Genomic DNA, 288358 nt, shown 5'->3' with positions numbered 1-288358 from the left:
GATCTGTAGCCCGTGTTTTATATTGTATTGTCTTGTTTAATTACAATGTTTTAGTTTTAAAAGCTAGGTTTATATTCATATATGTGATACTCTAGTTATATACCAATTATTTATACTGTTTGAAAGGAGTACTAAGTGACACAGTAGCACAATTATGTTTTTTCAATACGTGTGTAGTTCAATATATTTTCAATTAAGTTTGTCTGAAGCATAATTCCTTTTTATCAGGCACTTTTGGGGGCAGTGGTGTGCTACATTTAGGGTTCCAGAGGTTTCCACCGAGTTCAGACCCACGGAATAGTATAGACAGATCTGATAAGATTTTCTTATGTGTATCAGGAAAGCTGGCTATTGCATCTGATCTCACATTACCTCTCAAGAATACCAGCATTGTGTGTGATGATCATACACTGCCTAGCCATTTCCTCCAAGTTGGATTACCGTTGCTGAGTGGTGAATATTACCATCATTGCCTCTATATCATCATTGCTCACTGCCTTTGAATTTCTACTGCCCTAATGACACATTTGTGTTGTGAACGTAGTTAATTTTAGAATACAATTGTTAATTACAGCACAACTGTTCGTTGTTAGTTTCACACCTAGTGTTTTCACAGACTGGTTCCCAGTTAACTTTTCGATGTCACTTTTGGAATTTACATGAAACCTCTCCCACCGCGTACCCCCGTAGTCTTGTTGAAGTAAAGTTTGGTATTGATTTGTGTTAACGGAGACATTTGCATTCAGAACGTGATCGTGCCACTAAAAGTACTGACAAGGAATTCAGCTGATGAAACATTATGCTGACAGTGATATATCTTGTTTGTAACACTAAATATAACCTGCCAAAGAAACATAAATAGCGCGAGACATCGCTAAGGGCCGTGATGGTATGAGGGCGAATGTTATTTGGCACGACAAGAGTAGCATGTCTTCATTTAGTTAATAGTGAAACTAACAGATGATTATATCAACTAACATCACGTTAAATGGTCATACGTCTGGTAAACTAAGAAAGTCTTCACTCTGTTAGTGGGAAGAGCCAATAAATCACTGGATGAAAAAGATACCTATTTTCTTACTTCAAAGGTTGGTCCCTTTGTATTCCTTTAAATCCCCGAGTTCTCGTCTAGTTTCTCCAGCGATCGCGGCTGATGCATGTGTCCTATCTTAATGGACAGGCCATTTGGTCTTCTCAGGAGTCTAGACGGGAATTTTATCAAAATAATAAATTGTCCCCGGAACTGCGTGATAAACATGTATGTTTCACACTGTTGTAAAACCTTCGTCGATAACTAAATACTACATTACTGAAAAAAAAAGAATTTTAAATAATTATTTCGGCTCATGTTTCTATTTTAGTTCCAAAAACGTATCCAATTTTGTATCTGAAGCTTAAGAAATAAGTAGCCTCCATAGTTCTTACCGAATGAAGTGCTCATGTAGAATTTAGCGAATGCATACCATCACTCCATTTCTGAATGTTGATAAACTTACACAGTTTCATGACACAATCTGGTATACAGCAGGCTAGATTACTAAATTAACAGCAAACAGCGACGTTCAAAGCCAGTTACGATCTACTTTATGTTGGTATGTAACATCGGAAGACGAATCGTTATTACGGTATGGTGCAAAACTCAGGCGTGTATTGGGAATTTAATGTGTAAACTCGCGCCTTACGTGTCATGTACAGACCGAATACTGCGCAAACAAAGAAAGGAAAGTTTGAAAGTTATCTAAGTGATTCAAAGTTGGGTATCTGTATCAATAAATGTGCATATTGGTTTACAAACATAATGGTTTTCATGTACAAAAAAGACCTAGTTGTTTTTAAAGGAACATAATAACAATTAAATCTAAGATAGAACGTTCATGCAGACTAGTGGCTGTAAAGGTACAGGGTTTTCCATCACATATCTTTATGTCGTGGCCACTTTGATTGGCCACAACGAAACAATGCCATTGGCCATTTGGAGGCTGCTGACAAGACTGCCGAACGCTTCACTTGAACCACAATGGAAATGGATTGCTTACGAGGTTCTACGTGGCATCGCTACCAAGCACAACTAAGAACTCGCAACCAAAGTTACTGGGCAAAATAAAGTTATCCCTTAAAAAGTAATAAAAAGAATAAAACCCAAAAACTCTGGTACAGGTTTGAACCCAAGCAGAAAACATTCCCGATAACAATGCAGCTGTCCGAAGACTTCGTACAAATCGTGCATTTTTCAAAACATGAAAAACGTAATTGTAGGACATTTTCCAAATGTCCATGCATGATTGTTGGACAGAGAAATATGCAGTAACAAAAAAACAAAACAACGAATATGCCAAGACTTACGCAAGCGCAAAGAGACAGGGCGATCGATATGACCAATATGGGGGCTTCACAACGTCAGCTGGCAAGCTGGCAGCCAGGCCACCATCAGCAAATTGATAAACCCATACCAGCAAACATGCCAGTACCAAGACCGCCCAAGATCGGGAAGACCAAGAGTCACGACACCGGCCGAAGACCGCTACATCCGACAGATCCACCTCAGGAACACATGCGTGACTACGACGACAACGGCGGCGACAGTTCACCAGGACAGGCCGTCAGCAGACGAACAGTTCTTCGACGACTTGCCATGGCTGGTATACGAGTCTACTGCCACTTCCTCGGAATGGCCTTGACCCGTCTACACCCTCAACGCTGACTGCATTGGGCACGAACTGTACGTCGGTGGCAGCGACGTGACTGGGAGAGAGTGCTCTTTACAGATGGAAGTCGGTTGAGAATTTCGACGTAGAGGGGAGCGACTGGTGACAAACTGCATTCATGAAGTTCATCCGTTCGATGGAGTAGGGAGTTGTCATTGTATGGGGCGGCATGTGTGGCCAGAAAAAGAGACTGATTATGATCAGAGGAAATCTGAATGCCCATCGATTCTGGGATGAAATGTTGAGACATTTTGTGGTGCCCTTAATTCGACAACAGCCAAGAAGAATCGTTTTGCAGCACGACAACCACAAGAATTGTTCCGAGAATTCTCCATTGAACATCTCTGGGATCAGTTTGTTCGTCAGCTGAGACAGCGTGTACCACCTCCAGCGAACCGACAGGAACTTGAACAGACTCTCTTGGACTTATGGAACGGGATTCCTGCTGACGTCATCCGACGACGTCAATGAAGACACGTTTGTTGGATGCCCAGGGTAGTGACACTCGCTACTGATGACGTGTCTCCTTACCTGTCTCATTATGCGACTCTTTATGCACTTTTTGAATGAACTCTGATTTGTGTAATGTTTAATTTTGACCACTTGACTTTTTCTTAATGAATTCCAAAAAATGCAAGACCAGCATTACAATGAATTTTCTGTCGCTTTATTTGAAAATGATTTTTATTCGTAAAATAATTATCATAAATCTGACATACGTCTTTGTTTCTATTTTTGGGCAAGTGAAGTCGGTGATAACTTTCTTTTGCCCGGTAGTTTAATTCTAGGTCTTCTTCCGTCAGGTAAGTTGTAATGATGAAATTTCATTTTTCCAAAAAAACATAGATAACAGAACGAGAGACGTAAGAAACCTTTGAAGCCAAACACCATTTAACAGATGGGCAGGCTGAATGGTAACAATCCCCTATACTTGAAGAAAATCTCCAGCAAAATCCAGACAACTTATCAACAACCTGATATCATTCGGTCAGACAAGATTATTCATTAACCAAACTAACGTGCTTTCCGAACAGGGTGGTGCCCGACCCGATCCGATTCATGCAGCTCTTTCATGCAAATGTGGGTGCAAGAAAAACCTAACACTCGTAGTCCATGGGCTGATATAGGTGACCCTCCCGGGAATTTTGAAGACTATATTTTTTTGAAAGCTTATCATATGTACATTCAAATTTCAGGTGTTTGCAGGCTGGGTGCGGGGGATTTTTCCCGCAGTGACCCCCCAAAGGGGGTCAGGGTGGGAAAAATTTGGGAAAATTAGTTTTCGCTTTTTTCACAAAATACATTCTAATAACTGCTTTCTATCAGGATCTATACAAATATTTAAGGTTTATTGATAAGTTATAGGTACAGGAAGACATTTACTTTGAAAAATGCATTGCGTCTAAGGGAAAAATTAAACTTTATAGGTGTTTTTCTACACTTTCTAGTGGGCAATTGTTTTAAGAAGGTATTCTTGTTTCAATAGCTCTAAAATGATCAAAATTAATGTTACAGCTATACTTAAAGCATGAAAAGACTTTGAGATGGTTTATTGTAGTCTGGGTGCTGGGGATTTTTCATGCCCTGACCCCCCAAGAGGGGGGCCAGGGGGTAAAAATTTGGGAAAATTAGTTTTCGCTTTTTCACAAAATACATTCTAATAACTGCTTTCTATCAGGAACTAAACAAATATTTAAGGTTTATTGATAAGTTATAGGTACAGGAAGACATTTACTTTGAAAAATGCATTGCGTCTAAGGGAAAAATTAAACTTTATAGGTGTTTTTCTACACTTTCTAGTGGGCAATTGTTTTAAGAAGGTATTCTTGTTTCAATAGCTCTAAAATGATCAAAATTAATGTTACAGCTATACTTAAAGCATGAAAAGACTTTGAGATGGTTTATTGTAGTCTGGGTGCTGGGGATTTTTCATGCCCTGACCCCCCAAGAGGGGGGCCAGGGGGTAAAAATTTGGGAAAATTAGTTTTCGCTTTTTTCACAAAATACATTCTAATAACTGCTTTCTATCAGGAACTAAACAAATATTTAAGGTTTATTGATAAGTTATAGGTACAGGAAGACATTTACTTTGAAAAATGCATTGCGTCTAAGGGAAAAATTAAACTTTATAGGTGTTTTTCTACACTTTCTAGTGGGCAATTGTTTTAAGAAGGTATTCTTGTTTCAATAGCTCTGAAATGATCAAAATTAATGTTACAGCTATACTTAAAGCATGAAAAGACTTTGAGATGGTTTATTGTAGTCTGGGTGCTGGGGATTTTTCATGCCCTGACCCCCCAAGAGGGGGGCCAGGGGGTAAAAATTTGGGAAAATCAGTTTTTTTCTTTTTTTCGCAAAATACATTCTTATAACTGCCCTTTATCAGGAACAATGAAAATATCTAACATTTATTATTTAGTTAGAGGCACAGGAAGACTTTAAATTTGAAAAATGCATTGTGTCTAAGGGGGAAATCAAATTTGAATGCTGTTTTTCTACACTGTCTAGTTGGCAGTTGGTTAAAAAACATTATTTCTTCAATTGCTCTAAAATGATCAAAATTAATGTTACAGCTATACTTAAAGCATGGTGGTTTAATCTCACTTTGGCTTTTTATAACATTGAGTTACCATTACTTATATTTATGTACCTTTATGCCGAATCATCATAGATTGTGTCCACAAGACTCTCTATATCAACTTCGTCTGAATCCTCCGTTCTACTCAAATCTAAGTTCTTGCTGGATATTATGTCAGTCAACCCTCGTTGAAGGATGTTGCCTATGGTCCATTGACATTTTAGAGCATTTACTCCCCCTTTCAGCCACCCATAGCCCACACGGTGAGCAACACCAGGGGGATTCTTGTCAGCTTGACCAAGATCAAGGCCTGGTGATCGCACGCTGCAAGTGCATGTGTAGGGAGTCTCTGCAAGATGGAAGGAGTCTCATGTCTACATCATCATAGCTTGTCATAGTCTGTCCTCCCTTGGGTTTTAACTTCTTCATGAAGATTTGGTAGCGAGCCTCATTTACATTGTGTGTGATTTGACCATACATAAGACAGACAAAGGAATCCAAAGACCTCAACAAGTCAGTAGCTATCTCATCAGAAAGTCCTATCATGGATAAATCATTTACAAATTCAGGGTGAGGCTCGAGAAGCTCAATGGGGAGAACTTTGCCGCGTCTGACAAAGGCACTGGTGGTATCACATCCTGTAAATGCATGAAGGGCTGGCTGGACATTGCACAGAGTGGACGCTTTCAGACTGATGATACTTTGTACATCCAGAAGTCTTCGTTTGTCACCAGTGCCTTTGTCAAATAGAAGAGAAGTTTTCACCTTTTGAACAACCTTCAGAAGCAGAATCAACACATCTGTATTATCTGATCATATCACAACTTGTGCAGCAGAAGGATGCTGAACATCTACATGCCAAACGTGAAGAATGATCCTAGTTTCCGCTTCTCCCTGGAAGAAAGCATTCACAAAACATCCTCTAGAGTGACAGATACTGATTCGTCATCTGTGGTCATCAACCATTAAGTAAAACACTCTTCACCTTTCATAGAGAAGACTTTCTTTCCTTGAAGTCGACTCATCCAAATGAAAGTTGAGACAAATGTATTTGCTCAGTTGGTTCTCTTGAGTGAGCAACATGACACTGATGTCGAAAAGACATCTTCATTCCCATTATCACCTGTTCCATGGGCCTTAGCAACAGATGATGGCTATCCAGAGAAAACCGACAAAGCCAAACTGCTGCACTACCTGGAGACTGATGCAAAGAAGCATGATTTGATCGCTGTTGATGCTGTGCATACAGTAGATGGTAATGCCCTATACTCCAGTCCCTCACTGGCATCCCCGATACATATGAGAAGCTAGTTGAGAAGGTTTCTGTGATGCTTCCACATTAGGAAAGAGTGGAGTTTGTCACAGATTCATAACAAAAGACTCCATCAAGTGATTAGAGAGAGACAGAAGATGAACAGCTCATATTTGGTTCAGGGCCCAAATTATAAAACCCCATCTAACTGGAAATCGTTTATGGTCAATCCCAAGCACAAAAGGCAATTGATACAACTGATCTTTGATGAATGGTGTACTGACAAATACACAATTCAACTTCAGTGGAAAAATAGTCTTCTTTATGAAAGGTGAAGAGTGTTTTATGTTGATGACCACGGATGGCGAATCAGCATGTCACTTCAGAGAATGCTTTGTGTTAATCACAGGAAGATGCGGAAACTAGGTTCATTCTTCACTTTTGCATGTAGATGCTCAGCATCCTTCTGCTGCACAAGTTGTGATATGATCAGATAATACAGATGTGTTGATTCTGCTTCTGAAGGTTGTTCAAAAGGTGAAAACTTCTCTTCTATTTGACAAGGGCACTGGTGACAAATGAAGACTTCTGGATATACAAAGTATCATCAATCTGAAAGGGTCCACTCTGTGCAATGTCCAGCCTTTCATGCATTTACAGGATGTGATGCCACCAGTGCCCCTGTCAGACGTGGCAGAGTTCTCCCCATTGAGCTTCTCGAATCTCACCCTGAATTTGTGAATGATTTATCCATGATAGGACTTTCTGATGAGATAGCTACTGACTTGTTGAGGTCTTTGGATTCCTTTGTGTGTCATATGTATGGTCAGATCACACACAATGTAAATGAGCTACCAAATCTTCATGAAGAAGTTAAAACCCAAGGGAGGACAGACTATGACAAGCTATGATGATGTAGTCATGAGGCTCCTTCCATCTTGCAGAGACTCCCTACACATGCACTTGCAGCGTGCGATCACCAGGCCTTGATCTTGGTCAAGCTGACAAGAATCCCCCTGGTGTTGCTCACCGTGTGGGCTATGGGTGGCTGAAAGGGGGAGTAAATGCTCTGAAATGTCAATGGACCATAGGCAACATCCTTCAACGAGGGTTGACTGACATAATATCCAGCAAGAACTTAGATTTGAGTAGAACGGAGGATTCAGACGAAGTTGATATAGAGAGTCTTGTGGACACAATCTATGATGATTCGGCATAAAGGTACATAAATATAAGTAATGGTAACTCAATGTTATAAAAAGCCAAAGTGAGATTAAACCACCATGCTTTAAGTATAGCTGTAACATTAATTTTGATCATTTTAGAGCAATTGAAGAAATAATACGTTTTTTAACCAACTGCCAACTAGACAGTGTAGAAAAACAGCATTCAAATTTGATTTCCCCCTTAGACACAATGCATTTTTCAAATTTAAAGTCTTCCTGTGCCTCTAACTAAATAATAAATGTTAGATATTTTCATTGTTCCTGATAAAGGGCAGTTATAAGAATGTATTTTTGCGAAAAAAAGAAAAACTGATTTTCCCAAATTTTTACCCCCTGGCCCCCCTCTTGGGGGGTCAGGGCATGAAAAATCCCCAGCACCCAGACTACAATAAACCATCTCAAAGTCTTTTCATGCTTTAAGTATAGCTGTAACATTAATTTTGATCATTTTAGAGCTATTGAAACAAGAATACCTTCTTAAAACAATTGCCCACTAGAAAGTGTAGAAAAACACCTATAAAGTTTAATTTTTCCCTTAGACGCAATGCATTTTTCAAAGTAAATGTCTTCCTGTACCTATAACTTATCAATAAACCTTAAATATTTGTATAGATCCTGATAGAAAGCAGTTATTAGAATGTATTTTGTGAAAAAAGCGAAAACTAATTTTCCCAAATTTTTCCCACCCTGACCCCCTTTGGGGGGTCACTGCGGGAAAAATCCCCCGCACCCAGCCTGCAAACACCTGGAATTTGAATGTTCATATGATAAGCTTTCAAAAAAATATAGTCTTCAAAATTCCCCCGGGGGGGGGAGGGTCACCTATATCAGCCCATGGACTATCGCATCAACAGAGTTTATTATTTAGTCACGTTTGGCAAGGAATTTTGATGAGTTGGTGAAGAGTTGATAAGTTGATTACTAGTATACATGTTTATGTGTCTTTTCATAGCTAAGATATAGCTGCCTGCCCAAAAAGGTGATAATCTGGCAGTTTGGAGGTCCAATACACACTGACAATCGTGTGTTTCAAGATGCATTAGCTTTGAAGAGATCATGACTTGACCAATGAGACTTGTCATTGCGCATGAAGGTTGATCAGGTTATGAGTATTGGAAATTTACTGAGCACATGTAGACATTCTGTACACAGATCTTAGAACTGATCGTTTATTGTGTGGAATTTGAACTTTAGAACATTAGATCAATAACAATACGTCTTAATTATTGGACCATCATGGATAGAATAATTTAAACCAATTGTAATAGTCTAAACTGAACTTTATACATTGAATCGTTTATCAAGGACATGTGAGTTTCTTTTAGTATATGTGATCTCACTTCATGACACTTTGACCAAGCTTTACTATATAATAGCATCTGCATATTTATTAACTATTTGTGTGAGTTCATCGTATGAATATTTATAGAGTTCAGCCCAAACTCCGACGTTCTTACAGTCTGCCCCTAATTCTGTGGCGTACCCTGGGCTTATAGGTCTGGTATTATGTGGAACTAAGGAAGCGATGGAAAATACACCTGTGTCATGTACACCCACTGAAGACTGATCGTTCCGTGTGTTACATACATACATACATACATACATACATACATACATACATACATACATACATACATACATACATACATACATACATACATACATACATACATACATACATACATACATACATACATACATACATACATACATACATACATACATACATACATACATACATACATACATACATACAAACATTTGTAAAGCGCTAGTATCCAGCGTAAGCTGCTCAAAAGCGCTAGTGTCTGAGATAATTGAAAAGGGTCACTGAAATGCCATATTGAAGAAGAAAGTTTTGAGCTTAGATTTGAACGTGGACAATGTTTGCTCGGTTCTTATGTCAAGCGGGAGACTGTTCCAGAGAAGGGGTCCTGCACATTCAAAAGAGCGGTCGCCAAACGTTTTTGTACGGGAGGAGGGTACAGTTAGGAGAGACTTGTCACATGAGCGCAATGTCCTCGGTGTGTGGTATCTGTTGAGCAGATTGCTGAGGTAATCTGGTGCTTTGCTATGGAGGGACAGGAACACCAGTACAAGTATCTTGTACTGTATCCGGTAGCGCACTGGCAGCCAGTGTAGGTCCTGCAGGACTGGTTGTATGTGGTCGAATTTCCTCTTCCTGCGGACAACTCTTGCTGCGGTGTTCTGCACTTGTTGCAGTTTCTAGATCAGGTGGTTGGGAAGCCCGAAGAGGAGGGAGTTGCAGTAGTCCAGGCGGAATGTTACATGAGCCTGGACAAGTGAGATGGTTGAATGCTGGTCGAGGTACCGCCTTATTAGCCCAATATTTCTGATGTGGAAATAGGCTCGCCTGCAGATGGTATTAACATGAGACTCAAGACTGAGGCTGCTGTCAAATGTCACGCCCAAGTTGCGAGCTTCTTTGCTGATAGTTACAAATCGGCAACCTCACGCTCACTTAGACGGACTGTCCTGCTCCCAAGAGGATACAGTGTTACATTATGTGAGGCCGGTAGTGAAACGCTGCCTCACAAAGTCTTTCTAAATCAATTGAAACAATTCTGACTGACTGACTAACTGAGTTTGGTTTTACGCCGCTTTTAGCAATATTCCAGCAACATCACGGCGGGGAACACCAGAAATGGGCTTCACTCATTGTACCCATGTGGGGATTCGAACCCGGGTCTTCGGCGTGACGAGTCAACGCTTTAACCACTAGGCTACCCCACCGCCCCGAAACAATTCTGAAACACAGAGCTAAAGGAGAGGCAGGTGTTCCTGTCAGAATGGCATTAGATCGTGTCTCAAAGGATTTTATCAACTTGAAAAACCGCTAAATAGATGTTGCTTTTGGAGGGATCAGAAGTACTGAATATCATACCCCTGTGCTTGATAGACAGGCTAACATATTTCAAACCGAAATCAGCTATGTGTATGATCCAAATTTCATCGAGGAATGTGCAGCTGAACTATGTATTACACGGGCTAATGTAAGAAAATAAACGTTTGATATAAACGTTGACGCCAGAGAATAACGTATCCCTGTCAGCAACGTCTTGGTAATGTTGGGAAACATTCCAGGGACATACCTACAGGGCACGCTCAAATGTGCCAAAGATATTCAACAGGCCAATGAAGCATCGATAGTAGGGTACTATATCACATAAATATATCATACATTTTAGGTGCTCAAGTGGCTTCAAATAATTCATCAGCTACCATGCTGGTCATAAGAAGCGAACAGGCAGATCTGTTGGCCAAACTCGGTGACCAGACTGTGTAAATCACTGCACACGATATATTGGTCAAGACTCCACAGTTTACAGGTTGCCGTCATATAGCTTTATGGCATCGATGTGTAACATGCTTTTAGTTTGATGATGACACGTCCGAAATCAAAGAACTTCTGGTCTTCAGTATTAAAGAAAAGGAATCCCCGATTTCACACTTTCTCTGCCTAATGAATTTGCCCTTAACCTTACGTCCGCTCCTACGTTGCCAATGAAGACGGTCATCTGCTTTGCAGAGATGATAAAATCCTATTTCACTCACAGACATCCCTTTGTTTGTGGATTGGTCCATGACCTGATATGGTGAACTCAGCCACATTGTCCAATATTGTTTGAACTCCCTGCAGTGAACACAGTGATACAACAGTTATATACAGTCAAACACTTACACTGTAAGTCATTCACTAGCTATCTGAGGTAATTGTGATAATTGTTCAACAGAATGGCACGGCTCACCTGGTTTATTTCCTGATTGAAGACGGCCAACGAACACCCTATGTGACGTCAGTGTCCGGTATCAATATCTCCACCACAAACCATGGTTTTCAAAGAGTCCAGCTTCTAAAACCTGACATACCAGCAGTGGAGTTTCCACCTGACACCTGGACCTTCAGCATACTGGCACCTGAGGTAGGTCTTCGTCTGTGTTAGGGCATGACTCACTTTGACACACACAGATCATTACACGAATGTCTGTATACAGTTATCTCTCAACATTTGTTGTTTGTAAAGCAAAAGCGGATTGTAAAACACGTGATATCTGACAGACACTAGTGAAGTTATCTCTCATATCTCTCATACTTTTAGTTCGTAATAACCGTTGTTCGGCAGATTATCAAGGCGATGATTTGAATAAAAGGTATTGAACAAAATATATTCGAAGTCAACCATTTGGAGCATTTGATGAGGCGAGTGTACGCTTCATATTCTATACTGCTGATGTAATAAACTGAAAAGGACCAGTAACTTTAGGGTTTTTCTTTATTTGACTATGAAACGTGTTGGATGAAGTCATGTGACCACGCCATAGCACTCTATATTAAGTTTCTCTTTTATGACACATAACATCAGTAAATACGTGATGTAAGTATATTATTGAGACAATTAATGTGTAAAGCTTTACGTTTGCGATTTGTGACTCCCACAGTAATTTGTCAATACGGATTTACCTATCACTAAACGTTGCATTTATACACAGAATATATACACCTCAAAGGCTACAGCCGCACGTGGCTGCGTAGGCTGATTGGTTATCATAATAAAAAAAATTAGTGTATCCTTTTCGTTTCCAGTGGAGGACTTGAAAGCCCTTCAATATATGGAATTATGTACCTGTATAAATCATGTTCATAATCTGGTCAACTCCTGTCAAATCGATTCAGAGCTAATGAGAGAAATAAGCGGCACTCACTGGGATACAGACAATCACCCCCTCCTACAGATACAGATCATGTCCACACTGGGCTGCTCCAGTCCTCCATTCCCCACCAGTAATGATGAACTAAACTCCCAACAATATAAAACCCTCACAATAGGCACCAGCTGGCTAGTACCCCTCTAAACACCCTGCACTGATATCAAGTTTCACATCAATCACACAAAGAAGAAAAAAATCACTGTAAACTACCAGACTGGGGGTGACAACAAAATATCAAAACACTAGAAAAACCATCCGTAAAACCCTAATAAAGTCCCTTACCTCACCCACCTACAAATGCTGGTCCCAATAAACAACACAACACCCCCCATAAAGTAGAGCGTCGGGTCCAGTACCTTATTATTTCCCTTCTGCTCAGCCCTATCTACGATGCTAAATTCATTAATGAAGCAAGCCTACATTTTATAACTTTGACTGGTTTTGGTTCCGCAAACTCCATTCCCCACCCAGTCCCGTCTCCAGGTTCTCTGGTCTGGGCAAACTTATGATTAATTTCTATATGTAAACTATCTCCCAGTACCTACTTTTATGCTCATGATTTGGGATATTTTCTTCTCTATTGCTTTGTCCGTTTTTCTTTAATACACCCCTATCAAGAGGTGAGTTTTACCTTTTACAGGTGTCGTAAGATATGGTGCTTCATTCTCGGATTTAAGGATTGTAGTGGCTTTGCTAGAGTAATCAGTTTCACTGACTTTCGTGTCTGCCCCATAAGAACTTGGGTATCTAGCCCTCGATGGCCGAGGATGGTTAATAACACCAGTTCCCTACAACCGAAGGGCAGGAATGACTTTTGCATCTATAGGTGTCTTGTTATAGTGAGTTGCCACTTGTCCTGCGATAGGTCCGTAACTTGAGTAGCCCTTGGATATCCGGTTCTCAAAGTAGACACATTGTCGATTAAATTCAAGACTGCTTGGTCATTAAGCTACTGTTCTGTCGAATGCGGAAGTGGTCCTCTGACTGTGATACCAACGACTTCGTGAAACATGGGATTCCTGAACTGACACGTCATAGTGTATTACTCAAGCCCTCTTGTGTACCCCCTTTGTTATATGTAGCACTGAAACCTTTGTTAAGAAATAGCTACAGACAGTGTTATTTCTTGTTTGAAGTTCTGTTCTGATAAACCAAATAATCAAAACCCAAAGTAACAAAATCATATACGACAAACCAATCTTGAACCTTGGGAATTCTAGTTTCAAGTTCTAAGTAAGTATACATGATGTATCATAATACAAACCGAAAGTACGTGAAGAAGGTATATACTCTGAAAATATTGACCTGAAATCATATTTGTAGTGTTTTGTGGGCCCTTCACTGCCTGACTTGTTGTTCCTAGGAGCAGAGACGACACAACTAAGTGTTGACGATATGCCTTTTTACTCCCCAAGTGTCAGTTCCGTTCCTGTACATCACGCACATGTGCACTACATCACATGGTGTATAATATGATATTACTACGCTACAATATTCATCATTACTAAAATCTCATGTCATCTTAATGTCATACAGTGCTGCGATTTGTGAAATGTGGAAACATAAGTAGAATTGTAACCTTACAGTTCAGAATTTGCATGTGCTATAGTGTTAATTCAAATACATGGCCTTATAGAAATTAATTTGCACTATTTTTCACCAAAATGATAACTTCGATTCCTCAAAGGTTAACGTTCGTCATCAAATAACTATTTTCATAATTCAATAAATTAATCTGTGCTTTCCAATATTAAAGTTTTGTAGCTGTAAAGTGTTCCTCTTCAGGTGAAATGGGAGATTTAGCACTACTGTCAATAACTTTTGATTTCAAAGTAAAATAACCTAGTCCATTAAATTAGACTCAATTTCCAAGCGGAATAATAGTCTGCCAGATATGTGGCCGTGACCTAGCGTTGTCCGTCGTCGTTGTAACTTGCCTGAAACGCTGAAACAATGCAAGAAAACGATTCCCAGTATGTGGTACTATTTTACGAGAAATTTCTTAAAATAGGAAAACAGATCCGTTTATGAAGGTAATAATGTCTTAACTGTCGTACTGGCATTGAACAGATTCCAAGCCCCCTCTTCAATTCGTGTGGAAAAATAATACTTTTGGAAATCCGTTCAATTAATGTTCCGGATATCAACTACAGACTGCATGCTCCGTGTGTATGATGTAGCATAGTGTTCTCTTTTCGTTTGTTCATATTACAGTATCTAATCCTTGTCTTACCATTTATAGGTGCATGTTCCTGCGACAGAAACTACTTACTGGTGGCACACCACGCGTCTTCCGCCGCTTCGCCACAAACATCACATCATTCAGGTAGGATCCTCAAGTCAAATGTTATGTTAAATATGTTAACCAATTAATGTGCAGTGAAGATTCTGCCCAACATCTGCTTTATGGAAAACAAACAAAACGCAAAAACTACAGTTTCATTGACTGAACTATGCTATTCCACGACACGTGCGTTCGCTTGCGACGTGATTCGCTGCACGTGATTATTGTGTTCTACTCTTATTTTCAAGCTTTCTGGCCGCCTGTACCATGTTCAAACTAACTGCGTGGCATTGCCGTATGTATGGAAGAACAAGAAACTGAAACGAAATAGCCCCATATTTTGTTAAATTGAATCTCTGAGCGTGTGTTGGGCGTTCAGTGAAACGTAACCGCATGCAAGTGTGTGTTTATAGGCAAAAACATGCAAAATGTGAAGAATTATATTCCATATCGATCTCGTTCGTACACCGCTGTCTGTACATCAACCCCGCCCTTTCGTTTGATGCTGTTACTGACACTTTGACAATTTCACACATTTCCAACAATATTTTGGCCTATATTATTTATATTGGGGCACATGCACTCACTTCAGCTTCCTATTGATGCCATCAGCTTCCTATTGATGACTTATTATCCTTTACGGCTTGCCTGAAGTCGAGAATTGAAACTTCGAGGCGAACAGTTTCCGAACGGAGAACACTGGCCAAATATGAAACGTAAACAATTGCTCCGTACATCGAAAACTGTCGCACGCGGTTTTGTCGTAGTTTGCCGAACTGGTTTCAATCATAAGTTGTGCCAAGGATATTCGTAAAGAGAGACATAGCTCTATGGGGTTCGCTTGAAATACTGTTCGGCCGGTAGAGGGCGCGAGAGTCGATTTACTTAAACGTTGCATTAATTCATTCGAACTTTTTAATTTAATATTTTAATGTAATGCGTAATTTCTTGCGGGGGAAGAAATTATATGGTAGCTTCCCTGAGGGCATATAGTATTATTGAGGAAAATGCTGTATTCATTTTTTAGAGAAGGTGAGGTGAGGTGAAATTGGGTTTAACGTCGTACTTGAGAATATTTCGCTCATATGACGACGTCATTTTTAGAGAAGCGTGGTGTGAAATAGTGCCTTAATCGAAGCTGACTCGATTGTGATGAATTTCACTTCTTCAGTTTTGGGTCATGTAGTTAACATGACCTGTTTTGGCGACCAGTCTCATTTCCTAAAAATTGACTGATAAAATTCAATCGGTTTGCGATTGATTTTTGGAGTGGAACATATAGCATATCATATGTAGTAAATGATAGTGTTCCTGATGTCATTGATTAAGTGCTGCATCACATAATCACAGGACACGTATTAAGCATTTAATGTTTGACTCGTCAAGGCCATGATGATTTGCAGTACGAAGGCGTGATAGACAGAGGAAGTGAAGATGTGGTCCATCACATTGAAGTGTTCCACTGTGTCGGCGTGGGGGACCACATGCCATTTTATAGTGGACCAGGACAGGCTGAAAACAAACCACCAACACTAAGTAAATGCCGAAACGTCATAGGTGCATGGGCTATGGGAGCGGGGGTAAGTTAATGTTGCTCCTTACATCTAACACCGCTAACGACGAAGAGTTAATCTTAAAAGCATGTGAACAATTTTCGGAAGCGTACAACTTGGAAACATTCACAATTCTTATCAGTTATTTAATAAATGATGTTATTTATTGAATCTTGAGATTTGATAATTTGACTAACAGGGTAGTGTGTCCAATGTCTGCACTTACAAGTCCTTGTTTCAGCCTATTGTGTACCCTGAAGAGGCAGGTTCTCCCGTCGGAGGTACTGATTCTTCTCCATATGTTCTATTGGAGATTCATTACAACAATCCAGAACATATACAAGGTAACGCCATACTTAAAACGGGGTATTAGAGTTCAAATACTTTTTGATACATTTTGATAATTTTCACCAATAATTATTATTCTTAACAAAGCAAAATCGCATATGTGCAAGTCGCTGTGTATCTACGGATGTCCTTTGTTAAAATAATTTGTGAAAAATATAAAAATGTTTCAAGAAATATATGCACTGTAACAGAGGCATGGATAAGAAGCTGAGGCAAAACGTGGACCGAATATTTTTTAAATGATTTAATGCCCAAATCCAACCGATCCTTTAATATGGATCAGAAATATGGCGATTCCAACGTTACGATTGTCTCGAAAAGCTACATCTCTTAGCATGTAAAAAATCCCTAACCTTTCGTCCATCAACAGCCAATTGCATGTTCTATGGCAAATGTGGCCATTACACCATCTATTATACATCAGATCCCAACTTAGATGCTTGAAATTATGGTTTAATATTCTTGGAATGCATCATAGCCGAATCCCCAAACTTGCTTATAATATTCTTGTACATTTAAATGACATTGGTAAAGTAACATGGGCTTCAGATATACCAGAAGGATATCTGTCAGAGTATCTGTGTCTGCTGATCTGATGTAATCAATCAGGAGTCTGATCCTTCACGATATATAGTGGGAATGTACTGAACAGGATGAGATCGTGGTTATACGTATGACGATTCCCAGCAGAAACTACAATTAAAAGTGCTGCTTCCAGGCTGTCTGTGACTATGCACATTTGAATCCAATGTTTGGAAAACTTCGTACAAGACCCCCAAATCCTCATGAATACTGTTTGTATATATCATTAAAATGATCATCTTAGTTTCTCAAAAACAAATTTGAATACAAGATTGAGTCAAAAAGTAATATCACCCAGGTGTGAAAGGTCAGAGAAATGATACTGTTGACTCCGCGGTAACTGATACAGGTTCCTGTACCAACAAAAGGCAGTTTACAGGAATGTGTGTACAGTGGTTTCTTCTAAGTGGGTTAAGTAGATATCAGAGATTAACGTGGAAAGAAGTGATCCCACTGGCAGGACGTCATCTGCTTGTTGATCTCACAAAGTAAATCTGCATCAGCTCCATATTAGTATAGAGAAAGAACATATGCAATAGCTCCATACCTGCGCCAGTCCCTCCACACGCAGTACATGAAGTTATACCGTGAAACATCACCCTACTCATGTTTAACACTAACGACATTTGGCACAATGTGAAGACTCAGAAACTATATAATACTTCACCTGACATTTCTCAGAGAAATGTGTTCGTTTGCCAATGAACATCAACCCTATATTTTTATTGAAATAACTGCCAATATATCCCCCCAATATGAACATAAATTCCAGAATGGCCAAAGGAACTGGTGAATCAGTTGCCTAATGGACACTCGCAGTTTCACGACATTATTTATCCTGTTCGGGACATTAGTGAATATGCCAAATCCATTAGCTAAACAAATGTAGATTCGTACCGAGTTACTTCCAGACTTTTCACCAGCTTCCCCATTTGAGATCCAATCACAAACCAAAAAGGTTACGACATATTCTTCTTGTCAATATTGTCATCCACCGATTGATATTAATCTTGTCGTACATGGCAATGCAGGTCACTCAGTTACTGAAAATAAGAATGTTTTCAAATATGTACATATCTACAGTTCACAAACAAAACGTCTCCTCAGTTCTGTCATCCATGACAGTTCAGAATGTATTGAGTGCCACATGACAGCATGCATCTGTACAAATATAGAATGTCTGTACAAAAGAATATGCAATCTTGACTATCCTCAGAAACAAATTCTGTTTAGTGTAAAGGAAAAATTTTAGCTGTGAAAATTATGTGAATGGATAACTGTGATCAATTTCAGATTTGACAATTACTTAATTGAACAAATTATTATTTAAATATTTCTCACTCGTGTAAGTATGGTCATGCAAATATGCCTGCTTTAAATCTTTGAAAAGTTACTAGTGCATTGTATACTTCAAATGGTCTTCTGCTAAACTCACAAACCAAGTGTTTTATGTTGTTTCTGTGTTTGTCGGACGTGTTTGTTTTTTTGTTGGTTGTATTTTTTTTTTGTTATTGTTGTTGTTTTTTCGGGTGTGTGTGTGTTTGTTGTTGTTGTTTTTTTGGTGTTTTACTGTTGTTGATTTTTGCGGGTTTTTTGCTCTTGTATTTTGTTGGTTTTATTTGTTTTGTTTTGTTTTGTTTTTTTGTGTGTGTGTTTTGTGTGTTGTTTTTTTGGGGGTGTGGGTTGGGTTTTTTTTGGGGGGGGTATTCCTCCAGTACCACTTAATTATGATTCATGCTTGGTGTAAGATTATTCGATTTTAAAAGGGGGAATGGGGGAAATGCACCTTTTCTGGTTGTACTATTCCATTGTTGGTATTGAAGAGTTGCATATATTTTGGCACAGCAAGACTACGGGGAATGCGTTAGATTCCTGGCGTTTCCTTGTTACACCTCGACTAAAATGTCTCTTAATATGATCTTAACTTATCTGTCGGTATATCCTGGGTCAAAGCCACCTGTGGAATGTTCCTCAGATTCATCTAGCAAAACCTCACCCTGATTAACAAGTTATTCTACACCACCTCATGTCACTTTTGTTAACCCAAGGCCCCGATAATTGAAGTTAACGAAATTAGTGGACGGTTTAATGGCCCCCATTAAGGCCTACAAGACCATACTGATGTGCCTCTTTTTAAAAATCCTTGGGACATTCATGACAGCCATGGAAGTGTTAAAATCAGGAATGATTCTTGACCCTACTAGGATGTGTTTGGTGTTACGTTTTACAGACATAAACGTCCAAGCATAGGATGTTTATCGTGAATAGTTTTATCTATTCTCATACTTGACATTAATGTTTATATGACAAGATCCCTTCCTATATTTGAAGATTTTATATCACAATAAAGCTTTACAATATTCCAATTCTACAAATGTACCAAATGGAGACTAGACTAGTACAGAAGAACTAAATTGTGGATTCAGTAAATACCCACGCAAGAAATAATGTACAAGTATTACTGGTTAAAGGTTACACATAATACTCGGCCCTACTATGGGTCAAGTATATGGCTGAAAGGATAAAATCAGCCAAAATACCTGTATTTAAGGCCCTATTTGCGGCCGGTCACGAATGTGAAGTATTTGTCGAACTTAATTATGTGAGGCATATGCTTCTTCTATCAAGGTTTCCAGTTGTCATGCGTTCCGCACTGGGTAAGTTGAAAGGCACAAGTCGGGGTCCCTTTACCCTTTACTTCCGATACATGTATATACCGGGATATAATTTTCTAAGAGCTCAATAATATCCAGTACCCCATGACATTAGGTGCATAACCAGTACGTGAACTGCACCGTTACTGTTGCTGCATACAGTTAGGTTCAGTTACAGTGACTGCCCAGGACCGTCTCATACTGGTACATCATTGACGGTGAAGGTAAACATTAAAAGTCATCTAACAGAAGGAATTCCTGTTTTCTGAAGGATATCGTTCCAACCAGACGAGGTGTATTTTTAAAGACGAAAACCTCCTGCAAGTTATCCATCACACCCTATATTGGCTAACTAGTGATGGAGAGTTGACTGGTTCAGTGACTGCTTAATATTTGATACAAACTTCTGGGTGAAACGTTTCTGAAGTTGAAATACATGCTATTTTCTTTGCAATGAGGGAAATAACTCATGCGACTGGTCATTATAATAGGGTTCCAGACCTGAACCTTTGTTGTTTTCAATGTAATATTTGTCCACTATTGTCCGCAATAGCTTATTCACTCATCAAGAGTTCAGATCTACAGAAAAGTGTACTTCTTCCAACAAATGTATACTTACGGCCCTTCTATTACTCAATGTTTGCACAACGCGATATTCAAAGTACGAGTTGTAACCGCACACAAACAATTAATTCTATGCATAGCAATTATATATTCTTGTCATACTTTTCTGAAATGTTAAACTCCCAACCCCTGCTTTCATTATGCATTTCCTATAAAGATACCCGAATTGTGAAAACCTGACATGAATATGCATTCCCCGAACGCGTGTTTATCACGAACGTTTGTGGATTTATTTCATAGTTCATTCGGCGTTTTGGTTGTTTGGGGGTTGTTTTTTATCTTTAAAAAGGGGGCGGCTTTTCACTTTTAAAGTTTTAATTTTACCCAGTATTTTCATATAATATTTTTCATCATTTTTTTTTACTACACGTGAACTGATTGAAACACATTGTTCTTATTTTTATAGTTTTATAGTCCTGTTTTGATGTTGCAAAAGATTATTCAAAAAGGTTTGCAAATATATGTCTATACAATTCAATGTCATGAACAAGTCAACGTAATTGAACGGTATTTTGCCGATGTTATTTTGTTCTCATTTTAAGCAAAAACATCCTTTGGGCTCACCCACTTAATCAGACATTTATCAACGAGCATGAAACCTCACAGATCTGTTCCACAGATTAAATTAATCTTGAAGGAAGACTGTTCCCATTACTTTAACTGAATGTCTGCTGTGTGTTCAATGTAGGTATAGTGGACAGTTCAGGGATACGGTTTTATGTAACTCGCCAACTGAGGCAGTACGATTCCGGAATCATGGAACTAGGACTGGAATACACCGACAAAATGGCTCTACCCCCAGGACTTCCTTCTGTCTCACTTTCAGGATTCTGTGTACAGACGTGTACTCAAGTCGTGAGTATTTTAAATATGGTCTTTCAATGATATCTAATCAATGTTACATTTTATTGAATTATGTTAGTTAAAACAGTATCACAACTGTACTGTGCAGTATAACATTTGCAAATGGACGCTTTATAAACATTGGTGGATATTAAAATATGCTAAAATCATGTCACAGGGTGTTCCATCCAGAGGGATACACATCTTCGCCTCACAGCTCCACACACATTTAACAGGGAAAAAAGTGTACACTCGCCATGTTCGAGACGACAGGGAATTACCAGAGCTTAATCGCGACAATCATTACAGTCCCCACTTCCAAGAGATCAGGCGGCTGCCAGTTCCTGTCAACATTCTCCCTGTAAGTTTACTAAATTGTAGACGATTGAGATTAATTATGTTGGTATGTACTAGTTAAAGTCGTCACATTGGCATGTTTTGCATGGCATCTGATAAGAGGAAGTTATGAACCATACGTCACAACTAGTCACGAATTGGAAAACCTATCCATTATCAGCTCGACCTTGGGAATTTTGTCCGAGTTCATTAACACTTTTAAGGTGATGTGAGCTTATTTGCCATCATCTATGTGACTTTGTAGAAATGTGGCACCAGGGGCTAATTGTTTGTTGTAGAGAGCCAACGCCACCGGTGTGGTGGGTTAGTTTGACAGTGACGACTGCTGTTTTACAGTGAACATTAACAACGTGGGTGTGGAGAAACCAAACTTTACACAAAATTATCATAGCATAAACCACATATAAGTGTGTGCCATTTTATCATTTTAGGTTTTTCTTGTGCTCAGGAGAAGCCCCCAGTACTAAATCTTGATGTTCTGGAACAAAACCTCCAGCACGATTGAAACACAATACATAAACGTCGAATTAAACCTCTTAAACAGTCAATGAGCAGGGTCAGGGTGTTATATCAGTTTGGAGAGGTCAGTATAGGTTAAACACCCTTGCAAGGTAGTTGTTTAAATAAACTCTGCGTGGGCTTTAGCTCTGCATTAGCCCGAGCAGAGTTTATTTAAATAACTACCGTAGTGAGGGGGATTAAACTTCCAAAATTCCAAGCCAGGCAGCCGGACTGGTTACTTTAAAAAAATATCAGTCCGGATACAAACTTCCTGTCCGGTTTTCAACAATGAAAAAAAATCAGGTTTCTGAATACTTTACCGTTTGTAGGCATCGCAATGAACAACATAGCACTTACAGGCAATGCTCCGAGTAAAACTGAAAGTACATCAGCCTGGTTCCCTGGGTCTGTTATAATTATCATAATACATTAAACACCTCAAACTGACGACAAGAGAACCTGTCTGATATTATGAAATATTTACTGTTAGGGGTAAAAACATCTACCAGACTACCGGGCAGGCTACTTTTGACCGCCCGAGATGAAAATAGACCGTTCCGGACGGTCGGGCAGGCGGGAATTTTAAACGCTGTTAAAAACGGCTTACACCACGAGGGCATACTTATTTAATACGCGTGTAATGTATTAGGCATGATGAAGATTATCAAAATAAGTACAATTTATTGTTTTTAAATAGAAATAATTGCCCAAGGGCAGTTATTCAGTTATGCTAATACAACACTTCCAAGAACAATGGACATAACTTTCACTGGTGGTTTAACACCAGATATTGACATTGTGCTCGGTTATTGATAATGATGTGATTTCTAAAGGATTACATGTCAAACTCTTGTGAAAATGTCCGCTCTTGGTAACGTTGTGCGTCCCTATTTATCGGCCCCACAAAATGAGTAAATGGTGTGCCATGTTTGCTTCTATTAATGAATTACATTCGTTCTTTTTTTATATACGAACACTATGAAAGTTACGGTTACGATTAAAATTAAAGTCAATGTAATAAAACTAGAAATGTTCTATTGAAATTTCTTCTGGATCAGGCACGTTTCATATTAAACCGGAAGTGAGGTTATTAAACGAAATTGTTCATAACTTTCTTATTGCGACTACTACAGAACCTGTACTGAATGGGCATGTGTCAACTGTCAACTGATGTCACACTGTCAAACATAGTTCATAATACATATGATGATAGGTATGTTTGAAGGTATTCAGGAAACGGTGGAGTGGATCTGCTTCTGGTTTTGCAGGGAACGTTAAGACCTTTGTGGTTGAATTTGCGTTGGATTTTGAATCATACCACCTTTATTCCGATTTACATGTTGCAAAGTTGGGTTGTTATATTCATATCATCCTAACCTTACTGTTCACCACACCTGCTGCTGATTATTCTGTCTCATCTAACCCATCTTTTTATGAATTCTGCAATCATTAAAAGACGTCACATAAACAATACAGTCGTTACAAAAACGTAAAAGGACAATCAGAGACCATTTAGATAAATAACAGTAACATCAAAAGGAACACTTCTTTATTACAGTAGAAGCATTTGCTTGATAGCGGTGTTAAAACGTCGCATCTGTTGCAATACAGGAGTTGTCTATCCACACAAAAGTGTTCCTCTTCATCATACCAGCTTCTATATGCCACTTAAAGAAACAGTAACATCTTTAAAACTCAGTACCTTTAGCCAGCCTGGCTTTTCCTTAAATAAATGACAAATAAATGCCTAAAATGTTTAAATGGTTCAAAGTGATTAAATGTAAACGTTTGGCAAAATGAACTTCATGTTGGTGGAAGGTTCACGCAATCAAGCAAATTATATTTGACAGATAATAGATTTAGCGTTAGATTCTTAAAAAGATGGTTTGTGGCGGATATAGAATGTGTGATAAAGTATTTAACATTAGTACCGATTAATAAATGCAATTGTTTGTCCTGTTCCAAATGAATATGCATTTGTTTAAGGGTGATGCGCTGGTTACTACATGTGAGTACAACACAGTGTCGAGGAAGAACGTCACTGTGGTGAGTTGTTTGAATCACTGAAGAGCAATATATATAATGGAGCCAGTTATTCTTATGTACTTGCAAAAGGTATCATTTCCTACTTCGTTTGTTTGGGAGAGTTCTTGTAGCTGCTGACTTTTGTACTTTATGTTTAATGAATTGTGCGATGGTTCCAAACAGGACCGTTTCGTGAGTAAAGTTCTGTGTTTATTGTGAGTTATATTACCCGGACGGCTCGCAGACATTTTCGAAATGTGTGATTTGATAGAAGATGCCTAATCCTCTGTCACCTCACATTACACCACGACCAATGGTTTCTGTGACGATCTAGTTTTCATCCTGGGTATCCAGTCTAGGCCCAATTTCAAAACCTGACCACTGCTGCTGCTAGCTGAATATTATCATTATATTAACTTCTACCATATTTGATACCGCTATTGAATATTGTGCTGCCACTCTATTGTGTAATCCCATTGTAATGATTTTGCAGTAGTTTGTCCAATTACAACACTGTATTACAATGAAATACAATACCATAGATCACTCTCCCCCTTCGGAAAAGTATAGACAGATGGATTAAGATGAAAAGGCAAAATCAAAATGTAACGCTATCAAAACTGATCACGCTCCAACAACTTTTGAAAATATAGATTCACGATGACGATTTAGCTAAAATTACAAATAGCGTTATTATTATTATTCTTGGATATTTATATAACGCACATATCCACGCACTAGTGCATGCTCAAGGCGCTGGTATTTTGGCGCTGGTATTGATCATTAGATGTCAATCTCAACAGCACATCTTATCAATCTCAAATCCCTGGGGAACATTTTGTGTCTTAGTTTTGCCTTTTTATCTTAATACATCTACTTTCACTTGAGTAATAAACTTGTATTAGAGCCAGCGACGAAGAAAGAAGATAGGTGGAAACAGTATTGTACGGACACAACACTTATTAAGACTTTCGGATGCAGCAGATATGATCGTTTGAAACCATCTGTAGTAGCATGCGTGTTAATAAAATGACAATGAACAGACTGGCAAGCCCTCCTCCCTGTCAGCTTGTCAGCATTTCTGTTTCAAATCAGTAATGATATGCGATCAGTAATTATACTTGATGACACCAGTGAGACATATTTAACTTAATTGGCGGTCTGACATTGAAGATTATCGTATGTCCAGAAGACATGTATTGTTGCCGGCTCTTTCCGAATGCATGTGCTCGAACATTTCTATCACTGATGATCTTTCAAATACGATTAATGACATAAATATTCTGAAATTACAGCGTTATTGTTCACACATATTCAGTGGTCGTTCTTCGGATAGTGTGGGCTGTCCACCCACCTTACACTGACAAATCATCAAACTATATGTATAGGGTGGTACATCGTAGATCACCTGGTCACAGGTAAGCTTCTTTCACAATTATTGTAATTATATTCTATGTCCATCTCGCGTGACGCTCAGCAGCCACGGACAGACCGTTCAATGACATGACAAATACACGACCTACACACATACGTCATGCTGCTTGTTTTGTAGGGGGGTCTTGCCATAACAGACGAGATGTGTGTAAACTATGTCCACTACTACCCCCGTGTGGATCTGGAAGTATGCAAGAGCTCCATTGATACATCAGCATTACAGTCGTTCTTCAAATTCATGAACAAGTGAGTATGTTCAGGACAAGTGTTGTCGCCATTTCTATGACTGAATGTAAACTCTACAACAACAAACAGAAACGCAAACGTGGTTTTCAAATGTATACTTTATGTGTCATATAAATAGTCAATAGTTACAATAAATCGTTCAAGTTTAGTAGAAGATATTATTATTCTTTTTATTGACTAAAGTTCATCATGGAACACTTGAACCATAGAACGTCAAGGTGAAGGTCATCTATTCTCAATGTCTTGTTTGTTCACCATGATGTATCGTCGCCCCATGGAACCAATGAGATTACGAATTGTGGCCAGGGGAATGTTCACCCACTCTTCCTGCAGTGTTTTTGCCTACTGTTGGAGGTTCTGTGGCTGTTTTAACGTGATCGCAGACGTTGACCAAGAGCATGTAACACATGTTCCATTGGGTTTATATCTGGAGACCTTGACAGTCACACGGAAGTACTTGGAAGTTGTCTTCGCGTGTGAGGTCGAGCATTGTTGTCTTGACAAATGACGTTTTCCTGTTGGATAATAGGAACGCAGAAGAATTTCATCTGTGTAACGTTGTGTCCTTAAATTGCCCTGGACGTGTACCCAGTTCTACCAGCATGGGAGATAGAAGACCACATCTTTACACTTCCGCCATCAAACTTGTCCATTTTTTGCATGACGTCATTAAACATGCGTCAAGTTATTTCCATACGCCTATGTCCTTGACACAATTGACGTCGCAACCGACGATGCTGATCAATCTGAAAGACCCCTCGTATTGGTTGTCGATCGGGTCTGGGTTGGTGACGTGTTGCCCCTCATTACGGTTCCATAGTCTTGGAAAGGTGCTTGGCGATACGTTGAAAAACCTGGCTCCGTCAGATATTTCCAGTTTTCTACTTTTGCCTTTCTAATTTTGCACCATATATCTCTAACCACTCTTCCAGCTAGATGACTAAGGCCTTCAATATGATGAAGGAGGAGATGTGGCGTCCAAAACTCTTCCACCAGATTACTCCCAAAGCCTCATATCTTGTCCTGACCAGAAAAAGAGATAGAGAGTGGTCATCCTCTCGTCAAAAGAATACCATTTTAGAGTGAAACTCTATGCCATTCCGACAAATGATTTTCTACAGAAGCAAATGGTGTAGCTCAGTATGAGACTCACCCTGAATAACTAAAACAGTGTATCAGTATTGTCTTACCTACTCACAACTCACCAACTCACAAGTGACCCTACTTTATCGGAGGATGTTTCTCTTATCCGTTGTTACTTATTTGTTGCTGCGGGAGGATAACTCTACCCATTGACGGGAGGATAACTCTACCCATTGACGGGAGGATAACTCTACCCATTGACGGGAGGATAACTCTACCCATTGACGGTCCCATTGTACCATGTGGTGTGATGGACGCATATTTTCATGATGCCTTTTGTGAAGTATCTTCTCACTTGTGTTGGCCAAATAGAGAGTTCCCGGTTTAGGCTAAAAAATAAAGATATTAGATGGCAACTTGCATTGCACAATGTTCCCACATTTGACGTTGTAAAAGCTGAAAGAATCATTCTAGCTTAAGACAAGAGCACACAAGTTACAGTGGATGTTATGTTTTCTGCCTTAACTCTTACTTGTTCTCATTTCTGCCATTTACAATCTGTGTTTATCTGTTTGACCGCGTGAAAATATATTGTTTTACCTGAAAGCAATGTGCTCTGGTTGAGTAAAATTGGGAATTTCCATCCAAATAGCGCAGCACTGAAATGAGTTAAGTTTTGTGTCTGTTTCATTTCATATATTTCAGTATTAAGGGCACGTGAAGACCCGGGTTAGAATTGTCTTCAGCAACAGATGCTTGTCGTAAGAGGCGACTAACGAGATCGGATTGTCAGGCTCGCTGACTTGGTTGACACATGTATTTTTATCACTGGATTGTCTGGTCCAGGCTGGGTTGTTTACAGATAGCCCCCATATAGCTGGAATACTGCTGAGCTCGGCGTTAAACAACAACAATTAGGCCTCAGGTCCACCTACAGCTAATACAATGAAAGTATTTTGAAATAGAGTGCTACAGAAAACATCTATAGTTGTAACAGTAGGGGAATTATGGGATCCAGTCCTCTGATATAAGTTATGTTAGCATTCAGCAAATGCCATGCATAAAATGACATTTTGAATTACATAATGGACGAAATCATAGTGGCCTATTGATGCACTATCTCCACCCAATAGTGTGTATATCTCCTAAAAAAGTGTTCTTAATTATTTACTAAGTCAAAAATGAACTTTTCAGAATGGAATTGCAGCCGACCTCTCCACTGAAGACTAGCCGTGCTAACTACCACGGAATTGATTGGAACCCTCTCAACATACACCTGTTGGAATACTTGTACGACACTTCATCACTTTCTGTGCAGTGTAACAAATCAGATGGACAACGATTTTGTGTAAGTAACAAATAGACACTTAGAAAAAACATGTGACACAAATAGGGGATTGCATGAAGTGAAAAGAGTATCAAAGATACTGATCTGATAGTTTGTGATATGTGATATAAATGACAAAATAATTGAATGTTAAAGGAAGCTGTCTGACAGTGTGGGATCATGATCTGGTTTTGTCTTCACTGGGACCTGGGGATACTAATCTTGCTCAGTTACAAATGTCTAGGCCTAGATTGCGAATGCTACACCACCTTGGCACAACGACGTCTTTTTCGATTGAAATGGCAGAACCCAGATCTTGGCATGCCTACACTTTTGCACTTCTGCTGTACTGTCATGTTTCACCATGACTTCTGTTACTCTGTATAATGCCTGAGTGAGTATGGTCACACGCCGCTTTTACCATACTTCCAGCAATATCACGGTGGGGAACAAAATTATGCTAGATTGCTTATAATATGCAATTTACACGTCTGAGTTCTGTTTGGGAAGCTTCAACTGAGAACAAGTCCTGGCAGGTATCATTGAACGTGACTGTTTGGCTATTTCTCAACAGACAAAGGCATGAGGGCTAAAACAGTTACTAAGTACAACACGAAGACAGCGTTCTATAATCCCCAGTGCAGGATGGTGGCTACACTAATGCTTAGTCTCTGAATATCATTTGTAACAAACAAGCCCATTTAAATTGAAAAGGAGCCCTAGGGGGACCAGAGATTCAGAACCTGAGGAAATCTAGACTTGCTTTATTTAGGGCTTTAGCACTGCAGAGAGGGCTAGGCAGTAGGGAAAATAATGTGGTTCAGGGACTGTGAGACAGACTAGATGGTGGGAGAACCAGCAGAAATAACTAAGTATACTGTATTTCTGACGTTCTGGTGTCCCCCGCCGTGATGTTGCTGGAATATTGCTAAAAGCGGCGTAAAACCAAACTCAGTCAGTCAGTCAGTCAGTATTTCTGACGAACTTACTAAAGAGGGTTGCTCACAGTTATTTCAGCTTAATGTGGGACGAAAATTCAAAGTACTGCTTGTCTTAAGCTGTCAAGCCGAGAAACATGACTGGGGCCAACACCTATGTGAACCCATGACCATAGGCTTCTACGGTGCCCAAGGGACGCAACTCTGCGCAGCGACGAGTTAGACGACTGACTGACCACCAATGCATCGTGCCCTGCCATGGAGCACATTAGAATTTTGTTTGTTGATATGGTAGTGAATAATAGGGACGTAAGGATAACTATACAGAGAAGAGCCCTTAGGAAGATATGGGCACGTTCAGTCATTTGAAATTTGTTTTTATTTGAAAATATACACCGAATTTAGTCCAATTTTCAGTCTTGATCAGTATATTTCAGATAAACTTGCAACGTTAAGTCAGTGTAAGACAGAAAGGTTGGCTGAAGGATACTTTGACTTAACACCAGAAAATATTAGTTTTTGTTTTAAGGGGAGTAACAATAATCCACTTAGTGCCGTTTGTCTCATGGTGAAACAAAATATTTACAATTTGAGAAGAAAAGGGAGAATTAGGAAAACCTAATTTTAAAAGCTTCCCAAAAGAAATATTAAGTTACTATCAAGCATGTAAATTTATCGCCTTTACAAACAACAATCAGTCCAATTTTATTACATTTTGGTCCTCTTTCCACACGCTATTTGTAGACTTATAGCTTAATATTTAATTGTAAACCTTAAAGAGTACACTTTAATGTTTCAATGATTTGCCTTGCAGGTGATTAGAAACAGTCAAACATGCAGTAGACGTTTTCATACACTGCACTATGTATACTTATGTACATGTAAACATCTGTTGAGAAATAATGGGTAATGTTAAATGACTTGTACCGTGCTGGTTACCAGATGCAGTCAAACATACACAAGTTGTAATTCATATACAATACGAAACATTATGTACCGATGCCTACCTATATATTATGTAGTTATGCCTACTTATCTATATGTAATATCTGCAAAGAAAGAATGGTCAATGTAACACCGTCTAAGGTAGATAAACCTGTAGATACTACCTATTTATGTATGCCTTGTATATGTGAACATCTACTCATAAAACGTTAAAATAAAAAAATAGAAAAGTTAAGTCAGTGTAATTAATTTTCGAACCTTTGGTCCATGTAACTTCATCAGTTTCTGAGAAAGGTGGGCACTTTGGTGGAGAAAATATAGTCAGCGCCATAACTCTGTCACAAAGACACCTATTTTCGAACCATTTGAGATTGATTGGGACCATGAATATTTCATTTCTTTTTCATTTCATGGAGCTCAAACATCGAATTACATCACTTTCACTTACGCCGGAGTTAGGTTACTGATTACAACCGTCTGCATGCTAGCCGGCTAACTGTACGCCGTTAACCAACTCACCTGACTAAGCTGAGACATCGAAAAACACTGACACTAACACTGACAAAAACTCTCCTAACGGGAAGAGATTTTACACTCCAGGATTATGCCCGGCACCATAACCCGATGTGGCACCATCAAGAATTCCACTTCTTCCCAAACTTGAAGAGGCACGGCTGGCGACGGTGCAATTCGCTGGGGAGTGTTGTGTCTCTTTGTCATGCTAGACTAGACCTAGAAACATTACGGGGATTCGGGCCCACAGTCATAGGTTTCTAGGTCTGACAGCACTACACCCTTTATCATGGGTTTTACCTATTGAGTAAACGGTTGAGACCTGCTTATCTTCGTCTTCCTCGCTCATTACGCTGATACGCCGTATCAAAACTGAAAAACGTTACATTCCAGCTGTTATTCACATTTATCCTCCTCCAGTGTAACTATGACGTTCCACCATATGTGATACCATCCAGTCGTTGTATCAGCAGATGTCATAATCTGTCATGTATTTCCACATACTATATACTTTCAGGGTACCTGGAATGGTGTTCCGCCTACAAGTGCCTTCAGTGGTCTCATGCATCAAGGAAGCATATGCAAAGGATCGGACTCGCCCATCTTGCTGTAAAATCACAGACAGAATTAGATTGTCAGTACCATCTTCTCCGAACTACATATATCTGAATTGATTACTGAGTGTCACTGTAATGATCTGTGTGGTATGTGAAACAGCATCAAGCGTTTCCCATGTTTCACGTTATACATGGAACTGATACTTGTGTGTATCCAAGTCCTAATGTGCATTACAATGCATCATGTGTATGAAAAGTGTGAACAATACATGGCAATTTGGTTGGATCTCATTCTCGTGCATTCTATTGTCCAAACAGTTTCAGCCGAAATCTAAAACCACGTGACCTGTACATGTGTACAGGATCAAATGACCTTTAGATGTAACAAGCAACAAATTATTGTTCAGAAACGTTTTCATTAACATATTACACCGAGGATAATATAACAACATTGGAGAGACCGAAACCACAGAAACGAAGGAATACTTTAATGTGCTAGCAACATGTTCAAGTTACAGAGATGGTAATAACATCTTGCAGTTACCGGGTCTGTGGATCTTTATATGGCACTGTTTAGACGTTATACTTTAGATCTAATTATATTTTAAAATTCTTCAAAGGCATTTGAAGTTGGTGTAGTAATGCAAGACAAATATGGATAACAACTTCTTGATTTATTTTACACAACGTTTCTGGGCTGGTTCTTGCCCCTTCGTCAGGTGGATAATGATCATAGTGAACAATACAGTTATATAAATATTGATGTACAGGAAGCCAGATATGTAAATAAGTATATACAAGCGCAAGGGGGGAAGGATATATAATTAAGTATGTACGAACAATGCAGTGAGATGAAAGAGAAGAATACAAGGATAGGGTATTATTGTAAAAACAAGAGTATGTTTACACAGCAGAGTGGTTTGGGAGTCTATAATTTCTTGGTGATGCACCAGGCGCTAGGGAGGTAAACCCCTTGATCCCTGTTGATCTCGGGTACTAATCTTATGTTGATTGATTCAAGAAGTTTTCTTTTGCGCCAATTACTGATGTTGGAAGCCAGGATTTCAGTGAGTTGCCAGTTGATAGAGTGATTTGGATTTTTGACGATGTGTTCTGAGAGAGCATATTTGAGATCAGATTTTTCAACTGAAGTTTTATGTTCTTTTAGCCTGATGTTGAACGGCCGGCAAGTTTCTCCAATATAACTGCTTCCAATCACTACAAATTTTGTAGATGCATCCTCTGGGATTGGGTTTGGTCTGGTTGCTGCCACCTCTTCTATTCGCTCTCAGGATTGATTTCAAAGTTTTATCAGAATAAAATGTCACATCTACACTGGCAGTTTTTCTAAGAGGTCGGCTGATGTGATGACTAATCTGGCCTTCGTAGGGAATGTTGATCCGGATGGGAGCTGGTTCGGGTTTGGGTGGACGGTCATTTTGTTGATGGAGGATTGTGGCTACGGTCTGCTCTACAAGTTGTTTGGGATATCCGTTGAGGGTGGTGAAGGTTGTTTTGAGGTGGTCGATTTCATCTTGGAGTTGGGCTAGGTCGCAGATAGCCTTGGCACGTCTGGTTAGGGTCGAAACTATGGCTCGTTTTATTTGTGGATGGTGGTTGGATAGATAATGAATATACTGGTCAGTGTGTGTTGGTTTTCTGTAGACAGAGGGAGTGATCTTGTTAGATGAATTGTCGAGAGATACATCAAGGAAAGGCAGCTTGTCTTGATCCTCAATTTCCAAGGTGAACTGGATGCGGCTGTGCTGTTTGTTGAGGTGATCTAGGAGGACTGCAGGGTTGTGGTCAGGATCAAGGATGGCGAAAGTGTCATCCACTTTCCTGTACCAGCATAATGGCTGGAACGGCGATGTTTGTAGGGCTGACTCTTCAAAGCTGTTCATGAAGATTTCAGTCATCAGAGGGGACAGTGGTGAACCCATGGGGAGCCCATGAATCTGTTGATAGATGTTGTTCTGCCATGTGAAATATGAAGTCTGGAAACAGCTGGATACCAGTTCGATTATACTGTCTATGCTGAGTTCTGTGTCAAGATGTCAACACAACTGTCTAATTGTGCACGGAGAATGTCCAGAACTTCGTATAATGGAATGTTTGTAAATAAGTCAACTACATCATAGCTGACCATTCGGCCTGATAATTTAGCGTCCAACAAATGATGCCGAGTCGCTGATTAAGGATTTACCTTCTTTCCCCAAGGGAGCAAGCACTTTAGAAAGAAATTGAGCTGTATTGTAGTAAACTGAAGCTCGTGAGCACACAAGGATTCTAGTTTTGACAGGCTTTTTATGAATTTTCACAGTGGCACGGGCATAAGGAGATTGACTATTAATTGGATTTAACTTATTGTACAGTGTCATTGATTTGCTTGCTGTCATGGAGATCCTTTGTACATACTTAATTATATATCCTTCCCCCCTTGCGCTTGTATATACTTATTTACATATCTGGCTTCCTGTACATCAATATATATATAACTGTATTGTTCACTATGATCATGATCCACCTGACGAAGGGGCAAGAACCAGCCCAGAAACGTTGTGTAAAATAACTCAAGAAGTTGTTATCCATAACATTGTCTTGCATAATTATATTTAGATAACAATAAACTAGGCCTACTATTTTATCAAATTAAAGCTGATAGATCCCTTATGATTCTATAAATGACTGAGCTCTCACTCCCTCTCAGTAACTTCACAGGTCAATGTGTGGATGACGTAACGCCACCATTGTAAGAGTCCAAGCATCGACCCTACAGTGGATGAGAATCTCCAGGTTACCGATGGCTCACCCCATAGTGAGATGGCCCCTGTAATGATACACTGTGCATCGTAACATGCGGGACAGGAGAGACGATCATTTGCAACGACATTTCTCTGGAACACGACACCCGTCTGAAGGAGATACAATCATCGTCCTTCTGCTACTGTCAGATATGGGCTGGGCTAACATTCACTCGCCATTCACATACATCGGGCACTGTGTGTTTGTAATGTAAATGCTAATATTGTGATATGTAGACCTTATACTGTATCAAATACCCAAATAATGAAAACTTGATAGTACTGACATAAAATGTTAATATTCACCTGTGATGATATATAAAGCCTGCCTAGATGATTAGGGATCCACAACCAAACTGTGCTCTCACGAACCGTCATGGTGACATTGTTCACTACGAATGAACATAAGATACCTGTACATTTGCACTTGTGTATGGTATATGTTGCATTTATTAGTATTCCACAAGTGTCAACGTTACCCTTAAGCGCCCCTTGTAAAAAGGCCAGTTACATGTGTTCACTATAGTCTACAAACTACATCAACTGTTCTGAAGTCACTCATCTTTCTGTAAACAAAAAAGGAGGGAAAATGACCTGTCAACACATGAACATGAACAACTGTTCACCTGAAAACCAACACGCCTACCATATACAATGTTTTAATTATTTATTTGAGACATTGAACATTGTACCCAAGATCAAATAAAATAAATTATCATGACTCGAGTAAGGGTCGCTTTGAATTCTACGTAGAAAGGCCGTGCCAGATTGTGACTCAAAAGTTGTAACATGTTGTCACCAAGGACTGGAGCAGCTGGAATACTGATGCTGGTTACTGGAAGTTTCACGCTATCCTTCATGTCAAACAGTCTTGTGGAGAGTTTGGTCTTGTCTTGGTTTTTCTTTTGTTGATTTTTGTTTATGTTGTTGTTTGTTTGTTGTTGTTGTTTTGTATAAAAATTATGGGGCGGCGACACTGGTCTCTTTTCCTCAACTTTCTAGTTATGGTGGGAGGATCTGACCTGACTGCAATGAAACCCTATCACATAATCCGTATGCCAGAAGCACAGACTAAGCTTTTCAATAAATCTTTTGATTTTGCCAACCCTATTAGAAATTCAGATTCACCAAGAAGCATAACCACCTAAGTAAAAAGTTCGTCAGCAACGACTCACAAGAATAGTTCACTCAGACAGCAACACCACTTCCTGACACATTGCCATCAAACACAGTTCTTCATCTTCTTGACAATCATTATCTCAGTCCGTTCAACAACCTCAATATGTGAACCAAGTTGTTGGGCAGTGGCACGTATTTCGCATGTTGTGTCTGCGTTTTGTTCTTCATATATTTCGCCTACTGTCACATTTCTACAGTCTGATTTAGCAGCACTATTCAGTCAGCTTCAGAATATTTGGTGATTTAAACGGACATATCCACTTTGGGGTGGGGAAATGTCTAATTCAAGGGGGAAAGACTTAATGAGTTATACATATACTTATTTCCCCTTGATAAACCCAGCATTCTGCAACTGAAACTTACTCTTTATCACTTTCAAACATATTCCAACCTACTGGACGAATTTGACTTGTCTAAAATGAGCTCAGAGGACGTGACATTTTCACGGGTTACATGGTGTAAAATGCCACGTAAAATACGGACAGTTCAGCTGACAATTCTTCCTCTGCAAAAATATGTACCGAAAGGAAAATCAATGTTCATTAATAAAGGTGAAGATCATAATTAATATATATATTTCTCCTTCATGAGTTACCTACCACTGACGGCAGTGTCACGATATTGCGATATCTTCTATTATTGCCCATTAGTACTTACATGTACGTAAACACTTATTTAATTCATCCTTAGAAACATTAGTTAAATATCTGGGCAACGGGACGTTTTCCAGTACCTTAAAAAGGTCGGGATAATAATACAAATCTGTCTAAGGATTAATGCCAGGCCACCATTGCGTATTATGAAACACAGCGTCACATATAGAAAGTGGTCAAATGTAACATGTTATATTGGGGATTACACTTTCACTGTAAAGTACAGATTCTAATGATGAGATGAGTCCCATCCGATATATGCACCCAAACTCTAAGAGTCGGGCACCTGACCGCCAGCACACATAGATTTTACCCATTCAACCACTGCCTGCGTCCAAGATAAACCAGCTAAACACATGACCAAAGGACAGGTTAATGTAGACAAGACAAACGAGAGTTCGAGAAATCCCAAATACATGTACATGTATTTTCTAAAGGTCTGGCCCTTTTGACTTTTCTTGGGCCCTTTTGACTTTTCTTGGGCCCTTTTGACATTTCCAGTTTTGGCCCTTTGACCTGTTCCCGTTGGGAGCTCTTTGTTGTCGGACTAAATTATTTGTTTAAAGAAGGGTGAAAATCCTGTAAATCCCAATAGCACACCTGACAAGTATCTTGGGTGACCAATGAGACAATACACCAATGTGAAAAACCCGAAACAAAGTCACATGACCAGTTGAGTGAGTGAGCGAATTTAAGTTTTAAGCCACAGTCAGCAATATTCCAGCTATATGGCGGTGGTCTGTAAATAATCGAGTCTGGACCAGACCATCTAGTGATCAACCGCATGAGCATCGATTTACGCAATTGGGATACGATGACATGTCAATATAGAACAAACTTGATGGATAACAACTTCTTTCATTCGTGAGTGCGACATTTCGATACAGATTCTTGTACCGTGTCAAGCAGGAATCCTCACTTCTTTTATTCGTGAGTGCGACGTTTCGATACAGATTCTTGTACCGTGTCAAGCAGGAATCCTGTATCGAAACGTCGCACTCACGAATATAAGAAGTTGTTATCCATAAAGTTTGTTCTATATTGTACTTTCCAACTTCTAACATGCCACTCAAAGAAGACATGTGTCAACCAAGTCAGCGAGCCTGACCACCGGGTAACGTTAGTCACCTCTTGCGACACTTCAAGCATCGTTTACTGAAGATCAATTCTAACCCGGATTTTCACGGGTCAGGACCAGTTGAGAAACTGTCACGAGTGATAACATTATATACACGTTTTCAATATTACACTTTTAAGACACATGACATGGAACTGGTTTCTTCGTCAGCTACAGATGAATGGGATATCGTCTCTGTGTGTGGATACTGATTGGTACATACCTCGAACAAGTTAATGGCCTGACATTACTGCTATAAATTTAGTCTTTTTTAATTTTGATATTTTCTTTTTATGTATTTGTTGTAGCATTCAACAGAATCATTCCACTCCATTTAGTCTGTCACCGAGAAGTTGTTTCGATGTGAGACAGACAATATGCACTAGGGTTGCATTTAGGGCGTGTGTGTGAAATATGACTCACCTAGAGAATATATAAAGTCTAGACATTGATGATGATGTTCGTCATTGGCTTGTGAAGATGAAGATGACTTCTGATCACGGGGGTTGGAGATGGATGATGAGGCCAATTCTCGCTCGAATAACAGATATTACTATCATTATACAAAATATAAAAATTCACTGAAAACACATCGTGAAGTTCAAAAGTGTATAAAAATACAATAATAAATTAATAATGCTAGGATCATAAGGCAAACATATAGCAGAAGTTAAACTTCAAAATGTTTTGATTTGTCTTAATATCACAATAACCAAGATGGAAATATTAATGGGTAAAAAAGACGACTGTATTTTCCAATTAATTCCAAGACGAAACTGTATTTCATTTTTGTTGATTAATGTAAGGATACTCCCATATACCACCAACTGGGCTTGTGGGTGGCGCAGCAGAGATCGCAACCCAGTCAAGAATTATGATATATCACCTGGGTAGAGGAAACAATTACAAAAGCAACAACCAGTCTTGGGGAACTGCTCTAGATCAGTGTCCCTTTAAACAGAACAAAGGTCAGTAACAGCTATCACCCTCCAGGTGAATGCGAGGATTGTTACTTCTGTCCCACCCATATCCTTTGCAGAACATCATTCCCACAATGCCTATATGAAACACCTCATTTCACTGCCTTGACCGAATGACTGAGATCTTATTTAGAACTTTACAAAGTAGTTTAAAAAAATGAAGCCTATCCTTGTGTAAAACCACTTCTTTATAACTTCCATCTTTGGGTTGTAAATGAGAGCAGACGTGGCGCCCTCTTGATCAGGTGGACAGTCATTTGGTGTGTCATCCTGGTGCCAGCCAAACCAGTCTGTTGTAAGTCCTTGTGCTCCCAGACAGAATATATGGTACAGCTTGGTGGTAATCACCACCAACTGTATCATAGCAGGTACTGTACTGAATCATAGGAAACAACAAAGGAAATATGACTGGATGAGGTGATTGCCCCCTATCCATCCCATGCTGAACCATACAACCAAGTCTGTACGTGTTTCTACATTTTTGTACATAAATTTTATTCTGAACATGATTTTAGAAATGGCATTTTGTCATTTACAACAATCAATCAGAGAGAAAGCAGCACATTATTGCCAGTTTGCACCTTTGAGAACTGTCAGTTAACCATTTTCATTGCAACTAGTGTATCTCCAAATACATGTATATCTAACACCAAACAGTGAATGACATACAGTTTGAAAGCAGCAACTTGTTATATCTGTGATAGTTTAAATGTTTTCCCATTTCTAGTGTGCATATTTCTCCTGCCATTGACAGATAACACCAGCTATGTCATGGATCACCTGACGATGTTTCAGTTAGACGTTTGTTGAGATGAATGTGAAATGTAATATTTTGTTACAATGTACATGATTTCACCAAGTAAATCATAGCCAACTGGTAAATCATATCCAACAGGGACATTTCAGCCATGTCATGGCATCCTGTAATTTGACTGGAGTCAGGTCCAAGCAAACCTGTGGTTGACACCATGATCCACATCTGATGCCCTCCGCTAGAGTAGTATGACATGATCTAGCCCTCGGCTAGAGTACTATGACATGATCTAGCCCTCGGCTAGAGTAGTATGACATTATCTAGCCGTGGACTAGAGTACTATGACATGATCTAGCCTTCGACTAGAGTACAATGACATGAATCAAGTCATGAACTGAAGCATGGCATACAACAAACAGGGGTCCATGAGGACCCAATACAAGTGGACTGCACAAAACATCAGACCAAGACAGGGCTTGTGTTTTATCTCAACTCAGTGCTACATTGACAGATAAATACACATAAATTAATGACATATTATTTACCTTGATTTTGTATTTAAGTCAGAACAAAACACACAGTTAACAAAAGCTACAATGCATGAGTGCCAGTGTTACACATATACTTGAATTTCACTTCATTATGGGGTTCACAAAACATTTCAAGAGATCATCACCTTCATACTCCATGATTTGTTTTGATGGGTATAGCATTCATGTACAGCTGATCTGACCATAATGTTGAATTTAGTCCAAATTATTTGGATCCAAAATACTCATCATAAAGTTTCTGAATAACACCCTGTTCACATGCCACATTATACACACCTGAGCGTTTTTACAGGTGCTGTATATTTGTAAATAAAAGCAAAAGTAAAGATATTTTCTGTTCACATGAAGAATGTGTGCAAAATATTTGTGCTGACAAAGGTATCAGAGTAGTTCTCTAAACTTGCTCTTAAAACCAAGATGAATAGGCGTCTCAATGCGAAAAGAAAAAAGGATTTTTCTATATTTCTATACACAGGATTATCACTGGGTCTCACTCCGGAACAAAAAGTGTGTAAAACAGAGGTCCAGAGCCTGTGGAATGACATTGTAAACATTTTCAAACAGACTGGGTGGCAAATATTCAGATGACGAAAGAAACATTTTACTTCCTTTGTCCAGACCCACAGGAATCATATTATGGAAGTACGGACATTGATCATACAGTATATTTATATATTCAGCTGTTTAAAAGTGTTTATGACACTTGTTAAAACAAAGATGATGAACTAAGTCAAATTTCAAAAGGCAGAGGAGGATGTCAAAGCAGTACTGGTTTGTTTTGAATCAGTCTTGGAATTTCCGAACTGTGGTGGATGCACATTCCCATAATAAACCCAGTCCATGCCTACAGGGATTATCTAAACATGAATGGGTTCTGTTCCATTTTGTCTTTTGCTCAGTTTGTGAGCAGCTTGGATTGTGTTTGCGTATAGAATGATCGCCTGCTCTGAGCTATTAATAGAGTTCCTGTCACATGTTGCTTTTAAGATTCCTAAGCAAAAGTATTTTGCATTCACATGGCACTACATACATAGTATGTACACATACTTATATGTATATATATACTTTTGCATGACCTCTTCAGGTCATGTAAATAAATCTAAGAGCAATGATGCACACACAGGTAAATGTGTTAACATGACCGTTGCACACCAGGAATATATTTACTCATGTATGCCCAAATACACCTGTATCAGCTGGCATGTGGACAGGGCATTCACCACCTGTGTATGATCAACACATAGTTGGAACAGTTCAGCTCACATCAATTCAGTATAAATTCATATTTAAATCATAGCAAAATGAGAGGAAGCCCCTTTTAATTCCGTGGAGACATTTTTTGGAGTCTGCTGACATTATGTCCAGTAATACCAGGAAGTTCACATCATGGGGAGGTTAAGTTACACATCATGCTACCACAATAATATTGACTTTGTAAACATAAAAATAATGGTGGCTCATCATAATATATTAGAGGTGATTTCACCTATCACATACTTAATGCAAATCTTACTGACACTTTTGAAATTCCAGAGACAGGACATGTAACAAGTGAGCAAAGTCAAGTCAGAATTCTGTTGGCAAATTTCAAAGACAGCTTTGTAAGAGAATTTAAGAAAATCATTTTTTTTACCTATAAATTCTGAGTGGTGACAATAAATATGTTTTTTCACTCTCCCACAACTTCAGATGTCAACATTACTCATGAAACCAACATGAATTCTTAAGTTTCCATGAGACATATCGAAAATTAGATTCAGACTTAGAATACATTTAAGGAGAGAGCCATTTTATTCGTTCCTACCATCTCCCTCCCTAATGTACTATCTATAGCTGGCACTACCTCCTATTTCCATATAATCCCTTAGGACAGTGCTCTATAGGGGGAGTCTGGCCATGTGCAAATATCAAACACTGATGACAGCTGAAGATTAACTGATAATCTCATAGAAGCTGTGAATTCTGCAGATTTTGACAGACCCTGTAACTGTGGTAACCTAGACTTGCCACATATTCTAGCCTTGCATGGGCTGTATTGGGTATAGTTGTTTCTGGGTCTGTATGACGAAGTCTTCCCTATTCTCCAGAAGTGAAACAAGAAACATGAACAGAGTGTACAATGTAAGATGGACATTCCTGGCAGTATATTGTCAACACTTTCCAGAAATGAAAAAGGTAATTACCATAGAATTAACTAAGAAGTAATCCATTTGCCATGTCAGTATCTGATAACTGGTCACAGTGCAGTTTTCAAAGGTCAAACGTTCTTTGACATGCATATGAACTTGCAGCCACTCAGTAGTCCAGGGAGCAGATGAAATGGAAGATAAAGTAGTTAGTTTGTAGAAGCCTCACAATATATCCAATTTAGTAACACCCAAAACTAGAAAGCAAAGCAATGAACTTGATCTTGAATAAAAGCTGGCATTGCAGAAAAGACATACTTATCTTCATTTCATACACATTTGGACGGAGAAATTAGAATCTGATAAGCCTAGGGTATAAATACCTCCAGGCTAGAAAATGTAACATAATGCAAGACATCATCTGCAAGAATCTCTTGTTAGCAAGGCACACTGTTACTCATGCACATCACTAGATCACTGTCCTTGCCATGATGAAGCACAAGCATGGCAATACATCCTTAGAAAAGTCCTGCAGCAAAACCATGGAGAACTTCTGGTACTGATGCATCGAATCCTGCGATGTCCAGTGCACCAAGATCAGTCTGGTCAGCTTGATTCAGTCGACTGGCTGTCAGTCCACAAATTGCTAATCTGCAACAAACACAAAGCTGTGCTTCATCTTGAATATTTAACAAATGCCATTGCTCTGGTACGTGCAATGTAATGCAAATGTTTTTCATGGCTATTCAATGGTTCAACAATCAGTTACAGATATTACAATCTGTCCAGTTTCAACTTGTTTCTGATTGTTTCTGATCCACAGATTTAACTTGAATAACATTTTTAAACATAGCTCATTTTGTGTTGTCTTACTTACTAGTGGTCTTCCCAAGTGCTATCCATTCGAGTTATCTCCCCCTGACATGCGCGTAGGATCCTTTTAGTTTGTCCTAGGGTACCTTAAGTGTGGTACCTCAAATGTTAGAGGTAGTATTCTATGAATTATTATCATTGTTGATAATACTTCAAAATACTTGTTTCTGACAGAGTGCACCTGATTCCCTCAGTTTATCCAATTCTGAAAGAATCTCAGATGCTGTGAATGTGAGATCCTGCACAGAGCACTCCTAATAGCAACATCCATTGGCTTAGAGAGTGTGGACATTTCTTGAACTTTAAGATGCTAGTTATCACATCCTGATAGCATTCAAACAGGGTGTTAATGAAGCCTCGATGGGCCTGAAGTTCTCATTTTTTGGGATGAACTAGGAACCCCAAATTCCCGTATATAAGCTCGCTCATAAAGGAATTCTACTCATTTATCTAACAAGTCATCATTCGGAGACAGGAAATTGTAGAGAATCCTGATGCATTGTATCAGGATAAATTGCAGAGATATGCCAGTACCATGGCTATTTTCACTGTGAATAGCCAGGGATCCACTGAACTGGAATGATCTTCCATTGACTGCAACGTGTAGATATTTCTGTGAGTCTGGATGGATGGGTAGGTGTACATGATATGTATCCTGCTGTTCTATGGAGATCATACAGTCCCTTATGGAAATCCTCTGGGAGGTTCTGTATGGATAATTCTTGGGAACGAGAAATACCGGAGACAAGAACTTTAGCCCGAGGTCCAAAGGGTTCATCTCAACAACAGCTTTCCTGGATTAGAGCTTGTTTATCGCTGTTATTGCCTCTGAAAACTTTGGATCCGGAAGCTGATAGCAATGCGCCACTGGACATGTCATCAAGGGAGAGTCTCCTTGCGAACTGAAGATGGTATCTCTATTTGATAACCTTTAGCATCCATTGGTCAGTCCTTACAATGATCCAATTTTCTAAAAAAGGTGACTAACAGCCACCACTAGATCCTGGAATACTTTCACCGGAAAGGCTGGCATCTGTTTCTGAGACGAGGTGGTATGAGTCCTTGCTATTGCTGTCTGAGAGATGTTTGGGAAGTCAACTTGACTTAGGTCCTGGCTTGAAAAACTTCCTGGCCAGGGAAACCCTTGCCGTAACCTCTGGCTGGAGTCTTGGGCTTGTTCCTATTGTCTTGCCATTAATCAGCTCCCCAGAACGTCTTGTTTGGGCCCCACAAAGCCTGTTCTCACAGGGCCCTTGACAAGATGGCTTGCTTGGCTGGAGGCTCAAATGCAAAGAGGATACTTAAATTGGGCCCTGTGAAACTTCGGACTTCCAGTGCTTCCTTGAACTTGTTGATTGTTACTGATGGAGATGGTGAGAGTAAACTGGGGCCAAGGTTAGTACATTTGTTGTGTGGAGCTGCATCACCAAGGCATGCCAGAAACCTATGATTGTTGGTTCAAATCACATTTGTGTATTCATACTGTGGTATCAGTTTTTGCATGCCAAATTAATCTTAAAAGCTGCTCATTGAGCTAAGAAAGACCAAAAGTGTAAGTGAACTTTTGGCATGACACATGTTCTGTCCATCAAATTCCAACTGTGAAGGGATAACTCAGAAACTCTTGATACGCATCAGAAACTGTTCATGCCATTACCACTAAGATCAACTTTGTTGAGTTTTAAACAAATTGTGAAAAATCTTTTTAACGTTCTTCTTAGAAAGCTAAAAAGTCAGGGAATCTAAAACATTTGTAAGATTTGTGGCAACAATCTTTATTTTTGAAGTTGTAAACTTACTTGGTTTGTAAATTGAGAGATTGTCGATACTGGTTTATAGCTTGTGCTGTAGTCATCTCTCCTGTTGATTCCTTGCTGTCAGTCAGAATGACAATTGTATCATACTGTTGCTTGTTCTCCTCAGCCCACCGAATTGGTGCTGCCATATCACACTGGCACAGCTGTGGAGGCAGCTGAAATTGTAAGATGTACTTGCTTCATTGAACTTGCAACATAACCATGACGTTTACTGGCTTGCTTAATATGTAGAAATGTTATTTGTTTGAAGGTATGTCATGGTGGAGTTCATATTGAGCAGGGATTAAATCACAAGATTTGTGATCTTCTAATGTATTGATCCAAAACTCACCGAAAGGTTTTTGCTTTTGTAAGGGAAGTGTGAAAGTTACGTGAACTGTCATGGGGAGAGATAGATGCCTGCAATCAATCTAATGCTTGGGAAAGAACTGCCACCATTTGAACATACCACTAGAACAGACAAGCTACCGACAGAACAGACTACATTTCTATTGAAATACTTTTTGAGGGAATCACATATAACAATAAAATCTTTGGCTGTTCAAGTACCAAAATTAAATGAAGTTCTGCTCTAATGATGAAAACACATGACCAGTGCCTGAAGCAGTTTGAATTAACAACCATAAACCTCTTGATGCTTCTGTCAGCCCCAACAGGGTTGTTGATAGACAGACATGCTCAGCCATAGTAAGATGCCCACAAACCCCCAGCATGCAGGACCACTCAAACCATTCCATCACCTCTTACCAGCAGCCATTCTCTTCCCACAGAGGTTACTCCTGTCATATCTTCCTACATAACCTCTGTTCTAATACGGCCCTTTCATGGTGTGAGCGTTCAAGACTTGTGATTGGAGGCAATCAGCGACGTTGTTTCAAAAGTGATCATTCGCAAGGCCTCGGTAATTTCCGTCTTCGAGAAAACTAAACCTCTTCCCCTGCGCGATGCGCAAACGTTTCTTCTAGACAGAACTCCGTCACGTTATGGCGGATCAGTGGCGTCTCCATCGCCCTCGTTGACAACAGACAAGATAGCCATTAAACGTCTTGTGTGTAACATCAACACAATTCCCTGGCAGATGGGGGATATTTGTGGCCTCACATTTGCTTGTGTTAGTCAAGTTGAATCTAAGTCGATGTAACACGTGTTCTGATTGGATAGAAAGAAGGGAGATAATTCGTGTTGCGATCTTTTGCCGCTAGGGGATTTTACGAGAACCGGGAAATATGGCCGTATTAGAACAGAGGTTCGTAGGAAGATATGACAAGTAACCTCTGTGGGAAGAGAATGACCAGCAGCATATGTTGCTGGAGAAATATTCGGACCAAGAATCTGAGGTTGAAGGGATGAGAACTTCACATATTTCCCACACATAACTGTCTTGTTTCAGACGGGTTTTTTCATGAAGCACTGATTCAACTAGTGACTCAATCCATTCAATTTACAGCAAAACTAGAGTGTTAATGCAAAATGTCCCTCTAATTCTAAAATATATGATCACAGGAGAAAACTACATGCCAAATTTCAGCTTCCTCAGTCTCGCAGCCTCTAGAGAGAAAATATGACCCAAATGACGTTGAGGAGAATTCAAGAACATGTTCAAAGTAATGTCAAGCTTTATAATAATGCTAAAAACAGCAGGCAGCTATTTCAAATTTCCAAACAAATGGCACTGACAACATTAGGACTACCTTGGTTGACCATCTCACCAAGCATCTGGATTCCGGTCCATATTGGCATCACATTCTTAGAACTTTGCAGACTTACTGAAATTCCAATTTGACACATATAACCAGCGTCTAGCCCTTCAGAGCAACCAACATTAGTCCAGCATGTCCTCACCAGGGCCAGACACCAGTGATGCTGACTATACACTTACCATGACCATGAGCTCACATAGTAAAGCGTAGATTCACCTTTAACAAAGGGAACAATTGCGATACTTGAGATGACACATTTCTAATGTATTTAAATGCTCAACTTACAGGAACTGATGCCTTAGCGACTTCCTTGCATATATCAGCCAGGGACATTTGTGGTGATACTGTGAGTTGCTTAACATCTGACAGAAAGTACACCAGCTGGCACTCGGCCTTGGCCTGTAGTAGGATTTGTATGAGGCCTGCAACTGCAATTACTGGGGATAGCACCAGCGTTCCCCGCACAGAACTCCGCTGTAGGTTAGTGCTGATCTTCACAGCAACTAGGATACGCTTTCCGCTCCAACCAACATTCTGCACAGAAAAAAAAGAAATCCTGTATCATATTGAAAGACTTGATTAGATAATGTTATAACTTTGCATGTATACATTCAACCCGCAGGACAAATGACTGAAGAGTGTCACAGGACAGTAGCTCGTCTAACACAAAGACTTAAATAATTTCAACAAAACATTGTTATAAAAAGAAATGCAGTTCTAGCTCTTTCAATCTGACCATTTCAATATGAGATGTTTAACAGTTGCAAAGATACATTTTCAGAGAATTGAGGAGCATGGTTAATAAAAGGTAAAATTTCTTAACACATAAAAAACAGAACAAATGTCCTGAATCCCACAATCAACTTAAAAAATATCAAATTTCATTTCCTTTGGAACAAAATGTAGATATTTTGAAACATTGCTTAAATACATTTGAGTGTCATTATTGATAGAAACAATCATGTAAGGGTCCAGTGGCTTCTAAGGAGTTAATCTTTGTAGTGTGAGAAAATGCATGAGGAGACAATACAGATCAAAAAAGGGTAAAAATGCAAAATATCTTGGAAAAACTGCAATATTGAGGGCCACTACAACCTACACATTCACAAACTTTCATCAGAAACAATAAACCACATCTGGGTATCATAATTGCTAGAAACAAGCAGCAGTTTCTGAAAAGCATTTGTCATGGATGAAGGACTACAGGGCAATGATCGACAACAGACATCGGGTCGTGTACAACAGACGAGGTACAATGACAGTATCAGGTAAGAATGAATATCATATGGAGAGAAAAAAGGTTTCTTCGAGATGAGATATTAGAATTGATAAAAAAAAAGAAGAAGCTGAATTCCTATCATGGTGCCACAAGTATTGTCATAATTGTTATCTTCACAAAGCTTCAGCACCATCAATGTGACGCTAAGACAAAAATTATTTTATGTACAAGTTACACTGAAAATAAATTCTTATATCATGACGAACGTTATTGTGGTGCTTCATACCCTGCAAAAAACAGTTCTCCAAGCCTTTGGTTTCTGAGATTTTAATCATTTTCATTATGAACAAATATTCTATTTTCTTCAATTCTATTAAACTGGCATGACATGAACTCTGAATCTCATTATATTACTCTTTGTGGTCTCCAGGAAAAAGAGAATTTAAACCTTTCAAAAAATTAATTTCCTATTGCCAAGAACAAGTGACATTTATTTTATGGTACCAGACATCTATGAATCAAGCATGAGAACAGCCAATTCAAGATCTGAAGGAAAATTATTTTAAGTGCCATTAGGGGCCAGAACATTTTCAAACATTACAATGAATTTGGAGCATTTCCTGCAATCTGAGATGAAAATAACACTTCCAAATTCATTGAAATATGATCCATTTGCACTGCAAAATCTTTTTTAAGATGGATTATGGTCACAAAAATCGGAGTTATTCAGTACTCAGTAGTCTGTACTAGTTGTCAACTTTCCGAATGAACTGTCCAGGCAAGTATGACAATGGTTCAATCGTACACTTGTAGTTTCAATAAGTTATTTTATCTGATCTCTCCAGCCAATTCCATTGAAACTTATTCTTCACTGACTGGTCAATTTCTTTTAGTCATTCATTTGAATCATCTCGCTCAATAATTGTGGCCATTTTTCTCTACTATATCATTTACATATACGGCACACACGTTCAGCTCAGACAGTTATGTGACGGCTGCCACGGACACAGTGGTTAAATATAGCCGGTATAACACGGCAGAGGGAGAGATGGTTGACATCATCTTGACATGTTTGGGGGATTATTTTTCAATTGTGTGACAATTTTAAAGCAACCAGATAATCTATTTATACTTGAGGTGGACGTGCCATTTGAAGACAGAGTGATAGAACAATGTTATAAATGGTATTTGAGATCACTGGAGAGGTTATCTGAGGGTCAGCTCAAAGGGAATGCCACCCATTAAGACTTTAACTCAAAAAGTGAACTTTGTTACAGGATACAGTTGGCACCTTTGATCTTTTAGCCGAGCACATAAAAATTCAACTAGAGTCTGTTTGCCACAAAATGGCACCAAAGAATAGAGATAATTTACACAAATTATTGAGCATATTATCAAACAAATACACTATACCTAATCACATACAAAATTTGACGTTATGGCACATTATCATAAAAAAGTTGTTCAACAAATCACCATGTATCCCATACACATTAACAATAAGGGTGTAACAACAAAGGACAGAGAAGCCACCTGTGAGCCCCACTTGGAGCAAGAGGACAAACTGGCATGGACGGATACACGACGGTTCTAATTATTTACTTTAATTATTACTTTAAATAATGACTTTAATTATTTACTTTAAATGTTTTATGCATGACAACTTCCTGTATGTTCTGATGTAACTGCCTTTTGCCTATGTGGCACCATTATACAAACTTGATAAGTAAAAGTGGGCTGGCTCTTTGACTAAATACTTTTCGTGATGTGTAGATTTCTCTAAACAACTGAAAACACATCCACAATTCAAAAGTGTGTTAGTATGTACATAATTCTGATTTGGTTAGGAAGTATTGTGTTAAAGCTAATTTCTAAGTTCACATACCACAGATGTTGCTCTGTTGAATGCTTTGTTCAAGGCTGAAACAACTGCTTCATTCCTAATCCACTTGCCTTTGCCTTTCCCTTGCTCATACGTACGAAGAGCAATGAGCACCATCATTGGTGATACCCTGAAAATAGACAGATATTCATTAATGTATATGCTTAATTTCAGGTATTTGAGTGGAGCCATTGATGAACGTAACAGCTACTCAAAAAGGAGAGATGATTGATTAATATAATGTTTCATGGGGCTGCCATTTAACGTTGACTGAAACAGAGAAGCATGTCCTCTTGTGTATTAACAAATTCAAAGCAATTCGTCTTTTCTTGAAAGAACAAGAGTCACCAGAAGATGGAAAATGCCCTTATAAATTTGAAAGAACAGATCATCTGATTGCTACCGCAGTACCCACAGTTTCAGGGATATGCCCTGGAAAAACACATCCTGTATGAAATCAGTAACTCTCAGAGTTGTTGCCATGTAAACAGAATACATAGATAGCAACCTAAATAACATAAGGCACTAATTGACAATCTGGTGTTTGTTTGACGAAAGACTTCAGCTGTGATTTACTTGGCCAACCAGGACAGTTTACAGTGACTGTCTACAACAACAGAAGGAGCAGGGGCGTGTTCTGGCAAGGTGTTACAAGAGGTTGAGAACTTGGTCTCCACTCCAAGTGAGAGTGCACTACATGTAAAATATTTGTGACAGTGGCACTAATACGCTTCCATATGGTTTCCACTGGCAACATGAATATGACATTATAGGCTAACCCACATTCAGTTGGTGCACTGCTGGCTGAACAGTGAGGGATATGACTGCTAAAACAGCAACATTTACCGTAAACTTGTAGTGCCAGTCCAAGCTACAGTCACTTTGAAACAGAGAGATTATCAGTTACAGTTATTAAAAGGATATGATTTCTTTTTCATTGAAAATTTCAACTGGATCCAGACCATCAGTAGTCACATATACCAGTCCCAGTCTTATCTGGCCAGTCACTATCCAGAAGAGAACAGCAACACTGATGACTTCTGATTTACTGTACTATCAGTCTGCAATTCCATGAATAACTATCGTAAATACAGAACATGGGGAATGTGATGGATAACCAGTTACCTTTGTTGCTGTACAATAAAACTGGCTACCAGTACCTTGACGGATAACTTCCACCTGCAATAAAAGTTTTGTACCTGTTGGTGATGAGGGTTTGTTCATCTTCTAACTTGTTGAGAATGATTTGTAAGGGTGGACAAGATCCATCAAGCAAGTTGAGGCTGGCAATTTTACTGATGTTCATCAACACTTGGGTAAGTGTCATATTTTCTATCAGTGCCATCCACACCTGAAGCATGAAAATACAGAAATAAAACAGATGTGGTCATTTCGCCATAGCTAGTTTGCACATATACACATTGACCGAAGGAAAACTCTATATGTGTACAATGAAGCATGCATCAAAAGAAGGTTGTGGCCTTGTCATTTCTTACTTATGGACTAAGATTAAGCTGAAGCAAATCTAGTTAGCATCTCTCCCTCGGTGTTTAAAAAAATCATCAACTTTTTATCTTTCCAAGCAAATTAGATTTGTTTTCCTTTATGTTGAAAAGTTTTCCAAACATTTTGAAAAAGTGGCTATACTATAAGTTAGTTAGTTATATATGGCCTCAGAAGTATTGGAGTGTATTGTTGCAAGGCATATTTAATGGTAAAACAGCTCAGGAAGTTGTTTTCTCCCTTACAAACTGATATGAGTTCTCGTTAAGAGAAAGTGAAAGCAGCAATTTTGACGGCTCATGAATTTTTTCCTGATGTTTAGGGGCAAATGTTCAGGTCTGCCAAGAAAAGGGATGGTTCTAGTTTTGTCTAGTTGCTGGGGAGAAGGAAACTTGTTTGACTGGTGGTACTTCAAAGTCAGTTTTGTGAAAGAGCCGTGGGCATATCATTTCTGAGTGTAAAAAGCTTGCTCTACAAAATAGTCCTTTCCCTAATGCTTTAATGCTAGTCTGAATGTCAAGTCAAGCCTTTCTGTGTTTTGGTTAATGTTAAGTTATCTTTTGTAATTAGTTATCAAAGTTTGTTGTTGTCTGCTATGGTGAAGCAAATCTAAAATAAACAATGATGGTGATCTGGGAAGTCACAAAACATCAAACAAGTATGTGAATACTTTCCTGTATTCCGTGACTGTGCCTGTGACAAGAATGTGATGGTCTTGCACAGATTATCAAGGAAAGGTTGGACTGTACCCCAAGATCTTTAACCTGTCTGTGTGGATAGATATTAGCTGAAGCTATCATCATGTGTTGTATATCCAACTTGCCAATGTGTTGTAGTCTTCCAACCAACAGAACCTCAGTTTTCTCATCATTCAGCTTTATTTTCTTTGTATCATCCAAGATTTAATTTCAGAGGTGCAGTTTTAGGTTTATTGAAAAGTAGTGGATGTAGAATGACATTTACAGGGTTATTTCCCTTGGCCTGTCAAATTTTCAAAATAAACCACCAACCTTAGGTTCTGACCAATCAGCCAACCCACTGATGTGAAAAGGCCAAAATGAGGTTGGCTCATCTCCTTTATAAACGTCCTGTGATCAGAGATTACTGCAATTTATAAACTAAACTCTGACGACTTGTGCTCAATGATAGAATGAAGTTCGAAGACTTTGAAAACTTAATGAAATATTGTTTGATCTCCTGAATTCCTTATAAACTGAGCTGTGCAGTTGCATCTGAATGATTCATGAATGATACAGATCACCATATGGTCACTATTTTAAAATGCATGTTTGTTAAATTGTTCAGAGAAACAATATTCTTGGAAAATTTCATTGTAATATAAAAGTATACATGATTTGCCATCTAGAGGTTGTTGCATGGCAGATAATAATTTTATATCAATGAACACTTCACTGATAAAGATTCATTCTCCTAGTTGTCCCCAAGTACTTTCTATTGTGGCTGAAGATTTGAATGTTTGTTTTTTCTTTCTTTTGAAATGCCAAACATTTTATTGGGTGTTTTGTTTTGTGTTCAGCAAAGTGCAGGTGTTATACAGACATGTATCTAGTATTAATCCACCATGAAACTGGTTATTCTTAGACTGTAGGAGGTGTGTTTACTTCTCTGTAGCAACAAAACAAGGAGACATAGTCATCAGTGTTCTGTTCCTATTTGGTTCCTGATTTTTAACTCCACCATGACAGTCATGTCCTGAAAACACATACCACATTTGGTTTACCTATCTTTAAGTATAATGGCTACTGAGAAAATCTGTTCCATTGGGGATATGGGGCGGTGGGGTAGCCTAGTGGTTAAAGCGTTGGCTCGTCACGCCGAAGACCCGGGTTCGATTCCCCACATGGGCACAATGTGTTAAGCCCATTTCTGGTGTCCCCCGCCGTGATATTGCTGGAATATTGCTAAAAGCGGCGTAAAACCAAACTCAGTCAGTCCATTGGGGATACCGTGCACTAAGTAAAGAAATGCATAAGGGCCATAACTCTTATCACAAGGTTTCCGTTTTCGAAATCTATCAGGGCATTCATGTCCTGAAAACACCTATCAAATTTGGTTTCCCTATCTATAACAGTTTTGAGAAAATTTGTCCCCTTTGGGGATACCATGCACTAAGTCAAGAAACCCATGACAAGGGCCATAACTCTGTAATAAATTATAACACGATTTCAAACTCCATCAAGGTATTTATGTCCTGAAAACAAACACCAAATTTAGTTTCCTATCTATAACGGTTTCTGTGAAAACCCATCCCCATTGGGATACCGTGCACTAAGTCAAGAAACACATGACAAGGGCCATAACTCTGTAACAAATGTCACACGGTTTCCGTTTTTGAACCCCATCCAGGCTTTCATTTCCAGAAAGCACATACCAAATATAGTCTCCCTATTTATAACGTTTTTTGAGAAAATCTGTCCCCATCATCTCATAAGGATGGACAGAGGATAATATTTTCTTTTTGTAACATAAGTGTTGTAATTCAATAATGTTATGTGGGGGCCTGAGAATACTTGTGCATCTCTCTGTCAGAAGTGCATGAATAATTGTACAACTGCAAATGATCCCACTTGAATTCAGAACTGGGGGATAGGAAATAGAATTTCTGTAAAAGAGGTATTTTGTATTGTTTTATATTATGGGGGTCAGCATTACTACTAAAACACGCCAGTATGTAAAGTTAATCATAATGTAAGAAAATATGCCTGATCCAGTAATCTGAAGCAGAGCATCCTACGCCAGGAGCTGCTTAATAACCAAGTCATAAGCACTTATATTTCAATAACATTTTGCAAAAACATACGCAACACAGCCCAGCTTAAAAACCCACAAGCTACTAAACAACAAAGTTAAAAGGACATCTGTCTTAATGAGCTTTGACCTTCATTCTTGCCCACCAGTTGTAGTGTTACAAATGTTAATGTACCTGAAGTCACTGGTTACCAAGCATGTTGCTGAAGCATGCAATGTAGCAGGCGATGTAGAAGGTGTGTGTCAGTGACAACAGTATATCTCAGGGGTGGAAATAACTTTAAAATTGCTAGTGTACTCCGGTACAGTGGCACATGTAAAATCACTTGCCCTGATAATTTTTCCACTATACTGGCCGATTTTCTTGTTGATGTTTTAAAAATACAACATAATTAACACTGGAAAGTCAACTGGACACTGGTACAGTGTGAAATACAAATTTGCTTGCCCGACAGAAAAAAACACTGTACTGGGGCGTCGGGCAACGGGTTATTTCCACCCCTGTATCTACAGGAACTTACAAACACAATATTATCTTTACAAAATTGTTACAAACTAGAATCTACTTTTGATCTTCATGATTGATCCCTAATCCTTGCATAGGCCCTGTTATATCTTTCAGCTCAATCCACTGGTACTGTTATCAAAGAGATAATGACAAGGAGCCAATGAAATTATGAGACCCAAATACATATTAAAAATGAACAAGACTTTCACTAATGAAGTAGAAAAAACATTTAAAACATTTGAACTAAACTCTAATATGTTATCCTAATCCTATCCACTTCACCTCTGATGAGTTGAGTAGTTTTGTTGGTATTTGCTCCTTTGAGAGCCGGTGCTGTCTGATGAGCGAGGCCACCTGGTGTCCATCACAGGAGTGTTTTACAGTGTCTACAGCCTCAAGGAACTTCAGCAGATCAGCCATGTCATCATTGCCAACTTCTTTGGCTGCAGACAGGCCCCTCAGCAGGTACTTCAACACAATTCCAACATCTGCAATCAAACATCAAAATGATCAAACTAATCACCTTCATGAGCAAAACAAAAATATTTTCAGTTTTAGAACAGCAAGCGGCTGCTAAAATAAAGCCATAATCAACAACATTGCAGCTGCATATTCGTTGTCTGTTAATAATCATAATAATAATAATAACAACTAGGACTGCCTCCTGGGCAATACTGACAGTATTCAGACTTCCCCATACACTACCCTTGGCTACCTTTACTTGTGCTGTTTCTTTGAACGCCAGCTGGAGCGTCCATTTTAACTCTCGGAGTTACTGGTGTTTGAAGTGTTTATTTAAGGGCAGAACAAGTTTTTGACACGAGAGTGGATCGGTGAAATGCAGCCGGGGTTGTGGGGGTCATGTACCTTTTAAGTTGTTCTCACAGAAGGTATAGTTCTCTCTTTAACAGACCGTAGATCCGCTGTCCTTGGGTCTACGGTCCAAACGATTAGTGTTCTGGAATCGCCACGATCCTAGCTATCTGACGCATAGACGTATGTGCATATACTGCACTTGTGAAACAACCATAGATTTATGTGTGTATATAGTGCATTTGTTAAACACCCATTCAAAAAAAATTGAAATAAAACTCATATCTGACTCTGTACTTTCAATGTTTATTAATGCAAACTTGTTCTCGACGCTGTATGGCTTGGATAATGCCGATGTAACGTAAAGGCCAATTCAAGGGAAACTATTTATTTGTGCATTGGATGACGTTCCAGCTCAGATTTGACAGCTCATTGTCATTGTCAATTACATCTGTCGTTGAAATTCACATCGTCTCCCATATCTGCACGTGGACCACGCTTTGCAGTGGTAGTCTCTTTATAGGAGATATATGTTCTCCCACGTGAACAACCTGAGGGAAGTTTATCTACATCACAAATTGCAAATGTGTAATGTGACTAACAAATTACATGCTTTTAAATTTAGTGCTATGACTTTTTCTGTTTTTAAATGACAATGTAATGAATAGATGTTTTTTAAATAAAACTCATTTTGACTCTGTACTTACAATGTCTATTAATGCAGACTTGTTCTCGTCACTATATGGCTGGAATAATGCCGATGCGACGTAAAGCCCAACTCAACTCAACTCAACTCAACCATTCAAAAATTACAGTGGTGCGGTTAAAGGCCGGGGTTCAAACCTGAGATTAATTTGGCATTGATTCAATGCTGCTGACACAAACGGAAAACTCACAAACTGCAGAAATAGTCCAGTAGAAATTGTATGAAACCCGGACATTTAGTATAACAAGCAAATTTTATGACTAAATTAACCCAAATAGGGTACTTGTTCACCAAGGAAAACCCAACCAAAATCAACCTTGGGGAAATTGTCATTTTGGGGCAAAATCCTAAAAAAGGATGAGAAAATTGTTAAATATTTTTGAAAAGAATTACATTTAGTATAACAAGCACATTTTATGACTAAATTAACCCAAATAGGGTACTTGTTCACCATGGAAAACCCAACCAAAATCAACCTTGGGGAAATTGTCATTTTGGGGCAAAATCCTAAAAAGGATGAGAAAATCGTTAAATATTTTTGAAAAGAATTACATTTAGTATAACAAGCACATTTTATGACTAAATTAACCCAAATAGGGTACTTGTTCACCATGGAAACCCAACCAAAATCAACCTTTGGGAAATTGTCATTTTGGGGCAAAATCCTAAAAAGGATGAGAAAATCGTTAAATATTTTTGAAAAGAATTACATTTAGTATAACAAGCACATTTTATGACTATATTAACCCAAATAGGGTGCTTGTTCACCATGGAAAACACAACCAAAGGGGAAATTGTCATTTAGGGGCAAAATCCTAAAAGAAGATGAGAAAATACATAAATAATGGCCTAAAATTGTATTCAATCACATCTTGGTTTTAGCACAATCTTTGTGTCACTTGGGTAATTAAAACTAAGGATTTTGAATCAATTGATTAATGTCAGTTTAATAGACTTGTTGGCATATACAGTTGCCGACACATCTTCAAGACCACTGTCCTGCATACACTTACATCCAGCTCCAAGAAAGGATATCAGTTGGTGGAATCCACCCAGGCGTAAAGACAGATGTTTGAATTCTTTAGGATTGTCAACCTTTATTTTATACGCCTTTGCAAAGAGAGCTTGGTCAAATGTAATTTGACCACAAACAACACTGGCCAGATTTTCTTCTTTGGAGATCTACAAAAATCATTGTACTATAAACCGCCTCCATTGTCTGTGGATTTAATGGGATGATAGGATTGTACATGACTGAAGAGCAAACAACTGTACCATCTGAGACATAAAACCCTGCCAACTTGGAGATGAGTTGCTCAACAAGCGGGACACTTTCCACAGCATGTCCATACTTTGGAAGTGTGTCATAGGAACATTGAATGGCTGCAGCTCCTCAAACACAACATTGGGCAGTTGACTTCTGACTGGTTGATGGTAGGGTTTTATGAGTGTACCAAAGGTTCCTGATTTCATAATCTCAGCAGATTTACTTTCTGTCTGGGGATGGAAATTGTTTTACTTTCTTTGGGTGTTTGACAAGTTATTATTCCCATTACATGTGAATTATCTTGTCCATTTAATGTATCTTCATTGTGATCAAAGTTGTCTGCGATCCATTGACAAAATCCTGAAGCAGGCTCAGTTGATTGGTTGACGTTATCTTGATTGACAGCAGCCGATTTCGAGAAGTCAAGGACTTGATCATAAGAGGTAGCTAAACCCAAGGGAGGAAAGAACATTGAGAAGAACTCTTGACCGTGTAAGGTGGTGGATAAACAGGCCTACACAGAGCATCAGTGTTGAGATGTATGACTGTACTGAAGCCGTCTGAAGTAGAACATGACATAGAGAAATGATAAGAAGTCTCTGTTTGGCAAGAGATGATGGACTCCTTGACTTCAGTAGAATTCTTTCAATGAGACTGAGGACAAGCTGATGTACCTGCTCTTCAAGTTTGTTCACATTGATGTCACTGGGTGAAGGATATTCTTGGGTCGAAGATTCATCCTGAACTTGACTCCACTTGCTTATGTCATCTCTGAGAATGGATCCAGCTTTCTTTATAATCTTCTTATCTTCAGTTTCCCTTTTGAACGTCAGTTTGAATGTAAGATCCATGAAGAATGGAAGATGCTGTACTGTGGAAAGTGATAACATTTGGCTTTCCATCTATCTCAGAAAATGTTATTCGATCTCCAAATGTATCAATCAGTCTCCTCTTGAGGTGTTTTATGGAATATGGTTCAGTTTCAGGAGATAGATAGGATGAAAGTTCCTTGTGCACATCTTGGATTGTGAACTGCTGATAGTTATGATTATCTTCCTCAAGCCATCTGCACAACTTGATAAAGGTTCTGTTGTTTCCCTGGTCAGAGTTACGTGAATTGGTCTTGCTTTGACTGTGTTTGATGTTCCTAGGGGATGTAAATACCTGAAGACACTGTCTATGGTATCTGGCCTCAACTGCTCTTATATCTCCTGCATAGAAAATACGGACTTTGACAGTTGATGCATCATCGTCTTGTCTTTTACTACAAACATCTAAGAGAGTTACTTGAAGAACAGATTTTTTGTCATTATTTATGATTTCAACTTTGCTAACATCATGACGGTGAAGATGTTTTTGTAGATCGATGGAGTCAATCTTCTTTCCACAGATCAAGCAACAAGTGTCATAATCAAAATTACATTTTTCTAATTTCATTTCTTAATTAATTCATAATTTCTCTTAATTTTGGGAATTATTAAAATTTGGAATCCTACTGTTTGGACAATGTTTTGCAGGTGTAACATATCTGCTTTTCATTGGTACTTTGTGAACTAATTCTAATTTTTTAACAGATCAAAGAGATAAATACACCAAAATAAAATAAGCCTATCCAAATCTGTTTTCATCAATATACGCATGGTAACCATGTATTGTGTAGTGAACAATAATATTTTCATTGATAATCTATATTTGAAATATGATTTTGACTATCATTGACTACAAATTACTCAAAGATTTAATTATCAACAGACGCTTTCATATTATGTAATGAGTCGGAGGGAAAATAGCATCAGTAGGAGTGCATCGGTAGTTTATGCAGTGGTTCCATATATTTTTATATATTTTTTTAAGGTAATATTTCATTCTAGATTTGATTTCATCTGTCTCCTTGAACATCCTAAACATCTACTCCATCACCATATGACAAGAAAGACTAGTAGGAAAACCATAACATTACATGACCTTGAAGCCTAAAATTTCAACATCAAGTCTATCTATCTTGTTCAAATTTTCATTGATCAAACAAGACTATTTTGAAGTTATTTCTCAATGCCTTATGTCTCAATGCCTTTTAACAGTTGTCAAAGGTTATTTCCCCATGGAAACTTTCTTAAAACTCACAGTACTTACCTTGTATGTCAAATTTCACCGCTTCAAAACTTCTGTTGTCACAACAATGTCGGCCATTGTTTGCTGTTACTATGAAGGGAGATAATATTAGTCATACAACTGATGTTATATGTAAGAAACCTCAGCACAACATTGAGGTACATTTTCAAGTGGTCATAACTTTTTCTGCCCAAGGTTGATTTTGGTTGGGTTTTTTTCTCAGCATCACAGGAACCTATAAATCATTTTAAGACACAAATTTGCTTGTTATACTAAATGTCCGGGTCAACTTAATTTCATGTCGATTTCTACTGGTCTAAAAAACAAACAGGAAGACACAGTCAAACAAAGCAAACTAATACAGCAATATCTACAGACATATACTAAAAGAGATTACTGGTAAATATTGTAGATTCTGTTGTGGTCAGAAAGTCAAGCGTATTCCTGTCACAGTCAGGCTGGTAAGCAAACTGCTGGAGAGATCACATCCTGACCTAAGAACAACGGAGTTACGGCCTGTTAAAGAGGGAACTATTTCTGTGGGCAGAAAACCAGGAAGCGGTGACAGTTGCTAGATTTTACGACGCTTCCTCCAGCTATCTCACAGCTGTCACAACTGACAAAATGCGAAATCCTAATGTCCCTCCCTGTTTGTGGCGTAATTGTGGCGTAATTATTGACTTTTACATAATAATAATGTGAAGCAAAAATGTTCCACATTTCATTATCTACAGTTTGGTACCTTCAAACATGAAATCCATTGTGTTTTCGCAGAGCTGTGAACCTATAAAAATGCGTTTGGCAAAAAATTGACCAACTTCCAAGGGCAATAACTCCGACACTATTCAAGATATCGACATGCCTTGAGCAAACTAAGTAGTCCGAAGTGTGGGCTTTAAAACGATATAATTAAATTTTTATTGTGTTCATTAAAATTCTGGCAATCTGATTGGTTAACTGGGAACATTTCTTTTGATTTGATTTCCCAATGAATCTAAAAAAATAAGCCACGCCCACCGAACCGGACTACTTTCGGACCTGAGGAATGTCGGGGAATACCTTTACACAGCGAGGGAATTCCCTTGCACTCGGGTACCTTAATGAACTTTGGGTAAACATTGAAGTGATACATTGTGGTTAACATAAACAAACAACTCAAAATCATCCGTGAACGTTAATAAAGTGTTTATTTAATAAAAAGTGTTTGTCATAATACATTATTTGACTGGTTACTGTGGTTAGTTTACCGCGTGCAGTCAGCGAACAGTCGTCTGCAACTTGTCTTGTTTACATTCCAACAAGATGGCCGATTCCAAGTCACGGAAGTTTTGATCTGGTGAATTTTGAGTCGATTTTCGAAGATCAATCTACCGGAAACGTTGTAACTCTTAGCACGGATAACATTGATTTTCCGGATGATTTAGACCTGGAAGAAATTGAAAGTTTGTTAGAGATAACAGCATCAACCAGATATACAAAAACATCGGCAAATCACGAGATGACGTGTGCAATGCAAGTCGATGATAAGCCATCCCAAACACATCGTTTCAAACGTTTATCAAGTAATGATTTACTTCGAATGGACGACTACAGACAATCAACATCCACAAAAAGAAACACAAAATGGTAGATATACACAATTCATATAAATATTTTTTTCAAATTCCATCCTACGTATATTTTCTCAACACGAAACACAGTTCATCAGCACAAAGTTGTATTTTTAAAAATGGAACAATTATCAGAATGAGATTAAATTATGTAGATCTAACCGAGAAAAATGATTTGCTATAAAGTTACCTAGTTCAAAGTTTACATAGTTGGGTCTGTCATAGTCAGGTTTCTAGATATTGTTTTCGTTTTGTTTATTTAGATTGGTCGATTCGAGAGCTTAGGGGGAGGACTGGATTTTTCAACAATTACACCAGAGGAACTTAACACAAAGTTGAGATTTGTCTACACTGAGGCACAGCCTAAAAACCAGGAAGCAAGATATGAAAATATGCCGGCTGCACATGCTGCCGAGTATCACAAGAACACTTTGAAAAATGTTCGTTCTGCCCTGAAAAGACACTTAAATGATATCGGGAGAGATATTGACATATTAAGAGATAAGCAGTTTAAGTCTGCAAATGATATGCTTGATGCTAAATTAAAGTACAATGTACAACATGGCTTGTCACGTCCCACACAACATAAATCAATCATTGAAACAAGTGATCTGATGAAAATTAGCACTTATCTGCATTCGGCATCCAATCCTGTTATCCTCCGGTACAAAGTATGGTACGACTTGGCCATCCATTTTGTAAGTCGTGGTCTTGAATTTCACCAGCAGCTTACGCCCACATCCTTTGAATTTGCGGTAGATGATAGCAAAGATGAACATGTCCCACGAAACGAAACCAAAAAACATCCAGGGTGGTCTCAGCAGCGATGAAGCGCAAAGCCGAAAACGAATACATGTATACGCGACGAATGATATAACCCAATGTCCCGTCAATGCACTTCGCCAGCTCCTTGACAAAAGTGACCCAAATGCCGGATCACTTTTTTCGCACTGTAATAAAGATGCACTTAATTCTCCAGACGCACACAACATTTGGTATACAGCAACCCCAGTCAAAAAATACCAGTTCACTCGTTTCATGTCTGACATATGTCGCAATGCCCAATGTAGTCAGTCATACACTGCTCATTGCCTTCAGCGCCACAGCAATCCAAGCCATGAGTGACGCTGGCTTTGAACTTTGTCACATAATGTTTATGAGTGGCCATAGGAATGAAAGTTCCGTATGCGTAGTTATAGTCGCCACACAACGACTACTCAAAAACTAAGAATTAGCGAGGACGCTTTCCGCCATTGTAACGCCGACAAGAGCATGCGCATGTTGGAACATCAGTTCATGGCATCGCAATCCCAGTCACATCACAGCCCCTTTCCACTTGCTAAAAACTGCTGCCACTAACAATCTCAGTTCCACTAACTTCATGTCATCGGGCTTCATTTCCAATTCTCACTTTTCAAACTGTGTCTTTCAGTTAAGCTGGTAATAATTCAAATGTTTGAACTTGAAACTTTGCCGTTACGGAACAGCGCCACGTTGTGTTGTTCGCTCTGATTAAGCTACCCGATGTTAGCTTGGTTGATTGACAGCTGTTTGGGGGTGCTCTATGCTGATTGGCTAATGGTTTGGTAGAAGTGTCATTTTATGTAAATGAGTCACCTGAGTCATGTCACGCCATTACTGAATTCTTACACCGAAAATGTTAATCGGTGGTAACAAATATATCTGTTTCGATGAATTTGATTGTGTTTAAATAAAATATTGTTGAAAGCCTATAGTATTTGTTGTTGAATTTAATTATAAGGATTGACTGTGTATTTCTTTCGTTGCATTGAGGTATGAAACTAAAAACCAATGTGCAAACTTTTGTAAGAATCCGCTACTTTGTGTCGCAATGGTGACGTAATTATTGATTTTTACATAACCATGGTGTGAAGCAAAAATGTTTCCCATTCAATTACCTACAGGTTGGTACTTAGGAAAATGGAATCCATTGATTTTTCGCAGAGTTATGACCTTTTTTTAAACCCTATGAAACTGCGTCCTAGAAAAATTGACCAAATTCCAAGGGTGATAACTCTTAAACCATTCAAGATATCGATATGCCTTGAAGGGTTTAAGTAGTCCAGAGTGTGGGCTTAAAATGATATATTGAACACGATTGTACTATATGCCGTTCTGGAGAAGAAGATTTTCAAACACAGGCACCGTCAAAACGTGAAAATCGGCAAAAAAAATCAGTTTTTTCAAAATAGCGCAAAATTTGACCTGCCGGCCAACTTCCGGTATGTGTTGAATTGACGGGGAATGGTGTTGTCTACATTGAGTGAAAATTTGGTCCATTTATCTCTTATAGTTTTTGAGATATCGAGGTGTAAAGATTTTGACATTTTGGGTTATCTGCCCTTATCGGAAGCCGGAATTCGGGATTTTATCGACTATGTATCAATTTCAGCATACAGGCTATCACCCCTGAAAGTTTCACGGTTAGGTCAGGAGAGCTGTCACAACATTTGTACAAATAATAATAATAAGAAGAATATTCGGATAATAACAGTAGGTCTTCCAGACTTTTGTCTGAAGACCTAATAAGTGCATTTGTTATGTGCTATTTTCCAGCTGATTATTATTACCCTGGATAACACAAGCTGCCTGTGAGGCGTTAGAAGGTTAATAGTCACATGACTTCTTTTTTTAAAACTAAGTGAGAATTATTAATGATGCACTGAATGTTTGATATGAATCATCAGGTGAAACACAGCAATGTAATCCTGAAATGTGAGGTCTTTCCCACACAATGGACGGGACTGGAGAGCTCAGTAGCCGCTATAAAACATGCCACAACTGAATCTTCACCAATGTGGATGCGCTCTGGCACTCCTTGAAGGAGGCACTTCACAAAATGTCGTTGCTAGGTGCCTAATGTTAACCAGTCGACCATAAGCCATCTTGTCAGTCGTCACCAGATGACAGGGAGTGTTGCCGACCGCCCTCAACCTGGACGACTTCCAGTTACAACGGCCACACAAGATCTAGGATGCGACTGGCGCATTTACGAGATCACTTCAGAATGGCAACGACAGCAGCAGCAACGATTGGCAATCATGGAAGAGGGATCCACCAATCGACAGTTATTCGACGCCTGAGATGAGCCAGACTGAACTGTTGATGTCCATACCATGGCCCTGTGCTTAAACCCCTGTCAACGCCAAGTACGACGTCAATACAGCAGTATGCACAAAAACAACCACTTTTCTTCTGTAGGCTCGTCTTTCACAGGTGGGTCACGGTATTGTGTGTCATTTGTGGATGGAAGGCAGCGTGTTTACAGATGCCATGGGGAATGTTTTGCTGATGCATGTGCCAGACAGAGAAATCGACTTGGTGGTGGAAGTGTGATGGTTGGGGAGATATTGATCAACGCACGTTTCCGGAGTGATCTGCTTGTCATCCAAGGTAATCTGACTGCACAGCATTTTGTGGATGAAGTTCTGATGTCCGTAGTTTTTCCTTTGCTACGCCATCACCAACGCCCTCTACATCTGTTAACATTCCAACATGACAACGCCCCTCCTCATGCTGCTAGGGTGAAACAACCATTCATTCAGCCAGCTGCAATTAATGTGATGGACTAACCAGTTTATTGAGCATTTTTAGGATGAACTGGGGAGACGTGTTTATCGACGTCAGCCACAGCCAGCCAACGTCGCAGAATTGAGGTGAGGTGAGGTGAAATTGGGTTTTACGTCGTGCTTGAGAATATTTCGCTCATATGACGACGTGCAGGCGTGTGTATGTGTATGTGCGGCTGCTTGTACTAGCCCAGACTTAAGCTGGTTTTATAGTGCTAGCCCACTGAGATACCACGCCGCAGTGAAGCATGAATACCCCACTCAGACACATTATACTGACTCCAAGCTGACCAGTCCTTCTTGTACCCATTAATGCTGAGAGCCAGACAGGGACCAACAAGTACCATATTTTAACATCTTTTCGTATGACATGGTCGGGGATCGAACCCGCAACCTTCCGCTCTCCAGGCGGATGCTCTAACCACTACACCGCGGAGGCAGTCTCGCAGAATTGAACCTGCCTTGCACCAACAATGGAGAAACATTCCCATGGCTTTTATTGTTCGGCAATGTGACTCTCTGCCCCATCGTCTCAATGCCTGCATCAGGGAGAATGGAGGACACACAAGATACTGACTGAGTTTAGAGGTGTGGCCTTGTTTGATCTTATCTGTACCAATGGCGGTTGTTGATATCCATTTCTTTCCAAACCTTCATCATTGCTTATTACCTATGAAATAAACTGAAAATGATTTTGCATCCAAAACCTTTGGTTTTGTCATTTCATTCCACATCAAACTCAGTGATGCGTTTTCATTGTGGGTCAGTATATTTGAATGTAGGGGTGCAAAGCTATGCAAATTGCAAAACTAAATAGCAAAGTGGTGGCGTGTGGTCCTGTGCACAGAGTTCAGGTCACGAATCAGTTGAATTTAAGCAACATCGAGCTCGGACAGTCCTTGGATGGGTGAGCATGTTTGGCAGCTTGACTCCTGAGTTTCTAGGACTTCAGTCCTGCCCCACAAGGAAGCACATGTGATACATGTTGTCTCACCTTAGGCAAGTGAGTTTGTTCAAAATTGCCTCTTTTCACCCAGCAGAAAATGGGTACCCAGTGGGATAGTCATGCGACTATAACCTTCTTGCGACAAACAGGCAGCTTTGGTTGTCTGGGGTAATAAGAATCAGATTCTGATTAAGCGTCGCGAGCAAACACTTGGTGTTTGGACACTGTGCACTATAGAAGATGACTTATTATTATTATTAAATCATTTGAATTTTATGTTATATTTCCAGTATTTAAAACTACAAGTACAAAATAGGTCAGAAGACATGAAACTTGTCTCATGTAATCTTGTGCTTACATATTTTCCACTTCTACCATATCTTCAACGGAAGAAGCAAGTGAGATTTCAAAACGTTACTTCCATGCACATTTTGTTAATTTCACTGTTTAGGAGATACTTTTTCAACAATTTTGAAAAAGATTATGCTGTTTGATTAGGTCTTTGAATGGCATTTTGAAGTGATACTTGAAAAGGGGGAAAATATGGATGTCAACACAAGGAACACAACATTTCGGAGTTTATTCTTACTCCTTCATCAGATAAATGAAAACTAGAAAGCTGATAGGTATATATGTACATGTGAAAACATGAAATGTCATGTGATAAGATGTGATAGGTTAGGATAAAATAAAAATGGTGGACACCTCAACATTCTTACTCCTTCATCAGATAAATGAAAGCTAGGAAGCAGATAGCTTTAAACCTCCATGTGAAAAAAACAAAAATGATAAGAATGATTGGATAGGGTAAGATAATGAGTTTAGTTTTACGCAGCTTTTAGTAATATTTCAGCAATATCAAGGCGAAATGGGCTTCACACATTGTAGTTTGTACCAATGCAGGGATTTGAACCCGGGTCTTTGGCGTGACGAGTGAACGCTCTAACCACTAGGCTACACCACAGCCCCATAAGGTATTGTGACATGAGTATTAACTTTGTAGTGAAATTTTATGGTATTTGTTAAAGTGCTGACTTGAACATGAAAGGATCAGAAACATCTCTTTGTGTCTGTTCATGCTAGGGAATGTCCTGGGGATCCCTAAGTAATGTAATAGTGCATATGTGTTTATGATATCTTAGAATACATTCTTTTGCCATGTTAAAAGGAGTCATTCATACATTTGTTAACATCTGCCTCATCAAATAAATACCCCAACATATTATGTGTAAGCTTCACATTACATATTTTATAGGTAAAGACTGCCCTTGTACTTACCAGCATTTTCTGGTTTTGTGTGACTTAGTCGTAATACATCAAGATGTGTCCATCCAGAAGATGATTTAAACCTGGTTGTAAGGTCTGCTAATGTCTTAGCATCTTTTTTATTGTACCAATCACTGACAGTTCTCCTCAGGGCTCTGCCCCAGCCTTTCCTGGTTTCTGACGTATTTTTGGCATATTGTATAAAGGTGAACAGTTGTACTGGTGTTTCACAAACCTGGTTTACTGCATTAAAAGCTGCTTTTTTAGTATGTGCACAAACAGATCTTGCACACACTGCAAGTGCCAGAAGACTAGGAGTGTTTCTCAAGTTTGGAACAGTTTGACGAGAGGTAATTTCCCTGACAACCTCCTCGCCATGCCCGGACTGCAGCAGGCGCTCCAGGCAGGCAGGCACAGTCTCTTGACATGTCTTGTCCATTGAACCAACGCGATACAGACTTTCAGAACCAATTACCAGGAATCTGCGAAAAAGAGCCATGTCTTCATTCATGACGCTCATTTCCTTTGTGATATCAACGTCTAACTCTCCTATATTTGGCGATATCAGGCTTGAAAAAAAATATTATCTTGGCTCTCTCGAACAAACAACGCCGTCTTACAGATGTATGTCTGTGAGGACCTCCGTAGGGTGTCGGTTTCTGCTGCAATGTAGACTGAGCAACAGCTAAGTTCCCCGGCCTTACATGCAAACTAGTATCAAGAGTCACACTATTCCACTTGCTACTTTCAAGATATTTTCGCTATTCCTGGAATTTGTACTTTCTCTCGGCTTGACTTCTCTCATTACAATATAATCAGAAAATGGCCAAGCCATTGGAGCATGCTCAGGGAATCTGATCAAAACGGCAGACAACCTAATCGGACCTGATATTAGGACGCAAACTGGAAACGGTATATTAAATATAATAACTGTGCCTTTTGCCTGTTAGATTCCCCCTGATGCGATAATGACAATATATCTATATGCAGAAAGCATATATATCATTGTAATAACGTCACTTTCTAACTGTCATTATCCTTGGGGATAGAAATATAAATAACAGAGTTCGCGAAAATCAAGTGCGACATTTTCACTATCTTACGCTCAGTCTCTGAAAATAAATAATCTTGTTTGAAAATTGGAATTAAATTGAAAAGGAGCCTAAATGAGGTGGGAGAAAATGGAATTCTCTGCTTTCCTCTCTGTGTCATTTTTGTTTGCATTGCCATCTTTCCTTTGTTTCATCCTTATCATCATCATGACAATAAGTCTGAATATAACATTTAAGATGTTAAAATAAATCAAAATCAACAAAATCTGATAACATCTGAGAACTGACTAAACATAAACATTGATGATAAATGTCTCTACTGAGTGTCTCTTTGTACACTGAGTTAAATGAAAATAAACATGTGTACAAAACAGGTTGAAGGGATTTAAAGTTGATAGAATGAATTTCCTGAATCATCAAAAGAGACATCTGATTATTCAGTAGATGATCGACGATCTGGTGTACAGTACGATTGGTATGGCTGACTTGGTTGATTCCAGGAAGTTCCAGGCATGGATGGCGGTTGATGACCGAGACTCATTGGTTGACTAGTGTTCATTCGACCAATGATCATTTGCATCACACGGAACTGGTGATCTCGTTTCTCGCGTTTTTGTCTTTCTTCCACTTCTAGTTTTATGTTCTCCAGTTCTAGCTTCTTCATTTCTTCATCAATTTTCTTATCTTCTAATGACGTCATAGCATTTCCAAATTTTGTGTTACATTCCGAGTGTTCTTTCATTAAACAGTGGAATCTGTCAAATCCGAACTTTGTGTAATCCGGTTTTCTCCTAATCCGGACTGCTCTCTGAGTTACGGCAAAATTGTTCTTAATTTATCATTAAAGTGTGCTTTATAATCCGGAATCTCTCAACTACGGATTATAGACTAAAATAACAGTCCCGACAATCAACTTGCTATGAGAACAATGCTTTGTGATCCGGACGTAGCTGATCGTTGAATCAACACCTCCGTTACTTCTGTTCACAATGGTTAATGACAATATACAACAATATACTGAGTATAAATAACAAACAAAAAAGAACGATTCAAGTTGTTGGTTGTCCTTAACAAAGGGAGGTAACTCATCGTGGCAGTGGACACGGTAACGGACAAACGTTGTCTAATCCGGACTGCTTTACAATCCGGACTCATGAGTCCGAGGCCAGTCCGTAAAAGACAGATTCCACTGTACTTCCCAAAACAGTCTCCAGTCTTGTTTTCTTTATTCTATTTTCGTGGTCTTCTTTTGACTTGGTCATCTGACTTCTCTGCTTTCCTCTCTGTGTGATTTTTGTTTGAATTGCCATCTTCTTTTGTTTCATCCTTATCATCATCCTCATCTTTGGCTTGATCGTCCTTGTCATCAATCGCATCGAGATGTTCGCTCACAGGCGGATTCGGGGGGGGGGGGGGTTGCAGGGTCCCCCCCCTTGTACTGAAAGTTTATTAAATGACCATTGAAACTCGGGTGAAAATGAAGTGTGCACCCTCCCTTTTCTCAATAGTGTGCACCACCCCCACCCCCTTTCTCAAAAAGCTGTATCCGCCCCTGTCGCCTCTGTCCCTTTCTTCTAAATCAACATTGTTTCCACCAACCTCCATCTCATCTGTGTTATAACTGTCATCTGAATAAACATCTCCGTTACTTCTGTCCACAATGGTTAATGGCTGAAAACATTGTATTACGTAAAAATTTACAGAGGCAGAAGCAGTTCATGTTAACAGACATTTTCCAATGAAAGTATAAATAATATATTGAGTATAAATAAACAACAAAAAAGAACGATTCAAGTTGTTGGTTGTCCTTAACAAAGGGAGACGCTGTCTCTGACACATACTTTCTATCATCTTCACAGGTGATGTTGTTGGCCTTTGGCCCAAAATCTCGTTCAGCTTATCATAAAACTTGCACAGTTTTCGACTCTTGCCACTTGTTTTCATGTTCTTTTTACAATCCCAGAAATTTCGTTTGAGTGTGTGCATATCCACGTATCTTCATCTCATCTGACATCATTGTATATATTGCTCCTTTATTCCTTCTGGATCTTCAAGTTGTTCCTCAACATTTTTTTCATTCCAAATGGACAGGAGATAATCAGTCTCTTCATCATACCACGAAACTCCCTTGGCCCTTTTAACAACAGGATTCTTCTTAGGAGGCATCTTTACTGACAGACGGAATGACCAACTAAGTAACCTTGCACTTTCCACACAGCTGTCTAGACAGTGATGCACGAGTGTTACTAAATTTAGTACTGACGTAACTGCCCTCAGTGATCTCTTAAGATGTCGTACCAGAAAAAAAAATCCACTTCAGAAAACTGCATGAACGCAATATTGCCAAGAGAAATGAATTTGAAGCAACACATCGTGTGAAGTTAAGAAACATATCATCATGCCCGATTTCCTTTAAGTTATGTTAGACAAGTGGAAGCAATTTTATCATTTCTTGCACAGAACCTCCATCAAAACTCTCACATGCAAGGAATAACCATTGTCGGTGAGATCTGAGTGCCAGCTTCATGCGATGAAACTGTTTCTGTATGCCAATCTAGTTCCTCTGTTAAATCATTCATTGACAAGGCTTGCATCTGGCCAAACACATCCTCTTTCACATCACATTTAGACTTTTTCTTGAGGGAACTGAATACTTCATTGTTTGAATGCTTCATGATTCCTATTTTGTTGTCATTACAAGGTACAAGGTACTTAATACTTCTGGTATAATTTTGATATTTAAAAAAAAATAATTATAGATAAGAAGTTTGGGTTCTGTCGTCATGATATTAGAATTTGTATTTTAATTCACTGGATGGGTGATTGATAATGCAGTCGTCAATGATAATGTTAGATAATGTTGAAAGAATTTGTCCGAAAATCAGAATAATAGCAAACTCATGTGTTCATTTTGTCAGCCGGTGTTGAATTCAGCAGTACCTTAAGAAAATAAAGCAGAATATTTAATTAAGAACTTTAATTACTTAGAAATGGTAACATGAACTAACTAGAAACCGTACAGTGATTTATTATGAAAAGCTATCAACCAACTGTATTAAATTAGAGGCTATCACCTTCAAATCAAATCAAATCAATTAGACATTTGTATAGCGCTACATATCCAGAGTCCTGCTCATGTACGCTTAGTCGAATGCTTGTTCGAAGAGGATGGTTTTGAGACAAGATCGGAAACTGTTGATATTTTCCGATTTTCTGACATTTTCATGTAATCCATTCCAGAGTACAGCGGCCGCTCTGCTAAATGTTCTGTCCCCGTATGTTGTGGTTCGGACAGATGGAACATCTAAGCTTTGCTGACTAGCTGATCTGAGTGACCTTCCAGGCTTGTGAATGTTGACTAGTTCCTGGAAATAGAATAGAGAAAGCCCATTAATGGACTTGTAAACAAACACAAGAAGTTTGAATACAATTCTGTCTTTTACAAGGAGCCAGTGTAAGTCCTTCAGGACTGGTGTTATGTGCACATAAATATGTATGCGTGTTATGAGCCTGGCAGCTGTGTTTTGAACACGATGTACCTTGTCCATGTACTTCTGCTGTATTCCATAGAGTAGACTGTTGCAGTAGTCTAGACGTGATGTCAAAAATCATTTACTGAAGGTGTGTCCATGTACCTGCTAATCTGTCTGATGTTCCTTAGGTGGAAATATGCAGATTTGCAGATGTTACTGTCGTGATTTCCCATGATTAATGATGAGTCGAAGATGACACCTAGATTTCGAGCATGGCTTTCTCGTTGAACAAACGTGTCTCCAATTTAAACTCCAGGGACCTTGAACTTTGATTTTGTCTGTTTGGAGCTGATGATGAGAATCTCAGTTTTGTCATCGTTCAATTTCAGAAAATTACTGTTCATCCAACATTTGATCTCAGCTATGCAATTTGTTATTGCCTGTATGGTATTCTGTACAGAAGATGCAGTTTGTGGCTTGAATCCGAGATATAGCTGAGTGTCATCAGCATAGAGATGATAGCTGAGATTGTGGGCTCGGGCTATATCACCAACGGGTATGGTATATACAGTGAACAGGATTGTGCCTAGGACTGAGCCTTGTGGCACTCCAAACCTTAATTCTCTGCTCTCAGACCTTACCCCATGGATGATAACTGATTGCTTGCGTCCTGTGAGATACGATTGAAACCGTGATAACACATCGCCAGTGACTCCAAGACGTAACTGTAGAGTTTCCAAGAGAGTGGAATGGTCTATTGTGTCAAACGGTGTTGATAGATCCAAGAGGACACGAATTGCCGCTCCCTCGGAATCAACAGCACGCAGAAGGCCATTCTGCACACGCAGCAAAGCTGTTTCTGTGCTGTGACCTATTTTGTATGCTGACTGCATTATATCACCAAGATTGTTGTCCAGGAGGTGTTGTTTCAGTTGGTCTATCAATTTGGAAATGAATGGCAGATTTGAAACTGGCCGCATAGTTCTTAAAGACATTTGGTTCCAATGTTGGCTTCTTTAAAAGAGGTGTTATTAGTACTCCCTTCAGTGACAATGATACCTGGCATTGACTTAGTGACTGGTTCACTATGGATGTAATAGTTGGTATGAAGGCCTGTGGGCTGTTTTTGATAAGCCATGTTGGACAAGGATCGAGAGAACACGTTTTAGTATGACTTTTTGCAAGTGCAATCACCTTGTACAGTAATGATGCATAGGATGGTAACGTTTAACTCTCGTGTAAAGAAACGAATACTCACTCTATGTTAGGAATATTATACACCATTTGAAAGCTTATTTATCAGATATTTCATATGTTGACAAGTTTTACCAAGAAATTGCGAAATTAAGGAATATTGTGGCTATATTTTCGATGTTTCCTGCGAAGGAGCAAAATCGGCGATGCGCATTTTATATTTGAAAGACTTTAGAAGGTCATTATTCAAATTGGCAGTGAACTATAGTTTAATAAGAGTAAGAAGAAGTATTTCGCTTATTTTAGCACTTGAACTATACGCACAATACCAGAAAAAAGGAGCCCTTGACAACATTTCTATCAACCAAAGCACGAACGTAGAGCGCACTATGCCCGGTTTGCACTGTATGAGATCATACACTGTGAAATATCCGCCTTTGGGTGGTCACAACACGTGAGCACCTCGGTTTATAAGCTATTTATTCAATCTGGGACCGTAGGCAGGTTCCGTGTACGAAATAGGCATCATGTCGGAAAGCGCACGTTAAATCTCCACATCATCATCATCGCAAGCAGGACTACAGTTCTGAAGAACTTTGTTTATTCAGTAATAATTATCTAATGTATAACTGTTTATTCAACATAATTCGGTAATTAACTTTAGAGAAACCAAAAAGACCATATATTTTGATACTGTATGCACTGTCATAATTCCTGGAAAGATGTGTGTTTATTTATCGCCATTTCGTTTCACCCTCTCTTGCCATATGAAGTTGCGATATGGAGTATGGGGTGACTGTTGAATTAAATGGTTGTTTTAACTTTTCAGTCCCACTTTCGCGGACAAGTGCAATACTGAGTTCGGTCTTTAACAGTACTACACGAAATGCCTCTCATACCGCAAGCGCAAAAGTAACACCATCATTGGTTTGGTAGTTGTAATCATGAACACTGTGGTTACCTCCCCTAATTTCCCTTGTTATGCAAATGCAAAATAACCGAAGGGACCTCCGAGGATAGCTTATTCAAGCTATGACGACGCGTATATATTATTGCCAGTAGTGTCACATGATAAAGACAGGACAAGATGGCGAGTCAAACGCAAGGAATTCAGCAACTGCTTGCTGCCGAAAAACGTGCTGCTGAGAAAGTTGCCGATGCTAGACGAAGTAAGAATGAACATATCATATACATTGTGTGATTTTCTCCTAAATGGTAAAGAGTTTCATATAATATAGACCTATCTGTAATTAGTCGAAGTCATATGTGCTTGTTCAACTGGTCATCAGTGTAAATATACAAATTCACCTTCGCACGTACACGGATGTACAACGTTTCGTGTCTGTAGATCAAAGAGATAGTGATCAACATATTTCGTTTTTGATAACTGATCTGCCAATTTCGTAACTACACAACGGACTAAATGTTGATCTAGACTGAATTTTAGATTGGACAATAATCATGTTATAACAGATGCAACGATTCAATTCGAAAACAATGGATACTCAAAGTATTTTGATGAATTTATGTATTCGTGTGAAACAGCTAATTTGCGATATTACAATTTGGAAACATCTGCGTTTTGGCGATTAGTACATGTCAGAGCGGTCCATGATTAACTGGTCATCAGTGGACAAGTTCACCTCTATAACTGTCAAGGTGTGTCCTCTCTAGCTCAAGGACATTTTGATTAACATATTGCATTTGTCAAATCTTATGAAAGTGAACAGTAGACACCATTGATGATGTTATTTAAGATGATCACCACAAGAAGCAAATACCAAGTATTTGGTTGTATTTAACTTAAGTTTGTGCATGATCACTCAAAATTACGTCGCATTGAAAAAGGTTTGATTGCAGAAAACCTATCTCTGCAGGTGTTGTAAGTAGCACTTTAAAGGTATTTCAAATACAATATTATAGTCACTGGTCACTTACAGTTACACCAAAGTTTCCTAATACACTTATTTTGTTTCTATAAAGGAACCTAGACAACATGTACTTTGCTTTCACTTCTGTAATCATGTGATTAAAGAGGTGTTGATCTATGGCTTCAACCCGGCATTCTAACAAGGCCAGCTCTGTTTTCTCATTAGCTGCCTTGAGACGACTTTAAAATTAGTTGTCAGATGCATCTGATTGTAACTGGAGACTGGGGTGCTCTCTGTAACGACAGTGGACATATACCAAAGGACGGCGTGTTAATGAATATCTTCCACCTAAACAATCAGACAATAAGAACAATGTATTCCCATCAGATGCCGTTATTTAGAAATATCCCCAGTAGTTCTTGTCTGATTGTAATAAAGTATCCCAGCAGTGTAAGCTCTTTCGGATTTCCTAATGGTGGATGGTATGATGACTGATCCAACATGTTCCTATTTCTGTGTTTTTACCTCGATTTTTAATCATGTTATACTGATAGATCAATATTAGTGTTTATGTATGTACATTTATTAACACATACTGAATACGGTCGTGCCCCGTTTATCTCAGACACTTGTGTTTTTCTTGAAATTGTCTGGATAAACGAATTTCCGGATATCTCAACCAAGGACCATATGTAAAAAGACATCAGAAGTCTAGATAAGCTGCGTATCTACGTAAAATACTCCTTGAAATTTCCTAAATACGCACTGAAATATATCTGTAGCGTCCCAAATACGCAAAGGAAATTACAGAAACGTCTTGGTTTATGATGAATTGCGTACCCTGACTTACCGGTAAAAAACAAATGCGTAACAGAAAGTAGCTAACTGTCAAATGTTACGAGACCGGGTAGATTATCATGCCAACATGTTTGCTTTTCAATGTGGTCACTGCACAAGTCAAATAATAAAGTAACTTAAAACTTCACATTTTTTTGTTTCTCTTTAAACAATGACCAGGTTAATGTCTGAAGTACAAACAGTTAGCTATGGTTATCTTTTTTAACATGTTTAAATTACTGACATAGAAAATACCCAACTTTTTAAAAACAAGGTGGGTATTGAAAAATTTGAGTACCCACTGAAGATCAGTGGTACCCATTTATAACAGACACCATGGGTAAAATACCCAGATTGGAAAAAGCTTATCTAGAGCTCTGGACATACAAAGAAACGAACATAAAAGGCCTCAGATGTAATCTTTATTGATAAGACAGTCCGGCTACGGAAACCGGATTTCCGGATAAGTGAGTAATTTTACAACGTTATGAATTTGTTTTAAAAGGACTTTTCGTTCGGAAGGCAAGTTTTCCAGATATCTGAGGTTCGGATAAACAGGGCATGACTGTACACCCATATCCTGTCATAAAGTGCCTGTGTAAAACTGTCTTTCTTCAAATATTAACCTTAAGATATTTGAAAGATCCCTGACATGGAACTGGTTTCTTTGTCATCTGCAGATGAATGGGATATTGTTCCTTTATGTGGATACTGACAGGTACATTCCTTGAACAAGGTAATGTAAGTGGCTGATATATGACTACCTAGTCGTTGCTGCCAGTAAATGGTCAGATTATACATTTCCATTTAGAAAGTGGTCAAATGTAACATATATATTTGGGATTACACTTTCTTAGTAAAGTAGAGGTTCTAGTACTTTTTGTTGGTTTAGGTCTGATGCATGATTCGAACCCACACCGTCAGAGTCAGGCACCTACTTGCGAGCACGCAAAGTCAGCCGCCTAACCCACTCAGTGGAAGTTGCTGTGGCTGAATAAACCTAAATAACCATTACATTGTCTTTTAGGGAAAGCCAACCGTTTAAAACAAGCAAAGAAGGAGGCTGATGGAGAGATCAATGCATACAAGGGGGATAGAGAGAGACAGTACAAAGAGTATGAAGCCAAGGTTTGTTACTTTTTGTGCATGTATTTATAGTGACAACTGGTCTTTTTATGGTCAGTTTATACTTGTTGTCATCTTTCCATTATATGTTCTACAGTTGCTGGCTTTTGATATTTGTGAGTATGTGATGAGGGGGTTTAAAGAAATGTCTGTTCATCATTCTGGGCATCTATCACATTAGGTTTCCAGAACAGATCTTTGTGGAGGAACCCAATATTTAAGTACAGTCATCCCTCGCCATAATACAGGCCTTGGGGTCCGTGGGTGACCCCCAAGTCATACATAACAAGGAATAAAGGCCAAGAAAAACTGTATTTTCCATGGACATAGCAGACTGCTATTTCGTGTATTGTACCCAGTCAAAACTATGTCATATAGTCAGAGGTGAAAAAACAAACTTTGTAAATGAAAATAGATATATCAGTGTATGAAATAAAGGCCTGTCCGACCGCCCAAGACGGTCTAGATTTCTGACGGACGGTCTAAATTTACAGCTAGCCAGTCCAATGGTCCGGTAAAATTTTTAGATGTTCAATACATCTGAGTAAGTTCACCATATTTGGTCTGGTTAAATCCATTTTGGGTAGGTAACATTTTGAAGTTACCAGCCCTGATGTCTGGCTGGATGTTTGGCTTATTTCATACACTGGATATATGTATAGGAAACTTGCAATCAAACATCACTGGACATGATAATTCAATTGTTGTTCCTGTTATGCTACCTGTTTTCAACTATGTTGGAAATAGCAATCGCCTGTGTACCCGTTTTGCTCCAGTCCGGTGAGTCGGTTAAAAATGATCACAAGATATAACATCAAAGAATTTCTAATCTAAAGCAGTTATTGTAACAGAGATAATATATATCGCTGTGGTATTAGTATTATGCATGTTTTCTACGAACATATTTAACATAAAGTTAACATAGGCTCAGTACTTCGGGTTACATGGTTGGATACATTTTACACATGAGAAAAACAAAATGTTGACAATTAATTGTCAAGTATGACTTCAGTGAGTCAATAACCCGGTCTCGGGTTCCAATGGATAACGAGGCGCAAAAAGCGGACCCTCACGAACATGGAAAGCAGAAGTTGTAAGCGATCGAATGAGGCGATACCGTTTCACACACATTTTCTCCGATGTAGCTATAAACAGTTCCAATGAATCGAAATGGAATTAAATTAAATCATATGCAATGAAATTGATGAAAATCGTTTTATTATGTATTTTCTGACATACGTTTTCGGATGGCGCTGTTTACCCACTCTATAACACGTGTGGCATCACAGCACACATAAGTACTCAGCTGATGGCATGTTTTTATTATAAAGTTGTCTTTTATAAGTTATAACAATGTTCCGTTGTTTGTTTGATTATTCAAGAAAACCCTGAATGTAATTAAGCATCTGAAAACCCATAGTACAAGGGTATGTATGATTAACACTGTTTATTGCGATCCGCACTGAATTTAGCTTGTTTGCAACATGATTAATCTGAGCACAACAGGGGATTTTGTTATATGCTATTTCCGGCAGCGTGAAGATGTGTGATTGCGGGGCAACTTTTGGTATGGGAGCCACAGATTACCCGGCAGTTTAACCAAAAGTCGCGAAGAGAGTTATTGCAAGGGATGACTGTATATGTGTATTCTCTTCCCACAGAGGTTACTTGTCATATCTTCCTAGGAACCTCTGTTCTAATACGGCCATATTTCCCGGTTTGCATAAAATCCCCTAGCGGCAAAAAATCGCAACACGAATTATCTCCCTTCTTTCTATCCAATCAGAACACGTTTTACATCGACTGAGATCCAACTTGACTAATACAAGCAAAGGTTGGCCACAAATATCCCTCCTCTGCCGGGGACTTGTGTTGAAGTGACACACAAGACATTAATGGCTAGCTTGTCCATTGTCAACGAGAGGCGATGGAGACGCCATTGATCCGCCATTACATGACTGAGTTCTGTCTAAAAGAAATGTTTGTGCATCGCGCGGGGGAGGAGGTTCTAGTTTTCCCGAAGCATACGGAAATTACCGAGGCCTTGCGAATGATCACTTTTGAAACGTCGCTGATTGTACAACTAAATCTGATTGCAACAAGTCACGAATCCTGAACACTCGCACCATGAAAGGGCCGTATTAGAACAGAGGTTCATAGGAAGCTGTGACAAGTAACCTGTGTGGGAAGAGAATGGTGTATGTGATGTTAATTTGAAAAGTCATTGAAACCATTAGGAGGGGACTCACTGATAGTGTGGGGGTGTCCCTCACATTACTGGTAATCTGAGCTTGTGAAAATCAGAAAAAATCTGAATGGACAATAATGATTAAATCACTGACAACCTAGACAGGGTTGTTGTACCACATTTTATCTTTAATGACCATCTTCTGAACACAATAAACCTTGCCATATGTGCGCCTGCGTTGTCGTGAAGCAGCAGAATGATGTGATTGTTGATTATGATATATATGACGTGAAATGTAACATATGTTATGTTTGGGATTTACACTTTCTTAGTAAAGTACACATTCTAGAACTTTTTTGGTTTGAGTCCCATCCAGGATTCGAACCCACACCCTCAGAGTCAGGCACCTAATTGCGGTGGCTGAACGGTCTAGGCGTCTGACTTTGTGTGCTGGCGATTAGGTGCCTCACTTGCGGGTGTGGGTTCGAATCCGGAATGGGACTCAACCCCAAAAAGTATTAGAATCTGTACTTCACTAAGAAAGTGTAATCCCAAATAGAACATATGTTATATATGACGTCATGACCGCAGTAGTTAGTGACGTCATGGGAACAAGTGACGTATGGTTGCTATGGGGGGAGTACTATTGTTTGACGGGATAATGAGGCAGGAAAGTGTTTGTAAACAAAACTTACGGTATAGTTGCTGGTAGTTGCTGCCCGGTGCTGACCATAAACTGATTTATCTAAATAATCCTAAATCAAATTAATTTGGAAAGTCATTGAAACTATTAGGAGGGCACTCACTGATGGTGTGGGGGTGTCCCTCACCTTACTGTAAATCTGAGCTTGTGAAAATCAGAGACAATCTGAATGGACAACTATATATTGCTTACAACCTAGACAGGGTTGTTTAACCACATTATATTTTTAAGGATCATCTTCTGAACACATGGGGGAAGGGCGTATTAACATGGACTCTGTCCGCCCGTCTATCCGTCCGTGCCAATTTGTCATTACCGGAACAGAACATAAAAACAGCTCAATATTTCTTCAGAAAACCTGGCACATAGATAGGTATTTTGGTGAACTGGTGCCTTTTGGTAGTTTTTGATTTCTGATTTATGTAAGTATACAATGTAGATGGAATTACCATTAAATTCCCAAAAGAATTAGAGTGACAGAAGTAATGTTTTCATTTCAGGTCCTAGGATCCCGTGGTGATATGGAAACCAAGATTGAAGAGAACACACGCCAGAAGATCTCTGAGCTCAATGAGAGTGTCAAGCGCAACAGTGAAGCTGCTTTGAGACGTCTGTTGGAAATAGTCTATGACATCAAACCTGAATTGCATGAAAATTTGCAGTTATAATTTTGTCAAAGCTCGTCTTTGTTCCTTATATAGAGAAGTTCAGGGAGATACATTGAGAATTTCAGTAATGATAAACAAGGGCTGAATCATCAAACATTATCATTTTGAATGTTATGGTAGGTGTTCCTTTGATTGTTCTGGTTATGTCAGTGTAATAATTTGGCTACATAATGTTCTGTGTATTATGTGTTTGTGGTATCATCACAGTCTGGTCAATCTCAGTTGTTCTGAATATCAATATTAAATCTTGAAACTTGTTTTTGTTTTCTTTTTACGACACATGGCCTAATGTCATAGTGGGCTTTTTGTTATGGCTTATTATCTTATCCACTTGCAACATAATGGAACTGTTTCCACTGATCATGACACCAAAGCAAGATTTCTGACATTTCGAAATGTGCTTTTATAATAATAATAATAATAATAATAATAATGAGACGTCTTATAATGTGCTAATCTCCACGCAACAAAGCATAGTGAAAGCGCTAACACCCTGATTATTATTATCCCGGATTACCCAAGCTGCCTGCTAGGCAGTCACATGACTTTATCCAACCGGGTACCCATCTTCTGCTGGGTGAACAGAGGCAATTTTGAACAAACTCACTTGCCTAAGGTGAGATCACATGTATCACATGTGCTTCGTTATGGACAGAAGTCGTAGAAACTCTCAGGAGTGAACCTGCCAAACACGGTCACCCTTCCAAGGACTGTCCGAGCTCGAGGTTGCTTAACTGCAACTGATTCGTGACCTGCGCTCTGTGTACAGGACCACCACACCATCTTTTATGTCTCTTTTCATGTTGAGCAGTGTCGAGTGAAAGTATTTTGAGGTATAATGTGACAAAAAGTAAATATTCAAACATGATGGTTTGGAATCCAAATAGTTCAGGGAACATTGAGAAAATATTTTGGATGCACACAGAGTCCAGGCAAAGATTCAACATTGTCTTGTGGAGTGGTTTCTCCTTGACCAGACATAGCCAATACATTTTGCTTTAGTCGATGAGGCAAGGGAAAGGAACTTATGAGCGACTTTTTAAAAGGTACATCATCCTGTGAGTCCCAGTGACCCTGGTGTTAGAACCATGCCCATATTATATGAGTAATGAAACTGAAATTGTGTATTCATTTTCCTTGTTACGAAGATGTAATATTTTGTTCTGGTCATGAAAAAGAAATTTTAAATACCTATGAAAAATATGTGAAAATAGTTTTATTCTGATTGAATCAGCGACAATGTCCTAAAAATTTAAATATCCTCAGACACACCTGGAATGACAAACATACAAAATAAGCTATTATTGGTAATATAACAGACATTTGGTAGACACTATCCCTATATATCAGAATTATAAATTAGTCATTTTCAAAATCCTTACATGATCCTCAGCCTCCTGCCAGATAAATAATTCCAGTTCTTGGTTACCAAACATAGAATTGGATTCTCACCTGTTAATGCCACAGAAAACTCATCACTTTGAAATGATTCTAGAAATAAAGACAAGATAAGCTTAAAGAAAATATACCTCTCTCAACGATCGTAATCCAACCAAAACTACATGAACCATATTTGTATATACTACGATGGCTTTTGGATAAATGGGACCGACAGCTTCAATAACCACGAAGATGATGATACATTGAGTAAATGAGTTGCTGTGATATATTCAATGGCCGTAGTATCATTACATTTCCACACACAATTATATACATGTATATAGAAGGTCTCATCATACAGACACTTCTTTGTCTCAACTATGCGCGCGTATGTGCTCGTGTGTGTACCTGGTGTACATGACAAAGGGTGACGTGGCTCTCCTCCTCGTATGATGTAGAAAAAAGTCCGACATCGTGACAAATACAGCCACAACAATACGTGACATCAGCATCAACTAGAATGTATTTTTACTTATAGAAACATCTGTCTCCCCGCAACCATTTTCACCACATTAGTTATTATTATTAATGTGTTTGCAAATTTGCAGAAATAATATTAGAATCAAATTATAGCCTGGAAATTATAGTCTCATGCATAAATATCTATTAGTAGTGTTGTCGCAGGAAATAATGCTATTTTTTTACACTAGGTCGAAATTGTTTCTAAATAGTTAAAGTGTTGCCTGGAAATATAATGGCCTAATCCATTTTTGGTTGGAAAGAAATGCTACCTGTCTGACACTGAGTCCAAATTGTGTCAATGGAAACAAAGAAATTATAAAAAGTAATATTTAAAAATAATGATTGAATATACAGCACCACAATTGTCATGGAACGTCGTACAATGTCTGAGGCTACAATGTGGCAAATTATTGGCATGAGAAATCCAGGAATATCCCTCAGACAGATTGGACATCAGGTTGATCGCAATACTTCCGCCATTTCAAGACTCTTAAACAAACACAGGGCTACCAAACATGTAATGATCTTCATAGACCTGGCAGACAACAACAAGAGAGGGTAGGTCAATGCTGGGACGTGTTGGGCGCCGTTCATGGGACTCAAAAACATCGTTAACGGCCGTCAGGAATCGACTGAGAGCAGCAGGATACATAGTCAGAAGACCCATCGAGCATATAAAGCTGCTCACAATGCAGCTAGAATTGCCCGCTGTAATCAACGTGTTTGCTGGAACATTACATTATGGCGGAGGGTTCACTTTTCCGATGAGAGTAATTTTTCATTGCATATGGTGAATGGCCATACTCGTGTATGAGACAACGTTATGATTGCGTGCATTATCCAGGAGACAGTTTCCTTTAGAGGAGGGCCAATCATGGTATGGGGATGCATTTCCTAGGGTTGCAAGATTGACCTTGTTACCATTCGTGGTAACCTTATGGGCCTTGACAGGGCTGTCCCACATTTTGATAACCATCTTCTAGCCACGAGACCCATCTATGAATGACAATGCTAGGTCTCACAGAGCACGTGCTGTCACCACGAGTCCAGATTTCAATCTAACCGACCATCATTATTTGCCGTCGTGAGACCCACCTGTCCACACGCTCAATAAATTGACTGTTGCTTTGCACGAGGAATGGAACATGATTTCTTAGTATCAAATCCGAAAATTGATCCAAGGAATGAGGCATCTTGAATTATTTGTTCGTGTGCAGGGAGGTTACACAATATACTGATGGAAATTCAATATTTGGACTATCAAGACATTACATGCTTGATTGGCATTTTAGAAGATGATATTTGATGAACATAGAGATTTTTCTGGGTTACATCTTCTTTTGACTTTCAATCCAACCGACCATCATTATTTGCCGTCTTGAGACCCACCTGTCCACACGTGTACCTCGTGCAAAAGAATAAAAAGAAGATGTAACCCAGAAAAATCTCTATGTTTATCAAGACATTATTCTTTATTTCCTCGAAGAAGATGCGTGCACGGTACTGACAGTTAGTGTGTGCAAGAAAAGTGAATACATAATGTTTTTATATGAAATGACGCGCTTTCTCAAATCTGCACCATCTTAATTGGTAATAATTGGCCTTGATTGTTAGCGCTATGAGCATACCTAGTGTGGAGTTTGGCGCTATATAAATGGACACATTATTATCTTCAAATGAACTAGATTATGCCATGGTCATCTTGGCTATCTTTCTCCTCAACCCTTTCTTTTCACTGCAAAATTCATATGGTATGGAAATCGCTGACATATTTTGCACCAGTTAATTAAAGTTGCTCAGTGTGTGGCTATGTATAGTTTCAGAGTCTTGGCTCGGTCCTGAAGCCGAGACGTGTTTGAGACTAAGTCCATACTTCATGGAACATAATAAATGAACAAATATTTCTGAATAGCACAAGGCACCAGTTAAGCTGATGAGTCATGCGTTTATATGTCAGGTAACGTTGACCATGTTGAAATGTGTTTAATTACGGAAACAAAGCCCAAATAAAAAACCCAAATAAAATGAATAGACAAAAATGTTAAAATTAGCAAGATCCACAAGTTAATTTGATGAGAAAAACATATGGCGAAATGTAGTTAAAATATGTTGAAAGGGGTTTAGGCACGGAAAACAACCACTACCCTCGTTTGACATGAACGCAAAACTTTCTCAACTGAAACTTTAAAGCGAGATTTGTAAAAACTCAGATCCATTGGAGATCAGAGATCAAGATGAGTCTAGTTGTCAAACGTACATATAAAATTACTACTGTATTTCCATTCTTTTGAGCGTTCATGCAATGTAAGTCAAGTCACTGACAAGTTACATCTCGGCTTTCACACGATGCTTAATGTGAAAATATATGCGTGAAGCATTTTTGTCATAGGCCATAACCTAGCACGATATGTCCAATACGTTCCATGATTTACGTATAGGTAGCGATGTCTTTCTTAATATGTTCAGAATAGCATTATTTTACCCAAAAACTTTCGTCTTAATCTAAAACTTTTCGTTTACGAGGACGGTATCCATTTCCATAATATGATTGGCTGCTTAGGTCACGTGTCTGATTTTGACCAATCACGACCCTTATAAGCAAAGTGTAGTGAAAAAGCGTCGTTAGAAACCAATCTTTATCCAATAAAATCGCTTCTTACAAATGTGAAAATACTCTCGGCAAGAGTACAGTGATATTGTTGATGTTCAGAGCTTTCGAACGATACACGCCATCAAACGATTCGCCTCTATGTAAGTGACACGTGCCACTCACTAATTAACAAGAAACTGATTGATACTTCCCGTTTCTGAATAATCTCGGGAGTCAATACCAGCGAATCAACAAAATGTAAGCACTTGCTTGTTTATACAGTCAAACTGCCCACTACATGTATTAATTACTCTGGGTAAGTGTTACGTACCACTCACTGATTAACGGGATACTGATTAACACTTCCCGTTTCTGAATAATCTCGGGAGTCACAGCGAATTGTGTTGTTACATCATTTGGACCTAATTGCATCAAAGGGTTACGCCGTCTTTCATGTGCCGGTTTTTACAGATTCGTTTTCATAACAACTTGTTCGTTGGGACTGAAAAACAATGCCGATATCCTGAATAGACAGATGCCGATGTTTACAGAAGTTTCTTAATGATAATAACGTGCATTTCTGCCGGGACTGAAACTTTGTGCCGATGTACACAGAGTGCCGGTGTTAAGAGAGGCCGGTATTGACAGAGTCCACTGTAATTACTTACCAGCAAAAATCAAACTATTTCTTAATATCAGTGAATGTGTCAGAAACAGGGTATTTTTAATGACCAGATTCGTCTTCTGATGATAGAAGTCTGAAGTGTTTCCATAGTATATACGCCTGGTATATACTCTTTCCTTAAATCGACATCACATATATAATCCTCACAAAAAAAGTATACAAGTATTTTCACTGTAATATCTTTATCAATCTCGATAGCGATTTTAGCCGACATGTTACTGAAAGGTAAATATTCAGAGAATACATAACCTTAAGTGACTGTCAAATTGATTTATCTGATAATATTGACAACATCACCCGAACACAACCACCCTCAGAAACAACATGCAACTTTTGTGGCATGAATGTGCTCCACTCTTTACACATGCACCCTCTGGCACAACAAGCGGGTCCTAACTTCATTTTTATGGATGATAATGTCCGCCGATGGATGATAATGCCTGAGATAGAGTTGTTAACGATGTTGTTTAGATCAACAACATCACACATATGGACTGGCCTGCAAGGTCACTTGATCTTGATCCCATTGAACATGCTTGGGACATTATTGGAAGTCGTGTTTACGGTCTCCACGTTCACCCCCAGACTCTGGATGACCTTGAGCAGGCGTTACAGAGAGAATGGCAGAACATTCCACAACAGCAACTTTAAAGGCTCATTTGGTCAATGCAAAGACGTGCAGACGCTTGCGTTTGTGCTCATGGTGGTCATACGTGTTCCTGAACACTGCTTCACTGTCCAAAACTGACTTGAACCTTAATGTTAACATTTTGCTCCATCAATGCAGCACATTTTGCACGACTGTTTCGCGGGTACCTGCTTTTGATGATTTGTAAGTCTATTATTGCACAATACCATTTCATTTCATTTTGTTAATCGTGTGTACATATGTTTCACCTTTCTATTGCATCATTCCAAAATTTACAATTTCAATAAATGAAAATGTAATGACACTACAAATTTATGTACCTTAACTTTTTGTGAGGAGTATATATAGCAATAACAGATGATATTCGTCATCGATATCCGCCATACAACTCGGGCAAAATCTTAAATGTTTGGCCTGTGTCTGTTTACGTCCAGTATTAATCATTATATCCATCAAACCAAGTCTAAATCTCACCACTGCTTATCTGACAGCAAATTAGGAAAGTAGCATAAAAACTCCAAAGGCTGGTGTCAGACTCAAGACGTTGACCAACATTTAACAGCTACGATTTCGAAAAACTCCAGTGAAGAAATAAAATAATCATTTACACTAAGTCTTTGTATGCTTATAAAGGAATAGTCACCATTTGTGTCACCAGGTACCAGATACCATTAACAATGAAAAGTCCATATGTGTATAGCACACTTTTAACAATTTCCAGTCAAGCGCGTTTTTCATTTCGCTAACAGGATCAAATTCTCCATCAATACAGTGAGAACCATTAATATCATCATCAGCACCAGCTTCACCCTCGTGCGTAAATTGGCAAAATACGGTCGCTTATGCCGTGGTGTATGCATAGAGAAAATGTTCAGTGAGCATTTTCAGAGAATTCCACCGGGTATGGATAACCTTAATTATATGAAGCTGCACAAACATGTTTTTAGCTTTACCAAGGATATTGTACTGTGTAGTTGAGCCTTTAATTCCAGAAAACCCACAACCTTCGATACGTCCTTCAAAAACCCGAGAGCCATTTCCCTTTTTCCGACGGCATGCTCACCTGGCATACCGCTAAAGAAAATGGAGTTATCTCCCTTACACTAATGTTTCAGTAAACATATTTTTACCTTATTACCATATTTCACATCACCCCCATCCCCACCCTCACAACCCCACCCACACACCTCACAAAGATGAGTACCTCTCGAATGAATTCAAAACCAGTAGATAATGTAGAAATACATGAGGATAAGTGGCGACACTTTATCGTAACGAACATATACATTATTATATCATACATTTCCAATAACCTCCCAGTGGTGATGTGATCCGTATCACAACACAATAGGTATCAAAACAACGTATACATGATTGATCTGACGGTATGAAATACTATAATCTCACCATACAAGTTAAAAATAGTGAGTAATAGTGAAACATGGGATAATAAGTGAACATGAACTTACAGTAATACCCAGCATTTGTGTGTTTGAATTAAAAAGCCAGAAAACATTGTCAAACTGGAAGAAGAAAATTCAGCATGACACTGTTAAAACATTGAATTCAAATATCAACACATAAAAGAGAAATAGCAAACTCTATGAACTTTAGATGAAAAATGAAAAAATAACATTAATTCAAACTAGCATTATCAGTGGTTGAAACATGACTGCTAGGATTGACAATACTAAAAGAGAGTACAATGTGTATCAAACAATATCCAAGCCAGTTACTGCTTCTAGATAAAGTCTTTGAAAAGCTGAAATATACTTTGACATTCAAAATATTCGTAATTACCTCACTTCCAATGAAACGGCTTAACCTCCTACTGTGAAGCAAAGAATTCCCAAAGCCCTGTAATCTACACAATGTAATTATAGCCTTAGAGTGTAATAACCATATGCTTCAATAGGTCTTCAAATTATCATAGGAAACACTGAACCCATTCATCTTTCCAACATTGTACTATCATAAACTTGCAACTTTCTGCTTATAAATGTTGAAACTTCAATATTGAAAGATAAAGTCTACCAAAGCGTATAGCACAGAGATGCACAATAACACACTGCACTATAGTGTAAAGTACAATAGAAAATGAACATAAATGTAGCGTATGATACACAGTACATCAATGAAAATTGTTGAGCATAATATTTTATGTACATTACATAAGTAGTGATCTTCACTACTGTAGCATGTAGCAGCCTCTCAATGTTGTGTAAAACACGTTCATTTCAACCTAAACCGCGTGTACGTCATGCCACGGCTGAAAATCAGCTCCGCGCCGTGAGAATGCTGAAGACTGGAATCACAGGGTGGAAGCGCTGTCCACACGAAATGTGGAGTTGCCCCAAAAGCAACATGGAGTTGTTTTGAAACTGTCCATTGCTTTGAATGTTTACGTTGAAGTAACTGTCCATGTAGTTGCATGGATTTTAGTAGCTGAGATACATAGCGTTCACATGTCACGTGAGTCTCATGAACCAATTCAGACAATGTCCTACTTTTCAGCCGATCTGAATTTTCTCGTGTGAAAGTGAAAAGAGACACTACAGACAACTATGGTTACACTAAATTCCAATTCCTTGTTTCATAACAAATTGGTATTTACAAATGAACTTTAATAAAATCGTATTTCTATATTTTATGGCTAGGTTTAGGCAGCATGACGTTAACTAAGACGTCACAGACTGACCCTGTTTCATGAGGTCGTAAAAAATGTTCCATAATTCATCTGGCTCACTGGTCACACCTGTTATGTGTTCTGTGCGCTTATTAAGTGTATTTTTGTAACGCACAATGTGATTGATATAATATCAAGTCCGTACAAGACCGCCAAACGTTTCTCGCCGCCGAACCTCGTTTTGAGATTTCCACGATTTCCAGATTTCCGTTTGTCAGAGCACGTTGTACGACAGAGTACGGATTGGAAGGAGAGTAGTGTCCAATAGTGTCCAAGTTGCGCAATAGGACGGACCCCAGTCAGCAGGAAACGAGACTATTGTGAAATCAATGTTTTGACTCTGTCTCCATCCTGCTTCTTCTTTTTTGTTCTGGTGCGCTTGACAACAAACGACTGGTATTGAAGGACATATGCGACTCGTCCAGTGGTTCAAATTCATTTCCTGAAACTATATGTTTATAGTGCATATATTAACCACAGACTATGTACAATAACAGACCTGCCTACCCCATTAGTCTGCAAAGTGTATTCATGGTGGTTTGAAAGTGTATTTTGATATGTCAAAAGTGTATAATCTTATTTTATAAGAAAGAAAATTTGACACATTCCAGAATGCCAGAATGGTGTTTATCAATCAACTTCAACACAGTTTTGACTGTTCATTTGCTCATTACATTGTGCCATTTGGACTTTTCCTTTATTTTTTTGACAACTGCCATTGACTTGTTCATGTCGCTGTTGGTGCCACCGGTGGGAACAAAGGAAGTCATTATTGTATTTGATTTCGCACATTCAACATTGGTTAGATGTCCCTTGGTTTTCAGATGCTTAGTGATGTGCTTTACCCGAATGTGCAATACTAATATCTGAATGATAGTATGAACAATGTACATACTTTGGAAGAACCTGGTCTTGGTTATTCCTGGGGTAGATGTATATTATAAGTTGTTCACTGGTCACGAAGGGGGCATGAAATCGAAAAATTCAATCTTAAATGGAATTCACTCATCCCAATATTCAGCAACTAATTATTATTACATCTCTACAGCAATATATCGTCACCTTTTCTGTGTTTGTTGCTACCATATACCCTTGTTATTGACTTTGTAACCATGGGAACAAATAAAAACAACAACCAAAAAAAAAAAATGGGCCCCGAGGGACCAGTGAACAGCGTATTATCTTACCGAACACCTTAATGCTAATTTTGAATCGTTTGAAGCGCATGTACAAATCTTTTTGCAGCCATCGCTAGATTTTGCTGACAAGAAAAACAAATTTAGAGTTATCTCCCTTCCATCGATTTGCATTCGCAAAACATCGGTAATTTTCGTACACCATACTTGATTCAATGTTATTCGAGATAAAGAATTACTACCACGAAGTACCAAATGAGTTGCCATTGACAGCGGGGTACATTGAAATGTTACTCGCTTGTAAACGGGGTACATTGAAAATAATAGAAGAGCGCTCAGCCAATCAGAAAGCGACATTTATGTGTGAGGTAAGATAATTGTTAATACACTTCTGATCGTACATGATTTTGTAAAATGTTTGAATCCTGGCCCATATGAGCCCGACGAACGCTCCACCATGATGCCACCGGTTGGGAAGCAATCGGATAAGATGGGTAGAAATCGGGAAAATATTAGGGAACCCGACGATAAAGACCGGAAAAAATTAGTCAATCAGGTTACTTTGTATTTTCACGACATCTACCGAAGTACTTGATCTATTATCTGTCATCAATGAACATACATTACGGTCAGGATTTTAAATAAATTACTTTCGGTTGTACGCGTGAAAGTGACTTGAAAGGGAGGACACTCTTGTTTATTTTCGTTTTCATGTCGTGTTTACGCTGGCAAGTACAGCTGAAGTGAAACGAATGCATGTTTTTTAAAACAATTTAATATGTGTTTTTATAGGTTTGCATCCAATAAATCCCAGCCAGGGTACAAACTGCGATGAGGGTGTACAATCGTACTTGAAGATAAAAAATCGTAATATATACGCCAGGTAGGCAGTAACAAAACATTCTTCCTCACAACAAATATCTCTAGAATAAGGTTTAATCACCTGACGGTTAAAACTAAGAAATGTCAACTCCTGGACAGTAAAGTCACAATGCAATGGACAGTTTGTTTGCTAAACATGAACAACTTCATATAAAATGTACAGATTGATTTTTCGACGATCATTGAAAAAATACTGACGCATTAAAGCCTAAACTGCGAATGAAGACCTAAAATCACTATATCTAAGAATTGACAGCAAAAAAAGGTGTGCCTGCTGATGAGGATGTCATATTTCGTGTTGAAACGATCATTTTCCGCGATCTTGTTTCGATACTCAGGAGGGTGCCCTCGCTTAACGCGCAATTGCAATAAATATAGAGGGTGTCGAGCAATTACAGAAAGATCTGTAACTTTTTAGATCCTTCTGCCAAATGGCAAAACCTGATATGTTTGCAAAATAATGAAAATGCGAGGAAAAAACTACCTTTACTCTTGCGCCAGTGTTCTTCTTTCACTGTCCAGCGAGGAAATGGAGTTGCTTTTGGGGCAACTCCACATTTCTTGTGGACAGTGCTTCCACCCTGTGAGAATGGCCTAAAATGAAGTGGCCAGACATTTTGGTGTCCATCAAAACACGATCTCATCTCTATGGAGACGATTTCAGCATAATAGGAAAACGAGAGTTTTACCTGGGACCTGCCGTCCACGTGTGACGTCACGTCAGCAAGACAACCACATTCGGCTGACCAATCTAAGGAAACGATTCCAGACTACCAGTTTGACTGCTCGGACCATTCCTGGATTACGTACAGTCAGTATCAGGATCGACTGAGGGAGCACAACATCCGGTCCCGACGGCCTACAATACGTCCAATTTTGCGCCAACATCACCGACAGGCACGTCTTGACAGTATCTACGGTACAGGAGACAAGATTGGGATGGTGTTTTGTCCACTGATGAGTCGAGATATGGTAGGCAACGATGTACAGACGGTGAAGTGAACGGTATGCTAACTCGTGCGTTGTTCAACGTCGACAGATTGGTGGCGGTGGCATTATGGTCTGGGGGGATATCACATCTACTTGTCGGACATGATTTGTCATTGCCAATGGCAATCTGCCAGCTCTCCGGTACAGAAATGAGATCACTGGGTCTCATATGCAGCCGTTCATGCGAGTACAGAGACGTAACTTCACGTTTCAGCAGGACAATAGCTGTCCACATGTCGCTCGTATTGACAGATTTCCTGAGACAGCAGTACATTCTCCGGACCTGTCCCCTATCGAGCACATTTTGGATGAAATGGAGCGACGTTTACGTCAAGCCCGGAATCAGCCATTGACGTTTGCTGATTTGGGACAAGCCTTGGTTTAGACATGAAACAACTGCTTTCTTCAATCACTTAGTGTCGTTGTTGTCAAACATGTATCAACGCCAATGGTGGACACACACGATACTGAATTTGCGAACAGACTTTTTACACCACACCTCTTCAAGGGCGTGTCGATATTTCGATATTATCCTGTCAGCAGCTAAACAGGAAAACACAACAAATTACGTTATTATATTTTTTTGCATTAAAAATGACATAACATCAAGTAATCCTCAGTTACTGTATTCTAGTAGTTTACTTAGGTGGTTTGAAATTGATAAGCGTTGTCCGAAATTTTGTTATGCGTTATAAAACAGTTAATTTCGTCGCTTGTACATTGATAAAAGCACTGTGTGACGATATTTTTTATTTGGTATCTTTACAGAAAGTGTGAGCGAACAAATTACTGCCTGATACCTGAACGACATACGTATATACATGTGTAGGGAATGGGTTTGTGTGCTTATGTATAACGTTATACACTCAACATAAAAAATGGCTTGCAATAAATGACGAAAACGGATTTTTCTTTATGACTCAAACGGTCATAAACATAAGGGGGCATAACTCATGTATGCTTAACACTAGTCTAAGTTATTTTAACTTTGCAACATAGAGAGCATTGGCTGTGGACACTGGCACTATATTAGTTTGACGAATAATTGATGAGTGACATCGGCGTAGTCGTAAGTATCGGATTCAGCCCGTCTTGTGGACATAAGGCTTCTTGCGGGACACACAATAACCTGCCTGTTCCTTTGTAAGGTTTGCTCACAGTTCCTGTCCACAGTGAACAAAACTGTTCCAATACAAAGGCCCATACTGTAACGGGATACGAATGGTATTATAATAATTTATAAGAAATGAAGACATTGTATTACATAATAATAATAGCATGCTTGTAATGCGCTGTTTTCCATGTACAACATGCTCAAAGCGCAAGACATAAAAGTACATACAAACAGACTATAGGAGAGAATAAAAGATTAGAGAGATACATAGAAACACTGCAATGAATTATCGTTTACACTCATAAGCTAATCAGTAAAGATTTAAAATTAGAAAGTTCTGTACAGTCACGTAGATATTGAGGTAATTGATTCCAGGCTGTAGAGGCTGCATACGAAAAGGACCTTTCACCATACGTAGAAGTCCTAACAGTGGGGATAACGAGGAAACGTTTATCCTGAGAACGGAGAGAGCGACATGGGCGGTGCTGTGTGAGGGACTGGGCCAGATACGAAGGGGCAGATCCAGACAGACAGCGGAAAGTGAGGCACAGAAGCTTGAATTGAATCCTATAGTGAATGGGCAGCCAGTGTAAAGAATGTAGGAGTTTCAGAGCGTCATCAGATTTACGTGACTGGGTCACTATACGTGCAGCAGCGTTTTGCACACGCTGAAGTTTCCGTATCTGTGTCTTAGTGGCACCAGCGAGAAGGGAGTTACAGTAATCAATCCTGCTCATAACTAGAGACAGGACAAGAGTGGTGGCAGATTCGGTGGTCAGATATGGTCGGATATGTCCAATAGTGCGCAGTTGAGCAAAGCAGCTCTGGACTAGATGAGAAAGCACGCAATATCAAACTGGATGGCCCTATCCAATATGCAAATTAGTTCTTAGATTCCAATATTCTCATGTTTGTGTAGATGCATGTTGACAATTTGCACCAATGTTAACAGAGTATTAGCCATATCTTCAAATGTAATGAAATTACTGAAAACATTAATTACACTATCTTTTGCTTGTTTTATGTATTTTTCGACGTCGGAGAAAGACGGTATTGGTAAGGTGATTTCCTCTCAAAGTATAAACAATCTCGGTCAGTCAGAATTTGACGCGCTTTTGGCAGAACATGAAATGGCTAATTTTACCATTTGAATAATGTCCTGAATATATAAACAATTGGTTTAAACATATTTTTATTTCGTCAATGCAGAAATCTGGATAGGCGAACAAGCCTAGTGGCTTATATAAACGCCGCTCCAGTACACGGTTCCAATATAGCTGGATACATATTTGAGATAGACGGACAAGAAAAGAATTATATTGAGACAAAATTACACTCAGAAAAATGATTGAATAATAAATATTTGGTTATGGTGTCGGTTGTGCCTAGCAACGAAAAGAGCTGCCGCAGAAAATCAAGTTATATAAATCTTGTCTTGCATTGAATATACATGTATATGTAGAGATGATAATCACTGGAAGCGCTTACTTTTAGAAATGAACTGGTGTAATGAGTTGAGAATGTCACAATTTGTTGAGTTATCCAATGCGTCGTTACCGTATAAGGTAGTTTTCACATCGTATCCTTGAATATAAAAATACACCGTTGTTCTTAAATTTTGATAGTTCCGACATGTAAAAAGGTAGTGAATGACGTCTTGGTTATAATGACCACATGAACACTTAGCTGTTTCTGATATGTGTCGATTATATCTGTCTGCGTTCAGATCACTACAGCCGAGCTTGAGGCGACAATGGATGATTTGACAAAATCTAGTCCCAAAATTTAAATCAAAGTAGTTGTCAGTTTCTGTTGGATTTATCATGGTTTTAAACTGCCTCACAGAAATAGCGTTAACAGCTCCATCGGGCAATGAATCCACGACATAATCGCGCTCGGTAAGAATGATTGTGAATATCTTTGTGTTCTACAGTTAATAGTTTGAATGGAAGTACTATCTCTAAGATTATAGTTGCTTTGTTGAAATACTCTACCTGGTACGAGATCATTCAGATAATCAGGAGTCAGACGATGATACATTTTATAGAAAGTTATAAGTTTAGAGCGATATCGTCTTTGTTTCAGTGTGCTGTAATTGGTTTCCTTGTATATTTTATCATGACTGGTGCCACGAACCGCACCGCATATAGTTCTTAATGCGTCTAAGTGTAAATTTTCCAGTAAAATCGCCTGTTCAATCGTACAATTATCCCATATATGACCGCAGTAATCAAAAAGTGGTAAGATAAAGGAGTTATATAAAGTATTTAGCGTTTTCCGAGATAAACGATATTTCAAACTTCTCAGACAATTGATCATTGGACTTATTTTCTTTACCATGTCACCTATATGAACTTTCCAAGAACAATCGCTTTGAAGTGTTATACCTAAGTGTTTATGGTTATCAACTTCTTTAATAGTCTCGCCATTCATTAGTAAGTTCGGCCTGGCATAATTTTTCGTTTTACGGGTGAATGTTATACTCTCAGTCTTACTAGGATTAAAACTTACCTGCCACTTTCTGTCCCAGTCTGAAATTTTTGCCAAATCATTGTTTATAATTGCGGCTGCTGTAATATGATAATCTATTATAGCATATATTGATGTATCATCAGCAAAAAGGCGAATGTTACTGTCTATACCATCTACAATGTCATTAATATAAATGATAAACAGAAGTGGTCCTAATACGGAACCCTGGGGTACACCAGCTTCCACAGATTTGATACCTGAACTATATCCATTTATTACCACTTTCTGCATTCTACTATCTAAATAACTTACAAACCACTCCAAAAGTTCTCCCTGTATACCACAAGCATAAAGTTTATGAATAATACCTTTGTGCCAAACTTTGTCAAAGGCTTTACTTAGATCGCAGAATACCGCTCTGATTTCCTTTCCTTGGTCTACGGCACTTGCGATAAGTTAGTTGATTTACTGTAGAATCACCAGGCATAAATCCAGATTGTAAGTTTGATAAAATATTGTTATCCCTGAGGAAGTTGAAGGCGTATTTAAAATTGCATTTTTCAAAAACTTTAGCGACACAGCTTGTTAACGCTACAGGTCTATAGTTTGAGCAATCGTGTTCATCACCTTTCTTATGAAGCGGAATCACCGAAGCTAGTTTCCAAGAAGTAGGATACGTTTTATTACGAAGGGAGATGTTGAACAACTTAGCTATAAACAATTACACACTTTGACTGTGTATCTTAATGTAGACAACACGCGCACCTATTTTGCATGAGTCTAACGTAAATCAAAAAGATTATTTCAAAACACGCGAATATTTGGTCAGGATAGAACTTGTTATTAATTATGTGGCTATTTCTCCTCATAATTAAACGATAAAAGATGAAAATAATTGCTCCTTTTGTATGAACCTATTGGAATAATACTGAACGGTTTGACCAAAGGAGGACATGGCGTGGCACACACAGTTTTTTGTACACTTCTTGTAGAAATACATTTAATAGTTTAAAATTCTTTCATCAAAATAACTTACTGTTCAAATTGTAAATTTTATAATAAATTGTATATTTATATACTTATCCTATCTCACGGTATGCACCTCACTTCTTCTTCTCCGACCATGTGTGGCTAAGTTGAATCAAATCTTACTGGCCTCTGACCCGCCCTGACCTCTGCCCCCACTCCGACATCAGCACCTGTCAATCATCTCCGTAAGCGTGCAGCTCGCTCAGATGATCATGTGACTACCTGTGCCATAAAAATTTTATCAATTAAATATTAGCTCTAAATTAAATGTATAAATAAAACTTTACGTTGCCTATGTATAATATTGGCAACGTTGTATAATAACTATGTGCTCAACGATAATGATTTAAAATGGATACTTGATGTTGACATGGTTGACTCTTCCATTCACATCTATCGGCTGACACAATAAACTTGTCTCTTCTCAAAACATTAAGAACTTGTTGTTTTTAATGCAGTTATTAGTTTATTCTTTGTACTTAATGCACAGGCTACAAGTATAAACATGTTACTTATCAAAACATTTTATAAACACTAGTTAATGAACACGCCTCATGCATATTATTCCAAAGAAAACAGCGGCGTCTTTGATGGGTTGACAAGCTTCATTGAAACAACAACTCATGACTGCTCTGTTACAACTCAATTCATTGAAACAACAACTCATGACTGCTCTGTTACAACTCAATGTCATGATACATACTGCAGCCCAGGGAAGTGGTTGACATTTACTTAATGCCTTCTCTCAATTATGTCGAATTCTAGTGAAACAGGATAATTACATTCACCAGATGAAAAATGGCCCTCCATATCCACTCCGCGAGCATAATGTTTCCTGTCGGTTGCCGCTTTAATGTACGGGATCATTCCATACCACTGGGCAGTAGAACTTGTGAATACATATACACACGTCATGGTGTTACAAATAGGAGAATATTGTATCATGGATATATGTAACATCTGTTTACAAAACATCAGCTGATCAATTGATCGGAATACACGTGTTGTCAAAACGGTTGGCCTCACCGTCACATGCATGATCCCGCGGGAATATTCATGATAATCATATACAACATGCCGTGAAGGGATTTCTCCAGGTGTGCCATGATCCACGGACCAGTGATCCAATGAAAACATCTATGCAGACATGACCAGCCTGACGAACTAGTGAACTATGTTGACATAACTGGTTCCAGCCTAATGAACTAGTGAACTGTTCAGTGTATTGTAGTTATTGATGCGATAAAATGATCGTGTTAAATAAAAAATTAAAAACTAGTGTTTTTGTGTCCATATTTTTTTAATAATGTGGTTCCGTTTTCGCCAGAGAAAATTGGTTCCGTTTTCGCCAGAGTGGTTCCGTTTTCGCCAATTGGTTTTTGGTACCGTTTTGACGCGGTGCCGTTTTAGCCTGCAACCCCTGTGCCTGTCATTCTCGTCTTGGAGCTTCCAGTAATCTGTGATGTGGGGCAGGTCGGGTGGGTATCTATCGTGTGAGATAGGATAAGCATATAAATATACAATTTATTATAAAATTTATATTTTTTAAAACTTATCCTATCTCACGGTATGCACAATCCCACAGTTGGTAGGAGGGCTGCAGATTACCCCGTCAATACGTACAACCGGGAAGACGCATAACCCCAAGGAGGCCAGGAGAAAGCACCAACTCCCGATATGCATACTCCAACCCCAAACTTGAGATGGGTTTCTTGTAACCCCTTGGCTTACACAGCACAAAAACTCTAGGGAGTGTGCGCTCCCGCATTAATGTGGTTTTCAGCCGCAACTTTTGACAAGCAAAAGGACGCAGTTTGGCAAGTAGGCCCCGCCACCCCGCGATTTATCAGGTGACCCCAGTGAATTAAAGTCGAAGACCTTAATCTGGCCAGTCCCTGCTTCGAAACTACCCCCCACAGACACACGCTGGAAGGGGGTGAAATAGGGAATAGCTCGGTTGCTCAACTATACTGAGTCAAAAAAGAAACTTCACATTCTTTCTTCAGGGCACTATAAAAGAACAAGAGATGGTAAGATGGTTAAATTGTTATTATTTCATTGCTGCTGAGATCTGTGTGATGTACTCGATACACTGACAGTGCCATAATCAGTTCCATTAGGCTACACCGCCGTTACAAAACATGGGTATACAGATTGTCAAGTCACAAGAATAAAAATGCGAAATTTCTCAGTTCAGTATCGTGTATGGCCGCCCCGCGCATTCACCACTGCCAAACACCGTCTCCTCATCGACTGCCTGATGCTTGTGAACACGTGGTTGGGGATTCTGCGCCATTGCTCTTGCAAGGCAGCACCAAGTTCCTGCAAATTCTGAGGTTGGTTCCTAAGACCACGAAGCCTTCTCCCAATTGCATCCCAAACGTGCTCTATTGGATTAAGGTCAGGGGACCTCGATGGCCAGTCCATGGCGTTGATTCCAGCGTTTTGAAGGAAATTTCGTGTCAACATCGCGGTATGCGGCCGAGCATTATCATGCTGGAACTGTAGACCTGGGCCATGAGCCGCCATGAAAGGAACGAGTTCAGGGGTGAGCACCTGGTCGCGGTAAGCAGCAGCTGTGAGGTTTCCACGGATGACCAGAAGTCGGGAATGATTGTTCTCACAGAAAGCACCCCACACCATGCAACTTCCGCCCCCGAATCTGTCGACTTCCTGTACACAACATTGGGCATACCGTTCACGACGTCGTCTCCAGACTCTATGCCTGCCGTCCGCGAATCTGAGGGTAAACCTGGATTCATCGCCAAAGACGACTCGATTCCAGTCTCTCTGGGTTCATCGGAGGTGACGTTGGGCCCACAGCAGACATTGACGTTGATGAAATGGCGTCAATATTGGCCCACGATATGGACGTTGAGAATTGAGATTGGCAGCCCACAACCGATTTCGAATGGTCTGTGAGGACAGTCAACCTCTAAACATCTCAGCCCTGGTTCGTGTAGCCGGCAGAAATCTGTCACGTAGGTGATGTAGGACGATTTGACGGTCTTCTGCTCGTGACGTCACACGTGGACGACCTGACCTTGGGCGATCAGAAGTGGTGCCAGTTTGTTGTAGACGCCCTCGCAAGTCATACACAGTACGACGGCTGCATCCCATTGCTCTTGCGACATCAATAACTGATCTTCCCGCTTGCAACATGCCAACAGCACGTTCACGTTGCACATTTGACAATCGTGGCATTTCAAGTACCGTTAGAACTGTGGTTTAAAAGTGTTTTTTTCAATTCTTGAGGCCAATGCAAACACGTGCATATGAAGAAAACTTCAATGCAAAGATCACATGATCGACTGCACGTGCAAAACCTGATTTGGCACTAACGTCATTTGCACGACGAATGGATGGGTTTGAGTGGGTTTTGCTAACGTTTTTCTAGAGTCAAAAGATAGGGATCCCATTTCGGATACATAGATATATCATCAGAGAAAAATTATTCATTATTTTTCAAATTACATTTTGTGAAGTTTCTTTTTTGACTCAGTATAGTTTAACGTTCAGTACCAATCTCCATAAATTACCAAGGTGAGAAAGGACTTAGGAGCAGAACGCTTCGAAAACCATGTAGGTACAGGAGGCTGCTAGTGCTGATAAAGATGCAGTTGTGAAAGGGAGAGTGGACCTGAAGAAAGTTTTGGACACTTTTGACCATGATGATATTTTTAACTTAGATGAGACTGGCCTCTTCTACAAGTTGGGTCCAAATTATACTTTGGCTTCGAAACCAGTTGCAGGAACGAAAAGATCCAAAGAAAGAATAACTGTAGCGTTGTGTGCCAATGCAACTGGGTCTGTTAAAATAAAACCCTTTGTTATTGGCAAATCGAGACGACCACGTTGCTTCGGAAGAGATTTCAACCCCGAAGTGTATGCTCGCTACCGATTTAACAAGAAAGCCTGGATGACATCTGACCTGTTCAGCGATTGGCTGATCTACTTTGATAGACAGATGAGGTCGCGTGGTAGGCGTGTCATACTGCTTTTAGACAATGCCGCTAGTCACAACTGTGCTAATGTGAAATTATCGAATGTCACGGTTCACTTCCTACCCCCGGGTACTACGGCCCACATTCAGCCCATGGATGGGGGAATTATTCGCACATTCAAGGCCCATTACAAGAAACACCTCGTCCGACATCTCCTCAACTGTGTGGATAATAATGAGGCCCCGGTAGTGAACCTGCGACAATCACTGAGGATGGTCAAACAAGCCTGGGATGCAGTGAAACCTTCGACGATAGCCAACTGCTTCCGCCACGTTGATATCCTGCCTCAACATACAGAGGAAGACACAGACGACGACATGGTGCTTTCTGAGCTGGCCGAACAACTCAGAAAATTTGCCGATGCCAGCAATACAGACACCACAGAAGCCACGCCCACTGCCGAGGAGTATGTTGATATTGACATCGAGGTTGAGACTGGCGAGGCACTGACAGATGCTTCAATCATCGACATGGTCACCAATAAAGAAGATCCCGAAGAAGAAAGTTGCGGTGATACGGAGGATCAGGCAGCCCCACTACCCTGCTCGTTTGCTGACGCAAATAAATATTACGAAGGCCTACTCAGCTACTTTGAGAACAATGGCGACAGTGAAAACCTGGACAAAATGTTGTCCGTCGTGTTGCAAAGTAGCGGCACCCAGTGTAAGCAGTCCTCAATGAAAGACTTTTTCAAAACTGCATAATTGTAAAGGTATGATTGTTATGTTGTGATGCTGTTATTGAATGTCTATACATGTACAATAAACTCTTGATGGTCATAAACGTTTTGGATTTTCCTTGAGGTGTATGAAAACCAAAAATCCAGACATCCGGATATTCAATTATCCGGACGATTTACGTAAAAACGAATGTGTCCGGATATCAGAGGTCTCACTGTAATTGAAAATCAACACTTTACTAACGTAATTGCTCGGAGAGTAGAGGTCAGTAAGCGGAGGGTCGATCATCTCTGCATGTAGCACAAGACTGGCCTCACAGTCTATTAAGTCATAACTTATGACAGTGCAGACTCGCCCTATTCCCATAAGTGAGAATAATCTAATCCCAATGAAAAAAAGTACCAAGATATGGATAACATCAATATCTTTTGTTATGTACCGAGCAACACCGACCAAAGAAGGATTGCTTTATCTGCAAACACGGGCCGATGACAATTGCTGCGCCAGGACCAAGGGGTCGAATAGATGTAGACCTTCCACGTCTGTAACCGATAGGTCCCTCAGGTAGTGTGATGTAAAGAAGGATTGCTTTATGTGCAAACACGGGCCGTGCCAGGACCAAGGGGCCGAATAGATGTAGACCTTCCACGTCTGTAACCGATAGGTCCCTCAGGTAGTGTGATGCAAACACTGCATCGGATCTCCAAAAACAGCCCTCCATGATGGACTGCCTAGAGCATCATGGTCCCAAGCCAGAGGGTCCGGAATCGGTGACACAAACCGAGCAGCTGATGGTTGAATCGGGTGGCGAAGAGATCTACTGTCGGAGTCGTCAACGGAAGACAAAAGGTCTGGAAAACCTGAGGATGTAATCTCCATTCCGTTGGAGAGGGACGACTCGGCCGGGACAGAGAATCTGCGATGACATGCTTCACCCCCGGAATGTGGTTGGCTCGGACTAAGATGTTGACAGAGTCCACCAGATCGAAAAACTGTTGGGTCCACTGCAGCAGTTGAGTAGACATCGTGGACCCCATCCTGTTGATATGCCAAACCACCACTGCGTTGTCCTATCGGTTCATGAGGGAAGTTGCTCATAGGACATCCTGCCAGTGACTGATTGCAAGAATCACCGCCCTGAACTCCAGAACGTTGATGTGACAGGTGCGAACGATGAGAGACCACAGCTCTGCCACTTGTTGATTGAGAAGATGAGCTCCCCACCCGTGTTGAGACGCGTCCACATACAGGTGGTGAGACGGAACAAACTCCTAAACAAACTCTGTCACAAACATTCAATTCTTCCATCCATCACAGAAGAGGGGGATGGAGCTCCAGAGGTAGAGTGATCAAGGCAACGGGATCTCCCACTCTGATGTAAGTCGCTAGAAAGAACTGCAAGGGACGAAGTTGTAGTTGACCCCTGAGGGTCAACGTCTGAACTGACGTCAAGAGGCCAAGGAGCTCCTACCACTGACGAAGTGTCCTGGGGTGCACCAGTGCCAGAGAGACCAATCGCTGTATCTTGCAGAAACGATCCCTCGGGACAAACAGTTTGTTGACCTCTGTGTTGAACACTGCTCCAATGAATTGAAGACGGTGTGTAGGGACTAGTTCCGATTTCTGCAGATTGATTAACCAGCCTAATTGGTGAAGAAGCTGTCTCGCAAACTGCATGTGACGAAGCAGAAGGGCATGATTGGTCTGTGCCTGAATGCAGTCGTTGATGTAAGCCTCGAACACTATTTCCTTGCGGTGAAGGAAACTGGTGATAGGCTTCGTTACCCATGTAAACAGCCACGGGGCCGAAGAAATTCAAAACTGGAGGACCCGCCACTGATAGTGGGTGCCCTCGAAGACAAACTGAAGGAACTTGCGATGAGCCGGGAAGATCTGGATGTGCAGGTACACATCCTGGAGATCCAAACTGACCATGTAGTCTCCCGGCTTGATTATGGTCTTGAGGAGTGCCACCAATACCATGCGAAAATGGGGCGGAGACTGCAGAAACCTCTCGTTGAATATCTTCATGTTGAAGATTAACCTCAGTTTGTCCGAATCCTTCTTGGGGACCAGAAAGATTGGAGAATAGAACCCTGGGATGGTCAGAGCCTGACCCAGGGATTCGATCGCAAGTTTCTTGAGTAAGGTGTCTATTGTGGATCGAAGAACAGCCGTCTGCTGAGCGGGATACATTATGCGATCTGGAAGTAAAGTGAGAGGAGGATCCCCGATGATTGGCAGATGAAACCCCGTGGATAACATGGAGAGGATGTAAGGGTCTCCCAAGATGATCCAGTTGGGAGCATAGGTTCCAAGCCGGCCGCCTACTGGGGAAGTCAGAAAGGGCACGACCGGGGGTGGAAGAACCCAGTCGCTTTCTAATGTCGTCAAGTCACTGTTTGTCAGGCCTTTGCAAAGTGGACTGGTCGGCAGTTGAAGCTGGTCGTGAAGCAGAGAATGCCTGACGTTGACTGCTGGACCGTCCTCTGCCAAAGGATACCTTTCCACGAAAGGAAGCAGTAGAACCCGCACGCAGGTCCAGATTGACAGGAACATAGCGGGCTGGACGTACAGCTGTGACATACGAAAAGAAGTGAGCCCACTGATCCAGAATGGTCTGAAATTGCTCTTGCAATAAGACCATAGCTGCTCGAATATTCGCTTGTTGATGGGACGTAGCATGTGCAACCGACATAGCCACCGCTTCGGTAGTCATCAACACCTTGTTGAGTGGCGCCATAATCTTCCTTATGACACCATCCAGATGCAAAAGCTCACGATCCTCCACCAGGAACGGCGAGTAGGCTTTCTGTTTAGTTCCCAGCAATGTAACATCATGCCCCATAAGTCAACCTTGAAGCCAGTGATCTATGAGTAAGCGCCGAAGCACGAACCCCGTGAGTAAGCGTTGAACCAGGAATACTGTGAGTAAGCGCCGAACCAAAGCCTCCATGAATAAGCACCGAACCGGTAGCACCGAACCTGGAACCCCGGGAGCAAGCGCCGAACCAAAGCCACCATGAGTAAACACCGAACTGGGAGCACCGGGAGGAAGCACCGAACCGGGAACACCAGGAGGAAGCGCCGATCGGGAACACCAGGAGTAAGCGCCGAACCAGAGGCAAACAAGAGCGCCGAACTGGAAGCAAGCGGCGCTCTGAATGACATCATGGGATCGGTAACGAGCGGCGCTCTACCAACAGGTAACTGTCCTGATGTAAGCGGTGCTGGAGCAGCAAATGACGCACTAGAATAACGTGGTGGTCCATAACCCAACGGTACATGATAAGGGATAGATGTGGAAAAAAGGCACTCTAGGAATCATTGACACACCTGTCAACCCCACCGGAGGATGAGAGAGCGCCGCACCTAAACCATCCACTGCACTCTAAGCAATTGACACATTCGACACAAGTCCCGAATGTGAAACAGGCGTAGAATCAACCTCCGAAGTGGAAAGCGCCGCACTGCAAGGAAGCGTCACTTGAGATGTAATGCTAGTAATCACACCAAGCGCCGCACGAGAAACCCCCACCTCAGGAACAGAAGTGCACTGAGGAATAGGTATCACCGAAGAGGGACGGGTTTGAAGAGAAGACGTAGACAACACGACAACCCTAGGTGGTGAAGAGTCTTCTAAAGTGATGGGGCTAGACGCATGCGTCCGGAAAAGTTGACGTAAATTTCACTGAGGTAAGAATCCGACGCCTCCCCTAGGAAATCTTCAGCAGGGGACGGGGACTTCGAACGTAGGACTGCAGTTTTCTTACGGCGTTCTGTCTTAGAACGTTTAGACGCAGAAGGACCCTCAGATGGTTGACGACGATCCCTGTGTGACACGCGTCTACAAGCTACCCGGCGATATTCAGAAAAAGCATCATCGTTGAGGTCTGCACGAAAAGTGCAACGTTGAGACCACTCACAACGTCCTAAACAATCAACACAAAAAGCATGTGGGTCTGCCGCCGAGAAGTTGCTGTTGCATTTATCGCAATGTTTGCGCTTTATAGCACTATTGCGATTCGATTTTCCCATTGTAGAAACACAATCAAACTTTCTTAGAGACAAGCACACGTCCACACGACGTAGCGACAAGAAAGAAAATGACAGGCACAGGTAGTCACATGATCATCTGAGCGAGCTGCACGCTTACGGAGATGATTGACAGGTGTTGATGTCGTAGTGGGGGCAGAGGTCAGGGCGGGTCAGAGGCCAGTAAGATTTGATTCAACTTAGCCTACAGCACGTTTCCACACATGGTCGTAGAAGAAGAAGAGAGGTGCATACCGTGAGATAGGATACGTTTAAACATAAATAAATAAATTATATGAAGAAAACAAGAAAAGTAAATCGTGAAACATTTGTGACAAACGAGCACCTTGCGAATCATTACACATATTTTTTACAGTCCATAAAACGATATAAAAAAGATTCCATGACCAAGAAAACCCTTTATAAATGTGTGTGCATGTACATTTAATAAAGAAACATTACATCACTTTCTTAAAGTAACATATTGAGCCTTACTTATAAGATTAAATGAAATCGCTGTTAATATGAAATTACACCATTGAATAGACACATGACAGCCATCATCTACATATAGATGAATGTGAATGGCAAAATGTAGATAATGAATGTAGTTTTCTGAAAAAAATACCAAAAAGATACGCAAAATATAAATCATAATATTGAAACTTTATGCCAGAAATTACCAACATCTACGATGTAGCCAATTTTGAAATATTATTTTCAGCACTTTTGCTTTGTCTAAGATAATAGTGGATGTTATCAAGAAACAGGAAATCTCCTGCAGAATTCAAAATTGTACGTGAAGTTTATTTGTGTGCGTGATATATTTAGAATTTTATTGGACCTCAAAGTGAGTGCTTTAGACAAGTAATGTTTACATTTAATTGAAGTGGTTTGATTATATTCCTGCGAGAAGAGTGCATGGCACTTGGGTCAAAGATTGTGTTCTATTCGACTGTAGGTGAATTCGTAGACCAGACTGGTTCGTAAACACCGTCTCCCTTCTATTCCCATACTATAGTCCGTCAACTGAACTTTTGGCACCCTGTTTTTCACAATTTACCTTTTAACCAAATATGCCTTCAAAATGTTTTAAGGATATACACTTTTTTTATATCTTTTGACCTATCTAAGGTTGAAATTTCATAATTTTATGTCAATTATTACAGCTTCTTCTCAAAAAGCCATCTTATAAACATATGAAAAATAGAAGTAGTTATACAAGGGAGTAAAATGATACGATGGAACAGCAAACTCAATGGTGTGACACGCGTGCATCTTGTTTACATTGTTACGCCTGCAAGCAAATCTAAAGGGACTGTATAATCATCACAAATCCATTTTAAACAAGTAGATTTATTGAAGTCTTAAAATACTGGTTGCTCAATCTCTTGTATCAAGATCCAAATTTGAGCAACAGCTTGCATATGGTATGCTTTGATACATTGATGTCATTGTCTTCTTTTGAACAATATTTTCTTCAGTTTGCTTGACGATATGGACTCACTGGATCGATTTAACCGACGCATGACGTCCCTCCCCACAACCCTTCTATCGAATTCTTCAAGCTATTTTTTCTTTGCATGTTTTGAGACAGTCCCCGATTTTCATATCATCGTCAGTCTCTGAAATAGTGTCATGGGAGATAACTCTTTGCTATGTTCTCTTGCAGATCTTGGTGGCATTAAGTGTCTTTTGAAGAAACACTCAATTGAAAAAAGAGGGGTTTTTTCGCTTTGCCTCGCGCTTGAAAAAGTTGTAAACTCTTTTGATGATTTACCGGTCATCTTTGTACAACATCGTTTTACCACAACCTGTTTGTTGACGATCTATGACATCACTTGGGCGTGCTAATGTAAATACCCGTGCATGTACATATCACGCTGACACACATTTTACAATGTTGTTGGCTTTTCCATCACGTGCGTTAACCCCTCGTTAAACTCTCCACAGTTTTACAATTATTATATGACAGGTTTAAAGGCAAAATCTTTAATAATCGTTTTAGAATTACTAAAATCGATATCTTGTTAGGTCACAGTATACAATTACCATATGAACAGAGTAGCGTTTTAAAATATTCAGGAGTTTTATGTACATTGTTAAAAAAACAGGGTGCCAAAAGTTAAGTTGACGGACTATAAACTTATACGGGCAAGCATATTTAGTTCAACCCTCTAGGATACAGTAGAGACGGAGCCCAGCCTTTGTTTGCGACCAATGTTTTCGGCTGGTTTCGGAGAGATACGAGCAGTGACGAATATTGTGTTCGTAGGAGGTCGACAATTACCGGAAAATGGTCTTTATCCGCATACATTCATAGGTCTTCTACGCGTCAGTGCAGTAGCCGCCATATTTGATAAGAACACAAATTTGCAATGCTATGTTTTGTATTCATTTGATTGTCGTTTTCCAGTAGTCAGGGGAGCAATCTTTGGGAGAGGTGCGTGGGCCTCTGTGAAGGACGCAAGTGGTTCAAGGTCATGGCCGGAGGTCTCGATTGGAATGACAAGAAATCATCAACACAGAAATTTAAGATCGGATTGAAAATATTTAAAACGAAAGATTTACAAACTACACATATCCAGTAAGTATATAGGCAGCACATGTGTTCCAAAAAATGTGTAATAATTATATACGAAGGTTAAATGTGGCTGAGCACATTTCAGACAGTCATTGTTTTCAAACATTGCCATGTGCCCCTTGAGTGGCCTTCACCGCTGTCGGAGCTTCCACCGATTTCATTTGGTTCACTAGTAACCATACTTTGTGACACATGTCGTAAAAGCCGTAGACATCCATGCGTATCATTTACATCTGTAATATTTCCTACGTCTTGATCTCGTCATCAGTTTTTCGAAGGCTCTTCGTTTCTAAATCGAAAATGTCCCAGGATGTTGGCTGATAACAGGTCCGCCTGATATGTCAGTTTCAATATTTTATGTTTTGTAAAAATGTTTTTGTACTACTGTCTTGCCACAAATGGATGCCCCCAATTCAAAGATCATCCCACCCTTTCCCATTTCAAACACCCTTCAAACAAGGCGAACTGCACCCTAGGTCAAGCCACTTGATGACTTATTCTACATAAAACTTCACAAATCGATAGGAACATTCCAGTCTTCGTCCAGTTACTATTCAAAACAGTTTACTTTAAGTATGGATTAAAGGCTGTTTGTAGTGAAGCTTTGATGTTCAAACAGATATTGCTATTATTAAACATGGTGTTGTGTTTGCAACAGACACATTAAGTTATGAGTAAATTCTAAACTGAGGCAATGCTTCACTTTTCTGGTGCTATGTGAAAATTTCAATTCTAGTATCTGATTCTCTGTTAGACTCTTTTCCCCTATATGTTTAAACTTAACATACAGTAGGGCTGCACCGACACTATGAGGCGAATATGATATGTTTTACGATATATAGTAATGAATGTGAATATTTATTCATGAATATGCTTTATGGTTAATATCTTTTAATTACAATAACAAATATGTCATGCAATTGCTTTGGTTGAAACATTTAAATGATATTTACTATTAAACACTAAAAAAAAATGCGATACGTTGCAAACAATGCCACTTATAGCCTAATGACAGTGCCAGGAGCAGTCAGCTTCAGAATAACATAAGATACGCTTCTGCATAGCTTGGATGTATTTCATTTTGCGTATCTCGCTTAACAATAAACTAGTTTGAAGTGAAAACACTCACTTAAACATATTTGTAAATATTCGATTCCAATGACCACAAACAATAAATTAAATTCATGAAGAGATACTGTTCGATTTACTGAATACGCGAATGAATCGTAACAAGAATTATATACAGAAAACTCGAAAATGCTGCTGAAACCACGGAAATTATTACAATGATCTCAAACCTCAAGGGGAGCGTGAAGGGACATAACTTGTATGACCCAGATATGCCATTTTTTATGGTTATGAAGTAGATCATAAAAAGATGATCATAATCACTCTCTGCCTCTTTTAGATATTGCTATAACTCGCTTTCTGACTGGAATGTTAGATCCAGTTGGGTATCCAATCAGTTGGTAAATGGTAAACAAGGGCGCATAATTTGGGATTGCGAGAACTATTGATTGGATCCAGTGGTGGTTGTAGGTTTACAGAAAAAGCTTTTGCTGGAGATATAGAGAATTCTTCAAGCACTTTTTTAATGGTTGTGCAGCCAGAAGACTGTGGCATGGTTCTGGTTTTGTCCTTCTTGATTCTTATCATTCATCTGTTGAGATCAGGTCAAAAGCATCAAGCAAATTGCCTTATGAAAATTGCATTAAGTTAATAAAATAGTGAAAGATCATGTTCGTTAAAAAAAACTACAGCCAGAAAAAGGACACAACATATTCAGGTGTGTACTAAATTTTACACTTCTTTCCTCATTCACATGACAATTGTGCTATGATAACATTATTTTAGACTTTATTGGCAGAACATACCACATACACCTACAGTCCCCAATAGCATGCAGTACTGATATGCTACATTCCTCCCACTCTTGTTATATACTACCTCGAGATATCTTAAAATGCATATCAGCTGGTAACTGGCTTCAGCAAGAATGAATAATGTAACCCAACTATGGTACCTACCAAACACTCTATACAATGGACTGAAGAACTTGGCGTAAGCTTTAAAATAATTTTGTGAACTGTAAATGTTACTGACCAATGCCATTGTGAAGAGGTTAGACACCACATTGTCACTACTGTCATATGTGTTGGGCTGGAGAAAATATGAACATAGCCCCCGAATGAGTTTTGAAACATTTAGTGAATTTTATTGATGGCATGGTCACTAGGGCTGTTACAATTCTGTAACATATTCAGTGGATCAAAACATGTTCTTTCATGAATTCAATTTGTTGTTCATAAGAATTGAATCGAATCTGGGCATTTTTCGATTATATACCAAAAGGGCTAAAACAAGTGGCTATGAACACATGTGAACAAAAGTGTGTTGTGGTCAGGGATGCTGAAGTATGGATAATTGATCTTGAGGACAGATAGTGATGATCATATTACTCAAGAAAAACACCGATTAAGTCAGGGATATTTCTAGGGTTGCAAGCTGATTGCAGAAAGATGGGCGGGGGGATTTTCTTTTAAGTCCTTGTTTACTTTTTTTCTTGTGTTTTGATAAATATTGTTTGTATCTATAGACTGTAATGTTTTCTACCTAAATATTAATTTATGCAGCTGTCGGATAATATTTGTAAGAACCAGACGGATCAGAATGTAGGGTGCTCGCCAATAATTTGAACATGCTTTCTACATTATTAGCGTTTGGCACGTCTTGGCTGGGATATGAGCAGGGTGGAAACAACTTGAATACCTCATTTTGTGTAAACAATTTGTTTGGATCTATAGACTGCAATGTTTTTCAAAAATTACAAAAGTGTATAACTACACAGCATGGCATTGTATACTCTGTATACTGGTCCTGTTATCAGTGAAATGCAAGTTGCCTCCTCAGAGCCATAATATACACGATGTAAGTTTAATTTAACAGATAACATTTCTTAAAATACACAATGCAATGAAAGAAAGTGGTCAAATGTAACATATGTTATATTTGGGATTACACTTTCTTAGTAAAGTACAGATTCTAGTACTTTTTTTGGGTTGAGTCCCATCCGGGATTCGAACCCACACCCTCAGAGTCAGACACCTAATCGCCAGCACACAAAGTCAGACGCCTAGACCGCTCAGCCACCGCGGCTTCCACAAAAATGGAAGTCGGATAACTGGTAGTCTAGACTGTGGACTTTGTGTACGCCTCTGATAAGTGTTAAATTTCAAAATTTGTGAAGTTTAGCTAACAATTGCCTCAGACTTGCGGCTGAGAATCAGCTTCCTTGCAGGACTAGATATGTCCCGGAAAGTATTCGATTATATCAGTTGTTTGTATTAAAGTCACCTTAACATTTTGTTTACAGGTATGAGTGTGACTTCTGAGTTGGGCATTTCTCCAGTCCTCCTGCAAGCCATATCTCATACACTTACTTCTACAGAAACAGAGAAGAAAAAGTTTGTTGAAAGAAATCTCAGTATGGAGCAGAAGGGATCTCCCTCCCCCAGGAAGGTTGTGTCACACATACTGGAAGGTATGAATGAACCAGTGGCTAGCTTGTTGCAAGCTGGAAGTGGCAGTGAATCTGGAAATAGCTTCCAGACTGTACGGGATAGTAGTGATGAGATCAAGAACATGCTTCATAAAGTAAAGAGAATAGACCAAGACATATCTCAATATGACAGAGATACAGGAGATTCTGTGTATGTGGGCGGACAACCAATGAGCATGGTGAATGTTCTGACAGCTTTGGCTTCGCAACATCTGAAGAGCAAGAGTGGGGAGAGTGATGAGGCCATGACTGCTGATTTGGATAATGTCAAGGTTGAGTCTGATCCTAGACAGCAAAGCAATCAACAGATTATAATATATTACAACAATGAAGGACCTTCTGTGCCATCTCCTGGAAATGACATTGTAGTTGGTGATGTTGAAGGTGGGACTGAGCAAATGTATCGTGTGGTGGTGCAGCAAGAAGGAAATGGCGATGTAGAGGCTGAGGTAGTGCAACCAACTGAGCACCAGGCAAAACTTATTGCTGAACATGAGAGACAAATGGTAATTGACAAACAGGTTATCATGGAAAAGCGAGCTCGTCTTATGGCTCAGCATGAAATAGCACAGACAGTGGGTAGCCAGACAGGAAATACTTCAGGTACCATTGTGCATGGAGTAGGACAAGACCCATCTGCAATTGAACATTTAGGAACGCCTTGTCCAGTGTGTGGAGACAAAATATCTGGTAGGATTATCATTCATGTAAAGTTTGCTGTGTAGTTTTGGATGACTCCATGTTGTATGTTGTAGTGCGAGACACAGCCTGCTGTGTCAACATGTTTATCTGTCACTTGGATAAAACTCGGCATGCTCAAAGCATATCTCACACGCAAAACTATGTCACCTTTTTCAATTCTGCATTTTTTAACAATTAAAGCAAATTACTGCAAACAAAGATTCTGAAAACTAAATACATCCTATTTATGGTGCTGTGTTCACCTTTTACAAAATTTAAGTTAAAGTGTTATGGCACTATTTTTGTAATAATCAGGGTTCGATCTTTATGCTTGCCCACAAGCCCGAGGCGAGTAAACGTTTAGTTAGGCGAATGGAAACAAAATTGCACTAGTCCGGCGGGCTACTATTTTTTTCAGTGATTATTCATCAAATACTGCTATTGAGATCATTCATTTTCAATCAGACTAGTGAATCCAGTGTTGCAGAACTCCAATATAACACAGGCCTCCATAATTTTTCAAATTCAGGAGTACATACTCCTTATTTTTTCAATATAGGAGTACAGGAAAAACTTAAGAGTACATTTAGAGTACTGAATGGAATTTAATGGCATATTATCAGTAATGCACCACAACATTGCTACTCTTGTGTAAACAGGTCAATAAATAATAAACAAAACAATACTTTTTTCAGATAAATACGTCTGTAAATGATTTTAAGACCGTACACCATTGCTGTTGTGCTATCTGCTACATTTTCTAAATTATTTCCTACCGTATCGTGCATATTTTCTATCCGTACATACGCCGATACGGCCCTTATCTGGAGCCCTGTAACATCTACATTGTGTCACTTTATGCTAAACATGTTAGTGGTCTCGCTATACCAATTGTTTTAGGTTGGGAAGAGCGTGCAAAACAGACAAATTTTAGTTATCCAGTTCCACACATTCAGTTATTTACTGCTCGCCCGAATAGAGTATAATTATCTTATACAAATGCCTTTCATAACATGCTTCATAACAAGTTGTCAAAGAGCAAAGTTATGATGTTTCAAGGAAATAATTAAACAAACTAATACACTAAAGAATAAAATCAACAACAATATTGAGATAAGTTGTCAAACGTATGTTATAAGTTACTATTTTCATCTTTTCTTGTGCAATCATGCAGTGTAAGTAAAGTGACATCTCGGGTTTCGTCGCCTCGAACTTCATGATCGGACACAAAGTTTTATGCTAAAATATATGCATGAAGCAATTTTGTCACGGTCATAACCTGGCACAATATGTCCACTAAGTTCCAAACTTTATGTATAGGTGGTGATTGTTTGCGCAACCTGTCCAGAATAACATAATTTTACCAAAAAATTTCGTCTAAATCTGAAAGTTTCCGTTTATGATTGGCTACCTTTGGTCATGTGCATGATTTTGACCAATCACGATCCTCATAACAAACTGTGGCAAAAAAAGCGTCATTAGAAACCAATCTTTATCCAATAAAATCGCTTCTTACAAATGCTCTTGGCAAAGGTACAGTGATGTTGATGTTCAGAGCTTTCGAACGATACCCGCCATCAAACGAAGCGCCTCAAATGTTATTCATGCGAAGCTTTGAAAACGAAGGTATTTCCCGCTGTTTTGTCACATTACTGAGTGGAAAGCCACTGATAATGGGAAAGAGACGACCACACATATTATTTCAGAAATCTTTTTATAATGATTTTCCGATTACTTAAAAATGAAATCATAAAAGAAAACGTTTAGGGGATGTTATGTCATGTTACAAATGGAAAAAAAATGGCTGCATTATTTTCTTCCTTCGTGGTTTACATGGACATTATAAATGTGTCAGCTTGCATTTTCATTAAAAATTATCTTATTGAAATTGTAGTTATATTGTTTGAATAATATGATAAAATTTAACTTTCATAATTACAAACAGTAGGATTAGACCTTTCAAATGGTGTATGACATGTAGTAGAAATAATGTTTTACAAGCTGATATTTTCCTTGATAAACACAGCTTTTCTATGACCTCAGAGTCTCTGGGTGCTGGGTGCCCTGTTTACTGGTGTTGAAAGAGTTAGCAGTAAATTAAATCATTCGTTTCATACAACAATAATGCAATGAAAGTTTCATTACCAGTGGACTACTAGTTTTGTTATAAGCCCCGAGGGCTAGTGGCATGTTTAGATTTAGTTCTAACCCTGATAATCTATTAAAGATCAGGCTAGCTATTCTCGAAACATTCGTAGCCCTACAAACTTCTTAAGCCCATTCTTAACACATTGTCACGCCGAAGACCCGGGTTCGAATCCCCACATGGGCACAATGTGTGAAGCCCATTTCTGGTGTCCCCCGCCGTGATGTTGCTGGAATATTGCTAAAAGCGGCGTAAAACCAAACTCAGTCAGTCAGTCTTAACACATTGGCTACCATCAAAGCTATGAAGTCTTAGGGCTACAAACGTTTCGAGAATAAGGGTCCAGCCTTGTAAATAATGTAAGGATTGTTATTCATGCTTTGTGCACCAATATTTGTAAAAAAAGTTCTCGTCCAATCCAATTTGTTATTGTTGTCCTTTATTCAATGCACAAAGTGTATAAAATTATCCTCTTATAATCATTATGTTTTTAGGTTACCACTATGGAATATTTACATGTGAAAGCTGCAAGGGATTTTTCAAGAGAACAGTCCAGAACAAGAAAACATTTGTGTGCCACAGGCATGGAGAATGTGATATTAGCATTTTCAACCGAAAGAAATGTCCGGCTTGTCGATTTGCCAAGTGTGTACAGTGTGGGATGAAACTGGAAGGTAAGTTTGATAACATGTACTTGGAACTAATGATCTGAAGATAGGGACAAACCACAGGGGTTCGAATCACTATTTGGACAATCATTTTTAAAATTAAAAATATACATTTTTGCAACCGTATATTATTTTTATGTTATGAGTAACTTATATTTCAAAATTTGAACGAAATCGGTGAAGAAATGTATTTTTTAGAAAATTCTCTCGCTACACTTACATAGAATACACGAGGGTTGATGCTAAAAGCCTGATCGAAAACCGGACAGCCCGACTATTTTAACGTGCATTCAATCAAACCTTACGTTTTTTCACAAAACAATGTGTAGAGTTTGTAGATTATTCTTTTGGCCTTCTCTGTTCATCGTATTCAGTTTGTCTAACTGCATTTCATGTTTGACCACTGACCCTCGTATTAGAACTACCCTCGGTTTTGAACAAACGTCTGGCCGCACTTCGGTAAACATCGACACTGTCCGAAAATCTCGGAATGATTCGGAACACAAAACGTCTCTCATTGGTCAATTTCCACGTGTGCGATTATTGCGGAATATTCTTTTCACAGATGATATGTTTGGAAAACTCGAACATGGTTTTAGAAATTCTTTCATGGTGAGTAAAATTATTTCAGGCGTTAAATGCAGTAAAATAGTGCAAATAGTGCATACAGCAACCTTATTATATCAAGCATGCAAAGCGGAATGATAAATATCTAACTTCCGTAAATTCATGGATTGTATTTAGAATATAAATGTCATATGAGAGGTTATCAATTCATTGTGATTGTTGATTTAATATTCAATATTCCATATAGTTTCCACAGTATAATACAACACACACAACAGTTCACATATTGATACTTTTTTATTCAATGATACATTTCACCAAACAGATAATTCAAAATCGTCCAGGTATATTAACTTTTGAAATATGATGATAATAAACAAATACCTAATGCTACCGCATACTTTAAATCACATCTCTTGAAAAAGATATCCTATGAAAATTGACTTTAAGAATAATTAAATGCTGACACTTTCATGTTGGCAATGTATGATCATTTAAATTTTCCCTTGTATAGTACAATTTCTAAAATTTGAAAAACTCTTATAGAAATACTTTTGACTCAAGTTAAGTCAAAGACCTCAAGCATTATCAACAATGAAAGCAATAAATATCCAGTCTAAATCTCATCTAGCGAGTCGGTCACAGGGGTGGAAATAACTTTAAAATTGCTAGTGTACTCCGGTACAGTGGCACATGTAAAATCACTTGCCCTGATAATGTTTCCGCTATACCGGCCGTTTTCTTGTTGATTTTTTAAAATAAACAACATAATTAACATTGGAAAGTCAACTGGACACCGGTACAGTGTGATATACAAATTTGCTTGCCCGAAAGAAAAAAACACTGGACTCGGACGTCGGGCAATGGGTTATTTCCACCCCTGGGTCATATATGAATTATATTTCAACTTCTTAATCATTCCTGTATTACCTTACCCCATTAGTGACATGTGCACATACCTGCCTGTTGGTGAATCTGGAAACCAAAAAAATATTCTGAGCTTTATCCAATCTTAAAAATACTTTTGTTGGTACTAATATAAGAAACTACTGCCCTCCAACCCCTTACCAGGGAATGATAGTGGATATCAAGATATCTTTTCATCGATCAAATAGTTTTCCTAACCTAATTATATTTGTTCCTGGATAAACCCTATGGATGGTCTCAAAATTAATAAAACAATCAAATACATTTTTTGTAATCTATCAATGCATTTCATTGTCTATAATGATGGATAACACAATTACCATATCAAAACTGAATCTTTACTTACATATTTATTTCCCATTTCTCTAAAAATCTTAATTTGTCATGAATATTTCATAACTCCAACAGTTCTTAATATTGCTAGTATTATTGTACATGAGATGACAAATGATGGTGGAAATAGAGTAGAGTTTATCCACACACAAAAATTGCATTGGTGATTGCAAACAATTGTGAAATATTATGAATTCCTTAAGGTGAAACAAATTTATCCAAATTTCTGTAACACTTTCACAAACACAAAATTAAACTACATTTATATTAAAACCTTTCACAGTCAGATGTAGTTTACAATTAATTCATATACAAAATCAAATTGTTGGAGTAACCTCCAAACATTGATGTCTTTTTATATGAAAGTTTTGTGTTTACAATAACAAATATTACAGACAGACAGTTTTATTCAGTAAAAGACCACTGGCCCATAATACAGACAGATGCATGGTCACACATCACATGAATGGTACACAGAGTTAAAAACAAGCTGTGCTCTTAATTCTAATTTGTACATTATATAAAAATAGACTAACATTCTTAATCACATCACCATTGCTAGATTGCGTAATATTTATAAAGTTGTTTATTGTAGGAGGCTGACTAAAATATTTCACAATATATTTATCTCGAACATCAAAAAAAATATTCACAGATATACAAAATATGCCACTCATCTTGAACAACATTAATACCTTTTGATTTACAAAATAAACAAAATCTTTCATTAGAAGCAATATTTTCATATCTCCCAGTCTCTATTGCTAAGTTAAAATGTCCACATCTGAATTTTGAAAGGGCAGATCTCATATTTGAACAAATGTTACAATTTAAGTATTTTTCTTCATCTAGTAGGGTTTTATAATGACAATAATATATAGTTTTGTGTGAATTTTCAATTGAAGTATACCAGGATTGCTTTAAATTATCAGTCAGTCTTTGTTTAAAAAGAAACATGAAATATTTAACATTTCCAATATCCTGACTGACCCATGCATAGCCAAAACCATAACTAAATAAAATATTTTTAACATTAGTTGCCCAAGTCACACGTCCAACATCATCTAATGATTTCAGCACTTGATAACAGTGTTTTGGGAATCTATTTGGGGGTAAGTACAATAAATGACACCAATATTTGATAACCTTAGTCATATATACAATTTGTAAAGGGAGTCGACCACATTCACCAAGTACCACATTATTACAAGTTGATTTACCGACTTATAAAAAATACTTACAAAATTTAATTTGTACAGACTCTATGAGTTTACTGTAACTGGTGCCCCAAACTTCAGCTCCATAACATAATATAGGTGAGATCATACAATCAAATATTTTAAACAAATCTTTACAATTGACACTACCCATATTTCTCTGAAAGGTATTTACAGAAAATAATGCCTTATTGGCCTGAGAAACAAGACAACTTTACTCTATACAAGTTTTGGTGTAAACACAAGTCCTAAATATTTATAAAAAGATACAGATTCAATTTGTTTACCATCATAATACCATTTTTCATAATCTCTTAGAGGCCCACCATTTCTAAAAACAAGAATCTTAGTCTTTTTAAGATTAACTGACATACCAGTAGATTTACAAAACAAATATTTTCAATATACACATATTTGGGTTACCTCTGTCATTATGTGTGGCTGATGTTTATGAAATCCTTATGCAATGCCAATTAGGTCATTGTGAAATGTTATACGCTTTAAATATTATACATTCATACTTCGTACCCCCAATTCTGACTTTAGGATTTCTTGGTACTATGTTATAAAAACATGATGTTCCAAAATGAGTGTGTGCTATGTAAGAACATAAAACATCTGCGTAGCTTTGCCCATCTGACAGTACATTTTCCTTACGTTTACCGAAAAATGTAAAATTGACTGACATTTTAAGTGAAAGATATAAACGTGTCATAACTCATTGAAGGCACAAATGTATACATGTCTATATAACACACACTATTTATATGGAGGAAATAAGCTTGATAATAATACAAAATAACAGAGAAATACATGTGAAACGATGGAGCGTAACCCCATCGATAACTAGCGGCTGCCAGCCCGCTTGGCCCAAAATTAACACATTATGGCCATCGATGGCCCCTCTCACTGCCCTGTCTGCCATGTTTGTTTGTTGTTTTTCCCACACTTGTGGAAATTGACCAATGAGAGCCGTTTTGTGTTCCGAGTCATTCCGCGATTTTCGGACAGTGTCGATGTTTACCAAAGGGTGGCCAGACGTTTGTTCAAAACCGAGGGTAGTTCTAATGCGAGGGTCAGTGGTCAAGCATGAAATGCAGTTAGACAAACTGAATACGATGAACAGAGAAGGCCAAAAGAACAATCTACAAACTCTACACATTGTTTTGTGAAAAAACGTAAGGTTTGATTGAACGCACGTTAAAATAGTCGGGCTGTCCGGTTTTCGATCAGGCTTTTAGCATCAACCCTCGTGTATTCTATGTAAGTGTAGCAGGAGAATTTTCTAAAAAATACATTTCTTCAAGTTACTCATAACATGTAAAAACAATATATGATTGCAAAAATGTACATTTTTAATTTTAAAAATTGTCCAATCAGTGATTCGAACCCCTGTGGCACAAACTATGGATAAACAACTTCTTTATGGAGGTGATATGGCGTTTACATACAGATTCCCTCACGCACCAATGTATACAATAGGTCATTGTTTGACCTCCTTTCCCTCAAGCACCAATGTATACAGTGGGTCATCATTTGACCTCCTTTCCCTCGAGCACCAATGTATACAATGGGTCATCGTTTGACCTCCTTTCCCTCAAGCACCAATGTATACAATGGGTCATCGTTTGACCTCCTTTCCCTCAAGCACCAATGTATACAATGGGTCATCATTTGACCTCCCTTCCTTCATACACCATTGCAGTGTTTCTGCTGGCATATTTTACAGCTGGACATTGTAACTGGCTAGTATTTCAAGTACCAGTCATTTGTAAATTTTACCGGTCAAGTGATCATGCTTTTCATTGACCTTGCACCCTAACAACCAATCAGAAATGTTGAATCACAATGCGTCAATGACGCTATTTTTTACTTGACAACACCTATATGTCATTGCGAAAAAGTATTCCATTTCGAGGACAAATATAATTGACAGAGGTCATTAGGAAATTGATTTTAAAATTTTCTGGACACGATGACTGACAGCCTTTGAAATATGCATACATTCTAACTTATGTATACAATAGTAATAGTTCATCAATTGACCACCTCTCACTCATACACCATTGTATACAATAATTCATCATTTGACCACCTCTCACACATACACCATTGTATACAATAGTAATAGTTCATCATTTGACCACCTCTCACACATACACCATTGTATACAATAGTTCATCATTTGACCACCTCTCATTCATACACCATTGTATACAATAGTTCATCATTTGACCACCTCTCATTCATACACCATTGTATACAATAATTCATCATTTGACCACCTCTCACACATACACCATTGTATACAATAGTTCATCATTTGACCACCTCTCACACATACACCATTGTATACAATAGTTCATCATTTGACTACCTCTCATTCATACACCATTGTATACAATAGTTCATCATTTGACCATCTTTCACACATACACCATTGCATACAATAGTTCATCATTTGACCACCTTTCACACATACACCATTGTATACAATAGTTCATCATTTGACCACCTCTCACTCATACACCATTGTATACAATAGTTCATCATTTGACCACCTCTCACACATACACCATTGCATACAATAGTTCATCATTTGACCACCTTTCACACATACACCATTGTATACAATAGTTCATCATTTGACCACCTCTCACACATACACCATTGTATACAATAGTTCATCATTTGACCACCTCTCATTCATACACCATTGTATACAATAATTCATCATTTGACCACCTCTCACACATACACCATTGTATACAATAGTTCATCATTTGACCACCTCTCACACATACACCATTGTATACAATAGTTCATCATTTGACTACCTCTCATTCATACACCATTGTATACAATAGTTCATCATTTGACCACCTTTCACACATACACCATTGCATACAATAGTTCATCATTTGACCACCTTTCACACATACACCATTGTATACAATAGTTCATCATTTGACCACCTCTCACACATACACCATTGTATACAATAGTTCATCATTTGACTACCTCTCATTCATACACCATTGTATACAATAGTTCATCATTTGACCACCTTTCACACATACACCATTGTATACAATAGTTCATCATTTGACCACCTCTCACACATACACCATTGTATACAATAGTTCATCATTTGACTACCTCTCATTCATACACCATTGTATACAATAGTTCATCATTTGACCACCTTTCACACATACACCATTGCATACAATAGTTCATCATTTGACCACCTTTCACACATACACCATTGTATACAATAGTTCATCATTTGACCACCTCTCACACATACACCATTGCATACAATAGTTCATCATTTGACCACCTCTCACACATACACCATTGTATACAATAGTTCATCATTTGACCACCTCTCACACATACACCATTGCATACAATAGTTCATCATTTGACTACCTCTCACACATACACCATTGTATACAATAGTTCATCATTAGTAATATAGCAGGGTCAACGTGAAGCATAGATTAGCAACACTCTGCAGGTTTGTGAGGTCGTTTATTTGGTAGGATGAAGGATTGCTGAACGATAAACAACACCCTGTAACAATAAATATAATAATATTATATACATCTCACACAATTCATACAAGATACATATAATTCCATACACAGGTTAATACATATGGACAATTACCAATAATACTGTAGTTACTCAAAGCATGAATACCATTACTTACTACACATATGAAATATTGGAATTATGATATTACATCATTACGAATAACGTAATGATAATACACACAAGATAGATAATAATACACCATTACGCATTAGTCGTAATGATAATGTACACATGATTCGTCACCACGCATTACGTGATGGTACTATATACAAATACATGGATATATAAATTATACATATACACATACCCTGTTAGTGGTACAAGGGTGTACACCAATCGGGCACAGCACCAGTCTTATGGACGGGGACTTATCTGCTGTAAATAATATTAGATGATAAATAATAAACAATGTAATGTGGAGTAGATTTAGGGCTGCTACATTCATGAACATAAAATTACTTCCACACATTGATAATTACACTTATAGTTATCATAGTTAAAACATAGCAACTTATATTGAAACACGTTCTCTCATCTCACACATTCAGTGAAAGGGATAGTAAAGATAAGAATATATTAGTGATACTTATTTATGTTTATAGCTTAGGATCGGAAAGCTAGCATAAATACATATAGCACACTTACATGCTATACAATATAAAACCTATTTAAATGATAGTAAATAGATATACGTTTATTATATATATACTGCAAGGATTAAATGCAATATTACTTTAATTAAATGAATACTAACCTTAATGTCACACTGTGTGTCTGTCCAAGCTGTCTTTACGTGGCAGAGAGTCAGTGCAGAATGAGTCAAATTGTGCATGGAGTTAATGAGACCAATCAGCCGAGAAGCGTCATGGCTTGGGCAATTAGTGAGAGAGGCCAAGCTCTAAAGCTTAACCCTTAAACTGCCTAGAAATAATATAGCTAAAAGGAGAGAATAATAATATGATTAAAATAATATATTTACACTAAAATACACCTGCCACAGTAATAGTTCATCATTTGACCACCTCCCACTCATACACCATTGTATAAAATAGTTCATCATTTGACCACCTCCCACACATACACCATTGTATACAATAATTCATCATTTGACTACCTCTCATTCATACACCATTGTATACAATAGTTCATCATTTGACCACCTCCCACTCATACACCATTGTATACAATAGTTCATCATTTGACCACCTCCCACTCATACACCATTGTATACAATAGTTCATCATTTGAACACCTCTCACTCATACACCATTGTATACAATAGTTCTTCATCTGACCACCTCCCACTCATACACCATTGCATACAATAGTTCATCATTTGACCACCTCCCACTCATACACCATTGCATACAATAGTTCATCAATTTGATCACCTCTCACTCATACACCGTTGTGAGAGGATAGTTCATCATTTGACCACCTCCCACTCATACACCATTGTATAAAATAGTTCATCATTTGACCACCTCCCACACATACACCATTGTATACAATAATTCATCATTTGACTACCTCTCATTCATACACCATTGTATACAATAGTTCATCATTTGACCACCTCCCACTCATACACCATTGTATACAATAGTTCATCATTTGACCACCTCCCACTCATACACCATTGTATACAATAGTTCATCATTTGAACACCTCTCACTCATACACCATTGTATACAATAGTTCTTCATCTGACCACCTCCCACTCATACACCATTGCATACAATAGTTCATCATTTGACCACCTCCCACTCATACACCATTGCATACAATAGTTCATCATTTGACCATCTCCCACTTATACACCATTGTATACAATAGTTCATCATTTGATCACCTCTCACTCATACACCGTTGTGAGAGGATAGTTCATCATTTGACTACCTCTCACTCATACACTATTGTATACAATAGTTCATCATTCGACCACCTGTCATTCATACACCATTGCATACAATAGTTCATCATTTGACCACCTCTCATCCATACACCACTTCATGCAATAGTTCACCATTTGACCACCTCTCATTAATAAAACATTGCATACAATAGTTCATCATTTGACCATCACTCATACACCATTGACCACAATAGTTCATCATTCACCTCTCACATACACCATACACCATTGTATACAATGGTTCATCATTTGACCACCTCTCACTCATACACCATTGTATACAATGGTTCATCATTTGACCACCTCCCACTCATCCACCATTGTATACAATAGTTCATCATTTGACCACCTCCCACTCATACACCATTGTATACAATAGTTCATCATTTGACTCACTCATGAACTCTTTATCTACTGTAATGATGGAGCGACGTCCATGAGAGCGGAAAGCAAATGTTTGGATCCTCAGCCACTCCACAAAAAAAAGAGCTTAAATCATAGTACTTGTTACCTGTCACGGTGATCAGCATTTGTGAAGGCCTGTGTCTGAGTCAGTATAATGTGTTCAACTGTTGCATGGCATGTAAGCTGCTGTTGTCCTGAAATGTGCTCCCTGTCTTTGGTCTCTCTCTCAGGGACATGGATGTCCTGGTCATCTCAGCCACCATAGTTCACTGTACAGAGATGCTTCATAGAACCTGTGCTTGTGGGTTCAAGTCCCAGTTCACACCTATTGTTTCTAGGTTTGTCAACACCATCACAAAAGAGTAAACGTCAAAGACCTGCATCTCTTTAGCCTTCCTCCCTCAACAGCACACATGCCATGATATTACCAGAAGAAAGTTCATAGAGGAGCCAAACCAAACCCACTCACTGATTCATTCTTGTCTCTGTAGTTGTTTGCTGTTTTGGTTTTTAGTTCCAAGAAAAGTGAGATTTACAACACACTAGCCCTAAGGCCTAGCATCTGTTTTCATTATTTTTTAATGCTGCAAATGACCTCATGTACCATGTGCACTCTATTTATGTTGTATTTTTGGGTGCATATATACGTTAAGTCAAATGTAGTGAATTCCAAATTTCATTGTTCATTCAGAAACTGAGACTAAGCAATAACTAACATAAATCACCTACTTCCTTTACCATTCATTGAAACAGGATATCTTTTGACTAGGTTTTGTTAAATTCTGAATTATAATGCATTTCATTTTCAGCCATTCGTCTGGACCGAACAAGAGGAGGCAGAAGCTCATATGATGGATGTTCAGCACATGGTCGAACAAAGTCCATATCAACAGAGAGAAAGATAAAACGATCACGGTCACTTCCTCCTGGCCAGTCTTCCAATTGCAACTCTGATGTCAATGTGAGTCATCTGGTGGCTATTTTAAACCATTCAACACCCTCATCACAACAGAGTGGAGAGGGTGGGACACTGCAAGTGCCAGAACTTTTAACAGACATAATGAATTTGGAACCCCTTTTGTCGGATGAAGAAATACCCCTGGACATGATTCCAGAGGGATTTGAAGAAAATGAAGATAGTTTGTACACATACCTCATGCAGCTTACGGAACTGCGACTCTATAAGCTTGTGCGTTGGGCAAGAAATCTCCCCCAGTTCGGGGCAATTTCGGTAGGTAAATCGCAGGGACACTTTAAAAAATAATTTATATGATATTGTGATTAATGCAGTTGGATATGTTTTTGAAAGTCATTGTGTGTGTGACTGTGGTTTGAGAGTTAGGTAATTAATATTTATGATCATAGTAATATTATGCTCAGTGCAAAGTGCAAGAGGGACGTAGGGAAATTGTCTGTCTTCCATAACTTGTTTCCATGGCAGAACTCAATAGCCATTCAATATATCTTGATCAAACTCTGGAAAGATATCTGTGTGGCCCTTAACTGCTACCTATTGCTGTTTAGTAATTTTGACATTTTTTATCCCACCTGACTAAAAGTCAAGTGACTTATGTCATGGCCTGTTAGCCTGTCATCCATTGTCTTTCACAAACAGCTTCTGCCTTGAAACCAATGGTCAAGAGGTTCATGGCAATATCATTAAATACAGACTGTGTCTGAATAAACCCATTATCATGATTATCAGCTGTCACTGTGGCATTTTTAGCCAAGCTAATTTATCAATCATTTACTTCTTCCCTCGGAAACTCCAGGTCCTATAATGTTAAATATTTGTGTGAATTATCAAAGCTATGCTGTATCTAAACTATGATCTGATGTTAAACTTTCTTTGCTAAGCATTTAGTTACTTGTGTCCAAGTAAACAGTGTGTCTAATAACTTCAGAAGATGACCACCTCTAAGGTATCACATTTATGATTTGCAATACCTTGAAGCCACATTATTGAGACTTTTCTTGCATTACTTTCCTAATCACAACATTGACAAATATTTATGGATGAGGATGATTTAAATCCACCTCTGTTCAGTGACTATTGCTGTTTTTCAGACTGATGACCAGATTCTGCTGCTGCAAAACTGCTGGTCAGACTTACTGGCTCTGGGGGTTTGTTGGCGGTCAATAGCTACACCAGGAGTGCTAGCTCTTTCTGCTGGGAAAACTATTGGTTTAAAGCGTGCTCAGGACTTAGGTTTTGATGATATAGTGAGCAGAATGATATCACTGTCGGAACATCTGAGGCGTCTAGAGGTAGACCAGTATGAGTATGTGGCTATGAAAGTTCTACTTCTCATTTCACCAGGTAAGCAAATACAGTGATGTTGTTTTACTAAGGCCAAGCATTGAGGCACTAGACTGACCTAGACTATTAGTGTAAGATTAGACTAAGCCATTGAGATGATGATTATTGTACTATATTCACAGAATTCCCCTACATCATTGGCAATATTCCTGCAGTTTGGCTATAATTACACTAAAGTCTAATCAGATCTTCATCAAATGTCCTCTTCACTGTCAGCAAACCCATCCAGTGTCTTTGGAAACAGTATTCTGTGCCAAATGCCTCAGCACTTGTTGGGATAAGATCAGTTCTGTCTTTTGTGTGCTGGAGACAAAGTCAGTAAATGTCTAGAACACATATCATTAACTTCTCCCAGCTGACAGACAGCATAAGACCCCACTTCGTGTCGTGACTGTCAGGCTAGAAGGAAATAACAAGCAACCAACAGATGAAACTGAACATGATTCAGATGTCCCATGCTATGGGCAGAAAAAAACAGAGCCAGTCAGCCTGCTTTATCCAGATTATTCTTTTATGGGACTATTTTTAGAGATCTACCATCTACTCAATGCAATCATTTCCCTAAAGGATAGAAACTGCAGAGTGTGCTGACATGTCTTCTGGAACAACAGTCAACACACTGTCTCAGTTATTTCATGTGCTAATGAGAACCAAAACATATGATCAGGGACAACAAAATGTCTTTCCTTCAAGATGACAACATATACCATAGAGCATATAACCCACCAAAGAAGACAAGTACGGTCATTAAGATACCCCCATCCAAGATGTGTGTATTGTTATGTGTTGATTTTCAAATTGAAACCATAAGAAACCCAGAAATGTATATGCATAAGCCTTCAGTATGAAACCAATATATAACAATACAAAGTTATACGATTAACAATTTCTACAACTAGGTTTACAGATCAATACAAGGTACTGCCAGATTCTTACAATGGCCGGCCCCAACAGAACAAAATTCAATGTCAGGACATTTACGATGGCAGTATGAAACACTACAGCAGTGGTATTAGAAATAAAGTCAGTGAGAATAACATTCACCTTCCCAAATAAGCTAAGGCCCTGTATTTTCACACAACCACTGATTTAGATTGTTATACCTGAAGATTCAGTAATGGGCAGTGATGTGGTATATTTAGACAGAGTTCTAGAGGCTACCACCATGTTCTGATAAACAGAATATTTAGAATGATCTTTTTAGCTTTTTCTTTGGTATATAAGAGGAGCTACCTATTGTGTCTGATCTCACATTTTATCTCAAGTCACAAGAAGAATAGCATTTTGTGTGATCACTCTGTACCCTGGGAATTCTATGCCTAATCTTTTCTTCCAAGTCAAAATACTGTTGCTTGTTAACATACCTGGTAGTTAATTTTACAAATACAATTGTTTATGGCATCATTTTGCTTTGTTGGTTGGTTTCCCACCTCTTTCTTTTTTTAGTTTCAACTTGGGAATCAACCTGTAACAAGATGAAATGTGAGATGATAGAGATATGTGCTTGCGTACTCATTTGATCTTAACACTTAGAAAGTTCCACATAATGTTGGATTAGTCTATATCTGTTTCAGAAATTTACAGATTACACTTGACTCTAAGGCATAAAAAATTGTCACTTCTACAGTTTTGCTCACATCAGATAGATTACTTGTTTATCAGTCATTATTGGAACGCATTTTATAGTTTCTCTGTGTTCAATTATAGGTCACAAAATGCAAACTTGCTGCTGCTTAATTTATTCAAAAGATGTGTGACAATATATTTTGTGCAGAAAACATGTTAGAAACCCGCAAAGAGTATGTATTTCAAGTTTTGGAGACAACAGAAAGTGGTCCATATATGTCTATGACATCAGTAAAACAATGAGCAAAATGATTCGAAAGTAGTAAGGTGCAAATGAAGCCTTACAATGCTTGCCTAGTTGTCTTCGGGGGTGCCCATTAGCCTACATGCTTTCTGTCACATGTCTTTACATAAGGACTGAAAAACTAGAGGGTAAAAAATACTGTTATTAGTGTCAAGCATATACACAGTGAATGAAAGTTCACTTTTGTACAACTTCCACAAGCTGCTAACCTTTGACATATTGGACCCACATCAAGTTCACAATTAACCTCATCATAGTGCCACTGAGGGTAAAGTCGAGAGATGATATTGTTAAAATATTAATCTGTCCATCGGTCTGGAAAAAAAGTGAGATATATAGCCCTTGCCAACACAAGTAGAATATCACATCTATACATATTGCTAAATATTATCTTTGCTTGCAGATGTTAAAGGACTGAAGGATCCAGGGAAGATAATGGAGCACCAGGATAAGCTACTTGATGCTCTTTTGACCTATACAACTGGACATTTCCTAATGTTGCACAACAAGTTTGGAGAAATGTTACTTCGCCTACCAGAACTCTCACGCATTAGTTTCATTGGCAAGGAGCAGCTTCTAAGTCGACTCCCAACAAACATGACTTCATGTGGACTCTTGGTAGAGCTTCTTAAGGGAGAAAATGCAGCAAAAGACATTTAAACCATTACCTTTTGTACTTTTGGAAGCTGTTCCTTTCTTTAACATATTAATTGGGACCACATGCAATTTTTCACAGGGATTGAATATAATCTGTCAAAAACCTCTTGACCATTATAAACTTTCACAATGTAATTTAATAATAATATAATCTCACCTGAAAGCAGTTGGACAAGTAGTTGAATTGATCCCAGCATTAGTATCATTGAAAAATCACAACCATACCATTAAGTAATGATGAAATTATTTTCCATGTATGCTTAATATTTCATCACCATTTAAAACAAGATTGAATAACATTATCTGATGAATAGCATACAATTTTCATTTTCAAAAAGTTATCAGAAGATTGTACATTTATGGAATCAGTGCATTGCCAGTAATGGTTTCAATAAAACATTCTCACAGAATTCTTATCATTTTTTAGTTCACAATGAGGGGGTGGTGGGGTAGCCCAGTGGTAAAGCGTTTGCTCGTCATGTCGACAACCCGGGTTAGATTCCCCACATGGGTACAATGTGTGAAGCCCGTTTCTGGTGTCCTTCGCCATGATATTGCTGGAATATTGCTAAAAGCGGCGTAAAAGTAAACTCTCCCACTAGTTCACCATGACATTGCCAAAGGGGCATATGTTGTATTTTAGCGCATAAGACACTTCACCAGAAAAAAAACAGTTTATTTACTGAGGGAAAAGTTGAAACATCGCAGGGGCCAGGGTGCTGTTGTACAAAACAACCTTAGCGCTAAGACTACCTTAAGTCTATGTTAAGGTATTGGAGTTACGGTCACCTTAGCGCTAAGATCGCTTTGTACAACGGCACCCAGGTCTTTCCTGGAAAAGGGAACATAGGTGGTCTCATCATCTGAGGTAACACAATTCACTGTGCAAGGATGCCTCCCTTGGGTATGCAATTAACCTGTGATTGAATCCCAGTAAACATCCAAGTCGTACACGTTTGCGACTTTCTTCTGGCATCAAGCTGTCATGCCAAAATATATCATGACTGCTGGGTTTTATTTCTCCATGAAGAATAATTTGGTGTCTCCACTGGATCAGATATATGCAGGATATTCAAGCCATTCAAAAGTGATTTGAGGACTGAATTTCTTCCACTGAAGAAATTACAGGCTGAAAAAGAGCAAGTGGAATTATGACCAAAGTAGATGTCATTTCAGGTGCACCCGAGAAGATTCTCAAACCTTTTGATGATTATCAACAAAAATTGGTAGATATATCAAACTGATCCTGAAGTGGTGACTTTGCTTACTTGCTGATTTTTGGCATTTTTATTATACCCCATAAATTCGCGGGGGATATAGAAACGAGTTCCGTCGTGCGTCCGTCACACTTTTTCCGAAGCATATCTCCTAAACTATTCGAGATAGCTTAACCAAACCTATTCGAACGTTTTGGATGAAAAACGGAAGTGTTAGGATTAATAAGGCCTGACTGTACACATTTCAACCATGATCCCTAGATATGCCTTTTGGAGGTTAGACCCAGATATGAATTTTATTTTTTGCTGTTTCCATGGAAACATGACTTAGGCTGTGACTGAAGATTTCATCTTGTCCGGAGCAGATCTTCCAAATTATACATGCTAGCTTCATGAAACTTGGTACATAAGTCGAGCATGATCCATAGATTTGCCTTTTGGGGATTAGACCCAGATATGAATTTTATTTTTTGCGGTTTCCATGGAAACGTGACTTAGGCTGTTGCTGAAGGATGTCATCTTGTCCGGAGCAGATCTCCGAAAGTATACAAGCTAGTCTCATCAAACTTGGTACACATATCAGGCATGATCCACAGATGTGCCATTTGGTTGTTAGACCCAGATATGAATTTTAGTTCATGTGGTTTCCATGGAAACGTGACTGACTATGAGGATGCCATCTTGTTGCATTTCCATGGCAACAAGTTAGGCTTCAACTGAATTTGGTTGTAGTGCTACTTTCTGGAGCAGGTTTTAAAAACATTTCAGTCCTCTCCTTCCACTTTGCTATATACACTCCAAAACATTTGACACTATCATAACTAAGTAGACATATTCATCAAGAGTATTTTGCCATTGTGGGGGATATTGATGACTTTTGTTTCCTTGTCCGTGCGTCCGTCCTTGCGTGCACATTGATGATAAAAATAACAGATTCAAGACAAACTTCGGGCTGAGTATAAATCTCGCTCAAAGAAAATCTGGAGCTCAGAGGTAAATGCCCGAAACAAGGTCAAAGCTACAAATACTTTTGCTCTGCCAGCACTCTCCTATTCCTTTTGGAGTAGATTGGACTAAACTTGACGTCAACGCCTGACCAGAAGGATCATGTCTGATAACAGCCCACCACCCTCGTTGCTCTCTTGATTGTTTATATATGCCAATTAATTCTGGAGGTCGGGGTTTGATTAATGTGGAGGCTCTTCGTGATATAATTTTATTGTGTACTTTTGCACATATTTATTTATCGGATGATCCTCTGTTGATGTATGTGAAGACTCATGATCAAAGCAAGAAGTTCCACAGCTATTTTAAGCCTGTCAAGGTTGTTGAACAGAATCTGAAATTTAAGATTGATTTTGCTGATGGCAATGTACTGCTGGACAGTACAGCGATTGCCAGTAAACCAAATATCCTTCGCCAAGTCTGCCCAGAGTCGGTCATTTGTGGAGAAGCTTTCTGAGAAACCATTGCATCATGTGTACATGCAGTGTGTGGAACAGAATAGCAATCCAACCGACTCCTTCGCCTGGATGAAGTCGGCTGGTCTCAAATGTGAAACTGAGGGCTTTCTTTTTTTGCTGCTCAGGACCAGTCACTTCCCACTCGTAATCGCCAAAATGTGATTCTGAAGGAAAATATCAATATGACATGTCGACTGTGTAATGAATTTACAGAGACTGTCCAACATCTTTTTTAGTGGATGCCCTTCCTTGGCACAAACAGCATATCTTAAGAGACATGATGGCATGGCTCGTTGCTTTTACTACCGTCTTCGCCATGCCTGTGGCTTTGACTCCGAGGTCCATCCATGGTACGACCCTGAACATGTTGAGACCAGCCGACTTCATCCAGGCGAAGGAGTCGGTGGGATTGCTATTCTGTTCGTAGTCACGATATGGCTGAAATATTGCCGATGTGACTCTAAATCTTAACTCACTCACTCACTCACTATTCTGTTCGACACACTGCATGTACACACGATGCAATGGCTTCTCGGAAAGCTTCTCCACAAAAGACCGACTCTGGGCAGACTTGGTGAAGGACTTCACCTGGTTTACTCCCATCACTGTACCGTCCAGCAGTACATCGCCATCAGCAAAATCAACCTCAAATTTCAGATTCTGTCCAACAACCTTGGCACGCTAAAAATAGCTGTGGAATTCCTTGCTTTTATCATGAGTCTTCACATGCATCACCGGAGAATCATCCGATAAATAAATCTGTGCAATAGTACACAAAAGAATTCTATCATGAAGAGCCTCCACATTAATCAAACCCCGACCTCCAGAATTGATTGACATATATAAACTGTTGAGAGTGGAACGAGGGTGGTGGGCTCTGTTATCAGACATGATCCTTCTGGTCAGGCGATCAAGACTCTGAATGTCTTGTTTAGTCCAATCAACTACTCCAAAGGAATAGGAGAGGACTGGCACAGCAAAAGTATTGGTGACCTTGACCTTGTTTCAAGCATTTAGCTCTGAGCTCCAGATTTTCTTAAGCGAGATTTGTACTCGGCCCGAAGTTTGTCTTGAATTTGGGCATTCTGGAGCTTGTCTCGAACTTGCATTCCAAGATAGGTGTAGGCCTGATCTTCCACAAGATGCTCAATAACTCCTCCCCTGTAACTTGACTGATCCACCATTAACTACCTTGCCACGTTTCAAATAAAGTGTATTACATTTGTCGAGTCCAAATGTCATCCCAATATCATTAGAAAAGGACTCGCCAAGGAGAACCTGTTCTTTCAAATTAGAATCTCCTTTGGCAAGTAGCTCGATGTCATCCATGTAAAGAAGATGAGTAAGCGATGTTGGGGATCTGTGCTGAGGAGGTCCGGGATGGTAACCCTCCTCTCTGTTGAGCAGAAAGCTCAAAGGATTTAGAGACAAACAAAAAAGCAAAGGACTGAAGGAGTCCCCCTGGAAAATTCCCCTCCTGATTGAAATAGATTCCGAAGTGTGCACCTGCCCTTGCGAGTACATCTCAAGTTGAGTCGACCAGCAACCCATTAAAGACTTGAGTAAATCAAGCAGTCGCTCCGGGAGGTCAGTACAACGAAGAGACTTCAGAATCCATTCATGAGGGACAGAGTCGTATGCTTTTTTGTAGTCAATCCAGCACATGGAGAGGTTTCAGTGATATGTTTTAGCCTCTTCCAAAATCATTTTCTGTACAAGAAGTTGATCCTTGCACCCCCAACATCCCTTTCTCGCTCCCTTCTGCTCTCTATAAATTATATCATTAGCAGAGCAGTATGATGACACAAGGTTTGTCAAACACCCTGTGAAAAATTTGTATTGTGTATTTAAACATGTGATAGGGTGGAAGTCTTGGGGAGGAGTATTGTGCGACCTTTGCAGAACCACGGAAGAACATCACCTGTGTCCACGAGAGTATTGAAGCAGTGAAGTAATGGTGTTTGGACACAGGGGAACAGTTTCCAGTACTGGTTTCGAATGCCATCAGGCCCTGGAGCTGTATTAGATTTGGACTTTTTGATAACACTTTTCAGGCAATCTGGTGAGATGTAGCAAACAAACGACCTTGTTACTTTCTCATGCATTGCATAGTCATAATCACGGACCCAAGGTGCCTCCAGGTTACAGTCACCGGGTACAGACCACAACTGTTTCCAGAACCTTTCATTGGCGTCCATGGGAGGCCGCTTATCATGCTCACCATCACCTTTTGTTTTAAGTTGCCTGTAGAAGTGTTTTTCATTATTTCTAAAAAGTTTATTTTGGTTGATGAATTTATTTTTCTTTTCCCATTTTTTCTTTCTTTTAGTCCAAACCTTTATTTTGGCCTTAAGGGAATCGACAATTTGGAGAAGCAGTTTTTCTTTTGTTGTCTTATACTGTTTCTAATTTTCTCCAAATTGCCTTTTGTCGTTTTGACATGGGACTCCCTGATGATCTTAACTTCAGGCAAAGCTCTATCCAGGAAATGTATTTTCTAGTTTCTGTTAATTTTACTTGAAACCGTTTTTTCTTTGGTGGATTGTTCATAGGACTTGATGTGTTTTCTTTGGAAACTGTGTGAAGTTCCTCCAAGCAGAGACACAACAATTCACTTCATGTAGCGAACAGTCCGCAGAAAGTTTCATAGAAATAATATCATTTAATATATTAATTTCATTTTTGGGAAAAGATTCAGTTGTTTGTTTAATTGGCCTCCGTTCTTCTAAAGGTATGTCAGATATTTCATCATAAATAGAATGAAACAAAATATACACAGGATTTTCGGAAAGATCTCCATTGTCGACTATGCCACTTTTTCACCCTATTGTAAATTACTAAAGGTGTTACGTAAATTTCATACGGATATTTCTTACGGAATCATTAATTAAGATAAAACGATTAAATATGTTGATGAAATTGAAGTATGTTTTGTCACTATACAGATTGTTCTACTCTAAATAAGTATGAATCCAAATTAAACAACTGTTTTATCCTCATGTATCATTGTGTGATTGCTGCTTGTAGATATCTCAATGTTACACGACTGTCTAGGCTATATTTCCAGAATTATTTTCACTTCTCTTTTGATTACATATCTGGTGCAACGGTTTTCAATGCTTCTGTCATCTTCGGTGTTTAATAAACATTCAGTCTTTGGATTTATCTTTCAGATCACATCAAAGACAATCCCCACCACAAAAACAGTGGGACAAAACCCAAACCCTAAAAAACACCCTCAAAGACTATAAACTCAGGAAACTCCAAGAAGCCATCTACATCAAAAGACTCCAGCCATCAATCAACCATGACAAAGGTTACTACATACCTCCTGCGTACTACCAGCTCATTAAAGATCCTCATCATCAATAATGCCCCCTTTTATGTATACAACGCATCATCCTCATAATCACATATTTATGTATATCACAGGCTTCACTTCCCATTGTGTACTTTGCAGGCTTCAATTGTTAACGCGTTCATCTAAGCCCTTGTGTTGTTATTGTGTCTGGCTTCCTAATCCCCATTGTACTGTACAAACGTCTGCTCTAACTTGTATATATGCTCCTTCATCCTTATGCTGTTCATCACTTGCTTGATAACGGTGTTAGAACCTACACCACATGAATACGTGCAAACACCCAGTTGCGGGTACAGCAACGTGCAGTAAACATGGACAAAGTTCTGTGACTATGTGTCCCAGTCCACCCAGCTGTAAATGGGTACCTCGTAAGGATGGGAATGCCACACTAACTCGGTGCGTCTAGTGGCTGCAAGAGTTGTATGCTCCCCAGGGAGTTGAGATTGACAATACGATGTGCCGTTGAGATTGACATCCAGTGAACGAGGGAAAAACAAAGCGCCTTTGAGCAGCTGAGCTGAGCTGGATATCGGCGCTATACAAATGTTAGTATGTATGTATATGTATGTACACCAAAACGTCACTCTCACAGCAATAAAGAAGTTGTTCATCCACATATTGTTATCCTTCCTTACTGCTCCAACTTCTAAATGCCTCTCAAAGAAGAAGGGGCTGTTGATGATCCACCGTGTCAAACGCCGCTGAGAGATCCAATAACATAAGAGACGCCATATGGCCCTTCTCAACGTTGGTCTTCATTCCATTCAATGCCTGCAATAATGCTGTCTCGATACTGTGGTTGGTGCGGTAAGCAGACTAATAGTCATCCAGCAGTTTGTTGTTCACCAGATGTTCTCCCAATCTGACATGTGCTGCCTTCTCCAAAATCTTTGAAAGAAAAGTAAGATTAGATACAGGTCTATAATTACTAAACCAATGAATTTCGATCCAGGTTGTTCTTCTTTATAAGCGGTCTGATAACTGCCTTCTTGAGGACGCCCGGGAAAACCACCTGAGGATAAACTAGTGTTTATTATGTTAGTAATGGCCGGCAGCAAGATGTCCAAATGATCAAAAAGCAGTTTGATAGGAAGTGTGGTCCAACAGGCATGTGGTCCTCTTTGAAAACTTTTTCAGCTTCTCAACTTGTCTCCTGGGTGAATGTTTGAAATTGCACAAGATCCTCAATTTCACGAGAGGTATCCCTTGTTTCCTTAGGAGGCACATCATCATGTTTGAAACCATTCTTGATCTTTGTGATTTTATCTTCAAAATAGTCTGAGAAAGAGCCAGCAAGAGTCTTCTTGCAAGTTTGATCCGGTAACTTAGGATCCTTTTCTCTACCAAGTAGTCGCTTCATAAAATTATAAAGTTTACCAGCATTCCCTTCCATTCCCTTTATCCTGTCTGTAGTCACTTCCACTTTTGCTGTACGAATAATACGGGTGAGATCATTCCTAGTGCTCTTGTAAATCTGTCGATGTATTTCAAGGCCAGACTTTTGCCACTGACGTTCAGCTATGTGGCATTTACGTTTAGCCTTCAGAACACGTTCATCATACCAGTATGAGCTTTCCCGATCACTCACTTGCTTTGTAACGACTGGAGCATGTTTCTGAAAAACATTTGCCAGAGTTTCACTGTACAGTTGAACCAGTTCATTTACATCCTGCGGTGTATTACACAAAAGTTCAGACTGAGCTATGTCTCTTCTAAACTCATCAACGTCCATATTCTTTACATTATGACAGTAAATATACCTTTTGGTGTTGGTTGGTTTCACCATCTTCCAGGACATTCCAGGTCATTGTTCACGAGATAACCCGTACGATCGACACGCGTACGAACGTACTTGCGGGGAATTTATGATTCCAACCAATAAAGACTTTCACCTTCCGGTGGGAACCACGGTTTAGGTAAACTCTACACTTATTTCTATAAATCCAAAACGTTTAGACTCGCTTTTACAGACAGTGAGTACATACCCGGGTACCATACGTTTACGGGCCCCATGACGAACGAGCAAATTCATGTTTTGTACATCAAACAAACCGATCCCGATGCGGCCACCGTCTGGATGAAAATGATATCAAAAAAGGTGAAAGGTTTACTCGTGCGGATACCATACGGTTGAACGATTCGAATAGAACATACATTTGGGCCGTGCTGGGCTCGCAGGCGCAGACGCATTCCAGTATTATCAGTAAGGGAACTGCTTACGATGCGCAGAAACAGTTCGTGGTTGAACGTCGAGGACGCCATCGCCAAACCGGTGGATTTACCGACGGCCATCAAGCTGTGGAATATCAATCTGAACGTACCCGCGCGATCGATGAAGCATTTTGATCCTGCCTTTGGAAGAATTTTCGTCATTTCGAAGGGTCAACGACAAGTATTGGAACCCCGAGATCACGAAAGTCGAGGTGACCGTCGAGGGCGTGCCCAACCAGCTGTTCAGCCAAGGCATGCAAGCTTACCATCAGTGGGATGAGATTAAAAAATTACCGGCGATCAAGCGCCCGCCGGAAATCAACGCGATCGTCACAGACCTCGGTCTCGCCTACGTGACGCTAGGAGAGTACTTGAAGAACAAGTACGCGCTGTGGTTGGACATGCGATCCACGGACGACGATCGAGTGCACGGCAGCCGGCGTCGCATCGAGAACGGCAGCGAGGGGATCACCATCGGAATCACCAAGAAGGCTAAAACCGCGGGTAAATTAAACCTTTATTTGTACGTGATCATGGATGCGCAGCTTAATATAGACAATGGAAGATTCGTGCAAGCCATCTATTGATTTGCCTCGCGATCTTCATTGCGCCATCGTCTGCGGTCATACGGGATGCGGGAAGACCGTGTTTGTCTTAGATGGAAGGGTACTATCGGAATGTGTTTGATCATATCATGATTCTTTGCCCTACGATACGCGTCAATATAACGTACACAGAGTGAGCGTGGGTTGAATGATTCGGAGGTGTACACAATCGACCGGGAGTACGTTTACAGGACTGGTTGCGAGCCTTTCAGGAGAAGTTCGAGGGAGAATCGATGCTGTTATCCTAGACAATTGCAGCGCGAATAAAGAGATCACCAAAAAATGAGATGTTATCGTATTTAGTGTTTTCGGGACTTTACATGAAACACAGCGTTTGGGTCCTCATGCAAAAATTCAACTCGGTCCTGAAAGACCTCAGGGAACAGACGCGATGGGTCGCCCTGTTTAACTGCAAGGATAGGGATTTGTTCAAGGAATGTTTAAGGGAAAACGATGTGATTCCCGCCAAACCCGAGCGAGAACGCGTGAGAACCTTGTTAGCCGAAACGAAACAAACCAAACTCGTGCTGAAAACAGACCAACCTGTGGCTTATGCGGTGTGCTAGCTTAAAATCAAGCAACCTGCTTAGCAAAACCAAGCAACCTGCTTAGCAAAATTAAATGTATACCTCCTATAGATTAAAAACCATGACGATGTTTGAAATTCTCGTGTTTGTTTTACCTGACATTCATCTCGTTCTGTTTGGGTTATGCCGTCGTGGGTGGGAAGGGGAAACAATACTTGGTCGAAAACATCACCACCGATAAAATTTATAAAATGCCCCAGGGAGACATCGATAAACTGTACGCGAAATACGAAGCCTGATTCGGTGCCGAAATGACGAAAACCATAGGGTCGACGATCACGCAATGTTACACCGCGATCACTTCGTCTATGCTTCCCATTCCACCGTCACGTTGACCTTATCTGTGCGAAGATCTGTGCAAGTAGTATCACCGATACGGTGTATTCTTAGCTCCCATCACCGCGGCGATCATTACAGCGAGGCACTGCCAATTTAAACATAAATGTCTGACTACTGATATACGAGATGACGGAGCCGAGCACCGAAATGACTCCTGCGATGGAGGAATTAGCTAAGCATCATAAACCGACCCCACCGTGGATTCTGTACACCGTGGCAGCCGCTGTCGTGGGTACCATCAACAAAAGACACAACCACCACCACCGGTAGTGATGACCCAACCATCAACAAAACTGCAATTAGAGGTAAACCCACACGTTATGTTATGATTCCCCGATGGAAAAACGCTCGTCAACGACGCGTATCACGCCGCCGTGATCAGCGGGCTGGCCATAGCCTTCGCTCGATTGAGCAAAATGATCACCAAACAACCGGCACCCAAACTCGATTTCAACCCGCAAGACATGGGCATGCTCGTGCTCGACTTGGGACTGGCGATGGCCACCAAGGAGATGCTCGTCAAGCAAGGCATCATTCCGGAAAACATATTAAAGTAAGAAAGTGTGAAAAAAAAAAAATGGCTATGGTCGCGATCATGCTCGGCGGGGCTCTCATCAGGGTCCCTGGCCTTTTCCGGCAGCAATTACCCTTTTTCCCGATTACGAACGTCCAATGCCACTGAGATCGAGGCGGAATGGAAACGTCACGATTTGGCCATGAAGCAACTGCAGGCCGCGCAAGCCGAGTACGCGAAATAACGCATGGAAAGAATCGATTTCATCAACGATCAACTCCAACGCGAAAACCATGCCCTTCAAACGTTCAAGGACGACGACGACGCCATGCAACAATACTACCTGATCATGGGCAAACGGCTCAACCCCTAATCTAAGTGCATATAGCGAAGATGAGACCCGCTCTGTATTGCTGTCAATACGTGCTTCTGGGAAAAGCCGAGACTTGTGGCAAGAAATGCAGGACCGAGGAGTACTGCGGCATACACATGATGTCCATCCTAAAGGGTTTCTCGAATTACACGTGCTTGGTGTGCGGTATTGGAGTGAAATGCCATTATGGTTTATGTAAAGCCCACAGAGCAGATGTGGTCCGAAACCAACTGAATTACGAGAAGAAAAAAGATTATCTCAACGAACGTAACCGACTCCTCAGAATAAAATTTTTAAAAAAAGATTTTATGAACGCTTCATTTCAGAAGAGAAGGCTGATGGAGTTATCTCCCTTTAAAAACAACCAATTAGACATTTGACTTTGCATGTGGATATATCAAATCAATTAGACATTTGACTTTGCATGTGTGTACATCAAATCAATTAGACATTTGACTTTGCATGTGGATATAGCAATCATGACTACCGTCAGCAAACTCAAACTCCGAGCTAAAGACGGGGATTGAAGGGTTATTCTCGCATGAGGAAAGCCCAACTGCTCACCTTGTTGGAAGACACCGAGCCGGTCGAGTTGAGATTCGTGCCGACAGACCATGCCGTGGGTAAGTATCTGCGAGGCTGGGAAATGACCGTGCAGTCTAACATCGACGTCAACAGCGTCAAACCTCTGATCGCCGACAAAGTTGAAGAAGAGTTGGATGATTTAAAAAGTATCAAATTCCAGTTGACCATCCACATGTTGCTCAACAAACAGCAGACGGATGGCAGTACCGAGTCCATCGAGCCTTACTTCAGAGGCATGCAGGAAGTCGTACTTTAATCCTACTCAATCCCTTCGACCCTCGATACCCCGCTACAAAAAATGCAAGAATCGTTGGAACGATGTACGCACTGGGGCTCCGGGTGGGTGGTGGGAAGTATCAACACCATCTATTTGGATATAGCGAACTACGTACCGTTCAGAGGCGAATTGTACCTAGACTTGCCTCCGTATTACAAGAATAAAAAAGCCACCGTGAACGTTAAAAACAATGACGATCACTGCTTAAGATGGGCATTGAGATCTGCCTTATTCCCCGCTTTTTCTAAAGTGGCAAACAGACCTTCGAGTTATCCCGCAGATGATAGGCTGAACTTGGATGGTGTAGACGCACCCACACCCATCTCTCAAATGACGAAGGTGGAAAAACAAAACCGTTTAGCCATCAACGTCTTCGGCCACAAAGGCAATACGACGATCGTGCACCAAATCAGCTCCAGGCCCGATGATGTGCGCAGAATCAATTTATTTCTCATTGAAAAAGGCGACCGGTGTCACTATGCGTGGATCAAAAGTCTGAGCCGACTTTTGTACGATCAATCGAACCACAAGGAAAAGAAACACTTCTGCGAACGATGCCTGCACGGTTTCAAGCGAGAAGACCTGATGGAAGCGCACCGGGAGGATTTGACATGCCTCGAGAACATCAAAACATCTTAACTTTCTTCAATCGCACTTCCTAAAATTGAACGATGATAAAACTGAAATTTTGATCATCAGCTCAAAACAAATGCAGTCCAAGCTACAAGTTCCTGCTATACACATTTGAGACAGTATTGTGAAACCAAACAGTCAAGCACGAAATTTAGGTGTGATCATTGACTCGACATTCAGTCTAGAAAACCATGTGAGCAATATCTGCAAAAACGCATACTACCAAATCAGGAACATCAGACACATTAGCAGATATGTGGACAAAGTCTCTGTCAAATGCTTAGTCCAGGCATTTGTAATTTCACGTCTTGACTATTGCAACAGTCTCCTGCATGGCATTCAACAGCAGCATCTAGACAAACCACAGCGTGTACAAAACACAGCTGCCAGATTAATTACACGCTCTCAAATGCGTGATCACATAACACCAGTCCTCAAAGAGTTGCACTGGTTACCAGTGAGACAAAGAATCGTTTTCAAACTACTGCTGTTTGTCTTCAAATCACTCCATGGTTTGGCTCCAATGTACTTGCAAGACCTCACACAGTTGTATCGACCAGAACGTGCACTGAGATCTGCATGTCAACAGCAGATGATAGTACCACCGGCCCGGACCACAACTTATGGAAATAGGACTTTCAGCAGAGCTGGTGCAGTTCTATGGAACGAGTTTCCGGCGGATGTCAGGAAATCTGAGGATGTCAGCAGCTTCCGATCCACCCTGAAGACCATCCTCTTCAAAAGAGCATATGACTGAGCGCACTTGAGCAGGACTATCTGGATAAGATGCGCTATATAAATGCATAATTTATTATTTATTATTATCGCAAACATCAAATGACTATGCCTTACGTCATTTACGCCGACTTTGAAGCTCTCATCAAACGGGTCGATCGCGACACATCGCCACCCGTCATGAATCGCCTTCTCAATCAACGGTCTGAGATTTATCGACAGCGCTCAGTTCCTCCTGTCGTCGCTCTATAGTTGGGTCAAAGCCAATGATACCTTCGCCATCACCGATCGATACACCGACACGGCGACTCGGTCTTTGTTGTTACGGAAGGGCGTGTGCCTGTATGAGTACATGGACGATTGGCCCAAGTTCGACGAGCCACGATTACCCCCCATCGACTGCTTTTACAGCCATTTGACCAAGTCCCCTATATCGCAGAACGATTACAACCACGCCCAGAACGTGTGGGAGAAACTGGGCTGCAAGCATTTGGGCGATTACTACGACCTCTACTTGAAAACAGACGTTCTGCTGCTGGCCGACGTGTTCGAGACCTTCAGAAAAACGTGTTTGAAACAGTATCAACCCGACCCTGCCTGGTACTACACCAGCCCCAGTCTCTCGTCGGATGGCGCTCTTGAAGAAAACCAGAGTTAAACTGGATATGCTCAAGGATTACGACATGCACCTCCTCGTCGAGAAAGGCATGCGCGGTGGAATTTCCATGGTCTCCAAACGGTACGCCAAAGCCACCAATAAATATGTGAAAAATTACGATTCTAACAAGCCCGCCAATCATCTTCTCTATCTCGACGCCAACAACCTGTATGGCTGGGCCATGAGTCAGTCTCTACCCGACGGGGGGTTCGAATGGTTGGACGATGCAATCGATATCATGAGCATCGCGCCGGAATCGAACAAAGGCTACATCCTCGAAGTGGATTTGGAGTATCCTGCGAATTGCACGCAGCTCACAACAGCTATCCTCTGGCTGCCGAACGGTTGACGGTGAACCGAGACTGGATGGTGGACTATTAACTAACGTTGCTCTGGAAAAATAAGCTGGCCAACGTGGAATAACTTGTCCCGAACTTGATGCACAAGACCAAGTACGTGGTGCACTATCGGAATCTGCAACTGTACTTGTCGCTGGGCATGAAGCTGACTAAATTACATCGGGTGCTGCAATTCGATCAAAGTCCCTGGATGGAACCTTACATTCGGCTGAACACCGAGCTGCGAAAAAAGGTCACCAGCGACTTCGAGAAAATCCTCTACAAACTGATGAACAATTCGGTGTTCAGCAAAACCATGGAAAAACTGAGAAAACGGGTGACGGTCAAACTCGTGCGATCTCACAAGGAAGAAAAACTCAGGAAACTAATAGCCAGCCTGGCCTTCAATCGAAGCAAGCTATTTGATAATGACTTGGCGGCGCTGCACATGAACAAAAGCTGCATCAAACTCAACCGACCCGTCTACTTGGGGATGAGCATTTTCGACCTGTCCAAACATTTGATGTATGACTTTTATTACAACCGGCTCAAGCAACAGTATGGCGATCGATGTGAAGTGCTGTACACGGACACAGATTTACTGCTCATGGAAACTCGTACCGAGGACGTGTACGAGGACATGGCGAAACACATAGATTTTTACGACACCAGCTATTACCCCAAGACCACGCCCTACGCAGCAAGACCAATAAAAAGGTCCTCGGCAATATGAAGGACGAATGCGCGGGCGAATACGTCGGGTTAAGACCTAAAATGTATTCGATTCAAGAAGCCGACAATGGCGAGATCCAAAAGGCGAAAGGGGTCAAGAAACAACTCATCAAACACACCCTCTTCAAACAGGCTCTCTTCTATAAACACATGTTCAAACACCCCATGAACGTGTTAAGAAGCGACAAACACAACATCTACGGCATCACTCTCAACAAGACCTCGCTGTGGCCTCTGGATACCAAACGATGGATTGCGAACGATGGCATCCACACTTATAGCTATCGGTACTAACAGTAGGACTCGACGCGTTGGGAGTTTCCGAGACCCCCAATAAAGGAAACTCCACTCGATGCGTCGAGACAATTGAATGAACGACAGCGTGTATACATCATGGAGAAGGTTTACTACAGCCCTCGGGGTTACTGGAAAGGTGTGAGCGCCATCCCGAAGCTAGACAAAGCTGCTCACGTCTCCGAGGATACCGCCAAAGCTTGGCTTAAAAAACAAGCCATCTGGCAAGTGTACATGCCGGCTCCCCGATACATCCTGAGAAGACAATTTGACATTTCCATACCTAATCGTACCCATCAAGCCGACCTCCTGTTTCTCCTGGACGACAGGGTGAGAAACAAAACGTACAAGTACGTCCTGAACATCGTGGACGTTGCCAGTCGCTACAAGGAAGCGGAGCCGTAAACGACCAAAGATTCGAGTCAAATCGCTAAGGCCTTAGAACGTATCTACAAACGCAGTCACTTGACCTGGCCGACCGGATTACAAGTCGATTCCGGACGCGAGTTCATGGGAGCTGTGTTACAGCTGTTATCGAAGCATAAAGTCCGTATGAGACGAGGCATGGTCGGAGCTCACCGAAGCCAAGCCATCGTCGAAAAAATCAACAGGACTTTAGCCGAGCATTTGTTCAGACATCAGTATGCCCGAGAGATGGCCAACCCAGAAAAACGAACGACGGAATGGGTCCTACGCTTACCGCGAGTGGTGTCGGCGATCAACAACGAAGTCACTCGACTCTTTGATAAAAGACCCGTCGAAGCCATTCGAATGAAATCCGTGATGACCGAATCGGCTGCGCCATCGCGTCACGGCAAAGAGAAAAAACTACTGGACCGGGTCGTCATGAGGTATCTGTACCAGCCCGGTTAACTCAAAGGATGGGACAAACGTCGTGCCACAGACCCCGTATGGTCCATGAAAACATACCACATCGACCGAGTGGACATCAAAGACGACGAACCGAATCTGTATTACTTGCAAGACGCACCAGGTAGGGGATTCGTCCGAGAGGAATTGATGATTGTCCCTCATGACACGGTATTATGTCTCTCATTATCAACATGTGGAGATTGATCGAGAAACGGTTGTTCAGACGCGTCGGGATGGACGTCCATGGCCTCGATGTTTACACTGCCCTGCGTCGAGTCATAAGTCGAGGGAAATTCACAAGCCTGTACGATAGTTTAGGTCTCGTGGGCACCGAACGGTTACAACGCCTCATGGATACGTTAATCGATTATAACTCGAGAATGTGATGTCCCGTACTGCTTAATCCACTTCAACGAGTTCATGGCAGACCCACTCCATAAAGTCATCGCCGAATATTGCGGCTACATTTAAATGGGTCGGTCGGTGTCCAACCCCCGATGCTAAGCTCGGCCGCCATCTTTGTTTGGCTTAGCAACTGAGGTCTAGGCTGGCGGTACATCGAAGGATGGCTCTCGATAGACCCTCGCCGTTTTTAAGGCTTAATTGAGAGGCTTAATTCCCACAAATAAGCCTCTAAGCCGCATCTGCGGCAAAAACCCCACTCTACTACTACTGATGAGATAATTATTATGTGCATTGTATGCACCATCTGACACCCCTGTGTTATATTGGGATCAACTAGACACTGAAAACTATTTTTTGTAGATTTATGCGCCTTATGTTGTTCTACACGGTGACGCTTTGCTCAACAGCAATAGTCATCATTTGCACCATATTTTAGCTTACGTCAAAAATAAAAGAGTTAAGAAATATGTACATTATATTGAATGGACGGTGCAAGATGTGACGAATCTACACATTTTTGTGGCCTGTGGCAGAGGTACTATGCTGGCTTGCCGCACGGAACTCTGGGTAGAAGAGCGGCCAGAAAAATGTGACGATTCGTCACATCTTGCAATGTCCATTCAATATAACGTACAGATTTCTTTTACTCTTTTATTTTTGACGAGTCTACACATCTAACTAAACATCTGTAATAGAATGGTTTAGTTTCACTGAGAAAATATCCAGAACATGTAACACTATTTCGATTTGCGTAGCGATTCTTTGTTTACATAGGTTGTACGGCTCCACGTGCTGTCATCGAAGCTGATGGAGAGCAAACGATGCAGCCAGTTTGATATCTAAATATGTACTGTCATAGACCTTACTGTCGCAGTGGTGGTAGAATATATATGTAACAATGTAAAACAATATGAAGAGAGCGCCGAAAAGCTTTCGTGAGTCCAGTCTCTTCTTATTATGAATATGCGCGTTTGATCACAAACAAGAGAAAAGTCCGGTCACGTGATATGCAAATTAGCCTGTGCCAGTGATGTTATGTTAAGTCATCGCTGTGCCGGAGTGTGGTTATGTTAGTCATCGCTGTGCCGGAGTGTGGTTATACAGGTGTCTGATTTTCCGTGCGCAATTATAAATGGTTTACGGTAATGCACTATTTTTGTCTGGCCACCAACATGGCGGACTCCAAACAACCACGCTACCGATGCATCGATAAATTACGGCGATTTTGCTGTCGGAAATTACACATAATATTATGTCTTTAAAGATAGATTTAGCGATGACGGGCTCGACTCACTATTTGCGTGAATCACAGCAATAGGTGTTTATATACATACAAAGTACTTCGAAAGCATGGAAACAAATATTCAGTCGAACAAGATCAAAACATCGTCTGCTTTCCGAATAAAAATTAAGCAAGAAAAAATATGTTCACGTTGATTCTATGTTATGTCATAATAGATCCAGCAATAGACTGCTACATAATTTCCGTGTTAAATTTATTATCAGCTTTCGTCAACGATATCGCCACTGATCTTGATCCGGTAACGGAGGATGCATTAACATCGAACGCTGAAGAAATTTTAATGCCTCCCGTCCACATAAATAAACAGTTGGGTTATCAATTCAAACAAAATTATATATTTTTGAGAAATTTGTACTGTTTCAAATTTAGAGGTAGTAAAACACAATTACCGTTCTGCACAATCTGCAAACCGTTCTGTTTAGCCCAACATATTGTTTTCTAAAAGTATAATATCGTTGAAAAAGTTATTTAGCTAGTCATGATCCCTCTTATCCATTACACTGCTTGATCTAAAGTAAAGTCTATTAAATTATAATTAATTACCTTACCGTGTTTATGCCAGAGGTACACCCTCATGTCCTGTTCCATCCTTTCGGAAATATCACTACAAATCTGGCTCATTGTCAACAGCCTCGCGAACATGCCAGCGGATCCGATTCAATTTGAATCTACTACACTTTGAAGCCACTAGGTCACAAAACACTTTCCAAAATGTAGAAAATAATATCCGTAGAATCGAATTTGAGCACAAAGTAAACACATGAGTGTGTAAGAGTCACCACAGCTGTCGCACGCAGACGTAGAGGTGCGTGAAATCGTCAAGTTGACAGGGCGCAAAATTCAACAGTATCTAGAAATTCGGTACAACACGGACTTCTCATTACAGCAAAAGCGCCTGTACTCTTAAATGTTGTACCAGTACCAGTAATTAGATATCAAAGACTATCTCATTCATATAATCAGGTTAACCTTGCGCAAACTGTCTGAGGCTCTCCTGTCGCATCTTTCCAAATTTGCACGTAAATGTAAACAATGACTTCCGAGAAAAGGTCAAGGCCATGAGGTTGCTGCCATTATTCTGGCGGGGAAAGGGTCTACGGTGGAATTTTCAAATGTGAACCAAGCTTTTTAAACTTATTTGATATATGTTTTCCAACTTATCAGGTAATGATTGGTTGTTAATGCATTGAAAAAAACAAAACGTGATTTGTTATTACTGAATCTGGAGTTTGTTAGTTATTGACGGTTTGCCACCAATCACCCCGTTTCGGGCGATGCCACTTGAGATTGGAATGCGAGGCCGCTTCACGTATTGACTCGTAACCAAAGAAAGAGTTCCACCTGAAATTGTCATGGTAGAATGGAGATAAACTTACTGTGTTGGAAAATCAGAGGTATATAACGAAATTATAATAGCTCAAAATTGTTCATTTAAAACCTCACGCTTCGCGTTCGGCTTTAAATGAAATTGAGAGCTATTATTATTTCGTTATATACCTCTGTTTTTCCCCCACAGGAGGTTTATCTCCTAAATAAACGCTATGTACAAATTGATGACCCTCAAGTACGTGTGGACAAATTTCATGGCTTCCCCTACTACCTCCGAAGAATAAAAATTATGAACGCCCCTTGGCTTCCCCCATCGCACTTTCCGTTTGGATATGGTTACCGAATTATGAATCGTCGTGTGATGGGATTTCGGACACTTAGGAGCGTCTTATATATTTAACTGTTATGAAACATGTCACTAACTTCATCTTAAACACAATTAGGCAAGACCAATTTTATTTCTTGTTTTACGGATTTTTTTCCACATATAAAGCCTAAAGGCAGGAGGGAAATAAAATCAAAATAAAATCACCAGTCTAAGTATAATATTCCTTCTAAATACTAAAAGTATTTTACTTTTGGCAATTAATGAAGTGTATAAGAGGCAAAAAACAACCGTAAAAAGATTTTCTTTTAAGTTTACATTTTCGGCCATTAGGATTTTATTTTTGGAGCGGGGAAAATTACTTTTTAATTTCTTTTTCTTATTCTTGAAAAAATATGACCGGCGGATCCGTAAAACAAGAAATAAAATCAAACTGGCCTAATTGTGTTCACACGAATTTATCTTTACGTATTGGGGGAATGCAGCAAGCTTTAACGAGATAAATGTCATCTGACAAGTTAAGGCATCATTCAAGAATTTACAATGTCTGCTTTGCTGCAACCCACGTTGTAGCCCGACTACGCACTGTCGCCCGGAAAACATGATGTCTGATCCGACGACATTTATGATAGTGGATCCTGTAAAAGAAATAATGCATGCGTACCGTACATTTTTTATCTTACTTTATTCACAAATGAGCCTGAGTAAGAAAACCCTCAGATACGAAATACAGTTGAACGCAAGATGAAAAAAGCCCATATTCGGTGATGACGCAATTACGTAAAACCTTTGGATTTGTTTTCCAATAGTAATTGTAAACAAAGACCTCAAAATCGATTGGATAATGCTATTTCAAATGTGCCTACTGTATAGAATATACAGTTTCAGTTGTCGGCATGGCATATGAAGCCCCCCCACACACACACACACCTCCCCCACTACCCCCAAAAAAAAAAATGTCCGTTTTGACCACATGTGCTGTTCCCATTTTGTCAGTAGCCGTTTGGGACTGTTGACGACCATCAACAAGCTCTGGAAATGTTTCACGTCGAAGGCGCCAGTTTCAGATGCTGTTGTGTCCACTGTAATTTAGTGTGTATTGACACAGGTCTGTGTCTTCTGTTCGGTACACAGAACTCCTAGTCGGTGTAATGGCCGGCCTTTTATCACCGACAAATCCGAAGGCAGGACGTCCTCTTGATGACAATCCTATTGAGAACAGACTCACAGTTGCTGTTATTTCCAAAGAACGACATGTGTGTGTTGATTTTCCAGCACATGTACAGAACGTCGACAGAGCACTTGAAACCATTGATGGGATTCGAGGAGTTTTCAAGGTGTGTAAGTAATAATTAACCAAACCTGTAATTATATGTTGGTAAGAGTTTCTCCCGATTTGAGTGGGGAACGACTCATATCTTCTCAATCTCAGTGTCATAGCATTCATAACCTTGAACCTTCTGTGAATTCCTCGTCAACATACCGCCACAGTGGTGTAGTGGTTAGAGCCTCCGCACAGGTTCGATCCCCGGCAGCATCATACCAAAAGACGTTAAAATATGGTACTTGTTGGTCCCTGCCTGGTGCTCGGATTTAATGGGTAAAACAAGGCCTGATCGGCTCGGAGTCAGTATCCTTGTGTCATGTAAGTTCGATCACTTAAGAACTGTCGCTGAATTTTCAAAGTTATATTCATATAATCTTATTTTCAAATCTCTTACCTCTAAACTTGTTTATTTATGTCAAACATTTCCAAAATCCAGGTATTTTGACTGCTTTTCACAATCGGGGCATGGCCGCCCTCTCACTGTCAACACAACTGACCCAGAAAGCTACGTCACATAAGTTCGATCATATGATTGGCTGGCTTGTCACGTAAACAGGATGACTTGTAAGGACGATTTCTTGTGTCAAATTCAGAGTTAGAGCAGTCCCAAGTAATTTTATGGTATTTATGTTCATGAAACGTTCATTTTATGTTTCAATACTTCTAAAAACGATGAAAAGTCACAAATATTCAGCTTATATAGAAGTATTATGCAGGGAATTATTCTTCAGGCTCATCGTGACAGGCATCAAACCTCAGAATGTAGACAAACACCACGAACTGGCTTGCAGAAACGTAAATGTGTTCTGTGCTGACATGTAGGGTGGGTACATTGTGCCAAGGTTGTATTTATCAATGAGGCAATAGCTCGAACTTCATCAAGTACAAATTCACGGAAATTCTCAAAAAGCATTAAGTTTTCTATAACAAATGGCCCTTACTTGTTTCCAAAGTTTTAAATTTTGACAAGGATATCACGTGACTGGACATGTCACAATTAGACCAGCAACGTAAACAAACAGAAGACAGGGGTGCTGTCAATTTACAACGTGTGAAATAAGTACTGTTTACATTTTATTGGAGCTGATAAAGTTACATTATTGATCTAGGGTTAAAAAGTAGTTGTTTGCTGAATATGAGCTATAACTTACGTTTGGTAACTTTACACGAAACATTTTCCGGCCCAAACGAATAAAAGTGGTGTCACCAGAAGATCAAAGCTGCAGATATCGTAAGTTATCGCTACGTATTGCGACAATTACCATTCAAAATGGGCGATCGAGGTTACATGACGATCGAACTTATGTGACTTGACGATATAATGTGTCTGAGTGGGGTATTCATGCTTAGCGGTGGCATGATATCTCAGTGAAATGTTCCTAAGTACGACGCTAAACCCCATTTCACCTCACTTCCTCATCAACATTCAGACTTCAAAACCGGTTTGTTTTCTTGGACGCTCAAGGCTTGTCATAATGTCATCCATTAATTCTTTAACTTATGAAACAAAATTTATCATGTTTATCATGATGATAGATTAGCTATTCACCGATGTTTCCTGCAGTTGCCGATCATGTTTTTCTGAATCACGGCTAACAGGAACTAACCAGCAGTTATTGCCACTTCTGAAGTTTTCAGGGGAGGTGGGGTAGTCTGGTGGTTAAAGTCCGCTCGTCACGCCAAAGACCCGGGTTCGATTCCCCACATTGGTACAATGTGTGAAGCCCATTTCTGGTGTTCCCCGCCGTGATATTCCTGGATATTGCTAAAAGCGGCGTATTCATGTTATTCCCCAATTGTGACATACATTTTGGAAGAAAACTATGTTGTCTTTCAAACCTTGACTAAATTGACATATTAAATACATTTCATAACTGGAATTTGTTTTAAAAAATGAAATTTAAAAGAACAAAACTCACTCCCATTGTGAATATTGACAAATGCTGTTATCTTACCTTCATGTAAAATACTTTAATTTCATTGGTCAATGACGGTTTAACAAGTTTCCCAGGAGTGTGACAACTGGAAAAAATATTACCCGCTGCCACGGTAACCGCCAAGCTCTCCGACGAGAAGCTGAAGCACTAACAATCGTATGACGTCATAATATGACGCATGCTGTGCCCGGAGTTCGAAAACTGTTCGATCAGCTGTTTTTGTGTTCACTTTGTACAGATTTAATTTACCGACTTTCACTGCTTTATTTAAGCTATTTTATACATTGAGTGGTTTGCACACTCAAACATAGTGAAGATCCGGGGTAGAATAGGTCTTCAGCAACCCATGTGCTTGCCATAAAAAGGCGACTATCTTGTCGTAAGAGGCGACTAACGGGATCGGGTGGTCAGTTTCGCTGACTTGGTTGACACATGTCATCGGTTCCCAATTGTGCAGATCGATGCTCATGCTGTTGATCACTGGATTGTCTGGTCCAGACTCGATTATTTACAGACCGCCGCCATATAGCTGGAATATTGCTGAGTGCGGCGTAAAACTAAACTCACTCACTCACTCACACTCAAACATAATTAACAATTTTTATAGCAGTTTTATGCTTGTCAAAATTTGTTTCACTGATGTGAAAAATCCAGTCGAGAGGCAGACGCCATTTTGTTTGCTTGTCATATAGTCGGTAGCGATCTTTGTACATTTAATATGGGGGTAAGATAAATACGTTGTATGCTTCTCCCTTGGGTAATACGGTCTGGGTAATACCGACTCGGGTGACACTGCTACAAAGAGGCATATATCAGACCGTATTACCCTCGAGAGAAGCATACAACTTATAATGTAAGGTGATTTATTCACCTCATATAATTTGTTTATAAATCGTACCTGAATGGATGATATGAAATGTAATTGTAGCAGGCTACCAAGTGGTGCTATTCAATGTACCAACGCCAAACGGGGTGTGAACTGTGACTTACGCCACAATTTATTTGCTCAAAGTATATATTATATTTTCACCCTGTAACATAATGATAAACAATCAACAAACAATCATATCACATCTTTACTAGTCTAGGACATTGCACATAACTGTTACAGTTACTGACAATAATGACTTATCTGTCACATATACTCCATGTGATACATATTACTTAAACTGTTACAGTTACTGACAATAATTACTTATCTGTCACATATACTCCATGTGATACATATTACTTAAACTGTTACAGTTACTGACAGTAATGACTTATCTGTCACATATACTCCATGTGATACATATTACTTAAACTGTTACAGTTACTGACAGTAATTACTTATCTGTCACATATACTCCATGTGATACATATTACTTAAACTGTTACAGTTACTGACAGTAATGACTTATCTGTCACATATACTCCATGTGATACATATTACTTAAACTGTTACAGTTACTGACAGTAATGACTTATCTGTCACATATACTCCATGTGATACATATTACTTAAACTGTTACAGTTACTGACAGTAATGACTTATCTGTCACATATACTCCATGTGATACATATTACTTAAACTGTTACAGTTACTGACAGTAATGACTTATCTGTCACATATACTCCATGTGATACATATTACTTAAACTGTTACAGTTACTGACAGTAAATACTTATCTGTCACATATACTCCATGTGATACATATTACTTCAACTGTTACAGTTACTGACAGTAAATACTTATCTGTCACATATACTCCATGTGATACATATTACTTAAACTCTTACAGTTACTGACAATAATTACTTATGTCACATATACTCCATGTGATACATATTACTTAAACTGTTACAGTTACTGACTAATTACTTATCTGTCACATATACTCCTTGTGATACATATTACTTAAACTGTTACAGTTACTGACAGTAATTACTTATCTGTCACATATACTCCATGTGATACATATTACTTATCTGTCACATATACTCCATGTGATACATATTACTTATCTGTCACATATACTCCATGTGATACATATTACTTATCTGTCACATATACTCCATGTGATACATATTACTTATCTGTCACATATACTCCATGTGATACATATTACTTATCTGTCACATATACTCCATGTGATACATATTACTTAAACTGCATCAATTCCGATAAGACATATAAGCAACAAATAAATGCAGTTCACAAAAAGGATTATAAATATATATTATACTGAGACATGAAATATATTAGCAGCCAAATATCACAATGATAATCTCTCCACACATATTTGTCGCATAAATATATGTGAAATATAAACACATTAAAAGGGTACGAAATATATGTTAGTCAGGTGATAGTGAGCATCGTCTACCTTTACTGATAGACAAGCAGCGTCTCCATCTATAAGTGATAACATAACAATAAGTATATTCTGCTAACTTACCGGTAATCTAATAACTTATCATAATGAAACATACATCACTCTAATTCCATAATGGCCCTGTCACACTTCTGCATATTCTAATTCCTTATGAGATGTGCATTCACTTTTCTTTCATATGCAGTTGTACGCACAATGCGCACAATGCGCACCTCATATGCACAATGCGCACCTCATATGCATCTCAATCAGTTCGTGCAAGTTTTAGGTACAAAAGCTTGATGTTCACGCTATGGAATCTGCATTGGTAACGAAAACAGCGGGAAACAGCTAACTTTTTTATAAATTGGGAATATGCTCAGAATATGCTTGGCATTCGTCAGAAGTGTGTCAGGCATGCGTAGTGGTGTTCCGATGATCGAAAATCGATCAAAAGGATTAAAAATAATTATCGATTGTAAAAAACATATTTTCAATTTTGTTGTTTTAGTATAACACACTTGAATAAAGAAAATTAACCATTAAATTTGACGTATATTCACAAACAAACATGCCATCAACAGCATAAAGCTATGATCATTGTAAACGTTTAAACACTGTTTTTGTTTAATTACAATTCCAGTGTCTTTCCGGCATGTGTGCATTTCATTGCATGGCAGTATTAGTTATGAAAAAACATAATATGAAAAAACCTGGGGAAAATCCCTTAAAATTGGTGATTACATTAAAAATGTATATGTTTTGATTATAATCGATAATTAATTGTTCACAAGTCCTCCGATAATCAATAGTGGATTTGGTTTCCGATTTCCAACACAAGGCATGCGGTTGGCATAAGTTAGGTGTGCCCGAAATACGTTCGACATGTGCACTGCATATGCAACTATTTGAGGCAAGAAAAATAGTGTTACGCATATCATATTCACCTCATGCAATGGATGCACTGAATTCATTATTTATACGCTAGATGTGCGTCACACATATGTCAAAGCAATCAAAAAGTTTCGCAATTATGAGCATCCGGGCTGCATATTGATTTTTTTTATAAGGAACTCCAAAACACCTGATATACGTGAAAGTGTGACAGGGGCTTAACAATTCAGAAATACATGTTATTGCCAAATCATGATCATGGCATAGATAAACACATACATCTTTAAAAACAAACCTGCATAATTGATCTATATATACCTTACCAGCACAACATTATCTGTGCTGTGATATTCTTACAAATATATACAATAAGTAGTTATTAAGAATTTCAAGTGGCACAAATATTACATGTACCATAAGTGTACAACATGGCTGACAAAGATGGCTGATGAGCAGGCATAAATGCTTATGTGTCGCCTGACTTTATGAATATTAATACACTACTAATATACTTATCATAAACTTAACTTATCCTGATGCCGTAAACATGAACATCATGCCTATAAACATTATTTTATACTAATCTGAAAACACATACATACCTTCACATCACACCTAAGCAAAAATAATATTTTTAACATAGCTATACATAAATAACCTTCGTAATATGTTAAGTATTTAGTTAATTAACCTCAAACAGTGAGTAGTTGCAGACCAAAAGGAGAACTCATAGACATCTGTCAAAATGCCAAGAAATCTGTTTCTTACCTTTCTTGTGCAGCTGTATGTAGTAGACTAATTTAAAATGTGCTGATGTTAGTGAAAACAAATATACAACATTAAACTGACCCATCAGAGAGCAAGGAATATCTTGCCCTCTGAAGGCAGAACAAAAGAACACCCTGCTCTCCCACAATAAAACAATAGAGCCCAGGTCCAGCTTGGGTCAATCAAGCTGGAAACAGTACCATACATACTCTAATAAAAACCTAATTCAATAAAACTATCACGACCAAACTGTTTGAAGACAATACCGTATTTACACAAATAAATAAAATGTAAAAATTTGACACTGCCACATGACATGTCTTAGTGAAAGGAAACCACATCGTAGAACATGTCTGATTTTGACATTATTCTAATATTAGAGAGAAATGTTTCGTTATCATTTTCTTTCATTACTTTCGATAAGCGTGCATGCGAACAGAAATCAGAAAAAAACCTGCATTTTTTAAAATCAGGTTTATTCACAATCCGTTCAAACAAAATAACTGGAAACACACTTATGGTCATGTGACATCCCCCGATGTGTTTGTGCACAAGCACTATAGGCGGGTGTTGGCGATAACTGTTATGTGTCGATAACTGTTCGCCAGCCAGTAGTGGCTGATGGTCACTGTGTTTATCAGGACATCAAGTTCTCACAACCCACTTTGATTGGGAGTTGCTCCTTTTAGATGGAAACAGTTCCTCAGATAGTGTTGTACTGAATGTAATGCTCCTCCAAGTAATGCTCTCTAAGTAATGCTCCTCCAAGTAATGCTCTCTAAGTGCTCCTCCAAGTAATGCTGCTCCTCCAAGTAATGCTCTCTAAGTAATGCTCCTCTAAGTAATGCTCCTCCAAGTAATGCTCTTCCAAGTAATGCTCTCCAAGTAATGCTCCTCCAAGTAATGCTCCTCCAAGTAATGCTGCTCCTCCAAGTAATGCTGCTCCTCCAAGTAATGCTCCTCCAAGTAATGCTCTCTAAGTAATGCTCTCTAAGTAATGCTCCTCCAAGTAATGCTCCTCCTCCAAGTAATGCTCCTCCAAGTAATGCTCCTCCTCCAAGTAATGCTCCTCCTCCAAGGAATGCTCCTCCAAGTAATACTCCTCTAAATCATTGCATCCACTTTTTGCCAAACATTGGGTTTGTTGACAGCACAAGACCTCAATATTATTGATTGTATGATAAGCGTCTTTGTTGCATCAAAAATTCTATCATGAAGTGCAGCCTATGTCCAAATTGCACGGGTGGGCATCAACTCAGTCACTTCCGTTATAGTGGGTGTGTACCTTGACAGATAGAAAGAACTTTCATATTTCACAGTGGTTTTGACCCTGTCAGCATGTGGGACAGTGGTCAAAATAGACGTCAGCTTGTAGGCCTGAGGCAGACAGATTTGTTCTCAGGCAGATACTTTTATATTTCATCAGACATTTAAGGTGTGCAGTTAAAGCTGTAAACATGGTAAGGCCAAAGAAAAATATATGTCCAGTAGGGTAGGTGGGTCGGTTTTATCTTTTTTTTTTTTTTTGCTAGTAGCATCGGGTGGGCACCTGAGAAGGTCTTCAAGAGTACTATATCATGTTGTTACAATGCCTTGTGATAAAACATTGAAAGATTTCTATATCAAATCATTATTTATGTTATTCATTTGCAGGTTTTGTCAGTGAGAGCCCATTATGCCAATTCAATGCAATCTATTTTAACCTTACGTACACTGAAAAACATATCATACTCGATTTGGATGAAAACGATGAGTTGAAATGCTCTCCAGTCATGATTTTGACTTGTTTAAAAAAAGATTTAGGGTCGGGTGTGTGGTTAGGATAGGGTCTGTCGAGTTACTGGAAACGGACATATTTTTTTGTTGTGGCCTAAGTCAGTCACAGCACGGATATTGCTTTGTAAAACGGGTCCACCTGCAGAGTACTCCACTTGTTGGTCAGTCCTGCTGACCGGTTACAGAGTATTCCACTTGTTATAGTCAGTCCTACTGACCGGGAACAGAGTTCTCCACTTGTTATTGTTAAAACCTACCAGTATACCACCTGTAATCATTCCTCTGGTTAGGAAAGGGTCGGTCGAGTTACTGGAAACGGACATATTTTTTTTTGGGCCTAAGTGAGTCACAGCACGGATATTGCTTTGTAAAACGGGTCCACCTGCAGAGTACTCAACTTGTTGGTCAGTCCTGCTGACCGGGAACAGAGTACTCCACTTGTTATAGTCAGTCCTACTTAATGGGAACAGAGTACTCCACTTGTTGGTCAGTCTTGCTTACTGGGAACAGAGTACTCCACTTGTTATAGTCAGTCCTGCTGAATGGGAACAGAGTACTCCACTTGTTGTAGTCAGTCCTGCTGAATGGGAACAGAGTACTCCACTTGTTGTAGTCAGTCCTGCTGACCGGGAACAGAGTACTCCACTTGTTGGTCAGTCCTGCTGAATGGGAACAGAGTACTCCACTTGTTTAGTCAGTCCTGCTGAATGGGAACAGAGTACTCCACCACTTGTTGGTCAGTCCTGCTGAATGGGAACAGAGTACTCCACTTGTTGTAGTCAGTCCTGCTGACCAGGAACAGAGTACTCCACTTGTTTGGTCAGTCCTGCTGAATGGGAACAGAGTACTCCACTTGTTGGTCAGTCCTGCTGACCGGGAACAGAGTACTCCACTTGTTATAGTCAGTCCTGCTGAATGGGAACAGAGTACTCCACTTGTTATAGTCAGTCCTGCTGAATGGGAACAGAGTACTCCACTTGTTATAGTCAGTCCTGCTGACCGGGAACAGAGTACTCCACTTGTTGGTCAGTCCTGCTGACCGGGAACAGAGTACTCCACTTGTTGGTCAGTCCTGCTTACTGGGAACAGAGTACTCCACTTGTTGGTCAGTCCTGCTGAATGGGAACAGAGTACTCCACTTGTTGGTCAGTCCTGCTGAATGGGAACAGAGTATTCCACTTGTTATAGTCAGTCCTGCTGAATGGGAACTGAGTACTCCACTTGTTGGTCTGTCCTGCTGACCGGGAACAGAGTACTCCACTTGTTATAGTCAGTCCTGTTTACTGGGAACAGAGTACTCCACTTGTTGGTCAGTCCTGCTGAATGGGAACAGAGTATTCCACTTGTTATAGTCAGTCCTGCTGAATGGGAACTGAGTACTCCACTTGTTGGTCAGTCCTGCTGAATGGGAACAGAGTATTCCACTTGCTATAGTCAGTCCTGCTGAATGGGAACTGAGTACTCCACTTGTTGGTCAGTCCTGCTGACCAGGAACAGAGTACTCCACTTGTTATAGTCAGTCCTGCTGAATGGGAACAGAGTACTCCACTTGTTGGTCAGTCCTGCTGAATGGGAACAGAGTATTCCACTTGCTATAGTCAGTCCTGCTGAATGGGAACTGAGTACTCCACTTGTTGGTCAGTCCTGCTGACCAGGAACAGAGTACTCCACTTGTTATAGTCAGTCCTGCTGAATGGGAACAGAGTACTCCACTTGTTGGTCTGTCCTGCTGACCGGGAACAGAGTACTCCACTTGTTATAGTCAGTCCTGCTGAATGGGAACAGAGTACTCCACTTGTTATAGTCAGTCCTGCTGAATGGGAACAGAGTACTCCACTTGTTATAGTCAGTCCTGCTGACCGGGAACAGAGTACTCCACTTGTTATAGTCAGTCCTGCTGACCGGGAAGAGAGTACTCCACTTGTTATAGTCAGTCCTGCTGAATGGGAACAGAGTACTCCACTTGTTATAGTCAGTCCTGCTGATCGGGAACAGAGTACTCCATTTGTTGGTCAGTCCTGCTGACCGGAACAGAGTACTCCACTTGTTATAGTCAGTCCTGCTGAATGGGAACAGAGTTCTCCACTTGTTATTGTTAAAACCTACCAGTATACCACCTGTAATCATTCCTCTGGTTAGGAAAGGGTCGGTCGAGTTACTGGAAACGGACATATTTTTTGGGGGGCCTAAGTGAGTCACAGCACGGATATTGCTTTGTAAAACGGGTCCACCTGCAGAGTACTCAACTTGTTGGTCAGTCCTGCTGACCGGGAACAGAGTACTCCACTTGTTATAGTCAGTCCTACTTAATGGGAACAGAGTACTCCACTTGTTATAGTCAGTCCTGCTGAATGGGAACAGAGTACTCCACTTGTTGTAGTCAGTCCTGCTGACCGGGAACAGAGTACTCCACTTGTTGTAGTCAGTCCTGCTTACTGGGAACAGAGTACTCCACTTGTTGGTCAGTCCTGCTGAATGGGAACAGAGTACTCCACTTGTTGGTCAGTCCTGCTGACTGGGAACAGAGTATTCCACTTGTTATAGTCAGTCCTGCTGAATGGGAACTGAGTACTCCACTTGTTGGTCAGTCCTGCTGAATGGGAACAGAGTATTCCACTTGTTATAGTCAGTCCTGCTGAATGGGAACTGAGTACTCCACTTGTTGGTCTGTCCTGCTGACCGGGAACAGAGTACTCCACTTGTTATAGTCAGTCCTGCTGACCGGGAACAGAGTACTCCACTTGTTATAGTCAGTCCTACTTAATGGGAACAGAGTACTCCACTTGTTGGTCAGTCTTGCTTACTGGGAACAGAGTACTCCACTTGTTATAGTCAGTCCTGCTGAATGGGAACAGAGTACTCCACTTGTTGTAGTCAGTCCTGCTGACCGGGAACAGAGTACTGCACTTGTTGTAGTCAGTCCTGCTTACTGGGAACAGAGTACTCCACTTGTTGGTCAGTCCTGCTGAATGGGAACAGAGTACTCCACTTGTTATAGTCAGTCCTGCTGAATGGGAACAGAGTACTCCACTTGTTGTAGTCAGTCCTGCTGAATGGGAACAGAGTACTCCACTTGTTGTAGTCAGTCCTGCTGACCGGGAACAGAGTACTCCACTTGTTGGTCAGTCCTGCTGAATGGGAACAGAGTACTCCACTTGTTGGTCAGTCCTGCTGAATGGGAACAGAGTACTCCACTTGTTGGTCAGTCCTGCTTACTGGGAACAGAGTACTCCACTTGTTGGTCAGTCCTGCTGACCAGGAACAGAGTACTCCACTTGTTATAGTCAGTCCTGCTGAATGGGAACAGAGTACTCCACTTGTTGGTCTGTCCTGCTGACCGGGAACAGAGTACTCCACTTGTTATAGTCAGTCCTGCTGAATGGGAACAGAGTACTCCACTTGTTATAGTCAGTCCTGCTGAATGGGAACAGAGTACTCCACTTGTTATAGTCAGTCCTGCTGACCGGGAACAGAGTACTCCACTTGTTATAGTCAGTCCTGCTGACCGGGAACAGAGTACTCCACTTGTTGGTCAGTCCTGCTGAATGGGAACAGAGTACTCCACTTGTTATAGTCAGTCCTGCTGATCGGGAACAGAGTACTCCACTTGTTGATCAGTCCTGCTGAATGGGAACAGAGTATTCCACTTGCTATAGTCAGTCCTGCTGAATGGGAACTGAGTACTCCACTTGTTGGTCTGTCCTGCTGACCGGGAACAGAGTACTCCACTTGTTATAGTCAGTCCTGCTGAATGGGAACAGAGTACTCCACTTGTTGGTCAGTCCTGCTGACCAGGAACAGAGTACTCCACTTGTTATAGTCAGTCCTGCTGAATGGGAACAGAGTACTCCACTTGTTGGTCTGTCCTGCTGACCGGGAACAGAGTACTCCACTTGTTATAGTCAGTCCTGCTGAATGGGAACAGAGTACTCCACTTGTAATAGTCAGTCCTGCTGAATGGGAACAGAGTACTCCACTTGTTATAGTCAGTCCTGCTGACCGGGAACAGAGTACTCCACTTGTTATAGTCAGTCCTGCTGACCGGGAACAGAGTACTCCACTTGTTATAGTCAGTCCTGCTGAATGGGAACAGAGTACTCCACTTGTTATAGTCAGTCCTGCTGATCGGGAACAGAGTACTCCACTTGTTGATCAGTCCTACTGACCGGGAACAGAGTACTCCACTTGTTATAGTCAGTCCTGCTGAATGGGAACAGAGTACTCCACTTGTTATAGTCAGTCCTGCTGATCGGGAACAGAGTACTCCACTTGTTGATCAGTCCTACTGACCGGGAACAGAGTACTCCACTTGTTATAGTCAGTCCTGCTGGATGGGAACAGAGTACTCCACTTGTTATAGTCAGTCCTGCTGACCGGAACAGAGTACTCCACTTGTTATAGTCAGTCCTGCTGAATGGGAACAGAGTTCTCCACTTGTTATTGTTAAAACCTACCAGTATACCACCTGTAATCATTCCTCTGGTTAGGAAAGGGTCGGTCGAGTTACTGGAAACGGACATATTTTTTGGGGGGCCTAAGTGAGTCACAGCACGGATATTGCTTTGTAAAACGGGTCCACCTGCAGAGTACTCAACTTGTTGGTCAGTCCTGCTGACCGGGAACAGAGTACTCCACTTGTTATAGTCAGTCCTACTTAATGGGAACAGAGTACTCCACTTGTTGGTCAGTCTTGCTTACTGGGAACAGAGTACTCCACTTGTTATAGTCAGTCCTGCTGAATGGGAACAGAGTACTCCACTTGTTGTAGTCAGTCCTGCTGACCGGGAACAGAGTACTGCACTTGTTGTAGTCAGTCCTGCTTACTGGGAACAGAGTACTCCACTTGTTGGTCAGTCCTGCTGAATGGGAACAGAGTACTCCACTTGTTATAGTCAGTCCTGCTGACTGGGAACAGAGTACTCCACTTGTTGTAGTCAGTCCTGCTGAATGGGAACAGAGTACTCCACTTGTTGTAGTCAGTCCTGCTGACCGAGAACAGAGTACTCCACTTGTTATAGTCAGTCCTGCTGAATGGGAACAGAGTACTCCACTTGTTGGTCTGTCCTGCTGACCGGGAACAGAGTACTCCACTTGTTATAGTCAGTCCTGCTGAATGGGAACAGAGTACTCCACTTGTTATAGTCAGTCCTGCTGAATGGGAACAGAGTACTCCACTTGTTATAGTCAGTCCTGCTTACCGGGAACAGAGTACTCCACTTGTTATAGTCAGTCCTGCTGACCGGGAACAGAGTACTCCACTTGTTGGTCAGTCCTGCTGAATGGGAACAGAGTACTCCACTTGTTATAGTCAGTCCTGCTGAATGGGAACAGAGTACTCCACTTGTTGTAGTCAGTCCTGCTGAATGGGAACAGAGTACTCCACTTGTTGTAGTCAGTCCTGCTGACCGGGAACAGAGTACTCCACTTGTTGGTCAGTCCTGCTTACTGGCAACAGAGTACTCCACTTGTTGGTCAGTCCTGCTGAATGGGAACAGAGTACTCCACTTGTTGTAGTCAGTCCTGCTTACTGGGAACAGAGTACTCCACTTGTTGGTCAGTCCTGCTGAATGGGAACAGAGTACTCCACTTGTTATAGTCAGTCCTGCTGAATGGGAACAGAGTACTCCAGTTGTTGGTCAGTCCTGCTGACTGGGAACAGAGTACTCCACTTGTTATAGTCAGTCCTGCTTACTGGGAACAGAGTACTCCACTTGTTATAGTCAGTCCTGCTTACTGGGAACAGAGTACTCCACTTGTTGGTCAGTCCTGCTGACGGGAACAGAGTACTCCACTTGTTATAGTCAGTCCTGCTGAATGGGAACAGAGTACTCCACTTGTTATAGTCAGTCCTGCTTACTGGGAACAGAGTACTCCACTTGTTGTAATCAGTCCTGCTGACCGGGAACAGAGTACTCCACTTGTTGGTCAGTCCTGCTGACCGGGAACAGAGTACTCCACTTGTTGGTCTGTCCTGCTGACCGGGAACAGAGTACTCCACTTGTTGGTCAGTCCTACTGAATGGGAACAGAGTATTCCACTTGTTATAGTCAGTCCTGCTGACCGAACAGAGTACTCCACTTGTTGGTCAGTCCTGCTGACGGGAACAGAGTACTCCACTTGTTGGTCAGTCCTGCTGACCGGGAACAGAGTACTCCACTTGTTGGTCAGTCCTGCTGACCGGGAACAGAGTATTCCACTTATTATAATAACTTATACTCAGTCCTGCTCACCAGGAACAGAGTATTCCACTTGTTATAGTCAGTTCTGCTGATCAGGAACAGAGTACTCCACTTGTTATAGTGAGTCCTGCTGACCGGGAACAGAGTACTCCACTTGTTATAGTCAGTCCTGCTGAATGGGAACAGAGTACTCCACTTGTTATAGTCAGTCCTGCTGATCGGGAACAGAGTACTCCACTTCTTGATCAGTCCTACTGACCGGGAACAGAGTACTCCACTTGTTATAGTCAGTCCTGCTGGATGGGAACAGAGTACTCCACTTGTTGGTCAGTCCTGCTGACCGAACAGAGTACTCCACTTGTTATAGTCAGTCCTGCTGAATGGGAACAGAGTACTCCACTTGTTGGTCAGTCCTGCTGACCAGGAACAGAGTACTCCACTTGTTGGTCTGTCCTGCTGAATGGGAACAGAGTACTCCACTTGTTATAGTCAGTCCTGCTGATGGGAACAGAGTACTCCACTTGTTGGTCAGTCCTGCTGACCGAACAGAGTACTCCACTTGTTATAGTCAGTCCTGCTTACTGGGAACAGAGTACTCCACTTGTTTGTCAGTCCTGCTGACCAGGAACAGAGTACACCACTTGTTGGTCTGTCCTGCTTACTGGGAACAGAGTACTCCACTTGTTATAGTCAGTCCTGCTGATCGGGAACAGAGTACTCCACTTGTTGGTCAGTCCTGCTGACCGGGAACAGAGTACTCCACTTGTTATAGTCAGTCCTGCTTACTGGGAACAGAGTACTCCACTTGTTATAGTCAGTCCTGCTTACTGGGAACAGAGTACTCCACTTGTTGGTCAGTCCTGCTGACCGGGAACAGAGTACTCCACTTGTTATAGTCAGTCCTGCTGAATGGGAACAGAGTACTCCACTTGTTATAGTCAGTCCTGCTTACTGGGAACAGAGTCAGTCCTGCTTACTGGAGACAGAAGTACTCCACTTGTTGTAATCAGTCCTGCTGACCGGGAACAGAGTACTCCACTTGTTGGTCAGTCCTGCTGACCGGGAACAGAGTACTCCACTTGTTGGTCTGTCCTGCTGACCGGGAACAGAGTACTCCACTTGTTGGTCAGTCCTACTGAATGGGAACAGAGTATTCCACTTGTTATAGTCAGTCCTGCTGACCGGGAACAGAGTACTCCACTTGTTGGTCAGTCCTGCTGACCGGGAACAGAGTACTCCACTTGTTGGTCAGTCCTGCTGACCGGGAACAGAGTACTCCACTTGTTGGTCAGTCCTGCTGACCGGGAACAGAGTATTCCACTTATTATAATAACTTATACTCAGTCCTGCTCACCAGGAACAGAGTATTCCACTTGTTATAGTCAGTTCTGCTGATCAGGAACAGAGTACTCCACTTGTTATAGTGAGTCCTGCTGACCGGGAACAGAGTACTCCACTTGTTATAGTCAGTCCTGCTGAATGGGAACAGAGTACTCCACTTGTTATAGTCAGTCCTGCTGATCGGGAACAGAGTACTCCACTTCTTGATCAGTCCTACTGACCGGGAACAGAGTACTCCACTTGTTATAGTCAGTCCTGCTGGATGGGAACAGAGTACTCCACTTGTTGGTCAGTCCTGCTGACCGGAACAGAGTACTCCACTTGTTATAGTCAGTCCTGCTGAATGGGAACAGAGTACTCCACTTGTTGGTCAGTCCTGCTGACCAGGAACAGAGTACTCCACTTGTTGGTCTGTCCTGCTGAATGGGAACAGAGTACTCCACTTGTTATAGTCAGTCCTGCTGATCGGGAACAGAGTACTCCACTTGTTGGTCAGTCCTGCTGACCGGGAACAGAGTACTCCACTTGTTATAGTCAGTCCTGCTTACTGGGAACAGAGTACTCCACTTGTTTGTCAGTCCTGCTGACCAGGAACAGAGTACACCACTTGTTGGTCTGTCCTGCTTACTGGGAACAGAGTACTCCACTTGTTATAGTCAGTCCTGCTGATCGGGAACAGAGTACTCCACTTGTTGGTCAGTCCTGCTGACCGGGAACAGAGTACTCCACTTGTTATAGTCAGTCCTGCTTACTGGGAACAGAGTACTCCACTTGTTGGTCAGTCCTGCTGACCGGGAACAGAGTACTCCACTTGTTATAGTCAGTCCTGCTGACCGGGAACAGAGTACTCCACTTGTTGGTCAGTCCTGCTGACCGGGAACAGAGTACTCCACTTGTTATAGTCAGTCCTGCTTACTGGGAACAGAGTACTCCACTTGTTGGTCAGTCCTGCTGACTGGGAACAGAGTACTCCACTTGTTATAGTCAGTCCTGCTGAATGGGAACAGAGTACTCCACTTGTTATAGTCAGTCCTGCTTACTGGGAACAGAGTACTCCACTTGTTGTAATCAGTCCTGCTGACCGGGAACAGAGTACTCCACTTGTTGGTCAGTCCTGCTGACCGAACAGAGTACTCCACTTTGTTGTCCTGGTCAGTCCACTGTTGGTCAGACTGAATGGGAACAGAGTATTCCACTTGTTATAGTCAGTCCTGCTGACCGGGAACAGAGTACTCCACTTGTTGGTCAGTCCTGCTGACCGGGAACAGAGTACTCCACTTGTTGGTCAGTCCTGCTGACCGGGAACAGAGTACTCCACTTGTTGGTCAGTCCTGCTGACCGGGAACAGAGTACTCCACTTGTTGGTCAGTCCTGCTGACCGGAACAGAGTACTCCACTTGTTATAGTCAGTCCTGCTGAATGGGAACAGAGTACTCCACTTGTTGGTCAGTCCTGCTGACCAGGAACAGAGTACTCCACTTGTTGGTCTGTCCTGCTGACTGGGAACAGAGTACTCCACTTGTTATAGTCAGTCCTGCTGATCAGGGGAACAGAGTACTCCACTTGTTGGTCAGTCCTGCTGACGGGAACAGAGTACTCCACTTGTTATAGTCAGTCCTGCTTACTGGGAACAGAGTACTCCACTTGTTTGTCAGTCCTGCTGACCAGGAACAGAGTACACCACTTGTTGGTCTGTCCTGCTTACTGGGAACAGAGTACTCCACTTGTTATAGTCAGTCCTGCTGATCGGGAACAGAGTACTCCACTTGTTGGTCAGTCCTGCTGACCGGGAACAGAGTACTCCACTTGTTATAGTCAGTCCTGCTGGATGGGAACAGAGTACTCCACTTGTTATAGTCAGTCCTGCTGACCGGGAACAGAGTACTCCACTTGTTGGTCAGTCCTGCTGACCGGGAACAGAGTACTCCACTTGTTATAGTCAGTCCTGCTTACTGGGAACAGAGTACTCCACTTGTTGGTCAGTCCTGCTGACTGGGAACAGAGTACTCCACTTGTTATAGTCAGTCCTGCTGAATGGGAACAGAGTACTCCACTTGTTATAGTCAGTCCTGCTTACTGGGAACAGAGTACTCCACTTGTTGTAATCAGTCCTGCTGACCGGGAACAGAGTACTCCACTTGTTGGTCAGTCCTGCTGACCGGGAACAGAGTACTCCACTTGTTGGTCTGTCCTGCTGACCGGGAACAGAGTACTCCACTTGTTGGTCAGTCCTACTGAATGGGAACAGAGTATTCCACTTGTTATAGTCAGTCCTGCTGACCGGGAACAGAGTACTCCACTTGTTGGTCAGTCCTGCTGACCGGGAACAGAGTACTCCACTTGTTGGTCAGTCCTGCTGACCGGGAACAGAGTACTCCACTTGTTGGTCAGTCCTGCTGACCGGGAACAGAGTATTCCACTTATTATAATAACTTATAGTCAGTCCTGCTCACCAGGAAGAGAGTATTCCACTTGTTATAGTCAGTTCTGCTGATCAGGAACAGAGTACTCCACTTGTTGGTCAGTCCTGCTTACTGGGAACAGAGTACTCCACTTGTTATAGTCAGTCCTGCTGACCGGGAACAGAGTACTCCACTTGTTGGTCAGTCCTGCTGACCGGGAACAGAGTACTCCACTTGTTGGTCAGTCCTGCTTACTGGGAACAGAGTACTCCACTTGTTATAGTCAGTCCTGCTTACTGGGAACAGAGTACTCCACTTGTTGGTCAGTCCTGCTTACTGGGAACAGAGTACTCCACTTGTTATAGTCAGTCCTGCTGACTGGGAACAGAATACTCCACTTGTTGGTCAGTCCTGCTGAATGGGAACAGAGTATTCCACTTGTTATAGTCAGTCCTGCTGAATGGGAACTGAGTACTCCACTTGTTGGTCAGTCCTGCTGAATGGGAACAGAGTATTCCACTTGTTATAGTCAGTCCTGCTGAATGGGAACTGAGTACTCCACTTGTTGGTCTGTCCTGCTGACCGGGGAACAGAGTACTCCACTTGTTATAGTCAGTCCTGCTGAATAGGAACAGAGGACTCCACTTGTTGGTCAGTCCTGCTGAATGGGAACAGAGTATTCCACTTGTTATAGTCAGTCCTGCTGAATGGGAACTGAGTACTCCACTTGTTGGTCTGTCCTGCTGACCGGGAACAGAGTACTCCACTTGTTATAGTCAGTCCTGCTGAATGGGAACAGAGTACTCCACTTGTTGGTCAGTCCTGCTGACCAGGAACAGAGTACTCCACTTGTTATAGTCAGTCCTGCTGAATGGGAACAGAGTACTCCACTTGTTGGTCTGTCCTGCTGACCGGGAACAGAGTACTCCACTTGTTATAGTCAGTCCTGCTGAATTGGAACAGAGTACTCCACTTATTATAGTCAGTCCTGCTGAATGGGAACAGAGTACTCCACTTGTTATAGTCAGTCCTGCTGACCGGGAACAGAGTACTCCACTTGTTATAGTCAGTCCTGCTGACCGGGAACAGAGTACTCCACTTGTTATAGTCAGTCCTGCTGAATGGGAACAGAGTACTCCACTTGTTATAGTCAGTCCTGCTGATCGGGAACAGAGTACTCCACTTGTTGATCAGTCCTACTGACCGGGAACAGAGTACTCCACTTGTTATAGTCAGTCCTGCTGGATGGGAACAGAGTACTCCACTTGTTGGTCAGTCCTGCTGACCGGAACAGAGTACTCCACTTGTTATAGTCAGTCCTGCTGAATGGGAACAGAGTACTCCACTTGTTGGTCAGTCCTGCTGACCAGGAACAGAGTACTCCACTTGTTGGTCTGTCCTGCTTACTGGGAACAGAGTACTCCACTTGTTATAGTCAGTCCTGCTGATTGGGAACAGAGTACTCCACTTGTTGGTCAGTCCTGCTGACCGGGAACAGAGTACTCCACTTGTTATAGTCAGTCCTGCTTACTGGGAACAGAGTACTCCACTTGTTGGTCAGTCCTGCTGACCAGGAACAGAGTACTCCACTTGTTGGTCTGTCCTGCTTACTGGGAACAGAGTACTCCACTTGTTATAGTCAGTCCTGCTGATCGGGAACAGAGTACTCCACTTGTTGGTCAGTCCTGCAGATCGGGAACAGAGTACTCCACTTGTTATAGTCAGTCCTGCTTACTGGGAACAGAGTACTCCACTTGTTGGTCAGTCCTGCTGACCGGGAACAGAGTACTCCACTTGTTATAGTCAGTCCTGCTGACCGGGAACAGAGTACTCCACTTGTTGGTCAGTCCTGCTGACCGGGAACAGAGTACTCCACTTGTTATAGTCAGTCCTGCTTACTGGGAACAGAGTACTCCACTTGTTATAGTCAGTCCTGCTGAATGGGAACAGAGTACTCCACTTGTTGGTCAGTCCTGCTGACCGGGAACAGAGTACTCCACTTCTTATAGTCAGTCCTGCTGAATGGGAACAGAGTACTCCACTTGTTATAGTCAGTCCTGCTTACTGGGAACAGAGTACTCCACTTGTTGTAGTCAGTCCTGCTGACCGGGGACAGAGTACTCCACTTGTTGGTCAGTCCTGCTGAACGGGAACAGAGTACTCCACTTGTTGGTCTGTCCTGCTGACCGGGAACAGAGTACTCCACTTGTTGGTCAGTCTTACTGAATGGGAACAGAGTATTCCACTTGTTATAGTCAGTCCTGCTGACCGGGAACAGAGTCTTCCACTTGTTATAGTCAGTCCTGCTGACCGGGAACAGAGTACTCCACTTGTTGGTCAGTCCTGCTGACTGGGAACAGAGTACTCCACTTGTTGGTCAGTCCTGCTGACCGGGAACAGAGTACTCCACTTGTTGGTCAGTCCTGCTGACCGGGAACAGAGTATTCCACTTATTATAATAACTTATAGTCAGTCCTGCTCACCAGGAACAGAGTATTCCACTTGTTATAGTCAGTTCTGCTGATCAGGAACAGAGTACTCCACTTGTTGGTCAGTCCTGCTTACTGGGAACAGAGTACTCCACTTGTTATAGTCAGTCCTGCTTACTGGGAACAGAGTACTCCACTTGTTGGTCAGTCCTGCTGAATGGGAACAGAGTACTCCACTTGTTATAGTCAGTCCTGCTGAATGGGAACAGAGTACTCCAGTTGTTGGTCAGTCCTGCTGACCGGGAACAGAGTACTCCACTTGTTATAGTCAGTCCTGCTTACTGGGAACAGAGTACTCCACTTGTTATAGTCAGTCCTGCTTACTGGGAACAGAGTACTCCACTTGTTGGTCAGTCCTGCTGACCGGGAACAGAGTACTCCACTTGTTATAGTCAGTCCTGCTGAATGGGAACAGAGTACTCCACTTGTTATAGTCAGTCCTGCTTACTGGGAACAGAGTACTCCACTTGTTGTAATCAGTCCTGCTGACCGGGAACAGAGTACTCCACTTGTTGGTCAGTCCTGCTGACCGGGAACAGAGTACTCCACTTGTTGGTCTGTCCTGCTGACCGGGAACAGAGTACTCCACTTGTTGGTCAGTCCTACTGAATGGGAACAGAGTATTCCACTTGTTATAGTCAGTCCTGCTGACCGGGAACAGAGTACTCCACTTGTTGGTCAGTCCTGCTGACCGGGAACAGAGTACTCCACTTGTTGGTCAGTCCTGCTGACCGGGAACAGAGTACTCCACTTGTTGGTCAGTCCTGCTGACCGGGAACAGAGTATTCCACTTATTATAATAACTTATAGTCAGTCCTGCTCACCAGGAACAGAGTATTCCACTTGTTATAGTCAGTTCTGCTGATCAGGAACAGAGTACTCCACTTGTTGGTCAGTCCTGCTTACTGGGAACAGAGTACTCCACTTGTTATAGTCAGTCCTGCTGACGGGAACAGAGTACTCCACTTGTTGGTCAGTCCTGCTGACCGGGAACAGAGTACTCCACTTGTTGGTCAGTCCTGCTTACTGGGAACAGAGTACTCCACTTGTTATAGTCAGTCCTGCTTACTGGGAACAGAGTACTCCACTTGTTGGTCAGTCCTGCTTACTGGGAACAGAGTACTCCACTTGTTATAGTCAGTCCTGCTGACTGGGAACAGAATACTCCACTTGTTGGTCAGTCCTGCTGAATGGGAACAGAGTATTCCACTTGTTATAGTCAGTCCTGCTGAATGGGAACTGAGTACTCCACTTGTTGGTCAGTCCTGCTGAATGGGAACAGAGTATTCCACTTGTTATAGTCAGTCCTGCTGAATGGGAACTGAGTACTCCACTTGTTGGTCTGTCCTGCTGACCGGGAACAGAGTACTCCACTTGTTATAGTCAGTCCTGCTGAATAGGAACAGAGGACTCCACTTGTTGGTCAGTCCTGCTGAATGGGAACAGAGTATTCCACTTGTTATAGTCAGTCCTGCTGAATGGGAACTGAGTACTCCACTTGTTGGTCTGTCCTGCTGACCGGGAACAGAGTACTCCACTTGTTATAGTCAGTCCTGCTGAATGGGAACAGAGTACTCCACTTGTTGGTCAGTCCTGCTGACCAGGAACAGAGTACTCCACTTGTTATAGTCAGTCCTGCTGAATGGGAACAGAGTACTCCACTTGTTGGTCTGTCCTGCTGACCGGAACAGAGTACTCCACTTGTTATAGTCAGTCCTGCTGAATTGGAACAGAGTACTCCACTTATTATAGTCAGTCCTGCTGAATGGGGAACAGAGTACTCCACTTGTTATAGTCAGTCCTGCTGACCGGGAACAGAGTACTCCACTTGTTATAGTCAGTCCTGCTGACGGGAACAGGGAACAGAGTACTCCAATTTGTTATAGTCAGTCCTGCTGAATGGGAACAGAGTACTCCACTTGTTATAGTCAGTCCTGCTGATCGGGAACAGAGTACTCCACTTGTTGATCAGTCCTACTGACCGGAACAGAGTACTCCACTTGTTATAGTCAGTCCTGCTGGATGGGAACAGAGTACTCCACTTGTTGGTCAGTCCTGCTGACCGGAACAGAGTACTCCACTTGTTATAGTCAGTCCTGCTGAATGGGAACAGAGTACTCCACTTGTTGGTCAGTCCTGCTGACCAGGAACAGAGTACTCCACTTGTTGGTCTGTCCTGCTTACTGGGAACAGAGTACTCCACTTGTTATAGTCAGTCCTGCTGATTGGGAACAGAGTACTCCACTTGTTGGTCAGTCCTGCTGACCGGGAACAGAGTACTCCACTTGTTATAGTCAGTCCTGCTTACTGGGAACAGAGTACTCCACTTGTTGGTCAGTCCTGCTGACCAGGAACAGAGTACTCCACTTGTTGGTCTGTCCTGCTTACTGGGAACAGAGTACTCCACTTGTTATAGTCAGTCCTGTCCTGCTTGATAGTCAGTCCTGCTGAACAGAGTACTCCCACTTGTTCAGGTCAGTCCTGTTGGTCAGTCCTGCTGGAACAGAGTACTCCACTTGTTATAGTCAGTCCTGCTTATAGTCAGTCCTGGAACAGAGTACTCCACTTGTTGGTCAGTCCTGCTGACCGGGAACAGAGTACTCCACTTGTTATAGTCAGTCCTGCTGTCTGTCCTCTGGGGAACAGAGTACTCCACTTGTTGGTCAGTCCTGCTGACGTTAGGGGAACAGAGTACTCCACTTGTTATAGTCAGTCCTGCTTACTGGGAACAGAGTACTCCACTTGTTATAGTCAGTCCAGCTCCCAGGAACTGAATGGGAACAGAGTACTCCACTTGTTGGTCAGTCCTGCTGAGTCAGTCCTGCCGGGAACAGAGTACTCCCACTTGTTGGTCAGTCCTGCTTACTGGGAACAGAGTACTCCACTTGTTATAGTCAGTCCTGCTTACTGGGAACAGAGTACTCCACTTGTTGGTCAGTCCTGCTTACTGGGAACAGAGTACTCCACTTGTTATAGTCAGTCCTGCTGACTGGGAACAGAATACTCCACTTGTTGGTCAGTCCTGCTGAATGGGAACAGAGTACTCCACTTGTTATAGTCAGTCCTGCTGAATGGGAACTGAGTACTCCACCTGTTGGTCAGTCCTGCTGGATGGGAACAGAGTACTCCACTTGTTATAGTCAGTCCTGCTGGATGGGAACAGAGTACTCCACTTGTTATAGTCAGTCCTACTGACCGGGAACAGAGTACTCCACTTGTTATAGTCAGTCCTGTTTACTGGGAACAGAGTATTCCACTTGTTATAGTCAGTCCTGCTGACCAGGAACAGAGTACTACACTTGTTATAGTCAATCCTACTGAATGGGAACAGAGTATTCCACTTGATATAGTCAGTCCTGCTGACCAGGAACAGAGTACTACACTTGTTATAGTCAGTCCTGATGACCAGGAACAGAGTACTACACTTGTTGGTCAGTCCTGCTGACTGGGAACAGAGTACTCCACTTGTTATAGTCAGTCCTGCTTACTGGGAACAGAGTACTCCACTTGTTATAGTCAGTCCTGCTGAATGGGAACAGAGTACTCCACTTGTTGGTCTGTCCTGCTGACCGGAACAGAGTACTCCACTTGTTATAGTCAGTCCTGCTGAATGGGAACAGAGTACTCCACTTGTTGGTCAGTCCTGCTGACCAGGAACAGAGTACTCCACTTGTTGGTCTGTCCTGCTTACTGGGAACAGAGTACTCCACTTGATATAGTCAGTCCTGCTGATTGGGAACAGAGTACTCCACTTGTTGGTCAGTCCTGCTGACCGGGAACAGAGTACTCCACTTGTTATAGTCAGTCCTGCTTACTGGGAACAGAGTACTCCACTTGTTGGTCAGTCCTGCTGACCAGGAACAGAGTACTCCACTTGTTGGTCTGTCCTGCTTACTGGGAACAGAGTACTCCACTTGTTATAGTCAGTCCTGCTGATCGGGAACAGAGTACTCCACTTGTTGGTCAGTCCTGCTGATCGGGAACAGAGTACTCCACTTGTTATAGTCAGTCCTGCTTACTGGGAACAGAGTACTCCACTTGTTGGTCAGTCCTGCTGACCGGGAACAGAGTACTCCACTTGTTATAGTCAGTCCTGCTGACCGGGAACAGAGTACTCCACTTGTTGGTCAGTCCTGCTGACCGGGAACAGAGTACTCCACTTGTTATAGTCAGTCCTGCTTACTGGGAACAGAGTACTCCACTTGTTATAGTCAGTCCTGCTGAATGGGAACAGAGTACTCCACTTGTTGGTCAGTCCTGCTGACCGGGAACAGAGTACTCCACTTCTTATAGTCAGTCCTGCTGAATGGGAACAGAGTACTCCACTTGTTATAGTCAGTCCTGCTTACTGGGAACAGAGTACTCCACTTGTTGTAGTCAGTCCTGCTGACCGGGGACAGAGTACTCCACTTGTTGGTCAGTCCTGCTGAACGGGAACAGAGTACTCCACTTGTTGGTCTGTCCTGCTGACCGGGAACAGAGTACTCCACTTGTTGGTCAGTCTTACTGAATGGGAACAGAGTATTCCACTTGTTATAGTCAGTCCTGCTGACCGGGAACAGAGTATTCCACTTGTTATAGTCAGTCCTGCTGACCGGGAACAGAGTACTCCACTTGTTGGTCAGTCCTGCTGACTGGGAACAGAGTACTCCACTTGTTGGTCAGTCCTGCTGACCGGGAACAGAGTACTCCACTTGTTGGTCAGTCCTGCTGACCGGGAACAGAGTATTCCACTTATTATAATAACTTATAGTCAGTCCTGCTCACCAGGAACAGAGTATTCCACTTGTTATAGTCAGTTCTGCTGATCAGGAACAGAGTACTCCACTTGTTGGTCAGTCCTGCTTACTGGGAACAGAGTACTCCACTTGTTATAGTCAGTCCTGCTGACCGGGAACAGAGTACTCCACTTGTTGGTCAGTCCTGCTGACCGGGAACAGAGTACTCCACTTGTTGGTCAGTCTTGCTTACTGGGAACAGAGTACTCCACTTGTTATAGTCAGTCCTGCTTACTGGGAACAGAGTACTCCACTTGTTGGTCAGTCCTGCTTACTGGGAACAGAGTACTCCACTTGTTATAGTCAGTCCTGCTGACTGGGAACAGAATACTCCACTTGTTGGTCAGTCCTGCTGAATGGGAACAGAGTACTCCACTTGTTATAGTCAGTCCTGCTGAATGGGAACTGAGTACTCCACCTGTTGGTCAGTCCTGCTGGATGGGAACAGAGTACTCCACTTGTTATAGTCAGTCCTGCTGGATGGGAACAGAGTACTCCACTTGTTATAGTCAGTCCTACTGACCGGGAACAGAGTACTCCACTTGTTATAGTCAGTCCTGTTTACTGGGAACAGAGTACTCCACTTGTTATAGTCAGTCCTGCTGACCAGGAACAGAGTACTACACTTGTTATAGTCAATCCTACTGAATGGGAACAGAGTATTCCACTTGATATAGTCAGTCCTGCTGACCAGGAACAGAGTACTACACTTGTTATAGTCAGTCCTGATGACCAGGAACAGAGTACTACACTTGTTGGTCAGTCCTACTGACCGGGAACAGAGCACTCCACTTGTTATAGTCAGTCCTGCTGACTGGGAACAGAGTACTCCACTTGTTGGTCAGTCCTGCTGACCGGGAACAGAGCACTCCACTTGTTATAGTCAGTCCTACTGACCGGGAACAGAGTACTCCACTTGTTGGTCAGTCCTACTGACCGGGAACAGAGTACTCCACTTGTTATATTCAGTCTTGCTTACTGGGAACAGAGTATTCCACTTGTTGGTCAGTCTTGCTTACTGGGAACAGAGTACTCCACTTGTTATAGTCAGTCCTGCTGACTGGGAACAGAGTACTCCACTTGTTATAGTCAGTCCTGCTGAATGGGAACAGAGTACTCCACTTGTTGGTCAGTCCTACTGACTGAGAACAGAGTACTCCACTTGTTATTGTTAAAACCTACAAGTAAACCACCTGTAATCATTCCTCTGGTTCAACAAGCGTGTCTTAACTTCATTTTTATGGATGATAATGCCCGTCCATGGATGATAACGCCCGAGAAAGAGTTGTTAACGATGTTGTTTAGATCAACATCACACATATGGATTGGCCTGCAAGGTCACCAGATCTTGATCCCATTCAACATGTTTGGGACATTGTTGGAAGTCATATTTACGGTCTCCATGTTCGCTCAAGACTCTGGATCAAATTGAGTATGCGTTACAGGGAGAATGGCAGAACATTCCACAACAGCAACTTTAAAGGCTCATTTGGTGAATGCAAAGACGTCAGGAGCTTGCATTCGTGCTCATTGTAGTCATACGCGTTACTGAACACTGCTTCACTGTCCAAAACTGACTTTAACTTTATTGTTAACATTTTGCTCCATCAATGCAGCACATTTTGCACGACTGTTTCGCGGGTACCTGCTTTTGATGATTTGTAAGTCTATTATTGCTCAATACCATTTCATTTCATTTTGTTAATCGTGTACATATGTTTCACCTTTCTATTGCATCATTCCAAAATTTACAATTTCAATAAATGAAAATGTAATGAGACTAAAAATTTGTGTTGCTTAACTTTTTGTGAGGAGTATAATAACAAATGTTACATTTGATCACTTTCTGTATGGCATTGTGTATTGACACTGGAATATTGGTGTGTGCAGAAATATACAAGAAACAAACAACATAGTTGTCTTTCTTCCATGTATTGCTGGAGGCTTTGTTCTGATTTATTATAATGAATAGCTGGAGTTCTGCTGGTGATCTTCCTGTGTTAATGTGAGGAGTGTGAAAACTAACTTGAACTTTTTAACTTCTCTTCTGATTGTATTCTTTGCTAAAACTCCTCTCCACAGTCAGCTGCCAACAAATACTTTGTAACTCTTATCTGTTAAATAATTTTCTTTTACATACTCTTTGTGTCGAGATGGACACTGTTTCATTGGTTTTCAGTAATGTTTGACATGAGATGTGAGTTATCTCCCTTGCTCTGTTAGACAGCGCAGTAGTACTGGTGCATGCCTTTGTTGGCTCCCCACAAGTCTCACATTTTTATTAAACAAGTTAATGATTTGGTATCAAACGAGGGAAAGCAAGTTTGTTGCTAAATCTTTCATGAGTTTGATAAATATGGTATTTCACGGAAGCGAGTTTAGTATTTTGTTTATTACTCTCCAACATAATTGATAGAAACTGCCTACGTAGCGTGATGACTCTCATCTTTCCACAAGTCAAGCAAGATCTGATACCATTGTGACAGAGGTATTAGCATTGTGACATCATAACTGTAAACCATTATGACGTCATACATCTAGCGGTATTACACTAGTGTAGTATTGCTGTAAAAATATTACACTGCAGTATCTTCGACAGGCAAGTAATACATTTTTTACTTTATCAAATTAGAAAGTGTTCTCGGTATATTCCCCAAAGAACAATCTGTTTTCCTAAACTAGAACACTCTAGATGCCTTATATGTCGGTCAGTCTGAGGAATTAATGCTTGTGCAATCGTCCACATCATGGGCAGGATATAGGCTGTGCAGAATATAGTTGAGGGAAGTGGAATGACGTCATTTTGTGACTTATTACTCGCCCGTGGAAGATACTTTCAGTGTAATATTTTTACAGCATATTACACTAGTGTAATACCGCTAGAGGGTTCACAGTTATGAAGTCACATTGCTAATGCTGCTGTTGCAATGGTACTAGACCTTGTTTGATTCGTGGAAAGCTGAGAGTCATCACACTGAGAGCTGAGAGCCGCAGTTTCTATCAATTTATGTTGTACAGTAATAAACAGAATACTAAACTTGCTCCCGTGAAATACCATTTTCATTAAACTTGTGAAAGATTTAGTATCAGACTTGCTTTTGCTCGTTTGATACCAAATCATTAACTCATTTAATAAAAATGTTATTACACGGAAGGTTGTTTAGTATCCTCTATATACTTAGCTTCCAACAATTATGTTGAATACACTTGAGAAGATATCTCCAGGCAAACAATAATGAACTTCCCTGCTTCTCTGTAAACATTCACTCTTTCACACAGAAAGATATGTACTATCGATATCAAAGTGAAGGTGGAAGAGGAGGGACATATAGTACAATATATATATGTAGGAATTTTAGCAACAATGCCGTAGAATGCCAGCACATTCACCGATGGCAAGCTAGATGTAGTGCACTGTTGGAAAGGCGACCGACTCGTTATACAATTTGGTTACTTGGTAACACTTTTAGTACAATGTACATACGTTTTTTCAAACTGCAACGTCATTACCGTGTAGAACTGACAATATAGTCAGCTGACTGCCAGGCAACAGGTGGATTAAAACAGTAGCCTGCACATCGTGACACAAGAACCACACCTACACCTGCACCACATGAAATGGTTCTAATAAGGTCTAACAACGTCATTCGTTTAACGTTTGGGCACCGATGATGTCATTTCCAAGGAACATAAGCTATGGTGTGTTTATTGTGGACATAGAACTCTCGGGAAATGTTGACAATATGAATTGATATAACGCAAAAAATAAATTAGTTACTTCTGCTATATGTACGGGTTTGGATATAAAACTACTTGATAAACACTTTTTATGATGAAAAAGTGCAAGAAAAAAAGGTTAATTTTTGTGTACACTTGCCCTTTAATACTAAGTAAGCTGACATGACCATAGGTATTCCGAGGTATGATGTATGAAGGGTACTACAGAGCAAGTATTTAGCCTAGTTATAACTGTGCATCAGGACACATCAGACTATAGTTTTGCATATTTTTCAGGCCTACAAAGATGAAAACAAACGACTGGAAATGAGATGGAGAAAAGATGACATCTATTGCAAGCCAATGTATGGTGACAGACACAACACCACCAAAAAGTACTGTCGGAAATGCTAGAAAAATGCTTTTTAGCCTTAATATCTTTATAAAGGTGATACATGTACTATGTTGTCAATATATCAACTCGCCTATAGTGTACCTAATTTTTATTTCAATCGATTTAACATTCCCATGCATTTAAAGGGCAGTTTACAGGAGAGAATTTGGTACCAAAACAGCAACTTCAGATTTTTTTCAGAGTTCAACAACAGAAATCTGAAATAGTCTTTACATTTATGCTAATAATACAGGTGGTGTAAAAATATGAATTAACGTTTTTCCTAAACAAATAAATGTTGAATGTTTGTGTTACTTTACTTAATTATCGTTTCTTTATTGAAGAAATATTAATATAAATGTTAAGTCTTGATAAATAAGTTTCCCGTCATGCATGCACATCTTTATCACAGCGTCCACTATGGCCAACGATTTGCAGTCGATTGTTGCAAAGGTTTATAAGTTTTTTCTGCTTGAAAAAGACAGAGGTAAACCTTTCATTAGTTTAGAAAGGGTTTATTACAGAACTTGTAGAGCTGTTGGTATGTCTTACCAACAAGTTTACAATATTGTAAACAAATCAGACAAGACAGGGACCGTCTCAAAAGCAAAACCGGGACGTAAAACCATCCTTGACAACTTTGACAAGGGAGTGCTTAGACGGGCGGTCTACAAACTTTATGAGAAGAAGAATATATATATTCTAAAGAAGCTACACCAGTGACTTCGTTAAATCTTTGGCCAATGTTCACAACTAGATTAAACTGACCGAATTACATCCATATTTTTTCAATGAAATATACTGTTGACATGCAAAACATTTATTAAAACGTTGCACATTTCTACAATCAATCGATAAGATAACACATGTGATAGGATTCTTTCCAATGTACAGTAATTCGTATGTTTATTTCAAAACAAACACACATACACAAATGATCCCTTACATAACCAATACGTATACTATACGTACACATATTCAACATTTTGCAGAAAACATCTATTGAGATGACCCCTCGCCCGAGCGTGTGCTCAGGTGTCAATTTCACCTGTCGATACCGTGCATGCTGATGACGTAACACAGGCAGTTAATGTTTGTATCAAATAACGTCCCACTACCCCTTATTTTTCTAAGTTTTTGGTATTTTCATCAGTAAAAACACATTTTAGAGCATGTCTCAAAATTTATTCCCTCGGTCTACATTAGGTAGATGTTTCTTGAAGTGATATTTGTTATTTAAGTAACTGTAATACCTCTGAATTTTAAATATAAGTCAAAAAGCATTTTTCTAGCATTTCCGACAGTACTTTCCTTAAAGATACTGTCATTGGGAGTCACTGATCGGCTATGCTGATTGGACGTCCTTGCTAGCACTGTCACCTTTAGGGGTCGAGCTAATGGGGCTTCTCCAACAGACAAACTTGAATCCCACCAGGGATGCCATTGTAACAGCGGTATCACATCATGATTTGAAAACAGACGAATACTTGTAAGGGGTTAAGGGATTGATTGTCTTGGATGATGGATCAGGTGATAAAACCCTTGAAATAAAACATAAACATCTCAAATTACTGGTATACAGCAGCAAGTACATAGTAAATATATAATTACATTTAATATTTTCTGTACACCACAAGGGTTACTCAATTTACAAATTACAGTCATACAGATGAAAATCTGATATGTAACATAACATTAAAAACATAACCCATGCAATTACTAACCTCGTCTCAGGGACGCAGGTAATCCACAGTCTACCAGTAAACAACCAGTGGCAAATGAGTGCTTCAAAGACCTAATATAATAAAATAACACAATTAAATACAATCTATATTACACACGCACGCACGCACGCACGCACTCGCACACACACACACACACGCTCTTTCTCATGTCATCCATAATATGTACCTAATCTACAATGTATACACTATAGTCTACATTAAAGGTCACATGCAACGTAAAACACAACTTTGCAGATTCTGATACCTTTCAGTATGGACTTACCGAAACAAATCATCAAAAATGCAAATTCAACTTATAAAGTTGAAAAATAACGCGATGAAAAAAAACGCGCAAAATCGTAGTTCAAACGATTCACTAACTTTCATTTGTCTATTTCACCACACGTTCTTCTTTCCGAGTCACTTATTTCACCACACGTTCTTCTTACCGAGTCACTTTCTCAGTTCGATACTTAAAAGCAATGTCATTATTTAGCGTCGACCGAATTTCTAACTGTGATATAGATATGTCATTGACACAGACAAAACTCAATGTCTGTTTTATTGGCACCTATGTGTCTGCCTGCCCGTCTGCTAATGACAATATTCAATACACAATTTCAATCACTGACCACATGCAATTTGAACTAAACACCTATCAGGCTATACACCGTAAACAAAACGTATTGATTTATGGCCTGAGTTCGGTCTCTGTCACATTATGTAATTACACAGACAGACAGGTGTGATACTTGTACACTTGACATGTTATGGTGTCTGTTGATTGCAAAATGTTATACGCAAAAATGAGCATGTATTTACAAAACCCAACATCTCTATATATACACACACAATGAGCCATGAGGGCATCTGCAAATGAACCAATGCACAAATGAAATTATATAAACAGTTAAATCGGTAATCTACTGTCATAACATATAAAAAGCTCGAGCCTGTGAAATATCAACAAAAATTAGAAAAATAGCTCACATCAAATCCTTCACCGAGTATTCACCGGACAACCCGCTTCCAAGCTGCGTGAACCTATTTCACTGCGCATGTGCTATGAGCGCAGCCCAGCTGTTGAAACCACTTCAATTCCCCCAAGCTCTGGGGGAAAATTAGTGAATCGTTTGAACTCCGATTTCGAGCGGGTTTTTTCGTAGCGTTATTTTTCAACTTTATAAGTTGAATTTGCATTTTTGATGATTTGTTTTGGTAAGTCCATACCGAAAAGGTAACAGAATCTGCAAAGTTGTGTTTTACGTTGCATGTGACCTTTAACTAAATTATATACTTAGGTTTAAAGTACACAATATTTACATTCTGCTACACAAACACACATTAGTATTGTGATGTAAGATTCCAGGTGAAGGTTGTATCTGAACTGTGAGTATTGGTAAAGATATTTTGATGTGGTGATATTGTTGTGCCAGCTTTGATGTCCAATATCTGTAAGTCATTGCTGGAAGATAGCCATGAATAACGTAACATAGTCAACACCCTGGTTAAACCATATGTGTGAACCATACTGACTGGTAGAATGTGACAACAGCCGGTAAATTTAAGAGTTGACTGTCCCTGTATCAGGCAAAAATTTCCATTGAAAAAGCATAAAATAATTATTTCACTGATCTCAACTTACCAGGTTTATACATGCTGTCGTAAAAATGCAATCTCTTGTAACTACATACATGACGTACATGTTAAATTGACAGGTCAGAAGCAGAAAATAGTATTTTCATATTTGGGGGGAAAATGGAAAGGAACCTAAAGCATAAATTAGATGAAAATTTATCATACAAGTTTGAATTTATCAAGAATTATCACAATATACATCTCTTAAAATCAGGAAAAGTTGCATTGCATTGTGCTTTTTATGCATTCATAGAGTGTGTTGAGAAGATGATCATTCGAGGCACCTGTCCATAGCAGTTTGTCCCCAATTTTTTTAACTTATTTGAAGTTATTTGTTGAAAAAATTTGAAAGGAATTTTGAATAGGAACAGTGTCTTGATGGTGTCGATTGGTGTTCTTTAGTTTGGTTACACTGTTGTTCCTCATCCAAGCTTTATGATGTCCAAGCTGATGTGGCTGGACTAGGTCCCAAGTAACTCTGCTGGGTGGACGAGGCAGTAGATCAGGTGGTCACACCAGCGGACATGGTTCATTGCTCCAGTCACATGGGATGTTTATTACTCAGATTACCAATAATCGGGGTGATTTATGTAAATAGATTTGACTGGAATCGTCAGGGCACTGTTAACATCCTCTCTCTCAGAACATGATGATGCGATATTTCACTACATTGAACTCAATTTTACCTTGGCACACACTGGCCTAACATTCAACTTAGCCAGCAATATTATCAGGATATGTGAATTAGCCCATGATCTGAATGAACAATGTTTGCCTTGCTGATACATTGTAATGTGACGTGACCATGTTTACAGCAATGGCTGACTATCAGTACCTGCCTGTGGAGAGAAAAGAAGATGGCAGCTGCAGGAACCTACTTCCAGAACTTCATCTGACAGGTTTAACAGGGAGAGAGGAGTTTCTGTCAAGAGATGTTCCACTGTTTATGCCACCCATGATATTTTCTCGCATTGATACACCAGTGGAATACCTTTACCGCCCAGATAAAGTGATGAATAGAAATGCCCAAAAAGGCCTGGACCACCTGCCACCTCATCTTATTGGCACCGGTAGGTATTTACATTTTTATGAGGAAGGAAGTCTTTCAAAGGAAAGTTCATAATTACTATGAATGCAAAAGCGCTTTAAATCATTGCCAGAAATTGTCCATTTCGGCTGTTATCAGAAAGTAGTTTATAGGTTGGTATTGTTCCCTCATCTGACACTTGTAAAGGTAAAGAGAGCCTTTCAAAAATGCTGTCTCAAAACATCTGGACCAACATATTTTCCCTAAACCTGATCACAAGATACATATAGTAGATGGAGGGTAACAAATGATGACAGGAGTTGGGATGGAGTTTAGACAGTGCATCACTTAGGGAGATAACTCTGTTAGAGGAGAACTTGTGGGCAGCTGGAAGAAAATACCTTGCTATACCAGCAAGCTCAAATTTTTAAACTGATACTATTTCACATTATACACTCTTTCTTGTTCTTCCGAGTGAAAACTACCAGAAACAGTTTTCAGCCTCTGGTAACACCTCACTTGAAGATCGTGTATCCTGCCTTGGTTGTGACTCCCAATTGAAGTGATTCTCTTTCTTGTTGCCCATGTGTGCAGACGACCTGTAGAGATTCTTTTTTTCATTTTATCTGTTTATTTTAACATGTCATCACTCATACTAACTGCTTATCTATTTTTGGGGATACGGATTTTGTCCTCCCAGGAATTGATTCAAGTCCCAGAAGATCGTTGAAGATTCAGGAATCCTTCCCAGCAGCTCCGTACAAACAGATAACTGTCAGCCAATGGCAGGTGTTGTGGTGGACAGTAATTTGGAATGTCTGCACTGGCACCTTCTTGAACGAGCCAAGCTTCAATCTACACCTTTATGTAGTTGTATGTCCACAGGGTTGGGTAGTACACTTCGAGTCCGAGGTAGCATCAGGGCTGTGGTCTCCAGAAGAAAAGTGACTTCATATCCATCACCTTGAGTTCAAGGAGGTTATTTGAGCATTTACTCATTGGGCCTTTAAATTGTCAAATTAGTCTTAGATTATCAGGACAGACTCAACAGTAGCCTTTTACATCAACCTACAAGGCACAACAAGTCAGCTACCATTTCAATTATTTCGCCTCACAGATAGCCTAAACCTAAGGATAAAGGTGTGGCACATTCCGGAAGCCACAAACGTATTAGCAGATGCCCTGTCCAGGCTGTGCAGCATGTCACCGACGGAATGGTAACTTTATCCGGGAGCATTCCAACTGGTGATAAAACAAAGAATCGCTAGGGTTCAACACTGGGTACATACTTCGCAGCCATAAGCTCTGTTATCACCATGGCAAAGGGCGTTAAAGTTACCATAGTACCAGAACTGATAGCATTATAGCACCCATTCAGACAAGAAGATCAACAGAGGAAGTTAAAGCATGGGACTTGCATATTGTCCTTAAACTTCTGACCATTGAAGCTTATGATCCTCCTGAAGAAATCAGATTGGAACAGAAACACTGTTTCTACTGGTCCTAGCCACAGCTGCCAGAATGTCAGAGATCCTTGCTGTAAATTTCGGTTGTACCCGATTTGCTAATGGATCCAGTGCGTTATGTTGGCGCCAGACAACACCACGGTGGTCACGTACGTCAACAAGGAAGGAGGGACCAAATATTATCATCTCCTCCAGATAACCCAGCAACTGTTTACGATCGCGGACTCTATGAAGTACTTTGTCAGAGCTTGACACATCCTAGATGAGTGAACATCCTCGCCAACTCTCTGTCCAGACAGGATCGGGTGATCACGACAGATTGGACAAATCGACCTGGGAAGTTTCCACAATAGATCTTTTCGTGACTTGCTGCAGTGATCAGCTACCAGGCGATGGTCATTGAAATGTGATACAACAACCCTATCTAGGATGCCAGTGATGTACCCATGTCTATTCAGAATTTGTCTGATTGTCACAAGGTCAAGGTCACGTGAGAGGCACATCTACATAATCAATGAACCAATGCCAAATGGTACTTTGTAACAAGCCCATTCTATAGTGCATGTGCAGTATTTCTACCTTGACAAGCACAGACTCGGCCATCAGTCATGAACAAAAGTAAGTGACTTTCATCCAACCAGTGGACCCTTCGCCATGACCTCCAATTCCAGTGATGTCGAGTGTGACACCAAACTAGTCGTGCTGCTTTGTGCACTGGGAATAACAACCAAAGTCTGAAAAGTCGTCTTGCTCTATGTTTTGGTGGATTTTGGACGATTTGAGACTCTTCTGGGAGACAAATGATGATGGGGAAGCCACTCTCTGCTTTTAACATGCCACTTGATATGAATGTGCGTGTGTCTGTGTTGTTTTGCTTATTCATTTGCCTATTTAGTCTCACATATACAGTGTCATCAAGAAGTCATCAAGCCCAACCATCCCAACAGCCAAATTCACAAAATATGTGCTGTAGCTACAGTCCTAGTCCCTTTGAATTCAGTTTCTATACAATAGAAGTTGCCAATGGAGTGTCGACAATACATTAACAAACTTCTACTTATCAAATACTATTGACCAGAATATACAAGTTGCGACCAAGGCTATAATTACTTCATAGTTTGTTCCCCTTTTTATGCACTGTTGTGCGGGCTGTGTATTGCATTCAGGTGCCCATGTTAAGGCTGGAGAGTTAAGGATTCTATTTTCTTTTTGATACAATTTATACTATGTAAAGTATGTCATTTTGTGAAAGAATTACAAAAGGGAAACACCAGTTGTGAATGTAAGTCTGTGTAGACTTTAACTTAGTCTATAGTCTATCACAAAACTCCAGAAATATTTTTCACTCCATATACCATTTTTCAGAAAATAAATTGCAATACATACTGTTTGAAAAGCATATTGTGGTGTACTGGTAATACCGTGAAGTCCTATCTGTTGGTATTATTGGTATAAGAATTGAGGTACCTCCTGCCCAGTCTGTCATACAGACCCTGAAACAAACATATCCAAGAAGGCCCATCAAAGTCTAGATTATGTGGCAAGGCTATATTTCCACAATTTCAAATATTCCTGTCACACACACTTTCAGCATCAGGTCAGTAATGGGTGATAAAATCTCTGCAACTGTTTTTTTCTGTAAAATATGTTCATTTCAGAGACTAGTTGTTACCCTTACGCCAGCCTTGCTCATCTGTGAAGTATGTTTCACCATTAATGGTTTATTTTCATTGGGCTTGGTTCTCAGCTGGTAGCAAAGATCTGTTGAAAGTCTTAAGATTTTGTAGTGTGAGAACAGCAATTACAGAGAAATAATGACTATAATGTGAAAAGGTATTACATTAAAATTATACACAATGATAACTATTGTTTGATTTTAGATAAGTATCATATTGCTTTGTTTTGTGTGTATAGGGAGACAAAAGAGGACAATCTACACAATTTTCAAGACATTTGATGAGGACACACCTATAGGCCCTCCAGAAGGTGCAGAAGCTTTCCTGAAGGCAAAATTGAAAAATACCAATCTACTACAGCTTGTGCAAACAGTGAGTGTGACAAGTATCTGTATTGTGTATCACTTCTATGAAGGTCCCCACTCTGGGTCCCTCCCAAGTGAGCTTATGCCTGTTTGTCGATGACATTGTACGTTATTTTCAGACATTACAGGGTGATTATTGAAAATGAAACCTTGCATGCTTGTTCCCATTAGTCTGTTTGTCATGAAGTTTTAGTAGTTTTAATTTAATAGTTTTAAGTCTTATTTTCAAAATGTCCATTCTGTCAAAATCAACACATACTAAGTAGTAGATACAATGATAGTCCTGGACCAAGTCCAACAAAAGCCTCTGCAAAGCCTTATTTCCCAAATAAGGCTTTGGTCGGACCCTTAGCTCTTGCTACCATTACATCTACTGCTTTCCCGACCTATAAAAATTTCAGACGCCAGCGGGATACGAACGCCCAATGTTACACCTCACAACCGCGCCTCTTAGCCGACTGAGCTACCGCGGACTTGGCTGAAGTATGTTGGTTTAACGGGTCTATCCTGGGATTACATCATCGCTACGTCTATAATAGCTTCACGTGCCGCTATGACACTACTGTGACACTATGTCAATGAAACAGTTTAATGTGAATCGCCTATGATCTCTTTGGTGTTCGTAATAAAGGCTTGCCGGGCTTTTTGTATCCCCTGTTCTATGTACTTTTTTTTCTCGTCCTCGCTGATAGCAGCAGACTTACGAGACTTGGATCAAATCTCTTGTTTCATTTTGTCATATTTTGTGAGTTCAGAGAGGATTGAACGAAACTCCTCCTCTGAGATCTTACTGTCAGTGAGTGCCGTGGAAATACGCTCACTCACTGTGTTCAGCTTTGCTTCAGCTAGAACCCTGATCTCGTCGTGTTTCAACGCCTTACGATGCAGTCTGCGTGATGCAAACTTAAGCACCAACCCTAACACCCCTGTCACCCCAGCTGTTATTTCAATACCTAGCACTATAGGTGCGGCCACGATGGTAGCTAACAACCCAACACCTGCCGCACCTAGTCCCATGCTGGTTACCATAAGGGCAGTATCAGTCCCGTCCACGGCATTGAAAGCTCTATGGTACTTCTTATATAGTGCTTTCCGCGTGTCGCGGTCTTGTTCTAGTTGGCGTTTTACATCACATAACTGTCTCAAGCGGAACCCGTCTACGGTCTACGGTCTTCGCTACTTCCTCTACGACTGGGTACAGACCCATACTGAACATATAATATATTCTAAAAAATATCTTTAAAATGTGTGTTATTTACTGTTTGCTCAGTGTATTTGAAGCTTACAAGTCTTAGACTCTTGTACAGGGAAATAGGGGAGAGGGAAATAGGTAACTGTGCGTCCACATGAACATTATCGAGGGGGTATCTTAAGGAGTGTATTGAGGGGACTATAGAGCCCGTTGAGGGGTCCGGTTGTATAACGATACGGCCATGTTGGCCCGCGCTTAGGAGGTCATAGCGTATTGTCACCCCGGGTAAAAGTTGCTGTTCTACAGGATCACCCCCCATGAAGAAGACTTCTATGGCGAGTGTGGAGCCTGGTTTCACTTTCATAAGGTCCAATTGGGAATTGGGGACATCAAACTTTAACTCGTCCTCCAAGCCTGAAGTAACTAACACGCTACCCGTATGATCCCCCATTAGTTGAGCCCTTATAGCATTCTGGGCTTTGTTTGGTGCGTTCACAGCTATAGAAAGTGAACCATGAAGAGGCCGACTTCATCTTAAGCCAAATGGCTTTACTGCCAAGGCACCACTTATCTTTACTGGTGCGGCGGCGGCTATCTCGTTTAACTTTAGGCGGCGACGACATCGCCTGTGAAACTATTGAACTACCCCAGCGTGCGAATTTCTTCTCGATACCTAATACGACGGCGCTGGTTCACCCATTCATTTCCCCGCTCCACGGCCCTCTATCGCCAATTACCGGCGCAACCAGAGGAATTTCGCGTGCCATGCGCAGACAGCGCTGCCATTTATCAGAACTAAGGTCCTTTTAAAGACTCAAAATTCCCCAGCACCGTTATTTCGCTTAATTCTGGAATTTCCTGCTGATTACTTCTACCGCAGGATTCTGCAGTACCGAAATTCTGATTTACCCTTTGTCGCTATAAACAAGATCGCCACTGGTCGCCCTACCGTTGGCATTTAGTTCCAGCAATTACTTCATTTTCGGCATTGACTCATTCGTGAAGGCATTTACCAATCACCCTCGCTTCCTTTCCTTGGCCGAAACATTCCCGCTCAAGCAAATCAAATTTGTTGAGTACTTTGGCTGGCGATGAAATTGTTCGTTCATCGATAGAGCTCTCTACAAAATCTCTCGCTTCGTGGTGTTTGGTACTCAGGGTTTAGATCCGTTATTTTAATTCACCTACCGTTTAAATTCTTCTCCGGAACGGCTCCAGGTTTAGAAAGATCTAAATAGCAGAGGCACTAACAATAGCGAAAGCGGCGTCGGGTTATGGTTTGAAACTCAGGTGGTTTTGTTGTTGCTGGCGTTGCGATGTTCGTCGCCGGTGGTCGCCAGTGGGCAGGTTGGTACGGCGCCGATCGGCGATCACGACGGCTGAACGACCTCACCGGCTAAGTTATTCTGGAAGTGTTGTGCTGGTATATGAAGCTCATTTGCCATAAACCGGGTGCGAAACAGACGACACTTTCGTTTTAACACCGGTCAGCGTATGATGGATCTCTTTAGCTCAACACCGATATCTATTCGGTGGTACCAGCACGGTATTCCGCATTAAAAGTAATTCCGCTTAAATAACCAGCAGATGCGTTCCAGCGCAATCAACTCGCCGCGTGCCGTTAAAACTACAGAGTGCCAGTGCAAACTGGCCATGCAAAAAATCATTACAGTCGTCTATTCCTCTTTATGTCGCTGCCCGTTCGTATGTCTCAAAGTCATTGCTCCGGATATTAACTACCGGTACGTACTTCGCCGTCCAGCTCAAGCCATCTTACAGCAAATTCCAGAGATGAAGCCAAGCCGGTTAAATGCTCGAGAGGAAATTACGACCGGTTAGTCTTCGCTGGTATTTGACTCGTAACCTTCGAAAAAATCAGTATTATGCTTTCGGCTTCAATATGTTTAGTCACGTGTGGTGCGAACATAAAGCCTGGTTTCCTAGGCCGTATGAGTTCAGGCGGGTGAAGAAAGGACCAAAAGCGTCAACCCGATGTTAACGTCCCCACGTCCCACCACCCGACCCGGTGAAGCGGGTATAGTGAAGCCACCCCGAACCTAGGGTTCAACCAACACCCCCTGTGGGGTCACCCCCATACGTTCAGGCGGCCAATCAGCAGCACATCGACCGTAAAACAGCTATGGTGGTTGGTGGGGTAGCTTTGGGCCTTATTTGGTTAAAAATTCCTTAGCCGCTACGTACAGCAAACCCACCACGGCGACGATGGCTGCCCACAGGTTTTGACTGAGCCACGTGGCTGTTTTAGCCAGAGCGCTCAGCAGCCACGAGACGATGCTACCCAGGAGGCTGGGCAGGGCTTCGGCGGCCTTACCAGCCAGTTTAGCCAGGGCTTCCCCGAGTTTTTTTATCCAGTCTTTGACACCCCTACCACTTGGTGTGCTGGCAGGCGTGGGCCCCCCTGTCAGTGACACCACCAGGGTTGATATGATGAAGCCCAATGCAGTCAGAATGCTGGCGATGGTGATCCCTTGCTCCCGGAACAGGATTCGGATCCTGTCAGCTAGCGTGGTGTCCTGGTAGAGGACTCGATCAATGGTTTCCCGCACACGGCTGATCTGGGATCGAAGCTGTTCTCGGAAGGAGGATGCCGTTTCCAGCCGGGTCTTCCTTTCCTCTTCCAAATTACGTATTCGTTCCTCGATTGTGGCTTTCAGAGATTCGTCCTCCGTTTCACCTAGTTTGATCTTTTCATAGGCGATGTGGTCGTCTATCGCGTCCAGTTTGGCCGTGTTGTTCACGAGATGTCCGCGAATGGTTTGCATGGCATTGTCAAGCCCCCGCAGTTCCCGAGCGGTAAATTCGAACCCAGGTAAGGGGTTGTCATGGTAGGTGGCCAACAGCTTTTCAATGTTATCAGTCATGTCTTGATCCGATGTGGCGCCCCTGATGTCTTGCAGATCTTGAAGGGGAATCTTAGGCCGTGCCACCGTAATCTACGAAGCCTAATTCATCGCGGATCAAGTTACCCCCATGGCGACTGAACAGTGTTGATAAGGCAAGCGGTTCTCTAGTGCGCTTATTCATGAGATCGATATCCGGGTTAGCCCTCAATCGCAGCGTGCCATTGCTATCAACAAAAAACTTAGTATAGTCTCGCCCCCACGGCTCTACGTAATTTTTATCCTCTTTTAAACCATCGTAAAACCCGTTGACGGCCTGCTTCACGAGTTCGTTGCCTTGCGAGAATGAGGTTTCATCATCCTCGAATGCCTGGGTATTATTCCACATATCATCCATAGGTATGTCTTCATGACCGCCTTCAGCCATTATTTAGTATTAAAACTTATATATTTCATTTATATAACAATGTATGGTAGAAAACTAGATCCTTTCAGAAGATCAAGAGAGCCACTAGGTGTCAAAGCCGTACGCCAGTCGGTGACCATCACCAACAACCCCAGCAAGATAGACCAGAATCAAACGCTGCTGGTTAGATTTCCAAACCTTGGCGCGAATGACCTCATTGTACCAGGCACTGTTCGACTGGCGTTCAACCTCACGTTGACCTCCACCAACAACAAGCGCGAGAGCTAGTCGCGGAGCGTGAGGGTCGAGCCATCATCAAGAAAACCACCATCAAGATCACCGGTAGCGAGGTGCTGAGCATCGGCGACAGCGGCGTGTTTCACTGCTCTACGAGGACCTCTGGAAGCGAGGAGAAGCAGCGTCAATGGCGTGTATCAGGGCATCAACAAATCGACCGGTTGCGCGTTGAATCACGGCTTCACGCATAAGACCAGTTAGACAAGCTATCGGATGGTGAAAAGGCCATTGCTCAAGCGTACGGGAACCGGTTCTGCGTGCCGCTCAACTTCCAGTTGCTCACGGAACACGCCCGTTTTACCAGGCGGCTGGGTGATAGGCTTGAATACGAGCTAACGTTTAGCGACTACAGCAAAGTAGTGCGTCGCGCCGAACAGCGATGAGGCTAGTTATACCATCGACAACATCTCTCTGGAGTTCGACATGGTCACTAACCCGGAGCTGGCCAGGCAGGTTCGAAGTCAGTACTCGGGGAATGTGGCCATCCTGTACGATCGCATACTGAGGCATAGATCCATCGTCGCGGGATAAGAGCGACACTGTGTGGAATATCAACCTGAAGCGTTCGGTAGCGATCGATGAAAGGCATCCTGGTCATCCCGTGGAGGATTACGAGCCGTTCGGAGGGACAGCGAAGTTTTTCAACCCCGAGATTGAAAAGGTGGAAGTGACCATAGAGGGCGTGCCCAACCAGCTGTTCAGTCATGGTATGAGGGCGTACCAGCAGTGGGATGAGATAAAAAAGCTACCAGCCATCAAACAACACCCATACATAACCAAAGACCTGGACCTATCCTCCGTGCAGATCGGCGAATACCTGACCACCAAGTACGCCCTATGGTTGGACATGCGATCCACGGATGACGATAAACTGCACAGTAGCGGTCGCCGCATAGACAACGGCAGCGAGGGGATAACAATCCAGATTACCAAGAAGGCTCAACCCGCTGGCAAGTTGAAATTATATCTGTACGTAATTATGGACGCGCAACTTAACATAGACAATGGGAGATTCGTGCAAGCCATCTACTGATTTACCACGCGACCCACACTGTGCCATAGTGTGCGGGCAGACTGGCTGTGGGAAGACCGTTTTCGTGTTGGATATGTTGGAGAGGTACTACAGGGATGTGTTCGACCACATCGTTATCATGTGCCCTACTCTGGGCATGAATAAAACGTACACGGAAAGACCTTAGGTGATGACGGACCCGGACGTACACAGAGTCGATCCGGGACCACGTCTGCAGGACTGGTTGAAAGCTTACCATATGAAATTTAAAGGGGAGTTGACGTTGTTCATACTGGATGACTGCAGCGCTAATCGCGAGATAACAAAAAAGAGAGACATGCTATCGTACCTGGCCTTCTCTGGCTGACACGCAAATCACAGCGTCTGGGTGCTAACGCAAAAGTTCAACTCGGTGTTGAAAGACCTCAGGGAGCAGACGCGATGGGTGGCCTTATTTCACTGCAAGGACAGGGATTCGTTCGAGGAGTGTTTGAGAGAGAACGATGTGATGAGCAAACATGATAGGGAACGTGTGAAGAAACAGCTCGCTGAAACTAAACACGCTAAGCTCGTGCTCAAGACCGATCAACCCGTGGCCTATAGGGTGTTTTAGCTAAGCAATGCTAAGCAAAGCTAAGCAAATGCTAAGCAAAGCTAAGCAATGCTAAGTAAAACTTAGCACTTATCAGTTATAGCTATGGTATTTGAAGTGTTCGTCGTGTGCAACTTAACCTTCATTTCTCTGTGTTTCGCCTATATCGTATATTATATTGTTAAAACTAAAACTTACTTATCACATTATAAGATGGAGTGTGAGGAATTGCTAGAGCAACTGTTGGTACCACAGGTGGACGATGATAAGCGAGAGAAACTGGTGGCGTTGGCTGTTGGTGGCAAAGCCAAACATTACTTTGGGGAGTACACTCCAGATAAAATTCACAAAATGTCAGCCGAAGAAATCGATAAGCTGTACGCTAGATACGAGGCTAGACTAGGTGCAGAAATGACAAAGACAATAGGATCTGCTATGACCCAGATATACACTGGTATTGCGTCATACTTACTTCCCATCCCCCCGGAGCGTCGACTTTACTTGTGGGAAGACCTTGAGAAAGACCCTTTTATCGAACACGCCTTGAGCTCTATTAGCTGCGAGCTGTACCACAAATACGGTATGTTGTTAACCCCGGTGACGGCGGCGATTATCATGGCAAAGCATTGTCAATTTGAGAGGAAAAATAATAATAATAGTATAGATGGATGCTGCACAGGAGGAGACATCAAAGTTGGGGGAACCCCAAATGGAGACGGTGGAGACCCCCACGTTGGGGGAGACCCCACCCACAGTAACCAGGCAGAAGAATCCTAAGAGAGTAGCTGCCGGTAAAAAACGGTGGTGTAACCAACATAAAATTATCACAGTGACCCACCCGTCTCGACTATTGTTGGCTGTATGCGCAACTGCTGCCGTGGCTATCTCATGGTTATATACACGACCAAGGGATCCCGGGGAGAAATTAGAGGTCAACCCGCATATCATGCAATAAAATATATATTTTTATATCATATACATAATGTCTGAGGGGAAAACATTCGTCAACGACGCATACCACGCCACCGTGGTCGCCAGTCTAGCCGTAGGGTACGCTCGGTTGACCAAAATGGTGCTTAAACAACCGACTATCAAGCTAGATTTCAACCTGCAGGATATTGGTATGCTCATAATGAACCTTGGTATGGCGATGGCTACAAAAGACATCCTAGTAAAACAAGGGATACTACCTGAAGATATTATGAAATAAATATAGGATGGCCACGATAGCTATGATGGTCGGTGGTGCGTTAGTAAATGCCCTAGCATTTTCCGGGAGTAATTTCCTCTTCTCAAGTCTCCGGGGGTCGGACGCGGAGCGGAAGAGACACGACCTCGCTATTGAGAAATTACAGGCCGCCCAATCCGAGTACGCTAAAAAACGCCTCCAGAGGATCGATTACATTAACGAACAACTCAAGCGTGAAAACCATGCCGTTCAAACATTCCACAATGTCGACGACGCAGCGAGAGAATACTACCTATTAACTGGTAAACGATTGGAACCGCTCAATAAGCCCACACTCGCTCAGTACTACACACCATCCAAGGGGCAAATGGACCGTGAACTGGTCTTCATAGCGCTGGGTATAGCAGCGACTGCGTTGGTTGCAAAACAATTAGACTAAGTACTCATATAAGTATGCTAAACATGAGACCTGCTCCATACCGATGCGAATACATACTTATGGGGAAGAAAGAACCCTGTGGTAAGAAATGTAGGACAGAGGGGTACTGTTGTTTCCACATGGGAAGCCCTAACTACTCGTGTTCTGTGTGTGGTATAGGGGTTAAAGGGCACTACTGCCTATGTAAAGCTCACGGGGCGAACGTAGTCAGACATCACCTCATCTACGAGAATAAAAAGGCCTACATAAAAGAACGTAGGCGCCTTCTCAGGGTAGACCCCAATTAGACACTGTGCACACCTAGGTATAGCTATGTTTGTGGAAATTGACCCAAGAGACATCGAATCTCTGGTTAAAAACATACTCAAAGATGAATTGAACTTATGGGGGCGCTTCAGATTTCAGGTCACATTGGGAGTGGCATGGATTAAAGAGGGTGTTAAGTGTACTCGCCCCTTCACATGTGAGGGGGACGTCACGACTCAACACCAGATAAACTGTTTTACAAGTATACAGGAATACCTGCACAACTTCAAGGAATACTATATCCAACAGTGTGAGTACTGGATTGAAACAGCCCATCTAGTGATTTTATGAGCGCCTCACTTTATTTTTTATCAATTACCTCCCTTTACTGTGGCCCAATTAGACATTGATTCTCTTAGGTGTGTACGCAACTATGACTACTATACGCGATCTCAAACAAATCGCCAGACGCCGTGGTGTGATCGGGTATTCTCGAATGCGGAAGCCAGCCTTGTTGAGATTACTAGGTTTAGAAGCCCCTCCCACGGTAAAACAATTAAAAGTCCAGGCAAAACAGCTTGGGCTCACGGGTTATTCAAACCTGGGGAGAGCCGGGTTAGTCGCATTGTTATCACATGCCCCCGTAGCAAAACCTCTTACTGTAAAACAATTAAAAGCCGAGGTTCGCGATTTGGGTTTAGGGGGATATTCCCGTATGAGGAAACCACAGCTTGTAGAACTATTACGGCAGAATAGAGCTATTGACCTACAGTTCGTGCGCACTGAGCGCGCTGTAGGCAACTATTTGAGAGGCTGGCGCATGCATGTTGATAGGAATATAGATATCACAGATATCAAGCCTCTGATAGCTGATAAGGTCAACCAGGAACTAAACGATCTTGGAAGTATTAAGTTTCAGATCACAGTTAAAATGTCGCTCGATAAACAGCAGGGCATGGGGGGAACCCCCACTGGGGTCACTGAGTACGTTCAGCCTTACTTCAGAGGTAAACAAGAGGTCGTGACCCATATAGAGACCATAGACGCATCAATCGATACCAGTTTTCAGCAGATACGAGAATACCTAGAACGCTACACACACTTGGGGTCCGGGTGGGCTGTAGATAAAATCGATAATGTCTATCTAGACATAGCTAACTACGTGCCGTTCAGAGGTGGGTCATACCTAGACTTGCCTCCCTACTATAGGAAAAAACATGCCATGGTAAACGTTAAGAATAGAGGAGACGATTGCCTGAGGGTAGCTACCAGGTCAGCCTTGTTTCCAGCTGACACTCATTCAGACAGGCTTTCTAGCTATCCCCAAGATGATGGGCTCAACTGGGATGGTATAGATGAACCCACCCCCATATCTCAGATCACTAAAGTAGAAAAACAGAATAATCTAGCTGTAAACGTCTTTGGGCACGAAGGTAACACAACAATAGTACACAGGGTCAGCCCAGCGTTGGGTCGCCAAGTTATTAATATATTCATGATCCAACGAGGTGAAAAGTATCATTACACGTGGATAAAACATCTCAGCCGGTTGTTGCACGACCAGTCGAAACACGTTGGGAAAAAACACTTTTGTGTGAGATGCCTGCACGGTTTCAGCCGAGCTGATTTATTAGAATCCCACCGGGAGGATTGCCAAGGTGTGTTGCAGACGGCCATACGAGTCGACATGCCTAAGGAAGGTGACAATATCCTCTAGGGTAGAATTCGACAACCACAAGAACCAAATGTCTGTGCCTTATATTATATACGCCGACTTTGAAGCCTTGGTTAAACCTGTTGAGGCTGTTGGGGGTACCCCAACCACACTCAAAACACAGGAGCTTGAAGCCTGTGGGTTTGGATACGTTGTTGTCCGTTGTGACGGGGAAACGAAAGCTCCGGTAGTGTATAGGGGTCCCGACGCGGCTGAAAGGTTTCTTAAGTGTTTGCAGGAGGAAGAAAAAATTATTAGGAATGCGCTGTATACAATCGCTCCCATGCGTATGACCCGAGCCGACCGACTAGCTCACACCTGTAGTACTAATTGTCATGTGTGTGACTCACCACTGAACGGTGATTCGGTGAGAGATCACTGTCACGTAACCGGTAAGTATAGAGGCGGCGCTCACAGCGCGTGTGACCTCAAGCTTAGAATCAACCCTAAGATAATAAACATCCCCGTTGTCTTTCACAACTTGAGAGGGTACGACTCTCATTTGATCATGCAGGCCATCGCGAAAATCGATGGTAATATAACGTGCATCCCCAACAACATGGAGAAATACATCTCCTTCAGCTTAAACGGCCTTAGGTTCATAGATTCAGTACAATTCTTACTGTCGTCACTCGACAGTCTGGTCAAGGCCAATGATACCTTCCCTATTACCGATCGATACACAGACGCCGAGACTAGACCCCTGCTTATGAGGAAGGGTGTGTACCCTTATGAGTACATGGATAGTTGGGTCAAGTTCGCCGAGACCAGACTACCCCCCTATCAGAGAATTTTACAGCAATCTGACAGACTCGGAAATATCCCAAGACGATTACTCACACGCGATTAACGTATGGAATAAACTGGGTTGTGAGAATCTGGGTGACTATCACGACCTATACTGGAGGACAGATGTACTGCTGTTAGCCGACGTGTTTGAGACGTTTAGGCGGACATGTTTCAAGCAGTATAAACTCGACCCGCGATGGTATTACACCAGCCCAGGTCTGTCGTGGGATGCCTTGCTTTAAAAAGACTGGAGTTAAGTTGGAATTGCTTACAGATTATGACATGCACCTATTCATTGAGAAAGGCTTATGCGAGGCGGGATCTCCATGGCAACCAAGCGATACGCGAAAGCAAATAATCAATACGTGAAGGGCTACGATCCAAGCAAGCCAACCAATCACATTCTCTGCGTCGACGCCAACAACCTGTACGGCTGGGCTATGAGCCAGTATCTACCCACAGGGGGATTCGAATGAGCGTCACATGAGGTCGATGTTATGAGCATCGCGCCAGATTCGAACAAAGGTTATATCCTCGAGGTTGACTTAGAGTACCCCAAGGCATTACACACATCACACAACAGCTACCCCCTGGCCCCCGAACGTATGAGGGTTAACCCAGACTGGATGTCTGAGTACCAACATAACTTGTTAGGTGGAAGGGTGGCAGACGCTGAAAAACTCGTGCCTAACTTAATGAATAAGACCAAGTACATCGTTCACTATCGCAACCTACAGCTGTACCTGTCGTTGGGTATGAGGCTGACCAAAATACACAGGGTGCTCGTGTTCAACCAGAGCCCATGGATGGAACCCTACATCAGAATGAACACAGACCTCCGAAAGCTTGCCACCAGTGATTTTGAGAAAAATCTCTACAAGCTCATGAACAACTCGGTGTTCGGTAAGACTATGGAGAACCTGAGGAAACGCGTGACCGTGAAGCTGGTTCGGTCGAATGAGGAAGACAAGCTCAGGAGACTGATAACCAGTCCGGCATTCAACCGTAGCAAGATATTCACCGATGACCTAGTTGCCCTACACATGAAGAAAAGCCACATAAAATTCAACCGGCCTGTTTACGTGGGGATGAGCATCCTCGATTTATTATTATTTAAAGGTCCTAGGTAAGATGAAGGACGAGTGTGCTGGCACGCCCATAGCCGAGTACATAGGTTTGAGACCTAAGATGTATTCCATACTGAAGGCCGACAATAGTGAGATCCGGAAGGCTAAGGGTGTTAAGAAGTACGTGGTTAAACAACACATCAAACACGCCAGATTCAAGGAAGCCCTGTTCAAGACCCGTACCTTTAGACATAAAATGAACACACTTAGAAGTGATGGGCATAGGATATACGGACTGACAATAAACAAAACGTCCCTGTCGCCTATGGACACTAAACGTTGGATAGCTATTGATGGGATAAACACGTACGCGTACGGGCATGAGAAAATTGAACCAAGAACATAGATATATATGTCACGGAACCAGAGAAAGTTTGAGGCTATTTACTATAGCCCGTGTGGGTACTGGAAAGGAGCTAGCGCTGTAGATAAGCTGGCTAAAATAGCCGAAAGTACCCGGAGGAAAGCCAAAGCGTGGCGAAAAACAAGCCCTGTGGCAGATCTATTTGTCGCCACCAGGCTACGTGCCTAGAAGGAAGTTTGGAATTAACATACCTAATAGCGTTCACCAGGCAGACCTACTGTTCCTACCCCACGACAAGAGGTACAAGTATGCCTTAACCGTAGTGGACGTAGCCAGTCGCTACAAGGAAGCCGAGCCCTTGACCACGAAAGATTCTGCCCAGGTGGCCAGAGGATTCGGACGCATATACAAACGCAGTCCGCTGACGTGGCCAACAGAGCTGCAAGTTGACCCCGGGCGGGAATTCATGGGTGCCGTGTCACACCTGTTAGACAAACACGATACAAAGGTCAGGCGTGGCACGGCTGGAGCCCATCGCAGCCAAGCCATAGTTGAGAGATTCAACAGAACTTGGGCTGAGCGTTTATTCGGACATCAGTATGCGAGGGAGATGGCCACCCCGGGAAAACGATCGACTGAATGGGTCACAAGGTTGCCTAAGGTGGTGTCGGCAATCAACCATGAAGTCACCCGTCTCACCGGCAAGAAACCGGTAGACGCTATCAAACTAAAATCAATAGTGGCAGAGTCGGCTGCTCCATTGCGTGGGAAAGAGAAACAGATACCAGATAGGGCCCTAGTGAGGTATCTATACCAGCCTGGGGAACACGAGGGTGATAGCCGTAAGCGAGCCACTGACCCAATATGGTCAATCAAAACTTACAACATAGATAAAGTTGACATGAAATCAGACGAGCCTAACTTGTACTACTTGAGGGATGGGCCAGGCAGAGGGTTTGTAAGAGAAGAATTATTGATCGTACCGTACGGCACAGTGTTACCACCAGTCAACACGGCATAGATGATACAATCCCAGGATAGACCCGTTAAACCAACATACTTCAGCCAAGTCCCCGGTAGCTCAGTCGGTTAAGCGGCGCTGCTGTGAGGTGTAACATTGGGCGTTCGCATCCCGCTAGCGTCTGAAATTTTTATAGGTCGGGAAAGCAGTAGATGTAATGGTAGCAAGAGCTAAGGGTCCGACCAAAGCCTTATTTGGGAAATAAGGCTTTGCAGAGGCTTTTGTTGGACTTGGTCCAGGACTATCATTGTATCTACTACTTACTATTTTGAAATATTGTATGTGACAAGTGATGAAGGGCAAATTCAGGGATCGGTTTTAACCTACTTTCCTGCTGCCATTTCCAAACCTGAAGTTTTTGAGTTAACATCATCTATTTTTAAAGGAAAATATTAACACAATTATTTTTAATAGGGGTAAATTATTCGAAAAGTTGATTTTACATCTTGCAAGAGAACTGATCAAGCGAAATGGAGCCAACACTTAATCTCAAAATATTTTTTAAAATAGATGGTATAATTTATCAGCAATTTCATTTATTTAGCAAAATGTAATACAGTTCCAACCAGCACACCCTATAATAAATGACCAATCCCTAAGAATTTATTTGTTTTGGGGAAATGTGATTGCAGTTCCTTTTGTGTTAAAAGGGTGACTGCAGGGAGTCAAATTGATTGTCCCAGAAAATGTTTTTAAAAATAATTATGATCCCGACAGGGGAAAATAGAAATTGTCTGCTACAAAAATTACACTATTGCAAGGAAGTACTTGTTGAAAAGACAATTAATATCCTAGTTCTCATTGATAAATTATCTTGTCTCCATACAAGATCCCACCCTGGCTTGTTGAAATAGTTATGGTGCTAGGTCATAACCTTAGGCATCAGGTGAGCCAATGAGTATAAGAACAAATTTCAGGGCACAATACTGACAAATTAGCGACTCGTATGCCGACACAGGTAATTTGAAAAAAATGGAAAACAATGAATGAAAAGGTACTTCATCATTTGATGTTGTATTTACAGATAATGTTGATTTCGGGTAGACTGCAGTATTTGGGGCACCACACCAGAGCGAATCATTTCCAAGCTGGTTACCACTGCACCCTCTGAGCCAAATATCAGCTTCACCTGTACCCACACCCTACAGACTTGACATGGATTAGCATAGAAACTGCCCAGGTTTTGTCACATGAACAATCCATTCAAACTACAGGGGTTCGCCCAGAGAGCGGAAGGTCGCGGGTTCGATCCCCGACTGCGTCATACCAAAAGACGTTAAAATATGGTACTTGTTGGTTCCTGTCTGGCGCTCGGCATTAATGGGTACAACAAGGACTGGTCGGCTCGGAGTCAGAATAATGTGTCTGAGTGGGGTATTCATGCTTCACTGCGGCATGGTATCTCATTGGGCTAGCACTATAAAACCAGCTTCAGTCTGGGCTAATACAAGCAGCCGTACATACATATACACACGCATGCACGTCGTCATATGAGCGAAATATTTTCAAGTACGACGTTAAACCCAGTTTCACCTCACCTCAGACTACAGGGTCACAGCTTAACCCACCGATAATATTTCATGTTCACTCACAGTCATCTACTGTATCTTAGAATCATCATCTCACTCAGCTCAAAAACATCAATCTGAAACAAGTGTCAAGTTTAAAACCAAGTCAGACCAAGATAAGAAACGTAAAGATGTTTCAGCATGACCACGCCTCAAAAGGTTCAGACAGCCAAGTCCAAATGTTTAACAAGTTTCAATGTGAAATCTGAAATATAGCAGTTCAACTGCTGCAAAAGGTGTGTTCATTTTAGTGATTGTGGAACAATTTGACAAATAGCAACTAGCCAGATAGGTTGTGGAACCATTTTACATGTAGCAATTAGCCAAGTGGATCAGCATTATATGATCAGTGTGTGTTTACACAGATGTGCACAAATATGAACAGATTATTATTTGAAATGAAATGAAATGACATGACTTCACCTTTTCATTTCAGTTATTTGAAGAGAGGCCTATCTGGTCCAAAAATGGTATCCGGTGCAACCTGCCTTTGAAGTACCACCCTAGATTGAAATATGTTCTACCATTGGTGGCTTACTACTTTTGTAATGGACCTTGGAGAACTTTATGGGTCAAGTTTGGATATGATCCACGCAAGGACAGAAATGCAAAAATGTATCAGATCCTTGATTTTCGACTGAGGCAAAGTGAGTATTGGTCATCTATGTTTGATGTGTGATTTGTTTGTCATATATACTTCACCTCTTGATTTGTTACTCCTGGTGGGCTGTTTAGCTTCAGTCATGGAAAGTGAGTGGTTCATCGTTGTCTGCAGACACTGGTCAAGTTTGTTAGACTCTTTAATCTTAACCAACTAAATTTCTAGCACACTTCTTAGCCGACCAGCTGGCTTTTTTTAAGAGTGGGTGAATTCAAACATCCGCGACTTCATTAAACAATTAAGAATTGAAACCAGTCTATTTTTAAACTTATCCTATCTCACGGTATGCACCTCTCCTCTTCTTCTACGACCATGTGTGGAAACGTGCTGTAGGCTAAGTTGAATCAAATCTTACTGGCCTCTGACCCCCCTGACCTCTGCCCCCACTCCGACATCAGCACCTGTCAATCATCTCCATAAGCGTGCAGCTCGCTGAGATGATCACGTGACTACCTGTGCCTGTCATTCTCTTTCTTGTCGCATTTCGTGTGGACGTGTGCTTCTCTCTAAGAAAGTTTGATTGTGTTTCAACATGTTTCATGGGTAAATCGAATCGTAATGGTTCTAAGAAGCGCAAACACTGTGACAATTGTATCAGTAATTTCTCAGCGGCGGACCCACATGCTTTATGTGTAGACTGTTGAGGTCGTTGTGATTGGTCTCAACGTTGCACTTTCTGTGCTGGCCTCGACGACAATGCTTTCTCTGAATATCGTCGGGTAGCTTGTAGACGCATGTCAGATAGGGATTGCCGGAACCCATCTGTAGGTCCGTCTGCGTCTGAACGTCCTAAGGCAGAACAGTTGTGCCAGTCAGTCGTGAGTTAAGAGATTCCTTAACCAAAACCTCTACGTCACGTAATCTAAAAGTGTTTGATCTGGCAACATCTCCTTTGACAATACCCCATATCATTTCAATGGGGTTAAGGTCACAGGGATAGGGCGGAAGTCGCAGAATATCATGACCCTTACTTTTTATGTAACTGTAAACTTTGTAGAAAGGTTCACCTTCGTGGGTTTTTATGATCTCATATAGCTGAGGCTTCGTTGCCTTTGAAGGCTGTGCGATCTGAAATTTGTCGAGCCATGATATCATATCACCTTTTTGACTGTTCGATGTCGGGGCTTTACTGTCGGGGTCCTGCATGCTGTGGTATGGGGCATTGTCCATTACGATAAAAGACTTCTCTGGTAGAGCTGGTACAAACTTGTTTTTAACCAAAACGAGGAAAATCGCACCATTCATCTCGGAATGGTAGTCTCTGTTATCTGTGGACTTTGCCCTGAATACCAAGTCGCAGCCTGAGAGAAAGCCTTTGCTGGAGCAACCAGCATGGAGAATGATTAGTCTCTCTCCTTTCCCTAGAGGCAGCTTTCTACGTGACCCCTTATCACCCCCATCGGGTACCCACTGACTGCTGGCAGTGTGCGAGGCATTGACCCAGGTCATTGACACTGGCTCGAACCCTTCCTTGCTGTTCTTTATAACCCTGAGAAACTTATTTCTCAAGCGAACGATATCAGGGCGTTCACAGAGTACTGACCTATTCTCCCCCGAAATATAACGATACCCGAAAGAGTGTAAGAGTCGCCAGAGTGTTTACTTTGATACTTTGAGGTTGTGTTCTTGCTTCAAGTGCTTTTTAAAAATTTTCAGCGACATGTGTTTGTTTTCAGAATAATAGAGCTTGTTGATAGACTGCCTTACAAGGTTCTTTTGAAAGTTGTCCAAATGTTTTAATTTGTGTGATTTTGACATGACCCCTACCTGCTTCGCATCACCCTCACAATGTTTGTGTTCCTGAACATTTGTCAGTACCATTGCTGATACTCCTAAAGCTTTTGCTGCCTGCTTACGGAATTTATTAATGGCATAAAATGGTTTGCCCCTTTCGGCTTCAGCACGGAAAAAATCATACACTTTAATCATCAACTGTTTCACGTCAGCATTCAATTTCATTTTTCATCAGGCATGTGTATCCTGTGCACGACGAGATAGTGGCTGTTCTGTTTCTGTGGTTTCACCCCGCCGCGACGGATAACAACTTTTGCGTTTTCAATGATGATAGTTTCTTAAGCAACTTTTTGGGTGGAGTCCGGAAAATTTTCAAATATGAGAAAGCTGTTGGATATTAGTAAATGATAAACATGTGTACTATTTATATTTCTGTGGCAGTTTTGTACAATGATCAAATTTGCAGTTCATCGGGTCCGTTTCTGACTCAAACCGACTGCACATCTGCTATTCAACCCCGTCCGCCTTCGGTGGTAACTGTTTCTCAGCACCCTTCTGGTCCTACGGTGGGTGTTTCTTATGCGGCGCTTGGTGTGGTTCCTAATGTTACTTCTCATATGCCGCTTACTTGCAGTTCGGCATTTTCTACTTCGGTGGTTGGTTCTGCTTCTGCTTTCCATTCGGTGCATGTGTCTACGGTGACACTTGGTTCTGGTACAGTGGATAGTTTCGGTTCGGCTCTTTCTCAACCTCCGGTGGAGTCGACAAGTTTGCTGATGATTCCCCGTGCAACCTTTTCCACATCTATCCCTTATCCTGTACCCTGTGGTTACGGACCACCACTTTATTCTAGTGCGTCGCTTTCCTCCGAAGCACCGTTTACAACGGGACAGGTACCTGTTTGTAGAGTGCCGCTTGGTCCCGATTCGATGCTTTCAGTTAGAGCTCCACTTGTTTCCAGTTCGGCGCTCTTGTTTCCTCCCGGTTCAGCGCTTACTCGGGGTGCTCCCAGTTCGGCGCTTACTTACGGTGCTCCCAGTTCGATTCTTAGTGCTTCCAGTTCAGCGCTTCCTCACAGAGCACTGGCTTCAGTGCTTTCAGTTGGGTGCTTTCAGTTCGGTGTTGCTCAGGGTTCAGCGCTCACTTCCAGTGTGTTTGGTTCGGCGCTTGGTACACTCAGCTCAGCTCTGGCTTTCAATACGTCGCTTCCTACCTGCTCGATGCTTGTTTCTTCTGATGCTTTGGTTCCTGGTGCTCCGCTTATTCCCAGTGCACCGTATGTTTCCTATGCGTCTTCAGCGGTGGGAGCGCCACTTTGTGGGAGTACTACTGGTTCCTCGGCTTTACAGCATCAGGCGCCAGCGTCTTCCTCTGCTATTCAGTCTTCTGGTCCTACAACCACTCCAGCTCAACCTTTGGTGGATGTTCATCGTTCGGCTACGCCATCTCCTTCTTCAGATGGTACGTCGCCTTCGGATGTTAGTGTTGATGCTGTGGACACTCCTCAATTACTAGTTTGGATTGCTGATAGCCTCCGACTACAGCGTAGTAGTTCGCCCTTCGGATTTGTTATCCAGCTTTGACATGAAGCCAGGTGATTGTGGTTCTATCACTTTCCCGCCTCGCCGTAGTGTCATTCAATTGGCAGCGTCTCTGGATGAGGCATTTTGTAACCTGAGGAAGGATAAGATGGGTTCGCGGCTCCCCGCTTCAATCTAGCATCTGCTTATGTTCATGGCTTCTCTACCCTGATCCTCTCCCCTCCGGTGGATGATGATATTACGTTGTTGGGAACCAAACAGAAAGCCTACTCGACGTTCCTGGTCGAGGATCGTGAGCTGTTGCATTTGGATGGTGTCATCAGGAAGATTATGGCTCCACTCAACATAGTGTTGACAACTACTGAGGCGGTGACCATTTTGGATCAGCTGACTCACTTCTTTTCGTACGTCACAGCTATGCGTCGCAGGGGGCCTCTGCACTTATCCTCATGGGATGATAGGTTCCGCACAGACCTTTTTTGTCAGCCGTGGTCTGGCAGGTCTTTTTTCAACGGGGGCGATTAGGGATGTCGCCAGTTGGTCAAGATGCTCATTTACAAGTGTCAGTGGAATTGTTGAAATTCCAATGTTTGCAGGTGGAGGACTCGTTGAGCCAGCAACGGCCTGCCCATTATGTTCCTTCTAATCCAGACCTTCATTCGGGTTTTGCTGTTTCCTTTCGTGGAAATGGTTCCTTCAGAGGCCGTTCCAGTCGTCAACGTCAGGCATTCACTGCTTCATGACCAGCTTCTGCTTCCGACCAGTCCTCCTCTCAACGACATGACAAACAGTGACTTTCTGACATTAGAGCACGACTGGGTTCTTCCACCTCCAGTCGTGCCCATCAAGACCTCCCCAGTAGGCGGAAGACTTGGGTCTTATGCTCCCAACTGGATCATCTTGGGAGACCTTTACGCCCTCTCCACGTTATCCAAGGGGTTCCAGCTGCCGATCATCGGGGATCCTCCTCTCACTTTACTTCCGGATCACAGAACGTATCCCGCTCTGCAGACGTCTGTTCTTCGATCCACAATAGCCACCTTAATCCAGAAGCTTGCGATAGAATCCCTGGATCTGACCCCGATCGACCCGGGGTTCTATTCTCCAATCTTTTTGGTTCCCAAGAAGGATTCGGACAAGTTGAGGCTAATCTTCAACATGAAGGTCTTCAACAAAATGTTTCTGCAGCCTCCGCCCCCATTTTGCATGGTGTCGGTGGCCCTACTCAAGTAGTATTGTGACAACACTGAAAGCATCTACAAGTAATGTTACTATCCAGGCACCTTTTGCTAAAAAGCTCAGCGCCTTAGACAGCTCACCCTCCTTGCCACTTTGCCATCATCATGAATGATTTTATAATACACCAGAGAGAGTCAAACAAGTTTCCTGATGATGGTGTCCTGTTTATAGAGGTTTTATTTGTGACCAGGTTATGCAATTGGCTGATTGGTGACAATGCCATACTTTCTATCAACAAAGCACCACCAGCTTTTCTATTCTTCCAGTATGCAGTGATACACAATTGCTGTTACCTTGATCAAGATTTCATACTGGCTTACCATTCCATGGCTGCATGAAACTTATCTGGTTGGACCAAGATAGTCACTTGTATCTTAGAAAGGAAGAGTTTTTACCCCAAAATATTGGTTACGTCAGCAAAACATATATACAAGGCATATAAAGAAACTGTGCATACAAAAATTTTAAATCTAAATTTATCAAACCTGCGTAGACACAAAAGGGTTTAAACTCAGAGATTACTGACATGTATCCAACATGCATGCACGTGCCACGTTCCGTGACGGCAGTGGGTTCATCCTTGAGACGTGCAATACGTTGTTGCACGTGCATTCCGGGAAAGAGAAACAGAGCAAATGAATGCCACACAATAATGTCACTTTGGAAAGCTCAACCCCTGACCTTGCGATCGTTCAAAAAATTAAACGGCTATTGAAACGCATAGCATGCCAAGGCTCATGTCTGCACAACGTCATGAGGCCATTGGGATGGTCCGTGGGGGAATGTCTCAACGACAAGTGGCTGCACATTTCCACTGCCACCGGAACACCATTTCTGCACTGGTGAGACGCTACCAGAACACAAATGACGTCATCGATCGGCCACGTTCTGGACGTCCACGTGTAACAACAAGACAGGACAGATGGATTAGGGTGACCCATCTTCGCCACAGGTTTCAGACTGCAGTGATGACCGCCTGAACCATCCCAGGGCTTTGCCGTATCCACCCCAACACAGTTCGACAACGTTTACGCCATCACGGGATCAGACCACGACGTCCCACCATACAGCCTATCCTGACACAACGTCATCGACAAGCTTGCCGAATGTGGTGCCGAAATCATGTCCGCAGACCCTTGTTTTGGTGGAGAAATGTTGTTTTTACAGATGAGTCCAGGTTTAACATTTCCTATAGTGATGGACGTCAACTTGCCTATAGATGCGTGGGAGAACGTTATGCACAGGCCTGTGTCTTGTAGAGGAATCGCTTTGGTGGTGGTTCCGTGATGATTTGGGGTGGAATAACAGCACGCCAAATAACTCCTTTGGTGATTGTTCATGGCAACTTAACTGGTGTGGGCTACAGGGATCAGATTCTTCGACCTGTGGCAATTCCTATTCTGCAACGTCATGGCCCTGGGTTAACATTTCAACAGGACAATGCCCGCCCTCATACGGCAAGGGTTGCTATGGATTTCTTGCAACACAAAAACCTTAACTTACTGCCTTGGACTGCAAATTCACCGGATCTCTCCCCGGTAGAGCATGTTTGGGACGAGATGGATCGACGTCTAGGCCGTCTTCCTCATCCGCCAGATAACGTCCTTGACCTTGCAACAGAACTTGAAAGAATCTGGCGTGACATCCCACAAGCTTTCCCTTGCACATTTGATAGGCTCTATGCATCGTCGATGCACTGCTGTTCTCAATGCCGATGGTGGACATACCCGTTATTGAGCTTGTGACATGGTCGTTTGACCCCTGTCCCGTTTGTGGACTCGTGACGTCATTGTGATTGACTTTTCAATTAAAATTCTCCCAACTTGTTATGGTCTCATGATCCCTCCATTATAGTTTGTATGTACCTATAACATTGTTATCGTACTTATCAACTGGGATAATATTTTGACAATGCACAGTTTCTTTATGTGGCTAGTATAGAATCAGTAGGGCAAACTTTGGGCTCATTCCCACAGTAGAGTTAAAAGTGTTTTGTGAACATTTGCTCACATAAATCATCAGATTGAGCACCGTACAGTACATTTTTTGCTTATACGTTGGCCTTGGTCAAGAGTCAGTTTATGTTCCATCCGAATTAGGTTTGTCCAATCATTGTTTTATCTTGTTTTAAATACGACCAAAACATAAAAACTAGTCAGGATGTTGGATGTTGGAGAAGTGTCTTGCAGACTGGGCATTATTTTCTCAAAGTTACATATATAGCCTTATAAGCAGGGAGGTGACATTATGCCTTGGCAGACTTTTACAACTGCCGAGTGGAAGCGAGACTTATTCAAGTAAAATTGAACATTTTGGCAGACAGGCTTTCCCAAAAGATCAGTATTGTGGCTTTTTCTTCCAAATATATTTGCTTAGATCATAAAATGTAATCTACCTCACACATCAATCTATGCCTTCAACTACCTGTCTCTGTAAATCCTGTATTGGATCCAGTTCTTGTTCTAGTTTGGTGTTCTGTCAATGGACTGGTCATAAATGTTGCTTACATTTTCATGCTTCGGGCTGCCCAAGGTGATAAGGAAGACAGAACTAATTATTGTGATAGCTCCAGTTTGGTCCATTTAGCCATAATTTCCCAGTCTATTATCTCTACACATGGAAGAACTGTTAATGTTTTCGTAGGGATCTTCGAAAACAGTCAAGGTTGAACCAAATTTACAAAATCTCAAGAGCTTTCACTTAATTGCCTGGGAGTTTATTACATACAAGATACATAAATTTGGATTGTCTGAATCTTCATCTAATGTGGTGACTTTATGCTGCCTTTGAAAAGGTTTTCCCCGCCACAAAAGACTCTCATTGTCTGCAAGAAAGAGATTATTTTTTCGTAACTATCAGTCATGGCACCCAAGGTAACATTTTGTTTTCATTTTGCAGGGGGAGCAGCTGAGAAACTGGAAATTGGTGGAAAGCGAAGTGCCTTTGACTACAAGCTACCCACAGTAAAGTCCAGATCACAGATGAAAATACCAAAAATTCACACATCAACATTAGGAGCTGAGGGTATGGATCCGTCGGATAAAACTCAAATTTTGGTAAGCAGCAGGCATGGAAGAATCGACTAAAATATTTGTTCAGGTTATGGAGATAAAAAGACAGAAAACAATGCACCATGTGGTTAAAAGCAAAATCAAGCAGAACTGTTGCTGTTGTTTTTTATCAATGCTTTGTATCATAAATTCATCCAGAGCATAGTGCCAATTATTAAACTTATTATATTTCATGTTTTGAATATTCCCTTCTGACTATGGACTATCCTTAAACAAAAGTTTCCATCCTCCAGTAACACCTTGTCTGAGCATACCTCAGCTTCATCTGTTCTTGTAGGCTGTCATCATTGGCCTTTGTGTCACCACAACCCATTGTTAACCAGTTGACATTTTCAAGACAGGTATTTGCTAATATGGGGGATATCGATGACTTTGGGCTCTTGTTTTTATATAATGATCGTTTTTGTATTTGACATTTTGATAATATTTTTTGTGCCACAATGCATCCAAAAATGTTTCAATAGCTTAGCTTGCAAGTTAAATGTCCTTAGTTGTCACTCTGTTTCATATCCCAGCTGCTGTTATGCCTCAAAAGACTTACTGTTGTCATAATGTTGGATTTATGCATGTTTTACCTTCTGTTCATAGAACATGTATCTGTAACAAATCATGTCAGTCATGGGACTTCTATTGACTTTCGCCCGTCGCAATATGGCTGACACATTGCCGATGTGATGTTAAATATTAACTCACTCACTCACTATTGACTTTTGATATAGCATATGAAATTAAGCATGTCTCTCAAAATAATTCTTTGCAACAAGTTCGAGGTCAAATTGTAGATTTAGTGTACTATTGCAGAGATGCCAACATCTATGATTTTATCATAGTCGCTACGAATGTTAACCTCAAACTACTCCAAAACGAATGGACTAGAAATTCTACGAAATGTGAAGAAAATTCGTTAAAATTTGGATATCTAGACAGAAACTTATATTTTCATTGATTAAATACATTTTTGACAAAAAGAGACGACAACGAGAAATGTAATGCTGATAATTTTGAAGTCTGCTTTTGGAGGTATGTGAAATTAAAACTTCACTCTTGATTTGTGGCATATCATCTTTATCTGACTCCATTATGATTTTAAGTATTTAGTTGACTACTAATTTTGTGGTCAAACTACTATTGTTGATCTTTGAAACTACTGTTTGCAACACTTTGGGGTTGGCATCTCTGCTATTGCTGCAAGTCAGATGATCTTTCCTCAAACCACTGTGCTGCCTTGTGTGTTCACCATGTGTTTACATTACAGGAAAGTACCTACATGTTTGAGCCAGATGTATTGCCGCCATACAGACAGATGTTCTACCAGCTGTGTGATGTCCATGAAGATCAGATACAGAAGCTACTTCATCAGAATGATGGTCAAGTATGTAAACATACCTACTCATGTAGTCTCCCTTAACAATTACTCAATTCATAGGAATCTCAACCATGATACAGATTTCTCCCGCTAGACTTTGATGAAATGATGTAACTGGAAAATAGATACAAATTTCTCTGAGCGCATTGTTCACTTTTACCATCATCTCACTAACTGTTGCCAACTCATGGCCACAAAGTCCTTATGTAACTATGATCTTCATCCACATCATGTGTTGAGCACACTCACATCCTTGATTGTGTTGTCAATCTGGATATGTCGTCCACATTGTGTGCTGAGCATACTCACATCCTTGATTGTGTTGTCAATCTGGATATGTCGTCCACATTGTGTGTTGAACATACTCACATCCATGATTGTTGTCAGTCTGGATATGTCGTGCACATTGTGTGTTGAGCATACTCACATCCTTGATTGTTGTCAATCTGGATATGTCGTCCACATTGTGTATTGAGCATACTCACAACCTTGATTGCTGTCAGTCTGGATATGTCGTCCACATTGTGTATTGAGCATACTCACAACCTTAATTGTTGTCAATCTGGATATGTCGTCCACATTGTGTGCTGAGCACACTCACATCCTTGATTGTTGTCAATCTGGATATGTCGTCCACATTGTGTATTGAGCACACTCACATCCTTGATTGTTGTCAATCTGGATATGTCGTCCACCTTGTGTGTTGAGCATACTCACATCCTTGATTGTTGTCAATCTGGATATGTCATCCAAATCGTTTTTTGATCGTACTCACATCCTCGATTGCTGTAAGTCTGGATATGTCGTCCACATCGTTTATTGATCACACTCGCAACCTTGATTGTTGTCAGTCTGGATATGTCGTCCACATTGTGTGCTGAGCATACTCACAACCTTGATTGTTGTCAATCTGGATATGTCGTCCACATGGTGTGTTGAGGATACTCACATCCTTGATTGTTGTCAATCTGGATATGTCGTCCACATTGTGTGTTGAGCATACTCACAACCTTGATTGGTTTCAATCTAGATATATCGTCCACATTGTGTGCTGAGCACACTCACAACCTTGATTGTTGTCTGTCTGGATATGTCGCGTCCACATTGTGTGTTGAGCATACTCACATCCTTGATTGTTGTCAATCTGGATATGTCGTCCACATTGTGTGCTGAGCACACTCGCAACCTTGATTGTTGTCAGTCTGGATATGTCGTCCACATTGCGTGCTGAGCATACTCACAACCTTGATTGTTGTCAATCTGGATATGTCGTCCACATGGTGTGTTGAGGATACTCACATCCTTGATTGTTGTCAATCTGGATATGTCGTCCACATTGTGTGTTGAGCATACTCACATTCTTTATTGTTTCTCAATCTGGATATGTCCACATTGTGTGCTTAGCATTCTCACATCCTTGATTGTTGTCAATCTGGATATGTCGTCCACATTGTGTGCTGAGCATACTCACAACCTTGATTGTTGTCAATCTGGATATGTCATCCACATGGTGTGTTGAGCATACTCACATCCTTGATTGTTGTCAATCTGGATATGTCATCCACATTGTGTGTTGAGCATACTCACATCCTTGATTGTTGTCAATCTGGATATGTCATCCACATTGTGTGTTGAGCATACTCACATCCTTGATTGTTTTCAGTCTGGATATGTCGCGTCAACAATGTGTGCTGATCACACTCACAACCTTGATTGTTGTCAATCTGGATATGTCGTCCACATTGTGTGCTGAGCACACTCACAACCTTGATATTGGGGAATTGCAGATCCCTTTTCTGCGGATTTAGTTTGAGTTTTGGAGTTTCTGTAGTCTCGTTTGGAAGAAGGTTTGGTGGCTTCGACCATTTGTGGCTACTCCACCGCTATTTCCACCTTTCACACCCCTGTCGATGGTGCTCTTCTGGGGCAGCACCTTCTTATGCAGCACTTCCTAGCTGGCATGGATTGGGTTCGACCTGCTCTCAGGCAAACCAGCCCACCTTGTGATTTGGCAGTCATACTAGATTGACTGTCCGGTCCTACTTTCTCACGTCTATCTGCTATTTCCATTCAGCAGTTAACATGGAAGACCATTTTTCTGGTGGTGGTGACATCTGGGAGAAGGGTCAGTGATTTACATGCTTTGTTGGCAGACCCGGCGCTGACTGTGTTCCATCCAAATCGTGTCAGTATTCGCCTCTCAGATAGTTACCGTCCGAAGATCGATCACGCTTTCCATTTGACAGCTCCTATCGAAATTCTTACTCTTACCCACGAGCACTCACCCGTTGGACGTCTGTAAACCCCTCAAGGTCTGTATCAAACGAACACACAAGGGATCTGTACGGGTACCAATCTGTTCTGCTGTTACGGTGGTGGGAATGCTGGGGCTCTTACCAGCAAACAGACACTTTCTTGCTGGCTTGTGTCGGTTATTTGTGCTGCATATGAGGGTTTGAAGGCTCACTCGGTCAGGGCAGTTGCCACTTCAAAAGCATTTGCAGCGGCACTGCCCATCGAAGAGATTTGCTCTGTTGCTATTTGGAGCCGGCCTAGCACTTTTGTACGGCACTATCAGCTGGATACACACTCCCGTGATCGAGCACGCTTTGGCCATTCCGTTCTCTCCAGTGGACAGTGTCCTGCCACCCTGACCGAGTGAGTCTTGGTTATTCGGTTTCTAGAGATGCTGTATTCAATTGTTGTTTCATTGACATATCCGCTGTTGATTCTTGCCAACTTTTAATCACTTGGTTGAAATTTTCAGTTGTGAGTTGTAGTTTCCCCCCTTACGATGCTCTTTCTGAGTTTTCACTCAGTGGGCAGGGTTTGTTTACACTGTATATGATGTGTCGTCATGCTAAACTTGATTGAGATTGGCCCTCAGTACGATTTCTCCCTGTCTGGTGACCTCCCATAATGCCTCTCGCAGAAGCTTTGGGGACACGTGACAGGTAAGTGTTATGGCGTGAGTAACTTTTTGTAATTACGAGATCGCTATATATTTATACTGTGACAGAACTCCTTCCTCCCTTGGGGAAGGGCCGCCCACCTCCCCGCAATTATGTTCACTGATTTGTTCAGCAGAAGGAATGATGATACGGGCCTGGGTGCTTACCTGGTTGGCTGTGCATGCGTAGCAGGGAGGTAACTCCACGTGGTGGGGGTCCGCATAATAAATAAAAAAGATTCAGCTTGAGTCCATGATCTTTCAAACGTTGAAACACTGCTTCTAACCTTTCCTTGTGTTCTTCAAAAGTATAAGAGAATATGATTTTGTCGTCCAGATATATCAGACATTCTTTTAGATTCAGATCTCCCATGCACTTTTCCATCAATCTCTGAAATGTCGCTGGCACATTGGTGAGACCAAACGGCATCCTGTTACATTCATAAAAACATAGTGGTCCTACAGAAAATGCAGTTTTCTCCTTGTCCTCTTCTTCAAGCTCCACTTGCCAGTATCCCTCTCGAAGGTCAAGCTTAGCACCAGACAAGCTTTTGACTGAAGGTATGAGAAGAATCTGTGGTAGATTGCCACTGCTCGCTTCAAACGATGCAATGACGAATAATGGTTCACAAGCCTTTGAGCAGCATCAATATCTTGGACGTCAACATGAAACTGTACCATTCCAACCAATCCATGACTCTCACATTCAAAGACAGGCCACTCAGATTCAGTACTTCTAAGGAAATCAGGTCCATGGAACCAAGCTGTTGACTTTAGGAACTGCTTGCATCTTGATCCACGAGAAGCAATATCTGCTGGATTCCGCCTAGTGTCAATGTACTTCCACTGCTGAGGAGAGGTGTAATCCCTGATCATCTTGACTCTGTTTGCTACAAATACAGGATATCTGTTACGCTCATTACAAATGTAATGAAGAACCGTTGTTGAGTCAGTATGATACATAATGCTGTCAATGTCAATATCTGATTCCTTGAGCAAAAACTGGCCCATTTTCATTGATGTCACTGCTGCAGTAAGCTCAAGTCTTGGAATTGTCAAAGTTTTCAGGGGTGCTAGTCTGGCTTTACCCATCACCAGGGAGGTATGAATGTTGTCCTTGTTATCACATAAACGGAGATATGCAGCACACCCATAGCCTGAAACACTGGCATCAGAGGAAACATGCAGTTGACTTGAAACAATATTTCCAAAATCTTGTGGTTTGAGACAACGTTTGACAGACAAACCTTTCAGAGATTCCAACTCAGAAAGCCACTGTTACCATCTCTGCTTGTGGTCATCATCAACTTCACCATCCCAGCCGAGAGATTTATCATTACAGAGATTTTGGAGAATCTTCTTTGCTGGCAGCAAGATTGGAGAGACAAGTCCCAGTGGATCGTACAGAGAGGACATTGTAGACTAAATTCGTCTTCTGGTTGTTGGTTTCTGAGGCAGATCTACCAAAAACCTGATACTATCCATCATGACATCCCATTGCATACCAAGTGCTCTTTCCATTGGAATATTCTATTTCCATTTCCATTGCTCAGATCTATAGTGTGTACTTCTTTGGAACAATGCTTACAAGGAATAGGTGAGAGAACCTCTTTACTATTGCAGGTAAACTTGGTGAGATTGAAGCCACTTTCTGCACATACTGACTGTAAATCGGATATCAGTTTTACTGCAGTCTGACCATCCTTTACAGATTTAAGACAGTCATCCACTTAAAAATTATGCAGAATAATTTGGAGAACATCATCACCATCATACCTGTCCTTTGCCAATTCCTTCAGCGCTTAGTTAGCAATGGTTGGGGAGGATATGGTTTCAAAGGTGTGGACAGTCATTCTGAACTCCTTCAGTTCCCCTTGAATATTTCTATTGGGCCACCAGAAGAATCTGAGAAAGTCTTGCTGTTCTTTTGGCGCCTTGACTAGGTGGAACATTGCTTCCACATCTCCCATGAGTGCCACAGCTTCTGAACGAAACCTGGTGAGAACTCCAACTAATGAATTGCCAGATCTGGTCCCAGGAGAAGAACATTGTTAAGGGAATAACCATCACATAATGCACTACAGTCAAATACAATTCTGATTTTGTTTGGCTTTTTAGGATGGTATATGCCATGATGGGGCAAGTACCAAACACAACCTTCTTTGCAATCAACTCACTTTCAGGTACTTCACAAGCATATCCTTTTCAAATTATTGTACCCATGAATTTCAAATAGTTCTTATGGTATGTTTCATCTCTTAACATTTTTTTCTTTTGCCAAAGGACACGTTTGATAGCTTACTCTCTGTTACTTGGCATGGGCCTTTCATTACAGAAAGTAAGTGGGATTTGGAAACGACCATCAATATACAGATTACTGTTTTGTGTTTTCTCCATGAATCGTTGATCCTCTATGGAGTAGCCACGTTCGCCTGGTGAGGAACCAAGATCGCTCTCACTGAAATCCAATTCAAATAACTTCAAGACTGTTTCAGGTGCAATGCATTCCTTTGACTTTTCAACTTCATGAAGGATGATTCTGTTACAGACAACAGTATTGTCAACAGGATTCTGTTGAACATGCATAGGGCCATTTATTGTCCATCCATGTTTATGCAAAATAGCATAAGATCCTGAATCATTTGATGAAACAACTTCTTAAGGTTTGAGAGCATCTGGACAGTTGCTACCAATCAAAATTCCAATATCAAGATTTGGCAGATACACTGGCAACTTATCTGCAACTGTTCTGAGATGAGCTTTCTTTTTAAACAATTCTGGTTTTGGAATGTGAGCATGATCAACAGGCACAACTTCCTTAGAGAATGTACATAGGAGACTCACGTGGTTAGTGCCATCAAGGTCCGAGACAAAAAGACCATTTACCACAGACGTCTTGACATACTCTGTACCATTCATTGTCTTGAGCTTCTGTGTAGCTGGTGCAGACTTGGCATCCGGTCAATTCTTCAGATCCTCAGTGATGAAACACCCAGTGCTCCCGTTTTCCAACATTGCGTAGGTAGTCATCACCTTGTCGCTGCCTTTCACCGTCACTTGAACAGGAAGAATTGGCTGTAAAATGGTTTCCTCATACACCCTTTAGCAGAGTGACCTAGTCCATAACAACTGAAACATCTGTTACAGGTTTTCAAAAAGTTGCGTTTTTCCACAAGGGATTTCTGTTTGAAGTCTTTACACTCATCAAGGTCATGAGACTGTTTGCAAAAGAAACATTTTGGACTGTTGACCTTTCAGATGCATTATTTCCGATCTGAGTGCAAAACTTGTTGACTGAGGCCTGGATGAAGACTGTCTACCTTTACTGGAACTGTTACTTTTAGCCTGAAGAAGATTCTGGCTGACAGTCAGCGCCTGTTTACCAAATGTTGCCTCATTTGCGGACTTTGCTGCAAATTCGATGAAGTCCACTAGGTCCTTAAATCCGGTAAAACCTTGTCCATGTATCCTTCTAGACGCTACACGGTCCCTCCACTTGATCTGGAGATGCTGCGGAAGCTTCAGCACAATAGGTTGCAAATAAGGAGCATAATTGAGAACAAACAACTGAGACATATTCTGCAATGCATGGTAGCATTTCTTGAGATTGAACGAGAACTGTTTAAGGCCTTGAAAATCATCATGCTTCAAAACAGGACAAGACAGTATTCTGTTCAGATAAGCAGTAGATGCCTTGTTTGGATTACCATATTCTTCAAACAAAAGGTGTCTTGCATGTTGATATCCAGAAGCAACGTTCATATATAAGCAGCCAGAAATCAAGTCTTTGGGCTCACCTTGTAACTGTTGATCTAGATAATGCAGTCTATCAGCATTGCTGTTTGTGTGGGGAACAACACGAGCATAAAAAGCCTTCATGAAAGCTGCAAATTCAGTTGGATCCCCTGTGAACTTAGGAACTTCTGGCTGAGGCAGAAGCATTGCATTTACCATTTGTTGCTGATTATTTGGAGCAAAGAGAGGATAATCAGGAACACTGTGCAAATGTGCATCACCTTTCATGTGATTATCAAAACTCCTTTGGTCATAAGAATGATATTCAGTTGCATTTGGATTCAGTGAATGTTCAAGGTTTACTGGATTTTGAGTAATATTTGTCTCACCCTTTACATCAGAGGATACAAGAGGTTGATGCGTCTCATCATGATCTGGAGTCTGGAACCTGACTTGTTGCTGACGAATAATCGCTTCCTCTTCACCAGCAAACGCCTCTCTTGCTGTAGCTTTAGCAATGTCAATGTTCAGCTGTAACTGCTTAATCTTAGATTATGTTTCAAACATTGCTTTTTCTGTGCGAAGTTCAGCAAGTTAAGCTTTCTCCATTAAATGTGCAGATTGAGTAGAACTGACATGAAAGATATGAGATTTACTGAATATCTGAGATCTTTTATCACCTGCTGAATTTTGGCAAACAGATTGAGTACGTACTTGCTCAAACAACTCACGTTCAGTGTTTTCAATCCATCTCACAGCCAAATCATGAACATGCTTGATGTCTCTCAGTTTAGCCTCAGCGTGCTGGACAGTGGCAGCTATAGCTTCCTCGATGTCAAGAGAACTGGAATAAATCTCATTACAAGTTTGATAACGGGAAGACAAATCATGTAATTTGTGAAAACATGTCCTAACTAAAGGCAAATTATCATTATCAAACATTAAAGACTGAAGTTCATTTTTGCACTTTGTCAAGTTAGAAAGAGCACCAATAATCTTGTTTCTTAACAAAACGTAAATATTCACTTTTGCCTTTCTCAGTCAGGGTTCTCAGATGCTGAATATGTTGATCAATGTCCAGAGAAGTGTCGCTATCACTGTTATTTTCAGCCATTGTGCTTGAGAAACAAGTCAGCTATGCACAAACAAGTCACATCAAATAGCATGAAGAATATGTAACTTTGAACAGGAACAATGTCACATTGAATTGGTGAATAGTAACCAGTATTGAATATAAGCTCAAACACGAAATAACGTCAACTTTGCCACACTGTTTAACGTTGCAATCATTGTGAGCTGTACACCACCATGCATAAAGCGTTGAAATATGAACACCATACGTACCTCACTGTCTGCAATTCTTTTTTAAACAAATGTAGATACAAGAACAAAAAGATCCGATACTTGCATCAGAGTTTATTATAACTGTGGCTGGTTACAATTTATCCTTGAAACATGCACATGATATCCTCCAAGCATTGACATAGACTGGTGAACGCTTGTACAACGAATCAGGCTGAGAACGGTTTCACAACTGATGAGCATCGATGAAAACAGAATTCTGATGAAGTTAAAAAAACTAAAATATAAGCAAAAACAATTCCGTAATCTTTGCTCATTAACGCACTTTAAACTTATTTACTTTTGGCATTAATAAACTCTACAATGCATATTGAAATTGTACAAGGACATTTGGATGACTGAACATTTGAACAACATTTCAGTTGAACTGTTATCAAAATTGTTAACCAATAATTCATTATTAATACAAATGATAATAATGCAATAAAAGTTAGAAATGATATGAGTTGAATGTAACTTACATTTGTACCTTGACATGCAGTGATTCGCAGACAGTGAGGTGAAGCAACTTTCTAGCATGGTGGTCAGATATAGACTGATGTGCATGCTTTTCCAAACCATGTGCTTTCTTAGAGAGGTCATGTGATAAACAAGTGCTAGAAATGAGGCTAATTTAAATACGTTACGTACATTAGTTAAATTAATAATAAATAATAATAATAATGTAGTTTTGTATAGCGCTAGATTCCATAAAAACATATGTTCAAAGCGCAACAGGAAATATAATAAAGTACATTATAAAAGACTGGATATTAGAGGGAAAATGTCAACACTAATGAGTCTGTAAACGTGTACAGATTAGGATTCAGGCATAGTAGATGGTGAAGAGGTGAGTTTTCAGCTGTGTCTTAAAATTGTCAAAGGATTTGATTCCTCTCATTTTTAAGGGAAGGTCATTCCACAGCATCGTTGCAGCCGTTCTGAATGCCCTTAGTCCATATCCCTTCATTCTGTAAGGTGCGACTTTCAGGAGATGTTGGCTCCCTGAGCAAAGATTTCTTGCTAGCCGATGTTCACACAAGAGTTTATTAAGATATGGGGGAGCTGTGCCCTCACGGCACCTGAATGTCAAGCACAATATCTTGTATTTGATCCTGGCTTCTACTGGAAGCCAGTGAAGGGTCTTGAGAACTGGAGTGATGTGATTAATCCTTGAAACCCGTGTAACAATCCTGGCGGCGGTGTTCTGTATCAGTTGGAGTTTCTTCAATGAAGATTTGGATATACCCCAAAGGAGACTATTGCCAAAATCTAGTCGCGATAGGACGAGTGATTGCATAATGCTTTTTGTAGCATCACCAGTGAGGCAGTTCTGAATTTGACCGATGGATCGCAGATGAAAGTAGACAGACCTGCATAGGCTGTTCACATGATCTTCCATGGTCAGATTTGAGTCAATTACAATGCCCAGACTTTTGACACATGGCACGAAATCAATTTGTGAATGACAGATCGACAACCCAGTCTCTTCTATGGATTGAAGTTGTTGTTTTCTTCCTAGAAGAATGGCCTCTGTTTTCTCGGCATTCAGTTTGAGCTTCCTGTTCGTCATCCATCTATGTATATCAGATGCACAGACTGTGATGTCATTAAGAGCCGATGATGTCATGTCAGGTTTAAATTAGTTGCAAAAGTTTACTTGGTGTAAGTGGGGTTTCAATCTGCAACCTTTGAATTACAAATCCCGCAGCCTTAACCAAAGAATGTGAAAATTTTAGTAAATTTAAGTTTAAAATTAAGTTAAAACTTTAAACAATGTTAGCACATTTTATGGAATAATGAAACATGCAATCTTGCATTTACAGGGAGTATCCCTTTGTGCCTCAAGTACGTAAGTCGGTCCAAGGTTTGTCTCAAGACTTCATTCTCCACAGGAGGTGGTGGTGGCTATCGCCTAAGTTCCAACTTGTCCAGTTTCGTGATAACTAAGGCAGTAACGATTCACTCGCATATTCGGTGAATCGAACCGTGGCACTTCATGAATTCAATTCGTTATTCGTGGTCACCAGAATCGAATATTAACGAATATTTATGATTTTCTTAGTGGAGCATATTTTACTTGAACCCTTATGTCCTTTTCCAAAGTGAGATATGCAAGAATGGAACATGTAGTAGCATTGCAGTAGTGCAAGTCATGTTAGTTTGCCAAGGCCGCACATGGTACTGTCGACTATAACTATTACATACCAAATTTGAGTGTCATGAGATCACTGGTTATTGCTGTGACAAATCAAAACTGTCAACATGGGCGTTCCATATTGTGCATCAATCACTTAACTACAATATTGTATTTGTGAATAATTATTCATATTCGTTACCCAATATTCATGATACGTATTCGTTACCCAATATTCATGACACGTATCATATTCGCCACATAGTGTATTCGTTGCAGCCCTAGTGATAAATTCTGATAACTGTTGTGTTATCTTGTAAGAAGAATCAGACTCTGAAGTCTGTTGTGGATCTGTCACATTAGGTTAATGGATAACCTTGACCTTTGGCTTGTGGAGTTCATGCTGGGAACTGTCCTGAAGCTCATGCTCTATCTCAGCTACAGGACGATATGAGATTCGACCTATTCCTCCCTCATGTTCGTTTGCACAGGATCAGGCATTCACTTGGAAGATAGAGGAATTCACACCAAAGCATCAAGCACTTAGACCAGACAGACACATGAGGTTTCAAAGATTCCACCTGAGATACCCATGTATAGTACCCCATATTTTAATCAAGGTTTTCTGAACCCGCACCTCCAACAGTTTCAGCTTCCTAGCATTTCACCCTTTTCTGGAGAGATTCCGGTTTTGAAGAATGAAGCCTCATTTGAATCATGGAAATGGGAATTGAAATGTCTTCTTCAGGACGCTGCCTATCCACCTGCGATGATAGCCCAGGCTGTAAGGAAAGGTAACGCCGCAAGTATCCTCTTATTGCTAGGACACACTGCATGGATGGAAGCTAAAATTTTTGGAAAATGGACAGACTTTATGGAACGTTGGACAACACTGAGTCATTGATGCAAGACTTCTACACAGCTCATCAACAGGACTGAAGCTGTCGCATCATGGGTTGCATGGCTATAGTGTGATGGCATTGGCGACTCACTCAGTTGGAACAACATCCCTTCAGCATTTCCCTTGCACAGCTTCATCTTGCCGAAAGAAAGCAGTAAAGACAGTAAGGAGTAATGTAGGATAAGATTACATATATAAAAAATGTCTAATTTCTCCTTATCCTGACTCATGCTATTTTGCTTGTCTTCTTCTTCTTGAGAACACAGTGGAACACTTGTATCTCCCAATTGAAGCTCCCTTCAATGTAAAATCACTAATTAGTACTCACCACGAGTTATCTCTTTCCCAATCATTTGTGCGGGAACGAGGGCGCCACCTCCCGCCACATGCCTCACTCTCTCCTTCGCCCAGTGAGCAGGATGTGAGAGCGCCTGTGTCTCCCTACACATTATATCCTTTGTTTATTCTTAGTTATTAAACTCTCATAGACTTCTATAGAGGTGTAGCTAGTATCCTTCAACATAATGCATTGATATTTATTCGTGTTTCTACTGTTTTATTCACGGGACTCCGTGTTTGTTCAGTAGATTGCGTTGATGAAAATCTGCACTATTTGTAAATTACGTTTTCAGCTGCTGATCCGCATTTAATATACCCTAGTTGTACTACGCCATGCTCTACTGTTTCATGTTGCAATTATTGTACTAATTTATCCAATTCTGCATTTGATAAATATTTATTCTGCGTCTTGAGCCACGCAGCAGATAGGTCACGTAAACGGATTTTAGCCATGGCTAATACACCAGAGCCCTTACCCTGTCAACTGTTGTCGGACGACCCCCTCCCGTCTGGTGTTCCGCTAGAGCTACCCTCGGAGGAGAGGCGTGGGGCGCAGTCCGCTATCTCCAAGAAGCGACCTGCATCCCCGGACATCCCGTCGTCGCAGCCGAAGACTAGGAGGGCTTCCACGTCGTCATAACGCAGACTCTGCCCCCCCCGAGGCTACATCCACGTCGAAGGGGAAATCAACGAAGTCCAGCAGTACTTTCTCAGCCGAGATTGTTCCCGTTGCAGAGTTGGGCCTGTATGATGATGATGAACCGATCATCATACCAGATGTACGGCAGAAGAAGCGGCCAGTGTCAGCAACTATAACATCAGCGCAGATCAGCACGCAGGCTGAGGCACCTACACTGATGTCAGAGAATCTTTCTGAGGGTCCCGTCGCTACCATCGTAGAGAAGGCAGCAACTTCTTCAGCGTAGACCGTCCCAGACGACCTGATGAATCACATAATGAAGAGGATGGAAGATCGCTACGGTCTACGGAGGCCTTTAGAGCCACGGGAGACCCAGCCCACCCCCATACCTCCGTGTAGGGCGACCCAGCCCGTTTGCACGTCTCCGTGTAGGGCGACCCAGCCCGTTTGCACGTCTCCGCGTAGGGCGACCCAGCCCGCCTGCACAAAGGACCCCGATCCTCAGCAGTCACGGAAGGCTTCACGGAGGATGACTATATCACCTATGTCGGACCTTGATGAGAGAGGACGTTCACGAAGGTTAAGTGGCTCCAAGTCATCCTCATCTAGAAGATCATTAAGGGATTCACCGAGAGCTCCGCGAAGCTACCAGCGTTCGCCAAGGAAGTCTCCGCGAAGGTCACCTTATAGACGCCACTCGTCAGTCCGTTCACCACATTATTCTACTCGCCGATCTCCTTATCGATCGCCTCATCGATCACCTTGTCGATCCACGTACAGATCATCTAGGACTCCACCTCAGTCACTATCGGAGGAGCATCAACACATTATCTGTGACCCGATGTCTGAAGATGAAGATGGTATCGTATTTTCCGACGCAGAAATAAGATATTGGATGGTGAATAGTCTGGAACATTTCTTCCCGGCTAAGAACGAGAACTCAGCCCACACATATCTTATGGAGAAGCGATGCTGACACAATCACCTTACCTCCGATTGACCCGATAGCAGCGGTGCCAGCTAATCTGGATACAGCCTTTAGTAAAGCCACGAAATCACAGACACCTCATGTGCCGCATTTCAACGCTAACAAGTTTGCAGGTCACAACATGGACCCTTTTTACAAGGCACAAGATATCGATGATAACTATAAGATGATCAGTGATGCCAAGTCCAAGACTTACAGAATAGATGACCGCAAGCTAGTCCAGATGGAAACCATATCAAGGAGGATGTTCTTTGGTCTGAACAGATCAAGAACAGTCAACGAAACTCTCCTCACGAAGTTCAGAGACTCTACATCTGAGGATGACAGGATGATTTACTCTGCCCTCCTCATGCAGAAAAAGGACCAGCAGTTCCTTACGGATCACTTGACAGCACTATCCTCAGCTACAACTATGGCTCGTCGTCAAGGTCTCCTCGCCTCCTGTATTTGGGGTGATCACTTCACCGCACCACTTTACACAGCCCCGTGGTCTTCACCGTCCATCTTCGATGGTAACATAGACAAAGTCTCTAAAGAAGTCTCTAAAGACTCAAGAGAGGTACTCATGATAAAGTCTATGGATACGCTAGCAAGCGTCATCAGACAAACTTCGCAGAGGTACTCAGGCAAATCGAAGTTCTCCGGTCTACAGAAAGCACGGGACAGGAAGATGGCTAGTGTAAGAGGAGCAAAAGAGTCTTTTCGCCGCCCATACGGCAATTACAGAGGAGCATCAGGAAGAGGCAGGTCATCCAGAGGCTCCCGTAATTATAAACGATGAAGGACAGGTTCGGAACGACTGGAGTCTTCCACCCCCAGCCGTTCCAGTGCAACCATCACAAGTGGGTGGACGCCTTCAACTGCACTGGGAAAACTGGGGATTCCTAGAGGATCCATATGTCTCCAACATCCTACAGCACGGATATCGAATACAACTACAGGCCACGCCTCCCGCTGACAGTCATCCCTCCGAGGTTCGACTTCCAGGCTCTACAACTACCAAAGTTAAGAGAAGCGGTATCAACGCTCCTAACCAAGCAGGCCATAGAAGTACTGGACCAAGTAAACATCGAACCAGGCTTCTACTCCCCAGTTTTCCTAGTGCCCAAGAAAAATTCCAAGGAAAAGTTTTGTCTCATCTACAATATGAGCACGTTCAACAGAGACTATCTACGCAAACCGCCAGCATTTCGCATGATACACTTACCACAACTACGGCACTTAATTCGTCCCAGAGACTACATGGCCAGCATAGATCTGCAAGACGCATATCTGCACATCCCAATACATCCCGACTCCAGGAAATACCTTCGGTTTACACTAGATGGGCTGCATTACCAATGGAAAGTACTACCTTTTGGAATCTCATCGGCCCCCTGGTTATTCACAAGAGTGACGAAACCTATTGTCTCTTACCTACATCGTCAAGGACTACGCAGTGCGTTCTACCTCGACGACGGGATACAAGTGGATCCAGATCCACAGCGTCTCAGACTACAGTTAAACTTCATCATCAAGCTACTAACACAGCTAGGATGGTTAATAAATCTACTCAAGTCGGACCTAGAACCTACGCAAGACATGACAGTCCGTTACAGGTCCTTATCAACTCTCATCTCGACGACCCTCAACCATTCAGTCTACCGGATCACGTCAAACCTCACCTACTATGGTGGACCAAGAGATCGAATGTTTGCGTAGGCATCTCTTTAATAGAGACGGAATTGAAAACACATCTCTATGTAGACGCGTCACTCCAAGGTTGGGGAGCACACCTCGCCAACAGGACGGCATCAGGGTTATGGAGCCAACAAGAGAGCAAACTACACATAAACTTGTCAGAAATGCAAGCTGTAGTAAACGGCATACTACATTCGAGCAACTTACTAAAGAATGCCCAATTGATGATTCACACAGACAATTCAACAGTGGCTTTTTATGTGAACAAACAAGGCTCAACCAGGTCCCCGAACCTATTGACTCTATGTTTTCAATTGTTCGATTTAATCGACAATCTCAACATACATGTCAGAGCATGTCACATTCCAGGAGCAAAGAATGTAATAGCAGATGCTCTCTGTCGGTCACACCTACCATCACCGACAGAATGGATGCTCCATACAGAGATATTCGCACAAATTATCAAGAATATAGGAGCTCCACTAATAGACCTATTTGCCACTCGCTTCAACAATCAGCTGACAACATTCGTATCACCAGTTCTAGACCCACTAGCATGGGCAACGGACGCACTAAGCATATCGTGGGAAGGACTCAACACATACGCGTTCCCGCCGCCAGCGTTAATCCCACAGGTGTTACAGAAAATCAAGCAAACTCGGAGCCTCCAAATGATTTTAGTCAGCCCTACTGGCCAGCCAGAGAGCGTGGTTTCCAACTCTTATTCAAGAAATCGGACAACCAATACTACAACTTCCAAAGCCTCGAATCTACTAATACATCCTCACACCAAACAAGCGCGCGGAAAGCCAGAAGCATTCCAACTTCACGTATGGACTGTATTAAAGGCGTGTCTAAACAAGAGAGGTTATTCAGCCAGAGCGCGAAAGCAGTCACGCTTGCCTTACGTAACTCCACTCGCAACTTGTACGATGACAAGTGGCACAGTTTTGAAAATTATGCTGCAAAGAAAGATTTACAGCTAGATATGCTACACATCCACAAGTGGCTGACTACTTATGTTACCTACGACAAACTAAACGTCTAAAAGGCTCAACATTATCAACATATCTTGCAGCTTTAAGCTCCGTCATAACTATGAGAACGGGTGTCAAGTTGACGAAGACCCCAGAGTTACTCGCCTTACTACGTGCATTCCGATTGGAGGATCAGAAACAGAGATTTCGGGCTCCAGCATGGGATCTAAATGTAGTGCTCCAACATCTCACAAATGAGGCATATGAACCACTGGAATCAACATCATTCGAATTTCTGACACAGAAAACTTTGTTCCTGTTATCCCTAGCAACAGCAGCCAGGATGTCAGAGATTCACGCACTAGATTACGAGAGAACACGCTTTGATGACAATCATAACATCGTGCATATGGGACTACGCTGGGATTTCATCGCCAAGCTCCAGTTACCAGGTCAACCAGACAGATTATTCCACGTCCCAGCTCTCTCATCAATTCTTGGACCTCATGATACACTGGATCTATCATTATGCCCAGTCAGAGCACTGAAAATATATCTAAGGCGATCCAAACCGAGGCGACAAAAACTCAAACGATTATTCATCCCTCTATCAACTGCTACACAGACTGAAGTCTCACGTACAACCATCTAGATATGGATCAGGACTGTCATACTACGTGCCTACAAGGCTGCAGGACTCGACCCTCCAAGAGCATCTAATCCACATGAAATTAGAGCGCTAGCTTCAACACTGCTTCTGGAGATCCGATATGGTGTTTGCCAACCACTATCTGAGAGATATCACCCCCGAGGACGTCTCAGGTATTCACCATTTCGGTCCCATGGTCCTCGCACAGCAGTTGACAGTCCCTCGGAGAAGATAAGTCAATCTTACGAGATTTTTACTGCTTATTTCATAACAGTACTATATAGCTAATAACTCCATGAAGTTTATACTACTATATATTTTAGCTTAAGTTCAATCACAATCTTAAGCTCAGTACTATGTTTATTATATCATAATAATATCATTAGCTAACAACTCTATGAAGTTTATGCTATTATATTATCAAGCTTAAGTCTATCTTAGTCTTAAGCATAGTATTCATGATGTAAATACTTTATTTATGTTTATCATAATATCTATATATTGTAGTAACCCATATATGGCAGCTGATAAGTTTAACAGCAGGAATTTATCAATTCAGTGCCTTTATGAAGTTCCCATAGGGGTTATTACAGTTATTACAGTTATCAAATCACTAATTATCTAAATCCAAAATATTTTGTATTCCCACCTCCGTATCCGTAGGATTCTACAAGCAAAATAGCATGAGTCAGGATAAGGAAAAATATGTAAGTTTCTGAATAAAATTTATATTTTATACTTATCCTGACTCATGAGGTAAGCCCTCCCATCCTCCCCACATAACACTTTGGATTTCCCTGAAAATTCAAGTGTTGGGCTCGCTATATAAGGAGAGAGTGAGGCATGTGGCGGGAGGTGGCGCCCTCGTTCCCGCGCAAACGATTGGGAAAGAGATAACTCTTGGTGAGTACTAATTAGTGATTTTACATTGAAGGGAGCTTCAATTGAGAGATACAAGTGTTCCACTGTGTTCGCAAGAAGAAGAAGACAAGCAAAATAGCATGAGTCAGGATAAGTATGAAATATCAATTTTATTCTGAAAATTACATGATTTTACTGGGTTTATTTCAAGATAGTATTTGCATGATTTCAGATAGTTAAGCTACAAATCCTCCCTCACTGTGTGGATGTGTAATGTACTTTTATTTCTATGTATCTTGCATTTGAAACAAAATTTACATGAATTTGGCATTGTTTGCTGCAGGAGAGCGTATGTACTGAGCGGGAAGGCTGGCTTCAACCAGATGTCCATGACAAGAGTAGTGAAATTCTCTTCAAGCATGTGGACAATATTCTTGGAAGGCAACTCTTTCCCATCATGGACCCAGGTATGATGAAAAATTAGGCATCACTTATGAAGTCATTGTCTTCTGATATGCTTCCACTCTCGGATTAGGCAGTCTCACAATGATTGTTTGCCAGTGCATAGCATTTCATTTTATCATTTTCTGCATTATCATTAAACCCTTTATATCACTGCAAGTTTTGTAAAGTGAGGTTTGTGAATTCCCTTCATGTTATCTAAACATACATGTCATAGAGGAAATGATTGAAAATGAAAATAATTTGCTGAAATTTTGGTGCAGCTTGCTTTGCTACTTACTGTGCATGTCCTGTCAGTTTCTTTTCACCCTTATCATTGCAACTATATTGCAGTTATATAACTTCAGCCTGGCGTGCAGGTCTGCTTGTGGTGAATTAACTCAGCAAACAGCCTGAAGTCGCAAGAAGCTAATTACAACTTTTAGAATTTTATTTACTAGAACAGAATAACATGGTGTGGCCACAGAAAGTCGATACAAGCCTCTGGGCTTAGGGCTAGAGCTAACCAGTGTTGGGAGAGTCTAAACCCTACTGACTAACATTTTGATTTATAACTATTTATCTATAATTGAAACAATAAAAAGATTACGATTTGTTGATGATGCGAAATGGGTGTGCCCTATGATAACCAATGAAATGACTAGACAGAGGGGAGTACTTACTCCTGCTAATCTTAATTCAACTGGCACTAATCTTGTTGACACATTTACTGGATGCTTGGATGACTTTGGTATTAAAATTTGATGGGCTTGCTCAGGGCTAGGTCTTAATGATCCTAAATTGAAGTGTTTGCTTAATTTTATTCCAATACAGTTAGGACATATCCATTACTTTATAAATTAAATCAAAGCAATTTATTAAAGCACCTAGACATAGCTTTGGTCTTACTGAATTGAGTCTTTATTAACTTAGGCTAGGATTTATGTAGAACATGTTTTAAACTATGTAGTCGTAACTTACTGGGGTATACCTTTATGAATAGTGTATCAAAAGTGTATACCTTTATAAATAGTGTATCTGTGAGATATCTTTAATATTACTTTAAACTGGTGTCTTTCTCAAAGCTATTATTGATCATGATGAAACTAATATTCACATTTTAATTTTCCTGACATCTGAATCGTAAGATATCGCTTGTGGTAATAATTAGTATTGAATATTTTTCCTTATCCTGACTCATGCTTATTTGCTTGTCTTCTTCTTGCGAACCTAGTGGAACACTTGTATCTCCTTATTGAAGCTCCCTTCAATAAAAAACGTGCGTAAAATCACTAATCACTACTCACCAAGAGTTGTCCCTCCTTCCGTTTTGGCAGAAAACTGGCGCCACTGTTCCCCACATGCTTCACTCTCTCCTTCTTCGCCCAGTGAGCAGGTTGTGAGAGCGCCTGTGTCTCCTTACGGCACTATATCCTTTGATTATTTAGTTAGTTACCTCTATCAGTTCTTTATAGAGGTTTAGCTAGTATCCTTCATCAATATGTTTTGATATTTATTCGTATTTCTCACTGTTTATTCACGGGTTATTCGGTGATTGTTCAGTAGTCTACGTTCATGAAAATCTTTTACGTATGCAAGTTACGTTTCTCTGCTGCTGACCCGCACCTAATATACCCTAGCTGCACTATACCATGTTCTTTCAGCTCACGCTGCAATTTTTGCAAGCCTTTATCAAATTGTGCATTTAATAAATATATTCTTGGTGTTTTGAGACGTGCTGCTGATAGGTCGCGTAAGATTGTTCCAGTCATGGAGTCCCTCAACAGTCAACTGCTGTCGGACGACCCCCTACCGTCTGGTGTTCCGCTGGAGTTCCCCTCGGAGGAGAGGCGTGGGACGCAGTCCGCCACCTCCAAAAAGAGACCTGCATCTCAAGACATCCCGTCGTCGCAGAAAGGGCAGCACTGATACCACCGCAGACCTTCCCGGGCGACTTTATGCAGCAGTTCTCCCAGCAGATCATGGAGATGACGTTACAGCCTGGGAAAGAGACAGCCAGCCCAGGATCCGAGCCTTCCAACGCAGACATCATCTCTGAGGGGCCTGCCATCAGCGAGACTTCTACCAGTAGAACTCCAACGGACCAGCCTGCGCGAAGGTCGACCCAGCCAACCCCTGCGGAGGACCCGGACGATCAGCGTTCGCGAAGACCTTCGCGAAAGACTACACGATCTTCACCTGCTCCGGACTCGGATGATCAACGTTCACGGAAGCATTCGCGAAGGAAGAATCGCTCATCCCCGGACTCTGGCTCAGACATCCAGCCTTCGTGAAGGACCCGTCGCCACTCCCCAAGTGCAGACTCAGATGAAGCTTCACTACGTCAACTACAGTATCCAAGACATATTCGTCTCATAGATCGTCAAGGGATTCACCAGGACCTTCGCGAACCCACAGTCGCTCATCACCGCGCAGGTCCCTGCGCAGGTCACCCTACAGGCACAGTTCGTCGGGCCATTCACCACGTCGATCTCCTCGCCGATCTCCACGCAGATCCCCACACAGGTCTCCGCACAGGTCTCCACGAAGGTCTCCACGCAGGTCAACACGACGTTCGCCCTACAAGTGTCTCCGCGCAGGTCTCCACGTGGATCGCCACAGTCATGCAGGACTCCACCTCGTTCACCACCGGAGGAGTATCAACATCCCATTCTCAGCACTCCTGTTACTGAAGATGATGGCGGCATCATTTTTTCGGACTCTGATATACGCTACTGGATGGCTAATGGTTTGGACTTGGCTTCACCATGTAAAGACGATAATCCGTCTTACACCTATCCTATGAGAGATGATGACGTCGACACGCTCACTCTGCCTCCGATCGATCCCATCGCAACGGTTTCACAAAACTTGGATGCAGTTTTCAAGACAGCCACTACAGCCCAGGTGCCACACTTACCACAGTTCAGCCAGGAAGTTCTCCACCCATAATATGGATCCTTTCCTCAAAGCTCAGGATATAGACGAGAATTTTTAAATAATCAGCGATGCCAAGGCCAAGTCTTACAAGATTGAGGACCGCAAGCTGGCTCAAGTAGAATCTATGACCAGAAGAATGTTCTTCGGCCTCAACAGATCTTGCACAGTCAACGAAACGCTCATCGCCAAGTTTCAAGATTCCACTGCGGAAGAAGACGGATGATTTACTCGGCCCTCCTCATGCAGAAGAAGGACCAACAGTTCATGACAGATCACCTTTCATCCATCTCCGCAGTGCTAACTCTGGCTCGTCATCAAGGTCTCCTCGCCTCCTGCAGTTGGAGTGAACAATTTACAGCGTCACTCTACACAGCCCCGTGGTCGACTCCTTCCATCTTCGCTGGAGAAATCGACAGAGTTGCTAAAGAAGTCACCAAAGATTCAAGAGAAGTCTTAATGATCAAGTCCACAGACACTCTGGCCAACATCATCAAGCAGACAACCCAACGGTACTCGGGAAGATCCAAGTTTCCTGGATTACAGAGGGCACGTGACAGGAAAGTGGCTAGCTCCAGAGATGGGAAGGACTCTTTTCGCCACCCATCTGGCAACTACAGGGGAGGATCCGGACGAGGCAGGGCACCCAGAGGCTCCCGGAATTATCGATGATGAAAGACGGGTTCGGAACGACTGGAGTCTTCCACCCCCAGCCGTTCCTGTACAACCTTCCCAAGTGGGTGAACGTCTACAACGCCACTGGGAAAACTGGGAAATACTACAAGATCCATACGTATCCAACATCCTAAGACACGGATATCGCATCCAACTACAGGCCACGCCACCGCTGACAGTCAACCCGCACAAGTTCGACTGCAAGATACATCAGATAGAGAAGTTACGAGAGGCTGTCTCATCTCTTCTAACCAAGCAGGCCATAGATATCGTGGATCAAGTCAACATTGAACCAGGTTTCTACTCCCCAGTTTTCCTGGTACCAAAGAAAAATTGCAAGGAAAAGTTCCGACTCATCTACAATATGAGGAAGTTCAACAGGGATTATCTACGCAGACCTCCCAAGTTCCGCATGATACATCTACCTCAACTAATCCGCCTCGTCCGTCCCATGGACTACATGGCAAGCATAGATCTACAGGATGCCTACCTGCATATCCCGATACATCCCGACTCGAGAAAATACCTCAGGTCTACATTGCCATTTGGAATATCATCGGCCCCCTGGTTGTTTACAAGAGTAACGAAACCTGTAGTCACATCATCGAGGGCTACGCAATGCATTCTACCTCGACGACAGGATTCAAGTAGATCAAGATCCAGTCCGTCTCAAACTACAATTGAATTTCACCATCAATCTACTCACTCAGCTAGGATGGTTAGTGAATCTACTCAAGTCGGACCTACAACCTACGCAGGACCTACAGTTTCTAGGCATCAGATTTCTCACGACGCAGAATCGTGTCATCGTACCAGAGGACCGATGGCTCAAGATTCAACAGACCATCCCTCAAGCCTTACTCTCTCCATGGCCACTACGACAGTGGCAGAGTCTGTTGGGTCTCCTCAAGTCCGCACAAGACTCGACAGCCAGAGGCAGACTACAGCTACGCCTGTTACAGGTCCTCATCAACGCTCATCTCGACGACCTACAACCTTTCGGTCTACCGAATTAACTCAGACCTCATCTACTATGGTGGACCCGGAGGTCGAATGTTTGTGAAGGCATCTATTTAGCAGAGCCGGAATTCAAGACCCATCTATACGTAGACGCGTCACTCCAAGGTTGAGGAGCACATCTCGACAACCATGTGGCATCCGGGATATGGAACCAGGAGAAGAAACGTCTGCACATCAACATGCTGGAGATGAAAGCAGCCATCACAGCCATACTCCATTGGAGCACCATTCTACAGAATGCGCATCTCATGGTACACACAGACAACTCAACAGTGGCGTTTTACATAAACAAGCAAGGCTCAACAAGATCATTGAACCTACTAGATCTCTGCTTTCAACTGCTCGACGTAATCGACGATCTGAACATCCACATAAGAGCATGTCACATTCCAGGAGCCAAGAATGTCCTAGCAGACGCACTATCCCGTCCAGCTCTACCATCGCCAACAGAATGGATGCTCCATCCAGAGATCTTCACACAGATCATCAATGAAATAGGAGCTCCGTTAATAGACCTATTCGCCACACGCTTCAACAATCAGCTAACAACATTCGTCTTTCCACTCCCAGATCCACGAGCGTGGGCAACGGACGCTCTCAGCATATCATGAGAAGGCCTCAACACGTGCACGTTTCCTCCGCCAGCGTTACTACCGAGGGTGTTAGAGAAAATCAGCCAAACAAGAAACCTCCAACTGATTTTGGTCGCGCTTTACTGGCCAGCGAGAACGTGGTTCCCCATTCTCATATAAGAACTCGGACCACCAATATTGCAACTACCAGAGCGATCGAATCTACTAGTACATCCTCACACAAAACAAGCGCACGACAACCCAGGGACATTCCAACTACGCGTGTGGACTGTATTAAGGCATGTTTAAACAAGAGAGGTTACTCAGCCAGAGCGGCAAAAGCAGTCACGCTTGCTTTACGCAATTCTACACTCAACTTGTACGACGACAAGTGGCGCAGTTTTGAGACCTACGCTGCTAAAAAGGCATTTACAGCTAGAAATGCAACACATCCTCAAGTGGCAGACTATCTTTGTCACCTACGACAAACCAGACGTCTGAAAGGGTCTACACTCTCGACATACCTAGCGGCATTGAGTTCAGTGATAACTAGGAGGACGGGTGCAAAGCTAACCAAAGTACCAGAGTTACTGGCCTTGTTACGCTCTTATAAATTGGAGGATCAAAAACAGATTTCACGCTCCGGCATAGGACCTCAACATCGTTCTCAAACATCTCACAAGTGACGTTTACGAACCACTGGAGACGACATCCTTTGAATTCTTGACACAGAAAACGCTGTTCCTGCTAGCCCTAGCAACAGCAGCCAGGATGTCGGAAATACATGCTATAGATTACGAGAGAACGAGATTTGATGAAAATCAAAATACAGTGCACATGGGACTGCGATGGGACTTTATCGCTAAGAATCAACTGCCAGATCAACCGGACAGACAATTCCACGTCCCTGCACTGTCCTCCATACTCGGACCACATGATACGCTTGACTTATTGATATCCTTGTGTCCAGTGAGAGCATTGAGAGTTTATCTATATCAATCCAGAATGAGGGGACGCAAGTTCAAACGACTTTTCGCCCCGATATCAACAGCGACACAGACGGAAGTCTCCCGCACTATGATATCAATCTGGATAAGAACTGTCATATTACGAGCCTACAAGGCTGCAGAACTCGATCCTCCAAAAGCCTCTAACCCTCACGAAATTAGAGCACTGGTGTCAAAACTCGCTCTACATGGGAATTGCTCACTGAATACGATCATGGAGGGCTGTTTCTGGAAATGGGACATGGTGTTTGCAAACCACTACTTGAGAGATATCGCCACCGAGGATGTCTCAGGCATTCACCATTTCGGCCCTCTGGTTGTCGCACAGCAGTTGACAGTTCCCCACAGAAGATGAGACGTAGTCTCGCTGTGTTTCACATGACTGATCAAGCCTACACCTAACAGAGTTTTGCTTCAGTATCCATGCACGTTTCAAGACTAGCATAAGTGATAAACCCATTGTAAGCTTACTTGTACTTTGGGTCGCTTCTCCACTTTGGAGTCGCTAAATCCACATTGAAATGTTAACAGAAGTAGGACCAAAAGTTAACTATTGTGGTCCCCCCATCAATAGGCAGCTGAAAGAACACGTTTGCTTACAGCAGCAGAATTTAGCATAATTACAGTGCCATTATGAAGTTCCCGTAGGGGTTGTGTTATTTTGACGTAAAATTCACTAATTAAATCCTAAAGTGCTTTTTCCCACCACCTTTCCGTCGGATTCTACAAGCAAATAAGCATGAGTCAGGATAAGGAAAAATATGTAATTTTCTGAATAAAATTGATATTTTATACTTATCCTGACTCATGAGGTAAGCCCTCCCAACCTCCCCACAAGACACTTTGGATTTCCCTGCAAATTCAAGTGTCGGGCTCATATTCAGGAGAGAGTGAGGCATGTGGAGAACAGTGGCACCAGTTTCCCGTCAAAACGGAAGGAGGGACAACTCTTGGTGTAGTGATTAGTGATTTCACGCACGTTTTTTATTGAAGGGAGCTTCAATAGGGAGATACAAGTGTTCCACTAGGTTCGCAAGAAGAAGAAGACAAGCAAATAAGCATGAGTCAGGATAAGTATAAAATATCAATTCTATTCTGAAAATTACATTTTCGTATGAGTTATTACTCCATGATAGATCTCTCTGTCACTTGGAGGCACAACCTGACAAGTGTTCCACTCATCTCTCAGAAAGTTTGAAACAGTCTGTTTCTGATCTAGTGGAAGAATTCAGTATGATTCCATGATGTTTCCATAGGTGGAAAGGGTTTACATTTTTAGGGTTGACAGAGGAGATTACTCAGTACAATAAATACTGGCAGGGCATCCTAGATAAAATTGCCTACTATCAGGTTCCATTAACTAAGAAACGCTAGAGGATGAAATTGACAAGATATCACAACAAAACATTGTTGAACCTTTGCTTAGTATCCAAGGAAGTTGTTTCACATCACCTTAAGATATCATTTACCCAAAATAGATGAAGCCCTGGAGACATTGCATGGTCGTGAGGGTTAGGATTAGGGTTAATGTCGTGAGTGGTTTAATACCCTTGCTTGGCTAGCGGAAATTGGCAGGTTAAAACAGATGGGCTGCTCATGTCTAACACTGTCAGTTCAATGTCATGACTTATCATGTCTATCACGGTCAGTTTAATGTCATGACTTATCATGTCTAACACCATCAGTTTAATCATGACTTATCATGTCTATCACGGTCAGTTCAATGTCATGACTTATCATGTCTAACACCATCAGTTTAATGTCATGACTTATCATGTCTATCACGGTCAGTTCAATGTCATGACTTATCATGTCTATCATGGTCAGTTCAATGTCATGACTTATGTCTAACACTGTCAGTTCAATGTCATGACTTATCATGTCTAACACTGTCAGTTCAATGTCATGACTTATCATGTCTAACACTGTCAGTTCAATGTCATGACTTATCATGTCTATCACTGTCAGTTCAATGTCATGACTTATCATGTCTAACACTGTCAGTTCAATGTCATGACTTATCATGTCTAACATGGTCAGTTCAATGTCATGACTTATCATGTCTAACATGGTCAGTTCAATGTCATGACTTATCATGTCTAACACCATCAGTTTAATGTCATGACTTATCATGTCTAACACTGTCAGTTCAATGTCACGACTTATCAGGTCTATCACTGTCAGTTCAATGTCATGACTTATCATGTCTAACACTGTCAGTTCAATGTCATGACTTATCAGGTCTATCACTGTCGGTTCAATGTCATGACTTATCATGTCTAACACCATCAGTTTAATGTCATGACTTATCATGTCTATCACGGTCAGTTCAATGTCATGACTTATGTCTATCATGGTCAGTTCAATGTCATGACTTATGTCTAACACTGTCAGTTCAATGTCATGACTTATCATGTCTAACACTGTCAGTTCAATGTCATGACTTATCATGTCTAACACTGTCAGTTCAATGTCATGACTTATCAATGTCTTATCATGTCACTGTCAGTTCAATGTCATGACTTATCAAGTCTAACATGGTCTCAATGTCACTTATCATGTCTCAATCAGTTTCATGACATGACTTATCATGTCTAACATGGTCAGCTCAATGTCATGACTTATCATGTCTCTAACATGGTCAGTTCAATGTCATGACTTTCATGTCTAACACCATCAGTTTAATGTCATGACTTATCATGTCTAACACTGTCAGTTCAATGTCATGACTTATCATGTCTATCACTGTCAGTTCAATGTCATGACTTATCATGTCTTACACTGTCAGTTCAATGTCATGACTTATCATGTCTATCACTGTCAGTTCAATGTCATGACTTATCATGTCTCTAACACCATCAGTTTAATGTCATGACTTATCAGGTCTAACACTGTCAGTTCAATGTCATGACTTATCAGGTCTATCACTGTCGGTTCAATGTCATGACTTATCATGTCTAACACCATCAGTTTAATGTCATGACTTATCATATCTATTCAGTTTAATGTCATGACTTATCATGTCTAACACTGTCAGTTCAATGTCACGACTTATCAGGTCTATCACTGTCAGTTCAATGTCATGACTTATCATGTCTAACACTGTCAGTTCAATGTCATGACTTATCAGGTCTATCACTGTCGGTTCAATGTCATGACTTATCATGTCTAACACCATCAGTTTAATGTCATGACTTATCATGTCTATCACGGTCAGTTCAATGTCATGACTTATGTCTATCATGGTCAGTTCAATGTCATGACTTATGTCTAACACTGTCAGTTCAATGTCATGACTTATCATGTCTAACACTGTCAGTTCAATGTCATGACTTATCATGTCTAACACTGTCAGTTCAATGTCATGACTTATCATGTCTAACACTGTCAGTTCAATGTCATGACTTATCAGGTCTATCACTGTCAGTTCAATGTCATGACTTATCATGTCTAACACTGTCAGTTCAATGTCATGACTTATCAAGTCTAACATGGTCAGTTCAATGTCATGACTTATCATGTCTAACACCATCAGTTTAATGTCATGACTTATCATGTCTAACATGGTCAGCTCAATGTCATGACTTATCATGTCTAACATGGTCAGTTCAATGTCATGACTTATGTCTAACACCATCAGTTTAATGTCATGACTTATCATGTCTAACACTGTCAGTTCAATGTCATGACTTATCAGGTCTATCACTGTCAGTTCAATGTCTTGACTTATCATGTCTTACACTGTCAGTTCAATGTCATGACTTATCATGTCTATCACTGTCAGTTCAATGTCATGACTTATCATGTCTAACACCATCAGTTTAATGTCATGACTTATCAGGTCTAACACTGTCAGTTCAATGTCATGACTTATCAGGTCTATCACTGTCGGTTCAATGTCATGACTTATCATGTCTAACACCATCAGTTTAATGTCATGACTTATCATATCTATCACGGTCAGTTCAATGTCATGACTTATCATGTCTATCACCGTCAGTTTAATGTCATGACTTATCATGTCTAACATGGTCAGTTCAATGTCATGACTTATCATGTCTAGCACCATCAGTTCAATGTCATGACTTATCATGTCTAACACCATCAGTTCAATGTCATGACTTATCAATGCTCCAGCTACTTCTAGGAGGTTAACAATCTTGTTTTTACGAGGACGATATCTTTTCGTCAGATTTTCAGTCTGCTTCAAACCATCTCAGGTTGGATCTCATTCAGTTTCAACAGCCTAATTTAAAACTCAAACCTATATAGTAAACACTCTTCCTGTCTTAAGTTTCACTGTAGGACACATAGTTTCAGAAAATGGTCTTAAATGTAGTCCAGACAAGGTAAAAGCTGTCAAAAACTGTCCTGGGCCTCCAATCACAAAGCACTGAGGTGATCGTAAGTCACTAAGGTAACCTTAGTGTAATGTTAAAGAATGGGAGTTAAGGTTAACCTAAGTATATAAAGGAGTCCCTTGGAACGTAAAATATTTTGAAAAGGTGTTGGTCAGTTAAAGCAATGTCTCATTTACAAGTGTTTAGGTACTTGTTTTCACTCAAGACACCCAAATGTGAGCTTCTGGCTGTAGTAACATTCCTTAAACACTTTAGCCACTTTGAACACCTTCCTGATGTCCCAAAATTTGTTTTACACACTGACCATACCCCATTTTAGTTGGCTACAAAATTTAAAGCTCCAGAAGGAACACTTGCAAGATGGTTTAATTTTAATAAAGTGCTTTTGAGGTCTAGTATAGGCCTTGTAGACAGCATCAATATGCAGATGCTGTGTCCCATAAGTGCACTTTAGAGGAGTACATTCACTGTCATTATTTTGATTTGTCTTCTTGTCAGCACGGTAGTCAGTTTGTTGCATCAGTTTAGCCTAAAGTGGATGATCTGCAAGTTGTAGAAAGCTATGTTCCTATGTTCAGTCACCTGAACCTGTAATTCCGCTAGAGGTAGAGGAGAGGAATGATATACTCATTGATTCAGAAGAAAATGGGAATTGTACAGTTTTGGACAAGGTTGCAGATTATTCAGTGACTCTGCACTTTTTCAGCATAGGTATAGTATTAAAGTTATAGTCAGAAGTCTGTGAGCACCCTTAGAAATAAGAAATTTTAGGCTGGAATTCAGATGCGTAGATGCTTTAGGATGAAACCTATGGTTAGAGAATAAAAAAACAGAACTTTGTCACATGGTTTAGTTGAATGCTTCAGTAGGCAGTTGCATTGCATTTACTCTCATCAAGAACCATTTGTGATCTTCAGCCATTTTTACTCGTGGATTCTGGCAAAAAGGCTCTGATTGCTCTGATTGCCTAATGTGTTGTTGGAAATTTTGTTATTCAATAAATACAATTTATCATCTAATGGGGGTTGTTTTCGGTGCAATAAAGCAATCTGTAAAACTTGGTATCCAAATCTGATAACTATGCAAATTGCGTCAGTCCATGAACTTTCACAAAACTCCATACACGCCATACGAATCCTAAAACGTTAACATTTCATTGATGTCAGGAGTTAACATTATTAGTAAACAAATATGACTGCCCCCATTCTCAAAATTGGTGATTCTGTAAGAACTGATGACTGAAGTTCTGGCAAAAAGGCTCTCATTGATGACTGAGGTTCTGGAGTCGTAACTGCAGTAATTTACTTTGGAAAACATGAAATGGAGTACTTCGATCATGAAAAATAGTAAATGCTGGTTCTGGTTTCATGAGTTTAATTCATAGGTTCAGGTATCAAATACAGCTGCATGCCATCAAGGTGTCACACACACCATCACTCAAGAGCACATGTTGTACATCTCACATGGCCTCAGATACAAAAGTCAGATTCAAGGGTGGAAGGATATATTCCCTACAGTTACTAGGTGGATTATGTAAGGGTATCATGGAGCGGAATCGGATTCACAATTACTTCTCTTTAATAGATCACATTGAAGGTACGGACTATAAGGCACGACTGAAAGGAAATTGTCTAAGAAAGGTACCAACCAAGGATTTTTATCTATCGATCACAATGCAGACGACAATCAATTCCGTCGGGTATCAGAAACTGATATTGATGAGGTGATTACCCGCAATGAAAATAGAAATACTGCAAGGAAAACCCTGCCTGGTTTTGTTGTTCCTTTCAGACAGAAAGATCTCATTTTACGCATGAGTTTTGTTTTCACTGTATTAGCAACTAGTCACAACCGTATGATGCAGTCATGAACGACCTTCACCGTGATGTACCACTAAGTATTCTTACGCAAATGCCCGATTCTCTTCATATAAATTCACGTATGATTTGATTCTTTTTTTAGAGTAATTCTAAGAATTACATTATATGATAAAGAGATTATTAATCTTGTGTGGTTCCGTGGCCAAAGGCTCGCATAATACAATATTTTTCCTTATCTTGACTCATGATCTTTGCTTATCTCCCTTTCCCTTTCGAATGGTAGTGGAACACATGAATCCCTTGAAGCTTCCGAAGTGGACGTACAATACTCACCCACGAGTTACCTCCCTTCTCTTTCCTGTGCAAACGTACCATGTGGCATGCCCAGACATGTCACTCTCACCCTTTTCGCCCAAGCGGATGGTTGGGAGAGCACTGGAGTCCCGAAAACGGCAATTTTATCATTTTCTATTTAGGCCTATTCTTCTAAATTAAGCTGTGTATGGTTTTGGCTATAATTATTATGTATTATTTGTATAAATTTGTTGGAATTTATTAACTTTGAGTCATGTTTTCATCATGTAGTAAACTTGTTTACATTTCATGAAATCCTGCTGTGTGTGTAGGCACAGGTTGTCCGTGGCTGATCCTCACCCCCAATGTCCTTCGTGTACAGATCCATGTTCATCCACCTTGCGTTGTATATATTGTATTGATTTAACTGATCTACAATTCAATCAATATTTGTCTTATGTTTATAGACGTGCCATGGATCAGGTGAAGAAGACATCTCTAGTCACATGCGATAAATCTGGAGATCAGCCCAAAAATCGTATGTTACTTCCTGCCGATGTTCATAATAGTGATATGTTGCCTACTACGTTACAGAGCCAGTGTGCGGCAAGGGGGTTTAAGAAAAGGTCGTCTTCCTCGCAGCCTACGCCGTTCCAGTTCAAAAAAGAAGACAGTGTCCTCTTCTACTACGCAGAAAAAGTCTACGAGTACTAGATCTGAGGGCAAATCTACACGTGCTACCACTGTTATCCTTCCAACGATGAGATCATACCACCTAATGAGAAAGACGTATTTGACGACCCCCCTATACTTCTGCCTGATGTATTGATGACATCAATGACGCAGTCGACCTCAAATACTATGAGATCGTCCCCTATGAATGTCACAGCAGGCCAGCTGTCGGACATAAGATCTCTTACTTCGAGGACAGAAGTTAAGGCACAGAAAACAGCATCGCAGCAGCGTCAACAGATGCAGAACTTCGACCCTGGGGAGTTCATGACGCAGTTCACCAACAAGATGATGGCTATGATGGAGCAGAGATTCCAGCAAGAATCAAGGAAGACCCTCCAATCTACCGACACCGTTCGCAAAGCCACAGGCCTGCGCGCATCTACACCCATCAGAGCTACACCTGCAGTTGACGTTGGCGAACGCACACCTCCACGAAGGGCTCCACAACCGGACGACTCCAACATACTACAAGATAGTCAAGATGATACACTGTCCACATTCGCGAACCCCCAAGGTTCATGAACCTCTAAGGTCAAGGTCAAGATCACCTCATCGCAGACGTTCGCGAAGGCACAGCTCACCACACGGAGGTTCGCGAAGAGGAGATTCCAGACAGAGACGTTCACGAAGAGAATGCTCCCACGATAGACGTTCGCACAGGGAGGAATCTTCAGCTGCAGGTCGCGAAACCCAGGATGAAGATTTGCAAAGGGATGCAGGCTCTCACAGAGACACGTTAACTAGACACAGCTCGTTCACTCACGACACAACGGACCCTGTCTTTTTAGACTCTGAAGTAACAGCTTGGATTGCTAGCGGGTTGAGCCTGGAGTCCCCCTCTAAAGCTAGGAAAGAAGTTTACACCTACATGATGAAGGATGATGACTTCGACTTCGTCACAATCCCACCGATCGAGCCTATATCCAGCGTAGCGGACACACTTCGTTCAGCCTTCGCAAAGGCCTCCAAATACCAAACGCAGCAACTACCTTCTTTTGATAAGAAGATATTCCCCCTACATCACATGAAACCATTTGTGAAGGCGCCGGAGTGGGATGATAACATCAAGTTGGTAAACGATGCCAGGAGTAAGGTGTATAAGGTGGATGATAAGAAGTTATCACAACTTCTAGAAGCTTCTAGATACAGCTTCTAGAAGATCCTTCTTCGGACTGGCAAGATCTAAAGCCATCAACGAAGCCTTGAAACAGAAATTCCAAGTTTCCACCACGGAAGAGGATAAGATGATCTATTCGGCCCTCGTCACGCAAAAGAAGGATCAGTTCTTCCTATCGGACCACCTCACATCGATCAGCCACTACTACGAGCTCTGTGGGAGGCGCCCACCATCTTTGGAGGTCTATTGGATGATGCAGCTAAACAAACTACACAAGACTCCAGAGAGGTTATGATGATTAAGACCATAGACACCCTGGCCAATGACATCTGCCATACATCCCAAAGATACAACAACAAGTCTAATTCCCCCCGGGATACAGAGAGCTAAAGACAAGAAGTACTCCAGCTCCAGAGGCTAGAAGGACTCTTTTCGTCGCCCTTCAGGCAACTACAGAGGAAACTCAGGAAGAAGCCGCGGCCCCAGAGCTTCAAGAGGTACCAGACGCTGATGCCAGGGTTCGGAACGACTGGAGTCTTCCATCCCCAGCCGTTCCTGACAGTGGGTGGACGTCTACAAGGGTACTGGAAGAATTGAGGAATTCTAGAAGACGACTACGCCTCTCAGGTACTAAGAGAAGGATTCAAAGTACAACTGAAAGCTGCTGCTCCGCTAACCCTCAGCCCGATGGTCTTCAAGTATGCAGAGGAACAGTCAGATAAATTACAAGAAGCCATCAACACACTACTCTTGAAAGATGCTGTAGAGATAATAGACCACAATCATCTCACCCCAGGCTTCTATTCCCAATTTTTCTAGTACCAAAGAAGAAATCCTCAGACAAGTTCAGACTGATTTACAACATGCGTAAATTCAACAGAGACTATCTACTGAAACCAGTACCATCATGGCAAGTTCTACTTGGTCTACTATCATCGGCGCAAGACCTGACGCATATGGGAAGGTTACAACTAAGACCGCTACAACGGTTCCTCAAAAAGCATCTGGACAGTGTCAAACCTATCCTGTTGCCGGAAAACCTCAAGAGGTATCTACTATGGTGGACACACAGGTCGAATGTCTGCGAAGGAGTCTATTTACAAGAGCCAGCCTTCGACACAGATGCCTCGATGCAAGGATGGGGGGCGCATCTTAAACGATCAAGAGGCGTCGGGAAAGTGGTCCCAAACCGAACGCAGGCTTCACATCAATCTGCTAGAGATGAAAGCAGTGATCAACGCCTTACAACTATGGTCGAGCTTGCTGAACAAGATGTTGATGATCCACACAGACAACTCCACAGTGGCGTTTTCCATAATTCGGCAAGGATCCGCACGATCACCAAGCCTATTGCAGCTCACATTCCAGTTGTTTCAGATCACGCAGAAAGCAGACATCTGGATAAAGGCGTGTCACATACCCGGAGCCAAGAATGTACTGGCAGACGCTCTTTCAAGACCACTACATCCGTCACGGAATGGATGCTCCATCCAGAAGCGTTTCGGAATATAAGGGAGATAGTTTCCCCTCCATAGACCTGTTTGCCACGAGGTTCAACAAATAACTGTAGACGTTCCGCTCACCAGTTCCAGATCCTCAAGCCTGGGCAACAGATGCACTGAGCATGTCGTGGGAAGGACTAAACGGCTAAGCTTTTCCACCCCCGATACTACTGCCAAAACTATTCGTCAAGATCAAACAGACTCAGACGCTACAACTAACTTTTGTCGCGCCTTACTGGCCAGCGAGAGCATGGTTTCGAGATCTACTAGAAATCCTAGGAAGCCCAGTAATCAAGCTTCCAGATTGGCCGAACCTACTGATACATCCGCACACCAAGCAAGTCCACGGGAATCCAACAGTGTTCCAGTTACAGGTGTGGACCGTATCAAAATGTGTTTGAAAAAAAGAGGATACTCCGCAGGGCAGCCAAAGCATTAACAATAGCGTTACGCAGATCGACTCGCAATCTATACGACGACAAATGGCTGAAGTTTGAAACTTATGCAAGGCGGAAAGGCTTCACAGCGATGATAGCTACGCATCCTCAAGTGGCGGAATATCTATGTCATCTGAGACAGACCAGACATCTGAAGGGTTCGACTCTATCGACTTACCTCGCTGCCATCAGCACAGTGATTACCATGAAAACAGGCATCAAGTTGACGAAAGTACCAGAATTACTTGCTCTACTGAGATCATTCAAGTTGGAAGACCAACAAAAGAAATTCAGAGCTCCAGCCTGGGACCTGAATGTAATTCTGGGTCATCTTACCAGTGATGTCTACGAACCACTAGACCAGATAACGATCGAGCTGCTAACGAACACAGAAGACAAGACGCTGTTCCTGCTGGCGTAAGCCACTGCAGCTCGCATATCAGAAATACATGCGCTGGACTACGGTCGAACTACATTCGACAGAGGTCAAAATAATACAGTTCATCTAGGATTTAGATGGGACTTTATTGCCAAGAATCAACTACCTGGTCAACCAGATAGACAATTCCTCGTACCAGCGCTGTCTACAGTCCTCGGCCCACAAGACTTCGAGGACTTATCCTTGTGCCCTGTCAGAGCTTTGAAAATATATATTCAAAAGACTAACGCGAGGAGAAGGAAATTCAAGAGCCTATTCATCCCAATATCAACTGAGACATCAGCTGAAGTCTCAAGAACGACCATATCGTTCTGGATGAGAGCTGTTATATTGAGAGCTTACAAAGCAGCCAGACTAGAACCTCTGAGAGCTTCCAACCCACACGAAGTTAGAGCACTTGCGTCAACACTAGCTCTACACGGAAATTGATCTATACCAACAATAATGGAGGGCTGCTTTTGGAAGTCGGATACGGTGTTTGCCAACCACTTCCCCCGAGACATAGCCACTGAAGACGTCTCAGGCATTCACCAATTTGTGCCCCTTGTTGTAGCACAGCAACTAACGGTTCCTCAAAGGCACTGAGTTGAATCTCACCCTTTATCACGCTGACTTGTAGATGACTTTTACTAGGAAAAGTATTAGTTTGAAAGTCCATGTGCACAGTCTAGAACAGAATAGAACATGATTGATTAAGCTCCTGTGCGGATTATGACCTTACCTGCACATAAAGGGATCAAAACTCATTTATGATAAAGACCTTATCATAATCTATGGGTTGTTATAAGATATCTAGTACAGGAGAATACTAGTTTATCTATAACCACACGAATCAATATGATTCAACTTGTCTGAGATTGAAGTAAGACAAGGAGTCGTCCCCCCGAGTTACTACGCGAGTTGGAAGAACAGGACCAAGGAAATACCATTTGCAGTTCCCATGGGGGGAATAAAGGACGTATCTAAGGACAGCTGTTGAATCCAGTGGCTTGACCCACCACCTATTCCGACGGATTCTATAAGCAAAGATCATGAGTCAGGATGAGGAAAAATATGTAATTTTTTAAGTAAAATTGATTTTTTTATACTTATGAGAGTGACATGTCTGGGCACTTCACATGGTACGTTTGAGCAGGAAAGAGGAAGGGAGGTAACTCGTGGGTGAGTATTGTACGTCCGCTTCGGAAACTTCAAGGGGTTCAAGTGTTCCACTACCATTCTAAAGGGAAAGGGAGATAAGCAAAGATCATGAGTCAGGATAAGTATAAAATATCAATTTTACTTTAAAAATTACATTTGTGTTCCTAATATATGATATTAATGATACGGAAACACACGAGGTTATTAATCTCTATAATTTCCCCACTTATGATTGTACACCAATAAAAGCACTCTGCAATGATTTGGCTTCTTTTTAGAAAGTTGTGAGCAAACAAAATACTGTCAAAACACATGAATATAATTTTTAGGAAAGCTCTTTTCTTTGTGCATAATTTTGTGGCTATTTCTCTTCAGACGTGTACAGTGAAAGATGCTAAAAATAGCTTCTTTTATATGGAACTATCAAAGGAACACATGGCATGGTTAAATGGGTTTTTACAGTTTCATCTTCTGTCATGACAATATATTTTTCTTCTAGCATAAATTGATTATATTATAGAAAACAAAGAGAGCGAATTGTGATAAATGCGCACTTTGGCAGTCATTTTACATTATTTTTTCTGAAATATACTGAGTCAAAAAAGAAAGTTCACAAAATGTAATTTGAAAAATAATGAATAATTTTTCTCTGATGATACATCTATGTATCCGAAATGGGATCCCTATCTTTCGACTCTAGAAAAACGCTAGCAAAACCCACGCAAACCCATCCATTCGTTGTGCAAATGACGTTAGTGCCAAATCAGGTTTTGCACGTGCAGTCGATCACGTGATCTTAGCTTCGAAGTTTTCTTCATATGCACGTGTTTGCATTGGCCTCAAGAATTGAAAAAGACTTTTACACCACAGTTTTAACGGTACTTGAAATGCCACAATTGTCAAATGTGCAACGTGAACATGCCGTTGGCATGTTGCAAGCATGAAGATAAGTTATTGACGTCGCAAGAGCAATGGGATGCAGCCGTCCTACTGTGTATGACTTGCGAGGTTGTCTACAACAACCTGGCACCACTTCTGATCGCCCAAAGGTCGAGATTAGTCCCGTGTGGCGCCACGAGCAGAAGACCGTCAAATCGTCCTACGTCACCTACGTGACTGATTTCTGCTGACTACACGAACCAGGGCTGAGATGTTTAGAGGTCGAATGTCCTCACAGACCATTCGAAATTGGTTGCGGGCTGCCAATCTCAATTCTCGACGTCCATATCGTGGGCCAATATTGACGCCGTTTCATCAACATCAATGTCTGCTGTGGGCGCACTTCACCTCCGATGGACCCAGAGAGACTGGAATCGTGTGGTCTTTAGCGATGAATCCAGGTTTACCCTCAGACTCACGGACGGCAGGCATAGAGTCTGGAGACGACGTCGTGAACGGTATGCCCAATGTTGTGTACAGGAAGTCAACAGATTCGGGGGCGGAAGTTGCATGATGTGGGGTGCTTTCTGTGGGAACAACCATTCGTGACTTCTGGTCGCCAGTGGAAACCTCACAGCTGCTGCTTACCGCGACCAGGTACTCACCCCTGAACTCGTTCCTTTCATAGCGGCTCATGGCCCAAGTCTACAGTTCCAGCATGATAATGCTCAGCCGCATACCACGATGTTGACACGAAATTTCCTTCAAAATGCTGGAATCAACGTCATGGACTGGCCATCGAGGTCCCCTGACCTTAATCCAATAGAGCACGTTTGGGATGCACTTGGGAGAAGGCTTCATGGTCTTAGGAACCAACCTCAGAATTTGCAGGAACTTGGCGCTGCCATGCAAGAGCAATGGCACAGAATCCCCAACCACGTGTTCTCAAGCATCAGGCAGTCGATGAGGAGACGGTGTTTGGCAGTGGTGAATGCGCGGGGCGGCCATACATGATATTGAACTGAGAAATTTCGCATTTTTATTCTTGTGACTTAACATTCTGTATACCCATGTTTTGTAACGGCGGTGTAGCCTAATGGAACTGATTATGGCACTGTCAGTGTATTGAGTACATCACACAGATCTCAGCAATGAAATAATGACAATTTAACCTCTTACCATCTCTTGTTCTTTTATAGTGCCCTAAAGAAAGAATGTGAAGTTTCTTTTTTGAACTTTATGTAAAAATCGCCTGACTGCCGTGCCCTCGTCCTTACTTGACAGGGGAGGTCTCTAACCTCAAGAAGGCAGCCCAATCATGAAGGTTCAGTTTAACTGGACTGTAATGGAGGCTTTGCTCGTTCACTGATATGTTGTTGTCACTTGCAACCTATGTCTTCAACTGTGAACTATGATTACTTCCATCAGCCAAGACAGTTCCTTCACATGCTGTGTGCAAGTACATTTCCAGGGATCGAAATACTTTTTTTTCTAAGTGTGCCTTAGGGCACCAGACAAATATTTTAGGTGTGCCTTTCTGAAATCGAGTATGACCACATGTTTTTAGAATAAATGACAATGATGATGATCATTTGAAATTGATGGTTAAATAAAGAAATGGGTTTATGAGCATTCAAATATGTATGGTATTATTCAATTTGGAAAAAAATAATTGTTTTGAGGATTAAATGACTAAATGTGAGTTATGTCTCTTAAACAATAGGCGTGTCAAAAGGGCACTGAGAACATTTTTTAGCCGTGCCATTTCTGTATTTACCGTGCCATGGCACACTAGTATATGGGGTATTTCGAACCCTGATTTCATAAAACATATCAATCATTTTCTATAATCAATAATTTCAGATTTTTCCTTATCCTGACTCATGCTACTTGCTTGTCTTCTTCTTCTTGCGAACACAGTGGAACACTTGTATCTCCCAATTGAAGTTCCCTTCAATGTAAAATCACTAATTAGTACTCACCACGAGTTATCTGTCCCCTCAAAAGCGCGGAAACGAGGGCGCCACCTCCTGCCATGTGCCTCACTCTCTCCTTCTTCGCCCAGTGAGCAGGATGTGAGAGCGCCTGTGTCTCCCTACACATTATATCCTTTGTTTATTATTAGTTATTCACCTCTTATAGACTTCTGAGTCTGATATACCCTGTCAAGACTAATAAAAAAAATTCATCTGACATACTTCCTGTTTCAGAGTTGGGCTTATATGATGACGACCTACCGATCATCATTCCAGATGTACGGCATGAGAAGCGACAAGTATCGGCTACCGTCACCTCAGCGCAGATCAGCACTCAACTGGAGATGCCTACACTGACAGCAGAGAATCTACCTGAGCGTCCCGTCGCTACCATAGAGAAGGCAACGTCTACCGTCGCTACCATAGAGAAGGCAACGTCTACATCAGCGCAGACCGTCCCAGACGACCTGGTCAACCACATCATGAAGCTGATGGAAGATCGATACGGTTTACAGAGGCCTCAGAGCCGCAGGCCCAAGAGCCCACCCCACTTACAGTCGTGTAGGGCCCCAGAGCCCGCTGGCATGACATAGCGTAGGGCCCCAGAGCCCACAGACGCGCCTCCACAGTCGTGTAGGGCCCCAGAGCCCGCTGGCGTGACTTCGCGTAGGGCCCCAGAGCCCACAGACGGCGCCTCCACGAATGGCAACCCAGCCCGTATCGAAGCCTTCGCGAAGGACGTCCCAACCCGCCTCCACGAAGGACCTTGATCCTCACCATTCGCGAAAGGCTTCGCTGTATTTATTTTATCAACAGAACGCTATATGTCATTACCGAGCCTGCGCGAAGGTATTCGCACAGACTTCCACAAGACAGAGATGTCGCAGTACTTATCTTTTAACTTCAATGTTATATAGTTACGCGAAGTACTATTTACAGATGAAGAGCCTAATTAAGGATCTTCAGGCCGACTAGCTACTTCAAGGGCATCAACAACGTTTCGCAGATCATCACAGGAATCACCATTTCCGTATATATTGCTAGGTATGCAATCCCGGACTACGATTCGATTATCTACATGCAAGGCGCCATACAGTCACACCAAGTTGACCACTACGCAGATCTGCAGACAATTCAATAACGGAATTGAGCAGCAGCCTTGTTACAGCGAGTAAAACACATAATCGTCAACGATTTCCTGAGAAGAAATATGTACAACAAGTTCAGCATTAATTCTACAATTATGACGCTGCATTGATGTATGCAGTCTACAAGCTGACAAGTTGCAAGTTTTATTGAGCCTATATATAAGGACGACGGCATTATTTTCAAGACTGAAGTTACATTCACAGCAGCCAGGAAAATAACCTACCCAGCATTAATATTACAGGGCGAGGTAATTGGCGAAAGATTCGCGTTTACCATTAACCCTCGAAACCGTGGTCACTTGTGTAACTCCGGGAAGTTACGGTGAAGACCGACGATTGATCTAATATCAACGACGGCACTAAATTATACAAGGTTCATTTTCCTGCTACACCGGTGACATCACAGCGCGGGTACACTACAGAATCAAAATGCCTTGTTCTGATTGGACCGCGAGGGACAACGTCCTACGCAGAGTAATCATAGTTCACAGTTGAAGACACAGGTTGCAAGTGACAACAACATATCAGTGAACGAGCAAAGCCTCCATTACAGTCCAGTTAAACTGAACCTTCATGATTGGGCTGCCTTCTTGAGGTTAGAGACCTCCCCTGTCAAGTAAGGACGAGGGCACGGCAGTCAGGCGATTTTTACATAAAGTTCAACGATGGCAGCCACCCCTGGTTGTTCACCTACATCGTCAAGGACTTCGCAGCGCGTTTTACCTCGACGACGGGATACAAGTGGATCCAGATCCACAGCGTCTCAGACTACAGTTGTACTTCATCATCAAGCTACTAACACAACTAGGATGGTTAGTAAATCTACTTAAGTCGGACCTAGAACCTACGCAAGATCTGCAATTTCTAGGTATTTGATTTGTAACGGCGCAGAATCGTATAATTGAACCTGAGGACCGATGGATCAAGATCCAACAATCAATCCCACAAGCCTTACTCTCTCCGCTACCACTACGACAGTGGCAGAGCAAAGAAAGAAATTATGCTGCAAAGAAAGGATTTACAGCTAGATATGCTACTCATCCTCAAGTGGCTGACTACTTATGTTATCTACGTCAGACTAAAAATCTAAAAGGCTCCACCTTATCCACTTATCTTGCAGCAATAAGCTCTGTCATAACTGTGAGAATGGGTGTCAAGCTAACCAAGACCCCAGAGTTACTCGCCTTACTACGAGCATTCCGATTGGGGGATCGGAAACGCAGATTTCACGCTCCAGCTTGGGATCTAAATATTGTGCTCCAACACCTCACAAGTGTGGCATATGAACCATTAGAATCTACATCGTTCGAATTTCTGACACAGAAAACTTTGTTCCTGTTATCTCTAGCTACGGCTGCCAGGATGTCAGAGATTCATGCATTGGATTACGAGAGAACACGCTTTGATGACATTCATAACATCGTGCATATGGGACTACGTTGGGATTTTATCGCCAAGAACCAATTACCAGGCCAACCAGACAGGTTATTTCACGTCCCAGCTCTCTCATCTATACTTGGACCTCATGATACGATGGATCTATCACTATGCCCAGTAAGAGCACTGAAAATATATCTCCACCGATCCAAACAGGAGACAAAAATTCAAGAGATTATTTATTCCCCTATCAACAGCTACGCAGACTGAAGTCTCACGTACTACTATCTCCATTTGGATCAGAACTGTCATACTACGTGCCTACAAAGCTCCAGGACTCGACCCTCCAAGAGCATCTAATCCTCATGAAATTAGAGCGTTAGCATCTTCACTTGCTCTTCACGGCAACTGCTCTTTGAATACCATAATGGAGGATTGTTTCTGGAGATCCGATATGGTGTTTGCCAACCATTATCTGAGAGATATCACCACCGAGGACGTCTCAGGTATCCACCATTTCGGTCCCACGGTCCTCGCACAACAGTTGACAGTTCCTCGGAGAAGGTAAGTCAATCTTACAGATTTTACTACTTATCTTATAACAGTACTAAATAGCTATATGCTATATATATTTTGCTTAAGTTCATTTAATATCTTAAGCCCAGTACTATGGTTGTTATATCATAACAGTATATTAGCTAACAAACTCTACGGAGTTTTTGCTATTATATATTTAGCTTAAGTTTAATCATATCTTAAGCTCAGTACTATGGTTATATCATAAAAGTATATTAGCTAACAAACTCTACGGAGTTTTTGCTATTATATATTTAGCTTAAGTTTAATCATATCTTAAGCTCAATACTATGGTTATATCATAAAAGTATATTAGCTAACAAACTCTACGGAGTTTTTTTGCTATTATATATTTAGCTTAAGTTTAATCATATCTTAAGCTCAGTACTATAGTTATATCATAAAAGTATATTAGCTAACAAACTCTATGAAGTTTATGCTATCATATTGTCAAGCTTAAGTCTATTTAGTCTTAAGCATAGTATTCATGTTGTATATACTTTTATCATAATATTTATATTGTAATAACCCATATATGGCAGCTGATAAGTTAGCAGCAGGAATTCATCATATCAGTGCCTTTATGAAGTTCCCATAAGGGTTATTACAGTCATTACAGTACAAATCACTAATTATCTAAATCCAAAGTATTCTGTATTCCCACCTCCGTTTCCGTAGGATTCTACAAGCAAGTAGCATGAGTCAGGATAAGGAAAAATATGTAATTTTCTGAATAAAATTGATATTTTATACTTATCCTGACTCATGAGGTAAGCCCTCCCGTCCTCCCCACATAACACTTTGGATTTCCCTGAAAATTCAAGTGTTGGGCTCGCTATATAAGGAGAGAGTGAGGCACATGGCAGGAGGTGGCGCCCTCGTTTCCGCGCTTTTGAGGGGACAGATAACTCGTGGTGAGTACTAATTAGTGATTTTACATTGAAGGGAACTTCAATTGGGAGATACAAGTGTTCCACTGTGTTTGCAAGAAGAAGAAGAGAAGAAAGTAGCATGAGTCAGGATAAGTATAAAATATCAATTTTATTCAGAAAATTACATTTTTACATATAAGGTAATATTTAATCTTCTGTTTATTAATCTACAATTAAATTGAAATACCGCCCATCATAGGGAACTAAAGTACATGTTACAGTTATGAATACTTTTCATCATCAGACACTTGTGTAAAGGTTAAAAATATGATGTACTGTGCTAAATGTGTCAAATGTTTCCTTATCCTGACTCATGATCTTTTGCTTATATCCCTTTCCCTTTCGGATGGTAGTGGCACACTTGAATCCCTTGAAGTTCCCGAAGCGGACGTATAAATACACTCACCCACGAGTTACCTCCCTTTGCCCTTTCCCGTGCAAACCAGTCATGTGACGTGCCTTACTAGTCACTCTCTCTCTTTTCGCCCAAGCTTATGGTTGGGCGAGCACTGGAGTGCCGTATACGGCATCATCTCCTTTTTATTTAGGCCTATTCTTCAAAATTACGCTGTATATGGATTTGACTATAACTACTATGTAGTATTTGTAAAAATTTTGTATAAATTTATTGACTTTGAGTTGTGTTTTCATTGTCATGTAACATTGTTTACATTTCATGAAATCCTGCAGTGTTTGCAGGCACAGGTTATCCGTGGCTGATCCTCACCCCTAATGTCCTTCATGCATAAATGCATGTTCCTCCAGCTTGCGCTGTACTTACTGTATTGATTTATCAAATCTTCAATTTAATCAATATTTGTCTTATGTTTATGGACGCGCCATGGATCGGGTGAGAAAGTCATCTCAAGTCACGATTGATAAAACTGCAGATCAGCCTCCAAACTGTATGTTGCTTGCTACTTCCGATGTTCATAACACTGGTGCTATGTTTAGTACGTTACCAGTCCGCTGGTAAGGGGCCAAGAAGATGTCGTCTACATCTCAGTCAGCGCCGTCTCAGACTAAGAAAAAGACATCATCCTCTTCTACTGCGCAGAAGAAGTCTACGGTTACCAGATCGGAGGGCAAAGCTACGTGTGCTAGCTCATCTACGCACCATAAATCTTTCAATGAAGAGTTGTACCTCCTCACGAACTAGACGTTTTTGACGAGCCCCAAATACTTGTACCTGAAGTATCTATGAAATCAGCGAACGCAGTCGACCGCTATTACTACGAGATTGTCCCCTACTACAGTCACAGCAGGACAGCTGTTCGACATACTATCTCTTACTTCTCGGATTGAAATTGAGGCACATAACCCATCAGCGTATGCGAACGCTTCTCCTACACCGCAGCAGCGTCAACCTATGCAGAACTTCGACCCAGGGGAATTTATGACTCAGTTCACCAACCAGATGATGGCCATGATGGAACATAGATTCCACGAGGAATTGAAGGCTAGGAAAAGCCTCTCATCTACTGACACCGTGTGCAAACCCACAGGCCTGCGCGAATCTACTCCGATTAGATTTACACCTCAAGGCTACGTTCGCGAACGTACACCTTCGCGAAGGTCGACTCTGTCATCTTGGAGGATAGAAGAGATGGCGCACATGCTCCTCAATCTACGTTCGCGAACCCTCAGCGTTCGGGAACATCGAAGGATCCGGCTCCTACACCTAGCCGCTCTAGGTCGAGATCTCTTATCTCACACAGACATTCGCGAAGAGATAGCTCACCTCACAGCGGTTCGCGAAGAGATGTATCCACAGATAGAGATACGCGGACAGAACACTCTGAAGATAGATGTTCGCATTTGGAGGAATCCTCAGATACAGGTTCACGGAGAGAGGATGAGGGTTCGAGAAGGGAAACAGGTTCGCATATGGATGAATCATCGAGACATGGTCTCATAATCAGGAGACTTCAGACTTGCAAACAGACTTCGTCTTCCCAGACTCAGAAGTTACGTCATGGATTGCTAACGTGTTAGGAGTCTCCTTCAAAGGATAAGAATGAAGTGTACACTTATATGATGCATGATGATGACTTCGACTCCGTCACAATTCCTCCGATTGAGCCTATATCCAGCGTACCCTTCAACCTTCGCACAGCCTTTGCGAAGCCTCCAAGTATCAGAGTCAGCAACTACCATCTTTTAATAAGAGGAGATTCCCTCTACACCATATGGATCCTTTTATGAAGGAGCCTGATTGGGATGATAACATCAAAATTGTGAGTGACTCACGGAATAAGATGTACAAAGTGGATGACAAAAAACTATCTCAACTAGATACGGCTTCTAGGAGATCCTTCTTCGGATTGGCCAGGTCCAGAGCAATCAATGAAACATTGATAAATAAATTCCAAAATTCAACTACGGAAGAGGATAAGATGATATACTCAGCCATCGTTACACAAAAGAAGGATCAATACTTTTTGTCGTACCATCTCACATCAATATCTGCGGGACTCACCTTAGTACGCAGGCATAGACTACTGGCGTCCTGCTCTGGGCATGATAGATTTACTCAACCACTACTAAGAGCTACTTGGGAGGCGCCTACTATATTTGGATGTCTAATAGACGATGCAGCTAAGGAAGCTATGCATGATACCAGAGAAGTGATGATGATTAAACCCATAGATACCCTGGCCAACGACATCCGCCATACTTCTCAGAAGTATAGCAACAAGTCCAAGTATTCTGGAATACAGAAAGCTAAGGACAAGAAGTACTCCAGCTTCAAAGGCGGAAAAGACTCTTTTCGTCGCCCATCCGGAAATTACAAAGAAAGCTCAAGAAGAGGCTGCGGCCCCAGAGCTTCCAGAGGAACTAGACGTTGATATCAGGGTTTGGAACGACTGGAGTCTTCCATCCCCAGCCGTTCCTGTAAAACTATCGACAGTGGGTAGACGTCTACAAGGGTACTGGAAGAATTGGGGAATACTAGAGGACGACTACATCTTTCAAGTAATAAGAGAAGGATACAAAGTACAACTAAAAGCCACACTTCCGCTAACCCTCAGCCCGATGGTCTTCAAGTATGCAGAGGAACAGGCAGACAAATTACAAGAAGCCATCAACGCACTACTGATGAAAGATGCTGTAGAGATAATATGTCAGAATCATCTCACTCCAGGCTTCTATTCCCCAACATTTCTAGTACCCAAGAAGAACTCCATGGACAAGTTCAGACTGATTTACAACATGCGCAGATTCAAACAGAGACTATCTACTGAAACCAGAGAGGGTCTGTATGATCCACCCACCTCAACTGAAACAACTCGTCTGTCCAGCAGATTACATGGCCAGCATAGAATTGCAGGATGGGTACCTTCACATCCCGATACATCAGGAATCATGAAAGTATCTCAGAGGGCAGCACTTCCAATGGAAGGTCCTACAGTTTGGAATATCTTTGGCTCCGTGGCTATTCACACGAATAACCAAGCCTATAGTCGCATACCTTCGTTATCGAGGTCTACGCAATGCCTTCTACTTGGACGACGGAATTCAGTTTCACCAAGATGCCAGTCTACTCGGACTACAACTGAACTTCACAATCAAGTTGCTCACTCAACTAGGATAAATGGTGAACCTAATGAAGTCAGAGATGGAACCAAAACAAGATCTACAATTCCTAGGGATAAGGTTTATCACAACAGAGAATCGTATATTGTCGTCCGAGAGGATCGTTGGGTCAAGATACAAACCATGATTCCGTCAGCAGTCGTCTCTCCGTTAACACTACGATCATGGCAAGTTCTACTTGGTCTACTAACCTCGGCGCAAGACTTGACTCGCACAGGAAGGTTAATACTAAGACCGCTGCAACGGTTCCTGATAAATCATTTAGACAGCGTCGACCCTATCTTGCTGCCGGAAAACCTCAAGAGGTATCTACTGTGGTGGACACACAGGTCGAATGTTTGCGAAGGGACCTATTTACAAGAACTGGCCTTCGACACACATCTCTACGCAGATGCCTCGATGCAAGGATGGGGGGCGCATCTCAACGATCAAGAGGCGTCGGGAAAAGGGTCCCAAACAGAACACAGGCTTCACATCAATCTGCTAGAGATGAAAGCAGTGATCAACGCCTTACAACTATGGTCGAGCTTGCTGAACAACAAGATGTTGATGATCCACACAGACAACTCCACAGTGGCGTTCTCCATAATTTCGGCAAGGATCCACAAGGTCTCCAAGCCTATTGCAGCTCACATTCCAGTTGTTTCAGATCACGCAGGAAGCAAACGTCTGGATAAAGGCTCGATACAAACCCGGAGCCAAGAACGTACTGGCAGGCGCTCTCTCAAGACCACTACACCCATCACCTACAGAATGGATGCTCCATCCAGAAGCGTTTAGGAACATGAGGGAGATAGGATTCCCCTCCATAGACCTGTTTGCCATGAGGTTCAACAAACAACTGTAGACATTCCGCTCACCAGTTCCAGATCCTCAAGCCTGGGCAACAGATGCACTGAGCATGTCGTGGGAAGGATTAAACGGCTACGCTTTACCACCCCCGATACTACTGCCAAAAGTACTGTTCAAGATCAAACAGACTCAGACGCTACAACTGACTTTGGTCATGGCCTCACTGGCCAGCGAGAGTATGGTTTCGAGACCTAATAGAAGATCTCGGAAACCCAGTTATCAAATTACCAGATTGGCCGAACCTACTGATACATCCGCACACCAAGCAAGTCCACGGGAATCCAACAGTGTTCCAGCTACACATGTGGACCGTATCAAAACGTGCTTGAAGAAAAGAGGATAATCCGCCGGGCAGCCAAAGCAGTAACGCTGGCGCTACGCAGATCAACTCGTAACCTATACGACGACAAATGGCTGAAGTTTGAGACTTATGCAAGGCGGAAAGGCTTCACAGCGATGATAGCCACTCATCCTCAAGTGGCGGAATATCTGTGTCATCTTAGACAAACCAGACATCTGAAGTGTTCGACTCTATCTACATACCTCGCTGCAGTCAGTACAGTGATTACCATGAAAACAGGCATCAAGTTGATGAAAGTACCAGAATTACTTGTTCTGCTGAGATCTTTTAAGCTGGAGGACCAGCAAAAGAAATTCAGAGCTCCAGCCTGGGATCTAAATGTAATTCTGCGTCATCTTACCAGTGATGTCTACGAGCTTCTTACACAGAAGACACTGTTCCTGCTAGCGTTAGCCACAGCAGCTTGCATATCGGAGAGACTTTGGCTGAACCACATTCGACAGAGGGCAACATAATGCAGTTCATCTAGGACTTAAATGGGACTTTATTGCCAAGAACCTGCTACCTGGTCAACCAGATAGGCAGTACCACGTATATAGAGACCTTATCCTTGTGTCCAGTCAGAGCCCTGAAGATATATCTTCAAAAGACTGAGACGAGGAGACAAAAATTCAAGCGCCTATTCATCCCATTATTGACAGAGACCTCGACAAAAGTCTCAAGAAAGACCGTATCGTTTTGGGATGAGAGCCGTTATATTGAGAGCCTATAAAGCAGCAGGACTAGAACCTCCTAGAACCTCCAACCCGCACAAAGTTAGAGCACTGGCGTCAACACTAGCTCTGCACGGAAATTGCTCTATACCGACAATTATGGAGGGCTGCTTTTGGAAGTCGGACACGGTGTCTGCCAACCACTACCTCCAAGACATAGCCACTGAAGACGTCTCAGGCATTCACCAATTTGGGCCTCTCGTTGTAGCACAGCAATTAACGGTTTCTCAAAGGCACTGAGTTGGAAAATTTCACCCTTTATCACGCTGACTTGTTGATAACTTAGGAAAAGTAGTAGTTTGAAAGTCCATGCGCACAGTCTAAGACAGGCTAGCATGTGTGATTAAAGATCCTGTACGGGTAAAGATCTTACCTGTACATGAAGGGGTCGCAACTCATTTATGATAAAGATGTTATCATAATCTATGGGTTGATATAAGATATCTAGTAATAGGAGAATACTAGCTTATCTGTAGCCACATGAATCAACATGATTCAACTTGTCTGAGATTGAAGTAAGGCAAGAGAGTGGTCCCCCCGAGTTATAATGGAAGTTGGAAGAATCACGGAAATGCCATTTGCAGTTCCCATGGGGGAGGATACAAGACGTATCTAAGGACAGCTGTTGAATCCAGTGGCTTGACCCACCACCTATTCTGACGGATTCTATAAGCAAAGATCATGAGTCAGGATAAGGAAAAATATGTAATTTTTTAAGTAAAATTGATATTGTATATTTTAAAATTGATATTTTATCATGACTCATGACGAACAAGCCCACCCAACCTCCCCGTTGAAGAATTTATGATTTCACAGCAGATCCAAGTGCATGGCGAAAATATAAGGAGAGAGTGACATGTCGGGGTACGTCACATGGTACGTTTGCGCAGGAAAGAGGAAGGGAGGTAACTCGTGGGTGAGTATTGTACGTCCGCTTCGGAAACTTCAAGGGGTTCAAGTGTTCCACTACAATTCGAAAGGGAAAGGGAGATAAGCAAAAATCATGAGTCAGGATAAGTATAAAATATCAATTTTACTTAAAAAATTACATTTGTGTTCCTAATATATGATATTAATGATACGGAAACACACGAGGTTAATAATCTCTATAATTTCCCCACTTATGATTGTACACCAATAAAAGCACTCTGCAATGATTTGGCTTCTTTTCAGAAAGTTGTGAGCAAACAAAATACTGTCAAAACACATGAATATAATTTTTAGGAAAGCTCTTTTCTTTGTGCATGATTATGATGAAGAAGCCCTCCAAACCCCCTGTTGAAGACACTTGAGATTTCACAGCAGATCCAAGTGCATGGGCGGAAAAACGGAGAGAGTGACAAGTAAGGCACATCACATGACTGGTTTGCAGGGAAAAGGGCAAAGGGAGGTAACTCGTGGGTGAGTGTATTTATACGTCCGCTGCGGGAACTTCAAGGGATTCAAGTGTTCCATTACCATTCGAAAGGGAAAGGAGATAAGCAAAAGATCATGAGTCAGGATAAGTATAAAATATCAATTTTACTTAAAAATTACATTTTTGTAATATAAATATTGTTCTAACAAACAAGAACTTTTTAGGGATAAAAAGGGTACTGCCCTATATCAACATATGATCTAATATTGAACAAGGCTAAGTGTAAATAATGTTTCTTGAAAAACTATGTGAAAGATATATACATTGCATTGTTATCAGCAGGGGAGCACCTTTAGAATTCAGCACCACAACTTCTAGTGCAGACGGACTCTGTCATAGATCATGTGTCACTAGGACAAGCAACCAGTTTTGAGAGAATCCATTGGATGAAAAATATGCTAAATGGGAATCTTTGTCGGGTAATCTGAGTGGTGCTACCACTAATTATACTTGTCATTAATTCATTATAAATCCATTGACTGACCAGCTGAATGATGACAACTAAACAGGTGTAGGTTAATACCTCCAAATATGGGTTACAGCAATAGTAATCTCTGTATTTCATGCCATTTAAATTGGCTAAAAAACTTAGAAGTTGAAGCTGTGTTGAAGATATGAATGGAATGTCATTGTTGCTTAAGAAATTCATACAAGCATTTGCTGTCTACTAAAGTTAAAAACCATATATACAAATTTACCTATGTAATTTTTTAGATTTTTCTAACAATTGCGAAGTGTGGTTGATTTAGTTTATGGATTCAAGTTAAGTCAGTTGTATGTTTTTAATATCATAGGTCAATAGACATCACAATGTTACATGACATGATAAACATCAAGGTAAGAAACACAGAAATAGGATCAAATTGGATCAGTCATACCATCCATGCATCAGAAAATCCAAGAAAGCTTACACTGCAGGGATACTTTATCAAAATAGAACTAGAATGTCCACTTTCGGATGGTGTCAGTCAACCTTCTATGCACATCTTGAAGAAAGGGGACTATCTCATTTCCCTATCTTCACATACCAATACATCCAGACCACCGGAAGTATCTTCGGTTCAAGTTCCAATATCTACGGCCCCATGGCTGTTTACTCGGGTAACCAAACCGATAACAAGCTACCTGCATTGTCGGGGAATTACTTTCGAAAGCTATATCGACAACTATGTTCCAGCTCAGCAGGTTCCAGTCGTCCTTCTTCTCCACAGGCAGTTCATCATCAAGTTGCTGACACATTTAGGGTGGCTCCTGAACTACGAGAAGTCGGAGTTAATACCGACTCGGAGATTACAATTCATAGGGGCGGTATTTAACATACAACAGGACAGATGGGACAAAATTCGGCACATTCTACCTTCAGCATGAAACTCACCCAGAACTCTGCGCCAGTGGCAGGAGCTACTAGGGTTATTGACGTCGGCACAAACACTGACTTACAGTTCCCAACTGCAACTTCGCCCTCTTCAGATGTTTTGTGCCCGTACATCCAGAACGACAACCCAAGGGAGTTGATTCATCTTCCTGTGCAACTACGGCCTGTTCTTCGTTGGTGGTTGACTAGCAGATTGTTTGCGCCAGAGTCTCTATGGTGCCCTTCACACCAACTCGTCACCTGTTCGTCGATGCATCCCTTGAGGGCTGGGGCGCCCACTTTCTTCATCATCAAGTGGCTGGGCAGTGGTCATCCGCAGAAAAGGGCCTTCATATCAATGAGTTGGAATTCAGTGCTGTCATTCTCGCCATTCAGCATTTGGTGGCAAAAACTCTGGTCGTCCCATCTACTGATTCCATCAGACAATTTGACAGTATTATGGTACATAAATCACCAAGGTTCGACAGGTTCGGCAGCTCTGCTCCAGTGGATGTTTCGAATTTACGATCTAATCGATTCTATCAACATTATGGCCAGAGCCCAACACATTCCCCGGTGCAAAGAATGTCATAGCCAACGCCCTGTCACACCCCAAACGGCCATCACCAACAGAGTGGAAGTTACTACCCCTGATATTCCAGTCGATGATCTACCCGGTATCACGACCAGACGTAGAACTAGTCGCCACTCTGTACAACCATCAGCTCCCACGGTTCATGTCCCCAATTCCGGATCATCAGTCGTGGGACCACGACACGTTAACTTTATCATGGGAGGGTCTAAATGCTTACGCGTTTCCTCCCCCGGCTCTGCTACCCAAGGTAGTTTAAGAGTTATTTGCAACCAGCAAGATTCATCTGCTTTTGGTTGCTCCCTTTTGGCCAGTGAGAAGCTGGTTGTCGGCCTAAAAAAGCTAGCAGAATCGAATCCAACTGCTACCTGCCCGAAATGACCTACTTCGTCATCCACATTTGGACGTGTACCATGGGTCATCACAAACCCTCAGTCTGCACTTATAGCTCTTTTACAGAAATCTCTGATAGCAAGGGTTACTCTCTCAGAGTAGCTACAGCTTTAACATCTGTGCATAGGACATCGACCTGATCGTTGTATGACGATAAATGGAAGAAATTTGAACATTACTGTTGAAATAGGTGAATTAATTCTCCCACCACAGCATCACCTCTGGTTGTTGTGGAATTTCTACAGCATTTACGGGCTACGAAGAAACTCAAAGGTACTACATTGTCAACCTATTTGGCTGCCATTAATTCAGTTCTAGCCACAACTACTGGAACCAAGGTGTCTACTACTCCTGACCTCCAGTATCTGCCTCGTTTGTTCAGACTTGCTGACCAGCCTAAGAGGTTCAGACCTCCTGCATGGATGTTGCTGGAAGTTGTCCTTTGTCACTTGGTATCCAGTGATTATGAGCCACTACATGATAAGGCGTTTGAGCAGATAACGTTCAAAACTTTCTTTCAAGTAGCATTAGCTACTGCGGCTCGTATTCCAGAGTTACATGCACTGGATGTGAATCATGTGCGTTTGGAACAGAAACGTCATGGCAGAGTTTTTCTAGGACTGCATTCGGACTTTGTTGGAAGGAACCAGTTACCAGGACAACCGGATAGAATGTTTACTATCCTACCCTTGTCAACCATTCTTCGGCCAGAAGATGTTGAAGATTTGTCTCTCTGCCCTGTCAGAGCTCTACGGATCTCCTTAGTTGCCTCCCAAGAGCACTGCGTCTTCGTAAGAGGCTATTCATCCCACTGTGTGCTACATCTAAGGCTGAGGTCTCACGGACAACTCTGCGCTTTTGGATGCGTGCTACCATACTGAGGCCGTATGCCCTTGCTGGATTGCCACCCCTAGAATCATCCACTCCACACGAGACCCGGGCGTTAGCATCTTTGATGGCTTTACACAGCAACTGTTCCCTGACGGCCATCATGGAGGGTTGCTTTTGGCGTTCGGATACAGTGTTTTCCTCACTTTATCTGAGGGACTTATCGGTCACTGATGCCCAGGGTTTGACCAGTTTGGACCCCTTGTCTTGGTACAGCAGCTATGGTCGGCCCATCAACGCAGATGGGTACAGTGCGCGTATATGCATTCACTCTCGTGTTCATACTGAATAAAATTCTGAATGCTATTTCTGATTTTTGTTCTCAATTCTTCTGGGATTGGAACTCTTCACTCAATTTTACTGGGTTATTGCAATTAGTGTCTATACGATTCTACAGTGGTTAGTTCTTGTATTTGCAATGTAGAAATGTTCGACAATCTCGCTTGCTGACCTCTACTCCACGGAGTAATCACGTCAGTGTAGTGAGTCCTTCCCGATTTCCTTTGTGGATTTTGTAGCGTTCTAACTCCTAAGTACCTTAGCACACCGTTATGGTCTTACTGTGCTAAGTAGTGGAAGCCATGTGATGTTGTTCTGGTACTGAATGTTAAACGTGTGAGCTTTCCGATTCAGTTTCATTTTCCCCTTTTCGTGACGGGGTCTGGCGGGCTGTCTCGAAGCAGATGCAGGCCCGTTTACTAGTCGTAAGACTTTATTACGGGGGTACTCTGATAAATAGTGACGAAGTGAGGTGACTCACCTAGTTGTGTATGCGAGGGTTGCGGCCGAAGACCACATCGCTCGGGAGCACCCACTCCTTGGGAGAGATTGTGCCTAGTAAGCCAAGGGTTCAAGAGAACCTATCACTAGTATAGGTACTATGCTAGTCGGATCCGGCCTCCCTTGTTCTTTGCTATCTACAGTTGTCATTAGCCTATACAGTGTGTACTGTTAGTGCTTTTTGACTTAGGGTAATCTGCAACCCGCCGTCCAACCGTGGGATAAGTGCAAATCGTGATACAGGATAAGTTTAAAAATTTGGAAATTTTAACTATAAATTGTATATTTATATACTTATCCTACCTCACGCCATGTATGCCCGCCCAGCCTCCCCGCTACTCAGATTACGGCGGTTACAGTTAACTTTCATTGGCTCCAAGAAGAGAATGATCACTCTGAGGTAGTCACGCGGGTTTATAGGGGAGCATGCTGCATCTTCAGCATTGGAGCAGGGACCTGCCCTATAAGGAGAGCAGCCTGGAGAACACGGACGTATGGACAAGAGAGGCCTACAGGAAAAGTTCTAATTCGTTCCACTCAGCATCGAAGCAAGAGAGAGAAGTGCAAATCGTGAGATAGGATAAGTATATAAATATAATATTTATTGTTAAAATTTCCAATCTAGAAGGTATGTCTAATGGCATTGAAAAAACTGAAAAAGCACCAGGACCTGATGGGTTCACAACTGAATTTAAAGAATTCTTTTCAATGATCTAAAAAACACATTGAATTAACTCTTTGAAGTACGCTTATTATCATGGTTCCTTATCTGTAACCCAGAAACAAGGGTTAATTACATGTGTTTGCCTAAAGCCAAAAATTTGTCACCAAAAGTGTATTGCTCTTTGGGCATTGGAAAACAGGTGAAAGGGGATTGTTGGTAGATTTTCATGGAGCTTCCTACAGCTAACTCAATTTCCTCTTTATTTTAAAATGAAATGGATGTAACCACCAAACGGTGATACTTTTAACATGCACCACAGAACAAAAACATTTCACTTTCACACTTTCAGTGTGATGTGTACAAGAAACAAACTACAGTGAGCAGAATATATATTTTTTACTTGTACCTCAGTTGTTTTATGAGCTATGTTCTTTTAATTGGATTGTGAAATGGACACTTCTAGCATACAAGCACGAGGCAAGTTTTGGTCAAAATCGGATGGATGGTTCCAGAGTTATATGTGATTAAAGTATATTTGAGGGCTGGAAATAAAAAAATAAACTCAACCAAGATCACGTTTTTGACACGAGAGCAGATCTCTGAAATACAGCTAAGGTCGCAGGGGTCATGTACTTTAAATAGTTCCGGAGCAGAAATAGTTCCCTCTTTATCAGGCCATAGCTCCGTTGTTCTTAGGTCTACAGTAAAAAAAGGTAGTGTTCTGGAATCATTCTAGTCAAATGAGTGAAACAAACATTTACACAAATTGTGTCATGAAGTGTTGTGTGTGTTTTTTAAGTTCTTCATATTTATGCAGTATATGTAATAATATTACCTTCATTTGTTCTTATGTTAGTGTTTTTATTGTTATTATTTAACTGATGCCTTCATGTCCAGATCATGTGCTGTGCCATGACATTAGTTTTAGATACCAGATTAGACTGATTCAACAATATAACTTTTGAATATTTGGCTGTAGGTACGCGGCGGGGACGACGTATTGTCAGCAAGATAAGAGGGCTGCTGGATGCCCCTGAGGAATCTGAGGATGATTCGGAGGTGTATCCAATAGTGGCAGACACTGGAGCAGAGGAGGAGGAAGTGAATGAAATGGAAACAGAGATGCTGGACTGCATTTGAAAAATTATCATATTATGCTTTAAACTATTTTCTTTTTCAATAATTTTTGACAAGATTTGTACAGACTATGTGTGTACAGTAGCTCTTTTTGACTTCAAAGAGAAATGTAGCTATACTTTTGTATGCTGGGTCGCCCTTATTATGTTCTTGAAATATTTCCAAATTATATAGGAGATCGTGTTCCTTCTGAAGGAGATATCCTGGTACTAAAATATGTCAAGGTTACTGGAATTGGTTATTTGTAAGGTCAGATGTGTGCTAATATCAAAGTTGTTGTAGTGGTCACTAGACAAGTAAAACAGTAGTTTTAGTACTGTGAAGGCAAAGTCTACTTCTCCAAATTATTGACCCCAAATGGTGTTTTGTGTTACCAAATCACTCTTTTACTCTGCATGTTTTTCATTTTGACATTAATTAGATTTACACATTTTTACATATGCTTTGACACACTGTATATTGCGTATTTTAGCATCAAATATTCAGGAATAACATTTCCTGTATAACCCTGGATGGCTCAGTTTTCTTACCTCTGTGGCTTTTACTTTCAGAAATAATACAATTATTTGTAACATATGTTGTATTTGGGATTAAACTTCCTCAGTAAAGTACAGATTCTAGTAGTTTCTGCATTGAGTTCCATCCAAGATTTGAACCCGCACTCTCAGTTAGGCACCTAATCGCCATCACACAAAGTCAGCCATCTAACCCACTCAGCCAGCATGGTGTCTGGAAAAATGGAAGTTGGAGAACTGTTTGTCTAAATCACATTCTTTGTGTACCCATCTGACAAGTGTAAATTGACAAAGCTCACGGTCTTTAAGCTATGAATACACAATGCCATTTAGAAAATGGCCTAATGTAACATATGTTATATTATAAGTTGTTCACTGGTCTTGTGGGGGACATTGGCTGATGTACCCTTGATGTTCGGGCTCAGGGAACATAAAGAAACATCGAGGGTACCAACCAATGGGCTCCAAGGCATCAGTGAACAACCTATTTATCTTACCGAACACCTCAATGGTAAGTTTGAACTGTTTGAAGCACGGGTATCGGATCATAGTATGGAGTACCAGACGACAAGACAACAAGAAAAACAGTTTACAGAGTACTCCCTTCCATCGATTTCCATTTGCGAAACAGCGGTAATTTCCGTTCATCATACGTGATTCAATGTTATTCGAGATAAAGAATTGCTACTATGAATTACCAAATGAGTTCCGCGTTCCCAGCAGGGTACATAGAAAATGTTACTCGCTTGTAAGCGGGGTACATTGAAAATAGTAGAAGAGCGCTCAGCCAGTCAGGAAACGACATTTATATTTGTCGTTGGCATTATATTTCCTCAGCATGGTACAGATTCTAGTACTTTTGGGTTGAGTCCTATTCGAGATTCAAACCCACACTCTCAGAGTAAGGTGCCTAATTGTGTGTCCTTCACCATGATCAAATTCAAACCAAGGAGTGTGCTGTATGTAGCTTTGAGTAATATTCCAGGAATATAATTCTGGGCACACCTAATGTTCTTCACACATTGTACCCACATGGGGAATTGACCCCAGGTTTTTGGCGTGATGAGCAATCGCTTTGATTATCAGACTACCCCACCACCCATAAAAAATCAGGATGTATACTATACATGCCTATCAGTTGGAATTGTCATACTCGAAATGTTTTCGAAGTTTTATTCATTATTTGTTACAAATAATATATAATATCTGACTACTGGTAAAGGTTTTCAAAATGGTAAGATTGTCCATAGGCAAGTGAGGCTGATGTTCTGTTTTGTGATCTCATGATATGTCATCAAGATGAATCAACATTTTAATAGTCTGGTTTGGTCTATCTAGTGTCATATTAACCCTAACGAAGAGTGGCAAGAACATCAACTCCACAACCATGGAGCTAGAAAATGAGCTTAATCACTTGCAGCATGTGTTCACAACGTCAACCAACCACATTCCAGCCCAACCCAAACTCACCACATTCCAGCCCAACCCAAACTCACCACATTCCAGCCCAACCCAAACTCACCACATTCCAGCCCAACCCAAACCAACCACATCCAGCCCAACCCAAACCAACCACATTCCAGCCCAACCCAAACCAACCACATCCAGCCCAACCCAAACCAACCACATTCCAGCCCAACCCAAACTCACCACATTCCAGCCCAACCCAAACTCACCACATTCCAGCCCAACACAAACTCACCACATTCCAGACCAACACAAACTCACCACATTCCAGCCCAACCCAAACTCACCAAGTTTTATGTAAATTTACATCATCGTGACCAGTCATGAACAACATGAGATGTTGTGTTGTAATACTATTTTTAAACACAAAATGCAATAGTCACACACTCACACATGTATTCCCCGCATAGATAACATCAGTGAATAGGAAATCATTATGTCTATAAGCTAGGTTAAAGTAACCTACACAGACCAAGACTGACGCAGCAACATCTGTCGCTGGTGGGACACATCACGGGTTACACACAGGGGCTTGTATTGCTGAAAATAATACGTCCTGGGTCCTACAAGCGTACACTGATATCCATATAGATATAAAGAAGGATCCTTCAAGCGTACACTGATATCCATATACATATAAAGAAGGATCCTACAAGCGTACACTGATATCCATATACATATAAAGAAGGATCCTTCAAGCGTACACTGATATCCATATAGATATAAAGAAGGATCCTTCAAGCGTACACTGATATCCATATACATATAAAGAAGGATCCTACAAGCGTACACTGATATCCATATACATATAAAGAAGGATCCTACAAGCGTACACTGATATCCATATACATATAAAGAAGGATCCTACAAGCGTACACTGATATCCATATACATATAAAGAAGGATCCTTCTTTATATCTATATGGATATCAGTGTACGCTTGTAGGACCCAGGACGTATTATTTTCAGCAGAGACCATATAATATGGTCTCTGTTTTCAGCAATACAAGCCCCTGTGACTCACCCACGAGTAGCCTCCCCTTTCCTGCCCATGTGACCTGAGCCCAGCTCTCATCACTCTCTCCTTCACCGACCAAGCAGATTGTAGTCAAATGGGCCAAAGGGCCGAAAAGAAAAGTCAAATTGGCCAAGACCAAACGTCAAATGGACCGAAATCAAAAGGGAAGAAAAATAAACATTCAATAAATTACATAATTAAATAGTGTAAATAGTTTTAAATCTAATTAAAAGCTGTGAGTCTAATGTTTTTATTGTATCTCGACTCTTGGTATACCCTGCTTTCCAACACACAACATTCACAACACTTAGTGCTTAAGTACTTTAAATTATGAACTATATGTACTGCCATTAAATGCAAAGACATGCTTCGCAATTACTTTTTTTTATTATTGTTATATTATGTTTTAATGCTATATATGTCAATAAAAATTGAAGAACATTTGTAGACATTTTTTTCGTTCGGCCCATATGACTAAGAATAAGGCCCTTTTGACATTTTTTCACGGCCCATTTGACTTTCACCACGGCCCATTTGGACTTAGGCACTTCTTGGCCCTTTTGTCCTTCGGCACATTTGACTAGATCCCGCCCAAGCAGGCGGTTGGGTGGACTCTATGGGTAATTTTTGCCGCTAATATCCTCAATATTTCGGCCTCTTTATCCAAATTAGGCCGTGAATTGTAGTTAGGATGTATAAAATATCTTGACGATGTTAATATTCACACTAATTGAAGTGTTTGACACTCGTGTCAACACTGCATCTACGATTGTAAGCGGCTGAGACACACCTGTGTGCTATTTCTGTACCGTTCATTTAGTATTACGTAAATATAGTGCATACATATCACCATTTCAATTTGATAAATATTTATTAGCACGTTTACGCAAGGTAATGAACACAAAGAAGCATGGTAGCCTTGCAGATAGGTGCCTCTCAGGCATCAGAGTGTGAGTTGTTAATGCAGAGTCCTTCTGAGGTTTCTCTCCTCTCTGTCGCTCTTTCAGAGACATCTACACAGTATCCCCCCTAAGAGGAAGTCCCCTCCCAGGGAAGAGACAGAGCTGCAGTGGTTAATTAAGAAAATATTATTGGCGAGCACCCTACACTCCGAGCCGTCTGGTTCTTTCAAATATTATCCGACACCTGCCAAAATCGATATTTAGGTAGAGAATAATGCAGTCTATAGATACAAACACAATTTTTACACAAAATGAGGTATTCAAGTGGTTTCCACCCTGATCGTATCCCGGGCCAAGACGTGCCGAACACTGGTAATGTAGTAAGCATTTCCAAACTATTGCCATGCTATTATTCGAAATCGACATCAATTGATATTTAGGTAGAAAACATTGCAGTCTATAAATACAGCCAAATATTTTACTCATAATGAGTTATTCACGTTGTTTCCACTCTGCTCATATCCCCGAACAAGACGGCGTGCCGAACTGTGGTAATGTAGAAAGCATGTTCAAATTTTTGGCGAGCACCCTACAATCCGAGCCGTCTGCTTGTGTCAAATATTATCCGACAGATGCATAAATTGATATTTAGGGCAGAAAACATTGCAGTCTTGGGATACAAACGCGAGTTTTCCATCAAAAGAAGTATTCAAGTTGTTTCCACCCTGCTCCTATCCCGGGCCAAGACGTGCCGAACGCTGGTTATATAGAAAGCATGTTCATATTATTGGCGAGCACCCAACACTCTGACCCGTGTGGTTCTGTCAAATATTATCCGACAGCAGCATAAATTGATTTTTCTGTAGAAAACATTGCAGTCTATAGATACAAACAAAATGTTTGGATAGAAAGAAGTACTCAAGTTGTTTCCACCCTGGTCGTATCCGGGCCTAGATGTGCCGAACCCTGGTAATGTAGAAAGCGTGTTGATATTATTGGCGAGCACCCTACACTCCGAGCCGTCTGGTTCGGAGTGTAAGGAGCTCGCCAATAATATCAACACGCTTTCTACATTACCAGGTTTTTGGCTGCATAAATCGATATTTAGGTAGAAAACATTGCAGTCTATAGAAACAACCGAAATTTTACCATCAAAAGAAGTATTGAAGTTGTTTCCACCCTGCTCGTATCCTGGGCCAAGACATGCCGAATGCTGGTAATGTAGAAAGCATGTTAAAATTAATGACGAGCACCCTACACTCCGAGCAGTCTGTTTCTGTCAAATATTATCCGAAAGCTGCATAAATTGATATTTAGGTAGGAAACATTGCAGTCTGTAGATACAAAAAAAAATTCTTACAAAAAATGAGGTATTCAAGTTGTTTCCATCCTGCTCGTATCCCGGGCCAAGACATGCCGAATGCTGGTAATGTAGGAAAGTACAGTATGTTGAAATTATTGGCGTGCACCCTACACTCCGAGCCGTCTGGTTCTTTCAAATATTAACCGATACCTGCCAAAATCGATATTTAGGTAGAGAATAATGCAGTCTATAGATACAAACACAATTGTTACGCAAAATGAGGTATTCAAGTGGTTTCCAATCCCGGGCCAAGACGCGCCGAACGCTGGTAATGTAGAAAGCATGGCCAAACCATTGGCGAGCTCCCTACAATCCGAGCCGTTTGGTTCTTGCAAATATTGTCCGACGCCTGCCGAAATTGATATTTAGGTAGAGAACATTGCAGTCCATAGATACAAACAATCTTTTTTACACAAAATGAGGTATTCAAGTGGTTTCCACCCTGATCGTATCCCGGACCAAGACGTGCCGAACGCTGGTAATGTCCAGGACCTAATCCCTTGTTAATTGATGAGTGAGTCAAGGTAGTTAAGAGTCACCAATTAACAAGGCCTTCAGCCTCTGGGAGGAAAACCAAGTTGCAAGTTTTTATGCCTCTTAAAGAAGCCTCTAAAAGTAAGTTAAATCTTTGATGGGCATTTAGTAGTGGAATGCATACAAAAAGCAAGATTTATGGATGTCAACTTCTTTACTGTGACCTGATTTTCACCTGATGAGGGAGCAAGCATATGCTCCGAAATGTCGTGTTATTCACAATAAAGAAGTTGACATCCATAAATCTTGCTTTTCTTATTAAAAAGGTAAGTTATTATCTGCTGAGCTGTAGGTTTGTTAATCATGTGATGTACAGTGTGGTATGCACAGGCGGTGAAAGTTGTATTGTATTGAATTTGGTTGGTTGCATATTGTTTTGTGTTATGCTGTCAGTTTGTATGTATGTGTGAAAGAGGAACCTCACATATTATGACATTGAAAACAGACTAAACTTAACATTATTCCTTGGTCAATGTCGCAATGTTAGTACAATGGTAGTATGCCAAAGTTTGTTTCACATTTTTAATAATACCTACTTTTTTTGCAGATAAAATTATCAAAAAATGAACGAATAATGCCATGCTTCTCTCAGAGTAAGGGAAGATAATTTATATAGTGATTCTTATCAAATTAGATATTTCTTTATCGTCCGAACAGAATTCACAAATTACGGATGTTTTGTGTGGGTGTGTGTGCATGCACGCGTGTATAACATCTAACTTGAGAGGCATTAAAAATTAGGCTGTTTGTAACCATAATGACTATATTGGTTGGAACACTCGAGGAACAAAAATAATTTCACACTTCGAAAGGAACTGGAACAGTAACATTTCTCATGTTATCATATGAGCTTCAAAACATTGAATGAAATAAATGATGTATGATGAAATGGATCAGAGAACATTATAAGGGCATAAATGACGTGTTAATGACACATGTAATGGTAAAAAATATATAATCACTATGTTAGTTAACTCATGACCAGACACGTCAAACTGGTACCGATATATTTATATCTAATATGTAAAAACTCAGTATTTCTTAGTACCTGAAATAGAAAACACGAATTTGGAATGAGATGTTTTAATCTGAGATCAATCATCATTTCAAAAGATTGGTCATTCGCAAACTGAAGCAGATCTCACTTATACTGCAGTAAACAGTATGGTAATGCATAACGAAACATACCACTTACGTGATAACAACTCCCTGTTTATTGCATAGAGCGGCATTTCGATGTACGTCGTTCAGGCTAAACAAGCTGATTAATTGATTACATCACTTGGACAATGGAGTGGATTTCGACTTGTTGATCTTACTCTCCCGTTGGTCCCAACAATGTGCTATAAACCTGTTGTTGTTAATTTGCTGCTTGTCACTATGCATATATACTTCTATTTACCTGGTTGTAGTAACTTTTATCTTGATAACGGCGTGAGAATATATACTGAGTCAAAAAAGAAACTTCACATTCTTTCTTCAGGGAACTATAAAAGAACAAGAGATGGTAAGATGGTGAAATTGTTATTATTTCATTGCTGAGATCTATATGATGTACTCGATACACTGACAGTGCCATAATCAGTTCCATTAGGCTACACCGCCGTTCCAAAACATGGGTATACAGAATTTCAAGTCAAAAGAATAAAAATGCGAAATTTCTCAGTTTAGTATCGTGTATGGCCGCCCCGCGCATTCACCACTGCCAAACACCGTCTCCTCATTGACTGCCTGATGCTTGTGAACACATGGTTGGGGATTCTGCGCCATTGCTCTTGCACGGCAGCGCCAAGTTCCTGCAAATTCTGAGGTTGGTTCCTAAGACCACGAAGCCTTCTCCCAAGTGCAACCCAAACGTGCTCTATTGTATTAAGGTCAGGGGACCTCGATGGCCAGTCCATCACGTTGATTCCAGCGTTTTGAAGGAAATTTCGTGTCAACATCGCGGTATGCTGTAAATGTAGACCTGGGCCATGAGCCGCCATGAAAGGAACGAGTTCAGGGGTGAGCACCTGGTCGCGGTAAGCAGCAGCTGTGAGGTTTCCACGGATGACCAGAAGTCGTGAACGGTTGTTTACACAGAAAGCACCCCACACCATGCAACTTCCGCCCCCGAATCTGTCGACGTCCTGTACACAACATTGGGCATACCGTCTTCAGACTCTATGCCTGCCGTCCGCAAATCTAAGGGTAAACCTGGATTCATCGCAAAAGACGACTCGATTCCATAGCACATGCTTAGCGAAATAGGTTCGCGCAGGTTGGATGCGGGTTGTCCGGTGAATACTCGGTGAAGGCTTTGATGTGAGCTATTTTTCTAATGTTTTGTTGATATTACACTTGAGTGCACACCCACCCGCTCTGACTGGGTTCGGTATCCCGGCTGCTTCGTTTCTTGGGAAGTAAACCCAAGTACAAATTATTGCACTTTCGATTTGCGATTGTATGCTTATAATTTTGTTTATATGTTTTTTCATAACCAGCAATGTATGTTATATGTCATGAATAAGTGATAATTGTGTTTTAATTATGTTTGATTTTTTGGTTGCATACTGGTTTGATGGCACACATTCCGTGTTCCTAACTGGAGTCTACACTGGTTTGATGACAAACATGCAGGCGCATGTCCTACTGAAGTCCAAATATATTGGCTTTATGTCAAACATACCGGCACGTTACCATAGGGACAACGGATTATATTTACTGAGTCATTTGTAAAAATAAATTATCTCCAGGCTAAAGTCAGCAAACATTATCTTTCATTATTATTTAGGACTGTGTGGGAAGTGGACTGTACAATGTTGAAATACACCGACCATTTTATCTGCGATTCGTGCCGTTCTCTTTTCCAGCAGGATGTATCGGTATAATAACAGCAATCTCAAAATTAAGTTGCATAATCAGGGATTCTATTTTAATTTTTATACAATTTATAGTATTACAGTAAACGTTTTGTCATTGAATAATGAAGAAAAACATTTGATGTGGAATGAAAGTCTGTGCAGAGCTTGATTTGAACCATACAGATAATCACAAATCTTCACATACGCTCTTTACCCAATATACCGGTTCTAAGAAAGAAATATTGCAATACGTATTGTTTGAAAAGCGTGTTGCGATATATCGGTATACCCGAGGTGGGGCTGTGCAGCAGAGGAAAGTGAGCACACTTAAATACTTATGTCACGGGTTCAGGTCTGGAGATGTCCCAAGAACAATAAATGATAAGACGGGGAACGTCACTTACGATCTAAACCAATTTATTGCCTGTGAAATAACACGAGGTGTGGTGAGGTGAAATTGGGTTTAACGTCGTGCTTGAGAATATTTCGTTCATATGACGACGTGCATGCGTGTTTGTGTGTAGCCCTTGTACTAGCCCAGACTTAAGCTGGTTTTATAGTGCTAGCCCACTGTGATACCATGCCGCAGTGAAGCATGAATACCCCACTCAGACACATTTTACTGACTCCGAGCCGACCAGTCCTTGTTTTACCCATTAATAGCGAGCGCCAGGCAGGGACCAACAAGTGCTATATTTTAGCGTCCTTTGGTATGACGCGGTCGGGGGTCGAACCCGCGACCTTCCGCTCTCCGTGCGGACGCTCTAACCACTACACCACGAAGGCGGTCGAAATAATACGAACACAACATGAGAAAAATGTCGCACGTCCGACATAGTCGGATTTTGACATGAAAGTCTCGTATATGTTATAAATTGTAAAAAAAAGAAAATAGAATCCCTGATTATGCAACCTAATTTTGAGATTGCTGTTATCAGAACCATAACATATAGGTTATGGCACTTAAAATGTAGAAAATAGGATTGATATCCACAATTAGTGTCACTCACTGTTAGACACTTAGTTCCCAGTATATCACAATACGTATCGCAATACGGTTACCTGAATCGCTATATATTGCAATACAGTTTATTTGCCAACACACAGCCCTAATATCGGCACACTATAGGTGTATTCTATAAAACAGTTCCTTTTAAGATATAACCAAGGATTTTCAAGAATCGTCCTTTATTGAATGAAAAAAGCAGCACTTTTGCCGATTTACATTTTGCTCCCTCAAGTAAACACTATAAACGTGATACATCCATCGAATCCGTGACAACAATATGCTTTAGTGCACCAACAAATATCAGTTGGAAGGGTGTCAATGTTAGAAAATACATTCAAATAAATATATAGTTTTAAAATTACCCTTTGCATTCAAAATAAGGCGAAACAATGACTGCAATGAACACGCGTTCTCGCTAGCCGGATAGGCTGCGCAGAACAGGTCGTGTTGGTGATAGTTTTGCGCAATGGCTGTACAGTTAAGTGATGTGTGACGTCACGTATGCTGCGTTTGTGGTAATCATTTTGTCTTTTGCCGTGAAAAACAGTATTCAGGGTATGAGAAACCTATTCAACACTGTAGATTTACGTCAGAGTAGATATTGATGAACTTCACGTTTCTTTTGGCGGTCAGTATATATGTGAAAATGGGATTGTTGAAACTCAGTATTACTCATGACTGATGACTGAAAGTTCCTGTTAAATATAATTCAGTGACATGCCACAAAGGTTTTCCTTCATTTTCACAGCTTGAAGGCGAGTATGACGTGGTGGTTAACTGTGCTGGTTTAGGGGCCAAGGCCCTGACTGGAGACGAGAAGTTGCAGCCAATGAGGGGACAGATGCTGAGGATGGGTGAGAGTGGAAACCCAAGGATGAATAAACAAAATATCTGGGTGAGCGGGGTTGGCGCGGATCCGGAGACTTTGGGATCTGAGGCTTTCGACACCAATAAATGAATAGCATCACCTATGTGTTTGACCCACCTGAAAACACTCCGTGATGACAGTGGAACAGTTCACCCTGACCTAAATACGTCACCAGCTCGATTGTCTTTCGTGACTTACCTTTAAAGTGAGTGAGTTTACTTTCAGCAATATCACGGCGGGGGACACCAGAAATGGGCTTCACACATTGTACTCATGTTAGGAATCGAACCCGGGTCTTCAGCGTGACGAGCGAACGCTTTAACCACTAAACCACCCCACCGCCCCTCTTACCTTAAACAAGTGTAGCCACTGGTCCATTTACCGTCGAGCAGTCGTTATTCTATGCACATAGTGTAATTATTTAAATTAACCCCGTACATGCAAATGTAATGCGAGTTGCTTTCGTTAGAGTGCCTTGCAAAACCATTAATACTGTCAACTGCCGTGATATTGTTACGCTATTGCTAAATACGGCGTATAACCATACTCACTCACTTCACGGTTTGCAGAGTGTTTCCCCAAGCATACTTGGTCGGTAATTGAAAATATCTTTATGTGCAAGTTCAACTAAACGTAGGTTGGGGGAAACAAAAGAGTGGTTGAGTTTAGTTTTACGCCACTTTTAGCAATATTCCAGCAATAGCTCGATTGGGACACCAGAAATTGGCTTCACACATTGTACCCATGTGGGGAATCGAACCCGGCGTGACGAGCGAATGCTTTAACCACTAGGCTACCCCATCGCCTCTGGAAACAATATATTTTGTCTCTTTCTCACCTGCAGGTGTCCGCTCCATGGGTGAAACACTTCCTACACAGCTCGAACTCATTCTACTTTATCCACAAGTAAGACATGGAAGTTGTTTGTGGCAGGGGCTCTTATTTGCAAACATGTTATAAACGCTATTAGACATTTTATTGCAGCTGACCTCTGCGATAGGGGTCTGTGTAGTGTCAGGGATTTGATATCAGGATCTATGCAGTGTCGGGAATTTTTGTAGTGTCGGGGATCCGTGTAGTGTCTTGGATCTGTGTAGTGTTTGGAATCTGATATCAGGATATGGGTGGTGTCTTGGATCTGTGTAGTGTCGAGGATCCGTGTAGTGTCTTGGATCTGTGTAGTGTCGGGAATCCGATATCAGGATCTGTGTAGTGTCGGGAATTTGTGTAGTGTCAGGGATCCGTGTAGCGTCTTGGATCTGTGTAGTATCGGGAATATGATATCAAGATCTGTGCAGTGTCGGGAATTTTGTAGTGTCTTGGATCTGTGTAGTGTCGGTAATCTGATATCAGGATATAGGTAGTGTCGGGGATCTGATATCAGGATATGGGTAGTGTTGGGAATCTGATATCAGGATATGGGTAGTGTCGGGGATCTGATATCAGGATATGGGTAGTGTCGGGAATCTGATATCAGGATATGGGTAGTGTCGGGAATCTGATATCAGGATATAGGTAGTGTTGGGAATCTGATATCAGGATATGGGTAGTGTCGGGAATCTGATATCAGGATATGGGTAGTGTTGGGAATCTGATATCAGGATATGGGTAGTATCGGGAATCTGATGTCGGGAACTGTGGCTACATGATGACCGTCTATAAATAAACGATTCTGAACCAGACAGTCGGTTACGGTTTTTTCACCGTAAACTTGCACGTTACATAAACAGTAAAAACATCGTTGATTGTTTCAGTGTGGACAACGTTGGTATTGGAGGCTTCAAGACTGTCGGGGATTACAGCACCAGCGTGCGCCATGATACGTCTAAGGACATCTGGGAGAAACTTCACAAAGCTATGGCCTCCACTCAAGGTACTTGATATTCCCTTGACATCTGGAAAGAGAAAACAATCACTCCCTCCCACACCGCAACCCTGCCCACACCCTAGAGAATGAATTAAAAATGTATTTTAAGGTATGGGAGTTACGATCTAAGATTGCTAAGATCGCTTACTACAAAGGCAGACAGGAATGTGTAACTCAGAGGGTCGGTGGGGGTAGCCGGACGGTTAAAGGATCTGTGTAGTGTCGGAGATCTTTCACGCCGATACCCGGGGTTGATTCCCCACATGAGCACAATGTGTTAAGCCCATTTCTGGTATCCCTCGCCGTGATATTGCTAGAATATTGGTAAAAGCGGCGTAAAATATGTTCACTCACTCACTTTAACTCTGTGAAGTCAGTGACCAACTGATATGACAGCAACAGCTTTACTGACACACTAAAGATTATAAAGGTGTGTGAAGCCACGCTGGATGGCGGACGTAATAAATTCTTCAGATACAGTATTTGGGATCTGCTGTATCGTTTACTTCTAAACAAAGGATTTTGGAAAGAAGGTGAGACGTATTTCTATGCAAGAGGGATAATTCTGTGTAACTTCTTACTTGTATCCTTAAGGTAAGACTAACGCTGAGTCTCTGAATAGATGCCGTATATTTGATTTTGATACTAACAAATAAACCCATTTAAATTAAAAAGGAGCCCCAGCTAGGGAGACCAGATTCAGAACCTGAGGAAATCTAGACTTGCTTTATTCAGGGCATGAACACTGCAGATAGAGCTTGACGGTAGGGAAAATAATGTGGTTCAGGGACTGTGAGACAGACTACCCTAAGGTCAGCAAGTATTTGGATTGTCGTTTTCAATGTCAGAACAATCCGATGATCTCATCGGTAGGATGGTGGCTGAATATGATCCATGAAATAATTATTCGTGTGATGGTGATGCATTTGTTGCGGAAGCCATATGTGTGGTGGTTCATTGTGTTTGCAGTGTTTTGGCAACTGTTTTCACTCATTTTGGAAGTGTTTTTCATTTTGGGGTCAGATCAAGTGAGTGAGTTTAGTTTTACGCCGCACACAGCAATATCCCATCTATATGGCGGCGGTCTGTAAATAATCGAGTCTGGACCTCACAATCCAGTGATCAACAGCATGAGCATCGATCTGCGCAATTGGGAACCGATGACATGTGTCAACCAAGTCAGCGAGCCTGACCACCCGATCCCATTAGTCGCCTCTTACGACAAGAATATTGCTGAGTTCGGCGTTAAACGAAAAACAAATTCGACAAAACTCACTGCTGTATGACCATGAGGTCATCCGATATGGAAACAAGAGCCTCAAGGCAGGAGTTCAAATGAAATATGTGATGTGCAATTCAAATCCCTATTTGTACTAAGATCTTCACGTAATTTTCCAATGTAAACATTGACGACCTAAGCCAGTGCTTGAGATCGTTTCGCCCATCATTATCAGTGGTCCATATAACACAGCATTCTTTTCCCACAGAGGTTACTTGTCATATCTTCCTACGAACCTCTGTTCCAATACGGCCATATTACCCGGTTCTCGTAAAATCCCCTAGCGGCAAAAGATCGCAACACGAATTATCTCCCTTCTTTCTATCCAATCAGAACACGTGTTATATCGACTTAGATTCAACTTCACTAACACAAGCAGATGTGGGGCCACAAATATCCCCCATCTGCCGGGGACTTGTGTTGATGTTACACACAAGACGTTTAATGGCTAGCTTGTCCGTTGTCAGCGAGGGCGATGGAGACGCCACTGATCCACCATAACATGACTGAGTTCTGTCTAGAAGAAACGTTTGCGCATCACGCAGGGGAAGAAGTTTAGTTTTCTCGAAGCATACCGAAATTACCGAGGCCTTGCGAATGATTACTTTTGAAACAACGTCGCTGATTGCACAACTAAATCTGATTGCCTCCAATCACGAGTCTTGAACGCTCACACCATGAAAGGGCCGTATTAGAACAGAGGTTACGTAGGAAGATATGACAGGAGTAACCTCTTTGGGAATAAAATGATAACACAGCCCTTCAGCAGAAATTTCTTATGGTTATGAAATGGTTTTGTGGATTATATACTAAGCAGCAAATGAAACGTCAGTTTGGAATTTTCCTTCGCAGTAAACTCATTTAATGTTTTAATTGTATATTTGTGACAACATCTTCAACTTTACCTGAGCAAAGACATTCCTTCCCAAATTCAGAATGGAACCAAGGAAATGGTCTCAAAAACGCAACCTGATCTCGGAGATGTTTTTCATGCAACTCATGTTGCACATGCTGTTCACAAAGACCAGCCCTATAAAATGCATCCCCAAACCTGGTTGAAACATTCACATTACAACGTCAGCAGGGTGCCGCGACTCACGACAGCTCAGAGGAACCAGACGCTAGGAAGACTTGAAGCTGGCCACACTGCACAAGGCGTTGCCAATCACTTCCAGGTCGACGTTCGGACCATCTACAGGCTGCAGCAAAATGTCCGGGCCACCAAAACCACAAATGATCGCCCCCGACAAGACCGCCATGTTGTGCGACAGCATGTACAGAATCCCTTCATGCAGGCACCCCACACAGTGAGAACACATGGAAGACCAATCAGTACTGATACAGTACGGCGACGTCTTAACAGCGGGAACCTCCATTGCCGTAGACCTTACCGTGGACCTTTCCTCACCCCTCTTCATCGGCGTGAACGTCTACAGTTTGCCCTACAACACCAACACTGGCGATACAGGCAATGGGGAACTGTTCTGTTCACAGATGAGAGTCGGTACTGCGTATCAACTGCAGTGGGCAGAACAAGAATATGGCGACGACGTGGCCAGCGTTACTCAGACCAATGTGTTATGGAAAGAGACTCATGGAGAGATGCAAGCATCATGGTATGGGGTGGAATAGGCCTGAACAAGAGAGTGGGTCCTGTGGTGTTCCAGAACCTTGGTCCAGGGAGAATAGGCGGCATCACAGCGGTGCGCTACATCGACCAAGCTCTCAGACCCAACGTCATACCACATTTTACACGTCACCGGAACAACATTTTCCAGCATGATAACGCCCTGGCCAATACTGCCAGAGCTACACGGGACTTCCTACAGCAGAACAGTGTCAACATTATGCAGTGGCCAGCCCTTAGTCCTGATTTAATCCCAGCTGAACATCTTTGGGATGAAATTCAGAGGAGACTGATTAATGTCATACCAAGGCCGAACACAGCCGATTTATTGCACCAGGCCTTTCTCAAAGTGTGGTTAAAGGTGCCAATGGCCTCCATCAATCGATTGATGTACTCTATGCTTAGACGCTGTGCTGTAGTTATTGCCGCTCGTGGTGGTCACACTAGATACTGAAGTCAAGGGTCTGAATGGACTGCAAACGTTCACGTAATGTCTTGAAATTGTGCTGAATTATTCATTGATGTGTCAAGATATTGTACACAAAAACTGTGTTTGATCCGCTTATTATGTCTATTTCTGTAATGATTTGATTACAGTGACTATCTAATTTTGAATTCGTACTGACGTTTTGTAAGCTGCTGAGTATATTTATACAATCAATATGTATCAAAGATATGTTCAGACTGATTGAGAGTCGGTGGGTTTGTATGTTCCACATATGCTGTATATACGTGTGTTCAAATTGCCCAGGGGACTTAACACATAATCAATATCAGTATATATCAAAGATATTTTTAGATCGTTTAAATCTCACTGGGCTTGTATGTTTCACATAGTCTTTCTTTTTTGACAAAACAATGCAACTGGCTTCTATTTCAGTTGAATGATCGTCTTTCCCATAGTTAGCAGACGGGACTGTCTTCGTATCGTGCAAACACAATATAGCTGGCATCGTGGCTCTTAAATGTTTTCGGGGCGGTGGGGTAGCCTAGTAATTAAAGCATTCGCTCGCTCTTCACGCTGATGACCGATTCAGCGACTGTGGGGTTCGATTCCCCACATGGGTACAATGTGTGAAGACCATTTCTGGTGCCCCTGCTAGAATATTGCTAAATATTGCTAGTATATTGCTAAAAGCGGCGTATAACCATACTCACTCAAATGTATTCATTTCACGAGTATTGCAAACATGGAAATGACAATCAACCTCACTCGAAATCTACGGCACCACTGCGTTATGACGAGGTATCCGTACTTCGAGACAAGCAGCGTAACATTTATGCCTGAGCCATCAAGAATTCGTCTGTACATAGGGGTCATTGGGGGCCAGTTAGGTGAGTGCTTTTATATAACGGAGAACATCAGGGATGTACTTTCCACATTGTACCCTTAGGCATGTGAGTTTGTTCAAAATCGCCTGTGCTCACCCTGCAGTGAATGGGCACCCGGTGGGATAAGACTTAAGAGGCTGGGTAATAATGCGCTCAAAGGAACGCTTTCACTACTCTACCGACACTAAATGGCGTTAGCGAGTCTTCTCTGTAATGCGTTATTAAATAATGAATAAACGCTAGTCTCCTAAACGTAGGTAGGGCGGTGCGTTAGCCTTGTGGTTAAAGCGTTGGCTCGTCACGCCGAAGACCCGGGTTCGATTCCTAACATGGGTGCAATGTGTGAAGCCCATTTCTGGTGTCCCCGCCGTGATATTACTGGAATATTGCTAAAAGCGGCGTAAACCTAAACTCACTCACTCACTCCTGAACGTTGATCTCATTTTCAAGGTTGTGCATAACTACGGTCACGGGACGACTGGCATCAGTTTGAGTTGGGGAACGGCCGTTCACGCAGCAGAACTTGTTAAAGAAATGTTTGCACATACGTCACGACTTTGAATTATCTCCCCTTGGTTGCATTGTGTCGGCTCATCTCAGTCCAGGTCATTGGGAACAACCCATATTGAAGTTAACCATTTTGTTATACAACCCAATGTGGCGGCGGTGCCGGCGGTCCATACAAAAGCGCTATTTGATATAAATTCTATATATTAATCATTAAAAACATTTCTAAAAAATCAGCCGTCAGGTTGTTCAAACTATATAAGCAGGTACACAGTCGAGATGCTATAGTGAAATGGTGCAATGTCACGATTTGGTATTGACCGAGGTGTCATGTAGGTAACGGACTAATCCGAGTGGATCCGTACTTCCCACTCATGGCTGTACGATTTCCCGTCTGCTTTGTTTGTTTGTTTATCTGTTGTTAAACGCCGCACTCAGCAATATTCCAGCTATATGGCGGCGGTCTGTAAATAATCGAGCCTGGACCAGACAATCCAGTGATCAACAGCATGAGCATCGATCTAAGTTGTTTGGGTACGATGACATGTGTCAGCCAAGTCAGCGAGCCAGACCACCCGATTCATTAGTCGCCGCTTACGACTGAAAACCAGTCTTGCTCGGATCTTCACGGGTATCCCGTCAAAAGTTAAATCGTCAATCAAAATGATAAAATAGGATTAATATAGAAGGGCCGTAACTAGTAATAGCCACTGGTGGCGCTACGATCGAGCAACGAAATCTCAGCCCAATGTATCAAGGGAGGAAACTGGACTTTAGTAGGGAGTGAGCTCCCTTGTCTGGGGAAGACAATGTCAAGCGGGACAAGCACGGCCCCCTTCCACCCTGGACCATTAACATACCAACGGAAATAAACTTTTGACATATGATTTTATTTCAAAACTATCAGAATTTAAAAATATACACGTACACTGCATATAATATTGTATATAATATAATGTAAACTGTATTAAAATAGAACTAGTACATCGAGTTCTATCGATCCCATACCGGACGCCACACAGTAAGTACTTCACTCAGGTCCATAGGTACATTTCCAAGGCCCCGTTACACAAAGCGATCTCAGCCCTCCTATTACCGGTATACCGTACGCCCATGTTAAAATATGGTCACGATCGCCTTAGCGCTAAGATCGCTTTGAGGAACCGTGCCCAGTTTTCTATACAGATTGTTAAGGTAGACGTGAACATGTATACATTTCACTGATATTTTAAATTTTGTTGTGTTGCAATACTATCCTGTTAATTCATATAGTATATACTACCCAAACGATCTTCTTTAAGGGGCGTTTTTAGAAGCTGACATGATGATGAGGATTTTGTTTTTATGGACAGACAACATCTATATTGCAATAGATGCGATGTTTCGGTGTAGATCCTAACAAGGTAATCAAGCAAATGAATAGGTGCAATGTCGTTTGCTTGATGATGGTGTAAGCATCTAAATCGAAACGTCGCATCTATTGCAATAAAGAATTTATCTAGCCATAAAAAGTCTTCTTCTTTAATCAAAAGAAGCCAAGGACGCCCGTCAGGATCTACTGATGTCACATTCAAATAGATATCATTTACTAAACAATCCATCATGTTGCCAAGTTACTAGTAAGTTATACCTACATTTTGTCTGAGTGAGTGAGTGAGTGAGTTTAGTTTTACGCCGCACTCAGCAATATTCCAGCTATATGGCGGCGGTCTGTAAATAATCGAGTCTGGACCAGACAATCCAGTGATCAACAGCATGAGCATCGATCTGCGCAATTTGGAACCGATGATATGTGTCAACCAAGTCAGCGAGTCTGACCACCCGATCCCATTAGTCGCCTCTTACGACAAGCACAGTCGCCTTTTGTGGCTAGCATGGGTTGCTGAAGACCTATTCTATCCCGGGTCTTCACGGGTCCATTTTGTCTAAAACGGAGAACATAGAGATGGGATCAACGCTGCTGTGAATGGTCTTTCAGTAGACGCAGCGTGTCAGCTTAATGTTTACATTGATGTCAGCCCAAACCGACGAAGATTTTATGTATCTGGCCAGGTACATGAGCGAATTTAGCAGAGATTTCTTATAAATATGGAGAAGGATTCCCGTGGCATGAAAGCCCAAAATGAAGAAGGTCTTATACGTTGATACTTTGGTGACCCGATAAATACGTGTGTTGACCAATCATACACGGGACACATCTATACTTTGAACCCATGAGAATCAAATCGTGCAACTGCTAAAGGAAGACAACTCTACAGAGTTTGTAACCTAGAGTACTTAACGTTTTGTTTTGAAACTAATATCAAATACAACCCTGTTAACCCGGACAGACAAACGTTCGGATTAACGAATAATTAGTAAGTAGTTATGAATCAATACATATTGCTTTACGCCGTTTAAGCTATTCTCGGCATTGTATACACATTTAATACACATGACATTAAATACACATAGGTGCTCTCGGCCGTAATATAATCGCCTGAAGAGAAGTTGTCCGTATTACCAAGTCCGGAGAAACAAAGGTTCGCTATACAACGATTTATGAAGAAACTTGGGAAGATCTACTACATGTCCAGTTGAAATTACAAAATGAGCGCTGACCATTTCAAGAGTGTGCTTAAGCAGAAACCGTAAGTGTTTGGCCTCATGATGATGTCCCCACCCAACAAACTGCTTTACAAAGAGATCGAAGTTTAGCGGTGGTCGGTAACTGGTTCCTGGCAAGGGGTGTTGTGAGAGACGGAGCTGTTCCCAGCACCGCCTACGGATGCCGCCATCTTGCTGTATATTGCCTCTGTTCTGATCTTGCCATTGCGATGTGCGATGACCGTGGGGCATACTGACATAACAGTAGCCTTAATAAAGGCGAGAATTTATGGATGCCAACTTATTTATTTTGAGGAACACAAAATAAAGAAGCTGACATCGCTAAATTCTCTCCTTTATGTGTTCCAAGACATTAGCCTTCAGTTTAATAGGTTGTTTATTCATCAGGTTCCACGGATGACGGAACTATATATATTAAAAAGCCCAGCTGGCAGTACATGGTGGTGCGATCTGGAATGACACACAAAGATGTTTTCAATCATATTCGTATTTCTGAACATAAAATGTGTAAATATTTATACATAGATCACAAATACTGCTGTTTATGGCTACAGTGTAACTAAATTGTGTTTTGTTTGTTATTTAACGCCCCACACAGCAATATTCCAGCTATATGGCAGCCGACTGTAGATAATCGGGTCTGAACCAGACAATCCAGTGATCACCAGTATGAGAATCGATTTACGCAATCGGGATACGATGACATGTGTCAGCGAGTCTGACCACCCGATCCCGTTAGTGGCCTCTTACGACAAGCATGGGTTGCTGAAGACAACCTAGATCTAACTATATTCATTGTGCCTACATTTTCCACAGAATGATTACCTGGTGAGTAAACTAGAACTATATTGTTACATTTTAACTATAGTACATTCAACATTTTAACAGTGTGACTACGTACTGACGTAATGTGATAATAACCATTGCACAGAGTGTGACTACATTGTCATCGCATTGTGTCTGTAAACTGAGCATAATGTGATCACAATTGTATACAGTATGACTACAGTGTGACTAGAAAGTTTCGTGACGGAGTGCTAGAGCGTGAAAACACAATTTGGCGAAATTCATATTTTGTCCTCTCGGACGCCGAAAAGTAGGTACGGTATCGGGTGAGAATAGGTGAAAACGTGAAAATGGAGCTAAACGTGTTTTGACCGGTTCAAATGAAAGAGGAAGATTGGGAACGGAATGCTAGAGCTTCAAAACGCGATTTGGCGAAATTCATATTCTGACCTTCCGGAAGCTGAAAAGTAGGGACGCTATGGAGTGAGAATAGGTGAAAACGTGAAAATTGAGCTAGACATGTTTTGACCGGTTAAAATGAAAGAGGAAGGTTCGTGACGGAGTGCTAGAGCGTCAAAATGCGATTTGGCGAAATTCATATTATGACCTTCCGGAGGCCGAAAAGTAGGTACGCTCTGGGGTGAGAATAGGTGAAAACATGAAAAATGAGCTAGATATGTTTTGACCGGTTCCAATAAAAGAGGAAGGTTGGGGACAGTGCTAGAGCGTCAAAACGCGATTTGGCGAAGTTCATATTTTGACCTTCCGGAGGCCGAAATGGGGTGAGAATATGTAAGAATATGAAAATTGAGCTAGACAAGATTTGACTGGTTCAAATGAAATAGAAAGGTTTGTTATGAAGTGCTGGAGTGTCAAAATGCGATTCGTCAAAAGTCATATTTTGACCTCTCGGAGGCCGAAAAGTAGGTGCGCTGTGGGGTGAGAATAGGTGAAACCGTGAAAATGGAGCTAGACGTGTTTTGACCGGTTCAAATGAAACAGGAAGCTGGGTTGGGGACGGAGTGCTAGAGTGTCAAAACTGGATTCGGCAAAGTGCATATTTTGACGTTCCTGAGGCCGAAAAGTAGGTACGCTATGGGGTGAGAATAGGTGAAAACGTGAAAATTGAGCTAGACGTGTTTTGACCGGTTCAAATGAAAGAGGAAGATTGGGAACGGAGTGCTAGAGGGTGAAAACGCAATTTGGCGAAATTCATATTTTGATCTCCCCCTGAGGCCGAAAAGTAGGGACGCTATGGGGTGAGAATAGGTGAAAACGTGAAAATTGAGCTAGACATGTTTTGACCAGTTCAAATGAAAGAGGAAGGTTGGGGACGGGTGGCTGCAGTGTCAAAACAGGATTTCGAGATATTCTTATTTTGACCTTCCAGAGGCCGAAAAGTAGATATGCTATGGAGTGAGAATAGATGAAAACGTAAAAATGGAGCTAGACATGTTTTTACCGGTTCAAATGAAAGAGGAAGATTGGGAACAGAGTGCTAGAGGGTGAAAACGCAATTTGGCGCGAAATTCATATTTTGATCTCATGGAGGCCGAAAAGTAGGGACGCTATGGGGTGAGAATAGGTGAAAACGTGAAAATTGAGCTAGACATGTTTTGACCGCTTCAAATGAAAGAGGAAGGTTGGGGACGGATGGCTACAGTGTCAAAACAGGATTTCGAGATATTCTTATTTTGACCTTCCGGAGGCCGAAAAGCACGTAGGCTATGGAGTGAGAATAGGTGAAAACGTAAAAATTGAGCTAGACATGTTTTGACCGGTTCAAATGAAAGAGGAACGTTGGGGACGGAGTGCTAGAGGGTGAAAACGGAATTTGGCGAAATTCATATTTTGATCTCCAGGAGGCCGAAAAGTAGGGACGATATGGGGTGAGAATAGGTGAACAAGTGAAAATTGAGCTAGACGTGTTTTGACCAGTTCAAATGAAAGAGGAAGGTTGGGAAGGGAGTGCTAGAGGGTGAAAACGCAATTTGGCGAAATTCATATTTTGATATCATGGAGGCCGAAAAGTAGGGACACTATGGGGTGAGAATAGGTGAGAACGTGAAAATTGAGCTAGACGTGTTTTGACCGGTTCAAATGAAAGAGGAAGATTGGGAACGGAGTGCTAGAGGGTGAAAACGCAATTTGGCGAAATTCATATTTTGATCTCCCCCTGAGGCCGAAAAGTAGGGACGCTATGGGGTGAAAATAGGTGAACAAGTGAAAATTGAGCTAGACGTGTTTTGACCAGTTCAAATGAAAGAGGAAGGTTGGGAAGGGAGTGCTAGAGGGTGAAAACGCAATTTGGCGAAATTCATATGTTTATATCATGGAGGCCGAAAAGTAGGGACGCTATGGGGTGAGAATAGGTGAAAATAGAGCTAGACATGTTTTGAACTGTTCAAATCAAAGAGGAAGAATGGGGACGGAGGGCTAGACCTTGAAAACTCAATATGGCGAAATTCTTATTTTGATCTCCCGGAGACCGAAAAGTAGGGACGCTATTGGGTGAGAATAGGTGAAAAGGTGAAAATTGAGCTAGACATGTTTTGAACTGTTCAAATCAAAGAGGAAGGATGGGGACGGAGGGCTAGACCTTGAAAACTCAATTTGGCGAAATTCATATGTTGACCTCCCGGAGACCAGAAAGTAGGAACGGTATGGGAAGAGAATTGGTGAAAACGTGAAAATTGAGCTAGTCATGTTTTGACCTGTTCAAATGAAAGAGAAAGTTTCGTATCGGAGTGCTAGAGGGTGAAAACGGAATTTGGCGAAATTCATATTTTGATCTCCCGGAGACCGAAAAGTAGGGACGCTATGGGGTGAGAATAGGTGAAAACGTGAAAATTGAGCTAGACATGTTTTGACCGGTTCAAATGAAAGAGGAAGGTTGGGGGACGGATGGCTACAGTGTCAAAACAGTATTTCGAGATATTCTTATTTTGACCTTCCGGAGACCGAAAAGTAGGTATGCTATGGAGTGAGAATAGGTGAAAACGTGAAAATTGAGCTAGACATGTTTTGACTGGTTCAAATGAAAGAGGAAGGTTGGGGACGGAGGGCTAGACCATGAAAACTCAATTTGGCGAAATTCATATTTTGATCTCCCGGAGGAAAGGAGGGACGCTATTGAGTGAGAATAGGTGAAAACGTGAAAATTGAGCTAGACATGTTTTGACCGGTTCAAATGAAAGAGGAAGGTTGGGGACGGAGTGCTAGAGTGTCAAAACTGGATTTCGAGATATTCTTATTTT

At 41.3% G+C, this 288358-nt stretch overlaps 6 protein-coding genes across 6 annotated transcripts; 5 read left to right on the top strand and 1 right to left on the bottom strand.

The window, feature by feature from the left end:
- Window positions 1–2551: 2551 nt before the first annotated feature.
- Window positions 2552–37780, top strand: LOC124253288 (dopamine beta-hydroxylase-like). The gene is made up of 18 exons (XM_046687031.1): window positions 2552–2639; window positions 3902–3960; window positions 5529–5596; window positions 5853–5987; window positions 6300–6538; window positions 7480–7595; window positions 11517–11705; window positions 14735–14818; window positions 16180–16356; window positions 16571–16673; window positions 21226–21392; window positions 21559–21741; window positions 24225–24284; window positions 25816–25943; window positions 28221–28374; window positions 31267–31358; window positions 36509–36512; window positions 37489–37780. Exons 1-18 carry the CDS (start codon window positions 2552–2554, stop codon window positions 37495–37497), a joined length of 2055 nt encoding a protein of 684 aa, XP_046542987.1. The 3' UTR covers window positions 37498–37780.
- Window positions 37781–41887: 4107 nt separating this feature from the next.
- Window positions 41888–66881, bottom strand: LOC124253284 (60 kDa SS-A/Ro ribonucleoprotein-like). The gene is made up of 7 exons (XM_046687028.1): window positions 66064–66881; window positions 54024–54229; window positions 50161–50312; window positions 48965–49091; window positions 46146–46394; window positions 44143–44315; window positions 41888–42121 (listed from the first exon to the last, which is right to left on the bottom strand). Exons 1-7 carry the CDS (start codon window positions 66569–66571, stop codon window positions 41989–41991), a joined length of 1548 nt encoding a protein of 515 aa, XP_046542984.1. The 5' UTR covers window positions 66572–66881; the 3' UTR covers window positions 41888–41988.
- Window positions 66882–72785: 5904 nt separating this feature from the next.
- Window positions 72786–79419, top strand: LOC124253290 (V-type proton ATPase subunit G-like). Its single transcript, XM_046687033.1, has 3 exons — window positions 72786–72939; window positions 75506–75606; window positions 78995–79419. The coding sequence occupies exons 1-3, from the start codon at window positions 72858–72860 to the stop codon at window positions 79160–79162; spliced, it is 351 nt and encodes a 116-aa protein (XP_046542989.1). The 5' UTR covers window positions 72786–72857; the 3' UTR covers window positions 79163–79419.
- Window positions 79420–106305: 26886 nt separating this feature from the next.
- LOC124253285 (nuclear hormone receptor FTZ-F1 beta-like) lies at window positions 106306–127878 on the top strand. Its single transcript, XM_046687029.1, has 6 exons — window positions 106306–106603; window positions 109974–110849; window positions 113481–113660; window positions 123431–123852; window positions 124689–124941; window positions 127215–127878. Exons 2-6 carry the CDS (start codon window positions 109976–109978, stop codon window positions 127469–127471), a joined length of 1986 nt encoding a protein of 661 aa, XP_046542985.1. The 5' UTR covers window positions 106306–106603; window positions 109974–109975; the 3' UTR covers window positions 127472–127878.
- A 19750-nt stretch (window positions 127879–147628) lies between these two features.
- On the top strand, window positions 147629–265190 carry LOC124253286 (general transcription factor 3C polypeptide 5-like). The gene is made up of 9 exons (XM_046687030.1): window positions 147629–147962; window positions 176885–176982; window positions 181136–181413; window positions 184751–184884; window positions 200071–200281; window positions 207708–207865; window positions 209136–209252; window positions 226788–226911; window positions 264420–265190. Exons 1-9 carry the CDS (start codon window positions 147777–147779, stop codon window positions 264578–264580), a joined length of 1467 nt encoding a protein of 488 aa, XP_046542986.1. The 5' UTR covers window positions 147629–147776; the 3' UTR covers window positions 264581–265190.
- Window positions 265191–269892: 4702 nt separating this feature from the next.
- Window positions 269893–281944, top strand: LOC124253281 (D-aspartate oxidase-like). The gene is made up of 6 exons (XM_046687026.1): window positions 269893–269910; window positions 273486–273541; window positions 274964–275078; window positions 275941–276002; window positions 276851–276969; window positions 281617–281944. The coding sequence occupies exons 1-6, from the start codon at window positions 269893–269895 to the stop codon at window positions 281760–281762; spliced, it is 516 nt and encodes a 171-aa protein (XP_046542982.1). The 3' UTR covers window positions 281763–281944.
- The last annotated feature ends 6414 nt before the right edge of the window (window positions 281945–288358 follow it).

The sequence above is a fragment of the Haliotis rubra genome, unplaced genomic scaffold (genome assembly GCF_003918875.1).
Source record: "Haliotis rubra isolate DU_JTF1 unplaced genomic scaffold, ASM391887v1 Scf538, whole genome shotgun sequence".
Taxonomy (NCBI): domain Eukaryota; kingdom Metazoa; phylum Mollusca; class Gastropoda; order Lepetellida; family Haliotidae; genus Haliotis; species Haliotis rubra.
This window is presented reverse-complemented; position numbering and strand designations above follow the sequence as displayed.

Coding starts and splice junctions, on each gene's coding strand:
- LOC124253284 (XM_046687028.1), bottom strand. CDS start 66,571: ATGAGCGTCATGAATGAAGACATGGCTCTTTTTCGCAGATTCCTGGTA. Junction 54,230..66,063: donor CACAAAACCAGAAAATGCTG/GTAAGTACAAGG, acceptor GTTTGATTGCAG/ATGTTGGAATTGTGTTGAAG. Junction 44,316..46,145: donor TCGCTAAGGCATCAGTTCCT/GTAAGTTGAGCA, acceptor TTACAATTTCAG/CTGCCTCCACAGCTGTGCCA.
- LOC124253285 (XM_046687029.1), top strand. CDS start 109,976: ATGAGTGTGACTTCTGAGTTGGGCATTTCTCCAGTCCTCCTGCAAGCC. Junction 110,850..113,480: donor GTGTGGAGACAAAATATCTG/GTAGGATTATCA, acceptor TTATGTTTTTAG/GTTACCACTATGGAATATTT. Junction 124,942..127,214: donor TCTACTTCTCATTTCACCAG/GTAAGCAAATAC, acceptor CTTTGCTTGCAG/ATGTTAAAGGACTGAAGGAT.
- LOC124253281 (XM_046687026.1), top strand. Junction 276,003..276,850: donor TCATTCTACTTTATCCACAA/GTAAGACATGGA, acceptor TGATTGTTTCAG/TGTGGACAACGTTGGTATTG. Junction 276,970..281,616: donor AGCTATGGCCTCCACTCAAG/GTACTTGATATT, acceptor AACCTAAACTCA/CTCACTCACTCCTGAACGTT.
- LOC124253286 (XM_046687030.1), top strand. CDS start 147,777: ATGGCCGGCCTTTTATCACCGACAAATCCGAAGGCAGGACGTCCTCTT. Junction 200,282..207,707: donor TGATTTTCGACTGAGGCAAA/GTGAGTATTGGT, acceptor TTCATTTTGCAG/GGGGAGCAGCTGAGAAACTG. Junction 207,866..209,135: donor CGGATAAAACTCAAATTTTG/GTAAGCAGCAGG, acceptor TTTACATTACAG/GAAAGTACCTACATGTTTGA.
- LOC124253288 (XM_046687031.1), top strand. CDS start 2,552: ATGCGTGACTACGACGACAACGGCGGCGACAGTTCACCAGGACAGGCC. Junction 14,819..16,179: donor ACAAACATCACATCATTCAG/GTAGGATCCTCA, acceptor GATGATTTGCAG/TACGAAGGCGTGATAGACAG. Junction 28,375..31,266: donor CAGATGGACAACGATTTTGT/GTAAGTAACAAA, acceptor ATATACTTTCAG/GGTACCTGGAATGGTGTTCC.
- LOC124253290 (XM_046687033.1), top strand. CDS start 72,858: ATGGCGAGTCAAACGCAAGGAATTCAGCAACTGCTTGCTGCCGAAAAA. Junction 72,940..75,505: donor AGTTGCCGATGCTAGACGAA/GTAAGAATGAAC, acceptor ATTGTCTTTTAG/GGAAAGCCAACCGTTTAAAA. Junction 75,607..78,994: donor ACAAAGAGTATGAAGCCAAG/GTTTGTTACTTT, acceptor TTTTCATTTCAG/GTCCTAGGATCCCGTGGTGA.